This window comes from Lissotriton vulgaris, unplaced genomic scaffold (genome assembly GCF_964263255.1).
Source record: "Lissotriton vulgaris unplaced genomic scaffold, aLisVul1.2 SCAFFOLD_1285, whole genome shotgun sequence".
Taxonomy (NCBI): Eukaryota; Metazoa; Chordata; class Amphibia; order Caudata; family Salamandridae; genus Lissotriton; species Lissotriton vulgaris.
This window is the reverse complement of record NW_028248729.1, coordinates 360,442-648,799: the sequence shown is the minus strand read 5'-3', so window position 1 is coordinate 648,799 and position 288,358 is coordinate 360,442. Positions and strand designations below refer to the sequence as shown.

Below are 288,358 nucleotides of genomic sequence, written 5' to 3'. Positions count from 1 at the left end.
TCCCAGCCAGGGCTGTGCGATATTTGGATATCTAGGTCTGGACAGCAGCCAGGGTTTACGTTCTATAATCAAAAATATAATCATAAATCCCAAATTGATTACTTCTTGGTAGATTATAGGCTGGTTGATTCAGTGGTTCAGGTGGGCCATGTTGGAGTACACCTTTCTGATCATTCAGCGATTACACTTCGGCTGGCGTTAGGGGGCAGCATATCGGGTTGAAATTGGAGGTTAGATCACACGGTACTCTCTGATTAGGAAGTTCTAGAGCCTTTGAAGGAGGAGATAGAAATATTTTTCAAGAAGAATTTGGGATCAACCAGGATAGAGATTGTTTGGCATGCGTATAAGGCATTCTTGCAAGGGAGATTGGGATCCTTGGGGGCGAAAAAAAGAAGATTATATTATGGAAGGGTTACAGACTTGGAGAAGAAGATCAGTCAGCTGGAGGCAGATATGGTGAATCCTGGTAGAAATGTCCAAATGAAAGGGTCCTTCAAGAGCTAATGGAGTTAAGGACAGATTTGCTAGGAATCCTGAGAGAGAGGGTTAAGGAAAAGTGGGAGTCTAGTCAACTGGCGCATTTCGAATACAGTGAAGGCTGTAAACCAAATGGGAGGTTACACCAGCCCCCTTCGAACTAGCGGATTCAATGGAAGGGCTATCTTTTTGTAGAAAGCCTCAGCAACTTCCTCCTGCTCAGGCCTCCTGCTTTATAGACCATGAGTTCCAGCGCGGCGGATATGGCGAGCATTGCTGACTACATTGCGCAAGCCAGTATACGGTACGCTAATTTTACTGTCTTAGGGGATCTCAATCTACATGTGGACGATATCGCATGTCCACACAGCTATAATTTTATTACCAATTTAATAGGATACAATATGATTCAACACGTCTCGGCCCCTACTCATAAAGCAGGTCATACCCTGGACCTGATCTGCTCAAATTTGCCCAATATCACAGTATATCCACCGATACCTGGGATTTGGTCGGACCATTTTTTTTTTCCAGAACAAATTTTATTGTTATTTTTGCTGACGAGTTACATATGGGACACTGTCCCTCAACATATCAAAGGACCAGTGTGCAAATAATGAGTCATCTCATATATTCAGTCCAATCAGCATTTGGTAATAGAATAACCCCCCCAACTCCCACCTCCCTACTCTCCCTCCCGGGTCCCACCCGCATCCCCACACAGTGTCTACATAGTCCAAAGGCATAAGTTATCGTATCACTAACAGTGCGTGCTCCTTTTCACCCACGGTCCACTAGTAAATGTTCTGCTCCAACGTCTTGCGGCTCGGGAGGCTCTAGCCACAGCCCTCTATAGTCCGCCCATCGCTTCCATATCTTAAAATGCTTCCGGGGGCAGCCCCTGGCCTCAAACACTGGACGCTCCAACCCCAATACAATAGTCCAATCCCCTCCTCCACACTTCCAACAAGGGGGCCCTGGGATCCTTCCAGGCCCGGGCTATATCGCATTTGGCCACTACAAGGCCCAGGACTAATAGGTGACGTTTATAAATGTTGCCCCCAACTTGTTCCATGATATGTAGCAGGCCTAACTGCGGCGATCGGGGGAGGTCCCAGCCCAACACTTCAGATAAGTAATCCCAGACACCCATCCAAAACCTCGACAGCTTCTCGCACGACCATACTGTGTGAAGAAATGTACCCACCGCCCGTTCGCACCTCAAACACTCAGGGGAGGCAATCAAACCAGCCTTCCACAGTCGGTCTCTAGTGTAATAGGCCCTGTGCAAGTATTTAAATTGAATGAATCGTAATCTCATGGCTATCACCGCACCCCTCGGGGCCTCCAGGGCCTCCCTCCAGTCCTCTTCCTCAAAAGCCTCAACATCCCCCTCCCACACAGAGCGCAGTTTGACAAGGGAAGAGGAGCAGTGCGTGACCAGGGTTTGATATCTGTTAGAAATTTTCTTGTCCTCCAATTCCCCCATAAACACCTTAGCCTCAAGGGGACTAAACTCAGGCAATGACTCCAGACCTACCAAGGAGGGGGATAGGGCATGTCGCAGCTGCAGGTACCTGAAAAATTGGGTTTTGGGCATAGCATATTCCTCACTCAAGGCCTGGAACGACTTAAGGGTTGTGCCTTTCATGACGTGCCCCAGCGTGGAGATGCCGATGGCGTCCCAGCCCCGAAATCCCCGTAGGGACGCTAGTGCCGGTAGTCGCCCATTCTGCCACAACGGGGTCTCTCTCGTTAGCTTGTTCCACCACCCCATGCAGCGCAGAGCCCCACGCCACACTTGGAAGATCACTTGGGTGACCACGGGAAGCCTCTTCCTGACCGTCGCCGAGTATAGGATGGTATGCAAAGTGTCTGGATCCATCATGTATCGTTCAAGGACGTAGGCCGGATCATTGCGGTCCCCATACCACCATTCATTTAGCACCAGCAATTGGGACGCCTGGTAGTATGACAAAATGTCCGAGGTGGCCAGGCCCCCACAGTAAGTGGAAAGAAAGCAGGTGCGAAGAGCCACTCTTGCCACTCCTCCGGCCCAAAGAAACTAACTCAGCGCCGAGTTCACTTGGCGGAACCACTGCGGCGCTATGGGATACGGGTAGTTTTGCAGCTGATATAGGAGGCGCAGGAGGGCCACCATTTTAAATATCGCCGAGCGGCCGTAAATATTCAGGGGCATCCTGGACCAGATTTTCATGTCCGATCGCACTCGGTCCCATACGGACACCACATTTCGTGCCCAGGCCACACCCGAGACTTCGGTCAGAAAGACGCCCAGGTATTTAATTCCTCCAGCCGCCTCCTGTAACATGGACGCCCAGAGTCCCTGCCTCTCGCCTCCTCCCAGCACCCACAGCGTGGATTTCCGCACGTTTAAGTGTAGGCCCGATACCTCCCCGAATACGCGCATGATCTCCAGAACCCTAGGCCCAGACCTATTTATGTCCGTAAGAAAGAAGAGGACATCGTCGGCATAGAGTGCAATGCGATCTGATGGGCCCATCTCCCACTCGAGTCCCCGCAGCTGTGCATCCATCCGCACCCACGCCGCCAGCGGCTCCATGGCCAACGCAAATAGATAGGGTGAGAGAGGGCAGCCCTGCCTGGTACCCAGTCCGAGAGAAAAGGGGGCTGACACCACTCCCGCCACTCTCACAGACGCCGTCAGGTCCTTATATAGCAGCCGTAGGTATGAGAGAAAGGGAGGCCCAAGATTGAGGCGGGACAGAAGCGCCTGGAGATATACCCAACTGAGGGAATCAAACGCTCTATCAATGTCGGCTAACAGGAGCGCCGCCGGTATCCCAGCAGCCCGGGCCATCTCCACCACTACCTGTGCGCGGCGAATATTGTGTCTCGTCGCCCTATGGGGCATAAACCCTGCCTGGTCGGGGTGGAATAAATCTGTGATATAGGGAAGGAGGCGATTGGCCAGGGCCTTCGCTAAGATCTTTGCCTCAAAGTTTAATAGGGAAATCGGCCTGTACGATGAGTGACGTTCGGGGGGTCTCCCGGGCTTGCAGAAGACAACAATTTCAGCGTGTCGCCAGTCCGCCGGGAGGCGACCTCGCTCCCTGGCCGCCTCTAGTGCCAGTCTATACCGCACCTCCAGCTGGAGATGAAAGGTCTTCATAAATTCGCACGGGAACCCGTTAGGGCCGGGGGCCTTTTCAGTGTTCAACTCCCCAAGTGCCACACCCAGCTCCTCCAGCGTGAGGGGGAGCACCAACTGATCGCGCCCCTCGTCCGAGAGCGCACGTGGCGGAAGGTCTGCCAAAAATTTGTCCACGTCCTCCGCAGGGAGGACCTCCTGGGGGGCATACAGGGCCGCATAGTACTGTGCGAAGCTGGCCGCTATGTCCTCCGGGGCCGTCACGGGATTTCCCCGCTCATCACGAATACCCGGCAGAGTCTGAGTCTGGAAAGTGTGTTGGCAGAGTCTGTAGAGCATGGTACTGGATTTATCCCCCCACTGATAGATTCTACTCTGCGTAGCTAGCCATAGCTGGTGCGCCTCGTTCAGCAACAGGGATGAATATGATTGCTGTGCTAACAGCAGCTGCCGACCGCCTCAACCGTGTCGTTAGTGCTACAGTCCCTCTCTAAGTCCCCAACCCGCCTCGCCGCTTCCTCTATATCATTCTTACGGGTCCTGCGGGCTCCTGCACACCAGGCAATGTCAACCCCCCGGATTACAGGTTTTAGAGCCTCCCACTGGGTCACGGCGTCCGTTTCAGGCTTATCGTTTTCATCCCAATAGTGAGAAATGGCCTCCCGGATATGTGTCCGGTAGCGGTCTTGTTGTAGGTGCCACGTAGATAGGCACCACCTAAAGGGCTGTCGCCTCTTATCCAAAGAGAGATCTAGCGTCACCGGAGAGTGGTCCAAGATCCCACGAGGGAGCACAGACGTAGAGGCAACTCTCGCTATCCTGGGAGATGGAATAAACAGGTAGTCTAGCCTAGAGAAGGACCCGTGAACAGCCGAGACATAGGAGTATTCGCGGCTTTGGAAATGCTGGTATCGCCACGCATCAATCCATCCCATTCCCTGAGCCAAGCCGCTAAGTCTTGTAGGGGTGTCTGCTGGGAGCCCCCCACCGGGCCTATAGCGGTCCATCCGTCCATCCATCACGTCATCCCAATCACCACCCACAATCGCCAGTACATTCGGAATCTCGACCCACACCTCAAACAGCTTTTCAATGAGTGCCTCTTGCAGCGGGGGTGGGGCATACATGCTACCAAAAACCATCGGCTCATCCCCAATCGTATCTTTAACAAACACATATCTACCATGGGCATCGACCCATTGCGTCTCATGCACATAGGAGAGCCTGCGATGCACCAGAACTGCCACCCCTCGGGACCCCCGCGCAAAGCCTGCATGAAACACTTGCTGATAGCCATATCGCTGTAAGCTGAGGGTTTTAGTGCCTTGGAGGTGCATCTCCTGCAGGAGGAGAACGTCTGCCCGTTCCCTTTTCCCCAGCCTCAACACCGCCCCTCGTTTGATTTTATCCAGCATCCCCCGGACGTTCCAACTCACCACCCGTAGCATCTCCTGCGGACGGCCCGCTCCCTGGACGTCAGCCATTGTCAATAGGGAGGAAAATCAATGGCCCGGGCTCTCGGAGCCACACACACATACATTGTTGTTGCCAACTTCGCGCAGACACTGTGTCTAGCCTAACTACCCCCCCAACACCCCCCACCCCCTCTCCCTCCTCCCCCCCCACCCAACTGTCCTCACAACACCCCCCCCCCGGTTCCCGTAGTCCCAACTACCCCCAAACACCCCTTCCTCCCCCCACCCCATTCCTCAACAACATTGAAGTACCTGTCGTGGTATAGGTCATCGCCAGCCCCCAACGGGAGGTCTGGTGCTCACTATCCCAATGGATCCCCAAAAAAACTACCCACACAGTCCCAACCTACCCCCCACTAACAAACCCTTGTAAACTTAGGGGTCGAGTCCGCCCTCCTTATGTCATCCCCCCGCCCGGTTCCCAAACCACAAAGTTACTTGTACAGCCGGCATCTCAAACTGCAGTCTGCAAACACCGTCTACATTGAGGAGGAGCACAGTCACCACTCTGACTCCTGATAGAAAGGTTGCCAAATCCCTCGGAGCTTATAATGTCGGAGGTTGAGAGTCTGTTGTCCCAGCGGCCCCGGCCGCTCCCGCGTCCGAAGGAGGATTTTTCTTAGTGCGAGATCTCCAGTTGCTCCTGCTCCGTGACCGTCGCGGGGTCCGAGGGGGCCCAGTTGTGGAGGATGCATCCGAGTCTCGACCAGGGGGAGTGTGTACCCTGATCTGGACCGTCTCATCAGTCCAGGCAAAGACTTCTTCCGGGGTGTTAAAGAATTGGGTCTTGGACTGAAATACCACCCGCAGGCGGGCCGGATAGAGCAAAGCATACTGAATATTCAGGCCCGCAGTCGCGCCTTGGCCTCTGCGAAGGACTGGCGTTGACGCTGACCAGCCTTGTATAGTCCGGGAATATTCGAATTTTGTGGCTATCGAACAGCAGAGGCTCCTTCAGGCGCGCTTGCCGCAGGATCGTGTCGCGGTAGTTGAGCAGCCGGGCTATCACCGGTCTTGGGCGTTCCTCCACCGGTGGCTTCTGGGTCAGTGCTCGGTGCGCCTGTTCCACAATAAAACATCGCGAAAGGGATTCCGGAGGGAGCCATCCCTCCAGCCAGCGGGTTAGGAAGGCCTCCATGTCGCCCTTCTCGCAACCCTGCAGAAATCCCACAAAGCGTAGATTGTTTCTCCGAGCACGCCCTTCCGCGTCCTCCGCCCTCAGAGCCAGGCCTTTCTGAATCCCCTCCAGGTTGGCCACCCTCTTTTTTAGGGTCGAGACATCGTCCTCCACACCAGTGATTCTCGTCTCCGCTTCCGTTATGCGAGCAACTGCGTTGCGCAAATCCTGGCGCAGTAATGTAACGTCGGCTCCAACCGCCCCAATTTTAGCGTCAAGCATGTCCCTGGATTGAGTTATCGCTGCCATTAGGGCGGCATTGTTGGGGATGGGTGGTGGAGGGCCCCCCGCCGCTCCGGCACCCCCAGCCGGCCCCGTGAACTTGTCAATCGTACCTTGCTTTGAGGTGTGTCCACTGTTGCCACCCCGCGTCAGGGCCGCCTGCTGATATAGGCACCAGGACCAGGACGACACGGGAGTTGCGATCCGGGTATGAGTGGCTGCCCCCAGTCAACTCTGCTGGCGCTATGCCCTTTCCTTTGGTGGCAGTGGCCTCGCACCCCCCTCTGGGCAAGGCAGGCCGGGGTAGCAGTAGCCACACCGATTTATATGCCTCACTTCAGGGGCTCCATCACCATGCTTCCCCGTCGCAGAGCCCGGCCACAGGATACAGTCTATTGCCGGGTTTGGCCGCCCCGGCCCCCGTGCCTCGGCTTAATGCCGCTCGCTGTCACCCCCTCACTGCCTGCTGGTAGATCCCCGGCCCCCAACCCCGAGAGGGTCTCCGCACTTGCCTTATAGTGTTCGTGATGCGGGGGGGGAAAGGCCACAGTGTCCCGCGTGGGAGATGCTGTTTGAACTCTGCTGCCCGCCTCAGCCACTATTCGTTGCCCCTCTCTCCGTGAATGCCGAGGGTTGAATTTCAATTCTGAGCAAGGCGCTGGTGGGGAGAGTCACAGGCCGGGAGGTGTGCCGCCGCTCTGCCGGCCCGCCGCGGCCCCACGGTCCGATTCGACCGCCGAGCGGGGCCTGACCAGCCGCTGCCGCACTCCTCACCTCTCCGACACCAAGAAGCGGGGCCCCCCGCAGCCGTGCAGTCAGTCCCGAGTCTGTCCCTCGCCGAGCCGCAGGGCACACCACTTCCGCCAAAGCTCCGGGGGTGCGGGGCCGGCCCCCGCTCCTCTGCCCCGCTGGCTGCACCGCGCTCCTGTCCGGCGGCACCAAACTCGAGGTCCAGGCTCTATGCGCGGCAGCAGGCCGCACCACCACGGGGCCTCAGCCTCCGCTCCGCAACCAACTACAGCTCCCAAAACGCTGTCGGGGCACCTCCGTCCGGTCCGACTGCTAGGACCGTGATTTAGGGCTTTTCCGGGCAGGGGAAATGAGGATATTCGGTGGATAGTGAAACGGCGGGACGGAGCTCGCTCAAGCTGCGTCCGCCATGATCGCCGCCTTGGCCACGCCCCCTCGGTCGGACCATTTTTTTATCCCTTTTCAACTTAGGTGGCCTAGCCCTATGAAATATACCTCCACTCCCAAAGAATTCAAAAGGAACTGGAGTAACATTACCTCGGATTCACTAACGCATTTCACTAATAACTCTAATCCTATCCCCTCCCATGATCTGGATGTCAGCATCTTGCACCTGAATAAGTGGGTCGGTGGGCACTGTAGGCCCTGGCGCCACTAAAATTAGTAAAATCTCTCAGGTCGTCTCCCTCTGCACCATGGTTTTCAGAGGAGATTAGATAAAAAAAGGCGGAATGTAAAAGACTAGAACGTGATTGGAGGCTGATGTACTCTGCTGACAGAAAGACAAGCTATCGGGCAGCCCTTAAAGAATACAGTAGATTGCTTATGAAAAGCAAAAGAGAATGTCTAGCTGAGAGAATAGACACTGCTAAAAGCACCTCCACAGAGATTTTTAAAATTGTCAAGTCCTTTACCGATCCTTCAGCCCTCACCCACTCCTACTCTCCCTCACAGAGCTTATGTAATAAACTCTCCGAGTTCTTTGAGGATAAGATTGCCGCGATATACGCATCTTTTACGGATTCAGGAGATGATCCCCTAATCTCTATTGATTCTGGTCTAGGAAAGCCTCCCAGCATAGTCGTTTCGGAGTTTGCTGACGAGGCAGGGGAAGCCTCGCTCTTAGAATTGCAAAAGTGTAAATCGGGCGCCTCGAGTGATCCCTGGCCAGCTAAACAATAGAAAGTCTTAGCGAAGTTCCCCAACCCGCATCTGAATCCTATTTGGAACTCATCACTTAAACTGGGAATATATACGATGGCTTGGAAACATGCCTTTCTCCAGCCTATTTTAAAAAAGGTGAATGCGGATCCGGAAGTCCCGGGTAACTACAGACCCATCTCTCTACTGCCCGCCCGCAAAGATCTTGGAGATGTTAGCCTTCCAACAACTGGCCGGCTTCATTGAGGCAAATTATCTTGTCCACAAGTCTCAATCCGGATTCCGGGTTGGTTATAGTACAGAAACTGCATTAATTGAAATGGCCGATTCATTACGCTGGGCGGTAGATGGAGGTTCAAAGGCGGTGCTAGTGCTGTTAGACTTGTCTGCAGCATTTGACACCGTCTCACACCCCATCCTCTGAATCGCCTTAAGGCCATAGGGATTCAGGGTACGGTACTGACTTGGATAACGTCCTTTCTCTCAGACTGTAAACAACAGGTCCGAACCCATCCTTTCACATCACCGGTTAAACCTCCTAAATGGGGTGTGCCACAGGGCTCTGCTCTGAGCCTGCTGCTTTTCAATGTTTATTTAACCCCCCTTGCGGAGATGATCTCGAAAATGGGGATCAAAATTGTTTCTTCTGCTGACGATACCCAGCTTTTATTTACTTTCAAGGCGGTATCGGTCACCACTTATGATCCCCTTAAAACATGTCTCAGGAACATTGCGGCCTGGATCGACCGCAATTTCCTGAGACTCAACGCTGATAAGACTGAGATCTTATTTTTTAATCAACCCTCCCCTCTGTCCCCCACTCTTTGGTGGCCGGAGGATTTGGGTATGGCTCCTCTCCCCAAAGAATCTGTGAGGAACTTAGGAGTCAGATGGGACAGTCAGTTATCCCTCGGAGTTCAGGTCCAAACTGTTGCAGCCGCCTGTTTTGGGAAAATCAAAACCATTAGGAAATTTATCAACTACCTGCCGAATGCTACACGCAAAACAGTAGTCCATGCCTTAATAGCTTCCCATTTGGACTACGCAAATGGTTTATATCTCGGCCTCTCCCTGGGATTGATTCGCAGACTACAGACAGTAAAAAAATGCTGCTGCCCGATTAATCTGTGGTACCACCCTCAGGCAACATATCTCCCCTTCTCTGCGCCAACTTCTTTGGCTTCCCATCGCTAAGTGAATTGAATTTAAGGTCCTGACACTGGCATTTTGGGTGGGCAAGGGGCTAGGGCCCGCCTACCTTAGAAGGAGACTCCGCACCTATGCTCAGTCCAGATCGCTACGGTCCAACACCTAATGCCAGCTGATCATACCCAGATTTAAAAAAGCCAGATCCGGTGGAAAATCTTTTGAGGTGGGTGACATGAAATGCTGGAACAAACTTCCCACGCACCTACGGCATATCCAGACGGAACCTCTGTTTCGTAAAGCCCTTAAGCATGGCTATTTAGCCACCTGGACTAGACCAGCCTGCCTTTCCTGCTCTCCTCACTGTATGAGACAGCGCCGGGACACCCCGTTGGGGTAGCTGCGCGCTTAACAAGTGCCTATAATAATAATAAGATTTAAGCAGGACGAAACACGTGTTGGCTGCTTTCTTTGGATCAAGTTTTCGATCAATAAAACATTATTTTGGAAGACCTTAAGAACTGACGTTTGTATGGAAACTTAATACAGAAACTTGGATTAACTGTGCCAACTGAGGAGTATTCGCTTGAAGAGAGACTGCATATGGACAATATTGATCCATTGTATATTGAGTGCTCGGAGAAGACTATTGTGTGACATTATTATCTGCATATGTGGATAGTTTATCTGCATCTGTGGACTGTGTTGGGGTTGTATGGTAACCGACCTCTCTTCCCCTTGAAGCACCATTGGAGACACGGTATATGTTACATTCCCTGACTTGCCGAGCGCCCTCTTATATCTCTGGTTACCATTTTATTTAGAATCGATTATATGTCAGCTGTTTATTCAGATATTTATGGGTAATGCGTCTCTGCCCCCTTCTTGGAATGAGGCGTATATTACATTAATACTGAAGCCAGGGAAGTCACCAAAGTGTATGGATTCATATCGGCCTATATCATTACTTAACTCCAATTATAAACTCTTTGCTAAAATTATGGCCGATAGGTTGAATGGGGCCATCCCACAGTTAGTCCACGAGGACCAAAAAGGTTTTATAAAGGGTAGATATTTGAAAGAGTTGACTTTTTCACTTATTGGTACTATAGATATGGCTTCAGCCCATGATCTTCCCTTGGCGGTTATCGCTTTAGATGCCGCCAAGGTATTCGATCGTGTGAATTGGGTGTACTTGCACGCCTTAGTGAAACATCTTAATCTGGGGCAGAATTTCAGTAAATCTTTTTCAGCCATATATCTGGCTCCTTCGTCAAAGGTGTTAGTGAATGGGATACTCACCCAGCCAGTGCCGATCATGCGAGGTACCAGACAAGGGTGCCCTTTGTCACCACTTTTGTTTGACTTATGCATAGAGCCCCTAGCATGCAAGATAAGATCTGTTGAGAATGTCGTCCCCTTTGAATTTGAAGGTTGGTCTAAAAAGATCGAACTGTATGCAGACAACATTATCATTTATACCCCTAATCTACACCAGTCAATGGGATGTCTTCTAGATTTAACCAAAGGGTTTTGGGCTGTTTCAGGATATGATATAAATAAGGAGAAAACAGAAGTTATGGCAGGGAACATAAACACGGAGGGAACTGTATGCAAAAATGAGATGAGATATCTTGGAGTTAGGATTACTCAGAATATTGGGGAATTTACTAAAGTCAACTTCACTAAGCTTAAAAAGGAGATAAGTGCTAGTTTGCGAGGTTGGACACATTTACCACTTACTTTGTTTGGTCGGACGAATCTGGTAAAAATGATGATTCTGCCGAAGTTAACGTTTCTGTTTGAAACAGTTCCCTTGACATTTAAGAAGGAATGGTTTGCAAAATTCCAGAGTGAGATCAGTTCCTTTCCTGTGGGCATCGAAAGGTCTGCGCCTGTCTTGGAAGAAGCTTAGAAGAAGACTGGCTAAGGGAGGTTTAGCGGTCCCAGACTTGCAATATTATTCATGGGCCTTTTTGTTGAAAAACAGCAGAATGCTGTTGGACATACCGTCTAATACGGTGATTGGGAAAATGTTTTGTGCAATGCTTAGAAAGCAAAACTTTGATGAAAATTTTTTTTTATATAAATTTGCTGATCCGAAATTCTTTAAAAAGGTTAGGTTAAAGGTTTTAAGGGACTTAGCAGAAACTTGGTTTAGAATTAGGAAGACATTAAAGATTCCATATTATAGCCAGATGGCATCGATTTGGGACGCAGCAGGCTCTCCCCTCTGGTCGAAGGACGCGTTGGCTCGACCTTTAAAGGAGATGGGTCTTCAAAGATGTTAGGAGCTATTTCCACATGGGAAGTTGGCCTTCTGGAGTTATTGTGAATGAGAATGGGGCCGTAGCTTTTCACGATTCAAATATATGCTGATCCAGAGCTGGTCGGTGGTAGTGGGGGATCAAATTGGAACTTATAGCGAGTTGGAGGAGAAGCTTTTTTCAAATTGTGCAAAGAAAGCAAGAAAGCAAGTTTCATTATGGTACTGGCTGATGTTAGAGATGGAGGACGGCCCTTTCAAGTTACCTGAGATCCTGTAGGGAGATTCCTTGGCGGAGATTGCTGCAGAAGACCAATGGCAAGTAAGAATGTCTATGCTCTATAAAATAGTAACTCCTGCAAATTTAAGGCGAACCATTTCTTTACGATCCATAGGGCGTACTGGTCTCCTCGAAGACTCTCCAAATTTGGCTCAGGTGGTGTGGTGATGTGTCCCAAGTGCAAAAGCCCTAATGAAGATGACCTGCACATGTTTCTGCTATGTCCGAAGATCAAAGAGTTTTGGGAGGCCGTGAGTAGCTGTTTGTCGAGGGCCCTGGGCCTGCAGATCAAAGTAAGTTTGGAGCTAGTTATATCTGGGAGACTTGACCTGCAAGGTAAGGGCACAGACGATAATGCAAAGCTTATTTTTTATGCTATACTTTTGGCGCGAAGACAAATTTGTATATCGTGGGTTTCACCGGTCCCCTCAACAGAATTGGATTGGTTAAGAGCTATGAGATTTATTGCAAAACTGGATATTTCGGATCAGACGTAGAAGAGATATACATTCTGGACTCCTTTTTTGGTGTGTTTCGGGTGAGGGTAAAGGTTTTTTTTGCTTTTGACTTATTATAAATCCAATGATTAAGCCTTCGCCTACCTCGGCTGGTTGAAATCTTCTCAGGCACCGTTGAGATTTGGGGTAAGGCTCGACATGCGCTGGAGGAAGACTCCCTGTCCCTCTTATACAGTGGGCTTTGCCCGGAGGGGAGTCTCAGCTCTAAATAGCGTTTTGTATGCCCTCCCTTTAAAATCAGTAAATGAGGTGGAAAATCCCAGGGTGGTCTCGCTGAGTACTGGGCGGCGAAAAGTCAAATAAAAAAAAAGAGACAGTCAGAAGCTTTAGATTGCAGATCAGGGTAAAAGTTGAGAAGGAGTAAAATATTTGAGCATCACTGGCAAAAAGATGCCAGGCAAAACCAAAGTTTGAATTGATGTCTCCAAGAGATGCAATGTAACAACAGAGAAGCAGGGATCTAGAACCAAGCCTTGAGTCTAAAACACCATGAGTCTGAGATACATTAATCAGAGCGATAACAGAAAAATCAATTTAGTGCTCAGAGAGTTGACCACAGTATTGAGTACTTAAATGATGGTACTATGGTCAGTGGCGTCACTAGAGGGGTGCGGGGGTGCCGACCGCACCGGGTGACACCATCACATAGGGTGACACCGTGGTCCATGTCGAAAATTATCTTGGCCTGCGGCCGGGTAAGGTTCGACAGACAGTAACATTATTTTGCATTTTGGTGTCACGGAGTCCGTGACACCAAAATGCAAAATAATATTACTGTCTGTCGAACCTTACCCGGCCGCAGGCCAAGATTATTGTCCAATTAGGCTACAACGTCGGCGTCCCTACGTCGAGGACGTTCGAAATGTCACTCATGTGACGTGGCTCCCGGACCCGCCGTTTTCATCACTGCGCCAGGTGCATGCTTGTCTTCCTCTGCAGCTGGTAAGTGGCACCCCAATTCTTCCCTTCGCTGTGTTTGAATGTATGGCCTTTGAACTGGGAGCCGGAAAAACCTGGAACACAGTGCCGCAAACAGCATCTTTTAATACGCAGTGTTAGACCTGGCACCTTGGCGTGAGTCTCCCTTCCACTTTTTGCTGATGTGCCTCAGATGTTTTGCTGGTGTTAGCTGCTCAGGGCACTGCGCCACGGCCTATCCGTGCCGCAGTGCAAGTGCTCCCAATGTAAAGTGTACCTGTGAATTGATTTCCATGATTTGCTCATTTGAATTACTGTCAGTCCCCAGTAAAGTGCACCAACGAGTGCCAGGGCTGGTGAATACAAAGACTGCTAGTGGGCCTGCGATTCAGAAAAGGGGGTGGTGATGAACAGAGTGTCTGAATTAAGCAGACCACTCTTACCCAGTCCAAAGATCAGGGCTTGATCCATCACCGTTATTTATCTCACTGCACCATCCCAGCTCAGAATCTGGCTATATGCAAATCAGTCTGTCCCTGGCCCAGTGCATCATGGGAACAGGGCAGACTAAACTACCAAGCCAATTCTTCACCAGAAAGGAGACAAGCTACCGGGGACCGGTTTCTGGCATTTCAGCCGTCTTCGGCCCGGCTTGCTTGAATCCTGATGGTGCAGTGAGAAAGGGACTCATGTCTGAGTATACACTGCCACACCTATAGTGGCCAAAAACGATTCAGAAAAGGGGGTGGTGATGAACAGAGTGTCTGAATTAAGCAGACCACTCTTACCCAGTCCAAAGATCAGGGCTTGATCCATCACCATTATTTATCTCACTGCACCATCCCAGCTCAGAACCTGGCTATATGCAAATCAGTCTGTCCTTGGCCCAGTGCATCATGGGAACAGGGCAGACTAAACTACCAAGCCAATTCTTCACCAGAAAGGAGACGAGCTACCGGGGACCGGTTTCTGGCATTTCAGCCGTCTTCGGCCCGGCTTGCTTGAATCCTGATGGTGCAGTGAGAAAGGGACTCATGTCTGAGTATACCCTGCCACACCTATAGTGGCCAAAAACGATTCAGAAAAGGGGATGGTGATGAACAGAGTGTCTGAATTAAGCAGACCACTCTTACCCAGTCCAAAGATCAGGGCTTGATCCATCACCGTTATTTATCTCACTGCACCATCCCAGTTCAGAACCTGGCTATATGCAAATCAGTCTGTCCCTGGCCCAGTGCATCATGGGAACAGGGCAGACTAAACTACCAAGCCAATTCTTCACCAGAAAGGAGACAAGCTACCGGGGACCGGTTTCTGACATTTCAGCCGTCTTCGGCCCGGCTTGCTTGAATCCTGATGGTGCAGTGAGAAAGGGACTCATGTCTGAGTATACACTGCCACACCTATAGTGGCCAAAAACGATTCAGAAAAGGGGGTGGTGATGAACAGAGTGTCTGAATTAAGCAGACCACTCTTACCCAGTCCAAAGATCAGGGCTTGATCCATCACCATTATTTATCTCACTGCACCATCCCAGCTCAGAACCTGGCTATATGCAAATCAGTCTGTCCCTGGCCCAGTGCATCATGGGAACAGGGCAGACTAAACTACCAAGCCAATTCTTCACCAGAAAGGAGACAAGCTACAGGGGACCGGTTTCTAGCATTTCAGCCGTCTTCGGCACGGCTTGCTTGAATACTGATGGTGCAGTGAGAAAGGGACTCATGTCTGAGTATACCCTGCCACATCTCTAGTGGCCAAAAACGATTCAGAAAAGGGAGTGGTGATGAACAGAGTGTCTGAATTAAGCAGACCACTCTTACCCAGTCCAAAGATCAGGGCTTGATCCATCACTGTTATTTATCTCACTGCACCATCCCAGCTCAGAACCTGGCTATATGCAAATCAGTCTGTCCCTGGCCCAGTGCATCATGGGAACAGGGCAGACTAAACTACCAAGCCAATTCTTCACCAGAAAGGAGACAAGCTACCGGGGACCGGTTTCTGGCATTGCAGTGGGCCTGCAGCGCTGGTTGCGCCACCCACAGAAGCAGCCTTTTAATATGTGTCTAAAGGTCTGCCTTTGCAGAACCTGAGTGCAGTCTGGTACTGTCATGCTGGCTGGGCAAGTGCACACGCTTGCCCGCCTCTAAACCTTCCCTTTACTTCATGTGAGTCACGCCTATGGTAGACCCTAGGGAAGGGTGCATTGTAAGCATAAGGTAGGACATGCCCTGATGTGTGTGGCATGTCCTAATAGTGAATTAAATTTCAAATGCTGGCTCCACCTCCTGCGGAGCGTCTGCTGTCCCTGCCCCTCACACTGAAAGGAGAAGCCAGGAACAGCAAAACAGAGTGCTCCAAAACTGAAATGGACTATGCAAAGGCCCCCTGACCCGAAAGAACAAAAGAAACTGACTATAAATGTAGGAGCCCAGCTCCTAACAAATCAGATCCAGTTTTCCCACAACGAACCTCTGCCCAACTAGAAGGACCAAGAAGAAGCTGAAGGACTGGCCTGCAGTTTGCCTTGCTGAGGAAGGAGAGGAGAAGACCTAAGAGGACATTGCTTTATTGTGCTGAGAACTATCTCCAAGGGCTTGACTGAGCTTGCCCCCTGAAGGGAACCCCAGGACCAGTGGGTTCCTTGTGTCTTTGCTCGTCTGTTGAATCGAGCCGTGTGTTCCTCCCGCCAGAGCTGAGACTGCGCCCCATCACCCCCCCCCCCCCTAGGGCCGTGGCACCCGGGAGCTTGCCTGCCTTTCTACCCGTTGGGAACCCCGGTCATGTAGAGCCGCTCTCTTCCCCTCGGGTCAGGCCGCCTGCTCCTCTGCCACCCCGCCCACTATTGGAGCGTGCCTGAGTGCTCTCTCGCCCCTCCTGCCGGAATTCCCCTTGCGAGAGCGCTCTATGCCTGGACGGTCGCCTGTACTCCTGGACGTACCCGGCAGCCCCGCTTTGCCTCCAAGAGTAAATACTGGCTGCGCCGCCCCTCCAAAGTGACCCCCAGTACCATCCATACTGGAGGTCATGGGCCGCGCCTGCCTGTGAGAACACACCCGCTGATTAAAGGAGACCCGGAGATACGCTGGTGCCACGAAGCGCACTCACCGCGTACGATTCTTCCCCTACAAAGAAGGACGACTGAAGACTGTACGCCGCGTCCTTCAAGGTACTGCCCTTTACATACTTGCTGCAATGGGCTCGGGGCCCGCAACGTTCTGATTTCCCCGTGAATCTTGTGAGCCTTCCTCTGTGCCAATACGCTTCTGCCTGACCGGCCCAGTACGCCACCTGTGTGAGGCGCGTACCCTGGTCAGACCCGTCCAGTTCGTGCCGGAGTACGAGTCGCACAATACTAGTACGACTCGTACCCCTCAGTAAAGACGACCGCGCCGTATGCGGCGCACCGCGAGATGCGTGAGAATCAGCATGGCCGGTTCTCCCCACCCGAACGACACGCACAGAAGCGCTACGAAGCGCACAACCCTCACGAACTTTGTACCAGCGCCTCGAAATAGTGCCTTGAAACTGGTAGAGCTATTTTTAAGGTGAGGGGAACCAGATGAACCAGCCTAAGCATTTTTCTGAACTCTAAAGAAACCCTTGCCATTTTTTAAATCTTGTGGACCCAATTTGGAAACGTTATAGAAGGTCTTGTGATAATTTTACCTGCCTGCATATATTTTTACATAAAGAATACATATTTTTATAGAATTACCGCCTGGTGTCTATTTGTGGGGGGATTCAGTATATTTATTGTATGTGATTACAAATGCTTAACTGACACATCGCCCTGAAGTTTAGCCTTAACTGCTCGTGCCACGCAACCTACAGGGTGAGCAGGGGTTATTCTAAAGGAGTAGTTCCCTTGCCCTAATTAGAGGAGAGGGTCCCTGCTTGTCACAAGTGCCTACCTGTGCCAACCAGAGACCCCCAATTCTAACACGCAGCTTTCCTAAAGTTACAGCATGTGCCTCTGCCTTCCCCAAATTTCACAGAGCACATCTCCGTGGCCACTCGAGTACGCTGAAATGTGATCTTTGGCAGCCGCCTCCCTTGGCATCTGACTGGCAGAGGAGCATGGAGGACAGAAAGGAGGCTGCCCGGGTGCTGCCGGTGATGGGCACCACCTGGGCAAAACTCCAGGGCCCCGCCGAGCTCATCCAGAGGGCCCTGGAGTTCATAATGGCAGCTACATGCTTGTGAGGACACAGTCTCAGCAGTCTGTTAAACACACAAGACACCAAAACGCTTTCACATACGCTGAAATGTATTTACACACTTCCTAAACCCTCACACAGTAGCTTATGTGCCCTGCCTCTCACTATGTTTCGCTTCAGCTTCACACATGGGTGCAGTGATAAAAGCATTATAAGCATAAATTCAGGCCTCACACACAACAGCATAAGCTACTCATACAGCCAACTAGATAAACACACACTCTCCCGTCCGTAGCACTCCCACAGAATAGCGTGCTACTTGCCTGCAAATTTACCCAGGGTACCTCGTTTTGGGTATAAGGTATTGTACAACTACCATGCTCAGTGGCACTGTACATCCACTGGGTTGTGCCGTTAGGACACTGTACAAGAGCATTTTACACATTCAAATTATTTTCACCTATTAACATTTATAGGCACAGAGAGATTGAGTGATTGGCGGAGAACCACATGCTTTGTGATGTCAAGCCAGTGCTGTATTAGAAACTCAGTTCAAAGTTTCCAAAATCAGCAACTAGCCGCTGGCCAGGCCTCCTCCAAAATACACACCTTGTTTAGTCTTTCCAACATAAAAGAGCGGTGATCTTAAATGTTCACGAGCTATTCTACTCTTAATCGAGCAGTGTCCATCTAGTTTATACCTAGCTACTTTTGAAGGCCAATACACATGACGTCATGCTGCAACTTCCATTGGCTCGGACAGTAGAAGTAAACTTGGATTGACGTAAGTAATAAAAATAGGCCTACGTAGACCTCTCAGGAGCCAGGGGGCCGAATGCTACAAGCCAAGAGAAGAAGTTCCGGGAGGCCATTGGCCAGTACCATGTGGCCGCCGAGCAGGGGCGCACGGTGGAGTGCAGCGAGGTGGACTGTCCCTCGCTACTCTTTGTGCTGCCCGAAAGACGCGGATTGGTTCATGGGAGGGGGGGCCCTTTTGCTAAGCTCATGCATTGGAAAGGCCGGTCCAGCTGGGGCAGAGCCAGTGGTCTCGCATGTGGCCGCTGGTGCCATTAGCGCCAGAAAGTGCCTCGAGCACAGTTGCTGCGCTTTATATGCTTCTTAATGAGATTAACTGACTCTGCCCCAGCCCTCCCTCCTCATGCAACTCACTTCACCCTGTTTTTAGAGTGACTCCGTCCTAACCTCTCTGGCCTGTCAGGGGCAGCTGTATGTTAAATATGTTCCCCATTTTCCCACTGGGCATTCTGGCTCTGTTTTTGTTTACGTTCTTTCTTTGTTTACGGTTGTACTTTTGAGTTCTTTAGATCCACCAGCCGTGGCTGCCAGTTCGATCCTGCTGCCCTCAAGGGCTGAATGCATGCCCACCTGGCATGCACGTGGCGTCCAGCTTGTGTTTAGGCACCATATGTAATAGAGGGCTATAGAGTATTTTGCTATTTCACTGTAGAAAAACAAACCTGAATTTAAATTGAGGTCACTGCAGCAAATGCAACGCCGCACAGATACTTTGATATTGCAAATGAGTTTAGAGGTAGGTACATGTGGAAATAAAGTGGTATTGGAGATTTGTTTCTGTATAATGGTGGAATTCGAATACATGATTTTATTGGCACTACAACATAAAGTGGTGCATACTGTCAGGCTCCTCCTTCCAGATATCTTCGGGATTGTGCTGATGCTGTAAGGGGTCCCCCTCTCGACGGCCCCAGAGTCCGGATATAAATACACAGACTACCGGGATAGTCGAGCGAGGGAAGGAAAGGATGGGGACAGCAGGGAGGGAGACCTGTGAAGACACAAAAGAGACAAGGCATACACTATCAGTATCTATAAACAACAATGCTACCTTAGTCCCTCCCTCCTGTGATTGCAATGGATTATGTCCACTCTCCTACCTGTAAAGAAAAATACTGGTGCCTATAGGTACAAGGAGAGGATAGAGTGATATCTGGAGTCCTACCAACTGGAAAGGGAAAACAAGAGAACACGTTGTAACTACTGACTCGGTTTCTCATCCTATACACACTGGACTAGGTTATACAACATACCCAACACATTCTGTGTTAATGCAGTAGTCAGTAAGGTCTCTCCGATATGATACACCCAAGCTCCTCTCTCCTATGATTGGATAAATATATAAAGGATTGTGGAGAGAAATCAAACAGTAATAGCAGACATAGATAATGACTCTTAACGATGTCTGCCCCACGGTATTGTTTATGGTGTCCAAAGAGTTCCCAGTGAATAACAATAGGCTGGGCTAGACACCTAGTGCTCTGTGGTGTAAAGAAGGGTCTATTTTGAGCCCAAAATGCCCCACCCCTTGAGGATTGCACCAAGTAAATACTTCCCCGCAAGAGACAAAGTCTCGATGCCTCCGCCAACGGGGAAGTGTATTGGTAGCAGCGTGTTTCCCCGCAATGAGACAACGGAAAGCACCAGGTCTCGTCCAACAGGGAAGCGTGATCACTTTCAGCCGCGAGTGCTCACCGAACAATAGTCTGCTTCAAAGATATGGAGGCCAACAGGACGCGCCTTACGTCCCAAAGACAAAGCGCACACGAAGAATTATCGAGGCATGAGTACTCCGATCCGGATTCAAGAATGGCGGATCCACAAGAAAGAAACAAAGCTCTTACCGCCTAGCTGCTACAAACCGAACAGGAAACTTCAGCAGGAATTATCAGCAGTGCTGCTTTCCCACTGCAACGATTTGTTTCCTCATTTGCGTGCCACACGTTGCACGCACGACGTAATCTCAGGCATGCTGGGAAACGTAGTTTTCGTCTAGCCGCAAACTCCGAGTATAATACAAGCAGATCAGCGCTTTACCGGACACATACGTAACGGTGCTGGGCGCAGCCCATTCTGAGAAAGTATATTATGTGTGTCCTGCTCCTTCGGTGCGATATGTAGGAACACAGTCCTAGGATAACCTGTGCACTGTAGTGAGCGCGCTTTAAGTTTAAAAACAGTTCGCGCTCAGACCTGTTGATTGGCAATCCTATATATTATTGCATGAGTTACTTCTCTATATTGTATCTCTGACTGGGCTGAGATTGGCGTCAGAGCACCTCCTTTCTTACTCGGTGCACGCAACGATGTGACTGTAATTTAAAGCGGTATCCTGTCTGCCACTGCCTTCTGCGGTTTGTGTGGCTCAATTAAAGTGCTGCAACTTTCAGCAATCGACCTTAATTAAAGCGCTTCGGTGATTGAGCTCTTTTTTGCACTTTGATGGTTTGTGCAAATGTAGCATGTGGATTGCTGGGGGTTGGATAGTGCTCAGAGTGTTGCTTGAAGGTGCTGCTACATTTAGGAGATTCAACTGAAAACCCGCCAGACACGTTGATTTATGTGATCTGCACAGAGTTGTCTTCTAAATGACAGTTGCTAGGGCATTCTGGGTGTAAGGCGCTAGAGTTATCCACCTTTCCTCAAATGCGTCCCCTTTCTTACACTAGTTTACCATATCGTGACAGAGTGCAATGAACTTTCACTCACGCAAACCTCACATACACCTGCACCCCTGTGCCAAGACGAGTGGCACTGCTGCTCAGTGCGCGAGAAATAATGCACTGAAAAGGAAGAGTGGAAAGGTGAACACTGGCTCTAATTGGTTAATAGAGTTACAGGCTCTCCAACAATTTACTTGTGCCCTGTATTATTTATTTGGCAACATTTTTGCCCTCTCGGGGGCGTGGCTTCGGCGCGACGCGGAATGGCTGCCTGGTGAAGGGGCTCCGCTGGCCGATAATTTCATCCTGTGATACAATCCTGAAGCAGAGCCCCCACCCTCAGATAAATTGCGGCGCAACAACAGCTTCGATGTCGGGAGCCGTGTGGGAGGTAGAGCGCCGATAACAGTAGCAGAATACCGGAGCTATCGTGGCTGTGAGATCGGGGCGGGCTCGGGGGAAGATGGCGGCGAGGGGACAGTGAGAGCTGAACTCCAGAGGTGGCCCCCTGGGAGTGTGCAGCCTGGCGGACGTACTCCGGCGTTATTGACGGAGAACTGTGAGGAGCAGCGGTGGCGGGCTTGGTGCCGGGGCGATGAGAAATACTGCAGTGCCAAGGCCGCCTTCATATTGTCGGGCGGAGTGAAATCTACGTTGAGGCCAGCGGTGTGGACTTGAGGAGTGAAGCGCTGTAATGTGCGGAGAGCAGCTCCCTTGCAGTGAAGACCTGAGGCGATATCGAGGCGAGGCGGACTGTAGTGGAGAGGGGGCTCTTCTGGGGGGTGCGGCTGGAGGAGCTCGGCAGGGGTAAGTGAGGCGACTGCTTGAGCCAGGCCTGGACTGCTGGGCGGCGGAGCTAGTGCCGGACGCCATTTCCCGGGGTGCGGCATGGCGCAGGCCGCTGGGTGGTAGAGGGCTTGAGCTCATAGTTGCGCTCGCAGGGGCACAGAGTAGGCCGGGGGTTAACCTCGGGAAGCTGGGGGCTCTGGCTGTGGGCATCGGGATCAACCCGGATTAGTTTTCAGATCCGGGGGGTCTGGGTGGCCGCGGGGGGCTGCCGGGCGGACGGGGGAGGCCACCGGCTTGACCTAGTGCTCAGTGAAGGTGAGGAGCATGTCGCTCTGAGTCTGAGCTCCAAGGCCGGCTACTCGGGGGGTCACACATTCCATAAGCCTTGCGCTACTGCGCAGGGAGGACCGAGTCTGGACGCTGTGGACCTCAGCAGGGTCTGGCATTGGAAATCTCACTTGCAGTGGGGAGAATTGGTTTGCGCCATATTGGAAAGAGTACTGCGGGGGGGGACGTCTTCGCCGGTGCCTGGTGACATCTAGACTGGAACCCATTTATAGAGGCAACCGGAAACAAGTCTCTGGAGGAGAATTCGTCATGGGGAAGGCAGAACCTCGGCAGGCTAAGTTGCAATTTGAAAATAAGCGCAGCACACGTACGGCGGATGGCTCTGGGGACGGAGGAGCATCTGGAGGCGCACAGGGCTCGGAAGATGACGCAGCTGATGACACGCGCTCTATACTACTGGAACTTAGAGCTGGCATGAAAACTATTGATGGGAAGATTGACTGCTGAGTTGGATGTGGTTAAAAAAAAGGTTGAGAAACATGAGCAGCGGTTGGACACTCTTGAAAACCGAGTCTCGACAATCATGATGCGCAGGCGGAATCCAGAACACAAATCCTGCAGATGGAAAAGATACTTGAGGTCAAAAGCGCTAAAAATGAGGACTTAGAGGGGTGCTCTAGGCGCAACAACCTGCGCATTATAGGACTATCGGAGACCACACCCATATCCAAAATGGAGTCCTTTATTGAAGAATTGCTGCGTGAACTGTTTGGCCCTGTACTTTCCGCTGTCATGATAGGGGAGCATGCTCACAGATCCCTGGGGCCCAGAACAAAGCCGGGTGCGCCGCCTCGAACTATCATAGCGCGCCGCTTGAACTATGCAGATAGAGATGCTGTGTTGCGCGAGGCTAGGGCGAAGGAACCAGTGATGTATAAGGGTGACAAATTATCATTTTTTCCTGATTACACTCCAGGAGTGCAAGCGGCGAGGAAGGAGTTTGTGCCGGTGAAAAAACTGCTGCGTGAGGCATCTGTGCCGTACGCCATGTTCTACCCGGCCAAGCTCAGGATCACACACGAGGAGCAGGCACACTTCTTCACTGATGCGAAATCAGCGTTGAAATTTGAAAAGGTAGAAAGACGGCTCATTTACATGATAAGACACTCGAAGACTCTGGTCTGAATGATGCGGATTGAGTGGATACAGATTTGCAATGACCAGGGTGACACAATACACTGAAAGGAAGGACACAGAGAAGATTGATGGAAGCGATGCAGGCACCACTGACTGCCCAGAGAGCGGATAAGATGACTCGCAATCTACTGTAGATATAACCTGTTGGATTTATTGATGTACAAAGTTGTCTCCCATACTCAAGGCCTGACTGGAAAAGGCGGGTGGGGGGGCATATTGGTTGAAGGTCAGCAACCACACTACGGTGTGGGTGTTCGCTGCTGGCCCACTTCCCCTAGCGGGAGATCGCCGAGGGGTGGGTTGCATGGAGTTTCTTGACTTCTGTTGGAAGGGTGAGGAGTGCATATCTCGACCTGATAGGGAGGTTGGAGTGGGAGGAGGGTGGGAGGGACGAACAAGGGGTTCATTTTGTATATTATGTTTTTTGATTTCTATTTTGATTTTCCACTTGAGCGCTTCAATACGCAAAGTCAATGGTTCAATGATTGGAGGGCTGACTGGGGCTACTGATATAGCATAAGATGTCACCACTTGGCGGGGCATGGCGGATGCATGTAGGATGTTGACTTGGAATGTCCGAGGCTTGAACTCATCGAAAAAAGTCAGGCAGGTGTTGACATATCTAGAGAGGCATATGATTCATATAGTACTCTTGCAGGAGACAAACCTCACCAAATATACAGATGGGGGAATAGCCGGTAGATGGGCGAGCTTTATATTATCGGCTTCGTACTCTTCTTATGCCAGGGGGGTTATGATCCTGATAAAAAGGGGAGTGGATTTTCAGCCTTTACACACATACGTGGATGACGAAGGTAGATGCGCAATGGTCTGTGGCAGATTGAATGGAAGAGTGATCATCATTGTGAATATTTATGGCCCCATTGCAGATGATATGACCTGTGTTCAGAAAATGCGTGGGGTGTTGAGAGAATGGCCAGAGGTCCCAGTACTGCTAGGCGGTGATCTCAATACTTATTTGGATGCGGAACTGGACAAGTCCAACCCCCTGTTGCACCGTACCCCTAAAGTGGCTCAGATGTTAAGATGTGTAATGGAAGAATTTGGAATGTTGGATGCATGGCGGATCAGGAACCCACAGGTAAAAGCAGGTACACACGCAACGCCGGCTTATGGAAGCTGGTCGAGACTGGACTACTGGCTAGTAGGGGAGGAGGTGATGGGTTGGATTCGGGAGATCCAACCACTGGCCCGTATGCTGTCAGATTTTTTTTTTTTCTTTGGGTTTTATAAAGCGCAAACAACCCAGAGGCCTCGTAGCGCTGTGTATAGTCAGACTGTAAAAAATAAAGTGAGTTAGAAGAACATACAGTTAAGAATGAGGAAAATTAAGCGAATAAGTAGGTTTTTAGTTCCTTCCGAAATTTTAAAAGGTTGGGTTCGCTGCGAAGGGAAATGGGCAAGGAGTTCCATGATTTTGCGGCGTTCCAAGAAAAGGAGCGTCTGCCCCATCTGGTGCGTCTGATTTTGTTAACAGTAGCTAAGGAAGCTGTGCTAGATCGGAAAGCTCTGTGGGGGAGGTAGGGGTTAGCCAAGGAACAGATCATAGTTGGAGCGGTCTTCCACATGGCTTTGTGCATAATACACATGGATTTGAATAGCACTCTGGCTTTAATGGGAAGCCAATGCAGCTTCCTCAGAGCCGCTGTGCCCGATTCCTGTTGATTTAGACCCAGTAAAAGACGAGCGGCAGCGTTTTGGGCCACCTGCATCTTTCTTGTTGTGGCGATGGGAGCCCCTAAATATAGGGAGTTCCCATAGTCCAACCGGGACAGTATAATGGCTTGCACCATTATTCTGCTGGCTTCAAAAGGGAGAAGTGGCAGCACTTTCCTCAACATACGCATGAGCCCAAAACAAGTGGCGGACAGAATGGTAGCTTGTTGCAAAAAGCTGAGATTTGCATCCAGCCATATGCCCAAGCTCTTTATATGGGGTTTTGGTTGGGGCGGGGGGCCCATACATGGGGGCCAATCCGTCATAGGGCTAGGGATGGTTGGATTACCTAACATCATGAGCTCCGTTTTTTCGCCATTTAATTTCAAATGTGAGGCAGCCCTCCACTGGGCAACCGCTACCAGGCAGTTACTTAGGTTCAAACGGGAGGAGTCAGATTGATTCATAGACACAACTAATTGTGTATCGTCGGCGTAGGTCACTATGCCTACGCCGAATGAGTGCACTATGTCAGCAAGAGGCTGCATATAAATATTAAAAAGGGTAGGGCTCAAGGCAGAGCCCTGCGGCACGCCTTGAGCCAAAGGCCAGGTTTTTGAGTGGGTGGTGCCCTCAACAACCTCGAATGAGCGATTTTCCAGAAAAGACTGGAGCCAGTGCATAGCTTTCCCAGAAATTCCCATTTGGTGGAGGCGAAGTAGAAGGATGCTGGTGTTAACAGTGTCGAAGGCGGCACTAAGGTCGAGCAGCATGAATGCCGTAGTGCCGCCTTGATCCATTTGTTTCCTAGCCAGCTCGGTTACCGCCAAAAGAGCCGCCTCAGTTCCTAACTTAGGACGGAAGCCTGCTTGGGAATCATGAAGTAAATGATAGTTTTCTAGGAATTGAGTGATAGATGCATTAATATGTTTTTCTAAAAGTTTACTGACCCACGGAAGAAGAGAAATAGGTCGGTAATTGGCCATGTTCTCAGGGTCCAAGGTAGGTTTTTTCAGTAATGCCCTAACTTGTGCCTGTTTCCAAGCCGTGGGTACTGAACCCGTAGTGATAGAGGCATTCAGAATATTGAGGATAACCGGTTTGATGGAGTCCTTGACCTTTAATAGCTGACAGGGGGGAGCAGGATCCTTGGGAGACCCAGATTTAATTTTCAGCATGAGAGCCTCGAGAGCTTCCTCATCAAGCAGCGGAAACTCATCTAGTTTGTGAGTCACGGTACTAGGTAAAATAATTCCTTCGTCCTGAATGAGATTGGGAGCGTTAAAAGCCGATGCGATTTTCTGTATTTTATCATGGAAATATTCCGCTTGACTATCGCAGCGAGTCTGGGCTTTGCTAGGGTCAGTGGGAGTCGGGGGGATATCAATGAGAAATTTAGCTATTTGAAAGATTTCTCTAGATGAATTGGAAGCAGTAGCAATTTTTTCCTCGAAGTACAAGGCTTTGGTGCATCTAATTTCTGTTTTATATTTTTTGATGGCTTCAAGATGAATGGTTTTGTCTATATTGCTACTAGAGATTCTCCAATTCCTTTCAAGCTTCCTACATACCCTTTTTAATTCTTTGAGTTGGGGGGAGTACCACGGTGATGCCTTAGATTTGGTCTTTTCTTTAAGGGCTTTAATGGGTGCGATAGAATCCAGGGAAGCATGCATCCAATTAATGTAATTCTCATACTGAGAAGTCGGGTCTGTTTCACTTTGGGAGGGAGCCGAGGAGAGAGAGTTGGCCCATTGATCCGAGGAGATTTTCGACCAATCTCTACCTAATATGGTGGTGCGATGGGGGGCCTGAAGTGGCATGGCCGGCATCCACTGTAGAGGTATCAAAAAGTGATCCGTCCATGTGAGGGGCAAGGGGGTCCCTACCTCCAGTCTATGGTCATTACTGAAGATCCCATCTAAAAGATGGCCCTTTTCATGTGTGGGTTCAAAGCCCTTCTGTACAATCTGGAGAGCCGCCAGACTGTCCAGAAGCGCCTTGGCCGAGGAGTTATTAGGGTCATCTAGATGAATATTGATGTCTCCTAATAGAGAAAAGTAGGGTTTGTTAACTACCGACTCCGCGATAGTAGAATGGAGTGAGTCCAGGAATTCTCCCAATTGATTAGGGGGGCGATAAATAAGGGCGCCAGAGAATGAGACTGTAGGTGAGAACTCCAGTGTGAAAAACATACTCTCACAATTGGAGATAGTGGCCGGAGTGGTCCTACAGAGGTAATGGTTTTTGTGGAGAATACCTAAGCCTCCTCCTCTACCTTCTGGCCTGTCCACCCTCTGCAATGCATATCCCAGTTGCATGAGAGAAATAATGTCTGGATCAGACGCATCTTTTAGCCACGTTTCTGTCAGAAATATAGCGTATGGGCTAGTCTCTTCTAAAAGAAGTGACATTTGTACTGCATGTTTGGTAAGTGACCGACAGTTTAACAGGAACATTTTATAAGTTTTGGCAGGGTGCAAGTTGCCTTCATTGCTAGAAAGTGAGAACTTGCATAGTGCCTTCTCATTTTAGGTAAGAATCCCGGTTTGCTGGGTGTGTGTAGATTTGTTCACCACGGAATCAGATTCATACGGAACTGACCCCTAATCATGTCTCTAATTTTCAGAGACGTCCTTTTCCTTTGTTCTGAATCCATAAACACCTGGCTATATGCAAATCAGTCTGTCCCTGGCCCAGTGCATCATGGGAACAGGGCAGACTAAACTACCAAGCCAATTCTTCACCAGAAAGGAGACAAGCTACAGGGGACCGGTTTCTGGCATTTCAGCCGTCTTCGGCCCAGCTTGCTTGAATCCTGATGGTGCAGTCATTTTTGTCCACCATAAGCGTGGAAGGGTATACTCAGATGTGAGTCCCTAGCTCATTGCACCATCAGGATTCAAGCAAGCCGGGCCGAAGACGGCTGAAATGCCAGAAACCGGTCCCCGGTAGCTTGTTTCCTTCCCAGTATAAGAATTGGCTTGGTAGTTTGGTCTGCCCTGTTCCCATGATGCACTGGGCAAGGGTCAGACTAATTTGCATATAGCCAAGTTCTGAGCTGGGATGGTGCAGTGAGCTAAAAAACGGTGATGGATCAAGCCCTGATCCTTGGACTGGGTAAGAGTGGTCTGCTTAATTCAGACACTCTGTTCATCACCACCACCTTTTCTGAATCATTTTTGTCCACCATAAGCGTGGAAGGGTATACTCAGATGTGAGTCCCTAGCTCATTTCACCATCAGGATTCAAGCAAGCCGGGCCGAAGACGGCTGAAATGCCAGAAACCGGTCCCCGGTAGCTTGTTTCCTTCCCAGTATAGGAATTGGCTTGGTAGTTTGGTCTGCCCTGTTCCCATGATGCACTGGGCCAGGGTCCATCTAATTTGCATATAGCCAAGTTCTGAGCTGGGATGGTGCAGTGAGCTAAAAAACGGTGATGGATCAAGCCCTGATCCTTGGACTGGGTAAGAGCGGTCTGCTTAATTCAGACACTCTGTTCATCACCACCCCCTTTTCTGAATCATTCTGTATAATGCAACAGGTTTTGAACTTGATCCTTTGTCGAATGGGGAGCCAATGGAGCTTGACAAGAAGAGGCTGGGAAGGGGGCCTGTAGGGAGCATTCAGTACCAGCAGTGCTGCTGTATTTTGAACTACCTGTAGTCTGCTGAGTGAGCTTTCATTAGCCGAGATCAGCAGACCATTACAGTAATCCAAACGGCTCAATACCAGAGCCTGGACTAGAGTTCTGCGGGTAGAATCAGGAAGCAGTGGGAAAACATGTAGAAGTAATCCAATTACATGAAAGCATGCACCAGCAGTGTGAATAACATGCTCCTTTAGGCTAAGGGCCTCATCCAGACGAATGCCCAGATTTTTACTATGAGCTTAGGAGCCGGATGGGAACCCAATTCGGATGGCCACCAGTCCAGAGTCCATAGTAGCAGAGCTTCCCCAAAGAGCATAACCTCCGTCTACCTACATTGCATTATAGGAAGTTGTTAACCATCCATTGGGATACGGCCTTCATCCCATTTGAAAAGGCCAGCTGAACTGCAGCCATTAGTTTGTTAAATGGAAAGAGGAGCTGCGTATCATCGGCATAAGATATGGGAATAAACCCATATGTCCGTAGGAGAGTGGCCAGAGGAGCAACATATATGTTAAATAATGTAGGGCTCAAACAAGAGCCCTAGGGAAATGACTTTAGCAGGGATGTGGTCAGTGGGTGATCCTGACTTTATCTGGTGGATCAGAGTTTCAACCTCAGCCACAGAAATAACTGGGAAGTTGTTAAGAAAAGTAAGATTATCCGTACGATGCTATCTAAGGCATAAGATTTTTGCTGCTCGTTAGCTGCTGCCATGATTTTGCCATATATGAGCTCAATCTTCTGCGAAAAGTAACACTCAATGTCATCGCACAGCTGTTGAGATGGAGCCTCAAGACTTTCACACGCCTTTGAATTAATAAAGGACTGGAGGATTTTATACAACATCTTTGAGGAGTTCCCAGCCTGTGTTAGCTGCGATGCTATATACAATTTGCGAGCGCTTTTTATGTTTTTGTGATAGCTGGTCAGGATGGAATAATACTGGTTTTTATCCACCTCATTATGTGAGGTACGTCAGACCCTTTCCAGCTTCCTACACTTTTGTTTTTGAACTCGCAGATCCTCAGTGAACCAGGCTGCCTGTAGGCGATTGGGGTGGCTAATACAGGATTTCACAGGTGCGATACGGTTGATTGCCTTTACAATTGCCGCATTGTGTTTAAGTAGTGCCTCCTCAATATTGTCGGATTCTGTAAATAAAGGTTTCATGAAAACAGTCTGGAAATTCTCCGCAGAGAATTTGTGCCATTGTCTACGTAAATAGGCTGTGGCCGAGTGAGAACTTTTAGGGTCTGTGAGGTCCTACATATAGAATTCAACGACTGCATGATCAGACAAATTGATTTGTTTGGGAGGTTCACATTTGATCTTAGGAGAGTTGGAGAAAATTATGTCCAGAGTATGGCCGGCTACATGAGTTGGCGCTTCGTTAAGCTGGGTTAGGCCAAGTAGGGATAAATCAGCCAGAAGTGTCTGAGCATCTAAGTTGGTGTTACTTTCACTGTGGACATTAAAATCGCCTAACAATAAAAAGTTACTACTTGTGTTCATATGAGGAGCAAGTGTTTCCACCACTAGTAAAGAAAAATTAGCTATGGGTCCTGGAGGACTGTAGATTAATGCCCCTTTCCAGCTGGTATGTAAGGGAGCATCTATCCTAAAAATGAATACTTCCATAATGGCGTCACTGCATTGGTCTAAGACAGAGATGTTAATACTGTCTTTATAGACAATAGCGATGCCACCCCCAGATTTGATAGGTCTATCCAGTCTGGTCATTTTGTATCCTTCTGGGATACCGAACGTTATGGCCGGCACCGAATGAGGTTTCAGCCAGGTTTCTGTAAAAAACCCTATCTCTGGCTGATCTGAGGACACGGGGTCCCATACCTCCATGGCAGGTTTTTCCATTCTTCCTGTAGGGTATTCCCAAGAGGGTTGGTGGAGCGATCTGGGAAAGTAGTGAATTTTTGAAACTGACATGTGCGACAGGAAAGTGGTCCTTCTACACATGGCCAGGGCTCAATTTTACAAAAAGAGGGTGTCTTAGCCTGAAGTTAAAAAAAGTTCTTGTTTGGTATAGTTTAATAAAATACGGGGGCTATGGTTTGAAGGAGATTTGCCAGAATCCCTGGCTCCTGGCAACGTACTGGCACGGACGGGCGCAGATGGGCTTGACTCTGGTGTGACTCCAGTGCGCCTCCGTCGCGCCCGCTGCGCGCTCCGCTTTCTGGGGGCATTTATAATGAAACCAGAAACAGCACAAGACCACCGACCAACCGGAAATGGGCGCTTCCCTCCACTCAATCGGGACAGAAACCCGTGGTGGACCGGGAAAGGTAAATGGAGGTGGGGCTAGGCATAGTAGTAGTAGTAATAGTAGTTGGGGCGCAGGGTGTCCCCCGCCGTGTACTTGGAGAAGAGCGAGTTAACAAAATACGAACTCATGGCCCCTCTCTATGGGCAGACACAGAGAGAGCTTTGGGTTTCCTCGCCTCCAAGCTCGAATGCCCGCTCACCTCGAATCATGCGCAGCACAAGCACTCGCCACGATGTAGACTTTTCTGTTTTCTGCCGTCCCACTTGGACGGCCTCGGTCTGCTTTCCTTCTGAAGTAAAAGGTTTATTATCTTTATGAGGCCATGTGTTTGGCCCCATAAAGATAAGAAACCTTTTACGCCAGAAGGAAGGCAGGCCAGACTGTCCAAGTGGAAAGGCAGAAAAAGAGAAAAGTGTACGTCAGAGCATGCTCTTTCCCAATGACTGGCCACCGTTTAGCATAAAGATCAACAAAAACCTAAAATATCGACAGAGAGACTGCGCATGCGCAGCCTACGCAGGCGAGACCTAACAAAAGGTGACGCCAGCCAATGAAAATGAGGGGCGGGGCTTCAAGTCCCCTTCTCAAATCTACTTTCTTACAATATCTCTCGCCCAGAGAGCAGCGCTTTGTGCTGCAACGCCAGGTGAGACCTAAAAAAGGGGGTCTGATTGTGGTGGTTTGTATTTTTTGTCAATGGGCGGGGTTATTATCCTTGCTTTGACTGAGTGTTTAAAAAGTTCATGTCAGTGAAGTGTCATGCCTTTGAGCAATGGTAAATATTGTGCCACTCTTTGTGCAGTAGAGTCAAGTCAAGTCAAGAGATTTATATAGCGCGCTACATACCCATAGGGTCTCAAGGCGCTTGGGGAAGGGTGGGGAATTACTTGTCGAATATCCAAGTTTTGAGTTGCTTTCTGAATCCTAGGTGGTTCTGAGTAAGGCGAAGGTGAGTGGGAAGAGAATTCCAAGTTATAGCTGCCAGGTAGGAGAAGGATCTACCTCCCATGGTTGTTTTGTTGATGCGAGGTACAGTGGCAAGGGCTTGGTTGGAGGATCGTAGCTGACGGGAGGTGGTGTAGAAGGACAGTCGTGTGTTGATGCATTCGGGTCCAAGTTCGTAAAGTGCTTTGTGTGCGTGGGTTAGAAGGCGGAAAGTAATCCTCTTATTTACGGGGAGCCAGTGGAGGTTTTTCAGGTGACTGGAGATGTGTTCTTTACGCGGGATGTCTAGTATGAGCCTGGCTGAAGCGTTCTGGATGCGTTGAAGTTTTTTCTGGAGTTTAGCGGTGGTGCCGGCGTATAGGGTGTTTCCGTAGTCCAGGTGGCTCGTGACCAGTGCGTGGGTGACCGTTTTTCTAGTTTCGGTGGGGATCCAGCGAAATGTTTTTTTGAGCATGCGAAGAATGTTGAAGCAAGATGATGAGACGGCGTTGACTTGTCTGGTCATCGAGAGTGAGGAGTCCAGGATGACGCCCAGGTTTCGTGCGTGGTCTGTCGGGATGGGTGCTTTACCGAGGGCCTCTGGCCACCAAGAGTCATCCCAGGCGGAGGGGGAGGTGCCTAAGATGAGGACTTCTGTTTTGTCTGAGTTCAGTTTCAGACGGCTGTGCTTCATCCACTCGGCTACTTCTTTCATTCCTTCGTGTAAGTTGGTTTTGGCGGTGTTAGGGTCTTTGGTGAGTGAGAGGATCAGTTGAGTGTCGTCAGCGTAGGAGATGATGTTGAGGTTGTGTTGGCGAGCGATGGCCGCAAGGGGGCTCATGTATACGTTGAAGAGGGTGGGGCTGAGTGAAGATCCTTGTGGCACGCCACAAATGACTTCAGTGGCTTCTGACTTGAATGGTGGGAGGCGGACTCTCTGGGTTCTTCCGGTGAGGAACGAGGTGATCCATTCCAGTGCTTTTCCTTGGATTCCGACGTTTCTGAGGCGCTGTAGAAGGGTGCTATGACAGACTGTGTCGAAGGTAGCGGAGAGGTCAAGGAGGATGAGGGCGACTGTGTCTCCGTTGTCCAGTAGAGTTCGGATGTCGTCTGTTGCAGCAATGAGTGCGGTCTCAGTGCTGTGTTTGGCTGTGAGGAGTCGAGGGATTTGTTGGTTTCGAGGAAGGCGGCGAGCTGGTTGTTGACAGCTTTCTCGATGACTTTGGCCGGGAATGGAAGAAGCGAGATGGGGCGGTAGTTTTTGAGTTCGGTGGGGTCAGCTGTGGGTTTTTTCAGAAGGGCGCTGAGTTCTGCGTGTTTCCAGCTTTCCGGGAAGGTGGCGGAGTTGAGGGAGCAGTTGATGACATCTCGGAGGTGTGGTGCTATGATGGAGTCTGCTTTGTTGAAGATGTGGTGAGGGCATGGGTCAGTTGGGGATCCTGAGTGGATGGAGTTCATCAGGCGGATGGTGTCCTCAGTGGAGATTGGGTTCCAGTCGTTAAGGATGTTCAAGGGGGGTGAAGGTCCTGCAGAAGGTTGGGTGGGTTGGTCTCCGGGTCGGTTGTCGAAGCTGTTGTGGATGTCTGCGATTTTGTTGTGGAAGAAGGAAGCTAGGGAGTCGCAGAGGGCTTGGGAGGGGGTAATGCCGTTGGAGTTGGCTGATGGGTTTGTAAATTCTTTGACGATGTTGAATAATTCCTTGCTGTTGTGGGCGTTGTTGTCTAGTCGGTCTTTGAATGCGGCTTTCTTGGCAGACCGGATTAGTTGGTGGTGTATGTGGGTGGCGTTTTTGAAGGCGTCCCTGGTGCTGGTGTTTGGGTCTTTTTTCCAGGTCTTCTCGAGGGAGCGACAGAGTTTCTTCAATTTCTTAAGATTATCGTTGAACCAGGAGGCGTTTTTGCTGCCTAGTTTGATTTGACGTTTTTTCAACGGTGCTAGGATGTCGGCGCTGTTGGATAGCCATTGGGTGAGGTTAATGGCTGCTTGGTCGGGGTTTGAGGAGTGGGCGGGGGGGTTTAGAAGAAGCGATGAGGAGATCTGGTCGATGGTGATTTTGTTCCAATTTCTTTGCAGGGTGGGTTGAGGATGGTTGTGGATTGTGGTCTTATTGTAGATAAAGTGAACGCAGCTGTGGTCCGTCCAATGAAGAGCTGTGGTGTGACTGAATGAGACATGTTTGCTGGAGGTGAAGATAGGGTCGAGTGTGTGACCTGCGATGTGGGTGGGCGTAGAGACAAGTTGTTTGAGTCCGAGGTTGGCGAGATTGTCCAGAAGGGTAGTGGCGATGCTGTCATTGCTGTTTTCCAGGTGAAAATTGAGGTCTCCCAATAGAATGTAGTCCTCGGAGGGGAGGGCGTGTGGGGTGATAAAGTCAATGATGTCGTCACTGAATTGTGCACGGGGTCCTGGGGGCCGGTAGAGGAGGGTGCCTCTGAGTGTGGTTTTGGGGTCGGTGTGGATCTGGAAGTGGAGGTGTTCGGCGCTGGCAAGGTTGACGTCAGATTCAGTTGAGATGCGGATGGAGTTCTTATGGACGATAGCGATGCCTCCTCCTGTTTGCTTGATGCGGTCCTTACGGATGATCTTGTATCCTTCCGGGATGGCAATGGTGATGTCTGGGGCTGAGGAGGCATTCATCCATGTTTCTGTTAGGAAGGCGACGTCCGGAGAAATGGTGTCTAGTAGATTCCAGAGGTCGATGGCGTGTCTGTGGACCGATCGGGTGTTGAGCAGGATGCATTTTAGGTGGTTGGTGTCAGGTCTCTGTTTGGTGTTGGTGGATGAGGAGTAGGTTGTGGTGCCGTCGAACTTGCACGAGTTGCAAGAGAAGGGTCCATGGGTGTGTCCAGGAGCGGCTTGGACGCAGATGGGGGAACGCCCAGGGTTGAGGGCTAGGAGGGTGGTGGCATCGTAAGTGATGCGAGTGGGCTGGGCATTGCGGGGACCAGGGGGTCTGGCGCTGGGCGCAGTCCAGGCGCGGACGGGCGTAGACGGGCTTACATTTGGCGCACCTTCGGCGCGAATGGGGCGCGGTCGCTGCTCGTGAACGCTGCGCGACGATGCTCCTGACATATATGGAGAGTGGAAGGGGAGGGGCGAGGGAGGATCAGCTGGGAGGCGGGTGCGTGATTGAGGGGGCGGGCTCCAGGCAAAACAACAACAACTGTGTAAATGGCGCCGAGAACGGGAGAGCAGACCGGGTTGGGGGTGGGGGGAAGGAGAAATTGATAATCCACGCGGTGGCAAACGCAGCAGTATGCAAACAAATGATGTGGCAATGTCCACTCAGCAGCGCAATACAGGCACTCCAATTAAAGATAAATAATGCAGGTAAAGTCGGCAATCAGATGAGCGCGAGGAGATGACAAACAAATAAATAAATAATTCTGTAGGCAAGACAAGCGCCGATACAGGGTAGCAGTGCAGCGCTAACGATACCAGGCATTATGGTGCAGGGTCGAGCAGGGGCAGAAGGGAGCGACCGTGTCTGACGAAGCCAGGACGGTCAAAGTCTCAAAGAGGAATTCCTCCTCTACTGAGACCTCATATAAAGGCTCCTGCTGAAATGTGGCTGCTCTGGCTATGAGAGCCTGATAAGCAGATCCATCATCTGCTGGTGATCGACGGCTGTGGTATAAATCAGGATCAGTGTAAGCATGAGGGTCAATATTATAATCATCCCAAGCGTCCCCTGGTTTTGTATCATCTGGGATCTCCTGATCGGCCCCTACTGTCGACTGAGGAGATCCGTTACCTGATTCAGACAACTGTGTTGAGTGAGGTGGTGGAGTAGCTGGTGTTTGTGGTACAGGTAAAGTAAGAATGGTAATGTGTAATGTACTAGTTGCAGCATTCGTTCTCCTGTTCTTTAGGGGTTGAAAAGTAATGTCCAAAGCCTCCTCAAAACTCAACTGGTTCTTGGGAGTATGTTGTTTTGGTGGCTGTACCATTATTTTCTTCGTTCCTAGCTAAATTTGGAGCATTTTGTTTGTTTTGGATTGAGATTTTGGTGAAACTGCTCGAGGATTGAGATTTTGGTCTGAAAACAAAGCATTTTGGTGATGGACACTTTGTCTTCGATGGAGTAACATTTGGTTCCGAAATATGTTTTTTTGTTGTTGCTGAGACTGAGAACCGAGGCGTTGTGCTCTCAGATGGAGTAAAGCCCATGCTTTAGGCTGAACTTTCGGAGGTAAGGCAGAGGGCGAGGCTTCAGAGTCAGGTTTTCAGTACGCACCATGGCTTGTGTGCAGTAGTGGCCCGTTAGCATTTTTATGGGGGGGAACTGATGATTTGGGCTTTGGAGCAGGTGTAGAAGTGTTCACAGTACTTTGCTTCTTTGCCGGCTAAAGAGAGTCAGAAACCTCTTCTAATTGAGACTCTGATTTGGAATCATGGGTGGAAAGTGATTCCGCTTGTGCTGCTGAAGCTTCTTTGTCCTCTCCTTGCCGAGCCCAAGATGTCAGAGAAATTGTCCATTTGTTTGCGCTGCATTCCTTGTCTTCTAACACGTCAGTCCCTAAGAGTCTTTTTGAACTGAAAAGACTTGCAGGCCTCACAGCTGTGTTCTCGAAGTTCTGGAGAGAGGCATAAGTTACAAATGGGATGTTGGTCGGTGTGAGGGCATATTGAGTGGCACTTCGGACAGAAATCGAACAAAGTGCATTCCATGGGCAGGTCATTCTCCGAGAGAATTGGAAATGGAGACGTTGTTGCTTCAGCCTAAACCCGATATGTAGAGTCTAAATAATAAGATACCGAGCAAGACAATACCACAGATATAACGCACCGTAGGGAGCCAGAAGGAGACTCAAACTGTATTGCGAGATTTTACATCTCAACCCGCCAGCGGAAAAAAAAACATTCTGAAGATGACGTTGATGACCATACGCAGTATTACCAAGAGGAGGAGTTACAAAGCCGAAGAAAACTTCTTGGAACAAAAACAACTTATAATCATCTGAGCCCAACACTAGATAGCGGACTTATCTACAGCACCCATGCCTCGAACATTAGTGTTTAAGTCAACTGCTTTATGTGTAATATTAAATATGAAAGGTTATATATTTAACAGAGACACATACTTTTAGTGTCATATTTTACTAAGAAAATCATTAAATTAAACGTAGACAGGCGTAAAAGAATATCACATAAGTGAGCAAAATAATCTTGTGGAAAGTTATTGTGACTTTACACTATATATTTGAGATGTCATTCTTATTTACAATTGTTTTGATATCTTAAATTGTTTTCATGTACTTTTTTGGGTGATAATTGACCTTTGCTAATAAAATGTTTTCTTTTTGCATTTATAATGGTCTTGAAGACACAGTCTTATGTAAAGCAAGGTGAAACACATGATAACTGTTTGTCTTTTTTTTGGATTAAAGATATTGTTTATGATAACCCAATAATCATGTAAACAATATTGTTGTGTTGCATAAACTAGGGCGCTGGCCTAGCTCACTAAGCTTTGCCCTTCCCACCCATGGTGCCTGGACTGAGTTCAGTGCTCTATCGCTTAAACAGAGTTCAAAGTTATTGTACCACCACACAACCCCACTGGGCATACCTGCTGGTGTGGTATCCATGCTTTCTGGGATACCAACAGTTTTGTGAAGGGGTCAGAGATGCAGTTGTAATTCTAACCAAATTTCTTTCTTTAGAATAGCGCTGTAATGAGAAAAGACACTTAGGGGTCCATTAGGATGGCGGATCGCTACGATCCGTCCTACATCCGTACCCGCCCGCCACCCATTTCCCCCGCCATAATAGTATGGCGGGGGTACCGTGGCAGACGGAAAGACCGTCCGCCGCTTTTCCGCCCAGTCCACAAGTCGACCGGGCGGAAATGGTTTTAATATGGTGGCTGTGTCTGTTAGACACTGCCATCCATATTACGATACATGCAGGGATGTGCCTTTCCGTGGCGGCATTGCTGCCACGGAAAGGCATGCAGTTTTTTCTATTGGGGGCCCGTTGCGGGCCCCCAGGTAGTTGGGAGTGTGGGGGGTGCACATGGGGGGTACCTATGGTACCCCCTGCATTTGCATGCACAATGCGGCAGGCACTACGCAGTGCCTGCCGCATTGTGCATGCAAATGCACAACATGCATTTTAACTATTGCGGCGAGTGCTGCTGAAAGCACCGCCCGCCGCAATGTTAAAAATGCGTGATGCGCCTGCCAGTGTGGCGGTTGCATCCTAATCTCCCACAAGGGACCCCCGCACATATGGTGGGTGGTCCCATTTTCCATCAGGATGGCAGGCGGACAAAGTCCTCCCACCATCCTAATGATGCCCTAAATATGTTTGAAAGTATTTATTTCAACCGCCTAGTTGCTTAGTACATGAGTAATAATAACCACATAGAATGTAAGTAGTACAGCACTAATGTATGTTACTAGCAGCAAAAATAATATGAGCATTTGTAACAAGAATGGAATGTTTGTATGAGCTTAGCAACTGGAAGACTACTGCTATGTGCTACACTACAAGAGTTTGGAGTAGCTAACGTGCCTCTAGAGTATCTTGGGATTCGGCGCACTGCATACCTGTGCACATTGGAGAAGCTGTGACTACGAGACTTAAGTTGGAAAGAAAACAAACATCAGCTGAGCTTAGTTCCGCTCTGGAGTGGCTCTCAGGATATGAATGGATGCTGCAGCTGTCTGGCAGGAGCTCTTGCGGTAACCCGGGGCGAAGAACTCTCTAATTCTATGGTCAATTCATGAGGTATATATAGTGTTAACAACTGACGTTTACTCTACATTGGCGGGCTTTCAATCATCCTGAGACATAAATGGGATAAACCAGCATGATGAAAATATGTAAAACTAGAGTACCAAAATGTCAAATCAGATTACATATTTTTTTTTCTCATTTACTGTCAGACCTTGAAAGGCAGATATCATGGAGCTGGTAGCAGACGTGTGTCGCCTTGTGTGGGAGCAAAGTTATTGTTTGGATGAATTGACATTTTTAAAACTAGGAAAATCTGGATTTTCTTGCCAGTCTGGAGACTGCCATCATGCTATTTTAAAGCTGCTTAATAACAGAAGACACATGCACAATTGGTTGGCAATGGAAAGTTTTGAAAGTGGAAGCCGAAACTGATTAGCTGTTCTCAGAATGTTCTGTTATACACAATTTGCGCACGGTTTTCGCTACCGCACATTACTTTGACCCTGACCTCTAAGCGGTGGTGGTGCTGCTGGATGCAGGGAAAGCATTTGATTCCTTTCAGTGGGACTATATGTTCACTGTTTTAACAAGGATGGGCCTTCCACCGTTCTTCCTTCAATGGATTAGGGTGCTGTATACTGCGCCCGTGGCCAGAGTGCATGTCAAAGGCTGGGTGTCTTCGGCCTTCTGAAGAACCGGGTTTTAGAACCCAGCGGCGCTAGGGGAAACGACCGATGTCTTCGGATTCACCTGTCTTGGCAAACAGAGACAAAGGATACTTCTTGGTGACGTTACAGATAAAATTTATTGGCTGCAACCAGGAACAGAGATCTACGAAGCACAACACGGGTGGTTCGCTAGAGACTGCACACCTTCATAGAGCGAGACATCGTCTTTTATGCTAAAAATCCCATTCCTGGCTAGCATCAATTACATACAAACTGGCCAATCACATAATGACATTTCAAACATATCACATGACGGCAAGCCCACTTTCAGTTGTCCAGCCCACCAGAAATGACAAGGCAAAATCCAACGTTCCTGCTCGGACAGGCCGGACGAAACCCATAATAAAAGGATCATAAAAGAGGGAACAGAAACAGATGAGAAGCAAGATAGAAGGGTGTGTGCATGTACCATAAACTCAGCAATGTCCTGCTCTTTGATCTCTATCTTGACCAGCTGCCGAACAAGGAACTGGCCTAACAAGTTTAGCCTCAGGCAATGGAGTCAGCCTGCTCAGGTCACACAGAAGTCAGCTAAAGGTGTACGTGTCCCAAGAACTCGTTCGGCCATAGTCATCAGCCTATGTGAGGGCAACCACAAAATGGCTGCCGCATACAAAATGGAACCCGAAGGTTCGAACGAAATCCATGAATACACAATGTTTCCATTGATCGATTATGACGACAACACTCGTACATGCCGCACTCGTCATTTGCGGTCTGCTAATACTAAAATCGTCACAATACGATGACCTTTATGAAACGGGTTCAGAATCCACGGAACCTCAGACCCTCCTTTTGCCCTTACATAGGCAATAACCTAAACTCACGTCAGTCTGAATCCAGCTCTATATTCATCAGATCATCAAGATGTTGCTGTAGCATCATCCTAGTACTTAGTAACTCTCTCTGGACAGGTCTCCTCGAACACTAAGTAGCACAAAGACCACATATAGCAGGAGCACACTGTACGCAAAGACAGAACAGGAAAAGGATCGCTAAAACCATCCCAATGACCATCAGAATCTTCCATCCCCAAGTGGATAACAATCCCCAAAACCATCCCATCAACGATCAATCTCCTTCGTCCACGTGCACAGACTCGGAGATCTTATGTAGCTTGGAAATGGCTTGGTACACTGTCGGAGCGTTGTCTGGAATGAAAACGCAGCAGCTCGATTGAATCAATTTACATACTCCTCCTCTATCTGCAAGTATGACATCTAATGCAACTCTGTTCTGAAGAGTCATAAGGCGATCCGACTGGAGCTCAGCAGTCAAGTTACTAAGGGCACTGGCAGTTTCAATTATGGTAGACTCAACCACTCTCGTCAATTGCCGTATGTTCGTGCTGTTAGCCATAGGTCCCCAAAACAGCAGAAAACCCTTCAGAAAATCTCCCAATTCTTGTCCTGCAGTATCTTCCTTACTGAAGACACCTCTAACATCTCTAGTCTTGTGGTAATCTGCTGCAGCTGTATACGTAGGAGGCAACAGGAACGAGACAAAACATGTGCCCGAGAAATCGGGGGGCAACCATGTATACGCTCTATCGTAACAGACAAAATAGGTACCCTTAGCTGCTAGAAACGATGGGGAAGTCTGGGACGCAAAAACATACGTCTCAGTGCAAACACTCTTCCCTAACTGAGCTCTCGGATTCTTGCCATTACCTTGCAGACAATAATGACCCTGATGGGGTACAATCAAAATCGGAGAGGATCTTTTCGCTTGCTGGTTCTCACTCAGACTAACTCCATATCCAGTAACGTTCCATCCAATATATGCTAGTGTCTCATCTCTCGGGATAGTCTCATAGGAACTAATTCCTCTAATCATGTTCACTATACCCTTGACCAGAGCTCTATTCTTCGGACTATGTATGTAAATGTAAATGTATTTGAGCTTATATAGCGCACAGCTACCCACAAAGGGTTTCCCGGCGCTTGCTTAGGGAACCCGTCCTGGTATTCCCCTGTGAGATAACCCCGGCAGGGTATCCACAAGGTGAAAGCCAGGCATCCCGCCGCGAGGGGCCGTTGTGGAGATTAAGCAAGCTATTGCCCAGAGTCGCAGAGTGTGAACCCGTGAGTCGAGAAGGCACCGGAGCGAGAATTATCGAGTCTGTGAAATTTTTGAGCCCAAGACCCGCCGAGGCGGGGAATTGAACCCTGGTCCAGGGCCGATCTCAGCTTCCGGGTCTGCCGCCTCTAACCCCTGAGCCACACTTCTCCACTATCCATCACGGAACGTAGGGGGTAGTCTTCACGAGCATAGATGAACATCGTTCTGTATGCCCACACAGAACCATTGTGGCTGAAAGGCAGAACCAGGTAAGGAATGCCTTTATCGGTAGTATGGGGCATAAGGCCACACACCCAACAATTAGTCGTGTTCACTACTAGCTGGTGTTTGTGCAGAAGCTGAACTAAGGAGTTATTAACAAATTCTAATCTCCTAATGGACTCATGTTCAGGCAGAGGGTGAAAAGAATGTGAAGAAATAGTAGAAGAAGGCATAGGTTGTGCAGTGGGTGCAAACGTCACTTTGAAAGAGAATATAATATATCCCATCAGAATTATCATTAAACTAAGTAACATGAAAAGACATAGTATTAAAAAACACTTTTTGCTCATTACTTTACACATTTTGCTCTTGAAGCTCATTCTTTCAACAGGCCTCTCCATCTTGAAAAACTCCATCCTCTAATCGTGCTGCTCGCGGCGGTAGGGTGTTCCGTGCTAAGGAATACGTCTGTCAGTCCAGGGAACACCCTTAGACCTACCAGAACTGTCGACCTAACGTCTTCGGCTTGCACTCCAAAGTCTTTGCACCGTGACCCTACAGCTGAACCCGGATGGCGGTTTGAAAAACAAAAATCAAAATAGTTCCTCGAAGGAGAGCTAAACCTTAAAAATAACAAAGAAAGAATTTATATTTTTATTTGTCCCACGACTCTTGGTCGCAAATTAGAACGCTCTTTGCAGGCAATGTCTGTTCCCTAAACAAGAGCTCAGGTTCGGAAGTATCCAAACGATTCGACGGAGGCACAGCTTCTTGCAGGAGATCGTCGCTTTCTCGTTCAGAGTTCGGTCCAATCTCACGTGCATCGATAAAAGGCAGAAAACGGGGCACGGTTTCAGTCTCAGAATCAGGAAGTCAGTTCTGGACCCACCGGTCGTACGGCAGAGACAAAGGGGCCCTCTTACAATGTACGCTGTGGATCCAGTTCTTTTTACCGCGTACTCGCACTGCTGAACGTGTGGACAAAAGCACCAAGTAGGGACCAATCCAGCGGGGCTGCTCGTTCTTGGTCCGCTGGAAATTTTTCACAAAGACCCACGATCCAGGTTTGATAGCATGTCCTGGATCCTCAGATGCTTGTGGCAGTGAATCATGAACCTGTTGGTGCAAAACACGCAATTTAGCCGTCAATTCATAAAGGTAATCAAGCAACACAGGATGTTCTATCTTGCTAAATTTTGTCGGCCGCAGCACTCCCCAAATATTCGCCGGGCGACCAAACACGACCTCATACGGACTAAGTCCCATTCGCGAATGCACAGTCATTCTTGTGGACAGAAGTGCTAATGGCAAAGCATCAGGCCATTGAAGACTAGAGCTCGCCTGAATTTTGGCCAATTTTAGTTTAAGAGTGCCATTATAGTACTCGACTAAACCAGCTGATTGGGGGTGATTTGCAGCGTGGAATTTCTGTGTTATTCCTAAATCATCACACACTCTCTTCATCACTTGACCCACAAATTCACTCCCATTGTCACTCCAGACCATTCTCGGCAATCCATACCTAGGGAAGAATTCCTTGACAAGGGCTTTCGCTGTAGATAAGGCAGTGTTATCTTTCAGGAGGTATGCTTCTACCCATCTCGAAAAGGCACAAACAACAACGAGCACATACTTTAAGTTGTTGCACCTCTCCATGTGGATGAAATCTAGCTGCAAAGCCTCAAACGGATACCTCGGAGGCACAAAATGACCAGCTGGAGTTGGAGTTCCCTTACCGGGATTGTACATCAAACACAAAAACTGTTTATGACCAAATTCTCTGCACACTTGGGAATTCCAGCATTTTGCCATACTGGAGCCAACAACTTACAAATCCCTTTCACACTGATATGAGCCATTCCATGCGCCATCGTAACCACTGGAAGCACATACGCATCGGGTAACAACCATCGTTGATGCTCTGACAACTCAACCCAACAACCATTCGAATCCAATTTACCCTTACTTTCTCTCCAGTCATTCAACTCTTTCTCCGTAGCTTCAGCTTGAATAGACTTCACGCTCTCTATCGTATCTTCACACATACTTCTATCCGGAACCCATCTCGCCGGACCCGCAACATACATTCGACTCATCACATCTCTCGCAGTTTCTTTCGCAACTTCATCTGCAAATGCATTACCACGACCAACATCATCAGTAATTTTCTTATGCGCACTGCATTTCACAATCGCAACTTGCAACGGCAATGTAAGTGACTCAAGGAGTTCATTCACCAACTGACCATGCTGAATCTTAGTCCCATGCGAAGTCAGGAACCCACGCTCTTTCCACTATCGTCCAAAACTATGAGCCACACCAAACGCATACTGGCTATCGGTATACACAGTCACTCGTTTCCCTTTTGACAACACACACGCTCTTGTCAATGCAATCAACTCTGCTGCTTGCGCTGAATTGTGTGGGATACGTGCAGCTTCAATAATCGAATGCAAAGTCGTAATAGCATATGCCGCAGTCGTATCACCATTCGGAAGCTTGAAGCACGAACCATCAACCCATAAAGTACCATCACGTTCCGCAAGAGGAGTGTCCCTAAGGTCTATCCTCCCTTTTGTTTCTTCCTCTGTCCTAAGGAAGCAATCATGCTGTTCACAAACATCTGTCTCAACTGAAATCGGCAACAACGTAGCTGGATTCAACGTGTTGCATCTCTTTATATGCACATGACTCGCTAAAAGTGTCAACTCGTAACCTGACAACCGAGCACTAGTTAAGTGCTGTGTCTTGGTTCGATTGTATAAGGTATCCACTGCATGTGGAACCATCGCAATCAACGTATTGTCCATCACCAAACCAGCAGACTGTCGAATAGAGACAGCCGCTGCTGCTGTAGCTCTCAAACAACTCGGCAACACTCTAGCTACAGGATCCAAAGTTGATGAGAAATACGCACATGGACGTTGCTTGTCGCCAAACTGTTGAGTCAAAACTGACAATGCACATCCCTCTCTCTCATGGACATAGAGTGTAAAAGGCTTACTGTAGTCGGGAGTACCCAACACAGGAGCCGAACACAACGCATCAAGCAATTCAGAAAAACTTTTCTGACATTCATCAGTCCAAGGAATAGGATTTGGAGTATCCTTAACAGTAAGAGCTATCAAAGGTTTCGCAAGAAGTGAAAAATTAGGGATCCCCTGTCTACAATACGACGTAATACCTAGGAAAGCACGCACTTCTCTCTGTGTCGTAGGCACCCTTAGGTTCACAATGGCTTGAATTCTTTCTGGGGTCAACCTTCTTCCCTCCTTCGATAAGAGGTGACCTAAGTAGGTTACTTCTTGTCGACAATACTGCAACTTCGAAAGAGACACCTTATGATGGAAATCAGACAAATGACGCAACAACGACAAAGTAGCTTCTTTACAGATCTCTTCATCATCAGCAGCAACTAACGAACCAAACACTTACCTGCATCTTGCCGCCACCGCCACGAGAGTCACTTGGGCAGTAACCAGCGGGCGAAGGAGCGCAGACAACGCCGCCGCCACCGCCAAGAGTCCCTGGACACCGGACTCCGCGCCGCCGCTCCGGGAGACCACAAATCCCGGCAGGCCTCGCGGCGGCGCGTGTGCAGTGACGCGGGTCGTCGCGCACCAGAGGGCGCCAGAGCCCTAGAAAGGGAGGAGAGCCCCGGCAAGCGGGGGGAACCAAACACTTACCTGCATCTTGCCGCCACCGCCACGAGAGTCACTTGGGCAGTAACCAGCGGGCGAAGGAGCGCAGACAACGCCGCCGCCACCGCCAAGAGTCCCTGGACACCGGACTCCGCGCCGCCGCTCCGGGAGACCACAAATCCCGGCAGGCCTCGCGGCGGCGCGTGTGCAGTGACGCGGGTCGTCGCGCACCAGAGGGCGCCAGAGCCCTAGAAAGGGAGGAGAGCCCCGGCAAGCGGGGGGAACCAAACACTTACCTGCATCTTGCCGCCACCGCCACGAGAGTCACTTGGGCAGTAACCAGCGGGCGAAGGAGCGCAGACAACGCCGCCGCCACCGCCAAGAGTCCCTGGACACCGGACTCCGCGCCGCCGCTCCGGGAGACCACAAATCCCGGCAGGCCTCGCGGCGGCGCGTGTGCAGTGACGCGGGTCGTCGCGCACCAGAGGGCGCCAGAGCCCTAGAAAGGGAGGAGAGCACCCGCGTCGCGGGACGCGAGCGGGACGCCCGGGGCTAAGCCCGGGCAAAGGGCGGGCCCTCTTAGGCCCGAGGAGGCCCGAGGAGCCTGGCCTGCGCCAGACACCCTGCTCGGTTGTGACCAGCCAAAGGACATCGAGACTGCATAACTGTAAGTTGGCTGCCACACATAATTGAACTCCTGTTGCACGGGGTCTGGTCCGGTAATTGATTATAAGCTATATACATCTGCTTAGCGTGCCATATTCTGGACCTGCCATGAATCACCCAGAGACTAGAAGTATGGCTGCAGCTGGGGTAAAGAAACGAACTGGCACCCTAGATGATTTTATAGTGCGCACGCATGCCCTTATTGATGAAGGGATCATACTGATGGACAGAAGGGTGTCCCAAGACCTAGCCATGGCAAAGCGTTCCTCTCTGGGTCACATTGCACAAGCTTGTACACCTAATAATGTATCTGTCCCAAAATCACTCGTAATGGTTCACAAAGACCAGGGTAGCGACTTACCTGCCTCACAGGAAGGCCTGGAGGCAACCCCAAATCTCTCCTTGTTACTGGAAAATGGCCCGGTGGCAACAGAAAATGAAACCACAGATAGTACCCAAATAGAAAGGGGGAGGAAGGAGGGGGCAATCCCTAAACTAAAGAGTAGTAAACAAAAGCCGATTAAAACCACTACTCGCAAAGGGAAAAAAGCCCAGACTGGTAAGACTCATGACCCAATCCAGCCGGATCCCACCCTATTAAATGTATGCACAAATCCAGACGCTCACACTAATGTTAATGGTGCCGCGGGTGGCCCCCGGGTAAGTGTGGGCATAACATTAAGTTTGCCAGATGAAACTATCTTGGATAGCAGCTTGGAGGGGATTTTGGAACTAAGTGGGGTAGTTGATAATCAAGCTGGAGGGAACGAGGACAGCAGTAGCCTAAGCATGGTTAATAACAACATCTTTGCAATGCTAAAAATTCTCTTAGAACCTATTGAGGTTAGGCTACGATGTCTGGAAACAATATTGACTAATATCCATAAAGATATCAGTGCCCCTAGCTTTAATTTGAACAATAAAGTTCCTGAAAAGAAACCAACTACGAATAGACCACCCACAGCCGTTAAAAGCGATGGTAATACCAATCTATCTTTAAAAACTACCTCTAATCCACCTCCAAAACCCACCACTAACCCACCCCCAAAAGCTATACCTACACCTAAAAATCCTACCGTAATTGACCAAACAGCGCCACCCACGCAAATTCCTAAGGATAAAGTTAATGAAGAAAAGAGGGAGACACGTAGAAACATACATTTACCACCAGAAGCCTCAACATATGTCGTGGTCCTTACTGGAGTCCCCCAACCTGCTGATAAATCATATGAAAATAATGGGGGACTAGTAAATAAAACAATACATTGGCTAAATGATAACTACCCTCTCCCCCCGGCCTTCAAAAGCAATATCCTCATGGTTGAAAGGGCTCCTTGGGTGGGGTACAATAATAATAAAAAAAGGACACAAGGTGACTGTGTGGTAATAACATTTGAGAATCCCCGCACCGCAGAATTTATTACATCAAGGCCCCCAAGAAATTACGGTTTGTCTGTTGTGGCTAGGCCTTTATCCTATTTTTACCCGGAGGGTGAACAACCGGATAATAGGTGGAGTTGGACCAGGGAAAATCGACGCCATGGTGGTAATACTGGCCAGTTCTCTGATAATAACTACCACAATACACTGTGGAATGGGAGGCATGATGATGGCTGGAACACTGTGAAACACAAAGGCAGGCCTCCTTATTTTCATCCACAGGGCTATGATCCAGGATGGATAGGCAATGTGCAAATTCCCCCGTTTTTCCCATGTTATAATCGGTTTGACTGCTTGGAAGCAGTGGACTGACTCCCCAAGATCAAGGAAGATGACCGGCTACCTATTAATCCCGTAGACCTGGATTCTACAAGTTGTCTGGGGTATGAGGAAACCTCAGAAATACAGGGGGGGGAATGAGCACATACAAGGGAGCCAGGCCAACAGATTAGGGGATACTGTAGATATGTCTTCTGTAGATAAAGATTCCTGTACGGTATTATTTTGGAACGTGGCTGGGTTAAAACAAAAGATTACAAATCCTAGCTGGGATGAGGCCATTACCGACGTGGGAATACTAGCCCTCCAAGAAACTTGGGCCACCACGCCGATACACCTTAATGGCTACAAGACGTACTTTACCCCAGCGGTGGGCGGAGTATACGGAAGACCCAAGGGGGGGTTGATTGTATACATATCTAATCTTTTAGTATATGATAACATTGTTTTTTCTCCTGGATCCAGCTACTACCAAAAAATTGGGATATATACAAGGAAGGGTCCAAAGATGGTTCTTTTTAATTTCTATAATAACTGTTCAGATAGCATGATTAAGGATGTACTTGATACACTAGCCCTAGAAATGCAAGATGAATTTGACAAGAGTAAGAGGGCTGAAGTTATGTTATTATGGGGGGGTGATTTTAATTGTACTCTCTGCAAAAAGGGTCAAAAGGGTATTTGTGGTTTAATGCCGGAACAAGACGTCAATTTGACGCATTTTGAACACACCCTATTAGGCGACTCATTGAATGAAATGATTTTTAACTTTAATCTTGGCTTTGTAAACGAATTAGCACACCACACAACGACGTTTGTCCCAACCTTTGTCGGGCGGGGTGCTTCAACCATTATTGATTTTAGCTTATGCACACTTAGCTCTGCGAACAGATTGATTAGAGCAAACATTATGGATCTACCATTGAGTGATCATCTGCCACAGGTATTAAAAATGGAAAACCTATTTGCCGTAGCTGATATTAGAGAATGTCAGAACCAAATGGTCCAGGACGTGAGGGTGGGTGCTCAAAATGGTTACAACCTTAAATGGAGCAGACTGGTCCCAGATGATTTCCTGCATAAAATATTGACTAATTGCATGAGTAGCTTTTCCATCTGTCTAGATGAATACGCAGAGAAATGTGAAATAATAACCCATTTTAGCATTATTTCTAGTAAAATTAAGGAAGCACTGTGGGTTAATAGGAAAAATTCCCTAAAGTCCAATAGGAAATGGTTTGATAGGAAGTGCACTAGAGCCTTAACAAAGCTTAGATATGCAATCCATAATAGACCAAAGGACGTAAACCAAATTAGAATTGCAAGGAAGGACTATAACCTAGCATTGAGGGACAGGAAGACCTCGATAAAAAGGGAGGCATGGGATAACCTATGCGATGCATCAAAATCGAAGGATCCGGCTGCTTTTTGGAGGGTTATTAACACCCCCCTCTTATATGAACAAAAAGCACGCATGGAAATTGCCATCTCAGAAGATGAGTGGGTGGCTCATTTTTCCTCCCTTTATATGGCTGTGGAACTAACCTCTGAAACAGGCCAGGAGATGGGGTTGCTAAATTTAGACACATCTAGAACCTTGACTGTAACCCTTCCTGAAGTTACAGCAAGCCTAAAGGCGACTAAGGGGGGCAAAGCAGCAGGACCAGACGGTATACCAGCTGACCTCTATAAGGCTAACATCGAATTATGGGGGCCACTGTTAGTTCAGCTCTTTAATGCCGTTCTGGCAAATAGCCCAATACCTACCTGGTTTACATCAATAATAGTCCCAATATTTAAGAAAGGGGACAGGCTAAGTTGTACATGCTATAGGCCAATCTCCTTATTGGACTCTTCTATAAAAATTCTGGGAAGAGTGATTTTAGCTAAATTGCAAAGCTGGGCCGATGAAAATGGGGCGTTAAGTGACTTTCAATTTGGGTTCCAAAAGGGTCTAGGGACCATAGAGCAAGGTTTGAATCTCTTCACCTTGCAACAGAAGTATATAAAGGTCAAAAAACAACGTCTATACCTCACATTTGTTGATCTATCATCAGCTTTTGACTGTGTGTCACACACTAAGTTATGGTCAATTATGGCTGACTTGGGGGTAGACAATGCCATTATATGTTTTCTGAGAGAGCTGTATTCTGGGGCCACTGCTAGTGTCAGATTTGGGAAAAATGGTGAATGCAGCAGACAATTTGGGATCGGTCGGGGTGTGCGCCAAGGGTGCGTCTTAGCCCCCTTTCTATTTCTGTTGTACATAAATGGAATGGAGAAGCATCTCGTGCAGGAGGGCAGGGACATGCCCATGGTGAGAGGTAGGCCTGTCCCTGCACTGATGTACGCTGACGATGCTGTCCTAATGGCGCGCACCCCAATGGCTTTACAAAGTTTGGTTACAGCCTTCAACACCTTCATGCTTGACTTAGATTTGAAAATCAACTGTTCTAAAACTTTATCTATGTACTGCGGGTCCAGAACAAACAAGCATGCGAAGCAAATCTTTGTAAACTCCAATCCCTTAGAAAGGACCCCCACCTTCCCTTATCTGGGGATATTGTTCCATGAAAGTGGCTCATGGACCACAGCAATTCATGCTAGATCTCTGTTATTCTCTAAGACCATTATGGCCCTAAAATGTTTTATGAAAAAATTAGGTAAAAAACCCATAAAAGAGATTTTAACTGTTTATAATGCGACCTGTATATCTGTAGCCATCTACGGGGCAGGATTATGGGGTTATTCAAACATCACTTCAATCCAAATCCTGGAAAATAAATTTTTATGTCACATCCTGTCTGTACCCCAAAGTACCGCAACAATGATATGCCATGCTGAATTGGGAATATCTTATGTCACTGACACTATCAGAATTCAGCCAGTTCTTCTTTGGCATAGGGTTTGGACAAATGAAGAATGTGTTGTCAATCGGGCCATTTTAAAGGACATCATGGTATTGGACAACATCAGGGATTACAAATGGATAGGCTATGTCAGAGACTTTCTTGAAAAAATAAGTTGCCCCCAATACTTTGAGGATCCACAATCAATGGAATACATATCCAGAAGAGATTTGAAAAATTTGTGTATGACCCACCTCAAGGAAAAGAGAAATATAGAGGAGGCGAGAAAAAAGACTGTTTCTGCCCACCAGGATATTATACGTGGAGACAATTTGCAGCCATATCTTTCACTGTATATGTCCAATCATGAACGGTACCTTTTGACCCGATTTAGATTGAATATAGTTTTCAGGACATTATCATTCCCCGTGATGAATTGTTGGTTGAAGGATTTATGTTTTTGCCCATGCGATGATGTTTCCCAACAATCGGATATACATATTTTATTTTTTTGTAAATTTTATACCTTTCCCCGAAAGAAACTTATCATCCCTATCCTTAAAGATTTAAATGTTTACAGATGCCGCCTAGCGTTCACAGAGTGCCAGAAAATGGATACTGTTTTTATGGTCGCCTCAATTGCAGAATTTTTAAAATTAGTTTTTAAATGTCGTAAATCAATTCAAATGGATTGATCACTTTTATTGTATATATGAACCTAATACTGCTGATATGGATTTAATTTTGTTGTTTTTCTCTTTTGTGATTTTAAAGGAAAAATACTTACTCTACCTCTTGTAAATTGCACCTTACATGCTACTTTTATGGTTATTTTGTTTTTTAACCGAATAAAGTATTTTTGAATCTTGAATCTTGAACTAACAAATCGTCGACATACTGAAGAAGAGCAGCACCATCAGGTAAAACAATCGTATCAAATTGCGTTTTCAAAGCCTGACTATAGATGGATGGACTCACACAATAGCTTGAGGAGCGCGCTTGAACCGGAAACTTCGGCCTCCTAAAGAGAAGCCAAAAATATCCCTACTCTCCTCTGCAATCGGGATGCTGAAGAAAGCATTCTTCAAATCAATCACCCAAAACCAGGTGGCGGAAGCTGGAATCAAAGTCAATAAAGCAGTGATATCTGGCACAACTGGAAATTGCGGAACTACAATCTTATTCACCTCGCGAAGATCGATCACAAACCTGTATACAGGCGGTTGTGAAGAATCAGTTCGTTTCAGAACAGGCAAATCCGGACTATTGCACACATTACCTCTCGTTTCCTCAATCACGCCTTTCCCAATCAGATCATAGATGATCGCCAAAAGTGCTCTTTCACCATCACTAGAGATCCTGTATTGGGGAATACGTGGCATTCTAACATTCGCTTTCAGCATCACAACATATTGCGGAATCTCCAAAAGACCCACATCATTAGGACCAGTAGCCCAAAGAGAATCAGGGAGAGAAGACAATTCAGCTGGAAGTTGATCTTTAGACAAATACATCGGAGAGATCACTCTCTTACCCAATGTAAGTTGTACTCCTGAAGGAGAACAATATAGCGTCGCATACAATCTTTTCAACAAATCCAATCCCAACAAGTTCTCACCACAACCTGTCGTCAGAATGAGGGGTGCTTCGAAATCACAAGATCCAACAGAAAGAGACAAGGGACTAGAAATAGGATTACTAACTGGGGCGCCAGAAGAACCTACTGAAACATTTGTTAAGCCAGACAAAGGTGCGCCAGGGAGTTTAGAGTGCATGATAGAACTCTTCGCAGCACCAGTATCCAACAGAAAAGGCTCTGACACACCTGATGCAATCACTTCAACATAAGGTCCACTCTGATCTACTGGAACAGAAACAACTCCCTCTCTTTGTCTATGGCTGTCCTAGCAATCATTACCATTCATATTCTCACCTTCGACATAGTAATCATTCGCATAGTACTGAGTCGTCCTACCAGATGCACCATTCTGCTGATCAAAACAATTCATCGAATTCTGTGGAGGAAAGGAACGCGCATTCTGGGAGAACACATCACACTGTCAAGCCCGCTCTGGTGTCGAAGTTTTCAGGAATCTGGACCTCACCAAGACGGAGTAATTGTTTACCTCATCTCAAATCTTCTGCCAGTTGGAGTCAATTGGTGGCGCAGTTTAGGTGGAGAACTTCCAGTTGTTCCGTTATTTGAAAACGCAAACCTTCGGTTAGCGTTCTAGTCTTTTGCAGCAGTTACGCCATTTCGTGCGCGCGCTGCCTTGGTGCTGCGCACTTCAACTGAAGTATTTGACGGAGCCGGTTGCGTTCCAGAGAGCCTCTTCCTAGGCGTCTCTATTCCTGTTGCGGCTCGTTAAAAGAAGATTCCTTCGAGTTTGGAGAAGATTCCGAGAGCTACGAATTCTTCGTGAGCAGTCCTGTTTGCAGTAGAAAAGCCTTCGTGAATAAGGTCTGGTTTCCGTTATCTCTCAACTCTCGTTTTGCCGTGCAGTTTGGTCCGAGAGTAACGGTAAGCCTTTGACCTATTGAACTTTGTGATATTCAAGTCGTTTACAGAGAAATTCTGACTGAGAAGCAGTTTCTTGGAGCTAGTCCGTTGTGTGGATTCAAGTACCAATTCCGTCACTGAATTCTAAGAACATATTTCAAAAGACTTTTGATAAAGACTTGTCATATGGGTAATGGCTATTACCCGTTCATCAGCAGTTTCGTAAGAACATTCAATCCTGACTATATGTACCAAGAGGTTTAATCGGAGAACTGAATTTAGCCTTTGCACTACACAGAACCTCACCGACCAGAAAGTGTTTAGGGGGATATCTATATGCGCATGTAGTCATATTCTCTTACTCACCAAGTGTAGTCTTCGCAGCAGTCTCCATCTCTTTGCATTTTGTGAAGCAAGTTACCGACTTCTCCTCTTCCAGAGAGAGGCAAATTCCACACCAACCACAGGTACAAGAGAAGCAGCATTTGGATTGATAATAGTCTGAGGTTTCTAAGGTCAAGCTTGTGGGAATGTATTAATGTTATGTTACTCTTACAGGTGCCGGTAAGCTGAAGACACCAGGGTGTGGCAATCTCTCTGTTGTACGTTATCCACTTCCCCTTTCCCCCTCATTCCTGGGCTCAGAGTTCTCTGGGACCAGGGGTGTTTGGGAATTGGGAAATTCTCATCTAGACGACCTTCAGCTGATCGCCCCCACAGAACTCAGGAGGTTCAGGTACAGCGTTCTTGACAGATTGAAGTGCCCAATAGGTTGCCTTCTGTCTGGGCGAGATGGCTGTGGGTCTGGACGTTAAGGCTTTGACCTCCGTCCTGGAAAGTCTGCAGAAACAGTTGAGTGAAACTAGGGAGGAAGTTAAAAGGTCCAATTTAGAGACTAGTTATCTACGTCAGAGAATAGATGAGATAGCAGCAGCTCCCAGTCCCAGTCCCAGTTTCAGTTTTGAGAAAATTAAGGGTCAAGGTTTCACACCATCTTCTTCTTCATCTGAGTTAACTACTCAAGTGGTGCATGCTATGTCCCCAACAATCCCTTTGGCCCCTCCGGAAAGATTTCAGGGAGATCCCCATAAGGCTCAGATTTTCCTCACGCAGTGTGCTCTGCATTTTTTGTGTAAACCAATTTTATTTAAAGAGGACCAATCCAAAGTGGCTTTCGTTCTGTCTTACCTGAGTGGGGATGCTGCGGCATGGTCGATGCCTTTGGTATCGACAAATGATCCTGTGTTGTACAAGTACGAAGACTTCAAGGCAGAATTTTTACGAATTTTTGACCGAAGAACTATATCTCAAACAACTGACAATGAGTTACTAGATTTGAAGCAAGGAAATAAAGAACTGGTGGCTTACATTGCTCAATTTAATAAGTTGATAGTTGAAACCAGCTGGCCAATGGCAAAGAGAGCAGCCATCTTCTATCGTGGGCTCAAGGATGAACTAAAGGATGGATTATCCCAAATTCCGAAGAGACCTACCGATTTATCTGAGTTAATTGATTTGGTCTTGCAGATAGATCAACGTCAATTTGAAAGGCGCAGTGAACGTTGAAAAGATACTAGAACACTCCCACCCAGGTTTGATCGAGCTCGTTTGGATGCGAGTAAGAGTTCAGAAGGGAGCGCTAGTAGAGGAACCAATGCAAATTGGAACTGTTCGAGGTCCTCTAAGCAAAGAGGAGAGAGAGAAAAGACGAGCAGGCAAGCTGTGTATGTATTGCGGCCAATCGGGCCATTTTGTTCGAGAATGTCCTAGGAAACCCAAATCGGCGGCTTTGGTAAAAGATCGGCTCCACCAGTAGATGGAGTTGCTCTGGTGGGAGCTGAATCGGATTCAACTCCAGTTTAACAATCCTTGGCAAATACTCTTCAATCTTCAGCTCCACATTTAATTCTTTCCAGTCGAATTAGTTTTGGAGAAACAGAAATTGAAGGCATCTCCATTATGATAGATTCAGGAGCAACCGGAAACTTCTGCTACATTCAGTTTGCTAAGTCTTTGGGGATTCGTTTTGAAAAGAAGCTGAGACCTGAGCCAGTTCGTGCGGTGGACGGCACCAATTTATCATCTGGTCCTATAGTTGCTGATACCGAAGTCATCACTGTGCATGGTCCAGGAGAGCATAGGAGTTATGTACGCTTTAACCTGATTGATGCCCCTCAGTTCCAGCTCATCCTGGGGTTGCCCTGGCTCACCGAGCACAATCCAAGAATTGATTGGGCCACACGCACCTTAGAAATGAACTCTGAATTTTGTCTGGAGCACTGTTTCAAAGCCTCTTCCGGGGTTGCTTTGCAGTCGATGTCTTCTAATTTAGCCAATCAGATCCAAACCATTTGTGCAATTGAAGTTCCAGAGATTCCAAATGAATATTCAGATTTGAAGGAAGTCTTCAATGAAAAAGAAGCCAGGAAGCTCCCTCCACACAGACCCTATGATTGCAGAATTGAATTAGAGCCCGGTGCAGCATTACCTTGCAGCCGCATATATGCTTTATCAGAACCGGAGAATTTGCATTTGAAAGAATACATTGATCAACACCTGGCGAGTGGTTTTATTCGACCGTCAAAGTCTCCAGTGTCTTCCCCTCTTTTTTTTATTCCGAAGAAGGATGGAACCTTGAGGACCTGCATTGATTATAGAGCGTTAAATTTGGTCACTAAAAAGAACCGTTACCCTTTGCCACTCATTTCGGAGTTATTAGATCAAGTTAAAGAGGCCCGAATCTACACCAAATTGGATCTGCGAGGGGCATATCATTTGGTTCGAATGGCAGAAGGCGAGGAGTGGAAGACAGCATTTCGCACCAGGCTGGGATTATTTGAGTATCAGGTGATGCCTTTTGGGCTGTGTAAAGCCCCGGCAGCTTTCCAGCACTTCGTGAATGACATCCTTCGTGAGTACTTAGATCGCTTCGCCGTCGTCTACATAGACGATATTTAGATTTTTTCAAACAGCTTGGAAGAACATGTGATTCACGTGCGTGCCATTTTAGAGCGGCTATTGGAACATCAACTGTATGTGAAGTTGGAGAAATGCGTCTTTCATTCGTCCAAGGTTGAATTCCTTGGTTTCATTCTTTCCCCAGAAGGAGTGTCTATGGATGATTCAAAACTTCAAGCCATCAAGAATTGGCCTGCTCCTCGATCCGTCAAAGAAATACAGAGTTTCTTAGGCTTTGCCAATTTTTACAGGCGGTTCATTCCCGATTTCTCCAGCAAAGTGAGTCCCATTACTCGATTGTTAAAGAAGAACGAGAAATTTGTTTGGGGACCTGCTTCGGAGGAAGCATTCCAGCAGTTGAAGGAGGCATTTACCACTGCTCCAGTGTTGCAACATCCGGATTTGAATGAACCATTTTTTGTGGAGGCTAATGCTTCGAACTTGGCCCTTGGTGGAATTTTGTCTCAGCGACAGAAGAATACTGGTCAGCTCCATCCGGTTGCATATCATTCTCGGAAATTGTCTCCCGCAGAAATAAACTACTCAATAGCAGACAAGGAACTTTTGGCAGTGAAGAATGCCTTCCAGGTCTGGCGACATTACTTATTGGGAGCCAGACATGTTATAACTGTTTTCACTGATCATCGAAATTTACAATTTCTAAAGTCTGCTCGCACCCTCACTCCTCGACAATTGAGATGGTCTCTATTCTTCGCAGACTATGATTTTGTCTTAACCTACAAACCTGGAGCAGCTAATGCTAAAGCTGATGCTTTATCGCGACTGGAATTGGGGAGTGAAGCTGAACACCCGAAGGAGCATTTTGTCATACCTAAAGAGAAGATTATTGCCACTTCTGTAGATGATGATTTGGGCACACGGATTCGCAAAGAATTTTCCAAGGAAAAGTTTCAAGACTGGAAGTCCGAGGGTCCAGATCGATAGGTCAAGGAGGGAACGCCCTATCTCCATGGAAAGATATTTGTTCCAAATGAAGATCTGCAAAATGAAATCATTCAATTGTCCCATGATCATATTTTTGCCGGACACAAGGGTTATGCAAAGACTTTGGAGTTGGTGAAAAGAGATTTTATTTGGCCTGGCATGGACACTCAAGTGAGGCAGTACGTAGCCACATGCGAGCAGTGCATCAAGGGAAAGAGTTTAAGGCAGTCTCCACAGGGTCTCCTTCAACCGTTACCTGTAGCCCCATCTCCTTGGCATACCATTTCTATGGATTTCATTGTGGATTTGCCCTCTAGTCAGGGTACTTCCATCATCTGGGTGGTGGTGGATCAATTCACCAAGATGAGTCATTTCATTCCGTTGAAAGCCCTTCCCACAGCTCCCCAGTTGGCCACTTTATTTGTTCAGCACATCTTGAAACTTCATGGAATTCCTAAGGTGGTGATTTCCGATCGAGGACCACAATTTGTGTCCCGTTTTTGGAGGTCCTTTTTGAAAGGAATTGGGGTAGATTCTCGTTTGTCCACCAGTTTCCATCCAGAGACTGATGGACAGACTGAGCGGGTGAATCAGGATTTAGAGCAATATCTTCACTTGTATCTAACGGATCAAGAGGGCGAGTGGCCCACTTTGCTTAGTACTGCGGAGTTCGCTTACAATAATGCAGTTCATTCAGCTACAGGTTTCTCCCCATTCTTTTTGAATTCAGGCAGGCATCCTAATATGTGGGTTGGTAAGGTGGAGGTTGATGTTCCAGCAGTTCAGGAGGTTCTATCAAATTTGCAACAATCTTATCAGGCAGCGTCAGCTAACCTTTCCAAGGCTAAGACCATTTATAAGGATCAGGCAGACCGGAAGCGTAGGGAAAGTCCCATTTTTGAACCTGGGGATCAGGTTTGGGTTTCCACCAAACATATGCGTTTGCGTGGAAATCGCAAGTTTCAACCAAGATTTGTGGGTCCTTTCTCAGTAGATAAGATGGTCAACCCTGTTAGTGTCAGAGTCATTCTTCCAAAAACCATGAAGATACACCCAACCTTTCATGTCTCTTTGGTCAGAAGAGTCCTCCCCATCTTAGACAGGAAACTCCACCCACTTCATTTCCAGTCCAATCCTCGGAAGAGTTTGAAGTTAAGAGAATCCTAGATTCAAAGATTAAAAGAGGGAAATTGTTTTACTTAGTGGACTGGAAAGGTTTCGGTCCTGAGGAAAGATCTTGGGAGCCCAGTTGTAATGTTCACGCTCCTAGGTTGGTGTCTGCTTTTCACAAGACTTACCCGCAGAAGCCTGGGGAGGGGGCTTTGGTGGGGGGTACTGTCAAGCCCGCTCTGGTGTCGAAGCTTTCAGGAATCTGGACCTCACCAAGACGGAGTAACTGTTTACCTCATCTCCAATCTTCTGCCAGTTGGAGTCAATTGGTGGCGCAGTTTAGGTGAACTTCCAGTTGTTCCGTTATTTGAAAACGCCAACCTTCGGTTAGCGTTCTAGTCTTTTGCAGCAGTTCCGCCATTTCGTGCGCGCGCTGCCTTGGTGCTGCGCACTTCAACTGAAGTATTTGACGGAGCCGGTTGCGTTCCAGAGAGCCTCTTCCTAGGCGTCTCTATTCCTGTTGCGGCTCGTCAAAAGAAGATTCCTTCGAGTTTGGAGAAGATTCCGAGAGCTACGAATTCTTCGTGAGCAGTCCTGTTTGCAGTAGAAAAGCCTTCGTGAATAAGGTCTGGTTTCCGTTATCACTCAACTCTCGTTTTGCCGTGCAGTTTGGTCCGAGAGTAATGGTAAGCCTTTGATCTATTGAACTTTGTGATATTCAAGTCGTTTACAGAGAAATTCTGACTGAGAAGCAGTTTCTTGGAGCTAGTCCATTGTGTGGATTCAAGTACCAATTCCGTCACTGAATTCTAAGAACATATTTCAAAAAACTTTTGATAAAGACTTGTCATATGGGTAATGGCTATTACCCGTTCATCAGCAGTTTTCTTAAGAACATTCAATCCTGACTATATGTACCAAGAGGTTTAATCGGAGAACTGAATTTAGCCTTTGCACTACACAGAACCTCACCGACCAGAAAGTGTTTAGGGGGATATCTATATGCGCATGTAGTCATATTCTCTTACTCACCAAGTGTAGTCTTCGCAGCAGTCTCCATCTCTTTCCATTTTGTGAAGCAAGTTACCGACTTCTTCTCCTCTTCCAGAGAGAGGCAAATTCCACACCAACCACAGGTACAAGAGAAGCAGCATTTGGATTGATAATAGTCTGAGGTTTCTAAGGTCAAGCTTGTGGGAATGTATTAATGTTATGTTACTCTTACAGGTGCCGGTAAGCTGAAGGCACCAGGGTGTGGCAGTCTCTCTGTTGTACGTTATCCACTTCCCCTTTCCCCCTCATTCCTGGGCTCAGATTCTCTGGGACCAGGGGTGTTTGGGAATTGGGAAATTCTCATCTAGACGACCTTCAGCTGATCGCCCCCACAGAACTCAGGAGGTTCAGGTACAGCGTTCTTGACACACGTCCCCTACCTCTAGGAGCTTGTTGAACACCTCGACCTCTCACACCAGAAGCACCATTCGTGAACAGAACCGGACAACCATTCTTAAAATGACCCTCTTCTTTGCAATACGCACACTGATTAGGGCCTACAGGAAAACGCTGTTGAGAAGACTCGAACCTTTGCGAGTTTCTTTGATATTGCTGAGGTTTCTGATAATCACGCTGATTATTATGGGGCGGATACGCTTGCTGTAAGAGAACTTTCGTCTTTAATTCTTTAGTCTTCTTGTCGGCTCTATCTTTCTCATCCTTATCTCTATTCTCGTAGTACTGGGCAGTAGCTAATATCTACGCTGACCTAGAAACAGCCCAAGAACTCTCAGAATCCTTCAACTTAGTGCACAACTCTGGAAGCAGATTATGCACAAACTTATCAACGAACAACCGTTGACCACCTTCTGTACTCATGTCCTGACCACTATGGTCGATAAACGTCTCTTCAAACCTAGTGAAAAAGTCAGACACACTTTCGTCTTTCTTCTGCTTACATGCAGACAATTTATCCCAGTTAACACGCATGGCAGGCATTAAAGTCTTCATATAATTAATAATCCTACCAGGGAGTTCTGCAATTACAGGCTCAGGTTTGGCACCACCAACTTGTCTGCCATCTGCAGCACCAAGATTAACCCATGTATCACCTAACTCTTGCGCATGATCCGTATTACGAATCAGTCCCCATAAAGGCTGTGGAACTACATTTCCAAACAACATATCTATATCAGCTAAATTCATAACACATGAGTCTGCAGTCTGTGATAACTCCTTATAGTACCCTGCAGGATTTTTACATGGATCAGGCAAAGTCTGCTCAAGGGCCAAAACTTCAGATCGCTTCCAGGGGAACATGTACCCAAACACGCTGAAAGTGAGGCAAAATAACCGGATTAGCGTTTGCGCCTCCTTCTCTCCAAACTGGCGGAACTTCTCTCATTGGGTACTGTCTCGCCTTTCTCCTAACAGAAGGATCAGGCTCAAACAACGGCTGAGAAGGAGAACCGCTCCTAAATGAAAGCAGTGAATGAATGAATGAATGAATTGGATTTCTTAAGCGCATGGCTGCCCGAGAGCGTCCCAGCGCTGATACACACAGCTAGCTTCCTAGATCCTCAGACAGCGGACTCATATTCCTCGTGGAAAAAGGAATGTCTTTAAAGATTTCCGAAACCTCTGGAAACAGGGTTCCAGACGGAGAGCAGCAGGAAGATCATTCCAGATCTTGGCTACATTCACAGAGAACCTCCTGCCTCCTGAACGAGCTCTCTTTACTCTGGGAATAGTCAGTAAATTGCTCCCGTCAGAGCGGAGGGGACGAGAGGACTTGTAGGGGCATATAAGGTCCCTGAGGATTGGGGGACCCATTCCCTGGAGAGACTTAAAGGCGATGGAAAGGGCCTTAAATTTAACTCTCTCCCGGATGGGGAGCCAATGGAGAGCTCTAAGAGCAGGCTTGGCCGAAGTTCTTTTTTCAGTGCCTGTCAAAACCCTGGCCGCCGCATTTTGTACTCGCTGGAGGGTGTTGATGGCTGATTCAGGGGCACCGAGCAGCAAGGCGTTACCGTAGTCCAGCCTTGACAGTATGAGCCCCTGAATCAGGAGTTTCCTTGAACTAAAAGGGAGGAGAGGCAACACCTTTCGGATCGAGCGTAACAAACCATAGCAGATCCCTGCCACTTTCTTCGTATGTACTCTGAACGTCAGGTCGGGCTCTAACCATACTCCCAAGCTCTTAATCTCATTCTTGGGTTGGGGCGCCTCACCCAGACAGGGGGGCCACATGGTTTTGGGAAGGGAGGTGGAAAGGTTGCCTACCATCATAAGTTCCGTTTTGGAACCATTGAGTTTTAGCCGAGATTCTGTCATCCAAGCCATGATACCTGTCAGACAGCACCCGAATCTTTCTGCCGCATTTTCATGATGGGATAGCGAGACGACAAGCTGGGTGTCATCCGCGTAGGTCACTATTTTCACCCCGAAGGGTGAAACCACATCCTCCAGTGGGGCCATATAGATATTAAAAAGCGTAGGGCTCAACGAGGAGCCCTGCGGGACTCCACACTGGAGGGGGATCGGCTCAGACAGGTTGGTGCCATCGCAGACCTGGTAAGAGCGGTCGTTCAGAAAAGAAGTAATCCAGCTTAGAGCCTGGCCAGATATTCCCACCCTAGTAAGGCGCTGAATAAGGATACCGTGATTGACGGTATCAAAAGCCGCGCTGAGGTCTAGGAGGACCACAGCTGCGGAACCTCCTGCGTCAAGAATGCGTCTGGCTTCCTCCACTACTGCAATCAGGGCAGAGTTGCAACTGCTCTCTCAACGTCGAAACCCACTATAGTTCCCTTCGCAAACTCAGACTGTACACGGAACAGCTCAGGCAGAGTCTGTCCCAAATCATAATCTTCCCATTCTTCACGAAGAAAAGTACACATCTTATCAAAAACATATCTCTGCTTCGGTTCTTTCCATTGACGGAAGACATCCATAACGGACTCTAAATCATACCTCGAGGAATCAGAAACCCATTTACACGCTAAATGATCCAGTACTGTCCGCTCATCGGTACCAGGCAATTGACTACGCAATTGCTTACACTCTGAAACAGGGGTCATACTCGATGACCCAAAGAAAGGAGACAAGAGACTAGTAACAGTATCGGTCATTCTCTGTCGAACAGAAGGAGAAGTTGACAGAAAGACAGAGGGAAGAACAGGATGAGACAAAGTATACGTAGAAGTAGTATTAGAAGGAGTAGACAATACAGGAGACAAAGTCATAGGAGCTAGAGGCGGAGCTGATAGCAAAGTTGGCGACCCTTGAGAAGGCTGCGCCAAAGGGGTAGGAGCCAACTGAAGAGGAGCTGGCGGCTATGCAATAACAGGAGGCAAAGCAACTGGAGGTTGCGCAACTAGAGGTTGCGGAGCTGCTGTAGCACTCTGCACATAAGGAGGTGGCGAATTCAGCAGATGAGACATCAAAGGATCTTTCTCAAGTTCCTTTGTTGCATCCTGCTGAGGAGGCAAAGCTGGATAACATTTATCAATCGCCATTTTACGTTGCCTTTGCAACTGCTCACTTGCTTGTTCTTCTTCGTTCTCTTTAAACTGTATAGCCACTTGCATTATCGAAATACCCTTCTCTCTTTTATTTCTTTTCGCTAATTTAATTTATTTCTGTTTGGCTTCCTTTCGCCATAGGCGGAAAGCGTCAAACATTGCCGGCCGGGCTTTCTTCTTGAAAAGTTTAACTTCTAAATTATCTAAAATCTCTGTGTCATAACTACCATATTGGGGCCATTTCAGGACACCATCCTTCCTAGTGTAGTGAATCCATACTTCATTATACGTAATGGGGCACACGCCATGTTTTAAATAGAGCTCATAGGTTGGAGTTCCAATCGGAGGCACCAGACACGAGTCCTCCAATCGGGAATCCCTATTACAATCACAACAAAATATCTTTCCAAGTCTGCTAAGACCAGGCATCTTCGCTCACTAGTCTAGCTTCAAACTTCAAGGGATTATCAAACACGATAGCCTTGTGAATACAGGAGTCCCTCGGCTTTGGAGCTTGCAAGTACCAAATCAAAGATCCCAAAGGGATACCCAAAACAAAACTAAGGACTGGGAGACGCTCCACTCATACTTGACTGAAGTATCGATGACGTCGCCAGAAGACCCGTCTATTGTCTCGCTCTACAAACATCAAAGGGCTCCAAGCTAGAGGTAAGCTCCTGAGGCGGAAAGCCGGGAGCGAGGCACTATATTTTAAAACTTTGTTCACAGAATACTTGTGTTTTTAAAACTTGTTGTTGTCACTATTTTTCCTTGTGCTCCAGATAACAGACTGCTTGTTGTCTTTAACACCTTCGACGCTCATGACGAGCTCAGCTCGTCATGAGGTACACCTCTCGTACACTGATGCCAAGCTGAGCTCGTCATGATTAGTGGGAATTCCAGATTTTCAGCGCAGGGGGGGAAAACCATAAGCATTGATGGAGTTAAAACTTACTTCCCAGACACAGTCAGTGCACGCAGCGGAGCCAGCGCTGACGCTGCACGCTGGTCGCATACTCCCCCTCGCGCCCTCCTGCCACGAGCGGAGGCCACGCCCCTTTTTAGGCCACGCCCCCAGCCTACACTGCTTAAAGCTGTCGCTGGCTGAACACTTAGCAAAGCTAGAGGTAAGCTCCTGAGGCGGAAAGCCAGGAGCGAGGCACTATATTTTAAAACTTTGTTCACAGAATACTTGTGTTTTTAAAACTTGTTGTTGTCACTATTTTTTCTTGTGCTCCAGATAACAGACTGCTTGTTGTCTTTAAAACTTACCTCCCAGATACAGTCAGTGCACGCAGCGGAGCCAGCGCTGACGCTGCACGCTGGTCGCATACTCCCCCTCGCGCCCTCCCGCCACGAGCGGAGGCCACGCCCCTTTTTAGGCCACGCCCCCAGCCTACACTGCTAACAGCCGTCGCTGGCTGAACACTTAGCAAAGCTAGAGGTAAGCTCCTGAGGCGGAAAGCCGGGAGCGAGGCACTATATTTTAAAACTTTGTACACAGAATACTTGTGTTTTTAAAACTTGTTTTTGTCACTATTTTTCCTTGTGCTCCAGATAACAGACTGCTTGTTGTCTTTAAAACTTACCTCCCAGACACAGTCAGTGCACGCAGCGGAGCCAGCGCTGATGCTGCACGCTGGTCGCATACTCCCCCTCGCGCCCTTCCGCCACGAGCGGAGGCCATGCCCCTTTTTAGGCCACGCCCCCTCTATCCCCTGCCCAGAGCAACATAAATTATGTGCATTTATCGATCGTGCAGCGGGCGCGATGATTGCGCGCCGAAGGCGCGCCTAAGGCAAGCCCGTCTGCGCCCGTCCGCGGCCGGGCGCGGTCCAGGGCCATAACCCCTGTCCGTTCTCCCAATGACCCCATAACCTACAACAAACAGGCCCTATGGAACCTATGCCCGACAATAAATGAATGCTGCAGGCACAAAATGGAGGTCATTTCCTCTATCAAATGCCGACACTGCCCATTTCAAATGTGTACACAGATAGGCGACAAAGAACGGACCAAGAGCCTCAGAGGAGGTCTGTTAAACTGTCGTTCCCTCCCGAGACACGCCTTGCAAATTTGGAACATGCTCTAGAAGAGGATCTCGATATACTCTTTCTGACGGAGACATGGCTAGGGGCTGATTCCGACCCTGAGATCATCAAATCCCTTCCACCAGACTTTAGTACAGCCAGGGTGGATCGACCGTCAGGCCGAGAAGGTGGCATCGCGATGATCAGCAAGGCCCCCCTGGTTTGCTCTGAAACTTGGCCCTCAGGACCATATCTCGGGTGTCCTCCTTTATAGACCTCCTGGGACCCTGGGAAATTTTAGACTGAGTTTACAAGAACATCTTGCCCATTTAGCGCTGAGACATAGGAAGGTCCTCCTCCTGGGCGATCTAAATATTCACTTTGATGATATCCAGCTAAAGGAAGTCACCGACATGAAGCAGGAATTACGTAATACGAATCTGATTCTAAAAAACCTAACACCCACACATATTCATACCCACACATATTCATGGCCATTTATTGGACCCGGTGTTCGCCAACTGGGAGGGCATAACCACGAATACTCCTAATCCACTCCCCTGGACAGACCATTTTCTAGTCCCTTTTGAAATTAACACTGTAAGCAAGCGTGCCCCCCAATTGAGTGGCAATAATAGCTACCCATACCGCAAATGGAAAAAAAATTCCCAACCCATTTTTAACGAGATGCTAAGCTTAGGTGGGATGCCGGCAGGCACAGATAGTGAAAGTGCAAATCTAAACTTAGATACCCGAATCCTTGACGCCCTGAATAAGGTAGCCCCTCTATCCACGGCCAAAAAAGGAAACAGAGCTAAGAGATCGGCACCATGGTACAATATAGATCTGCAGTCAGTCAGATCAGAGTGCAAAAAGCTAGAAAGACTTTGGCGCAAGGATAAGAATGATTGCACTAAACTTCAATACAGAACAGCCCAGAGAAGCTATCAAAAACAGGTCAGAGCTGCTAAAGCAACCTTCTATGGAAACAGAATTAGCGAGGCAGACTGCTCATCTTGAGAACTCTTCAAAATCTATAAAGAAATCTCAGTCGTCTCACTCTCCAATTCTCCGGAAGCTGATTCCGTCATGGAATGTAACAAGGTGGCAGAATATTTTGCCAACAAGGTTAAGAAAATATACAGCTCTTTCTCCACACATCCTGTGGCTGGAGAAACCTTCACTGAACTGAAGGAACTAGAGTTGGTAAATTCAAAACCGAGGTTAGAATGCTTTACCGTACCACCCAGTAAAGAACTTGCAACCATCTGTACTAGCATAAAATCGGGCTCTCCTCGTGACCCCGCTCCTCCAAGGGTTCTGGGCGCAAGTATAGCTACTTTAGAACCATATATCCGCCATGTCCTTGCAAAATCCTTTGACTCCCAGACCCTGCCAAGAAACTGGTAAAAGGCAATTGTACTACCTATTAGGAAAAAACCCAATGTTAGCCATGATGTCCTGGAGAACCTACGACCTATTTCTCTGCTACCCTATACCGCTAAAATTGCAGAGAAAATTGCAAATGTGCAATTGATGGCATTTGCAGGGAAGAATAATCTCCTACACCCCTCACAATCGGGTTTCCGAAGAGGCTTCTCTACTGAGACGGCCCTATTAAGAGCCACCGAAACTCTACGTCAAGGAGCCGACGCAGGCCTAACCATGGCATGCTAGACCTTAGCGCAGCGTTCGACACTGTAGCACATATCACCTTGCTACAGTGTCTGAACAGAGGAGGTGTGACTGATAGAGCACTCGGTTGGCTTATATAGTTTCTGACAGGCAGAAGCTTTCAGGTTTAACGTGGCTCATTTCAGTCTGAAGAGTGGGTATTGGAACAGGGGGTGCCACAGGGCTCTGCCTTAAGTCCTACCCTTTTTAACTTATATATGGCCCCTCTGGCCGAGTTAGTTCAATCGTTCGGCGTAGAGATTGTATCCTACGCCAACGATACACAACTCTTACTCACCCTCACCCAAACGCCTGCTGCTGAAACCAATAACTTCAGAGCCTGTATGCAAGCACTGGCCACTTGGATGGATACGCACTGCCTTAAATTGAACGGATCCAAGACAGAAGTCTTGGTGGTTGGTGGTGATCAACCGTCTAGTAGGCAAGTGCTTTGGAGTCCTAAAGACTCTCAACAAAACCCTAGATCTCCTTCCTTTGGAGGCCCGGCGTACTATGACCCAGGGACTGATAACGTCACGCCTCGATTATGGGAATGTCCTTTTCCTGGGAGCTTCTAGTAAATGCATTGGACGACTCCAGATATTGCAAAATGCTGCAGCCCGCCTTCTGCTTAGACTCCCACGAAGAGCCAACTCTAAAGCCACCCTGGATGCCCTCCACTGGCTCCCAGTGAAAAAAAGAATAAAGTACAAAGCACTCCTAATATGTCATCAGATCATCTGGCATAAAGCCCCCAGCTATCTGACAGGTCTGGTTACCTGGTATGAACCACGCAGATCACTTAGATCTAGCGGTATGGGCACGCTTATGACCCACCGCTACAGGAGAGAAAAAATGGGAGGTCGGTCCTTAAGAGTGGCGGCTGCCACAGCATGGAATAAACGTCCCATCCACCTCCGCCTGGAGCCTTCAGAAACCATTTTCTGACGGCAACCTAAAACTCATCTGTTCTCCTTATAGCCGACTTAATGCCCCATGCCTCGTACTGTCCTCTCCCCCTTAATGAGTTTTCGCCTCTCTTTTAGCGCGGGGACACACCGAGATGGCGTACTTTTTTCCATGCGCTCTACAAATGTCTTTATTATTATTAAGACAGGGCGACAGTCAGGGCAGCAGTCCTTCGTAGCCGTCGGAAAGCGGGGAACCTCGCATCAAAGACTTTCGGACCACAACGACATACAGGGGTCGATGAAGTGGTAGGCCTTCCTCCAGAATTTTCACACGAAGCTCCTCACGATCTTCAGGCTTAGACCGGTACCGCTGAAGTCGCCCCACGTTGGGCGCCAACTGAAGAACCGGGTTTTAGAACCCAGCGGCGCCAGGTGAAACGTCCGATGTCTTCGGATTCCCCTGTCTTGGCAAACAGAGACACGGGATACTTCTTGGTGACGTCACAGATCAAATTTATTGGCTGCAACCAGGAACAGAGATCTACGAAGCACAACACGGGTGGTTCGCTAGAGACTGCACACCTTCATAGAGCGAGACATCGTCTTTTATGCTAAAAATCACATTCCTGGCTAGCATCAATTACATACAAACTGGCCAATCACATAATGACATTTCAAACATATCACATGACGGCAAGCCCACTTTCAGTTGTCCAGCCCACCAGAAATTACGAGGCAAAATCCAACATTCCTGCTCGGACAGGCCGGACGAAACCCATAATAAAAGGACCATAAAAGAGGGAACAGAAACAGATGAGAAGCAAGATAGAAGGGTGTGTGCGTGTACCATAAACTCAACAATGTCCTGCTCTTTGATCTCTATCTTGACCAGCTGCCGAACAAGGAACTGGCCTAACAAGTTTAGCCTCAGGCAATGGAGTCAGCTTGCTCAGGTCACACAGAAGTCAGCTAAAGGTGTACGTGTCCCAAGAACTCGTTCGGCCATAGTCATCAGCCTATGTGAGGGCAACCACAAAATGGCTGCCGCATACAAAATGGAACCCGAAGGTTCGAACGAAATCCATGAATACACAATGTTTCCATTGATCGATTATGACGAAAACACTCGTACATGCCGCACTCGTCATTTGCGGTCCACTGATACTAAAATCGTCACGATACCCCGCACATATGGTGGGTGGTCCCATTTTCCATCAGGATGGCAGGCGGACAAAGTCCTCCTGCCATCCTAATGATGCCCTAAATATGTTTGAAAGTATTTATTTCAACCACCTAGTTGCTTAGTACATGAGTAATAATAACCACATAGAATCTAAGTAGTACAGCACTAATGTATGTTACTAGCAGCAAAAATAATATGAGCATTTGTAACAAGAATGGAATGTTCGTATGAGCTTAGCAACTGTAAGACTACTTCTATGTGCTACACTACAAGAGTTTGGAGTAGCTAACGTGCCTCTAGAGTATCTTGGGATTCGGCGCACTGCATACCTGTGCACATTGGAGAAGCTGTGACTACGAGACTTAAGTTGGAAAGAAAACAAACATCAGCTGAGCTTAGCTCTGCTCCGCTCTGGAGTGGCTCTCAGGATATGAATGGATGCTGCAGCTGTCTGGCAGGAGCTCTTGAGGTAACCTGGGGCGAAGAACTCTCTAATTCTATGGTCAATTCATGAGGTACATATAGTGTTAACAACTGACGTTTACTCTACATTGGCGGGCTTTCAATCATCCTGAGACATAAATGGGATAAACCAGCATGATGAAAATATGTAAAACTAGAGTACCAAAATGTCGAATCATTTACATATTTTTTTTTCTCATTCACTGTCAGACCTTGAAAGGTATATCTTGGAGCTGGTAGCAGACGTGTGTCGCCTTGTGTGGGAGCAAAGTTATTGTTTGGATGAATTGACATTTTTAAAACTAGGAAAATCTGGATTTTCTTGCCAGACTGGAGACTGTCCACACAATTTGTTGGCAATGGAAAGTTTTGAAAGTGGAAGCCGAAACGGATTAGCTGTTCTCAGAATATTCTGTTATACACAGTTTGTGCACGGTTTTCGCTACCGTACATTACTTTGACCCTGACTTCTAAGCGGTGGTGGTGCTGCTGGATGCAGCGAAAGCATTTGATTTCTTTCAGTGGGACTATATGTTCACTGTTTTAACAAGGATGGGCCTTCCACCGTTCTTCCTTCAATGGATTAGGGTGCTGTATACTGCGCCCGTGGCCAGAGTGCATGTCAAAGGCTGGGTGTCTTCGGCCTTCCCGATCGGTAGTGGCATGCAGCAGGTTTGCCCCTGTAGCCGATGCTTTTCGCGTTAGCGCCCTTGGCTTGCAAATTGCGCCAGTTGCATGCCTCAGATGCTTTGCGTTTCCGGCAGTGACCCCTTGTTGTCTCGCTATGCTGACAACATGCTACTTTATGTTCGCGAGCCAGCGACTTACCTGCCAGAATTAAACCACGAGTACGTTAAATTCGAGGGCTACTCTGGGTTAGGGATTAACTGGGCAAAGTCGACGGTGTTCCAGCTGATAGTTGGCACTTGTGAGGTTGAGCTGAACTTCCCTCTGACTTGGACCCGGTGAAATACTTAGGGATATGGCTCCATAGGGATCCTGACCAGCTAATCTCCATGAACTATGCACGTGTTGTAACACAGATCACAGATAGGGCGGAGCAGTGTACTCGGCTGCCGCTGTCGCTTGCTGCTCGTATTGCAGTTACAAAAATGTCTACATTACCCAAATTGTTATATTTGTTAGTGAATATCCCCATCCGGCTGAATATCTCTTTGTTCAAGACGCTGTAATCGGCCCTACTGTCATTTGTATGGGGGGGGGGGGGGTAAGAAGCTACGATGTAGTTGGAATGTTCTGGTGCAGCCATTTGACCGGGGAGGATTTGAGGCATCCGATATGCGCTTTTATTATATTTGCGTGCAGGCGGAGTTTGCCCATTATTGGTTCTTTCCGCAGCGGTTCTTGCCTTATACAGCAATTGAGTCTGACGTGGCACTCCCAATGGCGTTAGTGGCGGCAACACTCTCTGGAGAGAACAACGTCCTGAGGACAGAGATTTATCTGGTACCGTGCACTGCTTGGGCCTGGCTGACGCTTACCAAGAGGGCAAAGCTAGATTAGCTATATGCCCCAAAGCTCCCTATTGCTGCACAGCCGGACATTTCGGCAGCTCAGGAGCAACCTGCTCTACGCACGTTGGAGACTGTTGGTGTTATGCAAATGGGTGACCTATATGAACGGGGTCCGTTCCGCTCACTCCAAGATGTACAGGCGGGTCGGGATTCCAGGTTGATGCTGGGATTCCCCTTTGTGAGAGTGCGGCAGGCGGTCAGGGCCGTTTACCCTAACTGTCCCACTCAACCACAAACACTGCGAGCACTGCAGGCGATGCAGGCTGGGAAAGAAAGCAAGGGTCTGATCACTAGGCTATATGATGCGTCACAGCGGGAGAGGGAGCCAGGGGACCACCCTTCATATCTTAAGTGGAACACTACGCTGGGGTATGAGTTACCGATAGATCACTGGAAATTTAGCTGCAAGTTGACTGGGCGCCACACGGCGAACTATAATTTACACATCATTCATTTAAAATGTTTGCACCAGTTATATTATACTCCATTGCAACTACGCAGATTCGGCCTGCGGGACACAGCATATTGTGTAAGGTGTGGGCAGGCCGACGCCGACTTTTTACACCTGGCGTGGCAGTGCAATGGGATAGCTGTGTTCTGGGTCAAGGTTGCGAGTGTGCTTTCAGATGTTGTGATGGAGAGCATGCGGTGTGTACCGGAAACATGCCTGCTGGGTAGCATGAAGTATCTTAAGCCCTTCAACAGGCTGGTAGTCGCTGTCTCGACCCTGTGGATAATCGTGCTGTGACGCAATGCTGGGGTGTAAAATCCACGCGTACTGTGAAGAAATGGATCAGAGACTTAATATATTGAAGGGAACAACTGGAGGCGTACGTGGAAGAGCTGCTTGAGGCCTCACGACCCAAAGACTTTTGGGCTCCACTGACTGTCCTTTTTGAGCCACCCTGACGTGTAACGTGCCTTACGTATTTACATGATCTCTTCCCTCATGTGTCTGGCCAGGACTTATTGTACTTGGAACTACCTTTTACGTGCTATCGCTCAAGTGTGTTCACATGGCTTTTGGATCCGACAATTGTATGATGCAAAACTATTTCAGTGCCGGGAGAGGTGTGGGGGGGGGGAGGACGACGAGGGATTTCCAGCACTTTGTTAGCGCTCATGACTCTGTGTGGGGAGTGCTTAGGGGCAAGGACCTGGAGTGCTGCAGACGCCGAGGGACTGCGAGGACCAGCAGGTTCTCTGTCCCCCAGATGCTGCCTCTTCCCTCGGCGTTCCTGCCCCCCCGCCTGGACATCATAAAAACGTATCGCGGCCCCCGCTCCGCGGGAGCCGCTCACGGTGTTGTGGTCCCAGGGAAGGACGACGAGGGATTTCCAGCGCTTGTGACTCTGTGTGGGGCGTACTTAGGGGCAAGGACCTGGAGTGCTGCAGACGCCGAGGGACTGCGAGGACCAGCAGGCTCTCTGCCCCAGCTGCTGCCTCTTCCCTCGGCGTTCCCGCCCCCCCGCCTGGACATCATAAAAACTTATCGCGGCCCCCGCTCCGCGGGGCCCGCTCACGGTGTTGTGGTCCCAGGGAAGGACGACAAGGGATTTCCAGCGCTTTGTTAGCGCTCGTGACTCTGTGTGGGGCATGCTTAGGGGCAAGGACCTGGAGTGCTGCAGACGCCGAGGGACTGCGAGGACCAGCAGGCTCTCTGCCCCCAGCTGCTGCCTCTTCCCTCGGCGTTCCCGCCCCCCCCCGCCTGCAGTCCTTAAATCTCGCTCCTAATCCCGCGACGCGGGATGCCCGCGGGACACAGCCCGGGGCAAAGCCCGGGCAAAGGGCGGGCCCTCTACGGCCCTCAAAGGCCGGATAAGGACGGGACGGGCCACCCCCTTTGGCTGTCGCTCTGTAGGCCAACTATAAAGAAGGTAAAGACCCCCTATAAACTATCTGTCTCCATATTGGCGGACTTTCTATTTTATCGTCTTTTTATATCCCTTTATTACCATGACCTCCAAGGGGGACCATTCAATCGGCGTTGCAGGTATTAGCCAAATGTCCTCCCTGCTCGACGACTTACATTTTTTATGTAAATCCAACTATGCTGCATTGGAAACTCCCCCTCCGCCCAAAAACGATAGCCCCCTTCCAGACAAGGCTACACCCCTAGATTCCCCCATATCTTCTATCTAAACCTGCACCCGAACACTAAAAGTAGTGAACCCCCCCAGTTTCCATCTCTGAAAAGGAAGTATAACGGGGATGATCGAGGTGGAAACAATTCCAAATCCCAGAAAACGTGCCCAAGCCCTTCCACTGTTAAACCATTAATGATTCCACCGATTGTTGAGTATCCAGAGGCCATATCATCTCCTCCCCTCTTGCACATATTACCCCTTATCGAGAAATTGGTTAGCTCTATGATAGCTCCATTGTTAGATAAAATGACCATGTTAGGGGATAGGCTCACTAGATTAGAGAAAGCCATCAAGTCAAACCCGTTGGCTGGCAAACGTAGTGACACACCTAATCGCCCTAAGTCACCTCCTACTCACCTAGGCCCTAAACCACTTGTGCAGGATAAAAGGCGTCAAACTCTACCCACTGCCCCTAGTGTAGCAGGGCAAAAAACACCTAAATACCCCGCTAAAGTTTCTCTTCCCCAGTTGACCGCACTGAGAGTAGCCCACAATAAAGATAATTCTATTCACTTACCACCAGAAGCGGCCCCGTACCTGTGCATCCTTGCGGGTGTACCTGCCCTCCCACTTGGAAAAATTGAAAGTCAACACGACTTAGCTAATAAAACTAAATTTTGGCTGTCAAAAAATAGGCCACTGCCTTGTAATTTATATGGAGCAATAAGGAGTGTTAGAAGGGTGGCCTGGTTGGGTTCCCTTCCCAAAGATGTTGCTGGGGACTTGGTGCTTGTGAGATTTAGAGACAGAAATATTGTCCCTTACTTGAAAACCTGGCCGCCTCAAGTAAGAGACGGCCCAATATCCACATGGAACTTACACAATTTCTACCCCAAAATCCCGTGTTTTCCTCCTCTTCCGATACCATATCCCATATGGCAGGACTCATAAAATGTATTATGTTCTTTTATATATATATGGGAAACATCTGGACATGTAACAAAAGACTAAACATGAACTCCTATGACTATATATGAACTCCTCTGATACTGTCTCAACCTCGGAGTGGGAAAATATTTGAGGTTACTTTTAATGTATTGTAAACCTAAATAGGTAAATATGTATTGTGGATTTTTATGACAGTGTATGTATTTTATATCAGTGTATACTTTTATGACTCATTTGTGGATTCGAAATAAAGTTATTTGAATGAATGAAAAATGAATGTATACTTGTTGCAAGCATTTCAATAAACAAAAATACAAAATAAAAAAGGTTGAGAGAACTGCACTGTTAGGCCAGATCTAAAGGAACACTCCCTTGCTTTAAACTGTATGGTGTTACCAGCTTGGTTGCTGAAGTATTTGAAAGAGTTGATGAGATGAGGAACATGAATGAGGAAAAACTGCCATATTGTACTATTCCATTCAAAATAGTTTGGAACGCTGACTGCTTGTTGAGGAAAAAACATATACACAGAAAAAAAAGAAGAATGTTCTGGTATTGCACATGTTTAGGAAGCCATGGCACCTCTAGAGGAATGACCCCATGAAACAGGTTCTATCATTCCAGATTGTTTCATGGACCACGTAACCCATCTGGAAAGAGTAGCAGAGGATACAGGACAATGACGTTTCCTAAAGTAAAGATGGATTTGAGAATCAATCACTCAGAGAGCCGATGTTCAAGCTTCCTAGTCTTTAAGACATCAAGCTACACAGAGATTTGGTTGCTCCGGGAAAGGCAGGATAATCCACTGCTGTTAAAAATGTTTTGTACAGCTGGAAATTGAGAACAGAATTCCAAGAGAACAATGCCTAGCCAAAACATCCATAGGATTTCTGTCTGAAACGCAAATTCATGGTCAATTAGACTCAATAGACCCATCAGAGAGAGATTGGGATTCTCAGGCCAGGAATTTAACACAATAAAGACTAGGTTACCACATTGTAACATTTGATATTTTGGTAAAGGAGGTCTACTTATTGTATTGTATTGTATTGTATATGGATTTGTTAAGCGCGATTGCTGCCCAAGGGCGTCCAAGCGCTGGGTAAGTAGACAGAGATGGGCGGTGCAGAAGAGATTAGAACTCAATGGGTTTGGCAAACAGTAGGGTTTTCAGCTGTTTGCGGAATGAGAGCAGGTTCGAGTTGGACCGGAGTTGTAGAGGAAGAGCATTCCACAGTTTCGAGGTGTTCAGGGAGAACATCCTGCCTCCGGCCCTAGCTCTCCTTACTCTGGGTACCACCGCCAGGAAAGCCTCCGTGGAGCGAAGGTTTCTGTTTGGGTGATACGGAATGACTAGCTTGTCATTGATTGCTGGGCCTGTCTTCCAGAAGGCCCGATGGGCGATACAGAGCGCCTTAAATGCCACTCTCTGCCTTACTGGTAACCAGTGTAAACTTTTTAGTCCGGGTCTAGCTGACTGGGTGCGTGGGATCTGTAGCAGGGTGCGGGCTGTGCAGTTCTGTACCACCTGCAACTTCCGAAGAGTCATCTCGGGGGCCCCCACATATAGGGTGTTGTTCGAATCTAGACGGGACTGGATCAGGCCTTGCACTGCCACCTGTTTGGCTTCTAAAGGTAGAAGCGGGAGGACTTTCCTCAGAATTCTGAGTAAGCCACAACATGTGGAGTACAACTTGGTGGCCTGGGTGGAGAAAGAGAGATTTTTGTCCAGCCAAACTCCTAGGCTCTTTACACTTTCCTTAGGGGTGGGAGGGGGACCTAGACAGGGGGGCCATAAGGAAGTGAAAGGCACTGGTGAGGTTGGTCCCAGGAGCATGAGCTCAGTTTTATCTCCGTTTAGTTTGAGGGAGGAGGTAGTCATCCACTCCTTGACGTCCTCTAAACATCTCAACAGGCCTTCTGGAGTTTGCCTGTTGCTCTCTTGTGCCAGCGAGACCACTAGCTGGGTATCGTCGGCATACGATATGATTTTGATACCGTGGGGTTCGACGGCCCCAGCCAGTGGTTTCATGTATACGTTGAACAACGCAGGGCTCAAGGAGGAGCCCTGCGGCACTCCACAACTTAGTGGTTTGCTGGCTGACACTGTTTCCCCATCAAAGATCTGAAAAGATCTATTGGTCAGGAAGGAGTCGAACCACTTCAATGCCTCGCCTGATACACCGATGTTATATAGACGGTTATCCTAATTTAATTTTTAATAGTCAAAGTACTGGATGCTTCACCACAGGCTTCCTATCAATAGAGTGTGGTGTAGACGATGGTCCATCTAAGTGTATTCACCTTTCGTTAAGACTTAGATGAAGACGCTAGCTAGATTAAGATATTTGCCACAATACTGACAGAGCCACAGCATTTAATTGAGTGTGCCTGGTCATTGTGATCTGTAACATTTTAATAACACCTTATGGGTTCAACTGAATACGCTCCTGGCTTCGAAGAGATATAGGCAGGATTTTATGCTACACTTTCTCCCATACACATGTTTTACATTCGAATACTCATGATGTAATACATGTTGTTACAACGTGATTCATTCACAACATGTTCCAAGATCCAAACATTGTTCATTTTCACCTTGGGAAGTCAATTGAGAACTACTAGCGAGCAACAGTTATAAGCTTCTACTCAGTGGCAATTAAATGTGCTCGGTCACTATATAAGACAACACATTGATTTTGTCAGAAAGTTAAATGTGCTCAGCTGTGTTGAAATGCATACGGTAAAACAATGAGCACTAGTACACTGTGGGTTGTCTTTCTAAAGTATGAAGAGTATGAGGGGGACAGTGTTTGGAATATTTGCAACATCAAAACGCATCTTCAGAGCACACATTTTGAAGAGATCATAGAGTGTAATTTTGCGTGTAATCTTTTTCTGCATGAACCTTATAAAGACAGACATTAAGCAGCTAATAGGGTGATATCTTCAAGCAGCGCCCGGGAACAGACCAATAGCACAGTATTGGATGTTCAAGAAGAAGCAGCAGGGGTAACAAACGCCCCCAGACCCTTCGGTGTGGGCGGGCCTGAGCTCCAGGGGTCCCCCTCAGCACAGTACCCTGGCATGAGAGCTCCTGGTTGAGTCCAGAGTGGTGTACTGTGCGTACCTTGCAGGGGGGCCCCCTCAAGTTTCGTTACGCCGCTGCAAGCAGCGACCAGCAAGCAAAACCGATATACTCAGCCCTGTGTGTTCTCATATTTATTTATTTATATTTATTGGCTTATAAAGTGACCGAATCACCCCCAAAAGAGCTCGATTTTAAGGAGCTTTCTAAATAGAAGGTATTCTGGGCATTTCCGGAGATGAATAGGGAGCTGATTCCAATAATAGAGGGCCAAGTGGAAAAATGCTTTCCCACCTAAGCGGGACTTTTTGAGACGCTGCTGGACAAGGAGCAAGGATTTGGCTCATGAGCGTAGAGATCTAGGTGGCTGATGTGCTTTTCTGCTTGATAGCCAGGACCTTTACCGTTTAGTGCTTTGTGCACAATGCAGCATATCTTAAAACTGACCAGCTTGCGTATTGGAAGTCAGTGCAAACATTGTAATAGACAGAGAGAAGCTGTTCTGGCAAGGGAGTTTGAGACCAGGCGAGTGCGCTGTTTTGGACTGCCTGAAGTCTACTTAGGGAGGACTCACTTGCTGAAATCAGGAGAGCTTTACAGTAATTCAAGCGTCATATCACCAGAGCCTGGATGAGTGTTTTTCGTACAGTTAGGGGGAGAAATGGAAATACCCTGTGTAGCCCTATTTACAAGTTGCATGGAATAGGATGTAGTAAGCCCCTACCGGAGGTATCCAGGAAGCGGAGTGCTGTGCTGATTGGCCGCGTTCCATTAGCGTGATTACTGTTGCTCGTCAGGCAAAGCGTGGCGACGCAGGTGGGTGGAGAGGCTGCAGGCAGTGAGTGCGCGGCGTGTGTGAGCTGCGGCGTTCGAGAGCCAAAAAAGCCCGGAGCAGGGAGCCGGGCACTGCGAGGTCGTTGAGCAGCTGCACGTTTTGCAGTTTCTGAGATCGGATGGTGGCGATCGGTCGAATCGCGGTAAGGCAGCAGTGCGTAACCAGCGCACGTGAGGGGTGCGAGGTACAGGGGTACAGGGGCTGTCTGGGAGGCAAATTATCGCCATTCCCATCGCTGACGCGCTCTGGTGTGTAGGTGCTCCCGGGCGGCTTTTTCTCCTACCCCCCTCCCCCGAACCACGCAAGTTGCATGGAGCACGGAGCCCCTCGCGCTTAGACCTCTCTCCCGACCTTTCTCTGCTCAGATTACTCCTCGCAGCCCCCAGTGCTCCCTTAGGGCTCTTGGCGGGTGGCTCCACTCCTGTGCTCTCAGCCCTCAGCCATCCCCTGCCCCTTCGCCCGTCACCTGGCCTGCCGATAGAACTCACTAGTTTTGGGGCTGCTCCCCTTGCTCCTTATCCCAGAGCCTGCCTAGGTCTCGACCATCTCGGCCAGGCCCTGCTGGCTCCACCCCAGCCCCCCCTCCGACGTGCTTGCACTTAGCGCTCTGTGACCACATTGCGCCTGTATAGCACGAAAACCCTAGTTGACCTTAGGCCCTTGGTTTGAGTCGGAGGGGCGAGGTGGTGATAGCTGGTGGGGTCAAGGTTGGGGGGTCGGGGGGGCCTAGGGTAGGTTGGATTAGGTGAGCAGGGGGGTGCCACTTGCTATATATATGTATATATATATATATATATATATATATATATATATATATATATAATCCAAACCTTCACTCGTCCAGATCAGAAAAAAGGCACTGACTCCGTGGGCTTCACGAAAAGGGATTTATTCACCCTGCATGAATGGCTTAAAATATATATATATATATATATATATATATATATATATATATATATATATATATATAGCTATATAGTCGCACAGTTACAACGCACGGTGGCCAAACTTCAAAACCACGCTGCAATAAAAAGCTACTGCGAGCCACCACAAGCCCCGCTTAGCCTAGCCGAGCCTTGGTTCTGGGAGTACTCAGAAGAGCTCAACTATACCTCGGAACATGAGGTCCGGAAAAGTAAGGAAGTACACAACGCCATCAAAGCGAAGGAAACCAACCAATATGATGTTGCCGATGCGTTAAACCAGGCCAACTATAGACCAAAATCTCAAAAATCCGTAAGCCTGCGGGGCTATTTAGAAAAACGCCAACAAAGACTGTTGCACTGTCACAACCGCGCCCTCAATCTCCGGAGGTAATTACATCCATAACCCTGGCTCAATCAGGGTTGATCCAATTGGCCTCACCACAACATTGGACATTCAAAACCAAAAAGGCAACAGAATCATCAGAAGTTTACATCTTTGGATCTACCCACAATAATCTGCAGAGGAAGCGGCGAAACGATGAAACTTCTATCGCAAATAGCAAAACATTTCAATACACCCATTCCCCATCGGGCAAGTTTCTCGTGTCCCCAGCAGAGGACAAAGGATCATCTCACTTATCGCAAACCCAGTTGGAGGGCACCTTGTGTACAACAAAGGCCTGCTCAGTTCTAACACAGTCTCCCCAAACTTGCTTGGCGACTCCAATGGAGCCCTCAGTGGTTTTGCCTCGGCAAACAACGATGGCGCAAATCCACGGGCAAGTCAACCTTGTGCCTCTCAACAGCAGCCAGCCGCCCTCAGCTTCACAAACAACAACCACTCCAACTGAATCATCAGCCTTGAGCCCCTTGCACATGATATTTTCGCCACCTGGATTAACAAAGGACTCACTGCAAAATCAGCTAGAACCGCCCGACTCGAATGATCAGCTCATCTCAGATTTGTCTCTCTTTTTCAAGACCACTCAACATTCACCCAAGCACATTTCAAACGAAAAGTCCAACACCGAAGATCATACAGCAACTAGTGCCTGGCCGCAATTCCTCCAGACCCTCCAACAAACTGTTAACGCACTAAATTACCACTCGGTAAAATTGGAGGTGCAGGTTGACCTATTAAACACCTTGGCATTATTCACGTCTGGGATCGACAGCAAACTAGACAAATTTAACAATTTAATCTTAAGGGCGCAAGCCTCCGCGAAGCTTGCCCAATCAGTTTGCTGCTGCTCCCCAATCATAGACTCTCTCTCCCTGCTTCCAGAATGCTTGACCACCATCATAAGGGAAGTCAAGTTGATGAGGGGAGGAAACGTCCTCACTATACTTTCCTCCCCCCCACAGCAAGAACAGCAACACCTTACCCAAGACCTTGTCAAGGAGAGCGCAAATATGAACGAAGGGGCGGCGCCAAGAGCAGGAATAACCGCTGGCCCAACTGAGCCGAACGGGCAGGGCCACCGTGGTCAATTACAACCAAAGTTGACAGACGACAACGGTCCACCATTGACTTCAACCGGGCCCACAATCAGCCAAGACCAACTTGTGTCCGGGTCAAAAGACAGCCCAGTGCCCCAGACCACTCCAACAGTGGAAGTTCCCCCAGCGCTCCCCCATTATGCAGTAAGAGAGAGCGTGAACGCCAGCGTAAAACTAGAAATAAACTCAGGGCAAGCACCAATGTGGTCCACCAGAAACTCTTCCCCCTTTTTGCAAAAGCAGAAAATAAAAAATCCCTCACCAAAACCAGTGCACTATCGCCCACGCCAAATCACAACGGAGAATTCCTAGGAATACCCACCCAACAACCAGCAAGGAGTTACCAAGACCAAAGCAAGCCAATTACGGACCTAGAAATGGACGAGCCCAGTGCATCCACAGAAAACATAAGGATGAGCCCAGATAAGACAAGTGCAACTGGGCCCAAAACGGTACCAGGAAAACCTAAATTACCGATGGCTCCAATCCCATCCGGAAAGGACAATGTAACGTTAAGATCAAACTACTCTAAAACCATTTGTAACAATACAACAACCTTGACCAGCCACAGCCCACCGTTGAAGACGGCCCCTCAAAGATTGACACAACAGACACACAGTCATGTTACCCGACAAACTTGACAACCTGCTTCTAAGTGCACCGGACGGGAGCAAAAACGATCCATCGCGCCATCAGATGCTATTGGCTCCTGAATATGAATCCAAGGGTCGGCACGACATTCTTAACAGATCGAACCGGATAAAACTCGTGGAAGGCATCCCGGGGCTCGCAGGGCTGTCTACGGATAGCATAGATTCCATCGAATTCCTCCCCCCCAGAGGTAACCAACCATCAGAGGTCACTGTGGCGACTTTTAAATCGGCCAGCTGGGTACGAGGTTTTTTGGAACATAAGTCCATCTTGCGAAACTGGGGAATCAGAGTGTACCCATATTTCACGCCAGGGTATCCAATCTCCCTGCTAACCAGATCGACTTCACCCAGACAATCGGCCACTACTAAATCAATAGTTCACGTGAGACCTTACTCCGTTCTAAAAAACGCGTCAGGACCAGAAGTCCAAATCAAATCCTTCGAAAAAGATGGTGACAATGTAGATCCAAGCCAAGGTTGGGGGTGGCTGCCAGCTATCCTGTCCTCCAAAAACTCAAATTGACCGTTCGTGGCTGAGATGCAGGCAGAAAAACATAAACCCCCGGAAAACCAAACCCAGCAGCAGAACTACAGTTAAAAACAGACAACAGGCATGGGCGGTTGTTCTTCTCACTGTGCTCATGGAACATCAGCAGGCTCCACCAAAAAACCTCCAATGATGACACCATGGCCTTCTTATGCAAACATACAGCAATTGCCCTACAGGAAACCTGGGCCACAGAGGGTCGCCCTATTGCAGGCTATATTGAATTTTGGAAGCCAGCACTTAGGGACAGCCACTACGGTCACTCTAAAGGCGGTCTGTCTACATATATCTCTAATAACTTAAAAGGTTTATTCAACCAACTTTTACTCAAAGAAAACTGGTTACTTGGGGTCAAAATTAATCCGTGGAGGAAGGAGCGTTCACTCTTCCTCATAAACGTGTATATTAACCCCAGCACCCGTCCCAAAAAAGACCACCTTCATGAAATCATGAATGACATTGCCACAGAACACCCCAATTCGGACTGCATCGTCACGGGGGACTTCAATACCAATTTATTCCAGGGGAAAGCAGCAGACATGGAAGGGCCCGCCCTGACAAACATCATTGAGGCCATGACTCAGACTAAACCTCCGAATCAAGCCCTCAATAAACTGGGTGAGCTCTCCGTGATGAGATTCTACAATGCAGGCTACTTGGTAATGAATGGCAGGTCAACCAGTGACTCTGCCCCAAACTGGACCTGGTCAAATGGAAGCAAAAACTCTTACCTAGATTTCACCATCTGTAATTCAGAACTATTATTCAATCTGGACAGTTTTTGCATCCATCCACGGTCTGAAAGTGACCACAGGCCGCAGGTTATCTCTCTTAACACAAAGACAGAATCCCATAAAACGGCGCCCGTAACCTACAAGGGAATATATTCCGAAAATTTAAAGCGTCTCAAATGGAGTGAGATTAACTGCCAGAATATCTTAACGTAAGTAAGGACTTTATCAAAGGCAGATTCGATCAAGATGTCTCCCCGACAGTGAAATGGTCGCTGTTATGCTCTCACCTGATCAGCTGCTCTCCAGCGACAGTGCAGGGTTCAAGCCGCACTCTATCAGCCGGGTCCGCAGTTTCCACTGACACAAAGTCTTTAAAGAGAACGTGAAACAACGCTCTAAGGACACTTTCAAAATCCTCGGGGAATAGCGCCTATCTTATTATATACCATCAAGCTCAAAAAGCATTCAAGAGGGCAATTATCCAAGAGAAAAAGGCACAGGAAACCCAATATTGGGTTGAACTGGTGTGGGAGAGCAAGAAAACAAACTCCAGGAAATTCTGGGCTCTCGTTAACCGCACCAATTTGAACCTGACAAACTCTGGCTCAGCAAACATTCAGGAAGCGGAATGGGCAACATACCTAATGGACCACTTCCAGGTACAAGACCACCTAGATCTTATTGGATCAGCCAGTGCATATGGCACTGGCGCTGGTGTATCATTGAGTACTCCCTTCGATCGAACACAAGGGTCCGCCGCGGAATATGTATTAACCGAAGAAAGAGTCACCAAAGCAGTGACAAAAGGGAGACAAGATGGAGCACCAGGCCCGAACGGCCTCCCACAGAGGTTGTTTAATTCGGACATTCCTTTCTGGTCCATGGTGCTATCAAACCTTTCAACTACACTCTGAGGACAGCAACAATTCCGGACTCATGGCGGGGTGCAATTATCCACCCCATTTATAAATCTGGATCACGCGCTGCCCCTAACAACTACAGATTAATTGCCATTTTGGACATAGAGGCGAAACATTACGCTGGGCTTATCCTGGAGGACCTTGGGCAATGGGTAAAGGACCATAACCTGATACCACTGAATCAAACAGGGTTTGTTGCCAACTCAGGAACCATGACAAATTTATTAGCAGTCTCTACCATCATCAACAAAGCCCTTTCAACATCCAGGACAGCATTTTGCTGCTTTGTCGACTTCAAAGCTGCATTTGACAGGGTTCCCAGGGCGGCATTCTGGGAAAAACTGAGGCAGTGGGGAATTCCAGATAAAATCCTGAACCCTATTATCCAACTGCACTCCAGTACTTGGGTCCGAGTGAAGTTAGGGTCGGGCACGCATCTCTCGCGAAAAATCATGACCTCAAGAGGCGTCAAGCAGGGATGCGTGCTGGCCCCCCTTCTCTTCAATCTTTTCATAGCAGACTTGTCAAGTACCCTAGACAAAGTAAACAGTCACCCGCCCAAAGTAGGAGGCACAGCATTATGTAATCTTTTATATGCCGATGACCTGGCCTTGTTTAGCCTCACAAGGGTAGGGTTACAAAGGCTTCTCGACTCACTGATGCAATACACGATTATTAACCAACTAGAAGTCAATATGAAAAATACCCTGATTGTCCCGTTTGGCAAGAAACGTAACGGCGGTGGTGGCTGGTCACTTAACAAAATAAGCCTTAACACTGCCCAATCATATAAATACCTAGGCGTTCATTTGGATTCCAGGGGCAACTTTATAAAGCAGAGTAACGTGATCGCAGCCAAAGCCACGGCCCTTGTGGTATCACTGTCTAAGCTGTCGAAGAAACTTTCAGGTCCAACCCTTTCTCCTCTACTGGAAGTCTTAAGAGCAAAGATTGGCCCCACACTATCATATGGTATAAAGACCTTTAAAGGTAAAATGAACACGGCTTTAAATAAACATACAACTAAAATTTATAAAAAGGTACTCCATCTGCCAAGCTCAGCATCCCCTGCAAAGATCAGATTAGAGTTGGGGTTAACTAATTACGAAGCCTCTAATCTTGGTACATACCTTAAGCTTTGCCACAAATTAAGACAGGCCGAACCAGGTACACTAGAATCCCTAGTCTGGAAAGAAATTAACTAGAGCAATCCAGGAGAATCATTTGGCTGTCTTTTAAAGGACTACATCCACCAAATGTCAGCTGCTGACCTCTGGGCCCTCAATCCCAGTCAGTCTGCCTTTAAAAACGCAATCAAAAAATGTGTGAGATCGACATCTCTCGCCATTGACAAAGCTCTCCTCACGAAACGCAGCCATTCCTGGGCAGTAGTCAATTCCTATAAACGGCTATCCCCTGCTATGTATTTTTCCACCACATTTTCACTCTATTTAAAGCGCAGTTTTATAGCCCTAAGAATGGGGGCCTGGCGCTTTTTTCAAAATCTACCCATTTGGCGTCGTAAGGAGGAGGACACAATCTGTAGAGGATGCGGGTTAGCGACAGAAACAATTTTGCACGTGGTCTGCATCTGCCCTACCTTCAACTCTCAACGCAGGTGTATGCTTAGGTCAGAATGGAACAGGTTGGGGGTTCGGACCTGTAGGCATGCCATCATTGCCGCTTTGTCCACGGACAACACTGTTTTAAATATCAAATTTGCTAAATTTATCCAGCAAGCGTATCGCAATTTTAATACAAAGAAAACTGTCATGGCTTTGCCACCCACCTTTTAGATTAAATAATGTACTGTAACAGAATTTACAACGACCAGGAGGGTCGCAACACAAATTGAAATTCTGCAGCATGTATGCTTATGGTTCGATTTTATCATTTGAATATAATGGGAGCTGTATGAGAGACGCCAGGTCATGTTGAACAAAACAGTTTAAATTTCTACTTTTTATGCTTTCTGTGCCCGTATGGGTTTTTCTTTTGAACCATTTTATTCACACAACTGTACACAATGGGATTTGGGATTTATTTTTAAAGATATTGTTTTATATCTAAATAAAGATTATTATTATTATTATTACCCTGTGTAGGAAGCTTAATATATGAAAGCATGAGCCCACAGTGATTGTAACTTGCTCTTTCGTTGTGAGTTTCTGGTCCAGACGTATGCCTAGGTTCTCAACCACAGTCTTAGGGACCAGGGTATCGCATAATTCCGGAGGCCACCATTCTGGATACCAGAGCAGAGGCGCTTCTCCGAATAGCATGTTCTCAGTTTTCGCAGGATTTAACTGTAGGAAATGATTCCTCATCCAAGTGGCGATGGTAACGCATTGGCTGGACTCTATGTTATAACATTTTTTAAATAAATGAATTCAAATACTAAGGAACTTTGTACACTTACATCTTTTGAAAAGACAATTAAGTGGTGCACCTCTCCACTCTCATCCATTAGCGATGGCAATCCTGCCTTTTGAGAAAGCAGTCTGAGTATTATGGGAATTTTAGTCAAATGACAGTAAAAGCTGGGTGCCATCAGCATACGAGATTGGTGTGAAGCCCAGCTTTCTAAGGAGTCCAGCTAATGGAGCAACATAAATGTTGACCAGAGTGAGACTATGACAGGATCACTCCTTTGGTCGATTCCATGGTCTGTGATCGGAAATGGCCAAGATTGATGGTCCGAGTCTGATCAGAGAGAAAGCACAAACTCCACTGAAGTGCTTGTCCTTGGCTTCCAAATTCTTCAAGTCTGAGTAGGATGTGATGAGAAACAGTGTCGAAAACCGCTGGCAAATCCAGCAGCACTAGTAGTACTGCGTGTCCATTGTCAGGGGAGTGTCTTATACTGTCAGTGACGGCAATCAGTTTTGACTCAATACTGTGCATTAGCCTAAACCAGACTAGGAGGAGTCAAGGCATCCAGTAGATTCAACATAAAAAGAGAGATGTTTATGAAAATGATTTTCCAATAACTTACTCCGAAGGTGTGGAAGAGAAATTGGACGATAGTTGGACGGATCCTCCATCGAGACATTAGCTTTCTTTCAGATGGGAATTATTTGTGCATCCTTCCATTCAAGTGGTAATTGGCCCTCTCTTCGTGAAAGATTAAGGATTGAGCATGTAGATGGGGACAACGGTTTAAAGAGTAACGAGGAAATATTGGCTGGAATAATATCCAAAGGGGAACAGGATTTAACTGTGTACAGACATGTCTCAAATGTGATAGGAGGAAAGCTTTCCAGTGAATGCACATTGGTCAAGAATGGAAGATGGTGGAATGCATTGTCATTCAGACAGTTTCTGTCTTTAGTGATGTCATCATATCGATTTTCTGTACGAAATAATTAGCTATTATATTGCAGAGTTCTTGAGATAGAGCAGCTTCATTTTTGTAGACCTTCGAGTTGGTAAAGAATTTAAGGATTTGGTATAATTCTTTAGGGGCGTTCCATGCCTGGTTAAAGTGCAACGCAATGTGGGCTCTACGTGCGTTCTTTGAGTTCTTATTATATCGAGCCAGAGAGGTCTTATACCTTTCTCTATCAATTACATCATGGGTGTGATGCCAACGTCTTTCCAAGTTTTTACAAATACATTTTTCCTTCCGTAAATCTAGTGAGAACCACGCTTCATGGTGGCATATGGCAGATTTATGGTAATGTTTCAATGGGAGTTTGACTCGTGCACACCTTCTTGGTTTACTTTTTATCCTGAACACTTACTCCATTTTTAATGTTGATTACGTGCAAGCCTGGAAAACGTGGTCTGCCCTAAACCACGTGAGTAATAGAACCAATCAGAATGGGGCGAAGTGTCACCCTGACCAGACGCACAGCATTAATTAAGCATGACTCTGATGCCAAACCGATCCATTTTCATCATATTTATTCCAACTTCATCCAACTTAAACATTTTCATCCTTAGTCCTTTTGTCACATGACCGACAACTTATGTTCTTTAAATCCTTATCAACTACTGACATGCCAATCCTGGCCATGTACGGTAGCGCGGTACACAAGTCATCCTTATTCATTGATCCCGATAACCCAGTGCATTTCGGGCCTGTATCTGTCCCTTCGTCAGGGGTACTCTACAATTTAAAAACATTGTTGTCAAAACGTGCATTTGAATCAATACAACACATTAATATCCCCATTGAATTGTACGTTTTCTTCTATATAGAAATTAACGTTTTTTCCGCTAAAAGTAACCCTAGACCTACCCCTAAGTTGATGCCCAGAATCACCTCTATCAACCTCCCACCATTCAAACCTTTAAACTTCCATCCCAATACATTTTGGTGTCAACCCTTCATTAACAAATTATTTTCCAACCAAAATGTCTCCCCAAACTTTTACCTTCAAAATAAACACCTCACGATAGTATTACAAACATCCACGTACCACGTGCTTGCCTCGACCTGTGCCCACCCTAAGATGACATGCAACGTTAGTTATACAAAGTCCTGTGTCTCATATTTCTATTCACAAATGTACAACTCGTCGCAGGGCAGAGAGTAATAATTTCAAAAGAGAGGGGTTTGACTCGTGCACACCTTCTTTGTTTACTTTTTATCCTGAACACATTATTTCTCTCTGCTCTGCGACGAGTTGAACCCATCAATCACAGTGAGAAAAAACACGGATTGGACTTTGTCACAAGAGAGGCCAGCGAAATAACTTTTTCTTAAGAATTGTTCCTTTGAACTATGCAGTTTCTAAACATGGTGGCTTGTATTTGGATTTATAACTAGTTTGACAACAAGCATGTTGATGTGAGCACAATGAATTTGTACATATGTGAATAGAAATATGAGACACAGGACTTTGTATAATTAACGTTGCATGTCATCTTAGGGTGGGCGGGAAGTTAGGTTTGATGCCTAGTGGGGGAGGAAATCTCAATTAGGCAGTTTTTCAGATAAAACATTGTCACATTTCACGTGGGCAAATGCAGTGGATTCTGGGATTTGCAGTAGATTTGGTTTTTGGCAAACATCACGTTCGTCGAATTAAAAGGGTGGGGCCATTTTCATTACAATCAGGTTAACCAAGGAAAGATGAAGGGGAGGTCACTATTCAGAAACAAGGTGGGTACTTTTAAAGGATCCATAAACGAGTGTTAAAGCTCATGCTAGGGAAGGTGACTGCTTAATGCAGTATGGATGAAGGTGATATAGGGTTATAAGAGAAGGTCAGGGAAAGGAGGAGAGTAAACACAGAGAACAGGTGTTAAAAGCACAGGTCGAGGCAAGCACGTAGTACGTGGATGTTTGTAATGCTACCGTGAGGTGTTTATGGCAGCTCATTTTGAAGGTAAAAGTTCGGGGAGACTTTGTTGGGAAATAATTTGTTCATAAAGGGTTGACACTAAAATGTATTGGGATGGAAGATGGAAAAGTCTGGGGGAGATTATCTAATTTATAAGTATGATTTGCCTTTTCTGGATCAGATAGTCCGCATGCTTCTGCTTCAGCTCCATGCCTTGGAATTTACAAAACATGCTCGCGAAAGGCCCCTCCATGTCATGGAATGCCCGAAAGTGTCATGTGGGTGGTTAATACATTTAGATGTGCTTGATCGTTTGATATCTAGGCGTTCCCGGCCCGTATAGGAATATATCTGTCTGTGTCCCAAGTCAGGCATGAAAAGTGCAGGGGTCTAGGCTCCTGGCGACAGCTGGGCGCAGACATATGGGATGTTTGTGAAGGATCTTTGGTTGTATGAAGGCATCACTACAGTTCTCATGCCATTTTATCTGCAGCACCAGCGTCTTATAATGGTGGCGACAAACAGATAGGATCCGAGGTAGACCGTGGACACTAAGATACCGCAGTCAGCAGCAAGTGTTTGGAGACACAATGGTTTTGCACAAGCCCGGTGCAGTCTAAGAGAGCTGCACACTACTTTTAGGCATCAAGCGCCTCTCGCTCTGAGAGAAGGCACACTGGGGAGAATATTCCTCTCTCATACCACCTGCGCTAGACTCCCTGCTGAAAGCAGTCATGCTATAGAGATTTTACCCCTTTATTGCCAAATGAACTCGGCTCCTTGGTGACATCACAAATTATCTTTATAGTTTAGGGAAGAAATCACATTTAACATCTCTTTCCATGAAATCAGCAGTCAAATACCATGAATTCAAATACATTTTTTGTTTTTATTACATATCAAAAAACATACATTTGTAAGTAATATGTAAAATCTAGTCAAATATGTAAAATCTAGTCATCATTGTGTACATTTCATAGCATCATGACTGTTCTTGCTGTATCATAATTTAGTTCATGTTAACGTTAAAGTAAATGGAGTTTGATCCTGGTCACACGTCTGTAGTGTGGTTTTTAAAGGCTCTTGGATGTCCATACATGGGTGGTGTTTGGATGTTTGGTTATGTATTATTAATACAGATTTATAAAGTATTGGGTTTCAAATGTAATATGCCATTAATGGCTGTACTAACCACTTGTTCAGTTTGGAACTCTGAACGAACACCTGTGGAAGGAGTTAGAACAGCATCCTTCCTCAGCAGCAGCTAAGTACCTCAAGGGCAGCCTGACGAATACAGGTCTAGAACAGCTCTGGAACACCCCGACAAATCACACAATATTAAAAAAATTGGTTAAAAAATCAGTCAAATTACAATCATGGTTGCAAGATAAGGAAGCCCTCTCGAAAAGATCACATGGCTGGCTGACCCTGAATTCGTACACAACTAAAGCACAACAGCGCTACCTGGCCGAGAGATACTCCAAAAGTGTCAAGATGTGCTTTCTAAGGCACAGGTTGGGCCTGCTACCCTGTACTCAAAATCTCCCACGCTGGCTCAAAATCAAAGCCGACCACCTATGTCGGCTATGCGGCTTGGCACAAGAGGACATGCTGCACTTGATATGCTCTTGTGAAAAACTACGGGACGAACGGCAACACTGGCTAAAACACCACTTCAATCGACAAGGGATCCGTACAAGAAGGACGGCGGTCCTTGCTTGTTTTAATCCTAATGACCCTGGCTTGAATTGCAGCTTTGTAAAATTTCTGAAGGCAGTTGAAAAGAAGATGCCAAAAAACCTAACTCACAACTGTCCCAGTTCAATTGATTTGACATCACTCTGCTGACTGTTTTACTGACTTCATGAGTTCATGAGGACACTGAGCAATACCTTACAAATACGAAGTCCAAGTATCTCTTTTAAAAAACTGTATCGGGAAAAGAACTAACATAAACATGCACATTTGTCACAAGGAAATGTGAACATTTTAATTTCTGATTCTTTTAAAACTGCAGTTTTATCTTCTCTGTTCTTAATCCATTTTTATATTGCAATGGTTTTAAGTAACTATGCCAAATAAAGATTACTTACACTTGTTCAGTTTAGAACGTGTTGCTGGTAACGTGAAGGTAAAGTGAGTTTGACCCTGGAGCAAACCCCTGTAGTGTGTTATGTATAGGATGGGTGTGCTGAAGAGCAGTCTTCTTGCTGTTCCTCACTGGCTGGGTGGTGGCGGTGATGATGATGATGGTCGGCAGCAGGATGAACTTCCCAGACTCAGCACTTTGTTAAAATGACCTCGGTGGAAAGCATTTGTTTCTACTATCTTTGCCTACTGAAGATGTATCCTTTCTTCTGATGTGCATATTATATTGGTGAACACCTTCCTCTAAGCATGCAAGGCTATGAGAACACTGTGTATTTGGCAGCTACAGCAACACAAAAGCACATTACAGATGATTCAGAATGCTACGATCTATCTTATTTGTGGTCGGAGGACGTCCCAACTGCATCACAAAGTTTCACTGCTTGCTCACGAGGCAGCACTTTTTATGTCCATTCATTCCCCGGCAGTTTATAAAACAAGAGTATCTTTTTGCATGTAAAAACAAACCTGAATATCATTTGTGTCAAAATACAGTATCTTTTGTGTTCCTTTACTTCTGAATCCAGATTTATTTTCCAGTGCCAAGGTTCAAGAAATGTAAAGCATGGAGTCGATAGTTCTGGACTCTAAGAGCTGGAATTCTTTACTGCTCAAGATACAATCTTTACTTAACCATCAAGCTTTCAGAAACCTATTTAGAACTAAACTTTTCAATAGCTCTATCTCCGTTCAATCATTTTGCCATCATGCACAGATTCTGTCCTTTCACCAGTTAGGAGTTGGTTGGGTGGTTCTTTGTAAATAAGAAACGTCTAAAATATATTCATATACAATTAATCTCACTGTGAATCATTTACATTGTCAGTGGTGAGCCAGCACATTTCCCAAGGGTCCAGCTTGATGTTGGACACCTCTGGAGAAGTGCCACTATGGCGGGTGCATTTACAGATGCATGTGATGATCGAAATGAGCATAATTATTTACCATGTCAGGGCATTCGGAGGTAAATGTTGTGCGCTGCAAGCATTAACTCTCAGAGTTACAGGTCACATTTTCCTACTTTGACACCAAAACCAGCTACAAATATTCTCCAGTCTTTGCTTGTTAAACTTATTTAAGTGTGTTGTGTTTATAGGTTTTATCACTAATCCCTGTAGTTAACTGAAAATCCTTTCCACAACTACTTCCAAATCCACTGCAATGTCATGGTTTCTCCCTTGTATGCGTTTGCTGATGTCTTCGTAGAATTGATAATCGACTAAAGCTCTTCGCACATTCAGTGCACTTGAATGGCTTTTCCCCTGAGTGTGTTCGCTGATGATTTCTTAATGTGGAAGGGTGACTAAAACTACTTCCACATTCACTACAATGGAATGGTTTCTCCCCTGTGTGCGATTGCTGATGTATTTTGAGGTGTGATAACTGACTGAAGCTCTTGACACATTCATCGCAATGGTATGGTTTTTCTCCTGTGTGTGATCGCTGATGTCTTCGAAGATTTGATAACCTACTGAATCTGTTCACACATTCATTGCAATGGTACGGTTTTTCTCCTGTGTGTGTTCGCTGATGAATCCTGAGAATTGAGGATTGACTAAAACTACTTCCACATTCAGTGCAATGGTACGGTTTTTCTCCAGTGTGTGTTCGGTGATGTCTTCGAAGATTTGATAACATACTGAATCTCTTCACACATTCAGTGCAATGGTACGGTTTTTCTCCTGTGTGTATTCGCTGATGTCCTTGTAGATTTGATAACTGACTGAAGCTCTTCACACATTCATTGCAATGGTATGGTTTTTCCCCAGTATGTGTTGTCTGATGTTTTTGGAGTTGTGATAACCAGCTAAAGCTCTTCACACATTCATTGCAATTGTATAGTTTTTCTCCTGTGTGTGTTTTCTGATGTATTTGGAGTTGTGATAACTGACTGAATCTCTTCACACATTCACTGCACTGGAATGGTTTTTCTCCTGTGTGTGTTCGCTGATGAATCCTGAGAATTGAGGATTGACTAAAACTACTTCCACATTCAGTGCAATGGTACGGTTTTTCTCCAGTGTGTGTTCGGTGATGTCTTTGAAGATTTGATAACATACTGAATCTCTTCACACATTCAGTGCAATGGTACGGTTTTTCTCCTGTGTGTATTCGCTGATGTCCTTGTAGATTTGATAACTGACTGAAGCTCTTCACACATTCATTGCAATGGTATGGTTTTTCCCCAGTATGTGTTGTCTGATGTTTTTGGAGTTGTGATAACCGGCTAAAGCTCTTCACACATTCATTGCAATGGTATAGTTTTTCTCCTGTGTGTGTTTTCTGATGTATTTGGAGTTGTGATAACTGACTGAATCTCTTCACACATTCACTGCACTGGAATGGTTTTTCTCCTGTGTGTGTTCGCTGATGAATCCTGAGAATTGAGGATTGACTAAAACTACTTCCACATTCAGTGCAATGGTACGGTTTTTCCCCAGTGTGTGTTCGGTGATGTCTTCGAAGACTTGATAACATACTGAATCTCTTCACACATTCATTGCAATGGTATGGTTTTTCCCCAGTGTGTATTCGTTGATGTATTTTTAGGTCTGATAATTGACTAAAGCACTTCACACACTCACTGCACTTGAATGGCTTTTCCCCGGTGTGTGTTCGCTGATGAATCCTGAGAGTTGAGGAATTACTAAAACTACTTCCACATTCATTGCAATGGTATGCTTTTCCCGCAGTGTGTGTTTGCTGATGTGTTTGGAGTTGTGATAACCGACTGAAGCTCTTCACACATTCAATGCACTTGAATGGCTTTTCCAGTGTGTGTTCGGTGATGAATCCTGAGAGTTGAGGAACAACTAAAACTACTTCCACATTCATTGCAATGGTATGGTTTTTCCCCTGAGTGTGTTCGATTAGGTTTTTGTAGGTATGATGACCTACTAAAGCTCTTCATACATTCACTGCAATGGCATGGTTTTTCCCCTGAGCGTGTTCGCAAATGTGCTTTTAGATTTGATAACTGACTGAATTTCTTAAAACATTCACTGCAAAGGTATGGTTTTTCCCCTGAGCGTGTTCGCAAATGTGCTTTTAGATTTGATAACTGACTGAATTTCTTCACACATTCATTGCAATGGTACGGTTTTCTCCCTGTGTGTGTTCGCTGATGTATTTGGAGTTGTGATAACCAACTGAATGCCTTCACACATTCATTGCAATGGTATGGTTTTTCCCCATGTGTGTCCGCTGATGATCTTTTAGGAGTGCTAACGGATTAAAGTCCTTCACACTTTATTGCAATTGCATGTTGCTTCTCCTGTGTGTGTTTGCTGATGGCTCTTTAGTAGTGATGACAAACTAAAGCTCTTGCTGCTTGTGTATGATTTTTCTTTCTTGGTTAGTGTCTCTGGGTCGGGTTTATATTTGCCTGCATCCCAGTGCTGTGTTTCCTGAGGAGCTAACACGGTTGATAAAGCACTTGTGTTATTCTCACATTCCCTGAATGTGTGTGGTATTTTGGATGCTTGATTTCAGATTTTACAACGAAATACAAGACTCACCAATTACATATATTATAATTGTGGCAAGTAAAGCTTCTTTGTAGGTGGTTATGTTTTTAGATTGCGGAATGGTTTTGCATGTTTACGAGTGAAGATTAGTCTCCCTTCAGGTTGATGCAAATTGGGACAATCTGTTGTAGATCAGAGACCCTCTCTTTCCTTTACCCTTCAGTTGTCTGGCTCCACTCCATTGTGCTTTTCTCTTGCTCCTGTGGTTTAGCCAGAAATAGTTTACAATATACCTAGCGCACTGAATGGTTGTCTGCCATCATTACAGGAAACAGAGCAATGATGTATCCACCTCACACCGATCCAATGATTAAATCTTGGAGACTTGTTTATACAGGCAGTGGTTAGTTGGTATTTTTGTTGCATTCATTTTCTAGAGGTCATTTCTTCGTCTTGTGGCATGGAGGTGCAGAGCTCAGACTCTTAAATCCACTGAATTACTCTGGACTACTTCTTCCAGGATCTATCAGTTTATGTTCAGGTTCCTCAGTCTCCTGACTGTGCAGCTCTTTACCTGAATTTTGGATCGAATTTTTTCCGACAGCTTTTTGCAGATTTACACGATTAAAGTCATTATTCACAATCATTTGTGTATTCAAGGCTGGTTTCCTGTTGGATGTAAAGAGATTTAAAATCACTAAATGGAAATGTAAGAGAATGTAAATACACAATATTTAACTATTTGTAAAAGCCATCTCTTCTTTACCATTTTTTCAAAGTAACCAAGAGATATTTCACCATACACAGATGTTTAACTAAATGTTCTATTGAACATGCCACATCTTAATTCAGAAAAGGAGGTGACAACTTAGTAAAGAAATGGCACTTACGGAGGACCCATTCACTAGAGGTATAGCTTTATGAACAGGCACATAGTCAAGATTTAATTTAAACAAGAAAACATTGTGGAAAAAGATGATCAGTATATGCTGCTGTCACTTCAGTTGTACAAAGTATATCACAACTGTAACTCTTCAGGAAGTGAACGACAAAGGAAACTCTTCAAGATGTATGTAATAAAGGTAACACTTCAGGAAGTATATAACAAATGCAGCTCCATTCACACTCTTCTTGACAATACTTTCCTGCTTACACTTGAGCAGCTGACATTCCAACTCCCATCTTTACTTTTCTGTTTGTTAAGTTATCTTTGCCACATTCCTAGGGATGGATCAAGCATTTGTTGGAAGATTGCAGCATTTATAATAGAGATTTCATCATAGCCAGTGATATACCTTCGATATCCCTGCTGCCAAGAAGTGTGTGTTTTTTGTCTTTTTTCTACCTTACCATGGTATCTGACTTAAGGTCTTACGTTTGCTTTAACTCATCTAAGAAGCTGACAGACGGACGCGCGCTGCTCCCGGAAGAAATACGACTATTTTGTCATCACTGAATATTTAGTGAAGGCTCCCAACACGTGCCTCCAACCAGCTGGTGGATGTCAATCGAGCCAATAGATGAGACTTGTTAGAAATGGGATTTCTGGTTGGCTAGGGCTTGAGCCTAATACTCTAGTCAGGGCAAGGGAGTTACACGACAAAGAGAACCCCTGCTCACCCCCTTGGTAGCTTGGCACAAGCAGTCAGGCTTATCCCGGAGTCCATGTGTAAAGCATTTGCGCAATCCACACAGCAACAACATACTAGGCACATCACAAAAGGAACTCCACACAAGGTGATATCAAAAATAGCCTTTGTATGATCATAAAACACATTAGAATAGTAATCACAAAATATACACTGTGCCAACTGGCACTGGGCAATATTTACAGGGGATTTTATACACATGACAGGGCCACCTGGACCACTGTCAGAACCATCACTTAGTAAAGATAGTAAACGGAGAACATATAATAAGCTTGGAACACAACCAGCAATTAATGGCAAACACTGGACTCGGCATCATCCTGTAACATAAATCATATTATCCAATGTATCACATTAGGCGTGAAATATATCCTGCGCCAACCTCATAAGCCTAAACATTGTAGACCATAACCTTCTAAGCATAACTCACCTTAGAAAATAATCTCACTACCATAACCCACAGTAGAGGATAACTCAAACATAAATGCAGTATTCAAAACCTCATAATCATAAACCACATTTAGAGGCATAAAACAGGGCGCGTAAATCATACTACATAAATCACATTTCCTAGCACCACGTCCATCACATTAGGGCCAGGCGCCCTACAAACCTGACAGTCCCCCTTGCCAACCGGCCGTCTCAAAGGGGCTCAAAATGCCCTATGTCCAAAGTGTCAGGGCGGCTACCAATGCAGCAGAATCCATGTGCGCAGTTCTAAACGTTGCAGCTGGCACTAAGTGCTGCACAGCTGTGAAAGTACGTGGTTTAAAGGCGGGGACTCAGCGGCACAGCTCCTCAGCTGCAGCAGCCCACAATAGCTGTATCGATGATTCTCGAAAGATGGCAAATGCGGGCACTCAGCGGCACAGCTCCTCAGCTGCAGCGGCCCGCTGTAGCGATGATTCTCGTAAGACGGCAAATGTGGGCACAGCCCCTCAGCTGCAACGGCCCACAATAGCAATCGCGATGATTCTCATAGGACACCAAATGCGGGCACTCAGCGGCCACAGCTCCCTAGCTGCAGGGGCCCACAATAGCGATGATTCTCGTAGGACGGCAAATGCGATCACTCAGCGGCCACAGCTCCCTAGCTGCAGCAGCCTGCGATAGCGATGACTTTGGTAACCACAAGCAAATGGGGGCTCTCAGCCGCCACAGCTCCTCAGCTGTGGCGGCCCACAATAGTGATAACGATGACTTTAGTAACACAAGCAAATGCGGGCTCTCAGCGGCAACAGCTCCTCAGCTGCGGCGGCCCAAAATAGCGATAACAATGACTTTGGTAATGCAAGCAAATGCGGTCTCTCAGCGGAAACAGCTCCTCAGATGCGACGGCCTACAATAGCGATAACGATGACTTTGGTAACACAGGCAAATGCGGGTTCTTAGCGGCAACAGCTCCTCAGCTGCGGCGGCCCACAATAGCGATAACGATGACTTTCATCCCGTGTTCCCAGCAGGAGAACCAGAGGCTCTGGAATTCTCAACAAAGGCCTCACCTGCGAGGAGAATTCCCCTCAAATAGGAATCCGGACGGCTGATGGGTGAAGTCTAATGTCCCTGAGACTTCAGCAGGAGGCAAGCTCAAATCAGGCCCTTGGGTAGGTGCTTCAGCAAGATGGATGAAAGTTTCAAAGTCCTTTCCCTCTAGTTACATGGACAGAGGTCCATCTTGGCATCCAGAAGTAACACGTTCTTCCTCCAGGAAAGAATTAAAATATAGCGCTCACAGGGCGCAGGGAGCCATCGCTCCAAAAGCAACAGTCCTCAGCAATCAAGGGGCAATGCAGTGCCCAGGGAGGCAAGCCCTCATGGCAGTTCCTCCTAGGCCCAAGCAGCAGCATGCCCCAGCAGGATCAGGAACAGCACATCATCCTAGAAGAGCACCATGGAACTGAACACTTTCATGGGGTCACAGCCCCTTTACTTATACCACCAAAAGACTTTGTTCTCAAAACTCACATGTCACTGAACCCAGCCAGAACCAGTTTGGTGTGGTCCTGGAGAAATTTGTTTACCAGACTGCATTCTAGCTTTGAGGAAGAGGGGGTCTGCCATCTGCCGCACAGTGGAAACTAGAGCCATCATTCACCTTGCCAGGCACAGCCCTGTTCAGATCAAAGGGTCACCCCTCCCCATACTCCAACTGCAGATCTCTCTATTCAACCCACGTCTTACTCAGCCTGCCCTGTCCCTCCAAAACCAGACATGCAATTCACATCAGGCAGGCGGACTAAAAGTGGCATTTCTCACAGTCATAATAAATCTGCGCACACCATTGCTCAGCATTTATTCTCACAGTGTCCGACGTACCAGACTTGACCATACTCTACTCTCATAACAGGAATTACCACTGACACACACTGAGCAGGGAATCCCCCATGCATTCCTATGGGAGGGCAGGCCACTCTCACTCCCACTAAATGTAACAAAGAGCGCACGCACTTTAGACTCTATCCAACTGCCCACAGCCTCAGAGGAGCATAAGGAGGCGCTCAATGAGCCTCTCTCCTTAGAGGAAATTGGGGAGGCGATCAAGTCAATGGCGTCTGGGAAAACGCCTGGACCGGACGGCTTGCCTGCTGAGTACTACAAAGCATACCGTGAGTCCTTGGCGCCATTACTTCATGCGTTATAGAACACAGCGGTAGAGGAAGGCTCGTTACCCCCTTCGATGCTGGAGGCATACCTAGTCTCCCTGCCTAAACCGGACAGGGACCCTATGGCTTTAGGATCATATAGACCCCTGGTGATGCTTAATGTGGATTACAAAATCCTCGCAAAAGGGCTGGTGGAACGGTTGGCGCCGGTGGTCCCCCACTTAGTCCATGCTGACCAGAACGGGTTTGTCCCTGCGAGGTCCACGTTGCTGAACCTAAGGAGGTACTTTAGGGAGGCAGCCGAAGCCATGCAGGAGTGGCCCAGGGCGGGATGTCTCATCCTCGATCTAGAGAAGGCGTTTGATTGCCTTGAATGGGGCTACCTGTCGGCGGTGCTGCTGCGATATGGGTTGGATATGGGGTTCCTCTAAATGGTCGACCTGCTATACAAAAACCCCACAGTCCGAGTGCAACTAGGCCCCTACGTCTCTAAAGCTATACCGGTGGGTCGAGGTGCCAGGCAGGGGTGCCCCCTGTCCCCGTTACTGTTCACGCTGGCAATTGAGTCCCTAGCCATGGCTGTACGTTCGACTCTGTGGGTTAGTATGGGGGGCGCGGTCCATCAGGTGTCGCTCTACGCTGACGACCTGTTGGTGTATGTGAGGGACATGGGGCACATACCTGGGTAGCTGGCCCAGCTGCTGCAGACCTTCGCCACCATCTCGGGGCTCCAAGTGAATGTGGGTAAATCCTGTCTTCACGCTTCCCGGGATATTTTCTTGGTGATACACGGGTCCAATGGAAGGAGGGTACCTTCCGATACCTGGGGATACAGATCTACCGCCAACCAACTGATTTCTTTGATGGAAACCTGGGGAGGGTGGTCACGGCGCTTAAATCGCAGGTGCGCTTCTGGAGCACACTTCAGCTGACGACAACAGGCAGGGTGGCGCTCGCCAAAATGGTCATGCTCTCCTGTCTCTTGTACTACTTTGTTAATTTGCCATTATTCATTCCGGCTGCCTTTTTTAACATGCTTAATAAGATGTTACGAGACTTTATCTGGGGCACCGCTCGGCATATGCTGGCGCTAGCAAAGTTATACCTTCTGACGGATCGGGGAGGCCTAGCTGCTCCTTGTTTTGAACACTACTACCTGGCCGCTCACTTGCATTGGGTTGCTTGTTGGCTGGCGGATAGGGGTAGGGATGATACAGCCACAATACTGCAGCCGTACTCGCTAGACCGAATAACTAGACTTTTTCACCTTGTCGCTACAGTTACATGGCCAACGCCGCTCCTCTCACCGGTGGCATACAAATGATACCGGAGGGCTCTATAACTCACCCAAAATATCATCCCTTATGCGCCAGTCATACCTCTGGAGGGTTCCCGTAGTGCTGGAGGGGTGGTTAAGGCTCCTATGCTTGCGAAATGGTGGGAGGCTGATATTCGTACACTTGGAGATTTATACCGGGATGGTGAGCTCATACCATACAAGACCCTAGTGACAGAGGAGGGGCTCCTGTCTGGGAGGTTTTTAGCGCATCGCTCCCCGATAGCGAGATTCACTGCCAAATGGGGGGACGTGACCACGAAGCCTAGTCAGAATCTAACAATGCAATATCTGCACGTCATGGGGAGAGGCAGGCACCTGGTTCGCTGGTTTATGGCATTGTTGCCGGCGGATGCGGCTTTTAGCTTAGATCCACTCTGACGCAAATGGGAACTGGACCTGGAGCGGCCTCTGGTGGATAAGGAGTGGGAAAGGTACTTAAAAATTCCAGTGCGTATCCCCAGAAACATGCGGTTCAGCCAAATCCAGATATTCATTGTCCACTGGGCTTACCTCACACCCGAGCTGATTAACAGGTATTTTCATCGTAACGATGCACTGTGCCCTATGTGTAACAAGCTGGGGGGGTTCTTGCATATGCTATGGAGTTGCCCTAGGTTGGATATCTACTGGCGCGCAATTAGTGGGCTGCGGCAGGGTTGCACAGGTCGCACCATACCCTTTGACTGGCCCCAGTACATATTACACCACTTCAAGAGGTCCCATAAAGACAAGGTAACTTCCCGATTCTTGGATCTGGGGCTAGTGGTTGCCTAACACCTCCTCACAAGGACATAGAAGGCATATGACCCATCACACACAAGGGCATGGAGTTCCTCATTTCAGGCATGGGCTAGGGCAGAGGGGATTGCCATTCGAAGGGAGGAAACACTGGGACTACGGAAGGAGCCTATAGCAGTCCATTAGGAGCAGATGCGCTTCAGCAACCGGAAAGGGAGGGACACGCGAGGCAAACTGAGGGAGCAGATGAGGACCGCACAGGCAGAAGCATGCCATAGGCCAATACACTGACGGGATAGTCTGGAAACACTTTACTCTTGCTTTATCTTGGCACAAGTTCAACCACACTAACGTGGTCATAGCTGAGGAGCGCACAAGGTGTCCCGGGGGCGGGATGTTGGGAAAGAAGAGAGGGGAGAGGGAGTTAAGCATGTACACAGAGTTTATGCTGCCACTTTTATTGTTCCTTTGTTTTATAAGTCAACCATCTGTTTCAATGATCGAGGTGAATGGTCAGCAATGGGCCGCACAAGCTACCGGAAGGTTAACACACTGCTTTTATGTTGTAACCTCAGAGACTGCATCATGACTGGCGGACCGTAGTAAAGCTAGCTCCTGTGTTAGCACTCATCGTTTCATTCACAGTAAAGCTTGAATGCCTGCGAAACCAATGTGGCTGCAAACATGTGTTGGCAAGCAACCCTATGCATGAATGTAAGCTTATATATGAGATGCCTGTTATGAGTAAGTGTAAACTTAAAACAATAAAAACAGCATCCGGGCAGGGGCGTAGATGTCATCAAGAGGCATGACAGACAGGTTATAACGTGGTCATGGGCACGGGCTGAAGAGTTTAGAATTGACAAAAAGGATTTAACAGTGCAGGAGCCGTCTAGGCGATATAGAGGGCTACATTTATTTCACAGCTACCAATGGCAGAGGAAATCTTACCTGCTAGAGTGATTAATTTGTCAATATAGAAGCATGAAGCGTCCTATCATATCAGGGCAAAGACGTGGATGTCATCCAATAGAGTGACCGGCAAATTGTAACGCGATCAGGGGCACAGGCTGAAGGATGTAAAAATGACAAAAAGAATCAGCGGTGCAGGGGCCGTCTATGGAATATCGAGGCTAGGTTGACTACAGGGCTAACACTAGCGGGGGAAGTCTTACCTGATGGCGTGCTTAGGGTGTCACAAATATGATGGCGGCGTCAGGAAGCGGCGTGTAGTACGCTGACTGCTCGGTAGCCCTCTGCTGCATGACGGGAGAGCGTCCGCTGTGTGGCCAGGGCGGTGTAATGTGTGTAAATTTATACTAAATAGCTGCCCGAGAATGGGCGCCTTTCCGAGTGGCCCGCCTTTGTGTTGGTGGCGCAGCGGATTGCGTGGCAAACAGAGGGAACATAAAGATAGGCAGTGAACGCCATAAAGGGGAGTACTGGGAAGCTTGAGGGGAAAGGGGATGGATGTTGTCTGAATACTGCAAGTCAGACATGAAGGTAGGACTATGCGGAATGATAACTACGGGCGCCATCTTGCAGTGTGCAATATAGTTCATATGCTCCCAAAGAAATATATAAATGATGGAAAATGCTAAATCAAAAGTCTGGATGCAAAATCGCTTAAAGGTACCTATGGTATATAAAATACCTGATAAAGAGAAAAGAGGGCCACTGTGCTATGTGTGTTAAAAATTACAAATGAAAAAACTCGACTGCAGGAGCAGGAGAGCTGTGAATATATACAGTATATATGGGCATAGGGTGAGCAACTGATGGTTGGAAAATAGGTTCGAATAAATGCAGGCATGAGTGCAAAGCAGGACACACAGGGGAGGGGTATGCCCTAATAAAGGGAGCTGGAGCAGTAGTATGCTACACAGTGAATCCTGGGTTGTGTCTGATAACCTGATCCCAGGGTATCTCGCTATTCATGCCCTGGAGGTATGTGTTTAAGGTAAATATCCAAAATACCTCTCTGCCTTTTCTAATGTTGGTACTCTGTGGACTAGGATTGATACAGGTTTTCTCTATGATGAGCCAACGTATCTCATCCGAGGTCTGATGTTGGTCCATATAGTGTTGCACCAAAGGTGCCTGAGTTTTAGCCGTCCGTATCGCTGATCTATGTTCCGATAGTCTGGTGGCCATGGTGCGTGAAGTCTCTCCCACGTAACCTTGCTTGCACGGACATAGAAGAAGATATACAATGTTGGTGGTTTTGCAGTTCGTCAGATTGTGTAAAGGAATGTTTATGTTATTGAAACGAAAGTCTTGTGTCTCAATGGCAAGCTGGCAAGCTGTGCACGATCGGCATTTGAAATTGCCCTGAACTTGTTTCAGACCTGTGATAGATGTTTGTCCTGTAATGGAGGTATAGGTGTGCAAGCCTGTGGGGCCAGGCAAACGGGATTGCACAACTAGATCTTTAAGATTTTTACTCTTCCTATAGGCAAACAAGGGCTTAGGAAGTTGGGTATCTTTTTGTTTCACAGCATTCAGTATGTGCCAATTGGCATTGATGGTATGACGAATCTTTTCGTTAAAGGTGGAATGTCTCGTGACGAACACTAGCCTGGAATTAGGTTCCTTGGTGTGAGGCGTAAGCAGGTGCTGTATGTCATAAAAACGTGCTCGCTTATAGGAGTCACGTACCAACCTTTTGGGGTAGCCCCTCACTAGGAATTTCATCTTCATTGTGTTAGCCCTGATATCATAATCAGCAACATTGGTGCAGTTCCTGCAGAGTCGCAGAAACTGCCCAAACGGTATGCTAGCTTTCTGTTTTTGGAGGATGAAAACTATCGAAGTGTAACAGAGTGTTACGTGCGGTAGGCTTCACAAAGAGGTCCACTTCCAGGGTGTTATTGTTGTTTTTGATGACAATATCTAGGAATTCTACTTCAGCGTTGCTACAATTCTCCGTGAACTTGATGTTGGGGTCACAGAGATTAAGCCAGGATACAAAATGGGCAATATCATCCCTCAGGTCAGTCCAGATGAAAAAGACATCATCTACATATCTAATAATAGCCATTCTCCACTCTCCCTCTCAGTGTAGTTGAAAACTACCACCGATCCTTCAACCAAGGGTCTGCACCCTCAGGCTGACCAGAGGTCACGGGCGAAGTGTCTCCTCACCCTACCTCTACTACTGGGGTTCTGCACTCTCCCAGGAGAAGCACCCACCAGAACACAACTCTCCCACCAGTTCAGGACCTCTCTCCATCAACTGGTCTACCACCTGGGATCCACATTTACCAGCTGCACCGGGGTCAGAGGCTTGGACTCCCCCCCTCTGCACCCCCTTCCAGAGCCCTATACCCTCCATTCTGAAGATCAGGGTCCCTTCACTTAAGATGGGCCCCACCTGCCCTCAGGGTAGTACTACCACTCTCAGCCAGGCACCCTAAAGATCCCGGCTAGGCCTGCACCACCCCTCTGGAGTGGTACCCCTAGAAGGCAAACCGGACAGGACACTGATTACAGTTGCCATGCCTCCTGGTCGGAAAAAACCTGCTCCTGGCTCCTCAACTCACGGACAGTACCCTTTGGTCAGATGCCCGGCGAACCAGGAATTAATGGGGAGCACGCCTACCCCTCTCCCCAAGGGTGACACATACCTAATGTGTCGTGTGACAGTCTGCCTGGCGCAGAGCTCGCAACCTCCAGTCCCTCCGACAGTGCTCCCATCCACTATGAATGTTGAAGTCGCCTAATAGCAGAAAATTCTGGCTTGCAACAACGTGGGGAGCAGTCCATTCCATCAATTTGAGGGGGAAGTTGTTCAAAGGACCCGGGGCGGTATACCAACGCCCCTCTCCAGCTCTCATGAGAACCAATATTCATCCGGAAAATCATTATTTCCACTGTAGAACCGCTAGACTGGTCCAAAATGTATACTGGATTTTTTCTTTATAAATTATGGCAATCCCCCCCCCCCCCCCCCCCCCCTCCACCCCGCCCCTTTATTCACTCGTTCCTGATGAACTATTTTATAGCCTTCAGGCAGGGCTAGGGTGATGGCAGGAACGGTGTGTGGTTTCAGCATGTTGACAAAATGCTTCTTTATGTTCGCGAGCCAGCGACTTACCTGCCGGAATTACTCTCCGAGTATGTTAAATTCGAGGGCTATTCTGGGTTAGGGATTAACTGGGCTAAGTCAAGGGTGTTCCAGTTGACACCTGGCACACGTGAGGTTGAGCTGGACTTCCCTCTGACAGATAGGGCGGAGCGGTGGGCTTGGCTGCTGCTGTCGCTTGCTGATCGTATTGCAGTTACGAAAATGTCTATATTACCAAAATTGTTATATTGGTTTGTGAATATCCCCATTCGGCTGAATATCTCTATGTTCAAGATGCTGCATTCGGCTCTACTGTCATTTGTATGGGGGAGTAAGAAGCCACAATGTAGTTGGAATGTTCTGGTGCAGCCATTTGACCGGGGAGGATTTGAGGCATCCGATATGCGCTTATATTATCTTTGCACGCAGGCGCAGTTTGCCCATTATTAGTTCATTCCACAGCGGTTCTTGCCTCATACGGCAATTGAGTCTGACGTGGCACTCCCGATGTCGCTAGTGGCGGCAACTCTCTCTGGAGGGAATAGCGACACGAGGACGGAAATTAATCTGGTACTGTGCACTGCTTGGGACTGGGGGACGCATGCCAAGAGAGCACAGCTAGATTACCTATATGCCCCAAAGCCCCCTATTGCTGCACATCCAGACATTTCAGCAGCTCATGAGCGACTTGCTCTACGCGCGTTGGATACTGTTGGTGTTATGCAAATGGGTGACCTATATGAACGGGGTCAGTTCCGCTCACTCCAAGATGTACAGCCGGGTCAGGATTCCAGGTTGATGCTGGGATTCACCTATGTGAGAGTGTGGCAGGCGGTCAGGGCCGTTTACCCTAACTATCCACTCAACCACAAACACTGCGAGCACTGCAGGTGGTGCAGGCTGGGAAAGAAAGCAAGGGTCTGGTCACTAGGCTATATGATGCGTCACAGCGGGAGAGGGAGCCAGGGGACCACCCTTCATATCTTAATTGGAACACTACGCTGGGATATGAGTTACCGCTAGATCACTGGAAAGTTTGCTGCGAGTTGACTGGGCGTCTCACAGCAAACTATAATTGACTATAATTTACGCATCATTCATTAAAATGACCACATAACCAATCTGGAATGAGTAGCTGAAGATACAGGACAATTAAGTTTCTTAAAGTAAAGATGGATTTGAGAATCAAGCACTCAGAGAGCCGATGTTCAAACTTCCTAGTCTTTAAGGCATCAAGCTACACAAAGATTTTGTCACTCCGGAAAGGTAGGATAATCCACTGCTGTTAAAATGTTTTGTACAGCTGGAAATTGAGAACAGAATTCCAAGAGAACACTGCCTAGCCAAAACATCCATAGGATTGCTGTCTGAAACGCAAAATCATGGTCAATTAGACATGATCGACCTATTAGAGAGAGATCGGGATTCTCAGGCCAGGCATTTGACACAATAAAGACTACGTTATCACATTATAACATTTGATATTTTGGTAAAAGAGGTCTACTTATCCTAATTTATTTTTTAATAGTCAAATTACTGGATGCTTCAGCACAGGTTTTCTATCGATAGAGTGTGGTGTATACGATGGTCCATCTAAGTGTCTTCACCTTTCTGTAAGACTTAGATGAAGATGATAGCTAGCTTAAGATATTTGCCACAATAGTGTCAGAGCCACAGCATTTATTGAGTGTGACTGGTCATTGTGATCCGTAACATTTTAATAACAACACCTTATGGGTTCAACTGCATTCCCTCCTGGCTTCGAAGGGATATAGGCAGGATTTTATGCTACACTTTCTCCCACACACATGTTTTATATTCGAACACTCATGATGTAATACATCTTGTTACAACATGATTCATTCACAACATGTTCCAAGATCCAAACATTGTTCATTTTCACGGAAGTCAACTAAGTACTACTAGCGAGCAACTATTATAAGCTTCTACTCAGTGGCAATTAAATGTGCTCGGTCCCTATATAAGCCAACACATTGATTTTGTCAGAAAGTGAAATGTGCTCTGCTGTGTTGAAATGCATACGCCAAAACAATGAGCACTAGTACACTGTGGGTTGTCTTTCTAAAGTATGAAGAGTATGAGGGGGACAGTGTTTGGAATATTTGCAACATCACAACGTAACTTCAGAGCACACATTTTGAGAGATCATAGAGTGTAATTTTGCGTGTAATCTCTTTCTGCATGTACCTTATAAAGACAGACATTAAGCAGCTAATAAGGTGATTTATTATATCTTCAAGCAGCACCCTGGTACAGACCAATAGCACAATATTGGATGTTACAAGCAGGGGTAACAAACGCCCCCCAGACCCTGCAGTGTGGGTGGGCCCGAGCTCCAGGGATCCCCCTCAGCACAGTACCAGTATGAGAGCTCCTGGTTGAGTCCAGAGGGGGGCCCTGTGTGTACCTTGCAGGGGGGCCCCCCTCAAGATTGGTTACGCCACTGCAAGCAGCAAGCAAAACCGGTATACTCAGCCCTGCGTGTTCTCACATTTATTTTATTTTTTATTGGCTTATAAAGTGCCCGAACCACCCCCAAAGGGTATCTCCGCGCTATGGTATCAGTAAGAACTGCTGTGCTGTTGTGCTGCGAGCATGTGATCTCTACACTTTGTACTCTGGGGGGAAATTTTATTGTGTTTTAAAAATCGTCTACTTTCTAAACTGGAGCTTGCATTGAATGCTTCTGGCGCACTGCACCCTTAAGGCTTCGCCTTTCATTCCCCTGTTCCTCCTCGGATAGCCGGTGTGTGGAGGGAGGCGGCTAGAGGAGGAGGGGCAGAGTCAGAAGCTGAAGGGAAGTGGTGGCTATATTAACTTGATGCAAACGCGAACGCGCAGCGGGCACGCCAAAGGCGCGCCTATGGCAAGCCCGTCTGCGCCTGTTCTGCGACCAGCCCCAGCCACGCTGCCGGTGACAACGCCGGTACACGAATATACTGGGATAGATCCGAACTTATGAACCTAAGGGATGCAGGTTGTAAGACCCCATCACTCTGTGGAATTGATGATTTACACTCAGCCCATTTACTTCCTCCCCCTCTGCCGCCTTTCCGGGAGATGGTAGTACCTCCCCTGCTCCCAGCATCAAGGCATGTCTGCTTAACTGCAGATCATTACCCCGCCATGCGGCTGATGTCTGGCTCTCTCTCACTACTCAGGCTTGGGACCTAATGATTCTGACAGAAACGTGGGTTAAAGACTCCTCTAATCCTGACTTCAATCTGGCTATCCCCCCTGAATATCGGTATGTGGGGATCAATCGCTCTAGTTACAGGGGGGGGGGGGTGGAATTACAGTGATTTTACGCTCAGGATGGAAAATTTGCTCAAGAAATCTTTCTAATATTGCCCCCTTGGAAGCCATGTATTTTAGGATTTCTGATAATTCACTTTCTATTTTAGCAGGGATTCTCTTATACCGACCTCCCGGTACCCCTCCTCAACCCCTTACTGACTTTTTCACCTTGGCTGCTGACCTATCGCTCAAACACCCCAACTTCACCATTTAAGGGGATTTTAACTTTCACATGGATAAGACCTTATATGCTAAAGCTAATCTGCTTCTGGATACCATGAATGGCCTTAACCTGAAACAGCAGGTTAGTGGCATCACCCATATAGCTGGCCACACATTGGATTTATTGTTCACTAACTATCCTAATTTGGAAACCTTCTCCCCCTCCCTCTCACTTGGACAGATCTTTTCCTTATTCCTTTCAGTCTGCCCTCCCCCTCGCGCACGGTTATTCCGGTTAAAGCTCGGGCCATTGGTAGGAAGTGATGTAAAATCTCTTGTGCCTCACTGGCCCCTGCTCTTGCCCATGGTCCGAGGCATTTAGGAAGGGATTTAGACTCGGTCGTCTCAACATTGAATGGCTGGCTCTTCTCTGCCTATGTCACCGTTGCCCCTCTACGACCGATAAATTCCTATAGATCTAAACCCTCGACCCTTTGGTTCTCTTCTGTCCTGCGCTCAGAGAAGAGCCTCTGCAAAAAAACTTGAGAAATCCTGGAGGCTCTCTTATGATCCTGAGGCAAAAGCTATTTATAGAGCTGCCATTAAGAATTTCCACAAATTAAAACGTTCCGTAATGAAAGAAGTTTATATTGGAAAAATCCGCTCTGTCAACAATTCTTCCAAAACTCTTTTTAATATAGTGAAAGAATTCTCTAAACCAGCCGCACTCTCCAGTCCGACTGCCCCCAGCCAAATACTTTGTGATGGTATCTCTAATTTCTTTTATGACAAAATATTAGATATTCTCTCGCAGTTTAAGCATTCGGGGGATTCCCCTGCCCCAGTCTTAAGGGCAACCAACAAGGAGGTTTTTAGCTCCTTTAAGGCTCTCCCCTCGGAGACGTTTGCTCAACTATTGTTGACATGTAAATCAATATCCCCTCTTGACCCCTGTCCAGCTCAAGTGTTCAACACTCTTGCCCCCTTGTCCTGCCCCCACTGAACCTGATATGGAATACTTCCTTACAAATGGGTTACTTCCCCGTATCCTGGAAACAGGCTTTACTCATCCCCATCATTAAAAGACCTGACGCAGATCCTTTGGTATTTAGCAACTATAGACCTATCTCCCTCCTGCCGAAACATGCCAAAATCCTGGAGAAAGTTGAGCAGCTACAACTCTCGAACTATATTGAGTCCCACCAACTTCTCCACGGCTCACAGGCCGGATTCAGAGCTGGCTATAGTACAGAATCTACACTTTTGGAAGTCTCTGAAACTATTCGCAAATCCGTGGACGCAAGCGAGGCAGCAATGTTAGTGCTGCTCGACCTGTTCGCGGCATTCGACACGGTTTCCCACAATATATTGATTGGGAAACTATATGATATCGGAATTCAGGGCACCCCTCTGGCTTGGATCAGATCCTTTTTAAGTGCCCGGACTCAACAGGTCTTCCTCCAACCATTTGTTTTGGAGAGGAAACCTCTTAGTTGTGGTGTTCCACAGGGCTTTGCCCTGAGCCCGCTGTTTTTTAATGTTTATGTCTCACCTCTGGCGGCAGTTGCGGAATCTTGTGGGGTCAGAGTAATTTCCTACGCTGATGACACACAACTTGTGTTCTCATTTCGAGATTGCTCTGACGCCAGCTTTCTGAACTTCCGCCGCTGTCTCTGTGACATCGCAGCTTGGATGTCACGCAATACCCTCAGGCTTAACTCAGATAAAACTGAGGTGCTGTTTCCGGAAAATTCTCCCATTTCTTCCCATGGATGCCCGACGTACCGTCATCCACGCTCTACTTCCCATCTGGATTACGCAAACAGCCTGTATGCCGGACCCCCAGCCTACCAGATTAAACAGATACAGATAGTGCAAAATGCGGCTGCAAGATTGATTCTTAACATCCCATATCGCCTCTCAATCTCACCGTACCTAAAAAAAATTACACTGGTTGCCCGTGACGAGCCGCATTCGTTTTAAATCCTTAGTTTTGGCACACAGAGCATTGCGGGTTCAGGGGCCGGCTTACCTTAGTGCTAGACTCAAACATGCTCAGGCTTCCCACTCACTCAGATCCAATCATCTTTTTCTCATACGTACTCCCTGGTTTCGCCACGCACGAATAGGTGGCAGAGCGTTTGCTGTCATCACTGCCCAAGCATGGAACAACTTGCCACTATCTCTTCGTTTGATAGAATCGGAAGGCATTTTTCAACACAATTTAAAAACCTGGCTGTTCACCTCCCTTTAGTTGCTGAGTGTCCTGTATGAATCTATACTGCTCACAGCGCCGGGACACCCCCATTGGGGGTAGCTGTGCGCTTTATAAGATTCTAAATAATAATAATGGTAGTGCTGCAGTTATAACGGATGAGTAGCAGGTATTTTAGAAGAGCTCGGTTTTAAGGAGCTTTCAAAATAGAAGGTATTCTGGGTATTTCCAGAGATGAATAGGGAACGGGTTCCAATAATAGAGAGCAAAGTGGAAAAATGCTTTCCCACCTAAGCAGGATTATTTGAAAAGCGGAACAAGGAGCGTAGAGATCTAGGTGGCTTATACGCTTTTCTGCTAGATAGCCAGGACCTTTACCATTTAGTACTTTGTTCACAATGCAGCATATCTTAAATCTGGCCAGCTTGCGTATTGGAAGCCAGTGCAAAACATTGTAATAGAGAGAGCGAAGCTGTTCTGGCAAGGGAGTTTGAGACAAGGCGAGTGCGGTGTTTTGGACTACCTGAAGTCTACTTAGGGAGAACTCACTGGCTGAAACCAGGAGAGCATTACAGTATCCAAGCTTCTTATCGCCAGAGCCTGGAAGAGTGTTTTTCGTACGGATAGCGGGAGAAATGGAAATACCCTGCGTAGGAGGCTTAATATATGAAAGCATGAGCCCACAGTGATTGTACCTTGCTCTTTCATTGTGAGTTTCTGGTCCAGACGTATGCATAGGTTCTCGACCACAGTCTTAGGGACAGGGGTATCGCCTAATTCCAAAAGCCACCATTCTGGATACCAGAGCAGAGCCGCTTCTCCGAATAGCATGATCTCAGTTTTCCCAGGATTTAGCTGTAGGAAATGATTCCCCCTCCAAGTAGTGATGGCAACGCATTGGCTGGACTCTATGTTATGACATTGTTGAAATAAAGGAATTCAAATACTAAGGAACTTTGTACGCTTACATCTTTTGAAAAGACAATTTAGTGGTGTACCTCTCCACTCTCATCCATTAGCGATGGCAATCATGCCTTCCGAGAAAGCAGTCTGAGTATTGTGGGAATTTTAGTCAAATGAGAGTAAAAGCTGGGTGTCATCAGCATACGAGATTGGTGTGAAGCTCAGCTTTCTAAGAAGTCCATCTAATGAAGCAACATAAATGTTGACCAGAGTGAGACTATGACAGGATCCCTGAGGAACTGCTTTGGTCAATTCCATGGTCTGTGATCGGAAATGGCCAAGATCGATGGTCCGAGTCCGATGAGTGACGAAACAGGAAAAGCACTGAAGGGCTTGTCCTTGTATTTCAATTTCTCTAAGTCTGAGTAGAATGTGATGAGAAACCGTGTTGACAACCGCTAACAAATCCAGCAGCACTAGTAGTACTGCTTGTCCATTGTCAGGGGAGAGTCTTATACTCTCAGTGACGGCAATCAATGTTGACTCAATACCGTGCAATGGCCTAAACCCAGACTGGAAGGAGTCAAGGCATCCAGTAGATTCAAAATAGAAAGAGAGATGTGCTTTTCCAATAACTTACTCAGAAGGGGTAGAAGAGAAATCGGACAATAGTTGGACGGATCTTCCATTGGGACATTAGCTTTCTCTCGGATGGGAAATTTTTGTGCAGTCTTCCATTCAAGTGGTAATTGGTCGTCTCTTAGTGAAAGAGTAAGGATTGATCAGGTAGATAAGGACAACGGTTTAAAGAGCAACGAGGAAATGTTGACTGGAATAATATCAAAAGGGGAAACTGATTTAACTGTGCACAGCAATGTCCCAACTGTATCAACTGTGAGAGGGGGAAAGCTTTGCAGTGAATGCACATTGATCAAGGATGGAAGATGGTGGAATGCATTGTCAATTCAGAGGGTTCTTGTCTTTAGTGATTTAATCATAAATGAGCTCGATTTTCTCTACGAAATAATTAGCTATTATATCGCAGAGTTCTTGAGATGGAGCAGCTTCATTGTTGCAGGTTTTCGGGTTGGTAAAGGATTTAAGGATTTGGTATAATTCTTTAGGGGTGTTCCCTGTCTGGTTAAAGTGCAACGCAATGTGGGATCTGTGTGCGTACTTCAAGTTCTTATTATAATGAGCCAGAGAGGTCTTATACCTTTCTTTATCAATTACATCATGGGTGTTAATGTTAATGTTAATATTAATTTATTAAGCGCTCGTACGCCCTGGGGCTTCATGGCGCTATAGGAAGGAACCCAAAGAAGTCCCACAATTGACCCTGATTGGGTAGTATGATCTTATAGGTGCCCAACGTTATGCCTTTACAGATACCAATCACACATTGTTGTACGTGAAGCTTAAGTCTCTATGAGTTTATAAAGCGGCCAACAGTTAGATGCAAACAATACTTTTGTATAGGTTTTGTCAGATTAGAGAAAAGGACAAGACATTAAGGTTTAAAAAAATATAACAATCTATATTTATTTCAGAATAAAAAGGTCATTCGCAAAACACAAGTAATTAAAAACAATTGGTACAATAGCTAGTTTAAAAATATGGTTAAAAAAATTCAGTGGTGTAAGCAACAACAAATAGTTCATACATTAGTATAATAAACACAACAGATTTATCAAAAAAATTTCACAAGAACAGGGGTCGACGCAGCGTTTCGGTTTTGGGAAACGATTAAGAACCTTCTTCAGGACCAAGTTCTAGAAAGAAACATAAAATTACTTCTTTTGCGTAAGACAGATATTGAATGCATATACAGAGCATTTCTTCTTTTTTACAACAACCTTATCAACCTAAAGCATGTCCTAACAGTTGTAGAGACGTAACACTTAGTTTTTATTCGTGGTGGGCCATAACCTGTGTTGCAGGGTTAAGTACGGATATTGGTATTTGTAAAGAGCATATTAACTCCAAGGCGGGGCATGTCACTGGTGGGTATCAGAGATTGGTATATACATTTTATCTCTGCAGTAAGACTAACAGTGATTACTTTAAATGTCAGATGAAATGATTAAAGAAGTCTGACAAGTCTTGGTGTACTTCACATAAGTAACTCATTCTTAACCTAACAGTGGGTGTCTTTTACCCAAAATAGATTGATATTTGATAAGGCTGAATTACCTTTAGTGTACAAAACTTTACACCCGTTAGATCCGAGGAAAATTTCTGCCCAATGGTATTTTTGGGTTTCAACTAGGCTGCATATTGCCAGGTCTGCATATAGTTTGTGATTCCTATGGGGAGATGGTGATGAAAATGCCCATGTTAGATAACAACTATGTCCATTGTCTGGAATAAAGGTCTATATAGTGGATTGCAACTACCTTGTAGTATCCTTCTGGAAGTTCATACGGTAGAAGTAGGAGCCACCGATATGTGAAGTTCAAAGGGCTGAAAGATAAATCAATAGGGAGCGCTAAGTCTCAATCTTCTGGGCTTGTCTCAATAATGCCAGAAAGAGGGGGGGGGTTAATTAACTTACCCAGATTTTCAATTTCTGGATCCCCAATCAGACACAACCTTTTCGTATGGTGCTGTGTTGATTAGCGCTGCTTTATGCTACTGCGCTGCTCCTTACTCTGAAGGCAAACAAGAGAGAGTGATGGTCTGTGAATTACTATTTCAGATATGTATAATGATATATAATCGGCATGTTTTGTTGTTGTATGTATTTGTGTTGTAGCTACAGCAAAGTGAATACTGTTTGCCAGCTAATTATCAGTAAGTTCAGTCTTATAAAGCCCTGATTGTTTGTGGGGTATATGGTATTTATTGGGCCAATAGAAACTGCTTTAATGCAACCCTAAGCGTATTTTTATTGATTTTAAAAACCTGGTTACAATGCGAGCTTCTTCAGGAAATTTACGTCGCATTGTCCATTGTTTAGCTCAGCCCATGTTGTATAATAACTAACAGGAGTGCACCACTAAGTCTTTATGCCTTCAAACATCTCTGCATAGTTTTTAAAATTAATCTAAGTACGAAGGCAAAAAAGGTTAAAATGGAGGTTCCTACGTATCGGTAGCCCTGTCCCATTATTTACATAACTTTCGAGTAGCGGTTCGAATTACTGGCTACAGGGACGCGGGGGTATATTACCGTGGTCGAGAGAGCGACGTAAACAGATGCAGCTGGCTTACCTTAATACTGAAATTCGGCCTCCCTGCTCCTACTGCTAGCGTCCTTCCGGGGTCTGTGGTAGAGTGATATTTGGAGGTGGGGGCCGTCCCTATCGGTTTTATGCTCCGGCGTTTGTAATTGGGCGGCAGATAGCTGCAGTATAATTGGCTCTGTGAAGGTCACGTGTGCGCGGTTTTTGTTTACACCCTGGTGTTTTTTTCATTTTATTTATTTATCGAACGACCAAGGTTCGTACAGCGTCATCCGTTTCATATTATTTTGCGCTTACGTTACAAAGACATGTATGTGTCTGTTAATGGACCTGAAGGTCTATTCTTTGCGCAAGGATTTTATTCCTAGTAGTGTAACGTATAGTTTTATGCACTGTGTCTCCATATCAGTTTTATATCAGGTCCATTAACAGACACATACATGTCTTTGTAACGTAAGCGCAAAATAATATGAAACTAGATCACTTTGGACTACAAGAAGAAACCTTTACTGAGGAGAGGAACCTGCAGAAACTGAGGAGAGTCTATTCCCAAGCTGAAGTGCTGCTTGGGGGATTGACCTGTAGTGGTTGCCTTACTGTCAAAGGAAGGAGAAAGGAACTTTGTGTACATTGCTTTGAACTTGTGAAGGATCTCCAAGGGCTTGGAAAAGAGCTTGCCTCCTGCTGAAGTCTCAGGGACAACAGACTTCAAACCCTAGCTCCCCAGAGTTCTTTTGGAAGTGCCTGCTGCTGTTTTGGGCTTTCTTAGGAACTGTGTGTCGCAAGGAGCTGGAAGCGCGACTCAACGAGAAGAAGCGGGTCGCCGTCACTGTGCCTGCCTTTGCAACTCCGAAGGAGGGTGTCGCCGCTGGAATTGTTGCACTGCACCGCATCAGAGAGAAGCGAGCCACAACGAAGAGGAAGCGTGTCGCTGTCGCTGCTGCTGCTGCCGTCGCAACTCCAAAGGAGGGTGTCGCCCCTGTAGTTGTCGCACTGCACCGCATCAGGAGAAGAATCTCCCAAGAAGGTCGGAGCGTGTCGCAGGCGCTGTGCCTGCCGTCACAACTCGAAAGGAGGGTGTCGCCACTGGAACTGTCGCACTGCACCGATCAAGAGCACCTCGCATCCCCGAGAAGCGCGCCGCCGTCGGAGCTGCTGCAGTCGCATCTTTGATGTTGCCGCTGTAGTTGTCGCATCGTGCGGAATCTTCATGCATCATGGGAGAAGAGTGTCGCCGCTGGAGCTGCTGCCATCGCATCGCGGAACAAGGATGTCGCCGCTGCAGTCCACGCATCGAACCAAGACCTTCTTGCATCCCCGAGAAGCGTACCGCATCTGGAAGATCTTCACGTCTTTATTTCTTTGTATCTGAACCTTGCCGCATTTCCCATAGCTGCGACATTGCTTTTTGTGGAAGCGCAACACAACCTAAGTTACATTGACGCAAAGTGTTGCATCTAAGAACTGAACTGAACTACGCTTAAATCTCCCTTAAAGTAATCATAGTGTGTATTTTTGTTTATTTATGGTCTTGTGGTAACTCTATATAAAGTCTACTCATTTTTAATATAAAACCTGTGTGGGGTCCATTTGTAGTGTTGTCACTGGGTTACTGTATGTGGTCACAACTGCTTAACTTACAACGCCTCTGAAATAAGCCTTGACTGCTCGCACCACGTTACCTAGAGGGAGAGCAGGGGTTATTTTAGGAGTGTATTCCCCTTACCCTGACTACAGGAGAGGGCCCCTATTTGTCACAAATACCTACCTGTCCCAACTAGAGACCCCCAAATCTAACACGTCCTTAAAAGGGAAATCCACCTCTTAGTGGCATAGTACACCCAGTAATTTGTATGACCTTCTGTTGATTTTGGACCCGTGGCCTTTTTTGTAATATGAATAATTAGTAGGGAGTTGGCCCACGGAGGTCCTGAAATCTCCTCTAGCCCCCTTGTGTGATTGCGTGTTTACACAACACCTGACACAATGTTGCAAACTTCCAACCAAGGTCTCTAAGGAAGAATCTCCACTTTCAACAGCTTTACAAATTAAGAGAAACTGTTCGAATAAGGCTCTTTAAAAAACAACTGGAATCCTTGAAGAATAAATTGGTGGAAGAGGTTATCACAGAAGGAGTGAAGCAGACGAAGAAGAGGCCAAGTATCATACAGACAGCCTCCTGATCGCCAATGCATGAGTAAGAGAAGAACGCATGGCCGTGGTGCTCATGTGTAATCCCTTAGCAAATTGTATTTTAACTGAATATAAAAATAAATTTGAGAATGTTTGAGGTTGTTAAGAAGAATCTATCACAGTTCCCCTCTGTTTGAACTGAGGTCAGAACCTCAGGAACCCTCACAACAATGACCAACATACCTGCGGCCGTTGGTGTACGTACATCAGACCGTCTGCCCTACTTATGGTAGGGCATTCTGACCTTCTTGTTTCTCTTTAGGAACACTATGAAAAGACTGGCTGTCTCAAACAGAAAAATACTAGGAACAAATGACCCAGACTCCCTTGTAGAAAGCTCTCAGCGTATCAAGTACAATATTATTGGTTTTACTAAAAGCAAACTCTCACTTTAGGAGTAAAACAAAAAAGTCTTCTGGGCACCCGTGTGAAAAATGGCAGACACTCACCAAACTTTAGGTGCTTTTAGAGGAGCTCCTGTTGCTCCTCTGAAGTCACAGGGATAGCCAGGTTGATGGAGGCCGCTAAATACGGTGGACGGTAGTCCAATAGGGTAGTGGAAGTAGTTACGCCTGCTCCTCTGGCAGACCGTGGACCATCTGTCAAATTATAAAGGTAAGGGACAGTCTTCAAATGTAGCCCAAAATAGAAAAATCACTAAAGAAAAACGGGTGGGATTCAGTGTGTGGCAGAAAGAGCACTCTATCAAAAATTCAACACTGCATTATACCAGCCAAACCAACGGTCTACCCACCAGCCCAGTTTAGAGTTGGAGAGACTGTCATCTTTCTATTGGAGATCACATTGGGTCTGTCAATGAAAAACTTCTTCCGAAGGAGAAAGGGCTCTCGGAGAAAACCCATCAGGCATTATTAGATAAAGAAGCGCTGTATAAGAACCTTAAAATAAAAATTTAAGTCAATTTTGTACTTGTCAAATGCATATTTAAATCCCTCGTATGGCAGAATGCTTTCAAGTACTCAGCATTCCGTGGGTGAAAATAGTGGCCAAAGCAAAAACAGAATACCAAGCTGCCTGTGCTGATCTCCGCCGGTACAATTTTAGGACGTATGTAACCCGGATGCATAAAGAAAGGGATAAACGGGCACACTACTGGCAGAGTTAGCCAAACAGGACTTAGACGTGAGACTCATAACAGAAGTAATTGACCCCCACAGTAATCTCGTTCGATCCGAGGACGAGATCCTCCTAGCGTTCCACCGCTACTATGCAGAGGTTTACAGTAGCACAGCTCCGACCAAACAGGCCATACTCAATCGTTTCCTCGACCCCTTGACGATCCCCAAAGTTATGAAGGCAGATAGGATGGCACTAGTTACTGAGATATAATCTACCAACATCACCCAAGCCCTGCATGCCCTAGCTCGCAACAAGGCACCGGGACTAGACGGGCTCCCCCTGGAGTATTACACCAGCAACTACCCCCTAAGGGTCCCTGACTAGTAGAGATGTTTGCGACCGCACTAGAACAGGGAGAGATGCCGAGATCCCTCCGGGAATCTATAATCGTGACCTTCCTAAAGCCAAAATCACGACCCAAAACAGATGGCCTCCTATCGCCCCATCATGCTTCTCTCCACCGACTGTAAACTCCTTGGGAAGATATTAGCGGACAGATACACACAAATTATACGACCCCTGGTCCACTCAGATCAATGTGGTTTCGTCCCAGGTAGAAACACATTCCAGAATATACACCAAATATTCCACGTCCAAGACCAGGTGAGAGACACACATCCCTGGTCAGCCTGTCTTATCCTAGACCTCGAGAAGGTCTTTGGTACCCTCACTTGGCAGTACTTCTTCTCGGTCCTGCAACGAGCAGGACTTAGTCCCATCCTCTTAGCGTACACACAACTCTTATACACCCAACTCACCTCGCGTGTACGCATAGGGCGGTACATCTCGATGGAGTTTGCAGTACAGAGAGGCACGAGGCTAGGCTGCCCACTATTGCCTCTACTCTTTGCCCTCGTTGTCGAACCCCTAGTTAAACGGTTGCGACAAGAAGGAAAACACTGGGGCATTCCCATAGCAGACACCATACATAGCGTCTCCATGTATGCCGATGACCTTTTACTATACATACAAGACATCACCGAAGATCTAACACCCATTTTGGTAACAGAATTCGCAGAAGTCTCCCGGCTAAAGGTGAATTGGAACAAATCCACAGTGTACCCACTACATCCTAACCTACCCCCCCCGGGACAAATGGTTAGGCAACCAGAAGGTCGCCTGGAGCGCGGAAGCCCCCCGCTACCTCGGGATCCGTCTCTACCATTCCCTGACCGACACATTTGAGGGTAATCACAGTAGGCACTAGCCAGCATCAGATCGGCACTCAGATTCTGGAGGAGCCTCCCATTAGCCCTGATCGGCCGGGTGGCTTTAGCTAAAATAATGGTTCCCACCCAGAATCTTCTTTCGTGACTTAGATCCCCAGATTAGCTCACTGAGAAGCGAGTCTAACAGACCTAGAATAGCACTGAAGAAACTACAATTACCCACCACACAGGGAGGACTGGGTGCTCCATCCTTTAAATCCTATTTCCTAGTGGCACAACTACAGTGGTTATCCAACTGGACGGCAGGCAGGCACACAGACGAGACGCACACCATGACTGAGCGTGAGCCCATTCCGGAACACCACCACCTATTACTACCTGGCACTAAACCAAGACGTACGTATCCCTTACAAGTAGCAGTGGCACGCAAATGTATGCAAAGAGTACACAGCATGTCACAGGGGACACCCTCATTCGCCCCTTTGTTCCCGCTGGTCAGGTGGTCCAAACACGACTAACACATCTAACATGCTTACCACATGGATGGACAGTGGCATTACCGAGATGGAGTCTCTATTCGAGGACGTACATTTCAGACCATTCCAACGCCTTATGGACGACTACGGTCTCCTCGCTGGCCAGTTCCTACTTCACCACCAACTCCTCGAGAGTTACCGACCGTAGCATGACCTCTCGACAGGAGAACCAAACACACACCCGGTCATCCACACAATCCTACATATGGGAGTAGGCCGACACTTAACCACATGGCTCTGTAAAGCCATACGAGAACTCACTAACTCACAAACAAACCCTTAGTGAGCTTGCGAACCACTTGGGAGAAAGAAAGTGGACGTCCACTACATGAGAAAGAATGGGAGAGGGCTCTGGAATGCCCCAAGAAGGTGTCTAGAAACGCACGCTTTAAAAATATACAATTCTACATCCTCCATAGAAGGTATCTGACACCGGCACGCCTTCAAAAATATTATCCAAACACACAGTTCCTTTGCCCTAGATGCCAATCACAAGAAGCAGATTTTCCTCATATGTTCTGGAGTTGCCCCACAATTCGATGCTATAGGCAAAACATTCATGACTTCCTTAGCGACCTCACAGGGCTTACATACTTGTACACCTGGGAAGCCAGCGCACAAGGTATTTTCCGGAAACTGAAACAATACAAAGTGTATCTTCGATTTATTTCACTAGCCGTTTTACTAGCTAAGCAGAGTGTAGCCATGCATTGGCGATCCTCCAAAGGTCCCCCGCTCGCGGCATGGGTGGGAGCAATACACAAATGGGCTGCAGTGGGCCCCATTACTACACCGCTTCAAGCAATCATCACCCGGTGAGGATCAGGGTGGCGGCACACACACACCGACGGACCCACAATCACAAGTTCAGACCACAAATGCACACACCGGACCTCCCCCCGGTAGCACAAGCATACTGCTGACTGTCAATAGCACCACACACCACGTCACACTGGATGGCCAGATGTTGGAGCCAGACCGACCTCAATCTTCCCCACATCTCCAACAGCACACATGCATCGATTAGTGAGACACATAACGCCCTGACACCACACCTGATGTCTGTACCCAGACATTCCATTAACCATTCCTCAGTTTCTATATCCGTGTTCTATATGGCAACCACTTAGCCCAGATCCCAATGTTGACAAGATGTCTATCGACATAACTCATTTATAGATAGCGCTATACTATGATATAAGAGACGAAACATGCAGTGCAACTGAATGTATCCTTTCGCTATTTGTCATTGTAAACTATAAATGCCAATAAAAATATGTTTTAAAAAAAAGTACTCAGCATTCTGTAGCATTTGTATGGATTATTAAAAAGTGAAGTGCCACAATACACGCATATTTTTCGTTTTCCAAAATAAATCTGGTATTTATTGGGCAAAAACGACTGACTTAAATTCCCAACACAGGAGTGAAGCCCAGATCTCAGTATTACAGGTATCACTTCTCTCTTCATTAATGCAGATGCAGAGGTGGTACCATCGCAAGCAAAGGACCGCCTCCCACTCTGAGAGAAGGCACACTGGGGAGAATAGTGCCCTTTGATACCACCTGCGACAGACTCCCTGCTGAAAGCAGTCATGCTATCGAGATTTGACCCCGCTATTGCCAAATGAACTAGTCTCCTTGCTGACATCACAAATTATCTTTATAGTTTAGAGAAGAAATCACATTTAACATCTCTTTCCATACAATCAGCAGTCAAATACCATGAATGCAAATACATTTTTTTATTACATATCAAAAAACATACATTTGTTAGTAATATGTAAAATCTAGTCATCATTGTGTACATTTCATAGCATCGTTACTGTTCTCGCTGTATCATAATTTAGTTCATGTTAACGTTAAACTAAATTGAATTTGATCCTGGTACACACCTCTGTAACATGGTTTTTAAAGGCTCTTGGATGTCCATACATAGGTGGTGTTTCGATGTTTGGTTATGCATCATTAATACAGGTTTATAAAGTATTGGGGTTCAAATGGATTATGCCACTAATGTCTATACAAACCACTTCTTCCTAAATATAATTTGTTCAGGTTAGACCTTGTTGCTGTTAATGTGAAAGTAAAGTGAGTTTGAGCCAGGAGCAAATCCCTGTAGTGTGTTATGTATAAGGATGGGTGTGCTGAAGAGCAGTCTCGTTGCTGTTCCTCACTGGCTGTGTGGTGGTGGTGATGATGGTCAGCAGCAGGAAGAACTTCCCGGACTCAGCACTTTGTTAAAATGACCTCGGTGGAAGGCAATATTATCTTTTGTGTTCCTTTACTTCTGAATCCAGATTTATTTTCCAGTGCCAAGGTTCAAGAAATGTAAAGCAGGGAGTCGATAGTTCTGGACTCTAAGAGCTGAAATTTTTTACTGCTCAAGATTCAATCTTTACCTAACCCTCAAGCTTTCAGAAACCTATTCAGAACGAAACTTTTCAACAGCTCTCTCTGATCAATAATTTTGCCATCATGCACGGATTCTGTCCTTTCACCAATTAGGAGTTTGATTGGGTGATTCTCTGTAAATAAGAAATATCTAAAATATATTCATATACAATTAATCTCACAGTGAATCATTTACATAGTCAGTGGTGAGTCAGCAAATTTCCCAAGGGTCCAGCTTGATATTGGACACCTCTGGGGAAGTGCCGCTATGGTGGGTGCTTTTACATATGTATGTGATGATCGAAATGAGCATAATTTTTTCCTGCGTCAGGGCATTGGAGATAAATGTTGTGCACTGCAAGCATTTACTCTCAGAGTTACAGGTCACATTTTCCTACTTTGACTTCTTGTGCCTTTGGACATTGTTCTCTAGCAGCTGTCATTGAACCAGTTGTTGTACAAAACGGCCGGACACCAAAACCAGCTACAAATATTCTCCAGTCTGTGCTTGTTAAACTTATTCAAGTGTGTTGTGTTTATAGGTTTAATCACTAATCCCTGTAGTAAGCTGAAAATCCTTTCCACAACTACTTCCAAATCCAATGCAATGGTATGGTTTCTCCCCTGTATGTTTTTGCTGATGTCTTCGTAGAATTGATAATCGACTAAAGCTCTTTGCACATTCAGTGCACTTGAATGGCTTTTCCCCTAAATGTGTTTGCTGATGATTTCCTAATGTTGAAAGTTCACTAAACCTACTTCCACATTCACTGCAGTGGTAGGGTTTTTCACCTGTGTGTGTTCGTTGATGATTCCTTAATGCGGAGTAACGAGTAAACCTACTTCAACATTCACTGCAGTGGTAGGGTCTTTCACCTGTGTGTGTTCGTTGATGTCTTTGTAGGTCTGATAATTGATTAAAGCACTTCACACACTCACTGCACTTGAATGGCTTTTCTCCAGTGTGTATTCGCTGTGATTCCTTAATTTTGAAGATTCCTTAAAATTACTTCCACATTCGCTACAATGGAATGGTTTCTCCCCTGTGTGCACTCGCTGATGTATTTTCAGATGTGATAAAAGACTGAAGTTCTTCACACATTCACTGGTTTCTCCACTGTGTGTGTTCGCTGATGTCTTTGTAGGATTGATAATTGACTGAATTTCTTGTCACATTCATTGCAATGGTATGGTTTTTCCCCAGTATGTGTTCGCTGATGTAGTTGTAGGTGTGATAACCGACAGAAGCTCTTCACACATTCAGTGCAATGGTATGGTTTTTCCCCAATGTGTGTTTGCAAATGTGTTTGTAGATTTGATAACTGACTGAATCTCATCACACATTCATTGCAATGGTATGGTTTTTCCCCAGTGTGTGTTCGCAAATGTTTTTGTAGATTTGATAAGAGACTGAATTTCTTCAAACATTCACTGCAATTGTATGGTTTTTCCCCAGTGTGTGTTCGCAAATGTGTTTGTAGATTTGAGAACTGACTGAATTTCTTCACACATTCATTGCAATGGTACGGTTTTTCCCCTGTGTGTGTTCGCTGATGAACTTGGAGTTGTGATAAATGACTGAAGCTCTTTACACATTCAGTGCAATGGTATGGTTTTTCCCCCATGTGTGTCCGCTGATGATCTTTTAGTAGTGCTAATTGACTAAAGTTCTTTACACATTTATTGCAATTGCATGTTGCTTCTCCTGTGTGTGTTTGCTGATTGCTCTTTAGTGGTGATGACAAACTAAAGCTCTTGCTGCTTGTGTATGATTTTTCTTTCTTGGGTAGTGTCTCTGGGTCGGGTTTATATTTGCCTAAATCCCATGACTGCGTTTCATGAGGAGCTAACATGGTTGATAAAGCACTTGTGTTATTCTCACATTCCCGGTATGTGTGTGGTATTTTGGATGCTTAATTTCAGATTTCACAACGAAATACAAGACTCACCAACTACATACATTATAATTGTGGCAAGTAAAGCTTCTTTGTATGTGGTTATTTCTTTAGGTTGCGGAATGGTTTTGCATATTTACAAGTGAATATTAGTCTTCCTTCAGCTCGATGCAAATTGGGACAGTCTTGTAGATCAGAGACCCTCTTTTTCCTTTACCCTTCAGTTGTCTGGCTCCACTCCATTGTGCTTTTCTCTTGCTCCTGTGGTTTAGCCAGAAATAGTTTACAATACACCTAGCGCACTGAATGGTGGTCTGCCATTATTACAGGAAACAGAGCAATGCTGTATCCACCTCACACCGATTGAATGATCAAAGCTTGGAGACTTGTTTATACAGGCAATGGTTAGTTGTTATTGTTGCGTTAATTTTGTCGAGGTCATTTCTTCGTCTTGTGGCGTGGAGGTGCACAGCTCAGACTCTTACATCCACTGAATTGCTCTGGACTGCTTCTTCCAGGATCTATCAGTTTATGTTCAGGTTTCTCAGTCTCTGACTGTGCAGCTCTTTTCCTGAATATTGGAGCTCATTTTTTCCTGACGTTTTTTTGGGAGATTTACACGATTATTGTCATTATTCATAATCATTTGTGCATTCAAGGCTGGATCCTGTTGGATGTAAAGAGATTTATCACTAAATAGAAATGTAAGAGAATGTAAATACACAATATTTAACTATTTGTAAATGACATCTCTTCTTTACCATGTTTTAAAGTAACCAAGAGATATTTCACCATACAAAGATATGTAACTAAACGTTCTATTGAACATGCGCATCTTAATTCAGAAAAGGAGGTGACAACTTAGTTAAGAAAGGGCACTCACGGAGCACCCATTCGCTAGAGGTAGAGCTTTATGAAGACACACAAGATTTCATTTAAACAAGAAGACATTGTGGAAAAAGAGATGGATCAGGAGATGCTACTGTCACTTCAGTTTTACGAAGTGTATAACAACGGTAACTCTTCAGGAAGTATATAACAAAGGAAACTCTTCAAGATGTATGCAATAAAGGTAACACTTCAGGAAGTATATAACAAATGCAACTCCATTCATACTCTTCTTGACAATACTTTCCTGTTCTCACTGGATCAGCTGAAGTTCTAACTCATGTCTTTACTTTTCTGTTTGTTGAGTTATCTTTGCCGCATTCCTAGGGATGGTTCAAGCATTTGTTGGAAGATTGCAGCATTAATAATAGAGATTTCATCACAGCCAGTGATATACCTTGGTATCCCTGCCGCCAAGAAGTGTGCGCTGTTAGTCTTTTTCTACCTTACCATGCTATCTGACTTAATATCTTACGTTTGCTTTAACTCGTCTAAGAAGCTGTCAGACGGTCGCGCGCTGCTCCCGGAAGACATACGACTATTTTGTCATCACTGAATATTTAGTGAAGGCTCCCAACACGTGACTCCAACCAGCTGGTGGATGTCAATCGAGCCCATAGATGAGACTTGTTAGAAATGGGGTTTCTGGTTGGCTAGGGCTTGAGCCTTATCTAGGAAGAAAGTACAGGGCAAGGGAGTTACACGCCAAAGATAACCTCTGCTGACCCACTTGGTAGCATGGAAAGAGCAGTCAGGCTTATCCCGGAGGCCATGTGTGAAGCATTTGCGCAACCCACACAGCAACAACATACTACGCACATCACAAAAGGATCTCCACACAAGGGTTTATCAAAAATAGCCTTTGTATTATCATAACACACATTAGAATAGTAATCATACAATATACACTGTGCCAACTGGCACTGGGCAATATTTACAGGAGATTATAAACACATGACAGGGCCACCTGGACCACTGTCAGAACAATCACTTAGTATAGATAGTAAATGGAGAACATATAATAAGCATAGAACACAACCAGCAATTAATGGCAAACACTGGACTCAGCATCATCCTGCAACAAAAATCATATTATGCACAGTATCACATTAGGCGTGAAATATATCCTGCGCCAACCTCATTAGCCTAAACATATTAGACCATAACCTCCTAAGCATAACTCACCTTAGGAAAAAATCTCACAAACATAAACCACAATAGAGAATAACTTAAACATAAATACAGTATGCAAAACCTCATAATCATAAACCACATTTAGAGGCATAAAACAGGGTGCATAAATCATACTACATAAATCTAGCACCACATGCATCACATTAGGGCCCTACAAACCTAACAGTCCCCCTGCCAACCGGCCTTCTCAAAGGGGCTCAAAATGCCCTATGTCCAAAGTGTCAGGGCGGCTGCCAATGCAGCAGAATCCATGTGTGCAATTGCGCAGACCTGCTGCACAGCTGTGAAAGTACGGGGCTTAAAGGCGGGCACTCAGCGGCACAGCTCCTCAGGTGCAGCGACCCACAGCGATAGCAATGATTTTTGTAGTATTGCAAATGCTGGAAATCAGCGGCACAGCTCCTCAGCTGCAGCTGCCCACAATAGTGGTAGCGATGATTCACGTAGGATGGCAAATGCAAGCACTCAGCGGCACAGCACCTCAGCTGCAGCGGCCCACAATAGCGATAGCGATGATTCTCGTAGGACAGCAAAGGCGGGCACTCAGCGCCACAGCTCCCCATCTACGGCGGCCCACAATAGCGATAGCGATGACTTTGGTAACACAGGCAAATGCAGGCTCTCAGCCGCAACAGCTCCTCAGCTGCAGCGGCCCAAATTAGCTTTATTGATGACTTTGGTAACACAGGCAAATGCGGGCTCTCTGCAGCAACAGCTCCTCAGTTGCAGCGGCCCAAAAGAGCGATAATGAGGACTTTGAAGACACAGGCAGATGCAGGCTCTCAGCGGCAACAGCTCCACAGCTGCGGTGGCCCAAAATTGCGATAACGATGACTTTGGTAACACAGGCAAATGCGGGCTCTCTGCAGCAACAGCTCCTCAGTTGCAGCGGCCCAAAAGAGCGATAATGAGGACTTTGAAGACACAGGCAGATGCAGGCTCTCAGCGGCAACAGCTCCACAGCTGCGGTGGCCCAAAATTGCGATAACGATGACTTTGGTAACACAGGCAAATGCTGGCTCTCAGCGGCAACAGCTCCTCAGCTGTGGCAGCCCACAATAGCGAAAATGAGGTCTTTGGTAACACAGCCAAATGCAGGCTCTCAGCGGCAACAGCTCCTCAGCTGCGGAGGCCCACAATAGCGATAACAGTGACTTTCAGTCCGCGTTCCCTGCAGTAGAACCAGAGGATCTGGAATTCTCAACAGAGGCCTCACCTGAGAGGCTGATGGGTGAAGCAGGAGGCAAGCTCAAATCAGGCCCTTGGGTAGATGCTTCAGCAAGATGGATGAAAGTTTCAAAGTCCTTTCCCTCTAGTTACATGGACAGAGGTTCGTCTTCGCATCCAGAAGTAACACGTTCTTCCTCCAGGAAAGAATTAAAATATAGCGCTCACCGAGGGCAGGGAGCCATAGCTCCAAAAGCAAAAGTCCTCAGCAATCAAGGGGGCAATGCAGGGCCCAGGGAGACAAGCCCTCATGGCAGTTCCTCCTGGGCAGCAGCATGCCCCAGCAGGATCAGGAGCAGCACATCATCCTAGAAGATCACCATGGAACTGAAATATTTCATGGGGTCACAGCCCCTTTACTTATACCACCAAAAGACTTTGTTCTCAAAAGTCACAAGTCACTGAACCCAGCCAGCACCAGTTTGGTGTGGTCCTGGAGCACTTTGTTTACAAGGCTGCATCCTGCCTTTGAGGAAGAGGGGGTCTGCCATCAGCCGCACAGTGGGAGGTGGAGCCATCATTCACCTTGCCAGGCACAGCCCTGCTCAGATCAAAGAGTCACCCCTCCCCATACTCCAACTGCAGATCTCTCTATTCAACCCACGTCAGGCTCAGCCTGCCCTGTCCCACCAAAACCAGACATGCAATTCACATCAGGTAGGCGGACACATAGCACACAGAAATGCCAACTTTTAAAAGTGGAATTTTTCACATAATCATAATAAATCTGCGCACACCATTGCGCAGCATTTATTCTCACAATTTCATGCATACCATGCTTGACCATACTGCTCCTCTCATAACAGGAATTACCACTGACACACACTGCGCAGGGAATCCCCCATGCATTCCTATGGGAGGGCAGGCCACTCTCACACCCACTAAATGTAACAGAGAGCACACTCACTTTACACTGGACCACAGGGCTAAAGTGCCCAGCGGCCTTAAACCACTAACACTACACAGAGAAAAAGGCTGGAAGAAAAGCAAAACGTTTAGGGGTGAACCTGCAAAAAGGGCCAAGTCCAACACAAACACCTTCCAGTCAAAATGCAGGGTAGACCAATCACTACCTTGATGGGCTTCCCTGCTTCGGTCGATAGAACACGGACACCGGCCTGCACTGCAGGGACACCCTCCAGTTCTACGACACTCTGAACCCACGTGGTTCCCTCTGAAAAAAAACTCTCAGGCCCAACTAGGCTACCCCACTGGTACTCCCTAGTTGTCCACGGCCAGGACCAGACCCTAGGCCATCCTAATGTCATTGGTCATTGCCAAAGCACAGAGTGGGGGCAGTAACCCCTGGCACATATTAGCCATTCTCCACTCTCCCTCTCAGTGTAGTTCTAAACTACCACCTATCTTTCAACCTAGGGTCGGCTCCCTCAGGCTGACCAAAGGTCACGGGCAAAGCGTCTCCTCACCCTACCTCTCCTTCTGTGGTTCCGCACTCTCCCAGGAGAAGCACCCACAAGAACACTACTCTCCTACCAGTTCAGGACCTCTCTCCATCAATTATACCCTCCATTCTGAAGAGCAGGGTCCCTTAACTTAAGATGGGCCCACCTATTCTCAGGGTAGTACTACCACACTCAGCCAGGGACCCTAAAGATCCCGACTAGGCCTGCACCACACCTCTGGAGTAGTACCCCTAGAAGGCAAACCGGTCAGGACACTGATTACAGTTGCCCTGACGTCCAGGACAAAAAACACTTGCTCCTGGCTCCTCAACCCAGGGACGGTACCCTTTGGACAGATGCCCGGCCAACCAGGAGTTCATGGGGAGTACACCTTGTAAAAAGTTAGCCTGGTATATGAAACTTAAACTTAAACTTAAACTTAGTGGGCACCTTGCACCAGTCTAAACGACCCTTATGGTGGTGGTTGTAAAGTCAACCTTATAGACAAGCTATCCTAGTGGTAGCATGGACCAGCAGTCTTAGGCTAAAACTTCAGAGAGTATGTGAAGCCAGTTGTTTTACCATATATAATCCCTTGAATACCAAATGAAAGGACACCACACAAGGTATATATCAAATATATATGTATTTATTACTAACACAACCCCTCTGCACTCTTTATGAGGTCAGAGATCGAAATACAATACAAGTTACTCATTTAGCATACTTTAAGTTGCACAAATACAATTCTGTCCTAGGGGCCTCACGAACCATATACTAAGTAAGTGATATAAGAACCACTTCAAGAATAGTGAATAGGCCTAGGGCCTAGGGCATCGCTGGGGCTACACTACAGAACCAAAGGTTAGGAAGTAGGAGACCCACGGACAGCGCCTGCAGTGTCTAAACACAGGCGCTGGTTCTCATTGACTTTCAATGGAGAACAAAGAAGTCAAAGTTACTGATTAAGGGCACTTCTGAGTGGACTACGACAAAACCCCTTTAAACTAGAACACTTGGATAGTCAATACCCACGGGAGCACCGTAGTACTCGAGTTACCTCACCCAGGGGAGCCGGGTGCATGGTGTCTTTTCGTGACGGGTTTCGTCGATGCTTTCAATGGAGACCTGCAAAAGAAGTGCTGCAGGCGGCCGAAGGAAGAGTGTCCGGGTGGATCCAAGGGTGGATTGAAGCAGTGAAGAACCTGAAAGCACAGGGGACAGAGTCTGGGTCCCTAGCCAGTGACCAGGATAGAACCAGGTGATGTTGAAATGCAAACAGGTGAAGAGGTGAAGCTCGTCTCTGCAGCCACGAGGACCAGGAGGCGTCGACGGCGACCAGGAGCTGGATTCGAGCTGTCCCACGGAGGATCTAGGTGACTGCGGTGTCGGTATACGGATTGGACCCAACAAGCCTTGGTAACTGCAACCCAGGCAAGAAGTGAAGATTGGCTTCAGGTCAGACCAGTGAGGCGCTTCTCTTTTGGAGGAAAGCTGGAGCAAGCCCAGAGCAACCAGGCAAGCACTGGAAAATCAAAGGATCGTCTTCAGAGGGCTCACTAGCCAACAGGATAGCAACCAGGAAGACGCGTCGAGCTGAAATGCAGGAGCGGGCCTCACGCGGCTCTCGCGGAGTGAGGAGCGCTGAGCTCTGGTGCAAATAATGCTCGGGTTTGGGGCTTCTCTTACCCCAATGCACAACTGCGAGGGTGCCTCAGTCGTTGCACAATTAGCAAAGTGCAGGTAGTCCAGGATAACCGGTCCCACGTCTCTCGTGTCCACCACGGGTCTCAGCTTTGCTGTGGATGTGGACCGAAGTTGGAGAAGTCTGGAAGTCCAGTTTCTGAGTCGCTGAGTCGTCGGGTTCCCGCTGGAGCATCGACAAAGCAAACCGGCAAGTTACTGGTGGTGCTTGTTTGAACAGGGTGGTCACTCCTTGACCACAAGGGAGATATTCTTCAGTCTTCTAGTCAGCATAGAATGTCGAAGTCCATGAGTTCTGTTTCATAGTTTCTTTCCAGGATAATCTAATGTCTCTAGACACAGCTCCTAACTTTTTACTAAACTAAGGGGCTGGATTACCTGCTAGGTCCCTCCTATGGGTGGACCTGGGGAAGGGGGTGGTTACACCCCTTTCCCTATGTCCAGTTTCGCACCAGAGCTGGGGCTTGAGTGCCCCACCAACTGGTTTGAACCGGGCTATGCATGGAGCACCTTGTGTCTACCAGGCAGTGTCTGGAAAAGCATCTTTCCATTCAACCCAGCCTGCCCCAATACACTACAGGCTGTCTGGGGAGGTCCCAGCACCTCCCTCGACAGGAAACCGTTTGTCCAGGCCTCCCTTGCTGGAGTTTCCCCCAGCTGCAGGAGGTCAGACTCCTGTCTGTGGCAGCAGCATCCATTTTGTGATGCTGAGGCTCTGTTTAACTTTAACCGAGTAAAGCAGTAACATACATGTCTTTTCCCTCAAGAAGGGTGGAATGCTACCCCCGCCGCCAGAATTGGCGGGGGGTAGTATTCCAAAGCGTTTCACACCCTACACAACATGTTTTGATAAAGCCAAACCAAAGTTAGCATTTAACCACGAGGATTATAATGCACTTAAGAGTATATGGTATGGCTATATCATAGAACAGCTATAAGGACATGGTTCCGAAAGCTGCAGAGGGGCTCAGCTCATGCCAGAGAACCCTCTCACATAAAACCAAGCACTCAGCCTCCAGGATTGTCGAGGCCTGCCATAGGAGTGACTTATAGGTGCATATGTGTCTATATATAAGGTTAGATATAGGAATACTATATCTATGTAAGGGGTGATTACACCACCTTACCCAAGCTGAGTGATCAGCCTGTGGTGTCAGTTTGGATGGCCAGCCAGGGGTGGCATAATACATGCTGCAGCCCCTGGTAGGCCTGGGATGCACCTATGCCCTGGGTACCTATGGTACACTATACAGGGGCTCACAGAGGTGACCCAATACCCAATCAGGTATGTACCTAAAGTACATGGTATCAATTTAGAGAGAGAACAGTTGGGCTGAGGGCCTGATTAGCAGGCCCACAGCCACACTAAAGTCGAAAATCCAATAAATCACAGCAAAAAGTGGGGGTGACCAAAGGAAGCAGCCCCATCTCTCCTACACACCTACCCCTCCCCCCAAGTGGGGCACATAACTAATGTGTTGTGTGACAGTCTGCCTGGTGCAGAGCTCGCGGCCTCCTGTCCCTCCGACAGTGCGCAAAGATGCCCCAGGACAGAAGTGGCATCACCATGGCCAATCCTTGGTGACTCAGTCCTACTGGCTGGCCCCTGACCCAATGGTTCTTCCACTGGGGACTCTTTCCCCTGAAACCCCTCAATCTGGGCTTCCGCACCCTCCACTTGGGAGTGGCACTGCCAGACACCAGACCTGATGGAGGCCTGATTACAGACACTCCCAGCTTACCTAACACAGGGAGATCCCCCTCAAAGAACAGTCCGTCAGGACAGACTAGTGTCCCTACCTGGTGTTCGCTCTAAGAACCATCCAGTACTGGAGACTGAGGTTGAGGGTCGGAATATGGCCCAGTCTCACACCTTCCCCTGGGGGACAGGATGTGAGGCCTTGCAACCTCCTCACTTACAAGGTCACCTAGCTAGGCTACTCTGAACTACTTCCACCACTCTGGGTTGGAAGACACTTGCACCATTCTTCTAGTATCCCTCCCCAGTGTAAGCTCCCTACAACCACAGAACTTACACACTCAAGGTGTTGGCGTGACTCCGAAAAACAATTACGGGACCTGGTCGGTCTGACAAAACATTTTGAACAGCCCTTAAACACCATTTACCGTGCTAACCAATCACTCAAATGTCCAGGGCATCACAACATTCATCAACACTCCCCTCACAAGACTGGTGAGACAGCATCTTACTTCCCCTGAATCTCAACCTGTCCCCCTCTTAACCGGGAACCAGGTACCATGGTCTGGGAACTGGGAATGGGACTTCCTGCTGTGGAAAATTGGCAGAGACTACTGTTTGGATGAGCTGAAACCGTTTTGTTTTTAGCATCCGTTTTAGTTAAGCCATGTGTTTGCCATAAGCTTCCCCGTCCTTGCTGTTGCCTGCTTCTCTATTTCGCCGAGTCATCATCTATAACTAGCTCCGACACTGAGTACTGCACATGCTCAGAGAGGCCTTAGCTGTTAGGATGCACCTGTCATGTTTTTAACTGTCAGGCTATTTTAACTGATGTCAGCAGCATTGTAGCTGCTCCCATTCTGTTGACTAAGCAATTCTGATGTATCCTTGTACGTAACTGACTATTTGTTTGTACACTTGTACCACCTCTATTTGAGCCTCAATGCTTACTCAGCAGTAAAAGGTGTATATAAGGCCCATGGTTTCTGTACTCCATGTGCTGGCTCATACTTTGCCTGAGGGTTCTGCATTGATGTAGTTCCACTCATGAGTCCTAATAAAATACTTCTTGTAATTACAGCTTCCATGCCAATCTCTACTTTGACAGTGTAAAGACCAGTGCGCAAAAGGGCGAACGCCTGTACCAGGTGGGCTCCTGAAAAGGCTCACCCCCACAAATTGGCGCCCGTTACGCTGGGCTCATCGGTGACTCGGATGCCCGACGGAGTGGTCTTGACGGAGGTTAGGAATCTCGCTAAGGATGTACACTGCATGAGGAGGCGCTTGTCTTTGCAGGCTGAAGTGCTTTTCCGATTTTCCCGATTCGACCCTCCAAGTGGTGCCAGTCTTCGACTGAGACCCCTTTTGGCGTTCGTCTTACAGTGACCATTTGGTCAATTCAGAGTTTGGCAATTGGAGGCTGGAGACCTTTGCTTGGTAAGATCACTAAATGTGACGCTTTTTGTTTGGATTTGCTTGGCCAAGATTCTGGTTTGATTTGTGTATATATAAATTGCAATTTATATAGGCAAGTAATGTAGAGATTTTTCACAAATGTTTTGAATTTCTTGAACGGTACAATATTTGTGTTAAGTACCACTTCATCATAATATTATATATACTATAATATTTTTGGCATGCCTGTTTCAAGCACGCTTCGAAGGATGTGTTGCTTTCTTGGAGGTACCAATATGGATTTAGAACAAAATCATATGTACATTAAAAATGGTATTTGTTCCACAATGTATAGTGCACTATGTAATAAATTTACTAAGAAGGATCCTGATTTATGATGGCCAATACATGGGTCATTCAATATTAGAAAAATTCATTATGTGGAATGTGGATGAAAGAAGCGCATGAGAAAGTGAGGAAAAAACAAGATTTAGCAGACAAATAACGGCGCAAAAACAGCTATTTGAAAGCGCAGGAAATGAAAAATAAAGAAATAAGGGAAATAAAAGAAAAAGAGGATAGGGAGCACAATTAACAGGTAAATGGCCAATACCCTGTCGGGCGTCCTCTCTATCCTCTACTTAATAAACCACAGGATGATTCAATTTTGTTAGATCGATCTCTGCCACCACATACTTTTCCCTCTGCCTCGAAGATGATTCTGATGATGAAAAATCTTTCCCAGATCACACAGAGATAGAGTTAGACCCTAAATGACAAACTCGCTCTTTTTTGACCGCTGACCGTGCAGCCACTCTCAGATCTGCTGCTCTTAAGGCAGCTCGTGGTGATGCCTCTACTCCAGACATTGAAGCAGATGTTCAACAATGGCCGGACTGAGAGCAGGTACATTTTACAGAGTCGTTTACTGGAGAAGTAATTGCAAATTTTAGGAAACATTCCACAGACTTAGAGCGTGTTGATATAAAACGTGATCATAAACAATTGAGTGACAGTCTTTTTCTCCCTTCCCATGTGGCCGATTTAATTAGTTGGTTAAAATATGAACTGATGCGTTCCATTTGCGAGAGGAGAAAAAGGCAGCTGCTGCAGCTGAAAAAACAGCACAGACACCCAGGAGGAAGTTCCAGGGACAGATAAGGATACTGTATTTCATGGGAAAACAATGTTTGAAGTTGCACCTTTATATGTCCCTCCTAGGGGTGCAGGTACAAGTGATAATAAAGATTCAGCAGATGCAAAGGGATATTTTGTTTGGTTTATACTCCTTGGAGTAGAGCGGATGTCATGGCGCTTAAAGCTGCCTTGTGCAAAAACAACAGTTGATGGACAGAAGTCAGAACAATGTCATACATTCACCCCAGTACAGAGATCTGGGCCTGCAGGACACCACCGAAGATGGCCTCAACGGAAAGAAAAAATGCGCACCATCGGCCTCCTGGTGATGCAGCACTGGTATATGTTGGACTTAATGAGCACAATGGAAGGGTGTGTATGCGCCAACATAGGTACAGCGTGCTGTACCTTCATCCCCATGAAAGACCTATACAATGGCACACTGTCAATCGCCATCCAAACACTGCACAACCTACAGCAGGTCATGATTAAAGAAGGAGGTGCCCCAAACATTTAATTGTTCACTGGTTTGTTTACCTGGGTACCAAGGTGGATCGCAGACTTATGCAAAGCCTTGTTACCAGTGGTTGTAATCTTGCTCTTGCTGTGATGCAACCTTCAACTAATATGTGCCTGTGTGAAGAAGGCTACCCAGAAAACATGGGGAATACACCTGATTAGGACAGCCAATGCCAGGGGAAACGCTCGTACCACTAGCCAGAAAGAGGAACCGAGCATGCTCAAGACATTCAAATAGGTGGGGGAATGTTAGCTTTGGATACATTTATAGAAAGATCCCGCTCTTAGTAGTCCAGCACACCACAGAACAACTGTTGCCTGTGCTACCTAAATTTACCATAAAACACTTGTTATGGTTTCAGAGTGACACTTTATTCGATCAACATAACACAGCGGCCCTCTAATCATGTGATGGAGACACCAGGGGCCAGATATACGACCATGACAATTTGTGACTCGCGAATTGCGCTTGATTGCGAGTTGCAATTTGAGAGATGGAAAATGCTATGTACAACAGTGTTTGAGACACTGTTAGCGATTCCCAATGGGGTCGCAAATTGCATGCCTCATGAATATTCATGAGGCACTCACAATTTGCAACCTCATTAGGAATGGCTGGCCCTCCCAGGGATGGTGGCCTGCTGGGTTCAGCAGACCTCCGTGTCTGGGACTGCTTTTAAATAAAGCAGTTTTTTTTAAAGCAGCCTGTTTTCCTTAAAGGTAAAGGGGATGCATTTCAGAAAAAGAAAAATGAAACATTTTTCTTTCTTTTTTTAAGGGAAGGTGGTGTTCCATGGGACCCCTAAACATATTTACCCTTGGACCCTCTCTTCAATCAACGCCTATCACATGAACTGACAACACACTTTTGAGTTTCAAGCTCACCACCCTGAATCACAGGCGAACCACCACCTCTGGATAGGTGGCAGCTGCTGGAAGAACATCTCAGAGAAGGACTGGGCTTCTGCTCCCAACACAAGTCACCTCAAGCACACCAGCAACCTAACGGAAGACATCAAGAACTTCAACGACTGGATCACCACCTGCACCGACCCCCTGGACCTCCTCAAGCATAGCAGCAACCTAACGGAAGACATCAAGAACTTCAACGACTGGATCACCACCTGCACCGACCCCCTGGACCTCCTCAAGCATAGCAGCAACCTAACGGAAGACATCAAGAACTTCAACAACTGGATCACCACCTGCACCAACACCCTGGCCCCCTTCAAGCACACCAGCAACCTAACGGAAGACATCAAGAGCTTCAATGAATGAATCACCACCTGCATCAACAACCTGGCCCGCCTCAAGCATACTACCAGCCTAACGGAAGACATCAAGAACTTCAATGAATGGATCACCACCTGCACCAACACCCTGAACTCCCTCAAGCATATCAGCAGCAACCTGACAGAAGAAATCAAGAACTTCAATGAATGGATCACCACCTACACCAATACCCTGGACCTCCTCAAGCATACCAGCAACCTAACAGAAGACATCAAGAACTTCAATGAATGGATCACTACCTGCACCCACTCAAGTATAGCAACAAAAACAAAAAATCAAGATCACAAAAGCAAGCCAGCTGGTACACAGAACTCAGGGTGGTGATGCAGCACTATTAGCAACTCTAAAGCAAGTTCAGAATGAGCAAAGACACTGCAGAGAACAACGTCTTCAAATCTGCCCTAACATGTGTCCACCAGCATGTCTAAAATGCCAAGTGAACAGCCAATACCAACCGCATCGAAGCCTGCAACACCAGCACCAAATAAATCTTCTCCATAATCTGATAATTTACAGTGCTGTAGCCACCCCCCTTACAAAACCCATTGCAACAATCACTAACTTCTTTTGAAGGAAGATCGCATTCACATACTGCAACTTCAACCTTCAACCTGGCTCCAGCAACCTCGCAGCCAGTCTTCCAATCACAGCTGAAGAATGGACCTTGACCATGTAGAACGGCATCACCACAAACAAGACTGCCGCAACCATGAAGACCATCCACTCTGGGGCCCCATGAGACTCATGCCCCACCATACTTTCAACCAAGGTCTAACCACCATCAGTGAAGTCCTCACTCCCATCCTGAACGTCAGCCATAGCCACTACATCAACATCCTTTCCTGCAGTGACAACACACAATAGTGTCACTCTAGTGCAAAATCTACAACACAAGAAACAAGTTCACTACCTGCATTACGGAGGTAGAAACCAACACTGACAAGACATAAGTGTTGATCTTTGGAAACAACACCTGCCTATGGGACTCCACCTGACGGCCAATCCAACCTAGAACCTAATTCCACCCTCAACTTGTGTGCCAGCATCCTAGGGATCATCATCTACAAAAAGCTGAACTTATTCGCCCAGGTCTATGATGTCACTGCTTCCACACCCTGCAGAAAAATGTATAATGGCTCACAAGAATCACCAGAAGACCGCCATCCACGCACACATCACCAGTAGTTTCAACTATGTGAACACTCTATGTGTAGGAATCATCAAACAGTCACCAGACAGCTGCAAACCACCCAAAATGCAGCAACCAGACGTATCCTCAACTTCCCACTCAGAACAAATATCAGAGCTGCTTAGCTCCAGATGTATAAGCGCCCACATTTCAAGGCAGAAACCAACAAATCCCTGGCTACATTAACAACTGTATCTCCATCCATCAACCCCTTACGCACCAATGTTCAGCCGGACTCATACTCAGACACATCCCAGGCATACACAGAAACGGATCCAGAGGCCAACTCTTCTCATACATCACTCCTAAAGCGTAGACCGACTTCCCTCAACACATCATAGCCTCCTCCTCCTCACTTCTTGAGCTAACCAAGAAGCTGACGCCCTGCTCTTTGAATGACTCCTCCCTCTAGGCTAGACTCCCACACCTGCACAGCACCAGGATACCTTCTCCGGTGATAATGTGCACTACAAATACACTTAACAAATGATTATGCATATCCTAACTTATTTTCCCCAGTCAAGGTAAAAAGCAGTTCCATATACACAGATTAAGTCTTCAGTGAAGGTCTCCACACAGTGAAGTGCAGCGTAGTGGTTTCCTCTTCTGTTAGCACTGCATACAGTGTGAGTACAATGCAGTGCAATGGTCACAGACACCAGCATTTATTTAAACCTTCTCAGAGTGCCAGACATAAAAGATACAGTGTGTGAAAGTTTCCACAAAAATTAAATACCTCTCACACTGTGGGCAATAATCAGTGCAGAGCACACATATTTCTTAAACTCTAAACACCATCTTACTGCGAGTGCTAGTCAGTGTACCTTACAGATTTGTACATACCCCTTACAGGGGTTTGGAAATATTTTAAAACTCTGCTTGTCCAAAGGGCAGATTGAAACATGAATCAGCTTGCCCTTTAGAGAAATCCGCTTGTCCAAATTGCTACCAAAATATTAGTTGTTCCATTACAGACACCTTCATAGCTCCTTTTCAACAGCAAAAACATGTCTAAGGTTCGGATAGCTTGAGGTGATCTTGTGTGCAAAATACGTGCAATTTAGGAGCATGTTTCCATTTACTTTTAGGTCGAGCTTGGGCAGTGCATGCGCTGCCCTGCGAGGCACGCTGTAATGTACACTGTGGCTTGAAGGCCCTCCTCTTTTTAGGTTGAGCTATTTATAGCTCTGAACTATTGGAGTTGAAAGAAAATCTCTGACTAAGAGGATTCCAAGCCGGATTCCTCCCAATGCATGTTGTCTACTGAAGCGTGACGCTTCGCCAGGCGCGCGCTTTATCAAAGGCTGCTGCTCCCCCGCCCACCCACCCCCCACAGCAATGCCCATATAGTCGGCTCACTCCCCTGCTCCCCCACCCTCATCCGAATTGTTTTTCTTCCTAAGCCTTGGCCGCGCGTGCACGCAACTCCCGCATCTCCCCATATCGCGCCCGCTCGCGCCACCATTGCTTGTTTTAAAAGCGATGTAGCTCTGTGTTTTATACCAGCACTTGTGAACTGTTCTTTTATATGATTTTATAGACCGAATGGCTTTTATTTTTTCAGCACAGTGCCCATCAATCAATCAATCAATCAGACAATTTATATAGCGCGCTACTCACCCGGAAGGGTCTCAAGGCGCTGGGAGGGAGGGGTCCGTTACTGCTCGAAAAGCCAGGTCTTGAGTTGCTTCCTGAAGGAGAGATGGTCGTGGGTCAGCCGTAGGTGGATGGGGAGGGAGTTCCATGTCTTGGCCGCCAGGTAGGAGAAGGATCTTCCTCCGGTGGTGGCTCTGCGAATGTGTGGTACTGTGGCGAGGGCGAGGCTGGTTGAACGCAGCTGGCGGGTGGGCGTGTAGAAAGTGAGGCGGTTGTTGAGGTACTTGGGGCCCAGGTCGTGGAGAGCCTTGTGTGCGTGGGTGAGGAGTCTGAACGTGATCCTCTTGCTGACGGGGAGCCAGTGCAGGTCTCTCAGGTGGCCGGAGATGTGGTTTTGGCGGGGGATGTTCAGGATAAGTCGTGCGGAGGCGTTCTGTATGCGCTGGAGTCTTTTCTGTAGTTTGGCAGTGGTTCCTGCGTAGAGGGTGTTCCCGTAGTCCAGTCGGCTGGTGATGAGTGCCTGGGTGACCGTCTTCCTGGTTTCGGTGGGGATCCATCGGAAGATCTTACGGAGCATGCGCAGGGTGTTGAAGCAGGATGACGAGACGGCGTACACTTGTCTGGTCATCGAGAGGGAGGAGTCCAGGATGAAGCCCAGGTTACGTGCGTGGTCTGTTGGCTTGGGGGTGGTGCCCAGGGCAGGGGGCCACCAGGAGTCGTCCCAGGGGGAGGGAGATGATCCCAGGATGAGGGCTTCCGTCTTGTCTGAGTTCAGTTTTAGGCGGCTGTTCTTCATCCACTCGTCGACGTCTTTCATTCCTTCGTGTAGGCTGGCTCTGGCGGTGGCGGGGTCGTTGGTGAGGGAGAGGATCAGCTGCCAACCTCAGCGCTACAGAGTTCGCAAAACTCTCTCCAAGCCCCACCTCTTACTGATAACAGTGTCTTAATCACGGGCCAGTGGAATAAACAGACCGGACCAGACATGGGTCCCTTGCTCACTTTGCCACTTGATTCGAGCTAGCCTGGCTGATGAAGGGTGTTACCCAGAAATCGGTTCCAGGATGCTTGTTTCCGGTTCAGGGAAGACCTGGCTTGGCATTTCGGGCTGGACTGTTTCCATGAGGAACAGGGTCAAGACCAATTTGCATGTAGCTGGGTCTGAACTGAAGTGGCGAAGTGAGCTAGAGAATGATGATAAATTCAACCCAGATCTGTGACTGGGGGTGAGTGTCTGAAAAGTTTCAGCGCTCTGTCTGTCATCTCCTTGTGTTTTGCTGTGTTTGCCCTAAATTTGCACGTTATGCCCAGAATTGGGTCCCTTGCTCATTTTGCCACTAGATTCAAGCTAGATTGGCTGATGAAGGGTGTTACCCAGAAACCGGTCCCAGGATGCTTGTTTCCGGGTCAGGGAAGACCTGGCTTAGCAGTTCGGGCTGGACTGTTCCCATGAGGCACAGGGTCAAGACTGATTTGCATATGGCCATGTCTGAACTGGGGTGGCTTGGTGAGCAAAATAACGATGGATTAAACCTAGATCTGTGACCAATTTGCATATAGCTGGGGCTGAACTGAGGTGGCGTAGTGAGCTAAAGAATAATGATGGATTCAACCCAGATCTGTGACTGGGGGCGAGTGTCTGAAAAGTTTCAGCGCTCGGTCCATCATCTCCTTGTGTTTGCTTAGTTCGCCCTCTCTATCAGCAAGGCGCCTGCTTCACAGACGCTGCACTTGCATTTTCCAAGGAGTATATTTTTATTATAAGCAGCACGAAGGCCTCAGCGCGGAGTCGTCTTTGTATTCTGTTGGGCATGAGCTCCCTGATCGCTGCTTTCCCGTTCATGTCGGCCCTCCCCCACCTCCTGCACGTCTTTCTATTTCAGCCTTCATTCTGATTTTTGAATTGCATGCGAATGTCGTGGAGACAGGGGCACTGCAGAACAGAGGTTCTTCAGGGTGGTGTGGGCCGCTGCTGGCACTGACTTAAGCCCTGGCTTTTCAAAAGCCCTCTCACATTGGGACTGCAAATTTGAAGCTTTCAGTATGGGCTCTTGCTCTGTCTGGCTTACATGGAGTGGCACCGGAGAGCGGGGGCTGCATGCCCCCTCTGCCTCACAGAGGATCTGTCGGTGATGGGCGTTTTGTTGTATTTTGCATGTTGGTCTGTTTTTTATCCATCATTTTCATCAAGCCACAACAACAAATAACACAAATCACTGAAGTGTTTAGGTGCTGTCAATGCTCGTCTCTTGAAAATATATACCTTTACCCACGACATCCAGGGTCACAGGAAGGCAGCTTTATTTCCTAGGTGTATGGATCGTGGCCCAATTGGACTACTGGCTTGTGACCGGGATGGCATGCACTTGGGCAGTTCATGTAGGTCACTTGGCCAAGACGCTTTTGGATCATTACTCACTGCTCCTTGAGCTACGAAATCCAGACTGTGCGCGACCACCTTTTATGTGGAGATTACAGCAGGCTTCCCTGGCAGACCCCGTCTTTAAGAGCACTATAGCAAAATGCGATAAGAAACGAATATATAGAAAATGAGGGCTCAGTAGACACTGCGGGCTGTTATGGGAGGTATTCAAAGTTACGCTACAGGGAGAATGCATAAGTGCACAGGCAGGTGTCTTGAAGGACTTAAGGTGCAGAATCAGCAAGCTGGCAACTGAGATCTATTGGAACGGGTGTAAGAGTAGAACCCTGTATCAGAAATACTTGCCAAAACAAGGCACCTTGTGACTTAGCACAACCAAACAGTAGATCAAGAATTGGTGCTCAGGTCTAGACGAAGCATAGAGAGGTATTATTGAGAGGGAGGCAGGCCCAGCCGTTCGTTGCCCCAGAAGATAGCTATGCCAATGTGCTAGAAAAACATCACTGAAATGCTCGTCATGAGGCACAGTGGAGCTGTGCTCATGACAAGCTGAGCTCATCGGAACTGCTGCGGCCCTCCCACGCGCGGCTAATTTCCCGCTTGTGCAGGCATTCTAAAGGAGTGGGCGGAGTTGTGACGAGCTGGGCTCGTCACCAGCACCGCGGTGCAGCACGCGCCCCCCCACCCCCCGCATGGAAGGGGTTAAGGACATTACGTGCCTGCCGGTGCCTCAACATTGCCAATTCTCGTATTTTAATGTTATTAAAGAGCGAGTGGCAAGAATGGATCTTATGATCGTATTAATCATATCCCTCTAACATCTCTCTTACCAGCATTATGCACACCTGCCTTAGAACCCAGCTGGGGAAGAGGATGGGGGCAGGGGCATCTCTGACCTCCTTTAAAAATGAGGGGGCTAGGGGGTATGCTTTCCAAGGACTCGGGCAACAGCCCCAGAAATAAAACGGTAACACCGCAAGCTGAAACTTAATGCTGTACTAGCATTTTTTATCAGTGCACACATTAACTTTATGAGAAGTAAACTAAAAACAAAAAAGTAAATAGTTAAAGGCGATTCAGTTCACAGTACGTGTGTTCTATTATTGTGTCTTGCATCACCTATCAATGGACTTGATTTTTATTTTTTATTATCCAGCACTTTATCGCAGTATATGTTGCCATCTAGTGTTTATACCTTGCCCAGTGGTCTGAAAGCTGGTTCATCTACTCAAAAACACAATCATTCCTTGTGTATCTAGGGAAATTCCCCCATACCCTTCATATTACTCCCTCTCTCGCTCTCCTCATCTCTCTTACACTACTCTCGCTCTCTCACGCAATTATCCAGCATTTCTCATATTAGTTAACTTCAGGTCTTTCAGCACAATTTCTTTATAATAACTTTTTAAAAATCTAAACCGCAAAAACACACTCTCCTCCTCTTTTTTCGGTCTCTTCTGCTCACACAAACACAGCCTCTTTATACATTTATAAATTTCTCTCCCCTTCTTTCTCTCTTTTTCACCCACTAATTATGGTACTCCACCTAGACTTCATTCACCAATTCATACACAAACTAACTATCCCTCTAAATCTTCCTTTCTATTTATATACCTCTCACCCCTATCAATTCACCAAACCACATAAATCCACTACACAAATCCACTACCCCCCACACAATTTCACCCCACACAATTACGCAACTAACGATTCCAATTCAAACCACATAATTCCACTACAAACAACATGCATCCACTCCACCACAAAGAAAAAAACATAACTAAAAAACAATATCATTTACAACACCAATAGCTCTAACTTTCGAATATGCGAGACCAATTCCATTGCAATTACTTGTTTATTAGGAATTTGTTAGAGCCAACGGTTTCTTGCTGGCTGGGACGCATTGAAGCAAAGCAGAATCCACCACCACAGATAGGATGAGTACGATACACTTGTCTGAAAACCTGTGCTCACCCTTGCGTAGCTTGGCACGGAGCAGTCAGACTTATCCTCAGGGTCAAAGTGTGAAGCATTGGCACAACCCTCAACCTCGCAACACCCTGTGGATGCTACAAAAAGACTACACACGGTATGTATAAAACACTGGTCTTTCTATTACACACACACACACACACACACACACACACATCAAAATCAAAACGACATACAGGTGGGGCGCTAGAGGGCACACGGCAAGATGGCTGTGCTTTAGTGCGGCCCTGCCCGGCTGATCCACAATCCGCCCATAATCTGCCCGGAAACCACTACGTCTAAGCTGCAAAACGGACAGAACTGATATTCAAGACTTCAGAGTTACCATGCAGTGGCACTGAATACCGGCTGTGCTTGAGGAAACTGCCAAAACCCGGAGAAACGGAGCCAGACTGTGCGAGCGCAAAATGGCGGCCACGCTAATCTGGCAGAACCAATGATTGAGTGGCCGGCGAACTGAAGGTGGACCTGTTTCTGATGTAAAAGGCAAGTGCTGGGGTGCGTGTAGCTGCGTCCTACTCCTCCTACTCCAGGGGTGTGATGATTCTTGTCAAAAAAGGTGTGCCATTTACTATGATCAGCTCAGAGATGGATGAGCAGGGCAGGGTAGCAATTATCCTGGGCAAAATAGGAGGTGCGATGGTATTGTTGGTAAACCTATACAGCTCCAATCTAGAAGAACCTGCTTTTTTCACTGACGTTTGGCGTCAAATCTCTATGTATCCTCCTGTGGTGATATTGAAGGGGGGGGGATTTTAACATCTGTTTAGATATGCACATGGACAGGTCGGATAGTGCAGTAGCAAAAGGCAAGCAGGCATCAGACACACAGCTAGGATTGATCGAAGCAGGGGACATTCGGGATGTATGGATACTGCGACATCCAGGGTCACAGGAAGGCAGCTTTATTTCCTAGGTGTATGGATCGTGGCCCAGATTGGACTACTGGCTTGTGACCGAGATGGCATGCACGTGGGCAGTTCATGTAGGTCACTTGGCCAAGACGCTTTTGGATCATTACTCACTGCTCCTTGAGCTACGAAATCCAGACTGTGCGCGACCACCTTTTATGTGGAGATTACAGCAGGCTTCCCTGGCAGACCCCGTCTTTAAGAGCACTATAGCAAAATGCGATAAGAAACGAATATATAGAACATGAGGGCTCAGTAGACACTGCGGGCTGCTATGGGAGGTATTCAAAGTTACGAGACAGGGAGAATGCATAAGTGCACTGACCGGTGTCTTGAAGGACTTAAGGTGCAGAATCAGCAAGCTGGCGACGGAGATCTATTGGAACGGGTGTAAGAGTAGAACCCTGAATCAGAAATACTTGCCAAAACAAGCACCTTGTGACTTAGCACAACCAAACAGTAGATCAAGAATTGGTGCTCAGGTCTAGACGAAGCATAGAGAGGTATTATTGAGAGGGAGGCAGGCCCAGACGTTCGTTGCCCCAGAAGATAGCTATGCCAAGGTGCTAGAAAAACATCACTGAAATGCTAGACAGGGATGGGGTGGCCCAACACACTACACCAGAGATTAGCAGGACGGTGCTAATCTTTTACGCTGAACTGTATGGTGACAAGGCACAGATGTCTGAAGCTGATATATGTGCAGACCTAGACAATGTCACACTCGGGTGGCTCTCAGAGGGCCAGAATGAGTACCTTACCAATCATTCAGTTCAATCTTTATTTCGATCGATAAGATCATAAAAGATGTACAAAGGAGTTAAAAAACAGTTTTGATTGATACAAATCCATAAATAAAATAGAAAACATTACAGTTTGTCTTAAAAGCATTTATCTGCAATGAAATTTACAAGTCAACAGTACATTCGACCTGGAGCGAATCTATGTCAGAATTCATGTAGCGGATGCGGGTATGCCACATCGAAGTTAATAAAAATTTCGCCACCGCGAACACAATCGATGGAGATGGATCTGTCTTTAGTATTCTGTAAGCCGGAAGGCAGTGCCTGAACCCCAAATTTTTAAGAAGGGGTACAAGTCAATACTTTCTTGGTCTCTGATAGGCATTGCAAAAAAATATAACATGCAGTTCATTTCCCAAATGGTGTGAGCATGCCGGGCATTGTTCTGTTGTCGGGGGCTGGGATCAGGTGCTAGTAAATGACCTGAGAGGGAGAGTACCATATCTCCACTGCAAGAATAGTTTTCTAGTCAGTGCAGGGCTGATACCATCAAGTTCATGTTCCAAGCAATATGAGTCTTTAAATTGAATGAATAAGTGTGTTAAAGACCCCAGCCGAGAACTCCCTGTTTGGGAGTTCAATTTTGAATCATAGTAAACCTTTGATAAGAGTTTTCGTGAGACCCTACTGCAGGCGTTTATAGGATCTGACCATAATTCTGGCCTTCCAAGACTCTCACATGTTCTTTTTATATATTTTAGCCAAGGAATGTTCTTTATGTTTGATAAGCATAGGATCTCTTGTAACTCCATCCTGTAACTCACGAGCTCTGGCATGCTCCACATCTGACGCCAGAAAGTTATTGGCTTCAAGCCCAGGACTTCTGCAATTGGTCTAAGGCCCAGATCTAATCTTAGCGGGAGAAGCGGGTTGTTTGGGGGTAAAGCTACCAACTGCCTAATGAATTTGTTTTCCGTAGTCATCAGGTTTTGGGCGGATGTATGTCCCCACAGTTCGCCTCCATATATGACTGCCCCCCTCCCCTGCATTTTGTAAATTTGGAGCACTGGGCCAAGGGGTTTATAGGTCGATCTATTTGATATCCTACAGATACCGCCCGTTATCTGCACAAATTTCATGTTGGCCTTTGTCCTGTGTGTGTCCCAGGTCATGTTTTGGTTAATGGTCACCCCTAAGTACTCAAAAGTGAGAACCCTCTCTAAACATAACCTGCCTATAATGGGGTTCGGGCATGTTGAGGGTGGGGGGCTGAGAATCATGTATTTGGCCTTCAGGGCATTAATCTCCAGCCCCCTCTCCACACAAAAGGTCGAAAACCCATCCAAGACACGTTGTATTCCCATGGGGGATTTTGACAACAGCAGCGTGTCGTCCGCGAACATAATCGCCGGCACCCTGCAGCCATTGAGCCTTGGGGCGTCAATGTCACCCATCCTGGTCAAATGGGCGATTACCCTGTTGACAAAGAGGCAGAACAGGGTAGGTGCAAGCATGCAACGCTGTCTCACCCCCCTGTCAAAGGGGAATCTTCCTGAAAGCGTCCCATTCTTGCCACACCGGACACGTGCAAAATTTTCTTGGTGCAGTCTTATCAGAATGGAGAGAATGTCAGTGGGAATACCCAACTCCGCCAACACGGACCATAATCTAAATCTTGGCACCAGATCGAAGGCGGCTCGTAGGTCCACAAAGACAGTGTAAAAAGTGCCACCCTCGATGATTGCAGTTTTCCAGAACAAAAGATTCAGACGGAAGATCTGGTCCGTAGTTGAGACCTTCCTTCTGAATCCCGCCTGATAGGGGCTCAGAATGGAAAATTCTTCCATCCAATTTTGGAGGCGATCTAGTATCAGCCTGCCGAATAATTTTTGTGAGACATCTATGAGGCTGATGGGCCTGTAGTTGGCTGGGAGCAGAGGTGAACCCTTTTTAAATATAGGGACAATCTCTGCACCCAGCCAAGTACAGGGCACCTCCATGCCCCTCAGGACGGCGTTGAATATCATCAGCAAGTAGGGGGCCCAAACATCTGGCTCTTGTTTAAAGAGATCGCTCGGGAGCCCATCTAAACCGGGCGCTTTACCTGATACCAGTCTGGAAATGGCAGCTCGTACTTCCATCTCTGTAAAAAGATCCCCCTCTTGCTGCATGTCAGTAATAGGCAATGCATAAGTTGGGGCTCCATCTCCGTCCATATAGAGAGACTGAAAATGATCTTGCCAGACCTTGGCTGAAATGTTAGGTTCGCTAGCCGAAGCTAACTCCTCGCCCCCGTGTTTACTATTCGCCAGAATTTACGGGAATCCCTAACAGCTAGAGAGGTGGTAAGGTTCTCCCATTTCTCGGGGTCCCATACGATCTTAGCATGGGTGACCAGCCGCTTGTAAACCCTTCTCCTGGCCTGTATCACGACACTGTTTTTACCATCCTTAATGGAAGTCAACAGATCTGATTTGGCCTTTCCGCATGCAGCATTATACCAGGTAGGGCGATTAAGGCGGCCACCCCTAGTCTTTCCTATAGAGAAAAGAACTTCAACCATGGACTTGATAAGGTCTTCATGTGCCGACCACAATTGTTCATGTACTTCGGAAGCGTTGGGTTGCTCCACCAATACGCTCACCTTTTCAAGTATAGGGATGACACGGGCATACAGCACTGCGACCTTCTCTGGGTTAGTGGCTAGTTTTTCCCACTTCACTCTCCGTCTATTGTTCGCCATGGCCAGCCCTGGGACGGGCGCATCGGCACCAGCCCCATTTTCATCTATTCCAGGGAGCGCAAATTCTAATTCAAGCGCATTTTGATCGCAGTACTCCCTGGGTATCACCCTGAAATCTTTAATGTACGACGAGGCGGACAATTGCACTAAGATGTAATCCAGTCTTGACTCCCTTCCCACTTTGTTGAATGTGTGTTTGGGGGGAATGTCAGAAGTCATGCGTCCATTACAAGCCCTCACAGCGTGCTTCAAGGTTAGGGCAGTGATCTGTACAGCCAGGGGTGTCCATGCTCTGGGCGGAGGGGCCAGCGTAGGAGGCACTGACCACAGCGCATCCTCCTCTAGTGATAACCTGTCCAGTATTCCTGGGACGGCCTAGAAGTGACAATTCAAGTACCCACCAACCAAGAAAGGTATGCCCTGGGGTAGGTCACTGAGAAAGACGGAAAGTTCCTCAATGGTCTTCGATTCCTGGGTTATGTTTACCGGCCTAGAGTAAACATTTACCACAGCAAGTTTGCTAGAATTCGGCCAATTCAGCAGGACACATGAGATATCCCCTGAACCTGTGGGGAGGGGTGTGGCCTCACAGCTCAGGTGGGAAGCCACCCAGATTGCAAGACCTCCAGAAGGACGCCCCCTACCTCCCCAGCTGGCAAGAGTGGAAAATGCCGCAAAACCAGGGCGAGAGTATTCCTCTCTCGCCCAGGTTTTTTGGAATAGGCAGATGTCTTTACAATCTATGAATGAACTCCAGCATTGGCAGTCCAGCTTGTTTCCCAAGCCAGCCAAGTTCCAAGATAGAATCTTTAGTGACGGTGGTCTGGGAATCCCTACGGAAGTTGCAATAATTCCCACGCCAGTTAAGCTAACCGGTGATGTAACATTTTGGTCTGGTTCCCCTAGATTGGGTTTGGGTTCCCTATTGCTGGAAGGTGGGCCTACTGTGGTCATTTGGTCCTCCTTTGTAAAGTGTTGTTCAGTATAGATTGTGATTCCCAGCATTTGATCAGTGCAGTGGCTAGAGGGAATAGTCCTTCCCACCATGTTGCCCATTGAGTGGTAATGAGCCACCCCCTCCTAGACAAGCAATGTCAATCGATCATATCCAGACAGCTGAACCTGTTGAATGTTGTAAAGTGGTCAGGCTGCTGCTGGACTCTATGATGGTAAGAGTCTCCGCCCTCTCTGCCTCGCCATCCACCCCCTCTCCTAGGGACTGTCTCCCAACCCTCCTCCTTACGTACATAACTCAGGGGTGGGTAGAAAAAAGATAGGGGTAGGGACTGGATAGAGGTCCCTTGATCACAGTACGACCATCCGTGTATGTAAGAGACGGCCCTGGGTTCCCTGAAATTAATCAGGACGTAGTCCCCATTAATTGATTTCCTTGTGTTGCCCAACCAAGGAACTCTTCCTACAATAAGTACCTCACTCGTTATTCCTTGGGGGAGAGGTCTATTTATGGTAAGCCAGTTAACCACCTTGTTCTTTAACGAGGCGACAGATTCTTTAGTGTCTGGTTTTAACTCCAGGACACCAGGCAAAATAACTATATATTGGCTCGCCTCAGGAGGCAAGTTTACAGACTTAAACTTTTTTGCGATGACTGGTACTCCCTGAGTAACTGCAACATTATTCTCAGGGTGAATGGGTGTAACATCGCCCTCAATAGGCTGTGGAATTAAAGAGTGCGTTAAGGGCAGCTGTGATTGTTAAATATTAGGAGCTAAGCTTGCATCCTTCATTGGGGGAGCTGTTATACCCCTCTTGTTCTTAGGTTGAGCCCCACCACTATCAACCTTGTTGTCGGTATTAAGACCGTCAGCTAGACAGACTGTTGATTTTTCTATAATCGATAGCCTAGCTTCGATCTTTATTAGGTGAGCTTCTAGGGGGCTTAACAATGACCTCATGAGAGCACCAATATTAGCGATAGTAAGGTCACCACCTATATTCAAACTGGGACTGGGATTTATCTGCTCTATAACCCGAACAGGTGGGTTCTCTAGGGGTAGTGTGTGGGTTTTTACAGGAAGGGTGGGTGCAAGATTACCTTTTTCTAAGCTATTAGCCTCTGCTACGGGGTTGTGCTTTGCCACTTTTGCCTTGCGTCCCCCTAGATTTTGGGTCCCTCTTTTCCTTTTTGGTATGGCTCCTTCCCTATCACCTTGTTTTGAATGGCTATCTCTAACATTAGCGCTTTCAGTGTTAGCAACATTAGCAACAGGAGATGGTAAGCTAGATTGTATGTGAATCCCGGGTGGGGTTAATTGGCTTGTCTCTATAGGTCCCCTAATTTCATTATCCCTTGTATAGGGCGACAGGGACGACCCTTCCAATTACAGACCGATAAGTCTGATAGATACTATTCAGAAGGTGGTTGGAAGGGTAATCATAAACCGTACAGAAGTATGGCTTGTGGATAAGAGTATTTTGTCCCATTTCCAGGCCGGGTTTAGAAGCAATATAGGTGCAATAGACCAGGTATTTAGATTCTGTGCAGTCTGTTGGAAGTCAGTGTTAATTACTAAGGGAAGTCTATACCTGGCTTTCATAGACTTGAAGACAGCATTTGATGTAATTCCACGGAATAAGCTCTGGTCGGTCTTATCCGATATGGGTTTTCCCAGTTACCTCCTACAATTTATTATTAAACTCCATGAGGGGAATTATGCCAGGATTCGATGGGGATCCCAGGGTCAACTGACAGAGAAGATCCCGGTGAATAGGGGAGTGAGGCAAGGATGTGTGATGGCCCCAACCTTGTTCTCCCTCTTTATTAATGGGGTTGTTGCCCATTTGAGGGAGGATCCGGCTGATGCCCCCGTCCTTGCTGGAGAGAAAACACCCACTCTCCTCTTTGCCGACGATACCTTGCTCATGTCAAAATCCCCCATGGGTTTGCAAAAACTACTCGATCGTTTTTGCAGTTTTTGTATAGATAGGGGGTTGTCAATAAACACTTCAAAAACAAAGCTGATGGTGTTATCTAATAAAAAGAAACTTAGGAAGGTAAACCTCAGGCTGAATGACACCCCGTTGGAGGTGGTAGAGGAATTTGATTACCTCGGGGTGAGACTTTGCAATAACTTGAGCTGGTCAGCCCATATCGCCAAAATGGTTTTAAATCTCAAAAGGGTTGCAGGAGTAATTCTTAAGAACCAGCGTCGATCTTTCAGTCGTCCCATAGCCCCCACCCTGGCAATTTATGAAGGGAAAGCTTTGGCAGCGGCAGTTTATGGCTCAGAACTTTGGGGGGCGGAAAATACAAAAGTTTTAGCGGTGGCCGAGAATAAGTTTATTAGAGATATGGTCTCGCTACCCTTATCGTCCCCTTTGAAACCTCTTTTTTTGGACATGGGTAAAAAATCGGTTGTGGATCTAGTGCAAATTCGCCCCTTGTTATTCTGGGTTCGTCTTAGAAGGACCCCAGAACTTTATAATTATGCTAAGGTTCTGGATGAGCTTATTAGTTTAAATGTAGCAAACAAAATTAAATGGCTCAACAATTTAAAGAGACTTGTAAAATCAATAGGTCTGGAGGAGAGTTGGATCTCGCAACTGCCACCCCCAAAAGCAATTGTCAAAAAACTTTATTGGGATTGGGTTGTTGCCAAAGAACACAGGAATCCAAACTGGGGTCATTTAACTAGTACCTTCCTTGATCACAAGCCCCTTAGGAAGTTAGAGCCCTTTTTGGATTTTATCCAGGTCCCTCGTGATAGAACATTGTATCTGAAACTCCGATATGGTATTCTACCCCTTAACTCATTCAAGGCATGTTGGAAGGGACATAGAGGAACAGAGGACAAATGCCCAGGTTGTTCCTGCCCAAAAGAATCCTTGGGCCACTTCCTATTTGCATGTGTAGCATATAAAAAACCTAGAGGAAGGTGGTTGAAACCTGTCTGTAGGAACCTAGGGGTGAAGGACCATAGATTAGCTATGCGTATTTTTTTAACGGATGTTTCTTCAATGTATATGGTCTGTGGGGTGGCTAAATATGTGGCGAATGCTTGGCTCATTAGGTCAAAACTCGTACCTACTGTCTGAATTGTTTTATGATTTGTTTTATGTACAGTCTATTATGGATTTATTATGGATACTGTATATGTACTTTTATGAAATTTTGTTTCGAATAAAGTATTTCAATGGATACAGAATTAACAACATCAGACAAAACTACCCCCTCATTGTCCACGTTTTCACCTCTGTCTGACTCTATACAATCCAGTCTATTTTCAGGAGTCCTTGCTTGTGCTATAGCGCCCATGGAAGATCTTCTTACCCATTCTATTTCTTGGGATATACGCCTTTCCAGTACATTAATTTCATCAATCAGGAGAGCCCCAGCTTTAACAAAATATGTGTCCAAAGTACCTTTAGTTGGTCCGGCTGCCAGCGTGCTTTTGCTCCTTGTTTCTCTGGTGGCCATAATCCTTACACTTAAGCAGAAAGAGGCTGGCTTAAAGGTAAGAGAGAGAAGCCAAAGAGGGTGGCCCGATCCCGGTCTCCTCCATTCTCAACGGACTCAAACGGCCCGCCCTTTTCCCGGGCTTCTCCCCGTGCTCCGTCCCGCGTTCCGCGAGGAAGGGCGTGAGTAAGTAGGGGGAGTTGGGGGTGGGAAGAGACACCAGCTGCGTGGAGTTGGCTAAGCGCTGAGAATGCTGGGTCTCTCAGTCCCGGCCCCTGCGGGTGATGTTGCTTCGCCAATGGTCAGCTTTCCCCCGGAGTCTTTAAAATCAGTCCGTGGATGGAGGCAAGGAAATCCCAGGAAACAGCTTCATACTCAGAACGGCTCGCGAGCGGCTCCCTCGGAGCGGGTGCCGCGAGCCGTAAGTAGCCTGCGGGGAAGCAGGGGGCGGGAAGAGACACCAGCTGCACGGAGTTGGCTAAGTGCTGAGAATGCTGGGTCTCTCAGTCCCGGCCCCTGCGGGTGATGTTGCTTCGCCAATGGTCAGCTTTCCCCCGGAGTCTTTAAAATCAGTCTGTGGATGGAGGCAAGGAAATCCCAGGAAACAGCTTCATACTCAGAACGGCTCGCGGGCGGCTCCAGCTGAGCGGGGGCCGCGAGCCGTAAGTAGCCTGCGGGGGAGCAGGGGGCGGGAAGAGACACCAGCTGCGCAGAGTTGGCTAAGCGCTGAGAATGCTGGGTTTCGCAGTCCCGGCCCCTGCGGGTGATGTTGCTTCGCCCCTGGTCAGCTTTTCCCCGGAGTCTTTAAAATCAGTCCGTGGATGGAGGCAAGGAAATCCCAGGAAACAGCTTCACACTCAGAACGGCTTGCGAGCGGCACCCCTTACCAACCCTTTGACGTTAAAGATGTAAAAACTCCCATAATGTCCCTCCCCACATTCCTTTTTGAAGAACTCTAAGGCAATAACCTCACCTTGTGTTGCTGGTGGGATCGTCTCCTCGTTGCCACTGTTTGCCGCTGCGACTTGCCGGACGCGCTCCGCGGGTCCCGCTGCGCGGCTGACAGCCTTGCCACTGCTACCCTCACCTTCCAGGGGATTTGGGCGTTGTTGCTGACCGGCAGGGCTGCGAGCTTTTAGCGGGGGACTCCGAGGACCAGGAGTCCGCGCGCGCCCGTCACCACCTGGGCTGCTCTCCCTGCCGGCTCCACCCCCTTATCCATCAGCCTCATAGACATAAAAGCACAGTATCGCCCCCGCTGCGCGGGAGCGCGCGGGAGGGCGCCGGGAGAAGCCCGGGACAAGGGCGGGACCGTCTGTGGCCGTCAGGGGCCGAGGGAGGCCGGGCTGGGCCAACCCCCTTACATCCCACATCCTACGCCACAGCATAGCCAAGGTACTGTTATCGATAAAAAGACACAATTGTAACAACTTTGATATTCTGTGCAATTGCGCACTGTTGCTTAATCCCCAACTTATAGTATCCCTCCATTCCCCTCCTTGTTGCTAGACGGGGGTCAGTGGGGCCTTCATAAGCACCCTTTGAATCGCCCCGGCACAAGGACGAGTAGGGGGGGTTAACGAGGTTGGGTTGGGCCCAGATCCCTCGAATGTTTGTTTAATATTCTAGTGAACACGTATCCAGAGGCCCAAATACCTGCCCTTACAAAATGGCCCTTAGATCTGGAAAGCAGCGTTTAGTGCACATCCAAACTTCGAAGGGGGTAGTCTCAGGCCCTTTAGATGCCTTTATTACTAGAGCAACCGGTATACTGGAAAAAGAAATCGAGCTGGTTGAGCATAGATTGTCCCTGGACCTAGTTACTGGGAAACGTTCCTCAATAGGTGATTTGGCTCGTGTTAAAAGCCCTTTAACTAATGCAGCATTTAACTGTATTTCAACATCAGATACCGACATAATTGTCCATGAAGAAGGGATTGAAGCCCCCACATCTAGGCTACACGGAAATATGGATGTGACCTCCAATAGTAATGTGACTAGCATAGAAGAAAATAGCCAACCTTCTGTGCTTGAAACCTCCCAAATTAATGCTACTTCCTTACCCTGCACTCCTGTCCCACCAATAGAAATCACCAAACAGGTACCAAGGAAAAGAAAACATGTATCCAGCCCCGAGGGAGGAAAGACACAGAAACAACCTAAAATAGATCCTGAGAATAGCCCCTCCCACTCCCAGTCTATTCAGATACCACAGATAGTGTACTGTCCATCATTGGCCCACTCAGGATCCTCTAACCCTTGCCCAACCTGTTTTAGTAGCGATGACATCCTGCTGGCAAAAATGGAAACAATAGTTAAAAACTTACTGCTTCCGGTGGTAGAAAACATAAGGATATTGTCCGCTAAAATAGATGTTCTAGAAGCGGCTACTAATATTAATATGGACCTCTTACAAAATATATCTGGCACTAAGCCAAGAGGCCAAGCCTCTAAAGGGGGCCCTACCCAAAGTACCGGGACAACCATAACAAAACCGGCAGTGATGGCATCCACCAATACTAACAAGAAATCCCTATCAGGGCCAAAAACAACACCTATATCTGGAGCCACCAACAAAGACAAACCGAAGGTTAAACCTGCAGCGGTGGCCAACAACGCTCATGGGGCAAAACATAATGCTAATACTGCTCCAAAGCAACCAATAAACACCCCAGCAGGCGCCCCTGTGTCAAATAGGGATAATAAAACATCATATCTAGATAAGAACAAGAGGTTAGATAATAGAAATTCACATAAATCCCAGAGAGTCAACCTACCCCCAGAAGCGGCTCAGTACACTATTGTGTTAACAGGAGTGGCTCCACTTAAAGAGGGCATTAGAGAATCCCAGGTGGATTTGAGGAACAAGGTTACGTTCTGGTTGAATAAACATCGCCCACTCCCCCCGTCATCCCCCACCGAAATCTTATATGTAAGGAGAGTAGATTGGGTTGGAAAAGAAGAAAAAGATCTAGAAGGGGACTGCATTCTAATTTCTTTTAGAGACCCGTGGGTAGTGGACAGAATCCAACGGAAAGCTAGATTTGCCCGTTTGGGAGATGTCCAGACATTACATCTTGGCTACTTTTATCCCTATATAAATCAAAGAAGCCATACGGGATATAACCCATGGAAAGTTAAAGGGGGAAGACCCATAGAGCCTGTAATACATCACCACCCATACTACCCCCCCCTCTACAACCACTTTGAGGCACTGTCTGACCTAGAATGGGTTGACTGACTATGTGCACCTAACCAGTCACCCAAACTAGCACTGGAGGAAGATGAGGGAGTCCATACCTCATCTATCCCCACCCCAGAACTGGTAGAGGAGTGCCAGTCAATGCCTGACAGTAGCGGGCCAGTAAAGGGTTTTTTTAGGGTTAAAGGCACTACCCCCAATGTAGAAGAAGTAGGATTAATAAACACCCATCTATCGAGTCCACAATCCCCGTTCTCTGTTAGCAACAACTTCACAGAGATAGACTTGTTATGTTCACATTTGGTGTCCTGGAACGTTGCTGGAGTCAAATCACGGCTGGTATCTGATGACTGGTCGGAGTTTATAGGTAGTTATGAGGTTGTGCTACTACAGGAAACATGGGCTACAGCTCCGTTCTACATGGCTGGCTATATTAACTTTTTTAAACCAGCAGCAAAAGGTATAAAGGGGCAGGCGTCTGGGGGCTTAACCACATGGGTCAAACAGGCCTGGGGTTTTACAGCTTCTGAATTGTATGTGGATAACCCTGACATACTGGTTGTAAGGTTGAGTAAAACAGGGGGGCAGGACTTGCTCATCATTAACATATATTCAAGAGGTCTCCCTGGCGGCAGAAGCCCCAAATTGATCGGCGAATTGGATACACTGCTAATGGGCTGGGATAAAGCCTCCTTTATCTTGCTAGCAGGTGACATTAATTGCACGATTGAGCCTTTGTACCAGCCAGAGGATAATTGGGGTTACGAAGAAGACGTTACGTGGAAAATTCCTGAACTTTCAAACAAAACCATAGTCAAAGCAACGGAGGCCGCCTTGAACTGGACTTCCTTCTGCCTCACTTGGGGTTTAAGGGCTGTGAACGGTCGCACAAAATCAGACCTTGGAGCAAACCCTACCTTTGACAATGGTGTAAGGAAGAGTCGTATAGATTACATCTTCATAAAAATGGAACATTGGAATGTAATCGATGACATGGAAATCATAACACGATCTGAGAGTGACCATAACCCCCTGTCCTTGAAATTCTTAATGTGTGACCAGATAAAAACAAGGGAACCGGATCCTAGGGGGCAAGGGGTGATAACGGTATCAAATGACCGGAGGAGAGTAAAGTGGTCATTAATTTCAAACGATGTAATGATTCAGACCAACATTGAAAAGGTAGTGACATGTGCTCTAATTAACATGAAGTCCATTGCTGTTGAAAAGGGTCAGGATGTTTTACATAAATTGATGGGTATCCATGATAACTGCTTTTCTGAACTTAAATTTATTCTATCAAAGCCATGTAACCATAATACCGGACATCTGAACCCCCCAAGAAGTAAATGGTATAATAGAGAATGTAGAGATGCACATACCCACCTTATAGAAAAAGTTAAAATTAGAGATATCTGTGCTGTTAAAGAGGCTAGGAAAACGTATAAAAAAGTACAATGGGTGGCAAAAAAGGAATGGGAAGATGAGTTTTGGGCTGATCTTCTGGAAGCCAGTAAATCAAATGACCATGTCAAATTCTGGGACATCGTCAAAAGTGGTAAAGATGGCGAGTTTCGTACCCCATCTAACCATGTTTGCCCGGAAGACTGGATCAAACATTACTCTACCCAATTCTGTACAGTGGCCCATGATTCCCCGTCCAGAATGCCTATGCTGCCGTCAATATCATCAGGCAATTTGACCCTGTCCTTCACTGAAGCTGAAACAGAATATGCTTTGGGGCTAACAAAGAGGGGGAAGGCACCTGGGTTGGACCAAATTCCGGCCGACCTCTTTAAAGCGAACACGGGTCTGTGGGTACCTTACCTAACTTACATAGCTAACAACATTGCGCGAGGTGCCCACATCCCCAAGACCTGGAAAGGGGCGGAGATTCTCCCCATACACAAAAAGGGTGATAGATCAAACCCAGGGAACTATCGCCCGATCAGTCTAATTGATTGCTTCCAAAAGGTTTTTTCCCGTATGATTTTGGTGAGGGTCCATGGTTGGATGGATATGGAAGGAATACTATCCCCTTTACAGGCAGGTTTTAGACCAGGCACAAGTACTATAGACCAGGTCCTGAGGTTTTGTATGATTTTTTGGAAATTTGTTATACTTGGCGGCGGTACCATCTTTGCTGCATTTATAGATTTAAAATCAGCATTTGATTTGGTGCCGAGAGGAAAACTGTGGCAGGTCTTAAGGGATCTAGGAATGCCGGGGGAACTAGTAGACATCATCATCAGACTACATGAAGACAATTTCGCCAGGGTCAGATGGGGGGCACAAGGCCAATTTACGGACTCTTTTCCAGTCTCCCGAGGAGTCCGCCAGGGGTGCGTTCTCGCACCCACCCTATTCCTACTATTTATAGACCAGGTAGTGAAATTTTTTGGGTCAATTAACACCGATGCTCCGTCTCTGGCGGGGACAAAATTCCCACTGCTGATCTTTGCGGACGACACCCTCCTCTTATCTAAAACGAGGGGGGGTCTGCAGAAGGCATTGAATCACTTTGAGGAATACTGTAATCGTAATGACCTTCAGATAAATGTGGGGAAAACAAAATTTATGGTTTTTTCCAGAAAAAAATTTATACGTAGTAGTGTACAACTTAATGGGGTAAACCTAGAACAAGTTGACACGATGACGTATCTGGGGGTCACTCTGGATTGCCGATTGTCCTGGAAACCACAAATTGAGACCCAGCATCTAAAACTGTCCCAACTCACTGGTTGCCTTTTGCGGGAGCAAAAGAAATCGATCACCAAAAGGGTTGCCCCGGCTTTACAAATTTACGATGTTAAAATCAATGCTGCGACATTGTACGGGGCAGAGTTATGGGGCTTTATGGATCTTTCAAGTTTGTACAAAATCCAGTGCAGGTTCCTTCGTAGTTTGGTGGGACTCCCCCAATCAACACCACTGATCCCTCTTTGCCATGACATGGGTTGCCGTCCAATAACAGATATGGCACGCTTTAGAGTAGTGTCCACCTGGAGGCGTTTGTGGACCACGGAGGAGTTGTCACTCTTTGCAAAGGAGGTATCCGAGGTAAAGGCTATAGGGGGCTCAGAGAGAATCCCATGGCTGCAGATGGTGAAAAAGACCCTGGTTGATATGGGCCTTAGCCACCTGTGGTTCTCGCCAGATATTAGTAATTTTCCCTCAAAAAAGGATTTTAAGAGTCTATTCTGGGCTTCTATCCGCCATTCCCTGGTCCAGGCATCCGGTTCTGAAGATCTGACAGGGTGTTTTTTAAGATTTAAATTGGATCCGGTTCGGGAGCTATATTGGGATCTTATTTCTAAGCCCCTAGAGAAAAAATTGTATCATCAATTTCGGGTGGGCACCTTACCCCTCAATTCCTTCACAGCAACATGGAATAATAAAACTAGTAACCTATGTAGCCATTGCACTGGGTGTAAGGAATCAGAGGGACATTTTTTGTTTGTTTGCCCGCGATATAGTGAACCCCGTTCAAAGTGGCTAAAACCCATTTTTAAACGTATAAACTGCAATAAATCTTTAGATGCAATATGGGTTTTAAAAACAAACACATCTGACTTTATTGTGATATGCCTGGCTAAATACCTAGGTTGGGCCTGGGTAATCAGATCAAGAAGGAATCTTACCACTTCCTGACAGAGTGTAAGCTGCATAGTGCCCATCATTAAAACCTGTTAAACCCATTTTAGAGCTTTTTAACTCTTATGAAATGTTATTATATTTGGAATATTTAATGTCTTGATTATTATTGTCGTTGATGGTTTAATAACTTTTTAACCTTGGATTTAAGTTTGATGTACATTGTTGATTTTATATATATGTAAATGTGTTGCTAATTTGTCTTTTATGATTTCAATTATCGAAATAAAGACATTAAAACCTGAACCCCTCCCCACATGTAAGTCAGCTGGCCTTGATGGGCTTCCGAACGAGTTCTATAAGCATATATAGAGGAATTGGAGCCTAGATTATTGGATGTCTTTGTGGAAGCGTACAAGACTGGGAGACTGCCCCCTTCTCTTAAGGAAGCTCTTATTGTTACGTTGCTAAAACCTGACAAGGTGGTAAACAGGTGTGAATCACATAGAACTCTCTCCCTCATTAATATAAATGCCAAGATTTTAGCAAAAATGATCGCTACCTGGCTACAGCCTTTCGTACCAAAAATGAATCCTCCCGGATCAGTCAGGGTTTGTCCCCAAGTTATCAATGACACAAAACTTGAGTACTATCTTTGAAGCGTTGCACTACTTTGAGCTGGATTTTCAAGCAGTGGCTGAGCTGCTTGTTGCGGAAAAGACATTCGACTCCCTGCGGTGGGAGTATATGTTTACTGTTTTACTTAGAATGGGTATGCCACTGTTTTTCCTTAAATAGGTCAAATTATTATTTAATGAGCCGGAGGCACAAGTGCGAAGGAATGGCTGGGTCGCAAATGCATTCTCAATTAAGAGAGGCACAAGGCAGGAATGCCCTTTGTCGCCGATACGCTTTTCACTTGCATCGGAGCCCTCAGCTTGTAGAATTCGTCAAAAACATGCTCATGCAGCGTTGCTATTCCGGCAGAGATCTCTTGGGGTCTCGCTCTACACAGATGATATGATGCTGAATGTGCGTGAACATGCCGAAAATCCCCCGGCACTACTGAAGGAATATGTGAAATTTGAGAGATATTCCGGATTAGGGATAAACTGGGAGAAGTCAACAGTCTTTCCGCTGATGGCAGAAACGAAAGAGGTGGAGCTGGATTTCCCCCTGTCGTGGTCTACTGACCCGATTAAATATTTAGAGATATGGGTGCATTGAGACCCTAATACAGTACTCTCCATGAATTATAGTGGAGTCATTACCCGAATCACTGAGCATACAGAACGATAGGCTAAGCTGCCTCTTTCGCTGGCGGACAGGATCGCGGTCACAAAAATGACAGTATTGCCCAAACTCCTCTAATTGTTTGTGAATATCCCCATCAGGCTCAATATTGCACTATTCAACACGCTTCAGACGGCTCTACTGACCCTTGTGTGGGGCGGTCAGAAACCGAGATGCAGCTGGGACTTGCTTATGTAGCCATTTGATCGGGGAGGATTTGAAGCGCCGGACATGCGACTATACTGTCTATGTGTCCAAGTGCAATTTGTACACTATTGATACTACCCGCAGTCAGCGGTTCCTGCCACATGTTGCGGTCGAAGCAGATACTGTGCCCCGATCCCCCTGCTGGCGCTGGCGCTGTCAGGAGAGAGGAAAGCCCTGAGATCTGAGATCAATTCTGTCAAATGCACTGCTCGGGCCTGGATGACTTTGGCTAAGTGGGCGCGACTGGATTATTTATATGCCCCGGCGCTACCGATTGCTACACATTCAGATATTACTGCGACCCAAGAACAGGCGCCAGGTGTCAGACAGATGGGGGACCTATAGAGGAATAGCTGGTTCCAATCGCTTTCAGACGTGCAGGCTGGGAGTGACCACAGCATAATTCTGGGCTTTACATATATGAGGGTGCGACAGAGGATCAGATCCATATTTCCTGACTTTCCAGCAGAGCCGAAAACACTGACAGTGTTGCAGGCGGTGCTGGCTGCGGAAGACAGTAGGGGGTCTGGTAACAAAATTGTACAACGCGTCTATGAGAGAGACTGCAATTATTGTGCCTCCTTCACTTATCAAATGGTATGAGGAGCAAGAGTCCCAAGTGCCACTGGAACAATTGCAGTTCTGCTGCGAACTAACTGGCAGACTGACAGCAAACTGCAATCTCCGTGTTATTCATTTCAACTTCCTGCATCAGCTGTATTATACACCATGCCAATTGCGGAAGTTTGCTTACAGGATACTGCGAGATGTATAAGATGTGGGCAGGGTGATGAAGACTTTGTGCATCTTGCATGGAGCTGTGCTAAAACATATGCATTTCGGAATTAAGTTACAAGATTGATAACTGAGGTTGTGTTAGAAAATGTGGCATGTATTCCTGAAATGTGTCTGCTGGGGATGGTTAAGAACCTCAAGCTGTGCAACAGGTGTATTGTTGCCGTCTTGACCCTTTTTGCCAAGAAAGCAGTGGCTCAATGCTGGGGTGCCACAGCTACCCCAACTGTTAAAAAGTGGGTTTGAGATTTAATTTAATGTAGGGTATACATTAAAGTTATATACAATTGTCAAACTCTTCCATTAGCAGAAGAACAGCAATAACAAATATGTACTGGTCGTAGGTGTTTGCTTGCACAGTTATCCCCTCAACCTTGTAAGCAACATACACATGGGCGTACATCTCCAAGGTTTTCACAATCCAAGCAATTTCTCCCACATCAAAAGCGGCAGAACCATATAGGAAGGCTGTTCAAGCTATTTCATTTTCCCGCTAACATATTAGTATAAACCACAACATTACCAATATCCAGTACCCCGTACAGTTGAAATCACAGGTTCTGACTATGATTCGTGACACAGCCACTCAAACTACACCAGCCAACTTTGATCAATCTAATCAAAGTGTAGCCCCTGCTGGCAACACGTTGATTAGATTGATGGGACCACCTAAAGCTATAGGAAACAATTATGTGTTTTCGTTCATTCAGATTAGGTCCCGAGGCACCCAGCGGCTCCTACATGAGTGTGGGATCACTATCACCCGATGTAGAAAAAAACAATAACCCATGTAAGTAAAAGACTGACACCAGAAGTGGCATGCTTACAATTTGGAGAATGGTTTCCCCTTCGGCAGAGGTATAAGCTGCAGCAGCTCCAGGCAGCCAGCTGAGGGTGCACCCAAGGCATGACGAGACCCCTCGGTCCAGTAACAATATCCTTAACAACAGGGTACCTTATGGCATAAAAGAGATTGGTAACAGTTATATCTGAGCGCACTGCAAGTACACTTAAAAGTAAGTATTCAGAATAATATGAAAGGTGCTCAGGATGAAAGAGGTCGGTTACCACGACAACACATACAAACCACCTAGGTGATTCAAAGCTATACAAATTTCTTCCGAGCACTCAATTGTCCATAAATTACAGTCTTCTAAATATGGAATTTTTCAATTTATTTTCTTCATTGATAAGTTCATTTCTAATTTTCCATAACGTTCTGACTCAGCCAACACGTGTTTCGTCTGGTCTGTATCGACCATTGACTTCTTCAGGGATGCAACCCAAATAATAAAAGATATACATATTCAAATAAACTATACATATGGAAATTCATCCAATTACATTAATAATCACAGGTTCATTATAAATCTTGAAGTAATACACCCTCATGCCATAGAGTGTCCATAGCAATAGTAAAAAGCAAAGACCAAATTCACACTCAAGACACCCAAAAGTGCTATAAACGTCTATATAGATAAAGTGTAAGTAGTCACCAAAGAGTGTTGTCATTCCAAGTTACTATCATAGTCATGAAGTGGTAAATCATGGCTATTAAAATTTATCATTAGATGTGGTCTGAGACGAGCTACAACGTACCAATATAACGTTTTCTTAATCCAATAATGGTCCTAAGTAAGTATGTTCTAGTTCTTATGTTCCGTCTAAAAATAACCACAACAATATAAGTGTGATTATTTAAGCATATGTACTATAGTATATGTAGTTAAGGTCCTCTCTTAATAATAAGCTCACCCGTCTATGTAGTACTTCTGATTATGTACTTTTCATCATAGTTGGCAAATTCAATCTACAAAGAAAATTATCGATGTTAATCTGAACTACATGGTTTTCAAACATAACACAATGTTACGGACTCTTTTTAGTAATCCCTCACCTCAAATTTCGTGATTTATGTCGTTGACGTTTTCCTTCTGCAATTTTATAGTTCCTCCGTCATAATGTGCGAGTACGACACCTATAATATTAATAATATTTATCACTGTTAAATCCTAAGTAAATATCGTGCACCAATATTGTCTATTCGTAACCTGTATTTATGCGCTCGAAGTTCCGGCTTACCTGTTGTTTACTAATGTTTTCGAAAATCCGTAGCGTTCTACGTCGGCGCCATCTTACTTCTCCTATTTATAAGGTAGCTAGGCATGCGCCATTTTAGTAAAGTAATTTACCTTCGGATTACCGAATTTAGAGTATAACCTAATTATTTAGGTAAACGTTTCCGTTTTAACACTTCTTTGTTAAATAACTAGTATAACTGTTATAGAATTCATTATATATTACGCAATTGCCGAAATATCAAAATTTATTGTATACGTTAGTACAATATTCATATGTCTATTAATAAGCTACATACCTAATAAATTCTCAAAATTATATTTACTGACATTAACTACTATGTATTAATTAACTCGTAAGAGCGATTTGACTCGAAAAATACGGTCGCCATCTTAGGTCGGGCCGCAAGAGAAAGTTAGATAGCGGACTATTATATTGATACACTATCTCAAAGTTGATGTATAATTTAATACTCATATGAAAAATTGCAACGGGCTAACAAGTTACTTCACCTGTTGTTCATAATATAATATTCTACATACAAATCAGTAGTAACGATATTTGCCACGTTAATTATATCATAAGGGGTGAGCTTCTGTTGGCGGATGTCTATCTTTCTCTAAAGTAACATTTCTTATAGTATAAGCAAATAGATAATTAAATGTTGACTGGTCATTTCACCTATCTATTATTAGTTATATATGGTGTATTGCACTCTCAAAAGGCCACATCTTCTGAATATAGTAGATTAAAAAGCAAAAGAACCAGGTTTAGGAGTGAAAGTGAAAGTTGATCATAATGTCTTATGAAAATTCATCAACAATTCATGGTATGTATATTATTATCACAATTGATGGTATATATAAATACATTTCGTATACTCTAAATATCATTAGCAATCAATAATCTAATATCTCTTACATCATCTCTCTACGCATCATTCCCTGGATATATTCAGGTTCATTTAACAAATCTTTATCTCATAAACACATACAGATCAGTTACCTAAATACCTTATTCATGACCCAAAAAGAATTCATATTCATGATCTATATTGAGTCCTTGTTCTACTGCTTTTAATTTAATCAACCACATTACTTCTCTTCTTCTTAATGTCAACAGTCTGTTACCTCCTCTAGGATCTGGTTAAATGTGGTCGACACCATGATAACTAAATACATGACGCCCTCTGTTTTCATAGTTCTGAACCATATGGGATGCAGTAGGGTAGCGTGTATCTCCTTATTTTAACGCTCTATAGTGTTCAGCCATCCTATCTCTCAATCTTCTTATCGTGCTTCCCATGTAAATTTTACCGCAGGTGCAAACGATAACATACACCACATAGGTGGTATCACAGTTAATAAACATTCCAATAACATTCTCTCCTGTCTCATTATAGTTAAAGCTTGTTACTTTCTTCTTAGCCCACCTACATGAGTTACATCTCCCGCACTTGTGAAACCCTTTATGTCTCGTCAACCAATCTGAAGTCTCCAGTCTCTTAGGGTAGCTAGGACTTAGCATATTTGACAGAGTTAGTCCTTTCTTAAAGGTAATACTTGGATTTTTGGTAAGATAAGGTTGTAAATCTTGATCTAATGTCAACAAGTGCCAGTGTTTTTTCAAAATAGAAAAGAGTTTCGAACTCTCTGTACTATAATTAGTTATCAATCTAACTTTATCTTCTTTGTCATTCTTGTTTCTTTCTCTAAGGGTTACACTACGCTTAAGTTTATTGACTCTTGTTATTGCAGATTTGATCACTTTCTCTTTGTAACCTCGATCTCTAAATCTATGTGACATATCTTTCACATTGTAAGTAAAATCACTATCTAGAGAACAATTTCGTCGTGCCCTCACCATTTCCCCATATGGGATGGCATTGATATGGCTGCTAGGATGGCAACTTCTAGCGTGTAAAATTGCATTACAACTTGTTGGTTTCCTAAACATTCTACTTCTCAGTCTATCACCATCTACAAACAAATCTATATCCAGAAATGTGATGCTCTTAAAGTCATATTGGGTTGTAAATTTCAGGTTGAGAGTATTGTCATTTAAATAATCAAAAAAACCTTTAAGTTGTTCCACAGTTCCCATCCAAATTAAAAGACAGTCCTCTATAAAACGACCCCAGTATTGTGTATACTGTATCCACTCTTTGTTATCGGGACCCCAGATTCACCCCGCCTCGAACTACCCCATGAAGAGGTTAGCAAAACACAGAGCGAATCTGGATCCCATCGCAGTTCCGAGTTGTTGTTTGTACCATTGTCCATTAAACAAAAATACATTATTTTTAAGGAACAATTCTGTCATGTGTAAGATCATCTGAGTATGGTCATATAATTCCGCTGATCTGCGGCTAAGGAAAAAGTCTAGTGCTTGAATTCCAAGGTTATGATCAATATTTGAGTATAATGATACTACATCTAATGTAGCTAGTATCATCCCTTCTTCCCACACCAAGTCACTCAACAGATTTAGAACGTACTTGGTATCCTCAATAAACGATGGTAAGTTATAAACATATTCTTTCAAAAAAGTATCAATGTATTGTGATAAGTGTTCTGTCCGTCCACCTATGCCGGATATAATAGGTCTTCCAGGTGGTTTGTCTCGGCATTTTGGAATCTTAGGCAGAGTGTACATGCAAGGTGCCCTTGGATAAGACACCTGCAGATATAAATATTCATCATGATCTAAAAGGGTTAGGTCATACCATTCCTTAACCTTTTGATTGATCTCATCTGCAAGTTCCCTCATCGGGTTGGATGACAGTTTCTCATAGTATAGTATGTTGTCTAATTGGGACTGAACCTCATTGTTATAGTCTATAGTATTCTGAATAACTAGATTCCCACCTTTATCGGCCCTTCGTATCATTATAGTTTTGTTACTCATGAAGTTCTTTAAGGGTATTTCTCTCACTTATGGATAAATTATCTTCTCTAGTATTAAGTTGTTTCCTCTCTCTGTTATCAATTTCCTTATCTATCTCCGTATTGACTGCCTTAAAGAATACATCTATGGTGTTATTCGGGGTCAGTTGTGGTGTCCATTTAGATTTAATCTTAAGGCCACACCCTTCAGTTTGAAAACGATCTACTTCCAGGTCTTCTAATAATTTAGATATGGTTATAGGGTCATCTTCTTTATCTGTGAGTGACATTAGTAGCTGAGTGCCCTTTAGCTCTTGAATAGTAAGATTACTCATAAGTTCTTTAGCTGTATATTTCTTTTTTTCAGGTGCATTAGAAAATAATTTCTTCAGTTTTAATCTTCTAACGAATTTAAATAGATCAATTTTCGTCATATACCAGTCCTGTCTCTTGGCAGGACAGAAACCCAAGCCTTTCTTAGGTAAAATTACCATATCATCAGATAAATCCAATTCAGACAGATTGAGAACTTCAATGTCACTTACATTATACTCTCTATTCACGGCTGTTGTTTCCATGATCTCAAGCTCCTCTTTATCCTTGATTCTGGATCTCCTACCACCTCTCCTCCCTCTCCTGGTCTTTTTGCAAATGTATATCGATTCCTGTTTTCTGTATCTCGATTCCCCCTCCTGAGTCGTCGAACCTCTTCTAAAAAATTGGTCTCAGGTGTTGTAATTGATGTCAAAACAGGAGCATCCTCCTTTTCATCACTCGATATATTGCTAGAAGATGCATCAGTATCACTGATCGTTGGGGTGCTGCCTGACTGTTTCCCCACTGATCTTTTATTAACAAGGTAGTCAAATCTTTTAGCAAATGTATATATACGTCCTGATTGGTAGTCATTCTCATCACGTTTTAGTTTACGTGCTTTTCTCTTTTTAATATCCATTTGTACCTCATTTAAAATATCATCTCTTGTTGATGAGTTTTCATAAGACATGATGATCAACTTTCACTTTCACTCCTAAACCTGGTTCTTTTGCTTTTTAATCTACTATATTCAGAAGATGTGGCCTTTTGAGAGTGCAATACACCATACATAACTTATAATAGATAGGTGAAATGACCAGTCAACATTTAATTATCTATTTGCTTATACTATAAGAAATGTTACTTTAGAGAAAGATAGACATCCGCCAACAGAAGCTCACCCCTTATGATATAATTAACGTGGCAAATATCGTTACTACTGATTTGTATGTAGAATATTATATTATGAACAACAGGTGAAGTAACTTGTTAGCCCGTTGCAATTTTTCGTATGAGTATTAGATTATACATCAACTTTGAGATAGTGTATCAATATAATAGTCCGCTATCCAACTTTCCCTTGCGGCCCAACCTAAGATGGCGACCGTATTTTTCGAGTCAAAATGCTCTTACGAGTTAATTAATACATAGTAGTTAATGTCAGTAAATATAATTTTGAGAATTTATTAGGTATGTAGCTTATTAATAGACATATGAATATTGTATGAACGTATACAATAAATGTAGATATTTCAGCAATTGCGTAATATATAATGAATTCTATAACAGTTATACTAGTTATTTAACAAAGAAGTGTTAAAACGGAAACATTTACTTAAATAATTAGGTTATACTCTAAATTCGGTAATCCGAAGGTAAATTACTAAAATGGCACATGCCTAGCTACCATATAAATAGGAGAAGTAAGATGGCACCGACGTATCTAATGCAAACTCTGGCATCAACACTGTCGGATCTGGGCTCCAGGATATGCACCCTCGAAGGCCTGGCAGGGACAATGGGCAATCGGAATTCTTGTCCCTGTAGCCCAATAATCAACAAACTCTCGTCCCTCCCCGAAATCATGGGCGTAATCCTGAACAGCGTTGAGTGCCACAGCTGCAGACAAGGAACATCTCAGCCTATGCCCATGCAAGAGTTTCAAATTCCATATATCCTCGAAGACCCTTTGCGCTCCGCCTCACTAGCCGGCCCTTGCCCTGTGAGAAAAAATACACCGACTCGTGCCGACAAAGCTATTAAAAGTTCGGCCAGCCTTTCACTAGGGATCCAGCCCCGGCCCGCTCCGAGCGGGCTTGGAACTCACCGAAACCACATCGACGCAAGTATCAACCATGCGATCCGATCGCTCCGACAGCACCCATACGGGCCTGACTCACAGCGTTTCTAAGCCTCCAACGAAAACCTCACTGTCAAGGCGGGAAAGAAAAAAACTTAAAAAACAATCTAAAAAACAACGCTTATTGAAAAGAAGATCGGGGCTCGAAGGGTTAGCGTCACTCAGTCTACCAGTTACTAAACCAAGGGGTCTCCCCTACTTCCCCATTTTCAACCCACCTGTAAAACCCAAAATAAAAAACATAGAGAAAAGTAAGCCCCCCGCTGGCTCAATGGTCATCAGAGAACAGCCCGGGTCACCAACCCTGGGCAGTTCCGGGATCACAAGAGCCCCAGAAGCACCCACCTCAACCACAGTAAACGTATTACAGCCAAACAAATCTACAGGAATAAGTACCAAAGAGCACAGCGCTGGGAACCAGAATAACCCTGTACAGATCACTGAAGCAATAATGGAAGACCGGAATAGTCCACCTCAACCCCAGGGAATGGCAGAAATCAAGAACACAGATCTTCACAGCCCAATAGTGGGCACTGCCACAGACCGCAGTGCGCCCCATCAATTAGAAGACCTAACTAAAGCCTGTTGGGACTTCCATCCACAGCCGCAGAGCTACTCTTTGCCTCAAGTGCCACAAGTTTCGGGAATGACAAGTCAATTGGGGGGGGTCTATTTACCCACCTGAAGCACGCTTCCAACTCCTGATGGCGGCAGCTCCTTTACCTGGAACAGCCAGGAGCCAGGATCACCAGAGCCCGGAAAAGAGAGCAGAACTAGTATTTTATCCACACTACGAGCATAAGGGCCCATATGATACTCTTAACAGATGCAATCTCCTCGGTCTATTCAACTGCATTCCAGCACTGGCCGGGATCACCTCCTCAGACCTTACATCAGTCAAGTTCTCCACAATACCAGGGAGAGGGGGCTCAGAGGCCACCATTACAACGTGGTCCCAGGAATCCATTAGGAATGCAATTTTTAAGGAAGCCAACCAATTTGAAAACTGGGGCATTGAAATGTGGGTTCCCACCCAACAAAAATACCCCCACGTCCTTCTCCCACAGGCCCCTGCGAAACAGCTTACCAGCGTACTGAAGGGGTCCCGGGGCACAACCCATGCCTGGCTTCCAGAAGCGTCGAAAGCTGACAATCTCCTAAACATTGCATGCTATAAAAATCAACGTATGATAAGCTGCAAGTTTAACTGCCCTGTCGCCCATGTCAACGACATGCGCTACGGAGACTTAGTCCCAGAGTCGTCAATTAACTTTGCCCAACAACAGCGATCCTCCTAACAAGAACACCAACTGGCCCAATTCCAAACTAACTATCACATCTTGGAACACGAGCGGGCTAAAGTCAACCCTTGCTTCAAAATCAGCCGTTGAATTCCTGAACAAAACCGACATAATTTGTTTTCAGGAGACCTGGTCTCTATCCCCATCGCCTTTGCTTGGTTATCATGAACTTTTTCAACCGGCCGCTAAGGTCAATTCTTACGGAAGACCCTTAGGGGGCCTCTCCATTTTCATCAGTCACAGGTGCAAGTTAACGGCTACCCCTGTCACTCGGAACCTGACGGCAGGGCAGACGGTTCTGATTACCGGTCTGTCTTTTTCAGGCAGGGCACGCTCTATCCTCCTAATTAACATTTATCATAATACTGCAAAAACTGCAAAATCAACTACAACGGATCTGATGATAAAACAACTGGAAGACCTTCTAGCAGAATTTGCATCCACGGAGGTACTACTACTAGGAGATTTCAACATCAAAGACCTCTCATCCAACGGTCTCTTAGCAAGGAAAAATAAAGAGCAAGAAGCGTTGATCACTTTTCTAACAACCCATAACTTCCGCTCGGCTCAGCAAATCTCGCTTTAACTGCACCCTGACGCCCATTTCTTGCCAACATTCAGGAGAATCTCAACCATTGACTACATCTTTCTTTCCCCGCTTCTGGGTAATCGTCTGGCCAGGATGGAAATTCCCTATCGTTTGGAGAGTGACCATAACCCCATAGTGGCCACACTGGACCTGCAAGTGCAAGTCGCCCTCGAAACGACAGATGTGGGGCATTCAACGCGAGCCGAATTGCACACTATGGTTAGAAGAATCAAATGGGACTCACAGGGATCTGCCAAGGTGGGAACCTGGCTCAAGGGCGAAACGCGTAACTTCAGACATAGAGCCCCGACAGAATCACACCACCGGTGGGATAACTCCATTGCTAAGCTACAGGATCTCCTGGCCGGGCCCGTGGTCCATCATAGAACATTCAGGCCACATCCAAAGCAAACCCATGACCCATTGTTAGCCTCTCAGAGAAAGACCCTCAGGAAGGCCGTCTGCCAGCACAAACTGATTTGAACCGTGCACACCGCCAAAAAGGTGGCACTGTTGCGGAAGACCTACAAGAAATCCCTATGGGAGACCAAGAGACTCAAAGAACAGTCAGAGTGGGTAAACATTTTTGACCTTCTAAAGAGCAAAAGTCAGTCCCAGTTTTGGGATTATATGAACAAACTCCACTCCACCAACAAGACGAGAGGAAATGCAGTCTGTGAAGAAGCCTGGGCCCTGCATGTGTCCGATCTTTATTGCAGTGACCCTGGCGACCCCGCAGTGATAGAACTAAGAGATCGTGCCGCTTCCATTCAAACAGAAACTTTAGAACTGACCACTGCAGCCAAGGTCACCAAGCAACTGCGAGCCATGAAAAAAGACGTGGCTCCAGGGCCCAACGGTCTCCCAGCCGGGTTATTTAAATGCGCCCCGGAAGAGTGGGCGGACCTTCTGACTCCCCTATTTAACAACGCTTTCGCGACAGGCCAGCTCCCAGACTCTTGGTTAGGTTCGACTCTATGCCCCATATTCAAGAAAGGTGACCCTGCGTCACCGGCTAACCATCGCCTCATTGCCCTCTTAGACCTGGAGGCAAAGGCATACGCTCGATGTCTTCTTCGGTTGCTTGAAGAATGGGTCGAAGAAAATAACATAATACCATACTACCAAACTGGGTTCCGGGCATCGGCCTCCACAATAGACAACATCATTACTCTAGCCGCTCTGAGTCAAAAAGCAGCACAAAAAAACCATCTTCCACTATATTGCTGCTTTATAGACTACAGCGCAGCTTTTGATAAAGTGTCTCGGAACATCTTGTGGAGGAAGCTGAACAAATGGGGGATTCCGCATGACCTACTAGGTGCACTAATTTCCCTGCATAAGAACACGTGGGTGCGAATTAAAACCAGCCCAAAGACACTTTCTTCAAGAATTGCCGTCGAAGATGGGCTAAAGCAAGGCTGTGTTCTTGCCCCGCTGCTGTTCAATCTCTACACAGCCGACCTCGGTACATTCTTGGAGAATAGTAACTATCTCCTGCCAAAACTGGAACCCGCTAAAAAGCCTCTTCACATATTAGAATATGCAGATGATATTGTAATAATGGACCAAGCAAAATCGGGTCTCCAACGGGCATTAAGTATGCTTCATACATATAACTCCGCCAATGCCCTGAACATCAACCAGGCAAAGATGAAGGTACTGGTATTTGGCAGATGTAAGAACAGGAAATGGTTGGCATGGAACATCGGGCCTGCCAGGATTAACACAACAGTAAAATATAATTACCTGGGAGTCTGGTTCAACGAGACGTCCAGGCCTACAGCTCACCTAGCCGCTTTGCAAAAGAGAGTAGGTGCAATTACATATTCCCTGACCCGGCTGAACCAAACTTTGAGCAGCCCCTCTGCAGAAGCCATCCTGAAGGTGGCTAAAGCTACTTTACTTCCTGCATTAACTTATGGACACCAGGCCTTTCCTGGAGCATGCTCCTCCAGTCTTGAGCTCGCCCAAATCTCCACCTACAAAAAACGTTTCCATCTGCCAAGTTTTATTCAGCGGGCAAGACTACGATTGGAGCTGGGCCTACAAAGACAATCTCTTCACTGCGAGGCCGATATCCTGAAATATTTTATTAGGACCCTAAAAGCAGGTGATAACACTCTTAAATTCCAGCTAAAAGGAATCCGGTCTAGCCCTGGCAATCCCTGGAATACCCAGTTTATAAAGGCCATAAGAGTGTTAGAGATTGACGAGTCAACACTCCCCTCAGTCACTATCCCATACTCGGCCTGGAAAAGCACCATCAATAAGCAAGTCAAACTTATTTCTCAGTCCATGGATCTACAGGCTCTAAAGACATCAACCATTCTGCTCCCCTTGAACTCTTCGTATCTTCTTGGGCGTCCACAAGCATACTTGTTGCAATCAACTTTGTTCGTGCCTTTCACATGAGAACTGTCTGCTGTGTTAGTTCTCTGCCTGTTGCTTGAGTTTAGTCTGAACATTGTGAACAAGGTCGACAAACAATGTCCCTTGCTATTCTGTTCTGGTGCGGCCCTGGCACCTAGACACAACACACCAAAGCAGCTGTTGTTGGAAACTCGTACTTTGATATTATGGGGATAGATGCATAGGGAACACACACTTGGAGAGGGACCTTTACAGGGTGAAGAGCATGAGAGCACCTATGATGTAGAACTACCATCTATAGTCTAAGGTATGGGGTCTGCAGACAAAGCCCAGAGTTCTTCCAATATATAATAATATTTCTTCTTAGCGATGGGAGGGAGATTAGGCTCTATTGTCTTTTCATTATGTCATCTCCCTTCATGATATATGGACTAGCTGCGATGCTGACTATTTATATTATGCATTTTCCGGCTTGTTGTGGCACGTATACTGCATGTTAGGACACGTTAGTTAAAATAAATATTTTAAAACTGTTTTTGTGTCTCTGTCAGATTTTATTGAGTACAGGTACAAGAGTTTGAGTGAAAGGGTGTGCGATTCCTGAGAGATCTGGGAGTGTTGTGTTCTGGGATGTCTCTGTGAGTGAGTAGGAGAGCAAGTGAGACACTATAGCTAATCCGTCGTGGGTTTATGGGTACTCAGGAGGAAGGATGGCTCAGTCACTACTCACTAAGAACCCATAATCCTACGCATAGCTCTGTTCTTGGGCAGAATCCCTGCAACAGGGCCCTCTCTAAATTGTGTCCTGTCTGACATCCTACCCTGGGAGACTTGATCTGTATCTTTAGTTGTGTCACAACCCTGCCCCTTGGAATGCAGGTTCCAATTCTACCCCTTCTTAACCAACCCAAGAAGGCCCCTCAAAGTCAGAGGTCTGCAATTTATTTTGCGCCCCTAGATTATGGCTGTATTATTAGGAATGCACAAATGGAACTGTCCCCCAGACCCCATCTGTGAATTGGAGGGATGTATGACGTTACAACGCGAACTTTCACAACACACACCGTTACAACGCATTTTTTACAACGCAGAAGCATTTACAACGCATACCTTTACAACGCATGACACTACATAGCAGATGCTATTACAACGCATGCCATTACAACGTAAGTATAGGTAAGTATATTATTTTTTTTAAAAACTATAATTAATTAAAATTAAATTAATTTAATAAATTACATTATTTTCAAATAATTATTTTGTACATATATATATATATTTTTAAAAATAGATTAGGTATTTAAAAAACCCCTAAAAATACCCCTGTACCCCAAAAAGCAAAACCCAGCCCTGAAACCTAAAAATATCCATACCCCAAAACCCAGACCCAGCCCTGAACACAAAAAATACCCCTGTACCCCAGAACCAAAACCCAGCCCTGAAACCTAAAAATACCCCTGTACCCCAAAACCCAAACCCAGCCCTGAAACCTAAAAATACCCCTGTACCCCAAAACCCAAACCCAACCCTGAAACCTAAAAATACCCCTGTACCGCAAAACCCAAACCCAGCCCTGAACCCTAAAAATACCCCTGTACCCCAAAACCCAAACCCAGCCCTGAAACCTAAAAATACCCCTGTACCCCAAAACCCAAACCCAGCCCTGAACCCTAAAAATACCCCTGTACCCCAAAACCCAAACTCAACCCTGAAACCTAAAAATACCCCTGCATCCCAAAAACCAAACCCAGCCCTGAAACCTAAAAATACCCCTGTACCCCAAAACCCAAACCCAACCCTGAAACTTAAAAATACCCCTGTACCCCAAAACCCAAACCCAGCCCTGAAACCTAAAAATACCCCTGCACCCCAAAACCCAAACCCAACCCTGAAACTTAAAAATAACCCTGTACCCCAAAACCCAAACCCAACCCTGAAACCTAAAAATACCCCTATACCCCAGAACCCAAACCCAGCCCTGAAACCTAAAAATACCCCTGTACCCCAAAACCCATACCCAACCCTGAAACCTAAAAATACCCCTGTACCCCAAAACCCAAACTATAAATATAAAATAACTTTTATTAATTTATTTTTAATATTTTTGAAATTAAAAAAAGGTGAAACTGACTCAGTGTACGTGCGCTCTATAAGTTCTTTTTAAATTAAATTAAATTAAATTAAATTAAATAAAATGATATACTTACCTATACTTACGTTGCAAAGGCATGCGTTGTAATAGCATCTGCTATGTAATATTATGCGTTGTAAAGGCATGCGTTGTAAAGGATCCTGCGTTGTAATGGTGTGCGTTGTAACGGTGTGCGTGTAATAGTTGCGTTGTAAAGGCTGTTTCCCGAATTGGAGACAGTCAGATAGGCACACAGAGCCATGAGCACAGAAATGCCCTCTTTCTCAAAGTGGTATTTCCACAGTCATAATGTCGAAATCACTCGCACCACCGGAGCAGGTTCGCCATTACAAACTCATCAATATCAAACACTATACTACCACACATCTGTATGCACGAAATCCAGCTTCTGCGCCTTTCCACAGATCCCTCACATCAATCCAATGTGGGAAACATGCCCTACTGTACCGAACACACCACCTGGTGCCAATCATTACAAGTGCATGTAGCACAAACGCACACATGACCTACCTCTTTCCGACACCGCACCCTGTCACTAGGAAGTACTCCGGTATAGCAAGAGAATTGCAGAGCCTGTGCAACTAGCCTTTTAAATCCTAAGCCAAATAACAGTAACCTGCAAACACAGGCCCGTCATGGCAAACCTGCGGCACGTTTAAAGAGTTACATCCGTGGGTGGCACAACCAGTGCTGCAGGCCGTCGGAGGAGGTGTTGAGTTACATGCCCTAGGTATATATCTCACCTATAGACAAAGGATTTCCAGCTAACTCAATTCAGCCAATCAGGTCTACACTAATCACCAGTATGTGTATGACAAGCACAGCGTTTTGGCACTCAATGGCAGTGTCAAAAGTGCTCAAAATCCTAAGTCTAGCACATAGATCAGCGGAAAACCGGAAGGGAGAAAAGCAAAAAAAGTCCAGGAAATGCACCATAGAAAGCGCCATTTCCAACAGAACTTATTAGGACTGGTATGTAGGATACAAATTACAGATCTGTGCAGCATGTGCATTAACCCACGTGGACGCTTAAGTTTGGTAATGAACCAACGTTATATGCTGAACTCACACGCTGCTCTAGTAACATCGGAGCCTCGAGTGAGCAACTAAGGTTTGCCGAAAGGGAGTAGACTTGACGAAGCGAGTAGACACGCTCTGCCCAACATCCCGTAAGCGATTTGTCACATCGTTTTAGACAGTATTCTAACATCTGAGAATCTCTCATTTATTAACGTACCTTTAGTATTTGACTACAGGCGTCCTTCCAACTCCTCGAAGGACTCATGAGGCCAGGTCAAGGTCTCTGATCATGTATGTAATGAACCTCAATCACATTGGAAACACAGCGATGTGCCAGCAATTTATGCTTTTTAAATGTTTGTAATGTCTTGTTAGTCCAATTATCACAGCATTTTCCCACTTTATACGCACTGGTTTGGATTATTTTCACCACTATAACCACTGAATAAACCAATGATTTTTAACGCATTGTAGACCAGAAGGTTGTGCATTTTTTTTACCTTTTTCTTTCTCTTCGTAACTCTGCAGGACTTTTGAGATTTAAAGCAAACCAATTAGGTGCTGTATATATTTTTATTTTTGTTTATCACTTTAACTGTGCTAATAGTAGAATCAGGAGTGGGATCATCATTTCTCCTTTGAGGACCTAATGAAAAGCCTTGGGGTAGGGCCTGAAACGAGCCGACCAACTAGGGAAACAGTAGGTAGTCACGCCTCTAGCATTTTCTGCTTGTCCCCAGATTTTAGTATATTAATTAGGGGTAGAAAAGAAAGTTGTTTTTGTCCCACTATTTTGATATTTTTAACGTTCACTTCCAAAACCCACTTCATCTTCATAACAAGACCACATAGGTGTATAGGTGTACAGGGACACCCTTATTTTTCATTTAAGTGCATATTCTTCGGTAGCAGCATGTCCCTGTCTGTAGAGGGCAGGGATGGACCCTATGATGAAGGAAGCCACCGAGGGGAAACCTGGGGAAGGGGTAAGGGTTATTTGAAAGAAAACATTTTTTCTTTCTTTACAGTCCTAGCAAGAGGTGCGCTTTCCTTCTGCAATACAAGGGACTTTCTTTTTGATTATCTGACAAGATTCGTGAAGGACGAGTCCCTATCTCTCCTACCTCTACTCTCCCCCCTTGTGATTTGACATTAACCTATTTATACAGGAGGAAAGGGCAAACCTAGGACCTCCTAGCTATCTCACTAGAGTTCAAATTGGTAACACGCAGGAAAATACATTGATTCCTCCATTTGGGTCCTTTCACACCGTTTGTTGATTGGGATTAAATCCCAGACCCATAGCTCTAAAGTTGGTTCAAGTATTGGTACCCCTAAACAGCACATTACACCTATAGACTCTTGAAAAATCACCTTCAGGTTCCACTTAAAATCACATTTTTTAATTCACAACATGTAATTCAACTTTTGGCAATTTCTACACAATCTTCATTACATTTATTTTCCTGCCCTTCTTCAAGAACTCTCATTCCCTCCCCTACAAACATATTTCTGTCATATTTTTGATCATCAATATCTATTAATTACTTTACTCCACCCTTCATGTTACTCTCTGTGTCACTCTTATTTCTCTTTTCTGGCCTCTTCTAGCATGTTCTGCTTGTGCATTTTGTTGCATTTTGTGGAGAAGTGTGGCTCAATGGTTAGAGCAGGCAGACCTCGATGAAGCGCTCTGGCCAGGGACCAGGGTTCGATTCCTGCCCCGGCGGGTCTTGGGCTCATTAATTCCCCTGACCGGATATTCTCGCCTCAGTGCCTATTCTGATCATGGGTCCCACGCTGCAACTCTGGGCAATAGCTTGCTTAGTCTCCACAACGGCCCCCACAATGCGAGGAATGCCTGGTCTGCACCATGGGGGTGCCCAGGAGTGGACACTTCACAGGGAAAGCCAGGAAGGGTTCCCTTGCGGTATTCGTACAAGCGCCAGGAAACCCACTGCGGGTAGCTGTGCGCTATACAAGTACAAAAACATTTACATTTACATTCTCCCCTTCCTGCTGAAGTGACAAGCAGAGCAGAATGGAATCCTTCACATAGACTCCTATATCATAGTACAATCCTCTTCAACACACCACTGATGAGAGTACAGTAACCCTTTACAGCATTATCATACAAGTAGCCCTGGGTGCTTGGGTCACTCACACATTTGGAGGTCGTGCTGAAGTCTCACTCAAAGCTGCCAAATTCTACCAAAAAATGGGGAAGAACTAGAACTTCACATGTGACTTTGCTGAGACGTCTGCAGTGTGCGGAGTAGTACCTGACTATTCTGCACAGAACAGACCCTCTTACAGCAAGTGATCCTAAAGATTTCTGTACAGAGATGAGAGGCCAAGAAGAGTGACTGACAGTCGCGAACATCTGCAAAGACAGACATCTTTAAAAAGACACACTGCAGACGTGTCTCATACACACACACAAACACACACAGTCTGCAAAGACAACGCTACCCTGTTCACATAAAACACACATCCAACCTGCAGAGACAAATCAAAAACACAGACATGTACATTCCACTGATTGGAAGGTCGCCTACCTGGGAGACCCAAGGTCAATGCACACACACACAATCCCGGCAGCAGACACACAACCTCTGCAGCAGATAATGCTATAAGCCAACCTAAGCCGCTGGAAACTATTGCAATGACTGAGGTTTTACCTAGACTGGGATAGGAAAACAGGGGCAAAGGGGCATGGGGCAGTAGGGAAGCCTTGACATTCAACTGCCTGGGGACATGCTTCTGACACAGGGGTGCAGGTGAGAAAGTCAATAAACTAACAGCGAGAGCCGAGCAAAGAATGTGCACAGATTTCTCATAGAGCGCTAAGATACAGTGCAATGTGAACAGATTTTTCACAGTGCAGTAATATGCAGTGCAGTGGCACAAATTCCTCAGTACAGTAAGTTGCACTGTGGTGACACTGATTCCTCATAGTACAGTAAAGTGCAGTGTGCACAGATCTGTCACAGTGCATTAAGATACAGTGCAGCGTGCACAGATTCCTCATAGTGCAGTAAGATGCAGTGCAGCGTGCACAGATTCCTCATAGTGCAGTAAGATGCAGTGCAGCGTGCACAGATTCCTCAATGTGCAGTAAGATGCAGTGCAGAGATTCCTCAGAGCGCAGTCAGAGACAGTGCAGTGTGCACCGATTTTTTACAGTGCAGAATATGGCAGTGCAGTGCATATATTCCTCATAGTGCAGTAAGATGCACTGCAGCGTGTACAGATTCCTCACAATATAGTAAGATGAAGTGTAGTAACACAGATTTGTCATAGTGCAGTAAGATGCACTGCAGCGTGTACAGATTCCTCACAATATAGTAAGATGAAGTGTAGTAACACAGATTTGTCATAGTGCAGTAAGATGCAGTGCAGTACACTGATTCCTCATAGTGCAGTACTATGAGTGCAGCGTGCGTAGATTTCTCATAGTGCAGTAAAATGCAGTGCAGCAAGCACAGATTTCTCAAAGTGCACTAAGATGCAAAGCACCGTGTACAGATCTTAACCAAATGATGACCACAAACACCCACCGGGCCAGAAGGAAAGCCCCCCCCCCCCCCCCCCCCCCCTCCAAATAGAAGAGCCCGGCTCCTGACAGAAATTTCCCCAGGATGATTCCGTCTATTTCTGCAAACACAGCAGAAGGTGCTGACAATCTCCTACCTGAGCAGAAACCTGTGCAGACATTTCCAGGCTCTCTCCTCCTCCTGTGGCTGGGGTGGGGCTGGTGCAGATTTGGAGTCTGGGGTAGGAGGGGGGTCTATGAGGGTCTGAAGATGTAGATAACTGCACGACAGACAGGGCGTCCTTCCTCCTCTGCAGCAGGCTGGACACAGAGGGAGAGGCAGGAAATGATGTCACCATCAGGTGCTGGTGCTGTCTCTGCCACCGCTGACCTGGAAGATGAAACTCGTCCCTTTCATACAATGTGCTCAGTGGATTTCATCAGCAGGCGAGGAGCGCTCTCTGCTGGCCACTAACAGAACCTCCTTTCCTGTCTCCAGGAGTGAATACATTTCACACAAACAAACATTTTGTGGCAGGAAAGACCTGGGTTTTTAGATGCCACAGATATGGATGTTTTTAAGACACACAGTCCAAGTTACAGGGTCTCATTCTCGGTTGCTGCTGTAGAAAAGTATTTACAGCTTCTTTTTACATGAGCATCTTCAAAACAATGATGCAGAGGACTAAAGACTATTTACAGGAAGCTGTCAACTGGAAGCGAGACTTTGTATTTCATTAAATATATGAGAATATGTGTTAGTGGTGCAATTAAACTGGACAGCTTATTTCATTTTTCATTTTTTTTAAACACTTTATCTGGTTTTTCAAATGCACAGCAGGGTATATAGCAACGTAAATAGAGAAAAATACCATAAAGTTTTATTCACCAGATCGAATTCAGTTTGGCATAAGGCATGCTTTAATGCGGAAATTAAAAGAACAGCCAGTTGGATTCATTACGGCAGTGCCAAAACGTAAGTGTATTGTTTGGTTTGTGTTTGCTGGCTCTGCCTACAGCCCCGTACACACATTTAATTGATGACTAGACATGTCGCAGACGTTGGGCTCTGCAGGTGCACAAGGCCAGGGTTTTTCAGGCCAGCTCAAGCTCTTTCATTTCACACTGCGCCTCCTTATATAACTTTTAGGACCTGTTGCAGCAGGAGACGGCTATGCGCTAGCCTCTGCCTCTCCACCCCCATCCTGCAGACTTGAGCAGAGCCCACTATGAATCTGCTGAGCTTTTCATGCTCTCACCTCAGGTAGGGTTGACCCCTTTCAACAAGATAAATACAGACCAGTTTTTGTTGTTTTAAGGAATCTGCACATCTGAGCTGAATCTGCACATCTGAGCTGACCACGCCCACAGCCAGCCTTTAAAAACGATCGCGCTGCTTACAAGCGCTGTTGTTCAGACTCTCTCCTGAGGCGGAAGCCGGGAGATTTTATGCTCACTTGCACTTCTATTTTAATTGTATTTACTGTGATTACTTGATCCTGAGGCACTCGCTTCGCTATTCGCACCCTACCGCCCAGCAGATTGATTTCTGATGCGGACAGGGTTGCCATAGCAACGCCGCCCTTCGGCCACAGGCCACGCCCATCTGAGCTGACCACGCCCACAGCCAGCCTTTAAAAACGATCGCGCTGCTTACAAGCGCTGTTGTTCAGACTCTCTCCTGAGGCGGAAGCCGGGAGATTTTATGCTCACTTGCACTTCTATTTTAATTGTATTTACTGTGATTACTTGATCCTGAGGCACTCGCTTCGCTATTCGCACCCTACCGCCCAGCAGATTGATTGCTGATGCGGACAGGGTTGCCATAGCAACGCCGCCTTTCGGCCACAGGCCACGCCCATCTGAGCTGACCACGCCCACAGCCAGCCTTTAAAAACGATCGCGCTGCTTACAAGCGCTGTTGTTCAGACTCTCTCCTGAGGCGGAAGCCGGGAGATTTTATGCTCACTTGCACTTCTATTTTAATTGTATTTACTGTGATTACTTGATCCTGAGGCACTCGCTTCGCTATTCGCACCCTACCGCCCAGCAGATCGATTGCTGATGCAGACAGGGTTGCCATAGCAACGCCGCCCTTCGGCCACAGGCCACGCCCATCTGAGCTGACCACGCCCGCCGCTACCCCATCCCACCACTATTTACATGTACAGGAACAGGAAGCGCAGCGGACGAGCGCAGCGGGCGCGTTGATTGCGCGCCGAAAGCGCGCATAAGGCAAGCTCGTCTGCGCTCGTCCGCGCCGAGGTCGGGCCTAGGGCCACCCCCCCTGTACCATCACGCCCCCGGCCCATCACCAACTCATCGCCACTATCCTACTCCTTCGCTGAACTCCTTAGTATCAAACCTAAAGCTGAGATAGCCCACTCACTACCTCATTTCAACTCTAACAACCCTTGTATAGGACCGCTCAAATGTCCCACTTGCATTGAGACTTTGCCTGCTCATCCCATAATCCCTCCCCTTTCAGTGTCAGCAGCACTCATAAATGTACGCTCCCTACCAAGACATAAATTTGAAATCGCTGATTTCATAGACTCACATGAACTAGACATATTATTTGTCACTGAGACATGGGGAGACAAATCCTCTGGCCCTGACTTCAGAGACGCTACGCCTAATAACTACTGTGTAAGCAAGTTAGACAGACCTATAAGAAAAGGTGGAGGAATAGCGATAATCCATAAAGACCACCTTAAACTAACCACAACAGAGACAACTTTTTCTGAGTGCGAGGCTCTCCTTTTTACCATATGCCTCTCCAGTAAAACAACTTTTAAAGGCATGTTAATCTACCGCCCCCCAGGATCCAGATCCAAATTTCTCTCGCTCTTAGATAACATCATCGAGATGTCAATTGGATCCCCTCACTTTACCATCTTGGGTGATTTCAATTTTCATCTAGAATCTCTTGACGACCCCGATACTGCAACAATACTCGGTGACCTAGAGGCAGCTGGCCTTCTACAAATTGTCAAACTACCCACCCATATAGCAGGACATACTCTGGACGTACTCTTTACCAACAACCCTAAGATCTCTATCACTAGGGTTATCCCTCTAATTTGGATAGATCACTCTGCAATATGCTTCTCCGTTCCCACCAATCCCGGTCCCCCCCCCCAGACAAATTGTCGGTCTACCAATTTCAGAGACTGGAAGAACATTAATCTCGACCATCTCACTCAGATGATACGGGACAGCCCTATGCCAAACGAACAGGATCCCACAGCAGCTTCGGCTACTTATCTGGAGAATCTGAACGAAGCATGCAACAAGCTAGCACCCACAAAAACCTCTCACCGGAATAGAAAACTCCCCTCAGCCCCTTGGTTCTCTGAGTCGCTCAGACTACAGCGACAATACTGCAGAAACTTAGAAAGGCAGTGGCGTCGCCATTTCAATAACTCTGACAAGATCAATTACAAAAGCGCCCTCTCCAACTACAAAAAACTCATAACAGCGGAGAAAACCACCTATTACACCAACCAAATCAATCAGGCCAAAAACTCATCAGGGAAACTTTTCCAGGTGGTAACATATCTGTCCAATCCTCTGGCACCCCGTTCAGAAGGATCTCAGGCCCTCTCAGACGCATTGGCCAAATTCTTTGAAGATAAGGTCAGAGCCATTTTTACTACTTTCTCGCCTGACCCTTCTCTAACTTCCACCTTGCAATCTACCGCCGATAATGCCCCAAAATTTGCAGCCTTTGAAAACACCACGGAAGAAATCATTCAACCCTTGATCGCCCGAACCAGATCTGGTTCACCTTTCGATCCTTGCCCTCCAGGCGTTCTCAATCTCATCCCAGAAGCTATTGCTCCGTCACTAACTACCATTTGTAACGCAATGTTCACATCCGGCACCTACCCCTCGGTGTGGAAGGAAGCAATTATCAAACCTCTACTCAAAAAGCCCAGTCTAGACCCTTCCCTTCCGGCCAGCTACAGGCCCATTGCATGCCTCCCATTCCCAGCCAAGATTTTTGAAAAAATCATGAATGCTCAGCTGTCAACCTATATTCACAACAACAACCTACTGGATGACACCCAGTTCGGGTTCCATCAGGGCCACGGAACTGAGACTGCGCTCCTAAAAGCAACGGACGAGATACGGTCCACAATGGACAATGGAGGAGCCGCAATCCTGATACTTTTAGATCTGTCCGCAGCCTTCGACACGGTCGATCATGCCACCCTGATCGACCGTGTCGCGGCCATAGGAATAAAAGACAAAGCTAAGGAGCTTCTCGCCTCATTTCTGTCTAACCGCCCACAAACGGTGAAGCTAGGCCAATACACTTCCCAGACCTTTTCACTGCCTTGTGGTGTACCACAGGGATCCTCGCTAAGCCCGACACTATTCAATATATATGTGTCTGACTTAGCGAGGGTCATCAAATCCCACGGAATCTCCCTCACTACATACGCAGACGACACACAATTGGTGTTGTCCGTATACGATGATGGCACCTCTGTAGCTGCTAATTTCCAAACTGGAATGAAGGCAATAAGCTCCTGGTTGTCATCCAATTGTCTTAAACTAAATTCTGATAAAACAGAAGTGATGACATTCGGGAGACTGCAACCAACCTGGTCCCCACAATGGTGGCCCCATCAGATGGGACAACCTCCAGAACCAGTAACTAAGGTACGAAACCTAGGGGTTATCTTTGATAATAAGATGTCCTTCCAGCAGCACGCCAACTCGGTGGTTTCATCCTCCTTCCACATTTTAAAAAGGATCAGAAAACTAATCCCGTACCTACCATCTTCCGCAGGCAAAACCTTAGTCAGCACATTAGTTTTTTCCAAAACTGACTATTGTAATGCCTTGCTTCTAAACGCACAACAAAAGGTCCTTAACAAATTACAGACAGTACAAAACGCAGCAGCCAGGACTCTGTTATCCATTCCCAAATTTGCATCTGTCTCCCCCTACATCCGACAGCTACACTGGCTGCCAGTGAGGAGCCGCATTAAATTTAAAGCTCTATGCATAGCTTACAAAGCTATCCACAACCTCGGACCTCTATTCCTAAGACAAGCCTTCCGCCCGCTCGAACACCCAAGAACACTACGTTCATCCTCGGCTCACCTGCTAAGAGTCCCCCGCACAAGAAGGGCTAACTGGGGTGACAAACGTTTTACTGTTGCCACAGCCAAATTGTGGAACACACTCCCTCTCCACATCAAATGTGCGTCAACTTTGCTCAACTTCAGAAAAAAACTGAAAACTTGGTTGTTCCCAGCCTAATTCCCCCTATCCGCCAGAGAGTTCTGCAACTATAGCGCCGAGACACCCTCGGGTATTTGCCCGCTCTAAAAATCGCCAAATAAAATAAAATAAATAAAATAAAGGCCTGGGTATGACACCAAATAACACTTTAAACAAAATCAAAAATATAAATTTGTAACATCACTTTTCTGCCTTAGTTTTCTCTTAATTCTTAATCAGGGTATCGCACTCCGTACTCCTAGGTTAATCAGGGTACTCAATATGTCCTTGTGCTGAAATGACACCGGTCTTAAGCCATTTTTCGCTCTCCTTACACACTTCAAAATTCACAACACTCACCATGATCTGATCATACAGGGTCACCAAAAATCCTGCCTTACCCGTTTTTTGTCATAGTTTTCCCTAAGTGCCCCTCACGATAATGTTTTTGTACCTCAAACCCTCAGGTGGTACAAACTTGTCATTTCTCATTAGAACTTTTGTGTCACTCAGAGTTAGTTCATCCAGAATCTTAACAAATGGTCTCACAGAAGAACCAACCATGCTCTCCCTATGCTCACCATGCACTACCATTTGTTCAACACTCTTCAAGACTACGTCCCGATCCATGCACGAACGCCCAAGGCGTTAAGCGGGCCAGGTCCTGCCGGTGCTCACCGGCAGTTCTAAAAATCAAGTACTGAGATGGTTCCCTATCGGGCTCTCTATTTTTGACCTTACCCCCAGGGTAAAAACAATATCTTAACTCTGCATCAGTGCCACCCTTCACTGCCTTTCATGTAACTTCAAAGAGCCTTGTTTTAGTTCTTTCACAGTCTCATTTCAGAATGGAAGTATTTTCAATATTATATACAACAAAGCCATAGTTGTTGCTTATTTATCTTATGGAAATAACAACCAATGACAAAGCCAATAGTCCTAGTTTGTTGTAGGTGTAATCTTATGTGATGTATTATATATGTGAATACAATGACAGAAACAGCAAAATCTTTGTCTGGTAGCACACTATGCTAAGCATAGGTTTTTAGCTTAGATGTTTTTAAGCCACACCCTTAACTACATTGACCACACCCCTTTGAGAGACCCCCCAATTTTCATCCTACTTAAGTCCCTGCGAACCGAATTCATCAGCAAAGACCCAGCCACCGCTACATTCTTCCACATTGCACAATGAAACCAAAGCCCCTTCCTGATCCCAGGCAGACCCACTGTCACCGTTTTCCCCGGGACACTCCAAAGACATACAAGAAGGCAGTCAGCGTGCGCGTTCTTCCATATTGATATGTGGGCAACGTTGTAACGATACTCCTAAAGTCTGGAAGCCAGTCTAGCTAGCCTAACTGAGCCCTTACCAGTACCACCAGGACTCAAAACTTTCACCAAGGTTTTGTGAGCAATGCGTATGCAAAAATGTAAACCCAATAAATAGGTCCTAAAATGCTCGACAGAGCAGGCAGCTGCTAGGGCGTCGAACTCTATAACTGAATAGTTGCTTTGACGATCCCTCAATGAGCATGAGGTAGAATCCACAGTTTTTTTGCGTACCCGTCTGCACCTGGGGTAATACTGCCCCCAAACCATGCGCACTGGCATACACCATTAGAAATATATTAAGATGAGTGTCAAAAGGTGCAAGAATTCCCGCCTCACAAATGTCTCTCCTTACACGATCAAAAGCACTTTGCTGAGCATTGCCCTAACCCAATGAACACCCCTTCCGCAATAACATTCTAGATTCCTCAGTCTTGTTTGCAAAATTGAGAAAATTAATTGTATAGTATTCGACCAAGCCCATAAATGAACGTAACTGGTCTTTATATGTCAAATAGGTGCAGACTTAATAGCATTCAAAAACTACATTTTAGGTTGGATGCCCTGCCCCGAAATCGTACAGCCAAGGTTTTCAATTTCCTCTACAAGGAACTTGCAGTTCTCCTTTCTTAGGGTAGGACCAGCCTCCCTTAGCCTACCTTAGCCTTAAGATGTTGTTGTATTCCTGAATGGACTCTCCAAAATCCAGAACATTATATTGGAAAAACTTTAGGTTTTCAAGCTCTCTGAAAACCTCCACCATAATCCTCTGAAGCACGGTTCGATCCCCGACTCCGATGGCAGGAGTCTGCCCAGCACCATGTGACTCCGGGCGATAGCTCGCTTAATCTTCCCAACGGCCCCCAGCTCCTTGACACCCTCGGGTAATTGTTCGCGCATTACAAATACTGGACATTTACATTTACAAAAGACACACAATTGATGGCTGGAATGCAGGACAAATCAGAACATTCACCCCCAGTCAAGAGATCTGGGTAAAGTCATCATTCTTTTGCTCACCATGCCACCCCAGTTTAGAACTGGCCATATGCAAATCAGTCTTGACCCCGTGCCTCATGGTAAGAGTCTAGCTGAACTGCCTAGCCAGGTCCTCTCTGGATCGGAAACAAGCATCCTGGGACCGGTTTCGGGGTTTCACCCCTCATCAACCAGGCTAGCTTGAATCCAGTGGCACAGTGAGCCCGGGACCCACATCTGGGCATACCTTACGCACTTAGACAGCAAAAGACACACTATTCAGCGCTGCAGGTAGGAGCGGTGGATCCAGCTGGGAGAATTTAGAGAGACGACCACAAGGGAAAATTAAATGAATAATTCATTTTCCCTTGTGGTTGTCTCTCAAAATCCCCCCTCCCCCCCAAGCCGGTCCAACTGATCCGCCGCTCTTATCTCCAGCGGTTGCGACTGACAAAATTGACCGACGGAATGGCAAACAAATCAGAACATTCATCCCCAGTCAAGAGATCTGGGTTAAATCCATCATTCTTTTGCTCACCCATGCCACCCCAGTTTAGACATGGCCAGATGTAAATCAGTCTTGACCCTGTGCGAGAGAAAGCACTGGAGTGGATCATCTCGTTCCTCGCCGGAAGAACCCAGAGAGGCCGCCTCCCCCGTTCAGATCCGAGGCCACCGAAGTCATCTGCGGCGTACCACAAGGATCTTCACTCAGTCCAACCCTCTTAACTGTCTACATGAGCCCCCTCGCAGCCATCGCACGCCAACACGACTTCAACATCATCTCCTATGCCGACGACACCCAGCTGATCCTCTCCCTCACCAACGACCCCACCACCGCCAGAGCCAACCTACACGAAGGATGAAAGACGTCGCCGACTGGATGAGGAACAGCCGCCTTAAACTGAACTCAGACAAGACGGAAGTCCTCATCCTGGGATCATCACCCTCCGCCTGGGATGACTCCTGGTGGCCCCCGGCCCTGGGCACCGCTCCCAAGCCAACGGACCACGCACGCAACCTGGGCTTCATCCTGGACTCCTCCCTGTCGATGACCAGACAAGTCAACGCCGTCTCATCTTCGTGCTTCAACACCCTGCTCATGCTCCGCAAGTTCTTCAGATGGATCCCCTCTGAAACCAGGATCCCCACTGAAACCAGGCACTCGTCACCAGCCGACTGGACTACGGGAACACCCTCTACGCCGGAACCACAGCCAAACTTCAAAAAAGACTCCAGCGCATCCAGAACGCCTCAGCACGACTCATCCTGGACATCCCCCGACACAGCCACATCACCGGACACCTGAGAGACCTGCACTGGCTCCCCGTCAGCAAGAGAATCACGTTCAGACTCCTCACCCACGCACACAAGGCTCTTCACGACCTGGGCCCCAAGTACCTCAACGACCGCATGACCTTCTACACGCCCACCCGCCAGCTACGATCGACCAGCCACGCCCTCGCCACCGTACCACGCATCCGCAGAGCCACCGCCGGAGGAAGATCCTTCCCCTACCTGGCAGCCAAGACCTGGAACTCCCTCCCCACCCTCCTTCGGCGAACCCAGGACCATCTCTCCTTCAGAAAGAAGCTCAAGACCTGGCTGTTCGAGCCGTAACATACCCCCCCCCCCCAGGGCCTTGAGACTCTCCCGGGTGAGTAGCGCGCTTTATAAATGCAGTGATTGATTGATTGATTGATTGATTGAGTGTGCCTGATAGGAACAGTCCAGCCTGAACTGCCTTGTTAGGTCCTCCCTGGACTGGAAATAAGCATCCTGGGACCAATTTCGGGATCTCACCCCCTCATCAGCCAGGCTAACTTGAATCCAGTGGTACAGTGAGCCCGGGACCCACTTCTGGGGGCATACCCGGCGCACTTAGGGCGAGAAAGCAAAAGACCAAGCAAAACCCCTTGTGCTAGGGTTAAAAACAGCAAGGAGAAAAAGAGGTATGACAGGAACCATTAGATCAAGTCATCCTCAACTTAAATCAACATGTTTCCGCCTATGACCTTGAAAGTATCATGTTTTTCTTCAGGATAGTGAGTGAGCTACTGCTGTAATAGTGAAAAGAAATAACAAGAACGGTAAGTGTTTCAGTAAACTGAATTTGATACTAGACCAGTGATCAAGGGGTAGCAAGATGGTGGATTCACCGGTGGTACCTGTAGGGGAACAAAAAACAACGGGCCTGATTCACAGAACTAACTTAAGACAAAATCCTAACTTCTGTGAATACCAAAAGGAGTAAGTTTAGGATTTTGTCTTAAGTTAGTTCTGTGAATCGGGCCCAACATACTGAGCAATGTATGAGTAAGTATACAACTCATAGTGAGTTGTATACTTACTCATGCACTGCCTGGTATGTTCTCCTTGCTGTTTTTAACCCTAGTATAAGGCAGCCAGAATAAAGGTATGCTGTAAATCTTGTAGCTATCTTTAATTCACCCTCATTAGCACTGTACCACTCACAACACTCTGCCAGCTCACATCGGGTCTTAATGAGAACCCCTCTGAGCTCTTCCCTCGCAGTGAGAGGGTTGTAGCCCGCACCATGACTAGGCTTCATTGTGCGAGCAGGATTCCTTACGATGAAGCATGCCACCTCTACTGGGTGAGGGAAACCGTCCTTTAAAGGGACACCTTCGACTTAGCCAGACTCTTACCTTTTTCGATCAATAAAAATATGCAGGTCAAACTGATATCCCGACCCCAAAATAGTTGGCCCATCTTCAACCACATAAGCTTTTCACACGACCTGTTGTGATTTGAACTCAACGGGAGATGAAAAATATCCCAACACTTCTATCTGTTCTCTTGGTAACCTCTAGGATTAATATCTTTGGGCAGAAGCGTAACATAAGGCCTATCCTTTCTCCACATCTTCTTAGATACGAGGTTCAATAAAGAGCTGGAGTCGATCCATCAGTTCCGCCCATCTGTCCAGAATCTTGAATGATGCCTTTGCAGTGGCGGCTCCTCCACTAGGACGGAGGAGCGTTGCCCCACTGATTTCTCGCAGTGCGAGAAAGCCAAAACATAAAATGATAATAACTTTTGGTTATTACCATTTTATGTTTCTTTCCACACTGCGGGCGGGCTGGTGGGCAGGGCAGGAGTGGCCCTCCAAACCAGTCATGCATACTCTGGTTTGCAGCCTAAATGGAGAATAGGCAGTCCTCTACAGTCCCTGGCTGGGTGGCGTCCCAGCCAATCACAACGCTCCACTGGCTTAGGTGAGGGAGGCTGGCTGCGTCCTGTTCCGGCAGGAGGCAGAAAAGCAGGAGCAGACCGAGCAGTGAAGATGCAAGACCCAGGCCGGCAGAAAGATAGTTTTTATTTTTCTTAAATTATTGAACCCCACTCCCAACGCGACCCCACTTCCCTCGTGACCTCTCGCCCGGCCCCCCCACCCGAGAGCCATGCTGGCCACGACCGTGCCTTTGGTTGAATCCTTCTGACATATTCTCCCAAGCCAGGGAGAACCATCAACACACAATCCTCATTCTCGTCTTCCCAACTGAAGTGTCAGTAACTGCAGCACGGGATTTGTCAAACTCTTTACAAACCCGGGCATATTGACCTCTATGCCCACATCTTCTGCACTCCTTGTTTGAAGTGAAACACCACTTTGAGTCACTGGTATGGTACGCACTGCAGCACCTGGAGCAACCCTTCGCTTTTGCGTCTCTCTGAGCTTGATTATTGTATTTGCTTGGTCTTTCCAACTGCAGTAACTTCTCCTACTCATCTCTTTCATACAATCCATCCAATTCTTCAACAACCTTGGCAAGGGAGATGGCATCCTTCAAGGAAGGATTTTTTGCTGCCCACAGATGCTCTTGTGTTTTTTTACTTTGTTGGTCCCTGATCGTCGGTCATTTGGCTAAAAGCAAATTTTATAGTTAAAGTTCACGTAAGTCTGATACACAGTCATCCTGCGATATGCCTGGTTTTTGAGGGCTGCCTTAAAACTTGTAACATTACATTACAATATTTTCCTCCTTGACAAACTTTTTTCCAGACGTAGTTTTGCCTCCTTGAACACATCCTGGACAAGCTGACTGTCACTATCCAGCATGTAAGTTAAATATTAAAAAATATAATGAGCCTCCTTGTTAATGGTGTCTAATAATAATGCTTTATTCCATTCAGGAGTGAATTCCAGCCCATCCAGTGCAATAGTGTAATTATCAAACAGGTCTATCCACTCCTCCCCTTGAATGAAAGGTTGACCCTGTTGTGCCACAAATGGGGGTGGAATCACATTTGAGGAACGTGCCATAATTAAATGTCAGGGGAGCTCTGAAAGGGTTAATGTCTTGCATGCTGAGGTACTTTCTTCTACTGAAAATCACACAGTCTACTCAGAAAGAGGATACAGCTTTTCTTCTAATGTGTCACATGAGCCATGATTCTAAGTCTTCAGAAACGCCCCAGCCACAGACCAGAACTGATGAATTCTCCTCCACACTGTACACTGACCCAAAATGGAAGGGGACTGGCTCCAACAGGTGCTTCGTGTAGAGAGCAGGTAGTCTTTACCAACACAAGACCAGTTGTGTAGGGTGTGTGCCTAGCCAGGCAGCTTAGCAGAGGCCTTGTGAGGCAATGTTACTCAATCATCAATCATCCTCCACTGTGACTCTTCGTCTCTCTTCACGATCAGCGTCTCCAGTCGAGCGCCTGTGTCTGGATCTTCGTTTCCTCGCAGGACGTGTCCCCCACGCACTTCTGGATCTACCTCGTTCCCCAGGCGGGAGTGCGTCTCCCTTGATCTCGAGCCACTCCCATACCTCTTCAGGACCATCGAAAAAGTGAGCTTTGCCCTGGGATAGGACCTTGAGTTTTGCGGGGTATAGTAGCATATATTGTAGGTCCAGTTCCCGGAGCTTCTGCTTAACCGCTAGGAAGGATTTACGTTGTTCCTGGACCCAGGAATTTTTTAAGGTGAGTTCCGTCGTTTCCCTCACCGCCCTCAGGATACAGTCCCTGCCACGATAGTTCAGGATTTTTGCTATGAGGGCCCGTGGCAGAGCGCCAGGCTTCGGCAGCGGGACCAGCGCTCTATGGGCGCGCTCCATCACGAATACAACGGACAGTCCGGTAGGACAAAGCGTGGAGCGGATCCAGCGTTCCAGGAAGCACTCTGCATTCCCCATCTCCGCGCGTTCCGGAATGCCAAGAACTCTGATGTTGCTGCGGCGTGCCCTCCCTTCGGCATCCTCCGCTCTTCGCTCCAGTTCCCCCGTCGAGGCTGAGAGCAGCCATACAGTCTGTTTGAGAGGCACCACCTCCTCTTGTAGCTGGACTATATTCCCCTCCGCCGCAGTGACTTTATCTGTTACCTTGCGGAGATACGCCCTCAGGAGATTCACATTTATGGATACCGTCTCGATCTGTCTTTCCAAAGCAGTGTGGGACCCCTGTATTGCCTTCAGTAGCTCTGCCCGGGAGGGCTCGCCGGAACCGCCGGGGACACCTCCCTCCTCTTCCTGACCGGATTGACGCGTGATGCGCTGCGAAGGGAGCCGCTGCGTGGTGTACTGCGTGATGGTGTTTGGCTGTGAGGCTCGGGCCATCCTGTCCTTACGCATTATCAGAGTCTATGGGGACCCCCCCCAGATGTCCGAACCAACAATGTGCCCCTCGATAATACCCGGGGTTACAGAGGGTCCTCAGCAGTCCCCCAGGTCGTGCTCCGCCAGGGACACGTACAGTGCCAGGCCCCACTCACCTCCACACCAGCTGCGTAGTGTCCGTCCCAGGGCGAGGCTCCACCCCTATGCCAGTCCTCCGGGACCGCTGCACTCGTCCAGGCCCAGCCCAGGGGCACCCCGGACCTCCCGCTGTCCAGTTGAGGCAATGATTCGGCCAGGGGGCAGCCCAGATCCCCGACCGCCAGTTGATTCCACGGCGAGGGGCAGTTGTCTCCTCACCCCCAGTCACAGAGGTGCCCCGCAGACAATAAGGACACGCCCGCTGTCCCCATTCAAGAATGCTTGGGTTCCTGATTTCGGGTGGCAGCCAATGCCTCCCCCGCCGCCACTCACCAGGCCCAACGTGGAAATGCCTAGGGACACGACCAGTCCTCCGAGTCCGGCCGGCAGTCCATGCACAGCCGGCACCCCCCACCGGGTTAGACAAACTCCGAGGATCTCCGATGATTATTATTTTTATTATTATTAATAGTGTTTTGTTGAGCGCAAGCAACCCGGAGGCCTCGTAGCGCTGTATTGTCTGATTCAAGAGAGGGCCAGAGAGCCAAGTTAGTTGAAGAGGAGTGTTTTCAAGTTTTTCCGGAACTTCAGCAGGTTAGGTTCGCCGCGAAGGGTATCAGGCAGGGAGTTCCAGGCCTTGGCGGCATTCCAAGAGAAGGATTGCCCGCCCCATCTGGCCCGTTTGGTTCTGTTTACAGTGGCCAGGAAAGCTGAACTAGATCTCAGGGATCTATAAGGAAGATAAGGGGTTGCCAGAGAGCAGATCATGGATGGAGCAGTCTTCCACATGGCCTTGTGCATAATGCACATAGATTTAAACAGAACTCTAGCCTTGATGAGCAGCCAGTGCAGTTCCTTCAAAGCTGTTGTAGCAGATTCTCGCCGGTTCAGGCCTAAGAGGGGGCGAGCAGCTGCATTTTGGGTGACCTGGAGTTTTCTTGTGGTGGAAATGGGAGCTCCCAAGTATAGAGAGTTTCCATAGTCTAATCGAGGTAGAATAATGGCTTGCACCATGATTCTACGTGCTTGGAAGGGTAATAGTGGCAACACTTTCCTAAGCGTCCGCATCAGGCCAAAGAAGGTGGCGGACAGGACAGTAGCTTGTTGCTTGAAATTTAGCTTAGTATCCAGCCACATACCCAGACTCTTTATTTGGGTTTTAGGTTGAGGCGGGTTTCCCAAGCTAGGAGGCCATTCTAACATGGGACCGGGGGTGAGTGAGTTGCCCAGGATCATAAGCTCAGTCTTCTCACCATTGAGCTTTAGGTGTGAGGAGGTCATCCACTGATTTACTGCAACTAAACATTTGGTGAGGTTAGGGGGAGAAGTATTAGGCTGGTTCATAGAAACGACCAGTTGTGTATTGTCGGCGTAGGTTACAATGTCTAGGCCAAACGAATGCACAATTTCAGCGAGGGGTTGTAGATACACATTAAATAGGGTAGGGCTCAAAGACGAACCCTGTGGAACGCCTTGATCAAGGGGCCAGATTTTTGAATGGGCATTGCTCTCAACTACTTCAAACGAACAATTCTTCATAAAAGATTGGAGCCAAAGTATGGCCTTCCCTGAGATTCCTATTTGGCGTAGGCGGTGGAGAAGAATGTTGGTATTGATGGTGTCGGAGGGCCTACAAGTCTAGCCGGTTCAACTAAAGGATTGGGCCGATGGGAGCCCCCGATCCGGATCACTCCCCTCACCGCCACACCACAATCCCCCTCTGGGGCGGTGCCGCTGCTCCGGTGGGCTCCGCCTGCAGATGGTTGCACTTTGGTCCCACACGGCACTCCCTCACGTCTCAGGCAGCCGGGTCGAGATCACCGGCCGCCTCCTCCAGGAAACACAGGAGCCCCAAGACAGCGGGAGGTCCCCGATGGCAGTAGGGACCCCCCCGCCCAGCTATCAGCGCGACCAGGCCAGCCCCAGGGCTCTGATGCTGGGATCGCGGCGCGTCACTCCCGCCGCGGCTTCTTCGTGCGGCGGACTCCGTGGGGTCCCGGCCCCCCAGGGAGATCCCCTGCACCTCCGCTGATCTCCGGGGTCCGGGTGTTCACAGGCTCGACCTCCGCTCCCCCATAGATCGACGCCGCGGCCACAGAGAGCCTCGGCCGCCAGGCCGCGAGTAGGCTGCGAGTAGGCCGCGAGTAGGCCGCAGCACCGGCCTCGCGTAGCTTCAGCGCCGGCGGTCAACAGGCCATCCACCTCTCCTCGACACCGGATGGAGCCCCAGGCAAACTAGTCTCCCAACCCACAACGTTTTCGGTCCGAGCACACCAGGATCTGCTAATAATCAGGATTAGTAAGCTGGGCCGGCCAGGAGCTAATGGAGCTCATGTCCTGTCGGCCATGCTGCTTGGCCAAGCCCCCGAAATGATAACGTTTTTAACTTTTTTTGTGATGCAGTGGAGTAATATTTGCATATCACTATTAATGAAAGCAATCATGGCACATATCATACAGTACCAATGATTATGTGCATAACAATAGTAGAAATGATAGCACCAGTAGAAGGCACTCTGTGACGGAGGTTGAGTTTCAAGTAAGCACAGGTGCCCTCAAAGGAGCATTGAGGCATATTAACCTCTGTGTGGGGAAATGGTGCAACGTTAAACTATAGCAGAGTCTAGTGGGTGACAATTTGAAACATGGAAAGACTCTAACCAACATAAAACGAAGCAGCAGAAACAAGTTGTCCGGGGAGCCAATCAGGGCGGCTCAAGAAGATAAACTCACCAATCTGAAAACAGACCAAATGGGGCAAGGTGATTAATTGGAATTGGAACCCCTGACGAGGTGCTGAAGAGCTTTTCGGCAAGTAGCACGCTACTCCGGAATTCAAGGTGGAATAGAGGTGGATTAGTATATGGAAATGTAAGTTGGAGCGGTGGGCATGTGAGTCTGTTAGTTGGATTGAATAGGATAAAGGAGGGACAGAGGAGGGAGGAGCTTATAAAGGGTTAGTCGGGCGATCATAGTAGTAAAATGAGGTTTGGTATGAGTCAAAGGAGGGATAGAGGAGGGAAGGGTCTAGTATTGGTTAGTTGGGCGATCATAGTAGTAAAATGAGGTTTGGTATGAGTCAAAGGAGGGATAGAGGAGGGAGGAGCTTATAAAGGGTTAGTTGGGTGATCATAGTAGTAAAATAAGGTCTGGTATGAGTCAAAGGAGGGATAGAGGAGGGAAGGGTCTAGTATTGGTTAGTTGGGCGATCATAGTAGTAAAATGAGGTTTGGGATGAGTCAAATGAGGGAAGAGTCCAGATAGAGTTACTTGGGAGATCATAGTCGTAAAATGCGGGGAGGGAGAACGGGTGACGGCACTTCTTGGTGAAGAGAAATGAATGGAACGTTCCTGGACAGCTGCCCCTCGCTACAGCAGGAAATTGGAGCGGCGTGGGGAGAGCAGAGAGGGACGGATTCTGTTGTTGCAGTCACTAGAGGAAATCCGACGGAGAGTATTAAAGTAAGGCGAGGGGCAGGACTTACTAGCGAGCATGGGGAGTCAGGACCGCGAACGCCAGTATAGGGGAAGGTGAAAGCGGTGAAGGTGTGTCCCTCAATGAAATTACCGCGCATGTGTGCAGCATGTCCGACGAAAAAAAGCAAAAGAAGGAAAATGAAAGAACATGGACAAGGGCGACCATGTTGGAGAGGTTTAAAAGTCACCCGAGATAAAGCACACAGGTCTGAATAAGGCAGCAACATAGGCAGAAATTATCAATTAAGACATGACACTGCAGACACAGCTTATTAATTATCAACCCTAATTAGAAAGTAAACAGTGCAGCGCTCAAAGCACGCAAGCAAAAGGGTTTTCTAACTTGTGGAAAAAGATGGGCTTCTCCTTGTCTTACCTGTTCCTGCAAACGTAAGCAGAGCAGAACTGCACCATCTTCACGCTGAGCACTAAGACTGCTGCACCTTCTTAAGGGAGCTACCATTTAATAGCATCTTAATTCATTTTGGCCATTGCCAGTGCTGGATATGGAAACGTTATCAGAAGCCACGAGAGACAAAAACAAGCCTGATCCCCCTTAAAAAAAGAAGCCCAAACAAAGTAATATCCTACCAAAAAATGGCCAACTGATCGTAGACATTGAATATGGCAGAAAGGCTAAAACAATACAACCAATGGAGCGGCAGGGATGGAGTGGGAGGCCTAACACACTAACACAACTGTAGCATTAAGAGGAGGTCGGAGGGAGAAATTCTATAGTTAAATCTAAGCAGCTATGGTACCAAAGCTGAACACAGGCAAACAGTGACAGAGCAGGAAAGCAAGAAAAATAGCCCCTAAACAACATATAAAGAACGATGGCGTAATGAGACAGTACTTAGTCCCGGCTGTGTGGGAGGAATGGAAGATAAAAAGGAGGGACAAAGAGGCAGGACTAACCACTAGCAATCAAGGATTTTTAAAGGACACTGAAACAAACAAATCAAAAGCAGGGGGGGTTGGCTTTCATTCCACAAGAGAAGTTACAGGTCTTGAATACTCAACCTAAAAAAATGGGACTTCTATGTGGATTTGTTCTAGATCTTGCAGCAGCATTGGATAATATCAGCCTCTTGGTCCCAAGGGCGTGTCTTAGTTAGTCAAAAAGTGCACGGAGATCATGTAAAAGCAAGTTTTAGATTCTTTCAACAGAACTCTGCATGCCTAAGATTTGTGAAATCGGGACAATGCACTTTGCTTTTCAGAGTTGATAAAGAGTTATGTACTTGCACCCCTGATTTACTTAATATCTTTAAAAATGACTTGCTTATGACATAGACCTGGTCAACTGTAAATGTCCCCAGACTAGACCTGCGGTTCTTAACGTGTGGTCCGTGGACCCCTGGGGGTCTGCAATGTCAACAAAATGGACTCGGAAACTGTTTAGCTAGTAAAATACCATTATTACTTTAATAAAGTGCCTATGCATAAAAAAGCAGACTGTAAACTTAAAAAAATCAAAAACTCTCTTTAATGTGAAAGAATGTGAGATTGGACTTGAACATTAGGTTGGTCTCCTTAGCTTTATTCGTGGGAGCCGCACAAGTACAGCAAACAGTAGTATGGACGATTGGTGGCCTCAACGTAAGCACTAGTTGGTGCTGAGAAAAAGAAAGGATGCTTTAGAAGCAACAAAGAAAAAGTCACATGTGAGTTTCTAGTATAATGATTTATCTTTTAGAAATAAAACATTTCTGAAAAGCTCCAACCTTTCCATTAAAATAAAATTTTCGACTTTGCATGTTTTTTCATTTGTGAATTTTAGAACGTATATCACAATCTTTGTATTTATTTGATGTACACTTGTTTTCATAATTTTGTATATTTTTTCTGAGGTTAAGATTATAGCATTCGCTTATGCTTCTAATAGTTATTTGGTGGGAGGGTCCACACAGGTCAAAAGGTTAAAGACCACTGGTCTCCACAGTGTCGCAATCTCAGTTCTGCTCTGCGCTAATGGTATAAGTTCTTATCGTATGAAACACATAGCACCACTTTCCATCTCTGGAGCACCTTGTAAATTAAAGCATGGGAATGGAATACTTGGTAATGAAAAGTAGCAACCCCTGGCAAAGGAATGTCTTCCTTAAAGGAACAAAGCTAGAAGCAAAGTTTGATTATTTTGGACTGCACTTTTGCAGGAAGGGGTACTAGTCCCAATAAGCCAGAACATTTTTTAGATTCCCTCCAACACATCACATAATATATTGACCTATAATTTAAAAACATTGATGACTCTTCACCACTAAAGACTTTTCTGGCCAAGATTTTTTCTTGTCTTCACTTCCATTAGATGTGGTATTGGCAGCTAAAGAATCTCTGATAAGAAACAGCGCTTTCCAGATCTACGTGAGACGGACACTGTCGAGGACTTTTTTGCGGAACCGGAATCACTTCATCCGGGACACTGTTTCTTATCAGAGATTCTTTAGCTGCCAATACCACATCTAATGTACAAGGAAGTGCACTAACTTAAAATAAAAAAATCACCAATTATGAACATATGAGAGATTATCAATTTGAATACTCTGTATTTACATTTCAAGCCCTGAAGAAGTCCCTGGATGGGACGAAACGCGTTGGCGGTTTCAAAAGTGGCGGTTTCAAAAGTTTTCGAAGACTGAAAAATAAAGAATGAACTGAAATCGAACATCGACTCATCTTTGGAACAATTTCCTTTGAACTGATTTTGAATTTGTAACATTTGTGTACAGAGTGTGCCGGGCTATTATGCGTTTGGATCCAGTGCAGGAGCGGTTAGGAGCGAACCCCCCTGCTGAGCCTGTGGGTATGGAGAGTCTCCCTGGGCTGCGACAGTGAGGGAAGCATTTCCCTGAAGGAAGAAGGGAGGAGAAAGGGCCTAATTGGACTGAGCTGCTACCCCCACCGCCGCCCTCCTGGAGGCGGACTTGTGGAGGCAGCGAGGGCTGCAATCTGAAACCTGCCGTGGCCCTTACTGTGACGAAGGATCCGGTTTGTGATGTGCCTGGCTGGACCGGGAGGGCGGGCTGCCTGGGCCCGATCACCAGAGGAAGTCAAGATTATTATTATTATTATTATTTAGCGATTTGTAAAGCGCCTGGTGACCCGAGGGCATCCCGGCGCTATGAGAGATTTGAGTCCAGCTGAGAGGGAGAAGTACAGAGGGTTTATTTGGGAAATAGATGGGTTTTAAGCTTTTTTCTGAAACTCAGATAGCTGGGTTCCAGTCTGAGGGAACGTGGGAGGGAGTTCCATCCAGTGGACGCTTTTACAGAGAAGCGTCGGCCTCCGGTACGTGTCCTCTTGAATTTGGGGATGTTGGCTAGGTGCTCGTTCTCGGACTGTAGAGCTCTGGGAGCTTTGTATGGAGTAACCAGACCGCTGAGAATCATAGGTCCCGAACCGTTGATCAGTTTATAGGCCGTGCACATGGCTTTAAATTCCACCCTTTGGCGAATTGGGAGCCAGTGCAGCGCCTTGATAGCAGGCTTGGCGGACACTCTAGAGGGAACGTTCATAAGTAGACGGGCTGCTGCATTCTGGGTTCGTTGCTGTCTCGCTAGGGTAGTCTCCGGCGCTCCCAGATAGACCATATTACTGTAGTCCAGCCGTGACAGTATGAGCCCTTGGACTAGTAATTTCCTGGACGCGGGTGGAAGTAAGGGGAGGTGTAGGAAGGGGGAGGCTCTAGTCGGCGCAGTGCAACACTAGCGACAAGCAGGGACTCTCTCTTCCTCGTCAGGGCTGAGGGTTACCTTCCAGACAACCTCTGCTTACCCTCTAGTTAGTGTGGCTTAAGCAGTCGTAGGCTAATCTTTGGGGCACATAGGGTTAAACACTTGCAATAGTACACCTTTACAACCAACCCACCACACAACGAGACCAGACTGTATTCGGTAAAAATATATATCTTTATATAGATTTTAAGCAGGCTTGTGAATACAGTCGATATACTTGATGAAAACGGTTGCAGATTACTTGATTCAGGTTACCACAGTTCTTATAGCAGTTCTTTTGAGGCCCGTAGGCCGGTGTTAACCAAAGTTCTTTGTGGAGCCGGCGGCTTCCAGGGGATCTGTCCCACGTCGCGTTGCCTTCCCGGGGTCGCTGATCGTTGCGGCTCTTCGGCCGAGCAGGTCACTGGTCGTCCGGGGCAGCGGTGTTTTGTGGCGGCAGGGTCCTCTCCTCGTCGCCTGCTCCGACCCTGGAGACGGCGGCTGTGCGGCGGTGACAAATGGCAGTACGGTCCCCAAGTGCAGGACGTACCCGGCCAAATGTCGGTGCAGCTGTGGCTCACAGCTGGGCTGTCGGGCAGGCTACCGACCTTGTGGATTCTCGTAGGGCAACTGTCCGTCCTTGCAGGTGAGGGACTGCTCGCTATGCAGTCTCCTCGAGAGCTCAGACCGGACGGGTCCTCTTTCCCTTTGCTCTCGGGCTCCCGGTGCAGTTGCGGTCACGGTGTTCGGGCCAGCGGCGGCTGGTCCTTGCTTTGCTCCCGCTGTTGCTGTGGGCCCCGGTCACGGTGGTCGGGATGACGTTGATGCCTTAGAGGAGATTCCTCTTTGTCGATACTGCGGCGATGGTCAGCACCCGCAGTCGCTTTCTCCCAAGGGGGTAGCGTCCACTGGTCCTGGGACGCTGGTCAGGGGGCAAGTTCAGTTGCAAGCCCTTGGAGATCTCTTCAGCAGAGTTTGGCACAAAGTAAAGCAAAAGTCTTTTCGTAGTCTTTTCTCTTGTCTCTCCTTCAGCAGCAAGGCACCAGACACAGGCAAGAGTCAGCACCCCTCCTTGTCTCTCACGGTCCTTCTCGTCGGGCAGAGTCCTTCTGTGGCCCAAACCGGATCTAACTTTCAAGGAGCCGGGCTCCTTCTTTTATAGGCCAATTCTTTTGTTCTCGCAGGCCAGGGGGGCCTTTGCATCGCCACTCTCAGTTCTGGAGTACCCCGGCGGGTGTACTCCGGCTTCTGCTTTCAGTGTGAGGGGCAGGCGCATCAGACGCCCCACAGGGGGTGGAGCCAGCATTGTCCGGACAGGGGTGGCCAGAGTACCTTGTTGATGGGGGCTTCGCCCTTCCTGGGCCAGGTGCCGGCAGAGTCATCCGCCGCTCCCCAGGGGGGTGGAGCCAGCATTGTGGCGGCCGAGCACAGTGACAGTTCGAGTCAAGAGGCACTCCTACCTCCCACTAAGGTGTAATCTGCGCATTCACCACCTGTCATCCCTCCAGCCCTGTCACTCACACATCCCAGACAGTCGGATACACATACCAGCAGAGGCAACTGAAATGGTTAGGCAAGCAAATGCTAACTTTCTAAAAGTAGCATTTGCAAACCCAGGATACTAAAATAAACTTGACTACAAGAAATATCTCATTATCCTGAGTTCAGGCATACTAAACATGACTCACTACCATGCTCCTTGAGCCTGCGGGGGTTATAGGGTGTAATAATCCTCGCAGCTCAGTCTGGCCTAATGGAGCAGGTAGCCTTCAGTAGTGAAATACGGTCTTCGTTGTGAGTCACTACCAGGACATGCCACGCACATCAGGGCTTGTCCTACCTTACACCTACAACGCACCCTGCCCGCAGGCCTACCATAGGGGTGACTAATATGTAGTCAAGGGAAGGGTCGGTGCTGGCAAGTGGGGACACTTGCCCAGCTAGCGTGACAGTACGAGACCGCACGCGGGTTCTGCGGTCGCAGTTCCCAGACACATCTTTACGGCTGCTTCGGTGGGTGGCGCAACCAGCGCTGCAGGCCCACCAGCAGTATCGGCATCTACAAGCCCCGGCACTCTCTCGTGCACTTTACTAGGGACTGACAGTAGATCCAATGCACCAATCATGGATACCAATCGTATGTACAATTTACAGTAGGGAGCACTTGCACTGCCGCACGGATCAGCCGTGGCGCAGTGCCCTGAGTATCGGAAAACCAGCAAAACATCGGAGGCACATCAGCAAAAAGTGGAAGGGAGACTCACGCCAAGGTGCCAGGTCTAACATGTGTCCCCTCCAGCTGAAATGTGGGGGGAACTACCCTTCCCCAGGGAGTTCCACATCACTAAGGCGGAAAAATCTGGACAGACCGTCAGCGTTGGCGTGATCGGTGCCAGGGCGGTGTTCCACCGTAAAGTCCATACTCTGTAGAGAAATGGATCACCTCAACAGTTTCGGGTTCTCACCCCTCATTTGCATCAACCATCTGAGGGGCCTGTGGTCCGTCTGAACTTGGAAGTGAGACCCAAACAAGTAGGGTCTTAGCTTCTTCAGTGCCCAGACCACAGCAAATGCTTCACGCTCTATTGCACTCCACCTACTTTCCCGTGGCAGTAACTTCCGACTTATGAAGGCTACGGGTTGGTCAAAGCCCTCCTCAGTCATCTGTGAAAGAACAGCCCCTACACCATGCTCTGAAGCGTCTGTTTGCACTATGAATTCCTTGGAGAAGTCAGGAGCCAGGAGCACGGGCGCCGTGCACATGGCAGTCTTCAGGGTGTCAAAAGCCTTCTGACAGGTGTCAGTCCAAATCACATTCCTGGGCTGCTTCTTCGAAGTCAGCTCTGTCAAGGGGGTCACGATCGTGCCATAGCCCTTGACAAACCTCCTGTAATACCCAGTGAGCCCCAGGAAGGCTCTCACTGCAGTCTGGGTCTTGGGGGGTTCCCAAGCCAGGATGGTTTCGATTTTGGGCTGCAAGGGGGCTACCTTGCCACTCCCAACTTGGTGTCCCAAGTACACCACTGAACCCTGCCCAATCTGGCACTTGCTTGCCTTGATTGTGAGGCCTGCTCTGCGCAGGGCCATCAACACTTCCCAGAGGTGTCGCAGGTGTTCGGGCCAGGTGCCGCTGAACACCGCGATGTCATCCAGGTAGGCGGCACTGAACTCGTCCAGTCCAGCCAACACCTGGTTGACCAATCTCTGAAAGGTGGCAGGGGCATTCTTCATTCCAAATGGCATAACCCGGAACTGGAAATGCCCATCTGGTGTAGAGAATGCCGACCTCTCCTTTGCCCCATCGGTCAAGGCGATCTGCCAGTACCCAGACGTTAAATCAAACGTGCTGAGGAACCGGGCAGCCCCTAGCCGATCAATGAGCTTGTCAGCTCTGGGGATGGGGTGCGCGTCAGTCTTCGTGACTGAATTGAGTCCTCTGTAGTCCACACAGAACCGGAGTTCGGGTGTGGCTCCCGGCGCAGCAGCCTTCGGAACCAAGACCACGGGGCTGGACCAAGGACTGCTGGAAGACTCAACCACCCCGAGGGCAAGCATCTTGGAGACCTCCTCCTTGATGCAGGCCCGTACCCTGTCAGTTACTCGGTAAGCCTTATGCTTCACCGGTAGGCTGTCTCCAGTGTCCACATCATGGACGCACCAATCTGTAACACTCGGAATCAGGGAGAACAGGTCTGGAAACTGCCCCAGCAACTGGCGGCAATCCTCCTGTTGTTCGGCGGTCAGGGAGGGTGAGAGGTTAACTCCATCCACTGACCCATCCTTCTCACAGGCCACCAAGAGGTCCGGTAGAGGCTCTGACTCCTCCTCCATTCCGTCATCGGTTGCCAACAACATGCCCACTTCGGACCTTCGCAAGTGGGGCTTGTGGCGGTTGACATGTAGGACCCGCAAAGGGTTCCTGGGCGTCTTCATGTCCACCAAGTATGTCACGGGGCTCTTGCGCTCCACAACCTCAAATGGTCCTGTCCACTTATCTTGAAGGGCACAGGGCTCCACTGGGGCCAGGACATACACCTCCTGTCCAGGCTGAAGCTCGACCAGAGTGGCATTCTGATCGTACCACCGCTTCATTTCCTCCTGGCTCGCTTCCAGATTTGCCTCGGCAAGTTGTCTGAAGCGCCTGGTTTGGTTTCTGAAGGCCAGCATGTAGCTATATACATTCTGGGGAGGTTTCCTGGGAGATTGCTCCCAGCCTTCCTTTACCAAACTCAGTGGTCCTCTCACGGGGTGGCCGTACAGCAGTTCAAAGGGGCTGAACCCTAGGGACTTCTGTGGTACCTCGCGACATGCAAAAAGCAGGCATGGTAAGAGGACGTCCCACTTACGCCTCATCGGACCTTCCAGGCCCATGATCATGCCTTTGAGGGTTCGGTTGAATCTTTCAACCAATCCGTTACCTTGGGGATGGTAGGGTGTGGTGAACTTGTACGTTACGCCACACTCTTGCCAAAGGGACTTCATATACTTCGATATGAAATTGGTCCCCCTGTCGCTCACCACCTCTAGAGGGAATCCTACTCGTGAGAAAATTCCCATCAGTGCACGCCCCACCACGGGAGCCGTCACTGTCCTCAGAGGGATGGCTTCAGGGTACCGGGTGGCATGGTCCACCAAGACCAGGATGAACCTGTTGCCCATGGCTGTCTTGGGGTCCAGAGGCCCAACGATGTCAATACCCACTCGCTGGAATGGCGTACCGACCACAGGGAAGGGTTGGAGGGGAGCCTTGTTCTTCCCTCCCGTCTTCCCACTTGCCTGGCAAGTCGGACAGGTTCTGCAATAAGCATCGGAACTCTTATGCATTTGGGGCCAGTAAAAGTGGGTGACAAGCCTGTCATAGGTCTTGTCCATCCCCAAATGTCCTGCTAAAGGCACATCGTGAGCCAGACCCAGTAGGAAGGCTCTGAACTTCTGGGGTACCACCAGCACACGGGCTGACCCAGGTTCAGCAGCCTTAGGCTCGGAATACAGGAGGTCGTTCTCCCAGTACACATAATGTGTCTTGGCCTGAACACCATTGGCCTGGTCTGCAGCCTGCTGCCGCATACCCACGAGAGAAGGGCATTCTTTCTGCTCCCTGCAGAATTCCTCCCTGGAGGGTCCTCCTTCTTGCTGCCAATGGGTCAGCTCAGGCAGGTCCCCCAGTTCAGCGATCTGTTCCCCTGTAGGCTCCAGGGCATCCCCCTCAAGGTCTGCCTCCTCCTGGACCGTAGGAACTTCAGGGGCCGGTTTCCCGCGCCCTCTGCGCCTTCTCCCTAAGGCCGGTTCCTGGGCCTCTCCTTCAGGCCCCAGGACCTCTCGATCACCCCTACTGGCTGCCATCGACCGGGTGGTCAGGCACGCCCAGTCAGGCAGACCCACCATCCGCAGGTGAGTCGTTTTCTCCACCTTTTCCCAAGGGGAGTGCTCCAAGTCGTTCCCTAGCAAACAGTCAACAGGCATGGTTTTCCTCACACAGACCTGCAGAGTACCAGAGACCCCCCCCCACTCGAAGGGAACTTGAGCCATCGGACACTGACTCTCAGAATTATCAGCGTTGATAACCCTACAGTAGGCATGGGGTACAACCTGCTCTTGAGACACCAGGTGCTGCCTCACTGCAGTCACGCTGGCTCCTGTGTCTCTAAGAGCCTCGGCTTCCTTACCATTGATGATCACCACCTGCCCATATTTCTTAGTGTTAGAGGGCAGGTAGTTCGTAGGGATCATCTCACTGTCTCCTAACGAGACCAGGGTCATGTGAACGGGATCTCCACCCCCCGGGACCATCATTTCTTCTCCCAAGTGAACGCTAGTCACTTGTCGGGGCGGAGCACCAGTGGGTGCGGGTTTTCCAAATAGGCGACACTTGGGGTCACTGGATATGTGCCCAGGCTCGCCACATTTGAAACAATTGAAGGGCCCCTTTGGAACAGGTTTACCTGTCGGGGCCCCATTCTGCTTCGGGGGTGGGGGAGGCTGAGAACCCTGCTGCGGATTCCCTTGGGAACTACTTTGGGGGCCTTTTTGGAACCCTTTCTGTTTTCCCCCCTTGTCCCCCCCACTCTTCTGCTGGGGACCCTGCCCACTTTTGGCGGAGTCTCCCACGGGACCCTTGTGGACCCTGGTGCTGAGCCAGCGGTCCGCCTCCTCAGCAAGCTTCCTCGGGTTGGACAGCTTGCTATCGATCAGGTGTTGGCGTAACTCAGGAAAACAGTGATCAGACAAGTGCTCCCATGCAATTAAATCAAAGAGACCTTGAAAATCATTAACTTTGTTACCTTTCACCCAACCATCCAGTGCTCTGCAAAAGTAAGTCACAAACTCCACATACGTATTCCCAGGCCGCTTAGTACACCCCCTAAACTTCTGTCTATACATTTCAGGGGTAAGCCCGTACCTGTTCAATAAAGCTTCTTTCATGTGGGCATAGGACCTCTGATTCTCAACGGGCAAATCTAGCAAGGTATCTCTCCCTTCGCTAAGGAACCTTCCCCACAACCCCGCTCCCCAATCCTTGTCAGGGACCCGGTGGGAGGACATGGCTACCTCGTATGCCCTAAACCATTGTCCTATGTCATCCCCCTTAAAGAACTCCTTGACTACGTCCTTCGGGATATGCACTCTTGACTCTACCTGCACTGGCGATGTGCTGCCACCAGAGGGAGGACGATCCAAGTCTCTCTCCTTGAGACTTATCTCCCTCATTTTCACTTCATAATCCATCTGGTGCTTTCGCTCTTCCAGCGCCATTCTTTTCGTTTCAAGCTCCAGCTGGATTTTCAATTCTGCCAACTTCCTTTCGTGATTCCGGGTTTCCTTCCTGTCTGCCAGCTCCTCTGGCGACAGGCCTTTTCCAAAGCTGTGCTCGCTGTCTTGCCTCTCGAGGTCGATCAGATCCCCAAGCGCATTCTGCTCCTCCATTGCATTCTGCTCGGCGAGGACGCCTTGCTCCTCCGGGGTCTTTCGGGACTCTATCCAGGCTTTCAGGGCCTTGGAGAGCTGCGTCTTGTTTTTGCAGCCAGCGTGCGGGACTTTGAGTTTCTTGCAAAAGAACTTCAGTTCGTCTTTGGAATATTTATCCACTTTGGCGGGGTCCCACTCCACCTCCAACACCTCGGAGGTCGTGGACTCTGCTCCATCCAGGCTCTTTGTGCCCGGCATGGCTTCTGCACTCGGAATCTTCTTTCAGCAAAATTCACAAAGCAAAGTCTGTGGCTAGTAACTGGACCGTAATCCTTGTGTAGTGGTCGGAAGCTCAGGTATAGATATCGCAAGTGTAAATTCGAAATCCTCACCGCTGCGTCCAATGTAGGAAGGGGGAGGCTCTAGTCGGCGCAGTGCAACACTAGCGACAAGCAGGGACTCTCTCTTCCTCGTCAGGGCTGAGGGTTACCTTCCAGACAACCTCTGCTTACCCTCTAGGTAGTGTGGCTTAAGCAGTCGTAGGCTAATCTTTGGGGCACATAGGGTTAAACACTTGCAATAGTACACCTTTACAACCAACCCACCACACAACGAGACCAGACTGTATTCGGTAAAAATATATATCTTTATATAGATTTTAAGCAGGCTTGTGAATACAGTCGATATACTTGATGAAAACGGTTGCAGATTACTTGATTCAGGTTACCACAGTTCTTATAGCAGTTCTTTTGAGGCCCGTAGGCCGGTGTTAACCAAAGTTCTTTGTGGAGCCGGCGGCTTCCAGGGGATCTGTCCCACGTCGCGTTGCCTTCCCGGGGTCGCTGATCGTTGCGGCTCTTCGGCCGAGCAGGTCACTGGTCGTCCGGGGCAGCGGTGTTTTGTGGCGGCAGGGTCCTCTCCTCGTCGCCTGCTCCGACCCTGGAGACGGCGGCTGTGCGGCGGTGACAAATGGCAGTACGGTCCCCAAGTGCAGGACGTACCCGGCCAAATGTCGGTGCAGCTGTGGCTCACAGCTGGGCTGTCGGGCAGGCTACCGACCTTGTGGATTCTCGTAGGGCAACTGTCCGTCCTTGCAGGTGAGGGACTGCTCGCTATGCAGTCTCCTCGAGAGCTCAGACCGGACGGGTCCTCTTTCCCTTTGCTCTCGGGCTCCCGGTGCAGTTGCGGTCACGGTGTTCGGGCCAGCGGCGGCTGGTCCTTGCTTTGCTCCCGCTGTTGCTGTGGGCCCCGGTCACGGTGGTCGGGATGACGTTGATGCCTTAGAGGAGATTCCTCTTTGTCGATACTGCGGCGATGGTCAGCACCCGCAGTCGCTTTCTCCCAAGGGGGTAGCGTCCACTGGTCCTGGGACGCTGGTCAGGGGGCAAGTTCAGTTGCAAGCCCTTGGAGATCTCTTCAGCAGAGTTTGGCACAAAGTAAAGCAAAAGTCTTTTCGTAGTCTTTTCTCTTGTCTCTCCTTCAGCAGCAAGGCACCAGACACAGGCAAGAGTCAGCACCCCTCCTTGTCTCTCACGGTCCTTCTCGTCGGGCAGAGTCCTTCTGTGGCCCAAACCGGATCTAACTTTCAAGGAGCCGGGCTCCTTCTTTTATAGGCCAATTCTTTTGTTCTCGCAGGCCAGGGGGGCCTTTGCATCGCCACTCTCAGTTCTGGAGTACCCCGGCGGGTGTACTCCGGCTTCTGCTTTCAGTGTGAGGGGCAGGCGCATCAGACGCCCCACAGGGGGTGGAGCCAGCATTGTCCGGACAGGGGTGGCCAGAGTACCTTGTTGATGGGGGCTTCGCCCTTCCTGGGCCAGGTGCCGGCAGAGTCATCCGCCGCTCCCCAGGGGGGTGGAGCCAGCATTGTGGCGGCCGAGCACAGTGACAGTTCGAGTCAAGAGGCACTCCTACCTCCCACTAAGGTGTAATCTGCGCATTCACCACCTGTCATCCCTCCAGCCCTGTCACTCACACATCCCAGACAGTCGGATACTCATACCAGCAGAGGCAACTGAAATGGTTAGGCAAGCAAATGCTAACTTTCTAAAAGTAGCATTTGCAAACCCAGGATACTAAAATAAACTTGACTACAAGAAATATCTCATTATCCTGAGTTCAGGCATACTAAACATGACTCACTACCATGCTCCTTGAGCCTGCGGGGGTTATAGGGTGTAATAATCCTCGCAGCTCAGTCTGGCCTAATGGAGCAGGTAGCCTTCAGTAGTGAAATACGGTCTTCGTTGTGAGTCACTACCAGGACATGCCACGCACATCAGGGCTTGTCCTACCTTACACCTACAACGCACCCTGCCCGCAGGCCTACCATAGGGGTGACTAATATGTAGTCAAGGGAAGGGTCGGTGCTGGCAAGTGGGGACACTTGCCCAGCTAGCGTGACAGTACGAGACCGCACGCGGGTTCTGCGGTCGCAGTTCCCAGACACATCTTTACGGCTGCTTCGGTGGGTGGCGCAACCAGCGCTGCAGGCCCACCAGCAGTATCGGCATCTACAAGCCCCGGCACTCTCTCGTGCACTTTACTAGGGACTGACAGTAGATCCAATGCACCAATCATGGATACCAATCATATGTACAATTTACAGTAGGGAGCACTTGCACTGCGGCACGGATCAGCCGTGGCGCAGTGCCCTGAGTATCGGAAAACCAGCAAAACATCGGAGGCACATCAGCAAAAAGTGGAAGGGAGACTCACGCCAAGGTGCCAGGTCTAACAGGAGGATTCTGAGGGTAGTCCGCATAAGCCCAAAACAGGTACCTGCAGTTTTGGCCGCTTGTGTCTTCATTGAGAGGTTGGGTTCTAGCCAGACTCCGAGGGTCTTGATTTCGTGTTTCGGGGTGGGGATTTCCCCGAACACGTCCGGCCAGACCGCTGGGGGGATGGTCGCCCATTGTTTACCCATGAGCATCACTTCGGTTTTTGATCCGTTTAGTTTTAATGATGATTCATACATCCAACCGTGGATTTCGGTGAGACAGTTTGTCAGGTTGTCTGGGTGGTCGTCTAGTTGGAAAAGGGAGACGACCAGTTGTGTGTTATCAGCGTAGCTCACTATTTTTATACCAAATGGTATCACTACGTCTTCAAGGGGGGCCATATATGCGTTAAAAAGCGTGGGGCTCAGGGAGGAGCCCTGAGGGACCCCGCTCGTAAGAGAGAGGGTGGATGAATGGTAGATTCCGTCCCACACCTGGAACGTGCGTCCGGTAAGGAAAGACTCTATCCAACTGAGTGCCATCCCGGTGAGCCCTGCTGTCGCCAGCCGATGGAGGAGGACACGGTGATTGACTGTGTCGAAGGCAGCGCTGAGATCCAGGAGGATCACTGCCACTGACCCTCCTGAATCAAGGATGCGCCTTGCCTCCTCGATGACGGCAAGAAGGGCGGTATCTGTGCCGTGCCCTGGACGGAACCAGGTTTGCGATTGCCGTAGGATGTTGTTAGTTTCGAGGAATTGGGATAGTTGGCTGTTGACCAATTTCTCGGTTACCTTGCTAATTCCAGGGAGGAGGGGTATTGGCTGGTAGTTTGCCATGTCTGTTGGATCGAGCTGGGGTTTTTTAAGGAGTGCTTTCACCACCGCGCTTTTCCAGCTGTCGGGGACCGATCCCTGTGCGAGTGAGCTGTTAATAAGCTCCGTGAGCGTGGGGGTGATGACGGGAGCTACGTTTTTGAGGAATCTCATGGGTGCAGGGTCCAGGGGAGACCCGCTTTTCATTTTATTCAATGTTACTTCTACCTCGTTCGGCGTGACTGCCCTAAATGTCGCAAGTTGGGGGCGTGTTCCAGTCTGACAGGGGGGTGAATTGTTGTTCCTATGGTGGGAGGGACATGGGGGGGGAAGGGATGTAAGGATACGGGCAATTTTATCATTGAAGTATGTGGCTAAATCATTGCTTCTGTCTACCTGGGGGGTGGTGGAGGAGGAGGAAATGGGCACTTTCAATAGCTCCTTTACGATGAGGAAGGATTCCCTGGAGGAATTAGATGCTTCCTTTATGCGAGTATCGTAGTGGGAGGCTTTGGAGCGCTTGATAGCAGTTTTATAGAGTTTAACTGAAGTGTGATAGGCCTCTTTGCTAGCGTTTTGCCAGTCTTTTCTCCATAGCCGTTCGGCTCTCTTACAGTTTTTACGGAGCTGTCGAAGTTCCGGGGTATACCACGGTGCGGATCCCGTTTTGCTGGTTTTGTCTTCCCGCGTTCTGAGTGGGAGTACGGAGTCAAGGGAGGTCGTGATCCACTTTCTGAAATTGCTATCGGCGATGGCCGGGTCTTCTTCGTGGGCTGGGGCGGTTGATTTTAGGGTCTTGGCCCATTCTTCGGTGGGGAGTCTGGACCAGGTCCTATCTCTGGTGTAGGTAGGCAGTTTTTGAGGTTTCCTAAGAGTTCCTGGGAATTGAAAGGGGACTAAGAAGTGGTCAGTCCAAGGTAAGGGGAGGGAGTCTCTCCCTTGCATCGTGGGGGTGCTAGTGAACACTGGGTCCAGCAGGTGGCCTTTAATGTGAGTGGCACCTGAGTTGAGGAGACGGATGTCCAGGGCCGCCAGCTCAGTGATTAGGTCGGCTGCTCCAGAGTCTGAAGGGTCGTTGAAGTGAATATTCAAGTCTCCCAGTAACATGAAATTCGTGATTGAGTGAGCCTGTGTAGCCACTGTATCCAAGAGGGCGCTGGTGAAAGAGCCCGGATGCCCGGGGGGGGGGGGGGCGGTATACTAGGATTCCTGAAAGTGAACTAGTTGGATCCAGTTTGATTGTAAAATGTAGGCTTTCAGAGTCGGGAATCTGTGCGTCGTTAGATTTGCAAGTGAAACAGTCCCGGTAAATGATGGCGACACCACCACCTCTACCCAATGGGCGAGGGAGCGATTGGATGAGGAAACCCGGAGGGGTGGCTAATACCATGTCTGAATCAGAGTGTGGGGTGAGCCATGTTTCCGTCAGGAAGAGGATGTCGATCTCACGATCTTCTATGAGGTGGTTAATCAGTGTCGCATGTTTGGGGAGAGAGCGGCAATTCAGCGAAGCGCATTTGAGGGCTACAGGCTTAGTCGCACGCGTCGGGAGTCTAAGCTGGGCTGGCTGGCAGTGAGTACAGCTGGTGAAAAGTCCATTCATGTCGTGAACATATTCACATGAGGCAGCGATGGGAGGTCTGAGACTTAGGAGGTCTCGACGGGAGTAAGTTACCTTAGTGGCAGCTTTATCTACCAGGGGGTCTGGCCCTAGGCCCGGCCGTGCGCGGACGGGCGCAGACGGGCTTGCATTAGGCGCTCCCGCTGCGCTCGTCCGCTGCGCTGGAGTGGCCGGCACATTTGTAGTGAGTATTATGGGCGTGGCCTCGCAGTGGGCGTGGCTTCACCTTTGACCGCGCTGGCGGTGTGGGCGTTTTCCCCCTCTAACAGCTGAGAACTCGCTGTATCTGGAGGGTCAGGGAGGGCAGGCTTAGCGCGTAATAGCGGCGCTTTAAGACAGGTGAGCTTCGTTAGTCTTTCTAGTTTAAAAACAACAACAAGTGACAGGTTTTAAAATCAATATACAGCGTGCAATACCTCCGGCTTTCCGCCTCAGAGGGAGTTTAAATCAAGTGAATCGTTGCGCTTTCAAAGCGTTTATGTAGCCTGACTGGTGGGCGTGGCCTCGCAGTGGGCGTGGCTTCGCCTTTGACCGCGCTGGCGGTGTGGGCGTTTTCCCCCTCTAACAGCTGAGAACTCGCTGTATCTGGAGGGTCAGGGAGGGCAGGCTTAGCGCGTAATAGCGGCGCTTTAAGACAGGTGAGCTTCGTTAGTCTTTCTAGTTTAAAAACAACAACAAGTGACAGGTTTTAAAATCAATATACAGCGTGCAATACCTCCGGCTTTCCGCCTCAGAGGGAGTTTAAATCAAGTGAATCGTTGCGCTTTCAAAGCGTTTATGTAGTCTGACTGGTGGGCGTGTCCTCGCAGTGGGCGTGGCTTCACCTTTGACCGCGCTGGCGGTGTGGGCGTTTTCCCCCTCTAACAGCTGAGAACTCGCTGTATCTGGAGGGTCAGGGAGGACAGGCTTAGCGCGTAATAGCGGCGCTTTAAGACAGGTGAGCTTCGTTAGTCTTTCTAGTTTAAAAACAACAACAAGTGACAGGTTTTAAAATCAATATACAGCGTGCAATACCTCCGGCTTTCCGCCTCAGAGGGAGTTTAAATCAAGTGAATCGTTGCGCTTTCAAAGCGTTTATGTAGCCTGACTGGTGGGCGTGTTAGTCGCTTAGTAACAAGAAGTAAGTGGTGGGGGGCCCAAGGGCAGAGAGGTTTGCTGCTGCCCCCCCCTTGTCTGGACAGTGCAGGGAGACCAGTTTGGAAAAAAAGCAGCAGAGCGAACCAGCAGGGTTCTGTGCCTCAACAGGTAGAGGATCTGAGGAGGCGTGGCGAGGCCCAGTGAGGGGCAATCTGGCCATTTGAGTATAGGAGGAATTCCCCTGAGGAAGCCTGTATTCAGTGAGTGCGAAGAAGCCCATGGGGAGGCAGTGGAGCGGGGTTCTCACCCCCCACGCAAGGAGGAGGAGTGGGCTTCGCTGCAGCCGGAGAGCTGCCTGAGGTACAGGCCTCTTGGCAGTGGACTTGGTGGTTTCGTCTCAATGGCGTCAGCCCGCGCAAAGAAAGGAGGCACCCTCAAAGACATGTTCACAAAATCCGATGGCTGCCGGAAGAGGGACTTCTCTGCCCGGAGAGGATCTAGAGGCGCTAGTCACACGCTCCTATATGGAGACTCTGTTCTCGTCCCTAAGAAAGGGCCTGCAACACATCAAGGGAGACCGAACTAGCGAATTACAGGCAATAAGGAAGGAGGTGACAGACACTGATGATCGAATGGATGCTTTGGAGGGTCATGAGAGAGCATGGGATGAGTAAATAGAGAAACTGCAGCTGGAGATAATACGGCCCACGGACCAGCAATTGGACCTGCAGGCCCATGCGGAGGACCTCGAAAACCGCTCCAGGTGGAACAACATTCGCATCAGAGGGGCCCCACAGTAGAAAGGGGATGTTGAAGTCTATGTGGGAGATCTGTTTGCCCAGATACTGGGAGACAAGTCAGGAACTGAGATACACCTTGACAGAACCCAGAGAGTGTGCCGTGGGGTTCCTGGACAGCCACAGGCATAGTGCAACTTAACTTGTGTGCATCGCTTTCCCCTGAAGGAGCGGATCTTGCAGGTGGCCAGGTCGTCAATGCAATAGTGTTCAGAAGAAAAACCCTACAGTTATTTCACGACCTTGCGACATCTACGCTCCAGAAGAGGAGGGAGTTTGGCCTGGTAACAGCCTTCCTGGGGACAAGATCTCCTACTCATGGGGGCATCCCTTCAGACTGACTTTTCACTGGCCAGATCAACATCATCATCTACACTCCTTGGCGGAGCCATGTAAACTCCTACAGATAGATGCTCATGATCTGGATTGCTCAGTACCCAAGAAGAGGAAAAGTCGAGCAAGTGGACGCCAGAGGTAGAGGTGGGTGGCTACTGGTCTGGGGGGCACAGAGATCATCGCGTCAGAGAGGAGAGCTCTGCTGGACAAGCTGTCAGAGGACTCTGTGTCTCAGGGTCCCATCTCAAGATAAGCTATTTGATGTTTGGAGTGGCTGGGTAGCCGGGGTTAGGTGGCTGGGTAAGAGTTGAGAAGGATGGTCATGTTCCCCATCTACACTTTTTTTTCTAGGGTTGGACTTCTCCCCCCCACTCCCCGAACCAGGGACAATAGCTGTTTACTGTTTTTGAATTGGGGGTTTGTTTCTGGCTGCTCATCACAAAGTCACATATTTTGCAATCAAAGACATAGTGGTAAGGGAGATCCCGTAGGGGGTGGCCAGGAGAGGAAGGTTCAGGGGGGCTAGGAGCGGGGGGACAGGTGAGGGACACTTCCTATGGCATCCATGACGGGGACTTGAGTATTTTGACCCTCAATGTGAAAGGACTTAACAATCCAGTAAAGAGACAGGCTATTCTTTCATACCTGGAGCAATTCCTGCGCTGATGCTTGCTTACTTCAGGAAACTCACCAACCAGCTAGCGATTGGCATAGACTTAAATCCAGATTGTTCCCTCAGTAGTTTTTCTCTTCTCTGCCATGTAAGGCAGCTGGGGCGGCACTGCTCTTCTTACGCTCCTTTCGAAGGAAGGTGGGGACAAAAATCACTGATATAACTGGCCCCCTACTGGGGTATCAAATTCACTTTAGTCAGCACTCTCTGGTCATAGGCGCCATCTATGACCCCAATGAGGGTCAGGAACAGTTTTTGCAAAGGGCGGTAGCAGACATTATGTTGACACAGGATGATCTTTAATTTAGTTTTCCACAATGAGTTAGATCGCTCATTGCAACATCAGGGGGCAGCGGGAGTCACATCCACGGGGTCCTTCGGCTTCAAGAGATGGGTCTGCGGGACGTATGGAGAGAAAGACACCCTGCTACATGTGATTACACTTTCTATGCCCATGCACATAAATCCCATGCCCATCTCGACCATTTCTTGGGCTCCTGCGAGTACAGGATGGGACCACATTGGTAGAGATAGAGCCTGGTGCTCTGTCTGACCACTCTCTGGTCCTCTTAGATCCTTCCTTCCCATGATACACAACCTCTACTTGCAACTAGAGATTGCAAGAGACTCTCTTTCTCAGACCGGAAGTGGTTGGTCAGAGAGGAAGAACAAATGAGAACTATCTGAAAGTCAATGACACTCCAGATGTACAAATTTCAACGATCTGGGACACAATGAAGGCAGTGTTAAGGAGGAAATTTATCACCATCTCGGCAGCTGTTAATAAGATCAAGAGGGATAAGCACACAGCTTCAGCAACAGGTGCTAGAGCTTGAACATATCCACCTAGTATGGAGAGAACTTGAGGCCGCTAGAAAGCAATTCGTGGGGAATACCCACTCTTACGCTTTAAACACGCCTTCTATGAACGCAACGGTCAGATCACTAGGTTATATGATGCGTCACAGTGGGAGAGGGAGCCAGGGGACCACCCTTCATATCTTAAGTGGAACACTACGCTGGTGTATGAGTTACCTCTAGATCACTGGAAATTTTGCTGAGAGTTGCTGGGCGCTTCATGGCGAACTATAATTTACGCATCATTCATTTAAAATTTGTGCACCAGTTATATTATACAGTGCAATTACGTAGATTCGGCCTGCGGGACACAGCTAATTATGTACGGTGCGGACAGGCTGACACCTATTTTTTACACCTGGCATGGCAGTGAAATGGGACAGCTGCGTTCTGGGCCAAGGTTGCGAGTTGTGATGGAGAGCATGCGGTGTGTACCGGAGGTATGCCTAATGGGTAGTGTGAAGTATCTTAAGCCCTGCAACAGGCGGGTACTCGCTGTCTCGCCCCTGCTGGATAAGCGTACTGTGGCGCAATGCTGGGGTGAAAAATCCACGCCTACTGTGAAGAAAGGGATCCGAGACTGAATATATTGTAGGGAACAACTGGAGGCATACACGGAAGAGCTGTCTGAGGCCTCACGAACCAAAGACTTTTGGGCTCCACTGACTGTGTACTTATTGAGCCCCCCTGACGTGTAACGTGCCTTACGTATTTACCTGATCTCTTCCCTCATGTGTCTGGCCAGGACTTATTGGACTTGGAACTACCTTTTTTGTGCTATCACTCAAGTGTGTTCACATGGCTTTTGGATCCGACAATTGTATGATGCAAAACTATTTCAGTGCCGGGAGAGGTGGGGGTGGGTCAGTTATTTTTTGCATTTTCTATGTTAAAAACGAAAATTGTCTTGTATTGACACATGTGAGGATGATATTGCTGCACCCCAGCCTTGGGGTGTTGTGTATACTTGTGGCAAGCATTTCAATAAACAAAAATAAAAACTATAAAATGGTTGACAGAACTGCACTGTTAGGCCAGATCTAAAGGAACACTCCCTTGCTTTAAACTGCATGGTGTTACCAGCTTTGTTGCAGAAGTATTTGAAAGAGTTGATATGAGATGAGGAACATGAATGAGGAAAAACTGCCATATTGTACTATTCCATTCAAAATAGTTTGGAACGCTGACTGCTTGTTGAGGAGTAAAAAAAGATACACAGAAAAAAAAAAAGAATGTTCTGGTATTGCACACGTTTAGAAAGCCATGGCACCCCTAGAGGAATGACCCCATGAAACAGGTTCTATAAATTACAGATTGTTTCATGGACCATGTAACACATCTGGAAAGAGTAGCAGAGGATACAGGACAATGAAGTTTCCTAAAGTGAAGATGGATTTGAGAATCAAGCACTCAGAGACTGTAGGAACTGGGGTCACCAGTTCCCCGGGGGTAGCCTGGCACGAGCAGGTAGGCACCCGAAAGCTTAGGTGTTAAGTGACTACACAGCACACGCATCCACTGAGACAATAAACGCACATGCAATGACGGAGACCACACCAGCAAGTTTTATTAAAACAATCAAATAATTGTATCTAGAGCAGAGTCAGGGTAATCAAAAATCACAGTATCAATTTGTTTCATCAGAGGGGAGTAAAGGGAACAGTTCAAAAATCAATGTAGCGTCTTGCAATAACTATTTCATAAAGAGATTAGCATTTCAGTACTCTACTATAAACCAGGGTACATTTCATTAGACATTAAATACCAAGGAACCCCGCGACGGTGGGCCTCGCATTAAACATGGACAACCAGCTCACCAGGCAAGGATGAGCATATCCTGTAGCAAGAGTCCACGTCTCACCAGGTAAGGAACCTGTTCAGTAGGCAAACCAATTAACCTCTCACCAAGCAAGGGTGAACATTTCATTAAACTACTTAGCAGGAATAAACGTGTTATTACTCAGCAGTAAACATGTCATGGAATAACTGTAGGCTTTCACTTAGCATTTCCGTTGGCAGGAGTATAGGACCTTCCATTAAATATCAGGCAAGGCCCCCATTTCAGGAGGTCAGTATAACCCTTGCATTTAACTGGGCGTCAACATTTCCTTAGGCCTAGGTAAAACATTTCCTTACTCTGTCATAGGCAGTTCCTTAGATAACTGGATGCCTTGAGTCAACAGCTTCCTTTGCAGGCCTAAACACATTAGTGAAAACCAGGCAACATTTCATCATGAAAGAACAGGCATCTCATTAGGTAGGAATAACTTTTCCTTAAATGTTGAACAGTCAATTAACCGAGGTAAAACCTTTCAGTAGGTAAGGACAACCATTTCAAAAGATACCTGTAGGCATTTAGGGATTGCAGCACTAAACAGGAGCTTACACATTTCATTAAAGGTAAAACATTCAATTAGCAGAAGTAAACATTTCCTTAATAAGGAATACCCTGTTAGCAGGTGAGAGCAAACCTTTCAGTACTCAGCCCTACACATTTTAATTAAGCATAAAGCGAAGGTGAGCCTCTCACTAGACCAGGGTAACCCATGCTTCAGGCTAAGGTGCTCTTGTCATTAGGGCTGGAATAGACATGGCTTTAAGCACGAATGAACAATTCATTAATCCAGAGCAAACCAGGCCTGAGGCTAAAAATAAACATTTAACTTTACCCTAGGCAGGGGTTAACTCGACTAGCTCCATGCCCCCAAGCGTGTCTTTTGGGGCCTTGGCCCAGTTCCAGCACTTACATGGGCCGATGGGGGGCCAACGGGGCCCAACTACAGTTTCCCCCGGGGTGGGGGCGGTCTCAGGCCTTCCGCCCGCCCACCCGGGGTATTACCTCAGTCTTCAGCCTACCGGGCCCTTGCGGTGGCTTCTCTGGGGATGGGGGGGGGCTCAGACTCTCTCGGAGCCCTCCCCGACGATGCAAGGCTGTTCCCGGGCCTTCTGCAGCCTCCCCGGCCCGGGAACCAATCGGTATGCGGTGCAGGAGGGACTTGACCTCAGCGGACAATGGCGGAGCAGCTCCTGGGGGCGTGACACTTGCAGCCAATGGCTGCGCGGCTATGGACGGGGGCGCGGCCGATGACACGGCTGGCATCCCCCGTCACGTGATGGGGGGTATTCTTGCTTCAGGGCCTAACGTGGCCCGCTACGACACTGCAGCAGCTCCCTCCTGACATCGTGGGGCTGCCGCGACGATGCTGGCAGTGGCAGGAAGGCCCTCCTGGAATCTGGGCTGACGGCGGTGATAGCGGCCCCTGGGTGCGCCAGAGGTCGGCGTCTTCTACCCCCCCCCCCCCACTCTTCCGGGCCTGGCGCGGCCCTCAGCACACGGCGGCGGCCCTCTCCTGACGGGGGCCGCCGAGGGGGCAGATGGCCGCAGTGTCGGCTCAGCAGGCGGTCCCACGAGCAGCAGTGATGTGTTGGGGACAGCGCCGATAAGGGGCAGCGCTGCCGGGACGCTCACAGTGCTCAGCCTGCGCAGCGCCTCGTTGGTCAAAGGAGCGCTTAGAAGTTCCTCACAGGATTCGGCAGGTGAGCGCTTGAGGCACAATTATAGCGCTGGGTAGATATAGCGCTTGGCACGAAATGCAGCGCTTCTTGGGGGACACACAGCGCCTGAAGGCCAGTTGGCGCTTGGCAATGGTAGCGCTAGGACGGCCACAGCACCCCTGAAAGTCCAACGCTTGAGGGGAAAACCCAGCGCTTGAGGGGAAAACTCAGCGCTCTTCTGGCAGATCAGTAGGAGAGAGCTGGAAAGGCAGCTAAGACCAGTGAGGCAATTCAGGGGGCTAGCGCTTAGCAAGCAGTTTATTCAGCAGTTCACACAGGACAGGCCACATGACAGTGGCAGGATTGCGCATAGACCCAGGTCAGGACAAAGGGGCAGAAGGAGCACAGCCCAATACCTGGTGGATCCCTAGTGGTCCTGGTTAGTGGAGTTAGACTTCTTCTTCTTGGTGCTTGATTGTTTTGGCGCCCTTGTGGATAGTTCCTCGTTTCTTGAAGGGGGGTTGAGTTGAGGGCTGCTGACAAGATTCCTCAGCAGGTCACTGCAGGTGGTCCCTGGGTTCCCCTCCCGTCGGGCCAGATCAGTGGGCTAGTTCAGGGTTCCTCACTCAACTTGAAAGGCAGCACATAAGCCCTGTCACTCCCAGTGGCATAGGTCCTTGTCTAGGCCCTACCGCCTAAGTCTCGTGCGTGGGTCCCCCAGGTCAGTGATGCCCCAACTGACTGGAAAGTTTCCCTCCCTTTATATTGGCCCAGGTCAGGTGACCACCCTCTAAGGCGGCAAAAATAGGCTCCGCCCCTATTCTAGAAGGTGCTAGGAGCTTCCCTATTCTAACTGTGGGCAGGCAAGGCAGGCTGGAATGGCAACAATGTTTGGGGTCCCAGCCAGCTCCTGGTAACTAGAATGCGCCTGAAAAGACCATGCTGCAGTAGCAGGGATCAGCGGCAGCCATGTTGGGGGTAGAGAGCACCTGCACCTAGCATTGATTTTAATAATACACAGGGCATCTCAACCTATACAATTTTATTACAATGGGGGGGACATACAGAATTAGGGGAGCGAAAAGCAAAAAATCTCCGGGAAAAGGGCCAAGTCCAACAGAGACCCAATGTTCAAGCTTCCTATTCTTTAACACATCAAGCAACACAGAGATTTGGTCGCTCTGGAAAGGCAGGATAATCCACTGCTGTTAAAAATTATTTGTACAGCTGGAAATAGAGAACAGAATTCCAAGAGAACACTGCCTAGCCAAAACATCCATAGGATGGCTGTCTGAAACGCAAAATCATGGTCAATTAAACTCGATAGACCTATCAGAGAGAGATCAGGATTCTCAGGCCAGGCATTTAACACAATAAAGACTACGTTATCACATTATAACATTTGATATTTTGGTAAAGGAGGTCTACTTATCGTAATGAATTTTTTTTCATAGTCAAAGTACTGGATGCTTTACCACAGGTTTCCTATCAATAGAGTGTGATGTATACGATGGTCCATCTAAGTGTGTTCACTTTTCTGTAAGACTTAGATGAAGACGCTAGCTAGATTAAGATATTTGCCACAATAGTGACAGAGCCACAGCATTTAATGGAGTGTGACTGGTCATTGTGATCTGTAACATTTTATTAACAACACTCCTGGCTTCGAAGAGATATAGGCAGGATTTTATGCTACACTTTATCCCATACACGTGTTTTACATTCGAATACTCACGATGTAATACATATTGTTACAACGTGATTCATTCACAACATGTTCCAAGATCCAAACATTGTTCATTTTCACCTTGGGAAGTCAACTGAGTACTACTAGCGAGCAACGGTTGTAAGCTTCTACTCAGGGGCAATTAAATGTGCTCGGTCCCTATATAAGACAACACATTGATGGTGTCAGAAAGTGAAATGTGCTCAGCTGTGTTGAAATGCATACGCTAAAACAATGAGCACTAGTACACTGTGGGTTGTCTTTCTAAAATATGAAGAGTATGAGGGGGACAGTGTTTGGAATATTTGCAACATCACAACGTAACTTCAGAGCACACATTTTGAAGAGATCATAGAGTGTAATTTTGCATGCAATCTTTTTCTGCATGTACCTTATAAAGACAGACATTAAGCAGCTCATAAGGTGATATCTTCAAGCAGCGCACTGGAACAGACCAATAGCACAGTATTGGATGTTACAAGAAGAAGCAGCAGGGGTAACAAACGCCCCCCAGACCCTTTGGTGTGGGCGGGCCTGAGCTCCAGGGGTTCCCCTCAGCACAGTACCCTGGCAAGAGAGCTCCTGGTTGAGTCCAGAGGGGGGCTCTGTGTGTACCTTGCAGGGGGGCCCCCTCAAGTTTCGTTACGCCACTGCGAGCAGCAAACAAAACCGATATACTCAGCCCTGTGTGTCCTCACATTTATTTAATTTTTAATTTTTATTGGCTTATAAAGTGCCCGAATCACCCCAAAAAGAGCTCGGTTTTAAGGAGCTTTCTAAATAGAAGGTATTCTGGGCATTTCCGGAGAAGAATAGGGAGCTGATACCAATAATAGAGGTATAATCCCCAAAAAGACCGTGATCCTAGGACTACAGAGATCCTAATCTGTCGTATCTCCTATTATAGTCCACGTGAAGATTTGTAGTTTTCTACATAACCTTCATTATACTCTACTCAGTTGTATATATATGTATATAACATAAAAACCCCTTCCCACACTTTGTTGACAGTTTTTAAGATATCAGGGACTCATAGGAATGACACTTTCAACTGCTTCAGTCCCATTCACACACTAATTTGTGTGAAGCCCATTTTTATCATCATTGGCGGTCATTAAGCCCCAACAGAAAAGTGTCCAAAGTCAAATATAAACGGTGTAAAGGTGCGTAAAGTGAAGTGAAAAGATAAATTACACTTCACAATGTGGAAAATAGTGATTAAAATTGAAGGGATTCACTCAATGCACAGCAACTTTATTCAGTGAACCCAATCAAACTAAAAGACAGTGTAGGTTGCTATATATGCATACCACTGTTAGATGCCAACAAGTTTCTCTGCTTCATATACTTTATGCAAATTCATCAGGGCCAAGCTCTTTCCCCACAGCACGATATATTGGACACATCAATCTAAAAATCCTCTGTGAACCATGATGTAGCCTACCAGCCAAGAGGTTCAAGAGTAAAAACAGGTTCCCTCACGTGAGACCCTTTCCGGTAGACCAGTGCTCCTGTAGTCACTTGTATCGCCCAGGCAACACGGAGCGTATTGTCTCCCTCTGCGGTTATGTAGAAAACTACAAATCTTCACGTGGACTATAATAGGAGATACGACAGACTAGGATCTCTGTAGTCCTAGGATCCTGGTCTTTTTGTGGTTTATAACTCTTTGAACAGAGGGCGACCAGGGCTCTTTTTTCCCTTTATGCTCCATATTGATAGTGTGCACCAATAATAGAGGGCCATGTGGAAAAATGCTTTCCCACCTAAGCGGGATTTTTGGAAACGCTGGACAAGGAGCAAGGATTTGGCTCATGAGCGTAGAGATCTAGGTGGCTGATACGCTTTTCTGCTAGATAGCCAGGACCTTTACCGTTTAGTGCTTTGTGCACAATACAGCATATCTTAAATCTGATCAGCTTACGTATTGGAAGCCAGTACAAACATTGCAATAGAGAGAGAGAAGCTGTTCTGGCAAGGGAGTTTGAGACCAGGTGAGTGCGATGTTTAGGACTGCCTAAAGTCTACTTAGGGAGGACTCACTTGCTGAAATCAGGAGAGCTTTACAGTAGTCCAAGAGTACTATCACCAGAGCCTGGATGAGTGTTTTCCGTACGGTTAGGGGGAGGAATGTAAATACCCTGTGTAGGAGGCTTAATATATGAAAGCATGAGCCTACTGTGATTGTAACTTGCTCTTTCGTTGTGAGTTTCTGGTTCAGACGTATGCCTAGGTTCTCGACCACAGTCTTAGGGACCGGGGTCTCGCCGAATTCTGGAGGCCACAATTCTGGATACCAGAGCAAAGGCACTTCTCCGAATAGCGTGATCTCAGTTTTCCCAGTATTTAGCTGTAGTAAATGATTCCTCCTCCAAGTAGCAATGGCATCACATTGGCTGGACCCTAAGTTATACTGAAAATACTACAGGGGTTCTGCCCACATCACCCTCCCATATCTGGGCAAGGAACATCGAAAAGATGAAAAAGTAGAAAAGATGATACTGAGGGATTAATTCAACATTTAATTTCGAACAAGAAAAAAATTAATTATCCTGTTCTGTACAACTTAATGTATAGAGGTTATTAATCACAAATTTCTAAAGACATATAGACATGCTGCAAGAAAAAAGTGACACACAGAAGAATGTATATATATATATATATATATATATATATATATATATATATATATATATATATATATATATATATATTTATATTATCACAGGATTTCCCCGGTCCCGGGGAAGGATGGAGTCGCAGAAAGACGGCTCTGACACGCTTATTTCAATGAAGAATCACAGTTTATTTTCATCAATCCATGTGGGGGGATTTAAACAACAAAAAGCAACCAACGCGTTTCGACAGCGGCCGCTGTCTTGATCACGGTCCGTTTGGTTAGTGAAGCTCACAGTTTTATAAAACAAACAAAACATTAACGTTACACCCCCTTAATCACTGGCACCGCCCATAACTTTGGGTTTTCTGGGATTTGTAGTTCGGAATCTATCCGTTTTACTTTAGGATGATTATGCAGTCCTTTCCCCCCCAGTGAATGTATGGGAATGCATTGTATATCTGCATTTTACTTGCTGTTCACATTAGTCATTTCCACATTTAAATTAACCATTTTGGTGAGTTTTCTTATGGTATTGAGAGAGTCATAAGGAACCCATAGACATTGAAATCCCGCCCTCCAGAAAGCACATATCAACTATATACAGTACAATCAAATATATACAAATCACAATTACAATATATACAATACATATACATATACAAAGGTTTACCCAACGAAAGATCTATGGAGTTGTAGCTGGTCAAACATTCCTCAATATTCGCTGATTCCAGGATAATAGGTGCCGGGAATGTGTTCAAGAAAAGAGTCAGGTGTATGTTATGCCACTGTCTACCGAGAACGTAAGGGGCCATGGAAGGGGCAGAGTTGACCCTGGGTCCCCTAAGTAAATTAAAGAGTGATCTGTCCACAAAAGATGTTTGGAGAGTTGGTCAGGATAAGATCTAACGTGTGTCCTGCTAGATGTGTAGGACCCTTGTTGATCTTTCCTAGTCCTAAAGTGGCCAAGTTTGCGAGAAACATAAAGGCCTCCTGATTAGAAGTGTTCTCACTATGTACATTGAAGTCACCTAGTAACAGAAAATGTTTAGTGGAGATAATATGAGGGGCAATTAATTCCATCAGTTGAAGCAAGAAATCTAAAAGGGGCCCTGGCGGCTGAAATACAAGGGCACCTTTCCAGCTGTAATGAGGTGAAAAAAAAATCTAAAAAACGCCATATCTGTTTAATCGTTACAACATTGCTCAAGTGTCGATACATTAATAATGTCTTTATGGATAATGGCTATCCCTCCACCCACCTTAGACTGTCTATCCAGCCTTTGAATATGGTAGCCATCAGGAACTGTCACCGCAATAGCAGGGGTGGAGCTAGGTTTGAGCCAGGTTTCAGTCAGAAATGCGATGTCGGGATTCTCACAAGATAGTGGGTCGCAGATTTCAGTGGCATGCTTGGGCAGAGATCTAACATTGCCCCAAAAGCAGTTCCAGCCCTGACCAGATTTGTCGGAAGGACAGTCTTGGGCAGTCTGAGGACAAGTCTGGGGGAGAGCATCTAATTTATAATTATGTTTTGACTTTTCTGGATCAGATAGCAGCGGGCCGCATGCTCCTGCACGCGAAAGGCCCCTCCATGTCATGGTATACCCGAAAGTGTCATGTGGGTGGTTAATACATTTAGATGTACTTGATCGTTTGATATCTAGGAGTTCCCGGCCCGTATAAGAGTATATTTGCCTGTGTCCCAAGTCAGGCATGAAAAGTGCAGGGGTCTGGGCTCCTGGCGACAGCTGGGCGCAGACACATGAGAATGTTTTTGAAAGATCTTTGGTTGTATGAAGGCATCCCAGCAGTTCTCATGCCCTTTTATCTGCAGCACCAGCGTCTTATAACTGTGGCGACAAACAGATAAGATCCCAGGTAGAACGTGGACACGAAGACACCGCAGTCAGCAGCAAGTGTTTGGAGACACAATGGTTTTGCACAAGCCCGGTGCAGTCTAAGAGAGCTGCACACTACTTTTAGACATCATCCGATTCAACAGCACAGCCTTGGAGGGTGGCACACTGATTTTACACAACATTTGATGCAACAAAGCAGCCTTGGAGAATGTCACACTGGTTTTACACAACAGCTGACACATTGCTGCAAGCTTCCAACCAAGGTCTCTGTAGGAGAATAGGGTCTGCTTCCTATGGTCACCCCCACTTTTTGCTGTGATTCTCTGTTTTTTTTACTTTAGTGTGGCTGTGGGCCTGCTAATCAGACCCACAGCCCAGCTGTTCTCTCTCTAAATTAATACCATGTACTTTAGGTACATACCTAATTGGGAATTGGGTCACGTATGTGAGCCCCTGTACAGTGTGCCTTAGGTACCCAGGGCATAGGTGCATCCAAGGCCTACCAGGGGCTGCAGCATGTATTATGCCACCCCTGGCTGGCCATCCAAACTTACACCACTTGATGATCACTCAGCTGGAGTAAGGTGGTGTAATCACCCCGGACTTAGATATAGTATATCTATATCTTCCTTATATAAAGACACATATGCACCTATAAGTCACTCCTAGGGTAGGCCTCGACAATCCTGGAGGCAGAGTGCTTGGTTTTATGTGAGAGGGTGCTCTAGCATGAGCTGAGCCCTTCTACAGCTTTCGGAACCATGTCCTTATAGCTGTTCTATGATATAGCCATACCATATACTCTTAAGTGCATTATAATCCTCGCGGTTAGTGCTAACTTTGGTTTGGCTTTATCGAAACATGTCGTGTAAGGTGTCAAACATTTTGGAATACTACCCCCTCGCCAGTTCTGGCGACGGGGGTAGCATTCCACCCTTCTAGAGGGAGAAGACATGTAGTTACTGTTAATCCCGGTTACAGTTAAACAGAGCCCCAGCATCACAAAATGGAAGCTGCTGTCACAGACACGAGTCAGACCTGCTGCTGCTGGACGAAATCCCGACAGGGGAGGCCTGGAAAATAGGTTTCCTGCCTTGGGAGGTGCTAGCACCTCCCCAGACAGGCTTTTAGTGTATTGGGGCAGGGTGGGTTGAGAAATGAGACACTGCCTGGAGCACACAAGGTGCTCCATGCATAGCCCGGATCAAACCAGTTGCTGGGGCACTCCAGCCCCGCTCTGGCATGAAACTGTACAAAGGGAGAGGGGTGTAACCACCCCCTTCCCTGGTCCCACCCATAGGAGGGACCTAGCAGGTAATCCAGCCCCTTAGTTTAATATAAAGATCGGAGCTGTGTCAAGAGACTTTAGATTATCCTGGACCGAAACTCTGAAACGAAACTCTTGGACCTTTGGCGTTCTACACGACTAGAAGACTGAAGAAATCTCCCTTGTGGCCAAAGAGTGACTACCCTGTGCAAACAGGCACCATCAGTGACTCGCCGGTTTGCTTTGTCGACGCTCCTGCCGGAACCCGAAGACTCAGCTACTCAGGACTGGACTTCCAGACTTCTCCGACTCCGACCCACACCTATAGCAAAGCTGAGACCCGTGGAGGAAACGAGAGACGGGGGACCAGATTCCCTGGAGATCCTGCTTGTTGCTAACTGTGCAACTACCAAGGCACCCTTGCAGTTGTGCATTGGGGTTTGAGAAGCCCCAGACCCGAGCACCATTTGTGCCAAAGCTTAGCCCTCCACACTCCACGAGTGTCGCGTAGGGCCTGCTGGCAATTTACAGCTCACCGTGTCTTCCTGGTTGCTAGCCCGTTGGCTAGTTAGCCCCTTGAAGACGATCCTTTGAATTTACACTGCTGGCCTAGTTGCTCCAGGCTCGCCCCAGCTTCCCTGCAAAGTTGAAGCTCCCCAGACTTTGCTGGTCTGAACAGAAGCCGATCTTCATCTCCTGCATGGGTTGCGTTAGCCACGGCTTGGTGGCTCCAATCCGGATACCGACACCCCAGCCAACAAGATCCTTTGTGGGACAGTCGCCCTCCAGCTCCTGGTCGTCGTCGACGCCTCCTGGACCCCGTGGCTGCAGAGACAAGCTTCACCTTTTCACCTGGACAGCACTCAACATTGCCTGGTTCCTTCCTGGTCACTGGCTAGTGACCCAGGCTCTGTTCCCTCTGCTTACAGGTTCTTCACATCTTCGATCCACCCTTGGATCCAACTGGACACTTTTCTCCTGGTCGCTTGCATCACTTCTTTGCAGCTCTCCATAGGAAACAGCGACGAAACCCGACACAGAAGAACACCTATGCACCCGGCTTCCCTGGGTGAGGTAACTCGAGTGCTCCGGTACTCACGTGGGTGTTGACTAGCCAAGTGTCCTAGCTTTAAGGGTTTCACCGTAGTTCACCTGGAAGTGTCCGAAATCTCCTACTTTGTTACTTTTACGTTCCCATTATAACTCTACGGTAACCCGCGTGTGAGTTTAGACACTGCACACGCTTCCCGTGGGCCTCCTACTTCCCGTGGGCCTCCTACTTCCAATCCTTGGGTTGTCCAGCCCCAGCAATTCCCTAGGCCCTAGGCCTATTCCCTATTCGTGAAGTGGTTCTTATACCACTTACTTAGTATATGGTTTGTGAGGCCCCTAGGGCGTAACTGTATTTTGTGCAACTTATAGAATGCTGATTAAGAAACTTGTAATGTACTTCGACCTCTGACCTCATAAAGAGTCCAGAGGGGTTGTGTTAGTAATAAATACATATATCTTTTATATATACCTTGTGTGGTGTCCTTTCATTTGATATTCAAGGGATTATATATGGTAGAACAGCTGGCTTTACATGCCCTCTGAAGTTTAGCCTAAGACTGCTTTGTCCATGCTACCACTAGTATAGCTGGTCTATAAGGTTGACTTTACAACCATCACCATAAGGGTTGTTTAGACTGGTGCAAAGTGCCCACTAGAATTGTGCACATCATATACCAGGCTAACTTCCACAGTCTCTAAAGAGAAACTTCACATATAACAGTTTTTACAATTTAGGAGAAACTGCACATATAAGGCTCTTTCATGAAGCAACAGGAATTCTCAAAGAATACATTGTTGGAAGAGGTTATCCCAGAAGGACTGCAAAGCAGGCGAATAAGAGGCCAAGAATCATAGAGACACCTTCATGATCCCTAATGCATGAATAAGAGAAGAGAGCATGGCTGTGGTTCTCATTTATAATCCATTAGTAAATTGTATTTTAACGGAATATAAAAATAAATAGGAGCATGTTGGAGGTTGGTGAGACGAAGCCATCAATGTTCCCTTCTACTTGAAGTGAGGGCAGAACCTCAGGAACCCTCACAACAAAGATCGACATACCTGGGGCCGTTGGTGTAAATACATCAGACCGTCTGCCCTACTTATGGAAGGCATTCTGACCTACTTGCTTCTCTTCAGGAGCACTATGTAAAGACTGGCTGTTTCAAACTGAAAAAAACTAGAAAATATTACCCCGACTCCCTTGTAGAAATCTCTCAGTGTACCAAGTACGTCATTTATTGGTTTTACAAAAAGTAAAAGCAAACTTTCACTTTAGACGTAAAATAAAAGAGTCTTCTGGGCGCCCGTGTGAAACAGAGCAGCCACTCAGCAAACGTTAGGTGCTTTTAGAGGAGCTCCTGTTGTTCCTCTGAAGACACAGGGATAGCCAGGTTGGTGGAGATCACTAAATATGGTGGACGGTAGTCCAATGGGGTAGTGGAAGTTGTTACGCCTGCTCCTCTGGCAGACCGTGGACCCCTGTTAAACTATAAATGAGGGGGACAGTCTTCAAATGTAACTCAAAATACAAAAATCACTAAAGAAAGACGGGCGGGATTCAGGGTGTGGTGAAAAGGGCTCTCTATCAAAAATTAAACAAAGCATTATACCAGCAAAACCAACGGTCCTTCCACCAGCCCAGTTTAGAGTTAGAGAGACTGTCATCTTTCTATTGGAGACCACATTGGGTCTGTCAATGAAAAACTTCTTCCGAAGGTGAAGGGGCTCTCGGAGAAAACCCATCAGGCATTATTAGATAAAGAAGCGCTATATAAGAAGCTTCAAATAAAAATGTAAGTCAATTTTGTATTTGACAAATGCATATTTAAATCCCTCATATGGCAGAATGCTTTCAAGCACTCAGCATTCTGTAGCATTTTTATGGATTATTAACAAGAGTAGTGCCACGATACACGCATATGTTTCGTTTTCCAAAATAAATCCGGTATTTATTGGGTAAAAACGACTGAATTAAGTTCCCAACACAGGAGTGAAGCCCAGATCTCAGTATTACTGGTAGCACTTCTCTCTTCATTAATACAGAAGGAGACGAATTACCATCTCAACCGCCTCTCGCTCTGAGAGAAGGCACATTGAGGAGAATAGTCCCCTCTGATACCACCTGCGACAGACTCCCTGCTGAAAGCAGTCATGCTATTGAGATTTGACCCCTCTAGTACCAAAAAACTAGGCTCCTTGCTGACATCACAAATTATCTTTATAGTTTAGGGATAAATCACATTTAACATCTCTTTCCATACAATCAGCAGTCAAATACCATGAATTCAAATACATTTTTTGTTTTTATTACAAATCAAAAAACATACATTTGTAAGTAATATGTAAAATCTAGTCATCATTGTGTACATTTCATAGCCTCATGCCTGCTCTTGCTGTATCATAATTTAGTTCATGGTAACTTTAAAATAAATGGAGTTTGATCCTGGTACACACCTCTGTAGTGTGGTTTTTAAAGGCTCTTGGATGTCCATACATGGGTGGTGTTTGGATGTTCGGTTATGTATCATTAATATAGATTTATAAAGTATTGGGTTTCAAATGTATTATGCCACTAATGGCCCTACAAACCACTTGTTCAGTTTAGAACTTGTTGCTGTTAACGTGAAGGTAAAGTGAGTTTGACCCTGGAGCAAACCCCTGTAGTGTGTTATGTATAGGATGGGTGTGCTGAAGTGCAGTCTTCTTGTTGTTCCTCACTGGTTGGGTGGTGGCGGTGGTGATGATGATGGTCGGCAGCAGGAAGAACTTCCCGGACTCAGCACTTTGTTAAAATGACCTCGGTGGAAAGCATTAGTTTCTACTATCTTTGGCTACTGAAGATGTATCCTTTATTCTGATGTGCATATTATATTGGTGAACACATTCCTCTAAGCAAGGCAGGGCTATGAGAACACTGTGTATTTGGCAGCTACAACAACACAAAAGCACATTACAGATGATTCAGAATGCTACGATTTATCTTATTTGTGGTCTGAGGACGTCCCAACTGCATCACAAAGTTTCACTGCTTGCTCACGAGGCAGCACATACTTTTTATGTCCATTCATTCACCGGCAGTTTATAAAACAAGAGGTTTTTTTTTTGCATGTAAAAACGAACCTGAATATCATTTGTGTCAAAATTCAGTATCTTTTGTGTTCTTTTACTTCTGAATCCAGATTTATTTTCTAGTGCCAAGGTTCAAGAAATGTAAAGCAAGGAATGGATAGTTCTGGACTCTAAGAGCTAGAATTCTTTACTGCTCAAGATTCTTTATTTAACTGTCTAGCTTTCAGAAACCTTTTAAGAACTAAACTTTTCAACAGCTCTCTTTCCGATCGCCATCAATCACCGATTCTGTCCTTTCACCAGTTAGGAGTTGGTTGGGTAATTCTCTGTAAATAAGAAACGTCTAAAATATAATCAGATACAATTAATCTCACTGTGAATCATTTTCAGTCAGTGGTGAGCCAGCACATTTCCCAAGGGTCCAGCTAGATATTGGACACCTCTGGGGAAGTGCCACTGTGGTGGGTGCATTAACAGATGCAAGTGATGATCGAAATGAGCATCATTGTTTCCCGTGTCAGGGCTTCGCAGGTAAATGTTCTGTACTGCAAGCATTAACTCTCAGAGTTACAGGTTACATTTTCCTACTTTGACTACTCGTGCCTTTGGACGTTGTTCTCTAGCAGCTGTCATTGAACCAGTTGTTGCACAAAATGGCCAAACACCAAAACCAGCTACAAATATTCTCCAGTCTGTGCTTGTTAAACTTATTCAAGTGTGTTGTGTTTATAGGTTTTATCACTAATCCCTGTAGTTGTCTGAAAATTCTTTTCACAACTACTTCCAAATCCCCTCCAATGGTATGGTTTCTCCCCTGTATGGGTTTGCTGATGTCTTCGTAGTATTGATAATCGACTAAAGCTCTTTGCACATTCAGTGCAATGGTATGGTTTTTCCCCAGTATGTGTTCGCTGATGTATTTTGAGGTGTGATAATTGACTGAATCTTGTGACACATTCATTGCAATGGTATGGTTTTTCTCCTGTGTGTGTTCCATCAGTTCAGGAATCCACTCCAGGTTTCCCAGTCCGCAGCAGCCAACCGATCATACTGTGTGAGCGAGGATCAAGGAGGACGCCGCCTCGTCGCTCTGCCGCTCTGCCGTTCCTCAGCCTTAAACCTCAACCTCTAGCCCCCTCTAACCCCCCGGAGCAGCCGGGAGCAAGGGGAGCTGGGGAGTGGGAGCCTTAGTCACGCCGCAGCCGCAACAGGAAAAGAAAGAGCTCCGCAACTCCGCTACTCAAGCCTTCGCTGCTGTCGGCAGCCATAGAGCAGGTGAGCTGTGGCAGCGGAATAGCGCTGTGTGAGCAGCAAGTAGTAATAGCGGGCCCCAAGCACTCTTCTCACCTCACCTTGGAGTGCACGGCCGGAGAGGGGGGGGTGAGTTGTTTGCTTCTCCCCCCCTCCACCCTGCCCTTCCTGTAAGTGAGATAGGTGGAGGTTGCAGCCTTATTACCCACATGTCGTGGCTGGGATGGAACCGGCGTCCTAGGCAGCGGGAAGGAAAGTGTTATTTGGCATCCTTCAAGGCAGAGGCTGGATTCACAGAAACAGTAAGAGCAGGAGGGAGAGGCACCACGAGAGGCACATACAAGAGGGACGCCTCAGTGTTTTATGCCGAGGTGTTAGAAGGAAGTAGCAACCTAACCACAAAACCACGAACACCACAGCAATTTGTGTAGGATCTAGCCCTATCAACCTGTGTTACTGTCTTTTGGCTCTCCTACCGCCAGACCCCAACAGACTATTCCAGACTCTACCAGACCTGATTTCTCAATTTCGGGTGCTGGGCCCAAAGGGCTCAAGGGGGGCCAAGGGAGCAACCGCAGTAAGGGCTAAGGCAGGACTCCGGGAGAAGAGGACGGAGAATCAAAAAATAAAGAACAAGGGGTAGGAACAAAAGCAGGAAGACAAGAAGACCATAATGAGATCCGGGAGATCTAGGGATCCTCATGTACCCCTGAACCCAACTAAAAGATCGAAGAGAGCAAACAAGGGCAATAAGAATTCCAACACAGATTCTATGAGTGACGGCAAAAAAGAACTGAAGAAGGGGGCAGGGGAAGGGGGTGAGGAAGGGGGGATAACCGGCCGATCCCCCTGACCCCCTTTCTCCACGCCTCCCAAGCCCTGAGCTCGCACGAAACCCCAAAGGGTTAAGCTTCCAACCTAAAATTTATACAAAATTCTCACTCATCAAGGACGCAGGCTCGGTCCTTTGCTTGAACACTCGGCAGCCCGACAATCTGCCAACACCGATATTACCGGTCTCCTACGCATCAGAACAAGGAATTCAGATAGAGCAAAAGAAAGAGCTAATGAGAGGGCTGAAGAGAAAGCCCCCCCTGAGGCGTTGGATGATGAAGACGGAGAAGGAGGGGGAGGAGGAGAAGAAGAAGAAGATGAAGACAGAGAAGAAGACTGCGACGTGAGGGACTGCCCTGACACCACACAGACCGAAAATCACAGTGGAAACTACAGCGAATCTCACAGAGGGGCGACCTTTTCAACGACAATCAGAAAGTGGGGCCTCGATTCTGCCTCAGGTGCATGAATTAAAAACAAAGGCACTCACGAGCAAACAGCAAGAATCTATTCAGAGTGCTATGAGTATGGGTTCCACAATAAAATCGGCCCAGAAGGTCACCATCAAATCATCTGGAGAAAAAGGCTCCCCAGAAGACTGGTCTAAGATCGCCAGAGATTCTGAGAAAAATCCAGGGGTACAAATGGATCTAAAGGTGCCCAGCACTCCTGACACTCCTGAAACCCCGGTTTCTCTGGCACCAGCTCCTAGCACTTCAAGCAATTTGAATGTGTGGATCCCAGGTCCTGTAACAAAGGCAGGGCACAGCCCCCCCGGACTACCACAGGACCTTATGGTAGAGAAAAACACACCCTCATCACAAGATCTCAGGCAAGAGCAACCAGAACTTAGTAAGTGCTCAGGGGTAACTGTAGACTATGAGGACAAAACAACGGGCTAGTCTTGTGTGGTGAACCTATCCATGGCACCGGAACCGCTCGTGCTTCAGGCACAAGTTCATCATTCGGCACAGTTTGAGCAACCCCTAACCCCTCCCCGAGGTCACCTCCCGGGGCAGGCTAGCACAATCACCACCCCATCAAAACCTTTGGACCCAATGGCTTCATACCCCACGCAAGAAGAGTGGGAAGAATTGGTCGCCTATTACACCTCACCACCTCATGGGGCCCCAAAAGAAGCTGCAACAAGTCTAAAATGCAAAGCCGCACAGCTCAGCACCACGATTCCATCACCGCAACCTATGGTAGACATATGGGAATCTCTCTTGCACACAATGCAACTGTCTGTTAATGCCATCCAATATCAATCGGACAAAATTGACCTTCAGCTAACAGTTCTACACTCACTATCAGTTTTTGTCTCCAACATCGATAATAAGCTAGCTGAACTGAACAGTCTGGTCAAAAGGGCACAAGAGGAGACAGCACTTATACAATCAAATTGTCCTGGCATTGTAATTGTGGACAAGTTGGCTACACTCCCTGGAGCAATGGACAACCTCCTTACAGGTATTAGAGAGGCCGTCAAAAATAGTTCATCGACGGGTCAACTGGAGAGAACAAACAGTGCATGGCAAAAAAACAATAGAGGAATTCTAACTCCTACTGAGGCCCCCCCCTGTAATACAAAAAGACAAGCTGGTAAGGGAAGAGGAAAATGCAACGCTATTAAGAGCACAAGGACATACCAGGGAAGGAGAAACCCAGGTAGCAGCAAATAATGGCTTACTCCCCCCCTGGGAATCCAACCAAAAGGACGTCCCACGGAACCACGTGTGCTCCCCAAAGCGGGGCAGAAAGCAAAGGAGGAAGGGCCGCAAGTTAAAGCTAGGCACTCTGGCTGAAGGGAAAGTTAAGAATAACCAAGTTAGCATCTTGCCTCCAGACCCAATGCCCGACAAGCTGGCTCCAACGAGTCCCGAGACAGACACGGAATTGGACTCACATCCCTTCCCTAATCAGGATCAGTGGCATATGAGACAAAGGAAAAAGAATCGAAAAATAAATACTTCTGACATGACGACCCCAACAAAAGTTGAAAGCCCCGCCCTTAGGAGCAGCGCAAAAATTACAAAATCTAACTCGAGCGAGGGTCTGATCGATTGTGGGGAAAGAACCAATATTAGCACGAGCACCACAAGAGTTAAAAACCCACCTCCCAAAGCAGACAAAAGGGTACAATTAGACCATCCCCCAGAAGCCATACCAACCGGAAGTTCCTAAAAACAGGTTGTAAGTGGAGCAGATGAACCAAAGGCCCCGGACCAGAGAACTCCAGTAGAGGAAGCCACCAGGGTTGCAATTACTTCCACAACCCCGCAGAGCGGCTCCAACAGGATAAAGGAGCATTTAGGCAACCCCACAGTTTTATTAATTCCGGAATTCACGTCAAGGGGCGCTTTTGACATCCTAAACAGGGGTAACATTCTACGTTTGTTAAACTCCATTGACAGCTTAACAAACATATCCACCAATGATCTCGACTCAGTGGAATTCACAGTTTCACCGGAGCACCCAGGGGTGGAGGTCACTAAAACAGTATGGGCCTCAACAAAGTTGGCTCAGAGCGTGCTCAATGAACAAGCGAAACTCAATAGCTGGGGCATAATACTTCGCCCATTTGTAAAACCGAGATATCCAGACCCCTTGGCAAGTGACTTTGTACATCGGAACGCACAAAACCAGGCCAATCAGGACCATCACTCGCTCTCTGTATTGCGAGGGGCTCGCAGCAACTCCCCGTCCAGTTCAGAACCAAAAGAACTGGGCGTAAGAAGGCAATACGCTGGGAATGAGCGCACTAATTTAGACTGGACATGGCTATCCAGGACTATAAATAACAAGCCGGAAAAACACTGACATGACAAGTCTGTAACTGGGAATTCTCTTAAAAACTTAAAAGTCTGCTCCTGGAACATCAACGGCATTGGGGATAAGCTTTTGGACTCGGAACTAAAACTCTACTTGCAAAGCTTCGACATCATAGCCTTGCAAGAAACTTGGTCAGACTCTCCTCCACCACTACCAGGATTTACCCTGCATTTCATCGCTCCAACCCAGTCTGCAAGATTTGGCCACAAAAAAGGGGGCCTCGTAACATACTGTTCATTAAAAAGAACGCGTACAGTAGTGCCGCTACAATACAATCGAGACTCCCCCAATGCAATGCAAGTATCACGAATCTCAATTCGAGACCAAGGAAAGACGGAGGAGTTAATTATTATTATTATTATTATTATCGATTTGTTGAGCGCGATTGCTGCCCAGAGGCGTCCAAGCGCTGAGATTAAACAGAGATCTGACAGGGCAGAGGGTGCAGGAACTTAGAGGGATTTGGCAAATAAGGCTGTTTTCAGCTTCTTACGGAATGAGAGCAGGTCGGATGTAGATCGAAGAGTGAGGGGGAGGGCATTCCAGAGCTTGGCGGCGTTCAGCGAGAACAGCCTGCCCCCCGACCTAGCTCTCTTCACTCTAGGGACAACTGCCAGAAAGGCACCCGTGGACCGCAGATTCCTGTTAGGGTGGTAGGGGGTGACCAGACTGTTGTTAATTGCTGAACCGGTCTTCCAAAAGGCCCGGTGTGTAATGCACAGTGCCTTGAAGGCCACTCTCTGCCTTACTGGCAACCAGTGTAAGCTTTTCAGGCCAAGTCTGGCCGACTGGGATCGTGGAATCTGGAGTATGGTACGTGCCGCGCAATTTTGTACCACCTGAAGCTTCCGAAGAGTCATCTCGGGTGCCCCTAGGTAAAGAGCATTATTTGAGTCCAGACGGGACTGAATGAGGCCTTGTACTGCCACCTTCTTGGCATCAAGGGGCAGAAGTGGAAGAACCTTCCTTAGTGATCTAAGTAAGCCAAAACAGGTGGCAGACAGCCTGGTGGCCTGAGTGGAGAAAGAGAGCTTGTTACCTAGTAAACCTTTGCCTACATCCTCGAGGAAAGAAGCAAGGAGCCCTGCAAATCAAAGAAGAGCTTACAAAGCTATTAACTGCAGAGGATACAGTCTGATTGTTAGCGGCGACTTCAATCAGAACATGCTCAATAAATTGGCCACTAAAGTCAGCAGCACCGAGGACCCATTGGCATTGGAACATTACTCTCAGGACAACTCATCAGGGGGAAGAAGTACAAAAACAGAACAGCGACTTTTAGTAACACTTGAAGAACTTGGTCTACGAGCGCTTAATGGGAGATTCCCAGGGGATCGTCCCCAAGTAGCAACATTCCACAGTACAACAACCAGTTCAACAATTGACTTCACCTTCCTCTCTGGTAATTTGTTTCAAGTGACCACTGACTTCCATATCGGTTTACTTGACTACAGTGACCATTTACCTCAAGAAGTGACACTAGAGGCTTTTGCAACTCCAAGCCCAGCATGCGCCATTGGGCATGAACTAGTTTACATAGCGAACGATAGGCGGTTAAAGTGCAGAACAGACGACCCTTTGGGCCTCCTGCTCTATGCAAAGCAAGCACTTGGCGAAGCTCAAAAAGAAACAGCAGACCTAACTGCCAGCTGGGAGAAAATTACAGAAATACTACGCAAAAACATGGGAAAAACACAGAGGAAAAACCAGCGTGATGGAGGGGGCAATACTGTAAATAAATAAATAATAAATTGATACTTGTATAGCGCACTACTCACCCGCAAGGGTCTCAAGGCGCTTGTACGAATACCGCTGTGGAACCCATCCTGGCTTTCCCTGTGAGGCGTCCACTCCTGGGCACCCCCAAGGTGGAGGCCAGGCATCCTTAGCGTTGTGGGGGCCGTTGTGGAGATTAAGCAAGCTATTGCCCAGAGTTGCAGAGTGAGACTCCATGATTGGAATAGGCACAGAGGCGAGAATTATCAGGTCCGTGGAAATTTGAGCCCAAGACCTGCCGAGGCGGGGAATTGAACCTTGGTCCCGGGCTAGACCTCTGCATCAGGGTCTGCCGCTCTAACCATTGAGCCACACTTCTCCACACTGTCAATCCAATGCGGTATCTCAATTACGCTTTTACAAATAATGTTCACCTAAAAAATCAAAAAACTCTCATCGGCCAAAAGCTACGAAGGGTAAGGATAGACCCTGTTGCCAAAGAAGAACTGAGGCTATTAAAGCGTGATCGCAGGAGGCTGGTCTGGTGGCTTAAGCGAGAATCCGAAGAGTCCCTGTGGGTCAAACTACTACATGACGCCAAATCAAGCAACAGCGCTCAATTTTGGAGAAAAACCAACAATTTGTCTACGGGGAGGAGTCAAGGCATTAATTCCTTTGTCCCTGAAGAAGATTGGATAACCTTTCTTAGCATTCACTTCAAGTCTACTGATATTAACACCCAAGGAATGCCCAAATTCACAAAATACACTGAGGAACGTTTAACACTCAGCTGTGACCTTTACGAGCCCCAGCAGCAAGACCAGACAATTGAAATTAAGTGTGCATCGATCTGTAACCGAATATCCAAGTGAAGGCGTGAGGGGGGCCCCGGGACCAAACGGGATCCCCCACATATTGTTCAAACAAGATCCCGATTTTTGGGCAGCTACCCTCAGACCAATGTTCGTCAAGATTTTGCAGAAATCATCAATCCCGACTTCATGGAGGGGAGCCATCATTTCCCCCCATCTTCAAAAAGGGAGACAAAAGCGACCGAAAAAATTATCGGCTAGTGTCTCTGCTCGATAACGAAGCTAAATACTTCGTGGGTCTGCTTCTAGAGGAACTGTCATCCTGGGCAACCGAAGTTTCAGAAATCCCATACAACCAAACAGATTTTTGCAAAGGTATGGGAACTACCTCTAATATCTTAGCTCTTTCTTTATTTATTGATACAGCCCAAGAAGCGAACCATTCACTCTACCTGTGCTATATTGATTATAGCTCGGCTTTCAATCATGTGGACAGAAACCTTTTGTGGGAAAAGCTACACAAGTTGAACATTCCCCCGCTGCTGTTAAACCAATTAATTCTCCTACACGGTGAGACATGGGTGCAAGTTAGGCTCGGCACAGGTGACTTTCTAACAAAAAAGATTCCGACACATACAGGGGTAAAACAGGGCTGTGTACTTGCCCGATACTTTTTTATCTTTTTATGGGAGAACTATCTATACTACTAAATGAATGCAACTCGCACACTCCAAAGCTGAGGGCTCACAGATCTCAAATTTATTCTACGCAGACGACCTGTTACTCATCAGTCGAACCCCGGTTGGTCTTCAGCGGCTGTTGGACATCACCTCAAGTTATTCCGCTGCTAACCGGCTCACCATCAATCGTGATAAATCAAATGTTATGTGTATTAACCTTTCAAAACACAAAACAACACGAAAATGGCTCTTGTCTTCCAGTAAGCTAGAAAAGGTCTGGGAATATCAATATCTGAGGGTCATCATAGATCACAAGGGTAATTTCACACCGCAATGTGAAGCCATAAAAAGGAGAGGATTAATCGCTGCAGCGGCACTCAGAAATCTAACAAACACAGTTTCGGGGCCAAGCTTACTTCCTCTGATAAAGGTAATCCAGGCAGAATTAGTCCCGGCAATCACTTATGGTAGTGAAGCTATGAGGGGGAGGGATGCTCTCTTACTAGACAGAACAGTGGCAAAAGCACTTCGCATGATCTTCGGCCTTCCAAGGTATGCATCACCAGCCCAACTGAGACTAGAGTTTGGGTTACGAAAAGAAGAGCTGGTGCGCAAGGGAGCCTACATAAAAACCTGGCATAAAGTAAGCAGGGGGGACGCGAAGGCCTTGAATGCTCTCCTGTGGAAGGAACTTCAAAACAAAGAAACTTGCCCGGCAAGGCTGTACTTGGAAGCAGCCATTGAGGACCTTGTCTTAAAGCAACTCTGGGAACTTTCAGGTTCCACAGCACTCTTCAAAAAGGTGGTCAACAAAATAGTACGGAAGGAATCATTGCTGCAGGACAAAGCCGCCCTAACAGAGCGGGCTCATGGCTGGCTTACAGTTCAATCATACACCATGCTCTTGCCTCAAAACTATCTGCAGAAAGGCTTTACTAATAAAACTAAAGAGAAATTCTTGAAATTTCACCTAGGTCTACTGCCGTCAGCGGCTCACCTACCTCCATGGTTACGGCCACACCTACCTACAACATGCCGACTTTGTGGGACTGGCAAGGAAAACATAATCCATTTGATTACTACCTGCACCAAGCTCACCCAAGATCGTCGCGTTCTCCTGCGACCACTTTTCAACATCCGTAATATAGGGACCTGCAGGCAAGCGGTGCTAGCCTGCTTCAAAGGAGATGACATCCAATTGAGTAGCCGAATGGTAACATTTCTTCAAATCGCTGAGGCCCGCTTCAAAATTTTGAAGAATCCAAACAAATCAAGTAGCACCGTAAAGGGCCCTAAGGACGAGCTTAATGGTACCTCAGAAGACTATCCCCTAGAGTGACTCCTTTGGCCCTCCCTTACACTGTCTAGAACTGATTAGGTAATAGGGTTCCCCCGATCTGTTATCATAAATTAATTATTCTTTTTTGCACCTTGGCATCTTTTTATCTTCCCATGCCAGACAGTGAGGAAGAATCTAATTCTTAATCTTTTTCTTTTTTGTTGTTGTTGTTTTGATTTTAGGATAAATAGGCTGTCTAACATGATGTTAAGCTTCTTTTAATTTTGCTGCTGCTACCTCACCATGGATTCTTGTGTTTTGTCTCAAGGACGGAACCTTTGTTTTAACACGCTTAAATTTGACGTATGTTTTATGAATCCTCTTTGATTTACATTGTAAAGGTTTTAATTAATCATGCACAATAAAGTAGTAGTATGTGTTAGCTGATGTATTTGGAGTTGTGATAAACGACTGAAGCTCTTCACACATTCATTGCAATGGTATGGTTGTTCCCCAGTATGTGCTCGCTGATGTATTTTGAGGTGTGATAATTGACTGAATCTCTTGACACATTCATTGCAATGGTATGGTTTTTCTCCTGTGTGTGTTCGCTGATGTGTTTGGAGTTGTGATAACTGACTAAATCGCTTCACACATTCACTGCACTGGAATGGTTTTTCTCCTGTGTGCGTTCGCTGATGAATCTTGAGAGTTGAGGATTGACTAAAACTACTTCCACATTCATTGCAATGGTATGGTTTTTCCCCGGTGTGTGTTCGGTGATGTCTTCGAAGACTTGATAACATACTGAATCTCTTCACACATTCATTGCAATGGTATAGTTTTTCTCTTGTGTGTATTTGCTGATGTTTTCGAAGATTTGATAACATACTGAATCTCTTCACACATTTATTGCAATGGTATGGTTTTTCCCCAGTGTGTGTTCGTTGATGAATTTGGAGTTGAAATAATAGACAGAAGCTCTTCACACATTCAGTGCAATGGTATGGTTTTTCCCCAGTGTGTGTTCGCTGATGTGTTTGGAGTTGTGATAACTGACTAAATCGCTTCACACATTCACTGCACTGGAATGGTTTTTCTCCTGTGTGCGTTCGCTGATGAATCTTGAGAGTTGAGGATTGACTAAAACTACTTCCACATTCATTGCAATGGTATGGTTTTTCCCCGGTGTGTGTTCGGTGATGTATTTGTAGGTGTGATAATCGACTGAAGCTCTTCACACATTCATTGCAATGGTATGGTTTTTCCCCTGTGTGTGTTCGCTGATGTGTTTGTAGATTTGATAACTGACTGAATTTCTTCACACATTCACTGCAATGGTATGGTTTTTCCCCTGTGTGTGTTCGCTGATGTGTTTGTAGATTTGATAACTGACTGAATGCCTTCACACATTCATTGCAATGGTATGGTTTTTCCGCCATGTGTGTCCGCTGATGATCTTTTAGGAGTGTTAACTGACTAAAGTTCTTCACACATTTATTGCAATTGCACGTTGCTTTTCCTGTGTGTGTTTGTTGATGGCTCTTTAGTAGTGATGATAAACTAAAGCTCTTGCTGCATATGTATGATTTTTCCTTCTTGGTTAGTGTCTCTGGGTCAGGTTTATATTTGTCTGCATCCCATGACTGTGTTTCCTGAGGAGCTTACACGGTTGATGAAGCACTGGTGTTATTATCACATTCCCTGCATGTGTGTGGCATTTTGGATGGTTGATTTCAGATTTCACAATGAAATGCAAGACCCACCCACTACATATGATGTAATTGTGGCAAGTAAAGCTTATTTGTATATTGTTATGTCTTTAGATTGTATAAAGGTTTTGCATGTTTACGAGTGAAGATTAGTCTTCCTTAAGTTCGATGCAAATTGGGACAGACTTGTAGATCAGAGACCCTCTCTTTCCTTTACCCTTCAGTTGTCTGGCTCTACTCCATTGTGCTTTTCTCCTGCTCCTATGGTCTAGCCATAAATAGTTTACAATATACCTAGCGCACTGAATGGTGGTCTGCCATCAGTACAATGCTGTATACACCTCACACCGATCCAATAATCAAATCTTGGAGTCTTGATAATACAGGCAGTGGTTAGTTGTTATTGTTGTTGCGTTAATTTTCTAGAGGTCATTTCTTCGTCTTGTGGCATGGAGATGCAGAGCTCAGACTCTTATATCCACTGAATTGCTCTGGACTGCTTCTTCCAGGATCTATCAGTTTATGTTCAGGTTCCTCAGTCTCTGACTGTGCAGTTCTTTACCTGAATATTGGAGCTAATTTTTTCTGATGACTTTTTGCAGATTTACACGATTAAAGTCATTATTCACAATCATTTGTGCATTCAAGGCTGGTTTCCTGTTGGATGTAAAGAGATTTAAAATCACTAAATCGAAATGTAAGAGAATGTAAATATACAATATTTAACTATTTGTAAAAGCCAGCTCTTCTTTACCATTTTTTAAAGTAACCAAGAGATGTTTCACAATACACAGATATTTAACTAAATGTTCTAGTGAACATGCCACATCTTAATTCAGAAAAGGAGGTGATAACTTAGTAAAGAAAGAGCACTCACGGAGCACGCATTCGCTAGCGGTATAGCTTTAGGGAGACGCACATAGTCAAGATTTAAACAGGAAGACATTGTGGAAAAAGAGATGATCAGGATATGCTGCTGTCACGTGGGTTTTACAAAGTGTATAACAACTGTAAATCTTCAGGCAGTATATGACAAAGGAAACTCTTCAAGATGTATGTAATAAAGGTGACACTTCAGGAAGTATATAACAAATGCAGCTCCATTCACACTCTTCTTGACAATACTTTCCTGTTCACACTGGAGCAGCTGAAGTTCCAACTCCTGCCTTTACTTTTCTGTTTGTTAAGTTATCTTTGCCACATTCCTAGGGATGGTTCAAGCATTTGTTGGAAGATTGCAGCATTTATAATAGAGATTTCATCACAGCCAGTAATATATCTTCGATATCCCTGCTGCAAAGAAGTGTGCGCTTTTTGTCTTTTTCTACCTTACCATGGTATCTGACTTAATGTCTTACGTTTGCTTTAACTCATCTAAGAAGCTGACAGACGGACGCGCGCTGCTCCCGGAATAAATACGACTATTTTGTCATCACTGAATATTTAGTGAAGGCTCCCAACACGTGACTCCAACCAGCTGGTGGATGTCAATTGAGCCCTTAGATGAGACTTGTTAGAAATGGGATTTCTGGTTCGCTAGGACTTGAGCTGTATCCATCCAGAGTCAGAACAAGGGAGTTACACGCCAAAGATAACCCCTGCTCACCCCCTTGGTAGCTTGGCACGAGCAGTCAGGCTTATCCCGGAGGCCATGTGTAAAGCATTTGCGCAACCCACACAGCAACAACATATTAGGCACACCACAAAAGGAACTCCACACAAGTTGATATCAAAAATAGCCATTGTATTATCATAAAACACATTAGAATAGTAATCACACAATATACACTGTGCCAACTGGCACTGGGCAATATTTACAGGAGATTATATACACATGACAGGGCCACCTGGACCACTGTCAGAACCATCACTTAGTATAGATAGTAAACGGAGAACATATAATAAGCATAGAACACTACCAGCAATTACTGGCAAACACTGGACTCAGCATCATCCGGCAACAAAAATCATATTATCCACTGTATCACATTAGGCATGAAATATATCCTGCGCCAACCTCATAAGCCTAAACATTTTAGACCATAACCTTCTAAGCATAACTCACTTTAGGAAATAATCTCACTCCCATAAACCACAGTAGAGGATAACTAAAACATAAATACAGTCTGCAAAACCTCAAAATCATAAACCACATTTAGAGGCATAAAACAGGGTGTGTAAATCATACTACATAAATCACATTTCCAAGCACCACATGCATCACATTAGGGCCTGGCGCCCTACAAACCTAACAGTTCCTCTGGCCAACCGGCCTTCTCAAAGGGGTTCAAAATGCCCTATGTCCAAAATGTCAGGGCGGCTGCCAATGCAGCAGAATCCATGTGCGCAATTGCGCAGACCTAAACGTTGCAGCTGGCACTAAGTGATGCACAGCTTTGAAAGTACGGGGCTTAAAGGTGGGCACTCAGAGGCACATCTCCTCAGCTGCAGCCGGCCACAACATTGTTAGCGATGATTTTTGTAGTATGTCAAAGGCGGGCACTCCGCGGCACAGCTCCTCAGCTGCAGCGGCCCACAATAGCTGTAGCGATGATTCTCGTAAGACGGCAAATGCGGGCACTCAGCGGCCCAGCTCCTCAGCTGTAACGGCCCACAATAGCAATAGCGATGATTCTCATAGGACGGCAAATGCGGGCACTCATCAGCCACAGCTCCTCAGCTGCAGTGGCCCACAATAGCGATAGCGATGATTCTCGCAGGACGGCAAATGCGGGCTCTCAGCGGCAACAGCTCTTCAGCTGCAGCGGCCCACAAAAGCGATAACAAAGACTTTGATAACACAGGCAAATGCGGGCTCTCAGCGGCAACAGCTCCTCAGCTGTGGCAGCCCACAATAGTGATAATGATGACTTTCAGCCCGCGTTCCCCGCAGTTGAACCAGAGGCTTTGGAATTCTCAACAGAGGCCTCACCTGCGAGGAGAATTCCCCTCAAATAAGAATCCGGACAGCAGATGGGTGAAGTCTAATCTCCCTGAGACTTCAGGAGGAGGCAAGCTCAAATCAGGCCCCTGGGTAGTTGCTTCAGCAAGATGGATGAAAGTTTCAAAGTCCTTTCCCTCTAGTTACACGGACAGAGGTTTGTCTTGGCATCCAGAAGTAACACATTCTTCCTCCAGGAAAGAATTAAAATATATCGCTCACAGGCTGCAGGGAGCCATAGCTCCAAAACAAATAGCCCTCAGCAATCAAGGGGGCAATGCAGGGGCCAGGGAGGCAAGCCCTCATGGCAGTTCATGGGACCCAGCAGCAGCATGCCCCAGCAGGACCAGGAGCAGCACATCATCCTAGAAGAGCACCATAGAACTGAACAATTTCATTGGGTCACAGCCCCTTTACTTATACCACCAAAAGACTTTGTTCTCAAAAGTCACAAGTCACTGAACCAAGCCAGAACCAGTTTGGTGTGGTCCTGGAGAACTTTGTTTACAAGGCTGCATCCTGCCTTTGAGGAAGAGGTGGTCTGCCATCAGCCGCACAGTGGAAGGTTGATCCATCTTTCACCTTGCCAGGCACAGCCCTGTTCAGATCAAAGGGTCACCCCTCCCCATACTCCAACTGCAGATCTCTCTATTCAACCCACGTCTGGCTCAGCCTGCCCTGTCCCTCCAAAACCAGACATGCAATTCACATCAGGCAGGCGGACACTTAGCACACAGAAATGCCAACTTCTAAAAGTGGCATTTTTCACATAGTCATAATAAATCTGCGCACACCATTGTGCAGCATTTATTCTCACAATTTCATACATACCAGACTTGACCATACTGCTCCTCTCATAACAGGATTTACCACTGACACACACTGCGCAGGGAATCCCCCAGGCATTCCTATGGGAGGGCAGGCCACTCTCACTCCCACTAAATGTAACAGAGAGTGCCCACACTTTACACTGGACCACAGGGCTAAAGTGCCCAGCGGCCTTAAACCACTAACACTACACAGAGAAAAGGGCTGGGAGAAATGCTAAATGTTTAGGGGTGAACCTACAAAAAGAGCCAACTCCAACACAAACCCCTACCAGCCAAAATGCAGGGGAGACCAATCACTATGTTGATGGGCTTCCCTGCTTCGGGCAATAGAACACGGACGTGGGCCAGCACTGCAGGGACACCCTCCGGTTCTACGCCACTCTGAACCCACGTGGTTCCCTCTGAAAAAAAACCTCTCAGACCCAACTAGGCTACCCCACTGGTACTCCCTAGTTGTCCACGGTCAGGACCAGGCCTTCCAGATGTCATTGGTCCTTAACCCCTGGCACATAATAGCCGTTATCCACTCGCACTCTGTGTAGTTCCAAACTACCACCGATCCTTCAACCTAGGGTCTGCACCCTCAGGTTAACCAGAGGTCATGGGTGAAGCCTCTCCTAACCCTACCTCTACTTCAGGGGTTCAGCACTCTCCTAGGAGAAGCACCCACCAGAACACAACTCTCCCACCAGTTCAGGACCTCTCTCCATCAACTGGTCTACCACCATGGATCCACATTTACCAGCTGCACCGGGGTCAGAGGTGAGGACTCGCTCCCTCTGCACCCCCTTCCAGAGCCCTATACCCTCCCTTCTAAAGATCAGGGTCCCTCCCCTTAAGATGGGCCCCACCTGCTCTCAGGGTAGTACTACCACACTCAGCCAGGGACCCTAAAGATCCCGGCTAGGCATGCACGACCCCTCTGGAGTGGTACCCCTAGAAGGCAAACCGGTCAGGACACTGATTACAGTTGCCCTGCCGTCCAGTTCGGAAAACACCTGCTCCTGGCTCCCCAACCCAAAGACGCTACCCTTTGGTCAGATGGCCGCAGAATCAGGACTTCATGGGGAGCACGCCTACCCCTCTCCCCTAGGGTGACACATACCTGTCGTGAAGCCACAATTAATAAACTGCAACAGATCCAGAACGCTGCAGCTAGGTTGCTCACGGGCACCACGGCCAGGGTGTCAGCTAAACCGGCACTCAGATTGCTGCACTGGCTACCTATTCGCGAAAGGATAAAGTTCAAATCCTTGTGTATCGCTCACAAATCTCTACAAGGTAAGGGACCTTCTATTTTGAAGAGTTAAGTCTTGCCATATAAGGCCAACAGGCCTCTTCGATCTGATCACAAATGCCTGGCCAGAATTCCGAGAGTAAAGAAAGCGCGTACTGGAGGTCGCCGATTCTCTGTGAATGCAGCAACTCTGTGGAATGCTCTTCCCCGGAAGCTGCGGGCTGAACCATGCCATTTACGGTTCCGGAAGCTTCTCAAAACCTTTCTTTTTCCCCAGTGATCCTACTGACTCCACTTCCCTTTGTGAGCTTGGCTCTTTCTTTTAGCGCTGGGACGCTTCTGGGTATCCATGCGCTTTATAAATCTGTTTACAATACTACAATACAGTCTGCCTGGCGCAGAGCTCGTGACCTCCTGTCCCTCCGACAGTGTGCGAAGATGCCCCTGGACAGAAGTGGCGTCAACATGGCCAATAATTGGTGACTTAGCACTTCTGGCTGGCCCCAGCCCAATGGGTCGGAGGCCAGCCAGAAGGGCTGACAGAAGCATGACAGAGGAAAGAGTCCCCACTGGGGACTCTTTCCTCTGTCACACCTCAATCTGGACTTCCGTACTCCACTGAAGAGTAGCACTGCCAGACACCAGAACTGATGGAGGCCTGAATTCAGACACTCCCAGCTTACCTAACACGGGGAGATCCCCCTCGAAGGACAGTCTGACAGGACAGACTAGTGTCCCTACCTGGTGTTCCCTCTAAGAACCATCCAGTACAGGAGACTGAGGTAGAGGCTCGGAATTCAGCCCAGTCTCACACCTTCCCCTGCGGGACAGGATGTGAGGCCTTGCAACCTCCTCACTTACAAGGTCACCTAGCTGGGTTAATCTGAACCACTTCCACCACTCTGGGTTGGAAGACACCTGCACCATTCTTCTAGTATCCCTCCCCAGTGTAAGCTCCCTACAACCACAGAACTTACACACTCCAACAGTGTTGGCGCGACTCCGAAAAACAATTATGGGGCCTGTTCGGTCTGACAAAACATTTTGAACAGCCCTTAAACACCATTTACCATGCTATCCAATCACTCAAATGTCCAGGGCATCACAACATTCATCCACACTCCCCCCACAAGACTGGTGAGACAGCATCTTACTTCCCCTGAATATCAACCTGTCCCCCTCTTAACCGGGAACCAGGTACCATACTCTGGGATCTGGGAATGGGACTTCATGCTGTGGAAACTTGGCAGAGACTACTGTTAGGATGAGCATTTTGTTTTTAGCATCAATTTTAGTTAAGCCATGTGTTTGCCATAAGCTTCCCCGTCCTCGCGGTTGCCTGCTTCTCTATTTCGCCGAGTCATCATCTATAACTAGCTCCGACACTGAGTACTGCACATGCTCAGAGAGGCCTTAGCTGTTAGGATGCACCTGTCATGTTTTTAACTGTCAGGCTATTTTAACTGATGTCAGCAGCATTGTAGCTGCTCCCATTCTGTTGACTAAGCAATTCTGATGTATCGTTGTATGTAACTGACTATTTGTGTGTACACTTGTACCGCCTCTTTTTGAGCCTCTGTGCTTACTCAGCAGTAAAAGGTGTATATATAAGGCCCATGGTTTCTGTATTCCATGTGCTGCCTCATACTTTGCCTGAGGGTTCTGTATCAATGTAGTTCCACCCATGTGTCCTAATAAAAATACTTTCGTGATATTACAGCTTCCATGCCAATCTCTACTTTGTCAGTCTAAAGGACCACTGCGCAAAAGGGCGAACCCCTGCACCAGGTGGGCTCCTGAAAAGGCTCACCTCCACAAATTGGCGCCCGTTACGTGGGGCTCATCGGCGACTCGGATGCCTGATGGAGTGGTCTTGACGGAGGTTTGGAATCTCGCTAATGATGTGCACTGCATGAGGAGGCCCTTGTCTTTGCAGGCTGAAGTGCTTTTCCGATTTTCCCGACTCGACCCTCCAGGTGGTGCCGGTCTACGACTGAGATCCCTTTTGGCGTTCGTCTTACAGTGACCATTTGGTCAATTCAGAGTTTGGCAATTGGAGGCTGGAGACTTTTGTTTGGTAAGATCGCTAAATGTGGCGCTTTTTGTTTCGATTTGCTTGGCCAAGATTTTGGTTTGGTTTGGGTATATATAAAATGCAATTTATATAGGAAAGTAATGTGGAGATCTTTCTATAATTTTTTTAATTCTTGAATGGTACAATATTTGTGTTAAGTATCACTTTGTTATAATATTATATATACTATAATATTTTTGGGTGCCTGTTTCACGCACGCTTCGAAGGATGTGTTGCTTTCTTGGAGGAACCAATGTGGATTTAGAACAAAATCAGACAGCTCCCCCCGAGGGGAGACCAAATAGGGATATGTACTTAAAAATGGTATTTCTTCCACAATGTATAGTGCACTATGGAATAAATATACTAAGAATGATCCTGATTTAAGATGACAAATACATAGGTCATTCAATATTAGAAAAATTTAGTATGTGGAAAAGTGTGTGTTTAAGCGCCAAAGTAGACCAGATATGGTTGAATGTCTGCGAATGTGGATGAAAGAAGCGCATGAGAGAGTGAGGAAAGAGAAAGTTTTAGCAGACAAATAACAGGGCAAAAACATCTATCTGAAAGGGGAGGATATAAAAAGTAAAGAAATTATGGAAATAAAAGAAAAAGAGGATAGGGAGCGCAGTTTACAGGTAAATGGCCAATACCCTGTCGGGTGTCCTCTCTATCCTCTACTTAATAAACCACAGGATGATTCAATTTTGTTAGATCGATCTCTGCCACCATATACTTTTCCCTCTGCCCCCAAAGATGATTCTGATGATGATAAATCTTCCTCAGATCACACAGAGAAAGAGTTAGACCCTAAATGACTGACTCGCTCTTTTTTGACCGCTGACCGTGCAGCCACTCTCAGATCTGCTGCTCGACAAGGCAGCGCGTGGTGATGCCTCTGCTCCAGACATTGTAGCAGATGTTCAGCAATGGCCGGACTCAGAGCAGTTATATTTTACAGAGTCATTTACCGGAGAAGTAATTGAAAATTTTAGGAAACATTCCACAGACTTAAAGCCTGTTGATATAAAAAGTGATCATAAACATTCACCTTTGGTACCATTTCATTTGAAAGAAAACACTTCACTAACTGTAACTCCATCAATGTGGTGTATGCCATTTTTTGCCCCTGCAAATTGATATATGTTGGACAGACCAGTCAGAAGGTCAAGCTACGCATCGGACAACACCGCAGTAGGATCCGGTGCAACACCCCAAATGCCCCTCTTGTTGAACATTTCAAAGAAAAAGGCCACAATGAAAATGACCTAACATGGACAATCATTACCATGGTGAAACCACCACCGAGAGGAGCGGACGTCACCCAATTACTCAACAAGGAGGAACTTCACTGGATACTGCGAACTAACAGCATCCATACAGGCCTCAATCGCCTCGAAGATTGGACATCTCTCCTGTGATCATTCAAACTGTACTGTATATCTGACTTCCTCCTAGGTTTCGAGATGTTTCTTAAATGATTCTTGAGTGAATCTTGTACATATGCAAATTTGTTTATATTGCACAATGTTTACTTTTCACTTTTTTCACTCCACTCCCACACCATTCAAGCATGGCCGCCAGTTTCACTACTATTAGTCCTTTTCTTATTTCTAAATCACCCCCACACCTTTCCAGCATGGCCGCCGTTCTCACAACGATTAGTCCCTTTTTCATTTCGCATACTCACTTCATCTAGCTCTCAGGCACGAGCCCGCTAGCGATCCCCGCCATCCTGTATCCTGCTTATACGAGGAGCAGCCAAACCAGGAAGTAAGTAACAGTAGAAAGCTCGGCTCGACTTTTCCTAACCCCGCGTGGACCATAACTTATACAATCCCTACTTTTTCCTTCTTAGTGAGACGCGGTTGGTCCGGTCTCGTATTTAGAGGCTCCCTTGCCCTGGTTTGGTAACTATTTTATGCGTTTCCGTTAACCACCGCACCAGTTTAATAATTTTGTAAAATACTCACCTTTGTATCTCCCGCTTTCTCGGCAGGTTCTCATTGTGCTCCCAAAATTTTCTATCCGCCTACTTGCTTTAAACCTAAGAAGCATAGGCACTGCCTAAACAGCCTACTTGCTTTGAACCTAAAAAAGCATGGGCACTGCTTAGCAGAAAACTTTGTGGACCTCAAATTTGGTAAACACACATATATATTTTTTTCATGCTACCCCTGACCACTTAGAGCTAGACGTCAAAGCACATTGCCCATAACCACCAAACACTTCGCCGCTTACAATGCGCGCCACTCGTTCTTAAACCTTGCATGGTCCAAGACTAAATACATTGAATGATGCGCGCCACTCGCCTTTTTTTTTTAAAAAACCCCACACGGCCCAACACTGAGCTCCCTGAATGTTTTTAAATTTCATGCGTCGCCCCCCACAAACTTGTCACTGCGTCGGATTTTAAATGTGGTCACTATATGCTGCATGGAAATAAAAGCCAGTCACACTACCACGTTTTAACTCACAAAAATATTGCTCTATATAAAGAATGCCAAAAAAGTCACAATATAGCTCACAAAGGCACAGATGATCACCGGTCAGACCTAAATACATGCCTAGTTGCTTTGGTGTTATTGATCATTGTTTATGTTTTGTCTCGCCTCTTTTGTTTCCCCAATATAACTGTGTGTACGCATATAGGCCCTAAAAAACTGTTATGCTTCCAAGACAAACTAATTATTTTTTGTCCTGAAGATGATGCCATGTATCTGAGTGTAGGCATCGAAACGCCGTCGACAAAGTAGCATCATATGTACCCTACAAATAGTAACATGTTTACAATGATGCTCTGCACTTCATAATTGTCTGTTTACTGAGATACTAGCACAGACTGCCCTTGTTGCGTAAAGTTTACCCCCCTGTTTTGTCTTGTCCCCTGTGGGTTACTGGTTGTACCCACCTTGTAAAAAAATCCTTTTATGTTTTCAATATCTCTTACAATAAAAACCTGTCCTGTAGGACAAAGGTCATACCAACTATTGAGTGTATGTCTATCAATTCTGCCCTATCCCTGAACTACTAGGGACCACTGTCTTTTGAAATACATAAACAATTGAGTGACAGTCTTTTTCTCCCTTCCTAGATGGCCGATTTAATTAGACGTGTGTTTAAACTACGAACTGATGCGTTCCATTTGTGGGAGGAGAAAAAGGCCGCTGCTGCAGCTGAACAAACAGCTCAGACCCCCATGCCACAGGAGGAAGTTCCAGGGACAGATAAGGATACTGTATTTCATGGGAAATCAATGTTTGAAGCTACACTTTTATCATGGCGCTTAAAGCTGCCTTGTGCAAAAACAACAGTTGAGGGACAGAATGCAGAACAATGTCACACATTCACCCCAGTACAGAGATCTGGGCCTAGATCCATCGTTCTTTTGCTCACCATGCCATTCCAGTTTGAACCCAGCCATATGCAAATCAGTCTTGACGCTGTGCCTCATGGGAACAGTCCAGCCCAAACTGCAAAGCCAGGCCCTCCCAGGACTGGAAACAAGCATCCTAGGACCGGTCGGGGTTTCACCCCTCTTCAGCCAGGATAGCTTGATTCCAGTGGCATGGAGAGCACAGAACTCACATCTGGGAATACCCATTCCACTCAGGGTGACAAATGCAAAAACAACAGTTGATGGACAGAATGCAGAACAATCTCATACATTCACCCCATTACAGAGATCCGGGCCTAAATGCATCGTTTTTGCTCACCATGCCATTCCAGTTTGAACCCAGACATATGCAAATCCGTCTTGACCCTGTGCCTCATGGGAACAGTCCAGCCCAAACTGCCAAGCCAGCTCCTTCCTGGACTGGAAACAAGCATCCTAGGACCAGTTTCGGGGTTTCACCCCTCTTCAGCAAGGATAGTTTGATTCCAGTGGGATGGAGAGCACAGGACCCACGTCTGGGCATACCCGTACCACTCAGGGTGACAAATGCAAAAACAACAGTTGATGGACAGAATGCAGAACAATGTCATACATTCGCCCCAGTACAGAGATCTGGGCCTCAATCCATCGTTTTTTTGCTCTCCATGCCATTCCAGTTTGAACCCACCTATATGTAAATAAGTCTAGAACCTGTGCCTCATGGGAACAGTCCAACCCAAACTGTCAAGCCAGGTCCTCCCTGGACTGTAAACAAGTATCCTAGGACCGGTTTCGGGGTTTCACCCCTGTTCAGCCAGGATAGCTTGATTCCAGTGGCATGGAGAGCACGGGACCCACATCTGGGCATACCCGAAACACTCGGGGAGACAGATGCAAAAGTAAAAGTTGATGGACAGAATGCGCAACAATGTCATACATTAATCTCAGTACAGAGATCCGGACCTGCAGAACACCACCGAAGATGGCCTCAACGAAAATAAAAAATGTGCATCATCTGTCTCCTGGTGAGGCAGCACTGGTATGTGTTGGACTTAATGAGCATAATGGAAGGGTGTGTATGCGCCAACATAGGTACAGCATGTTGTATCTTCATCCCCATGAAAGACCTATACAGTTGCACACTGTCAATAGCCATCCAAACACTGCACAACCTACAGCAGGTCATGATTAAAGAAGGAGGTGCCCCAAACATAGAATTGTTCACAGGTTTGTTTACCTGCGTACCAAGGAGGATCGCAGACTTATGCAAAGCCTTGTTACCAGTGGTTGTAATCTTACTCTTGCTGTGATGCAACCTTCAACTAATATGTGCCTGTGTGAAGAAGGCTACCCAGAAAACAGGGGGAATTCACCTGATTAGGACAGCCAATGCCAGGGGACACGATCGTACCTCAAGACAGAAAGAGAAACCGTCCATGCTCAAGACACTCTGATTCTGATTAATTTATAGAAAGATTCTGATTAATTTATAGAAAGATCCCGCTCTTAGGAGTCCAGCACACCACAGAACAACTGTTGCCTACGCTACCTAAATTCACTTTAACCAATTAACATAACACAGCCGCCCTCTGTTCACCCCTAGCACTTCAAGTGATGGAGACACCAGATGCCAGATGTACGACCCTGACAATTTGTGACTCGCGAATTGCGCTTGATTGCGAGTTGCAATTTGAGATTCGGAAAATACCATGTACAACAGTGTCTGAGACACTGTCAGCGATTCCCAATGGGGTTGCAAATTGCATGCCTCATGAATATTCATGAGGTGCTCGTAATTTGCAACCCCATTGGGAATGGCTGGCCCTCCCAGGGATGGTGGCCTGCAAGGTTCAGCAGACCTCCATGTCTGGGACTGCTTTTAAATAAAGCAGTTTTTTTTTAAAGCAGCCCGTTTTCCCTAAAGGAAAAGGGGATGCATATCAGAAAAAAAGAAAAATTTTTGTTTCTTTTTTTAAGGGCAGGTGGTGGTCCCTGGGACCCCTAAAATTTGTTACCCCTACATTTGCAAACGGGACCCCTTCCCTTCATTTATTAAAGGCAGGGAGTGGCCCCTGGGAACCTTCAAAAATATTTTCCCCCGCATTTGCAAAGGGGACCCCTTCCCGTTTGTGAATGGCTTACCACGCAGCCACCTGGACCACCTCAGAATGTGACTTTCAGTTGGTATTTATGGTCCCTTCTATCAGAGTGGGATTAAGCATGTAAACACACAATTTTTTATGACCCACTGTACCAGTATTTCCTGCCCAAAGTGGGACAAGCTTCACTTTATCGCACCGGGTGTACAGTATAAAGCATGCCATGTACCTAATGCAAAGGAAATTTCAGCAAGCAGCTGTAGGAGATGTGGCTGCTGTTCCTGATCATTATTGTTTAATTGCATTTAAACTGTTACTGATTGCCAAGCCTCGCTGTACTCTTTTTTGATAATCAGAACCTGCTTCAACACAGCAATGGTTACAACATTCCACATTATCTGCAGTTAACCCCTTGCATGCTCATGACGAGCTGAGCTCGCCATGAGGCACAGTGGAGCTGTGCCCATGACGAGCTGAGCTCTTCATGACTGCCGCTGCCGGCCACGCGGGGGTAATTCCCCGCCTGTGCGGGCATTCTAAAGGAGTGGGCGGAGTCATGATGAGCTCAGCTCGTCATAAGCACAGCTCCACCACGGGGGAATTAGCCCTGCGTGGAAGGGGTTAAGGAACATCCAGATTTCCTTTCTGATGACATGGATTTACAAGATTTCTTGTTGGGTCCTAGGTCACCACATGCTAAAAGATTCATCTACACCACTTACAATGAACTGTGGACGCAGCTGAAAGCTTAAGATTAAAATAAATTGACAGGATTATTTTGGAAAATGCATTGGCTGTTGTGGACAATGGCATGACAGCATGGCCAAATCATATATAATCTTTAAATAATATTGTATCTTATGCATTTTATGTTACACCTAATGGCACTTCTCTCTTACAGCATGGACAAAGTCAACTGAGAACGATTATGGAATTGAGTGGAAATTGTAGGTTTTAAAATCAAACCGTGTGCCTTCGAAATGTCTAAACTCAACAGAATTGTATTTGCCTTAAAATTTAACACACACACAAAGACTGATGCAAAAAAAAAGATGGAGGCTAACCATTCTACACAGGCTGGCTTTGTGATCCATCTTAGTCAGGTATGGCAGTTTAGGCTAACCCAAGGTATCTGGCAAAGGGTACTCCCACTATGCTAGCAATCGTATAGATAGTGTTAGGTAGGAGTAGAATAATATAATCATATAACCACACAGTAATGTTATAACGGTGAACTTGTTGCACTGATTCCGTTGGTAAAGCAGAACTGTTTGTTAGGACAACAGGACATCAGAGTTTAGGGACTGAGTCTCTCTACAACGTCCGTACTTGTCGGCCCAATCCTGGCAGCACACAGTGCCTAACCTGAACGCCTAATCTTTCCAGAGTGACAGGTGATTTCAGCAAGCTCAAACGCGACCCTCTATCCCCAAGGGCCCTGTGGCAACGGATCCTCCCCTTTTGTTACTCACTTACTCACTCATGCATGCCCATTCTAAACACAAGAAAGACACAATAAATGTTTAAAATACATTTATTGGAATGATCATATTCTATTATGAAGCAAATGTGCTGTGTTCATTAGACAGATGCAACTCAAAGTTATTATAATTACTAATCTGATTGTATAGGACCGACATCCCAAGCATGGCAAATTATATATGTGTCTAGTTCTACCCTTAATATGTAAGCAGAGGGATACATTCGCGATCTCTGGGATTGGCCCAAGACCCCATACCTAGTGTAAGTAGTAAGTTGGTCCACATCATGAGTGTAAAGTTAGTTTACGCAGGGCTGCATATCGGGCACTGCTGTCATTCCAGAACAGTCCCCTTTGCTGGATTTCTCCTCTCTGACCCCAAGGGGACGGAACACTGTTTATATCATAAAACTATTGTGCTGGAGTTGCAGTTATGGGACCGTGTTATGTCTAAATGTAAGGAGCTGTTGCTGGACGAGCAAAGAAAACAGTACACTACGTTGTTATATATTCCAAGCACCTTGTGTGAAATATGAAGACGAAATCCCAAGAATAGACCCTGAATAACAAACACGTATTCAATTCAATTCAATTCAGATAATTTATATAGCGCGCTACATACCCAGAGGGTCTCAAGGCGCTTAGGGAGGGGTGGGGAATAATTTGTCGAATATCCAGGTTTTAAGTTGCTTTCTGAATGCTAGGTGGTTTTGAGTGAGGGGAAGGTGAATGGGAAGTGAGTTCCAGGTTTTAGCCGCCAGGTAGGAGAAGGATCTTCCTCCCATGGTGGTTTTGTTGATGCGAGGTACAGCAGCCAGGGCTTGGTTGGAGGAGCGTAGCTGGCGGGAGGGGGTGTAGAAGGAAAGTCGTGTGTTGAGGCATTCGGGTCCAAGTTCGTAAAGTGCTTTGTGTGCGTGGCATAGTCTCAAACTAATACCACAAATGTGTTATATGTGGCTATGCAGAGCGAGCAGAGGAACCCTAAAATGCAAAACTAAGGGAGAACCAAAGTGGACCCAAAAGGGAAAGCATTACATCTTTGTCTTTTATACCATTCTTGCAATGCTGGTTACACTGCTTTGTTTGTTTTGCCTGATAATTGCAACACACTCTTTTTACACAAGAATACGATTGTTTCAATAAATGTTTGAAAAGCCAATTCGTATCTTTCTTGTGTTTACCTTGGGCATGCAAAAGTAAACAACAAAAGGGTGGGTCTGTGTCCATGTTTCCCTTGGGGAGTACAAAAGTGGTCATGTTCGTGGTTGCTGATACCATCTGGTATCCTAGTGAGTTTAGGGGATTCAGATGGGGCACTGGGAGCAAGTTAGGAACCAGGCCAACAATTCCTGATGATACTCGTGAACCAAGTTCCCATATTTTGACACTTATGTTGTCCAGAATACACAGTCCTACTTAATACGTAGGAACCGATAACATTCCCATGGATAGGACGCAGGCAAAAAGGAATTGGGTTTCAAGTCAGTACAAAAGGAAAAGAACATCCTTTCAAGCTCAAAGGGATAACTTGCTACAGGGGTCACACTGAGGGGGCATTCACTAAAGAATTGTCAGGTGACAGACGTGTCCCAGCAGCACCCATTATAGTGAGTTGTTAACTTGGGTAATGTGCCCCTGTTGGAAACAATCTAGCAGCAATCACCATTTTGGAAGGGGACACAGATGTCCCTAGGTGCATCCATTTAAATATCATGGGGTCTGTGTTGTTAGTTATCCTCCAAGGGAGGAAGCTCATTACCCTGAAGGATGGAGGTGCTGACAGGACTATGGTTGGGAGGAAAAATACAGAGCATGGGGAGATTCTCCCTGGTGCCGTGTGGCACAGGCTGGCTATCTAGTGGGGATACTATGAAGTACTAGCAAGAGAACTTACTAGCACCGTGCACTTTTCACTGGGTTTCAAAACAAACCCGCATTTTGAGTGCGCTGCATCAGAGAGATCTCAGCTTGATTGGCTCCCAGAAGCAAGGAACAAGCGTAGTATCATCGGGAAAGAACCGTGGACTGGACTATCAGCTGTCTTGTAGATGAGTCAAATTACTTTAAAATAGGTCTTAGACCACGTAAAATGCCAAAGCATGTAGCAGCAACTTTTTTTTGTATGTGAGCAAAAACTAAGGGCGGAGTCCAGCCACACCCCAAAGTTTTTGACTTCTGTTTTGGGTTCTGGGGCTTTACCCAGAGCATTGGGCCACCAGTGATCGCCCCATAGGTCTACGTTTTTTCCAACCAGTAGCATGTCTGTCTTGTTTGCATTTAGTTGCAGACAGTGAGATGTCATCCAGTCTTCCACGGCAATAAGGCCGCTTTTAAACCTGGAGACATTTGGGGCCGATCCTTCAGTTAGGGCAACCACTAGCTGCGTGTTGTCAGCATATGAGACGATGGTGAGGTCCCATTGTCTGGCGACATCAGCTAGCGGCTGAACATAAAGTTTAAACAATGTGGGGCTCAATGCCGAGCCTTGGGGGATGCCCTGCTCAATAAGATGTACCTGAGATAGGAAAGGAGGGGTGGAAACACAAAAGGACCTCTCGGTCAGAAAGGATCTGAACCAAGCAAGGGCCAGATCAGTGATCCCTGCCTCCTCAAGACGGTGGAGCAGAACCTTGTGGGATACAGTGTCAAAGGCGGCACTGAGATCTAACAGGATCAGTGCCGCCGTTTGACCATGGTCAAGGATAATCCGCAGGTGTTCCGTCATGGCCAAGAGAGTGATGTCCTTACTATGACCGGCGCGGAAACCATGTTGCGTTTCGTCCAGAATGTTATTGGAGCTCAGGACGTTGGTGAGTATAATATTAACATGTGATTCTGCCACCTTCGCTACCCAGGGAAGAAAAGAGATAGGCCTGAAATTTTCAGGCTTCATAGGGTCTAAATTAGGTTTTTTAAAGATGGGAGAGACCCACGACTATTTCCATTTCACCTGAACAATTGCGGATGAGAAAGAGGCATTAATCAGCTGGTGTAGCGGGGCCATACAGGGCAGAGAGGATTCTCTGAAATGAGCAGGTTTGAGTGGGTCGGCCAGAGAGCCGGACTTAATTTTCACAGTCAATTTGCTAAATTCTTCCCAGGAAATCTCGGGGATAGCCGTCAGATTAGAGGCTAGGGCTGGTCTAATGAAAAGACATGGACCGGGCATAGTCATGGAAGGAAAATATTGATAAATAGCCTGTATTTTCTCCACGAAGAAGGAGGCCAATTCTTCACATTGGGGTTCTGACGTAGGAATAGGCGCTGGAGATTTTTTGGCACTGAGATCTTTGAGAATTTTGAAGATGACTTTAGCGGGGTTGGAGCTCAATTTAATCTCAGAAGCATAGCACTCCGCTCCAGCCCCTCATACAGCTCTATGATACGTTTTAAGTTCGGCTAGATAGAAAGCTTTTTTCCAGGAGTATAGTCTTTCCTCCACTCGCGCTCATACCTTTTACATGCCTTCTTCAGAGGAGAGGAGTCAAGGTGTCATTATACCAGGGGTTAGAATCCTGCGTGCGACCCTTAATCCAGGTTGCCGGGATAAGAGTGTCAAGAGCCCGGGTGATCCAGGCACAAAATGAATCATATCCTGTCTCAACATTACTAAAAGGGCCTAAAGGGTCCGCTTCTAAAAGTGCGTGGAAATCTTCAAGTCGAAACTTACGCCACAGTCTTTTATATACCGAACGTTGAGTATTGTTGTGTGAAGATGTAGATGTGGGAGTGGTCATTTCGACTAGGAGATGGTCGGACCAGGCCATAGGAGTAGGGGTAGTCGCTGTGGACATCTCAATGTTGGTAAATATGGCCTCTTTTATGTGTAAGGCTTTTAACTATTGGATGGAGCTGAAATGCGGCTAAATCGGCAAGCATAGTGCAAATAGTCTGATCCTGATCCAGATCAAAGTGGAGGTTAAGATCGCCAAAAATGCTAAAATTAGCCTATTCCACAGCAAATGCTCTAACTGTCTCTAAGAGAGCATTGTTAAAACCGGAGGCAGGTCTGGGAGGCCTATATATTAATAGACCGGAAAGGGTAAAATGAGTGCTCACAGAGATACTAAAGTGAGCACATTCACCTCCCTCCATATTAACTTTATCAAAAAGACAGGAGTAGCTAGACCTGGTAATCACAGCAATACCGCCTCCCCTAGTCGCTCTGTTCACCAAAGAAATCGAGTATTCAGGGGGTAGCGCCAGATTCAGTGCATTCGTCATATCATCACTAAGCCAAGTCTCGGTCAGAAAGAAAATATCAGGAGTTTCATCAATGATAAGGTCGTATATTTCTGCATGGTGTTTAGCTAATGACCAAACATTTAACAGCAGTATTTTTAGCCCATGTTGAGGGGGGTATGACAGGAGATACGGATAAAGGCATAGGTTTAGAAAGTACAAACGTGCCGCGCGGACAGCATGACGGGCCACTCAAGGGATGAAGTGGGGGAAAGCTACAATGGTGAGATGAAGAACGCAGATTTAATAAAACCTCTCTGGAGTAAAGACAGCTACCTGGCAGATTTTGGCCAGCATTTCTGGCGAGAGGCGACATACTGGCGGGGACGGGTGCAGACGGGCTTGCCTTTGGCGCACCATTCGGCACACCGCCGGCACACCCGCTGCACGCGTCCGCTGCGGGCACGCGCCATATTGGATTAAAATAGTTGTCAGGGGGGGTGTAGCAACTAGAGCGCCAACCAAAATGGCGTGCTACCGGTAGTGAGTGGTTCCGGTCTTTGCTCTTGTCTATGCCCTCCACATAAATCAGCCACAGGGCTGCGGTGGACCGGGGCGCAAGAGTGTGTAATAAGTCAGGTAGGTGTTCAGGGTTATTCAAGCTTTTTTAAAAACAATGACGAAATAAAATAGATCTTCCCTCCACCCACTGAACCTGAAGCCTAAATGCAGGAAATAGCCTTAGCGATGTTTCCCAGAGTCAGCAGGATTGGAAAACTGCACAAACAGTATGCCCGCGCCGTCTCTTAGCTTTAATTAGGAAATGCAGCGTGCAGCAAGCAGAGCGCCGACCAAAATGGCGCGCTACCGGAAGTGAGTGGTTCCGGTCTTTGCTCTTGTCTATGCCCTCCACATCAATGAGCCACAAGGCTGCGCTGGACCGGGGCGCAAGAGTGTGTAATAAGTCAGGTAGGTGTTCAGGGTTATTCAAGATTTTTTTAAAACAATGACGAAATAAAATAGATCTTGCCTCCACCCACTGAACCTGAAGCCTGAAGCCTAAATGCAGGAAATAGCCTTAGCGATGTTTCCCTCTGTCAGCAGGATCGGAAAACTGCACAAAATGCAAAATGAATGGATGGTTGGGCGTGAAACAAGGTGAAATGATGTGATTGACCCTGGTTAAGTACCAGGACCAGAAGCCTTCTCATGGATACATCTACGGTTGCTTTGACAGTCAGATCAAGCTTGATGTTTTTGTCATTAAATTAGGCTGAGATTGTCTTTGCGACAGTATCTCTGTAAATGTCCAAAATTTCGAAGTACGAGTACTGCAGTCACACCTTGTTGAGTTCTTTCACAAGTGCACTGGAAGATAAACCTTCCGCTCACTAGCCCCGAGTCTGCCTGGGGTAAACTTTGGCTGTTTTTAGTCTCTTGGTAAAGAGTATGGGATCACTGGAGCCTAGATGTGTATTCCACGTAGTATTTCCAGACATCAAGTAGACAACCAGAGAGGATACAGCAGGCTCCTATCTGATGAAGGTGACCTTCACAAGGACCGAGTCCCGTGTGGGGAAATAAAACCATTTATTTTTCTCCTCAGATGTTCACGAACCAAACGAGGTTCAATTTGGGTCACAGATTGAAGCATTCAGCACTGGGTATCCTCAAAATATTTGGAAGCATTAAAGTGAACTAGCCAACCTATGTCTTTTCCTGTTAACGATAAAGTGAATGATCAGAAGCCAGTAGACCCAAAGAAAAATGCAGGAGAAAGATTGGAAAAGGCTTGTTTTGACTTTGATAATATAGAGATATAGGTCTGTGCAACAGAAAGAATGGACATCAGAACGAATCTAGACTTGAGATTATCATTGACTCCAGCACTTTCAACCTCCATGGAGACTAGCACTTTCATCTAGAGGACCGTATTGATTCCAATTCAAATTCCCTCCTCAAATGCCTTGGGACCCTCGGCCGTACTCAGCACATCACCAGACTCACCCACACAGCTGAACACTTCCTGGACCCTAACTTCTCCACACTAAATAACATCTGAGTCTACAAACAAACACCTATCACCTGAACTGAAACACCCTTTAAAGGTTCAAGCTCAGCACCCTGAATCACAGGAGATTCACCACCTCTGGGTAGGCAGCCGCTGCTGGAAGAACATCTCAGAAAAGGACTGGGCTTCTGCCCACAACACACGTCACCTCAAGCATACCAGCAACCTAACGGAAGACATCAAGAACTTCAAAGACTGGATCACCACCTGCACCAACAACCTGGACCCCCTCAAGCATACCAGCAACCTAACGGAAGACATCAAGAACTTCAAAGACTGGATCACCACCTGCACCAACAACCAGGACCCCCTCAAGCATACCAGCAACCTAACGGAAGACATCAAGAACTTCAATGACTGGATCACCTCCTGCACCAACACCCTGAAACTCCTCAAGCATACCAGCAACTTAACGGAAGACATCAAGAACTTCAACGACTGGATCACCACCTGCACCAACAACCTGGCACCCCTCATGCATACCAGCAGCCTAACGGAAGACATCAAGAACTTCAATGACTGGATCACCACCTGCACCGACACCCTAGCCCCCTTCAAGCATACCAGCAACTTAACAGAAGATATCAAGAACTTCAATGACTAGATCACCACCTACACCACCACCGTGCCCCTCTCAAGTATACCAGCAGCCTAACGGAAGACATCAAGAACTTCAGTGAATGGATCACCACCTGCACCGACACCCTAGCCCCCTTCAAGCATACCATCAACTTAACGGAAGATATCAAGAACTTCTATGACTGGATCACCACCTGCACCAACACCCTGGCCCCCTCAAGCATATCAGCAGCAACCTAACAGAAGACATCAAGAACTTCAAATAATGTATCACCACCAGCGCCAACACCCTGGACCCCCTCAGGCACAGAAGCAACCTAACGGAAGACATCAAGAACTTCAATGACTGGCTCACCACCTGCACCAACAACCTGCCTCCCTCAAGCGAACCAGCAGCCTAACGGAAGACATTAAGAACTTCAATGAATGGATCACCACCTGCACCCCCTCAAGCATACCAGCAGCCTAACAGAAGACGTCAAGAACTTCAATTAATCTCTCACCACCTGCATCAACACCGTGGACCCCTCAAGCATACCAGCAGCCTAACAAAAGACGTCAAGTGCGTCAATGAATGGATCACCACCTGCAACCCCCTCAAGCATAGCAACACAAAAATAAAATCAAGATAAAAAAGCATGCCAGCTGGTACACAGAAGAACTCAGGGTGGTGATGCAGCAGTATAAGCAACTCTAAAGCAAGTTGAGAATGAGCAAAGACACAGCAGACAACAACGTCTTCAAATCTGCCCTGACAGTCGTCCACCAGCATGTCTGAAATGCCACGTGAACATCCCACAACAACCGCATTGAAGTCAGCAACAACCTCCCTTACAAAACCCATTGAAGCAATCTCTAACTTATTTTGGAGGAAGATTATATCCACGTACGCAACTTCAATCTTCAACCTGACTCCAGTGACCTCGCAGCCAGTCTTCCAATCTCAGCTGAAGAATGGACCTTGACCATGTGGAACGGCATCACCGCAAACGAGACTGACGCAACCATGAAGACCCTCAGCTCCGGGGCCCCCTAGACCCATGCCCCCACCACACTTTCAACAAAGGTCTAACCACCATCAGTGAAGTCCTCACTCCCATCCTGAATGACTCCATCAATGTGGTCCTCTTCCCAGAAACCTGGAGGCAGGCATCTGTCACAGCCCTAGAGAGGAAACCCTCCGAGGATCTTAACAAACTCTCCAACTACGGACTAATAATCACCCTCCTACCATACATGGCCAAAGTCCTAGAGAAAACAATCAATAAGTGTCTGACCAGCAACCTCATCAACCACCAGTTTTTCAAGGCCACCCTATCTCGATGCCGCCCAACCAGAGCACAGAAACAGCACCCATTGAACCTACCTATGCCATTTGCATGATCCAGGACAGAGGAGAGGGTAAGGCTGTCATCCTATTGAACCTCATGGCGGTGTGTCACATGGTACCACATCTCATCCTCATCTGGCGCCTTCACAAGATCGAGATTCAAGAATCTGCATGCAATTGATCTACTCTTTCCAGATAAAAAGAACTCTGGCATTCAACATGACGTCATACTCCTTGTAAACCAGAAATCTCATCTGCGGAGCACCTCAAGGTTCACTCCTCAGCAGAACACTGTTCAACACTTAAATAACCCCACTGACTAACATCATTCATACCCAGTACATCAACATCCTTTTCTACAGTGACAACACACAACTAATAGTGACACTCTTGGGCAAAAACTACAACACAAGAAACAAGTTCACTACCTGCATTACGGAAGTAGAAACCAACACTGACAAGACAGAAGTGTTGATCTTTGGAAACAACACCTGCCCATGGGACTCCACCTGAAGGCCATCCAACCTAGGACCTACTTCCAATCCCAACTCGCCTGCCAGCAGCCTAGGGATCATCATCTACAAAAAGCTTAACTTGTTCGCCCAGGTCTATGACGTCACTGCTTCCACACCCTGCAAAAAAATGTATAATGGCTCACGCAGAAGACCGCCATCTACGCACACATCACCAGTAGTTTCAACTATGTGAACACTCTCCGTGTAAGAATCATCAATCAGCTCACCAGACAGCTGCAAACCAACCAAAATGCAGCAACCAGACGTATCCACAACCTCCCACTCAGAACACATTTCAGAGCTGCTTAGCTCCAGATATATAAGCGGCCACATTTCAAGGCACTAACCAACAAATCCCTGCCTACATTCACAACTGCATCTCCTTCCATCAACCCCCTATGCACCTATGTTCAGCCGGACTCATACTCAGACACAGCCCACGCATACACAGAAACGGATCCGGAGGCCAACTCTTCTCATACATCACTCCTAACGCGTAGAACGACTTCCCTCAACACATCAGAGCCTCCTCCTCACTTCTTGAGCTAACCAAGAAGCTGATGCCCTGGTTCTTTGAATGACTCCTCCCTCTAGGCTAGACTTACACACCTGCACAGCACCAGGATACCTCTCGGGTGATAATGCGTTCTACAAATACACTTAACAAACGATTATGCATATCCCAATTATTTTCCCCAGTCAAGGTTCCATATACACAGATTAAGTCTTCAGTGAAGGTCTCCACAAAGTGAAGTGCAGTGTAGTGGTTTCCTCTTCTGTTAGCACTGCATACAGTGTGAGTATGTGAGACGGAGACTCGGACCCTCCTACCCCGCGAACGCCCCCACACAACTGTGTCACCTTCCTTCCCGCCGGGACTGCAGCCCCACGAACGCTTCCCCATGATAATAACGAGCATAGGAGCTGCAACCATGTCCAACGGAACTCCGCCTTCCTCTCTCTTGCAGGAGCCAATCAGAGACCTTCGATCACAGGAAGTACAACCCTCTAACCCCGGAAGTCCCACCCCCGTGGCAGCGTCAGAACAGGGAAAAGCTGAGACTTGGCAGAAGACCGACGTTGGAGTATCGTGGCAGGACACTCGAACTGGAGCTGGAGAAGGAGACGAGGCGACCAAAGAAGACGTGTGGACGGAGGATTGGTGGACACCCGAGGAGGTGGCTGAAGAGCGGCCGTGACTCAGCGGAGAGTCACGGCGGACCGTGTGAGTACCGTAATTCCACCTCAGAGCTCGCTAGGTGCTCATTGTAGATACTGTGTAAATATCTTCTCCCATAGGCACAAACATACTCTTAGTCTCACTGCATATTAGTTTTATAGCACTTCACTGTGTGGAAACTCTTCCCCTCACGACCTCACTCGACTCGCTCTCGTCCCCTACCTCCCTTCTGGATACCGCCCCCCCCTTCCTCACGGTCATTCCTTTCTCTCCCTCACTACCCGGGTGACGGTGGAAGTATTGTATAGAGATCCCGGCCAGACTAACAGGTCTCTTGTGTCTCTTATTGCCCTCCGAGGTTCCTCCGCGACGCCGGACCCGCCAGACGAACCTGAAGAAAGGAACTGGACCCAAGCCCTGAAGCAGACCTCGGACCCCTTATCTGGACTTTGTTCTTTTATCCCCGCATCTTGCTTTATACCTTGAATCCGAATAAACAACAACATCGCCCACTATATCCGGCCTCCTTGCCTGCTTTTCCAGCCTGCAGTACGCCCACCATCACAGAGTACAATGCAGTGCAATGGTCACAGACACCCGCATTTATTTAAACCCCCTCAGAGTGCCAGACATAAAAGATACAGTGTGTGAAAGTTTCCACAAAAAGTAAATACCTCTCACAGTGTGGGGAATAATCAGTGTAGAGCACACATATTTCTTAAACTCTAAACACACTCACTGCACTTCATATGACTAAATAGTGAGGAATCTGTACACGCTGCAGTGCATCTTACTGCACTATGAGGAATCTGTACACGCTGCAGTGCATCTTACTGCACTATGAGGAATCTGTACATGCTGCAGTGCACCTTACTGCACTATGAGGAATCTGTACACGCTGCAGTGCACCTTACTGCACTATGAGGAATCTATGCACTGCACTGCCATATACTGCACTGTGAAAAATCTGTGCACCTTGCACTTTGCTGCACTATGAGAAATCTGCCCACACTGCACTGCATCTTACTGAACTATGAGGAATCTGTACACACCGCAGTGCATCCTATTGCACTATGAGAGATCTGTATCACTGCACCTTACTGCACTATGAGAAATCTGTGTCACTGCACTTCATCTTACTAAATTGCAGTGCTGTGGTACAGATTTTTCAGTGCAGTAAGATGCAGTGGAGCATGCACAGATTTCTCATAGTGCAGTAAGATGCAGTGCATTGTGCACAGATTTGTCCCAGTGCAGTAAGATGCAAAGCACCTTGCACAGATGTTAACACAAATGATGATCACAAACACCCACAGGGCCAAAATGAAAGCCTCCCCTCCTCTACCCTCCCCCAACCCACCCCATAGAGGAGCCGGCTCCTGGCAGGGATTTCCCCAGGATTATACCGTCTATTTCTACAAACACAGCAGAAGGTGCTGACAATTTCCTACCTGAGTAGAAACCTGTGCAGACATTTACAGGCTCTCTCCACGTCCTAGGGCGGGGGCGGGGCAGGTGCACATCTGCGGTCTGGGGGGGTCTGTGAGGGTCTCATGATGAGATAACTATACAGAAAGCCAGGGCGTCCTTCCTCCTCTGCAGCAGACTGGGAACAGACAAAGAGGCCGGAGGGATGTCAGCATCCGGTGCTGGTGCTGTCTCTGCCACCGCTGACCTGGAAAAGGAAACTCTTTCCTTTCATACAACGTGCTCAGTGGTTTCCTCAGAAAGCGAGGCGCGCCCTCTGGTGGCCACTAACAGAACCTCCATTCCCAGTCCCCAGGAGTGAACACATTTCACAGGATCAAACATTTTGTGGCAGGAAAGACCTGGGTTTTAGATACCACAGATATGTTTTTAAGACACACACAGTCCAAGATACAGGGTCTCACTCTTGGTTGCTGCTGTAAAAAAATATTTACAGCTTTACTTCACATCTACAAACCACTGATGCAGAGGACTAAAGAGTATTTACAGGAAGCTGTCAACTGGAAGAGAGACTTTGTATTTCATTAAATATATGAGAAAATGTGTTAGATGTGCAAATAAACTGGACAGCTTATTTCTTTTTTCTTTTTTTTTTAAACTCTTTATTGGGTTTTTCAAATGCACAGCAGGGTATATAGCAATGTAAATAGAGAAAAATGCCATGATGTTTTATCCACCAGATCAAATTCAGTTTGGCATAAGGCATGCTTTAATGCGGAAATTAAAAGAACAGCCTGTTGGATTCGCTACGGCAGTGCCAACACGTAAGTGTATTGTTTTGGTTGTGTTTGCTGGCTCTGCCTTCAGCCCGTACACACTTTTCATTGATGACTAGACATGTGTCAGACGTTGGACTCTGCAGGTGCACAAGGCCAGGTTATTTCAAGACAGCTCAAGTCACTATTCTTTCATTTAGCCACTTCGCCTCCTTATCTCACTTTCAGGACCTATTGCAGCAGGAGACAGCTCAGCGCCAGCCTCTGGTGCCTCTCCACCCCCATCCTGCAGGCTTGAGCAGAGCACACTATGACTCTGCTGTGCTTTTTATGCTGTCACCTCAGGTAGGGTTGACCCCTTTCCACAAGATAAATACCGACCCGTTGTTGTTGTTTTAAGAGTCTGAAAGGCCCGGGTATGATACTAAATGGGACTTTAAACAAAATCATATGTATAAATTTGTAACATCACTTTTCTGCCTTAGTTTTCTCTTAATTATTATTCAGGGTATCGTACTCCGTTATCCAAGGTGCATCAGGGTATTCAATATGTCCTTGTGCTGTAAGGACACCGGTCTTAAGCCATTTTCCCCTCTCCTTACACACTTCACAATCCACACACAAGCCATGATCTGATCATCCATACAGGAACGCCAAAAATTCTCCCTCACCCGTTTTTTCCTAAAGTGTGCCCTAAGTGCCCCTCACGATAATGTTTTAGCACCTCAAACCCTCAGGTGGTACAAACTTGTAATTTCTCATTAGAACTTTTGTGTCTCTCAGAGTTAGTTCATCCAGAATCTTAACAAGTGGTCTCACAGAAGGGCCAACCATGCTCTCCCTAAGCTCGCCATGCACTACTATTTGTTCAACACTCTTCAAGACTATGTCCCAATCCATGCACGAACGCCCAAGGCGTTAAGCGGGCCATGTCCTGCCGGTGCTCACCGGCAGTCCTAAAAAGCAGGTACTAAGATGGGCTCCCCATTTTTGACTTTACCCAAAGGGTGAAAAAAAAAATCTTGACTCTGCATCAGTGCCATCCTTCACTGCCTTTAATGTAACTTCAAAGAGCCTCGTTTTAGTTCTATCACAATCTCATTTCAGAACGGAAGTATTTTCAATATTATATACAACAAAGCCATAGTTGTTGCTTATTTATCTTATGCAAATAACAACCAATGACAAAGCCGATAGTCCAAGTTTGTTGTAGGTGTAATCTTCTGTGCTGTATTATGTATGTGAATGCAATGACAGAAGCAGAAAAATATTTGTCTGGTGGCACACTATGCTAAGCATAGGTTTTTAGCTTAGATGTTTTAAGCCACGCCCTTAATACCATCGGCCACACCCCTTTGAGAGACCCTCCCCCAGTTTTCATCCCACTTGACTTCCTGAGAACCCAATTCATCAGCACAGACCCAGCTACTGCAACATTCTTCCACATCGCACAAATGAAACCAAAGCCCCTTCCTGATCCCAGGCAGACCCACTGTCACCGTTTTCCCCGGGACACTCCAAAGACATACAAGAAGGCAGTCAGCGTGCACGTTCTTCCATGTTGATATGTGGGCAACGTTGTAACCATACTCCTAAAGTCTGGAAGCGAGTCTTGCTAGCCTAACTGAGCCCTTACCAGTACCACCAGTGATCAGTGCGTATGCAAAAATGTAAACTCCATAAATAGGTCCTAAAATGCTCGACAGAGCAGGCAGCTGCTAGGGCCTCGAACTCTATAACTGAATAGTTGCTTTCACGTTCCCTCAATCCACAGTTTTTTGCGTACCCATCCACACCTGGGATAATACTGCCCCCAATCCATGCGCACTGGCATCCACCATTAGAAATGTTTTAAGATTAGTGTCAAAAGGTGCAAGAATTCCCGCCTCACAAATGTCTCTCCTTACACAATCAAAATCACTTTGCTGAGCATTGCCCTAACCCAATGAACACACCCCTTCCGCAATAACATTCTAGATTCCTCAGTCTTGTTTGCAAAATTGGGAAAATTAATTGTATAGTATTCGACCAAGCCCATAAATGAACGTAACTGGTCTTGTCAAATAGGTGCAGACTTAATTAAATTTTAGGTTGGATGCCCTGCCCCGAAATCGTATAGCCAAGGTTTTCAATTTCCTCTACAAGGAACTTGCAGTTCTCCTTCCTTAGGGTAGGACCAGCCTCCCTTAGCCTGCCTTAGCCTTAAGATGTTGCTGTGTTCCTCAATGGACTCTCCAAAAACCAGAATATTATCCTGGAAAAACTTTAGGTTTTCCAGATCTCTGAAAACCTCCACCATAATCCTTTGAAGCACGGTTCGATCCCCGGCTCCGACGGCGGGGGTCTGCCCAGCACCATGTGACTCTGGGCAATAGCTTGCTTAATCTTCCCAACGGCCCCCAGCACCTTGACACCTTCAGGTAATTGCTTGCGCATTACAAATACTGGACATTTACAAAAGACACACAATTGATGGCTGGAATGTAGGACAAATCAGAACATTCACCCCCAGTCAAGAGATCTGGGTAAATTCATCATTCATTTGCTCACCATGCCACCCCAGTTTAGACATGGCCATATGAAAATCAGTCTTGACCCTGTGCCTCATGGGAACAGTCCAGCCTGAACTGCCAAATTAGGTCCTCCCTGGACTGGAAATAAACATCCTGGGACCAGTTTCGGGATCTCAACCCCTCATCAGCCAGGCTAACTTGAATCCACAGGTACAGTGAGCCCGGGACCCACTTCTGGGGGCTTACCCACCGCACTTAGGGCGAGAAAGCAAAAGACCAAGCAAAACCCCTTGTGCTAGGGTTAAAAACAGTAAGGAGAAAAAGAGGTACGACAGGAACCATTAGATCAAGTCATCCTCAACTTAAATCGACATGTTTCAGCCTTATGAAAGTATCATGGCTTTCTTCAGGATAGTGAGTGAGCTACTGCTGTAATAGTGAAAAGAAATAACAAGAATGGTAAGTGTTTCAATAACCTGTGTTTGATACTAGACCAGTGATCCAGGGGTAGCAAGATGGTGGATTCACTGGTGGTACCTGTAGGGGAACACAAAACAACATACTGAGCAATGTATGAGTAAGTATACAACTCAATGGGCCCAATTCACAGAATGAACTTAAGACTCAATCCTAAACTTACAACTATTTTGGTATTCACAGATTGAACTTACTACTTTTGGTATTCACAGAAGTTAGGATTTTGTCTTAAGTTTGTCTTAAGACAGACTTAAGACAAAATCCTAACTTCTGTGAATACCAAAAGTAGTAAATTCATTCTGTGAATAGCAAAATAGTAGTAAGTTTAGGATTGAGTCTTAAGTTCATTCTGTGAATCGGGCCATAGTGAGCCAGCCACTATGAGTTGTATACTTACTCATTCATTGCCCGGTATGTTCTCCTTGCTGTTTCTAACCCTAGTATAAGGCAGCCAGAATAAAAGTATGTGGTGAACTTTGTTGCTAGCTTTAATTCACCCTCATTAGCACTGTACCACTCACAACACTCTGCCAGCTCACAACGGGTCTTAATTTCATCACCGCGGCGCGAATTCCGCCGCAGTGCTGACATTCCAATCGCGGGCGTGGTCATAACGGCTCCCGGCCGTCATCAGCACACGCCCACCGTGACTCATGACGGCTGGGAGCCCTCATGAGCATCGAAGAGGTTAATGAGAACCCTTTTGAAACCAAAACATCCCTGAGCTCCTCCCTCGCAGCGAGAGGGTTGTAGCCCGCACCATGACTAGGCTTCATTGTGCGAGGGGGATTCCCTATGATGAAGCCTCTGCTGGGTGAGGGAAACCGTCCTTTAAAGGGACGCCTTCTACTTAGCCAGACTCTCTTACCTTTTTCGATCAATGACAATATGCAGGTCAAGTTTCAAGTTTTTTCAAGTTTTATTTTTATTTGCTTTGGTACTCAACTGAGGACCACAAATATTTTAAACATAAAATTCAGGTTATTTACAACAGTAAAATTTCTTGTGCTAATACAATGTTAAAAAAGATTTACAAAATGTATAAAAGTTATAACAGACAAATTCATTTGGCGGGAATTTACATAGAGTGATCAGTTCCTTTGCTGAGTTAATCCTACATTTAATGTATATGGCTTGCAAGTACCGCTTCCTTGCCGTTACCACCTTTGGATTTAAACAGGCAAACATTAGATGCTCGACATCTTGCTCTCCTCCATTACACAGATTACATTTAGAGTTTTCCTTTACAGTTTTGACTGGTAAAATACCGAACCGGAGCAGAACAATCGCTCTCCTGACAGAATGATTTGGGTTGAAAGCAATGTACTGTTGAATTTTCTTGTATGTTATAGTTTCAATGAAATTCTTATATGTAGATAGTTTAGAACAATGCAAAAGGACTAGATCAAAGCTCAGCCTTGAGGTGAAATGTTTCAAAAAGAGTTTAAGTTGGGATGGTGTCCAAGCTAGCAGCAAATCGATATTAATCTCCGGTAGCTTAAAGGCAACTGACATGTTTTTCTTATAAAGTGTTTGGATGAGTCACGATCAATTGTTTCTTTTTTGAGCAGAGATCGAAGAGTTCCTTCCTCGGCGTGCAGGAGATTATAAGCCCACCTGATGACATTAGCAATTCCTCGAGAGTAGGAGCTGGTTAATGAGAACTCGAGGCGGAGAGCTTGTACAGGAACGGCCTGTGATACCTTCGTTAGTCTCCGTAATGTTCCACTGGTTTATGGGAATATATTCCAAGGCATATGATAGTACAGGCGGTATCTTAACACTATATACCTTGAGCAGAGAAGAGAAATGCCTGTGTCCTGACGCTGCGTACAGTCTTGCAAGAGCTCCCGCGTGCACATCAGCTTTTCTGGTCAGGTTCACAGTGTGTGGCCGATTTTGTAGAGACTTGGTGAAGATCCTGCCTAGATAGGTGTATTCATTTACTTATCCACTTTGTCTCCACCACGGGTCCAGTTATATTTAGAACTCTTTTTCTTTCTTGAAAAAGAAACTATTTTTGTTTCGGTAATGTTAGGGATTAAGTAATTTTCCTCCGTATATTTGTTCAGTGCCTGGAGATAGCTTTGTAGTCCAAATGGTGTTAAATCTAATATGACAATATCGTCAGCGTATAACAGTGTATGTATGTTTTGGAAGGCAACTTTTGGCGGAAAATTGCGTGCTTGCTGGAGACATTGAGGCATATCACTGAGATAGAGTGAAAAGAGTAGGGGAGCAAGGAGACATCCCTGTTTGAGGCCATTGGGGGTCGGGATAGGGCTGGTTAGGCCCTTTTCTCTCCCCATTTGTACCTGGCACCAGGTGTCTGTATGCAGTTAATATTCGTAGTAACTGGTCAGGGATACCCATTTCACTAAGTTTTTCCCAGAGTATTCTCCTGTCCACCCAAACGAACGCAGTCGAAAAGTCGATGTAAGCTGCGTAAACAGCCTGAGATTTGATGGACACATATTTATCTAGGATAGTTTGAAGGATGGCAATATTGTCCGTGACTGAATGCTTTGGTCTGAAGCCAGCTTGATATCGAGGGATCAGTCCAGATGAGACGGCCCAGTTTTTAAGTTGATCCAGGACTTCCGCCGTGAAGATCTTTCCAGTGGCATCCAGCAAAGCGATTTGTCTGTAGTTACCAGGTTTTAGTCTTGATCCTTTTTTATGTATAGGTGTGATGATACTCCCCTTCCACGACTTCGGGATTACCCCAGTGCTGAGAATGTAGTTGAAGAGGGGGGAAAGCATCCTGCTCCACCCTTTAGGATCGATCTGGAGGACTTTGATTGGGATTTGATCTGGGCCAGTTGCTCCTGTTGATCTCGCCCTTCTTATGTGTATCTCAATAGAGAGGGGAGTCGATGTTCCTGTATTTGAGATTTCAGTTTCTGAATTACTAGAGAACGTATAGGCCATTTCTGAATTATTGTTTAATTTGTATAGATTAGTGAGATAGGTTTCCCATTCGTTTGGGGGCACAGGAATACTTTGTAATGTTTTTTTCGTGCCCGTTTCTTTGGCGATTATGGTCCAGTAGGCACGTTGGTTGTTCTGTTTAGCTGCTATCTGCAGATCCACCCAATTCTGATCTTGGGTTATTCTCTTGTGTTTTTCTTTTTCTCTCCTCCATTGGTTCTTTAGTCTGTTAATTTCTGCTTGCCTAGATGGTGAAGCTTCTAAGAACTGTGCTCTTATCAGTTTATTTAGCAGCTTTGTTCCAGTATCTAATTTTGAATTTTGGTTTTTAGTCTTTGTAGTTCTCGGTTGCGTCAGCTTTTTCTGCAATTTTTGCGTTAGTTCTTTTATGATTAGTTCAAAATTCATTATTGGGTTTACAGAGTGTGTTTTTTGAAGAAGCTGGTTAGTGGCTATTATGTTAGTTATCTTATTAGTGGAGAGGTGTGGCTCACTGGTTAGAGGCGGCAGACCTGTAAGCAGAAAACGGCCCGGGACCAGGGTTCAATTCCCGGCGTGGCAGGGTCGTGGACCAGGGGTCAACGGACTCGATAATTCTCGCCTCAGTGCCTACTCTAACCTGGGAACACACTCGGTAACTCTGGGCATTAAGCTTGCCTCATCTCTACAACGGCCCCCCACAGACGCCAGGGATGCCTGGTTTCACCCTGGAGATACCCAGTAAGGGACCATCTCACAGGGAAAACCAGGACGGGTTCCCCAGCGGTCTACAGCGCCAGGACACTCGGTTAGAGTAACAGTGCGCTTTACAAATATCCCACATTTACATTAAGTGTCGCTGAGTTCCAATAAATCCGCCTTTGGTTTTGATTTACCATGACTGTACTGTGCTTGTACATGATTTGAGTAGGTGAACATGGAAGTATTTTCCACTCTGTAGATAACTGTAGGATAGCGTGATCGCTTCCGTGAACACAATTTATTTTTAGTTGTAGGGCGGATCCGAACAAGTCGAGACTGGATATCATATAGTTCAAAAGTGTGTTGCTATTATTCACCTGTCTCGTATTTGAAGCGGGGATGTCGCCTTCCACATTCCCGTTTAATATTATTCCATTTAGCGTTGGGAGTGATGCTAGTAGAATTTTTCCCCTTTGATCCGCCTTGTTCCCTTTGGGGAATAATGGTGTGGAAATTTCCAGCGCCTCTTCTTCATACCAGTTAGACCATTTTGATATTTCTTTGTTGGAAACTTTTCCATTTAGATCCCCCATGATGAGCAACGGTGGATAATCATGCCTTTCAATTATTTGATCTATGTCATCCAGGATCTCTGTCATCATTCCGTCCATTTTTCCGCCAGGCGGGATATATACATTAAAGATTAGTACGTTATTTTGGGAGTCTGAGAGGTTTGTCCTGCACCTAACCTTAATACATTGGTAATTATAAGAATTCGTGGAGATTATTTCTTGGGCCCAGTCATACTCTTCACTTAGTAAAATTGCAATCCCACCCTTCGCGTGCCCCCGCTTGACCCGCAGGGCAGGGACATCATGAAGTATCCCTCGAGATTGAAATTTTGTGTACTCCAGGTTTCTTGTAGGGCCACGATAGCGGGAGAGTTTTTTACTAATTATGCCATTTTTTCTTTAGTTTTTCCCGCTATATTCAAAGAAGAGATTACTAAGCCTGTGCTAAACAGAAGAGCTAGTGTCCTTCGTTTGTTTGTTACTGTTCAGGGTCTCAGAGATCCAGTCCCATGAGTGATCCCTCTGTGTTGTTTTCTTACTGCGAGTGCTTTTGCTCCAAATTTCCCTTTCGCCATTCTTTACTGAAACAAATAGATTTGCTGCTGATTGATCTAAGGGATAGTTTTTTTTATTTATGGTTTGGTACGTTTTTTGAGAGGATTTAAGCGGATACATCATATTGTAGACTTCATTTTTTAATACTGGGATAAAGTCATAGCCACATTTGTGGAGGATCTCGCTCTCCTTAAGGATAATTCCTGGTAAGGCTGGGGACCAGAATTCTACAATTGCAATTTTTGTTTTCGCTTTGTCCGGAAACATTACTAGTTTGATCTCAATTTGCTCAAAAAATTTTAGCGGCTGGATCTGTTGCAGTAGGTTAATGATTCGACCGCGGTTGAGTGGAGCCTCATCAATAGGGAATAACTCTGTGATTTGTAAGTAGTTCGATCTTATCTCCTCTACTTGGGATTCTTTTCTCTGTGATTCTGGATGTCCTACGAGTGTTCCTCTTAAAGTTGCACTTTCCGAGCTGTGTATGAAATCAGTAGCCTTTGGATTTAATGTGGAGTATTGGTAAAGGTTTTTGCTGTTGGTTTTCACCTGTATCTTCTGGTGCTTCATACTCGGTGTCGGGGGCAGTGTTGGTCTTCCTTCATAACCTGGTGAGGCGTTAAGTAGGGGAGTGGTAATCTGAGATTTGATTTTTGTGGCCTTCTTCTTTTTTAATCTTCTTAGCGCCTTTCTCTTTTTTATCTTTCTTTGCCGTTGTTCCTTCTTTGTTTTTTTCGAGTCTTGTACATCTTCACTAGTTCACTGATTAAATAGGATTTTCCTCTGCTACCCGCCCTGGTCCATCGCGGCTGGTGCCGTTTGTGTGGAGGGTGAGGCGAGCCGCCATCTTGGGTGGAGCTGGACCGGATCTAGCGGTCTAGTTCTCCCGGGAGGCAGGCCTTATAAACAATGTGCATACAGGAGCGCAGCGGACGTGCGCAGCGGGCGCGACGAATGCGCGCAGAAGTCGCGCATAAGTCAAGCCCGTCTGCGCCCGTCCGCGGCAGACCGGGGCCTGGGGCCACGACCCCTGGACCAATCATTAAATACTCCTCATCTACGCTGCTATCACTCAGACCCCCAGACAGCGCTGTACTCGCCCCGCCCGCCCACACCTTAAAACGTGCTGCCACATATGGCATTCTGAAGCCCGAATACATTCTTGCCAAAACTCCCAAGTTCAAGCCCTCCTTGCCTTCTGCAACCCCTCGTAACTCTGTGACCACTCTTAAATGCTTATATCTAAACACCAGGTCCATGGTTAAACACCACCTGGATATTTTTCTCCTGCTCCAGGCCGACCAACCAGACTTCTTATTCCTTTCAGAGACCTGGCTTAATGAAGGATCCCTGCCTGACATTTTAGCCGCTGTTCCCTCGAACTATTATATCCTGCATGCCAACAGACCTGCCGGCAAAAGAGGTGGAGGGGTCGCTGCGATCATTCGCAGCTCCCATAAAGTCTCTTCTTTACCATCTTTAGACTTAATAGGATCTGATAATCTGATTTTTAAATTGGATACTGACTTAGGATCACTACTCCTGATCCTTCTATACCGCCCCCCTCAAACTATGTCCACATTTACCACATCCTTTGCAGAACAACTTGCATCCTTGACTATCTCCCATGATAAAATCGTACTATTGGGAGACTTCAACCTCTGGATGGACTCTACTCAGTCTGATCCTCAGGCAGCCAGTCTTAAAGAAACCCTCTTGGATATGAACCTCACTCAACATATACATCTTCCTACCCATGATAAAGGGCACAGCTTAGACCAAATTTGGTTTCAAAACATTCTTCTTGCTATTAACTCCATCACGCCCTGCATTTGGTCGGATCATTACTTGATCAATTTCACCATTACCATTGAAAGCAGCAAAAGGTCCCTACCCCAGCCAGGAGGAAAAACTAGACTGTGGAAGAATGTTGACATTCCTACCTTTATTGGATCCTTAACTTCCTCCCCTCCCTCACTTGACCAGGGCATTGATGAAATGGAAGAAGCTTTCTCAGGTTGGCTACTTCAGGCAGCTGATGTTTATGCTCCCTGCACCAACTTTCCCCGCTCCCGCCCCAACGACGCTCATAGGTGGTTCACACCTTTTTTGAAAACCCTTAAGCTCGAAGTCCGTCAACTGGAGCGAAAATGGCGTACAGCCTATTTAGAACAAGACAGGGATAACAACCGCAAAGCCCGCAGGGACTATCAAAAGCTTATCCTGAAACATAAAACTGAATACTTCTCTGAAAAAATACTCAAAGCCCACAATAAATCCAGAGAATTGTTCAACATAGTGAAAACCACAGTACCAGCGACAGAACCTCCCTTCCGATAATCCCCACTCAGGAACTCTGCAACTCTCTTAATTCCTTCTTTTTTGATAAAATCTGCACCATCAAACAGAGCATCCCTACCACTCAGCCTTCTCTTTTGTTTTCAGACATTTTTTACAACCCTGCCACTCTGGATTCATATCCCCTTATTGACAATGTCACCCTATCCAAACTTCTTACAAAAATCAAATCCAGCTCCCCCGACGACATCTGCCCTCCTCATATGCTGAAAGAAGTAGGCACCCACATCCCTGAGGGCTTACCTCCCTTGTTAAATGGATCACTCACTCAAGGGGAAGTTCCAAGCAACTTTAAAAAAGCCCTTCTCATTCCCCTCTTAAAAAAGGCAGGAGCCAACCCGTCAGACCCACTCAATTATAGGCCCATTTCTCTGTTGCCATACTGCGCCAAACTTTTGGAATCCCATGTTTGTGACAGTATCTCTACTTTCCTAGAGAAATCTGAGTTCCTTGCACCTAACCAGGCCGGCTTCCGCCCTTGCCATTCGACCGAAGCAGTCATTCTCTCGGTGCAGAACACCTTGAGGCGGAACGCTGATAGGGGGATCCACCAAGCTCTGGTGCTGTTGGACCTCTCTGCTGCGTTCGACACGGTCGACTATACCATCTTGGTCGACCGTGTCGAGCAGGCAGGCCTCAGGGGCCCGGCACTGAGCTGGATCCGCTCGTTCATCTCTGGCCGAACTCAATCGGTTAGACTGGGCACTTTTACAGCTCCCACCATATCCACCAACTGTGGAGTGCCTCAAGGCTCTTCGTTGTCTCCCCTGCTTTTTAATTTGTACCTGCGTCCTCTTTTGTTTTCCCTCAGAAGCGCTAAGGTGACCATCTTCAACCATGCAGATGATTTGCAGCTCATCTTTCCTCTTAACACCAAGGACTCTGTGGTAGAATTTCAAAACACCATGGCTCACATTCTGAGTTGGATGAGCTGCAATCATCTGAAACTCAACCCAGGCAAGACTGAACTGGTCTTGCCTGGACAGAGTATACATAGTTGGAATCCCAGCTTCTGGCCCTCCTGCATGGGTGCCCCTCCATCTAAGTCACCCTCGGTCAAAAGCCTGGGCATCTACATCAGTGAAGACCTTTCCTTGAAAAAACAGGTGGGAGCAGTTGTATCCTCCAGTTTTTTCCAGCTAAAAAAAATCAAAAAAATTGCATGTTTCTTTTCTTCTGCCGCTCTCACTCAGATCGTTATCTCCTTGGTCCTATCCAGATTGGACTTCTCCAACAGTCTCTATCTTGGGCTCCAAAAAGGAGAGCTTAGACGCCTCCAGTTGGTTCAGAATCAAGCAGCCAGACTTCTTCTGAACATCCCCAGAAGGCAATCAGTCAGACCTGGCTTGAAACATTTACACTGGTTGCCGGTGGAGCAACGCGTGGCCTTTAAAGTGGGCTGCATTTTATTCAAATCCCTACATGACATTGGCCCCCAATTCATTAGAGATCTATTCCAAAGATACAGCCCCCCCGCTATCTCCGGTCCACCCATAAATCCCTTTTGATTGTTCCTCCGTACAAAAGGAAACGTCTCGGAGGCAGCTGCTTTGACCATCTTGCAGCTGCCTTCTGGAACTCTCTCCCCCCTCATCTAAAACTAAGTGACAATCTCCTTAGTTTCAGACATCTTCTGAAGACCTGGCTCTTTTCTCAGGCACATTATTGAGCTGCTTCCTTCTATCAAACGACTGACGCGCCCTGTTCCTTCCTACGGCGCCATGAAGCCTCCGGGCGTACGAGCGCTCAATAAATGACAGTTAACATTAACATTAACATTAACCCAGTGTTTGTTTCAGGATCAGGTATTACAGGATTGGTCATGTTTAGTTTGGATTTGCTTTTTGTAAATATTGGGTAGTACGTCACAGATTGTTGATGTGGTTCTAAGTTAGTTTGCTCTTTAAAGAGTTTCCTGAGGGAATATACGGTCATGTCACTCTGCTTTCCCACACTTTCGCCAGATGATTTCTTCCCGGTTTCTGTTGCAATCTCTTTTTTCGAGGGAGGCGGCATAGTGTCCTTTTTTATTTTTAAGGCATCACCAGTTATCTCTTGGCATTTGCCACAGATTCCTGTTATTTTTGTTGTTTTTGATGACCGAATTTGTTCTTTCTTCTTTTTTTCCTCAACCAGAAATTTTAGAATTCCAATTTGTACGTCAGGTGTTTGATCAGAATTTTCCAATATGTTACCTAAATGGTTGAGGACTGATTCCAGGATATTTTGTAAAACAAACATTGATTTAGAAACTGGAGTGTAATGATTGATCAGGCCAGTGGTTTTAAAGATAGAAAGATCTGGTGAATTTTCGAGATGTCCCTCTATATCTATTGATTTTTGTGGAGTACTGATCTGTATGTTGTCGATCCTCCTTTGGTGTTTCATTTGAGATATTCCATCCTTGGTGCTGGTGTCTGGGGAGATGATGTTGCAGTCGAAAGACTGTTGTATTTTAGAAAGATCCGGTGTTATTGATCCGGTTGCCATTAAATCTGAGGTTGAGTCCACTTGTTCCATAAAGGTATTTTTTTCCCCTGCTTCTGGGATTATTTGGGTGCCATTTCCAACTTCCGTGACACCTACTGTTTCCGAGTTTGCCTGTTCTTTTACTATATGGTCCTGGTCATCTGGGTTTCTTTTGCAAAATACTTTCTGATTTCAGGGGTTGCTATTGTCTTTCCGTTTCTTACTGCCTTATTGGTGATCTTCCTGATTGCATCGTCCGTTCCCATTCTTTTCATGAAGATGGTTCTGGATCTGAGCTTCTTGTAAGCCATTGCACTGTATTAGGTCAGTTAGAGGTGACACGTTGTTGTCCAGAGGTCCAGGCGGGGCGGAGACTATATATATTTTCCCCTTCTATTCCCTGCTTTTGACCCACGATAGAAGTGCCTGCTTCCAATAAACACAGTCGGGTAGTTAGACTTCGGGGTCAATGCCCGGCGCGCCGCTCATGCAACGCCAGCACCAGCACCCAGATCCAATTCCCCAAGTTCGTTCCTATAGGATTATGCAGTTTTTTTGGGGCCTGCTCTGGACTCCTTGCCACTCCTGCTTAAAGCAAGGGGACTGACTTAAAGGAATACTTGGCGTCTTGTGACTCCTGGCTGTGGCGGCGTGAAGACCTGAGCTCCGTAGTGACTTCTGCCTGTGGGGACGTGAAGACCCCAACTCTCAGCAATCCCCCCGCTTTGATCGTCACCAGTCTCAGTCTAAACGGGCGCCGACTTAGCAGTAGTAGTAGGCAAATATAGGATGCGGAGTATTAATTTGAATTAAAGACAGACAAGACGGTCTTCTAACTGAGACGTTGTTTTTAGGAGCTCTCGGACAAAGAATAAGATCATTCAAAGAAAAACTGATTTTCAAAAGAATTCGATCAGACTTTGCAAGCATCAGACTCTAAAGCTGGATTAAAAAACCCTCCAATACCTTCACATCAATTTTGAACAAACCCCGGTTTTTACTCTATGGGTCTCAGAATGGAGTTCGCGACATAACAGGAATACTTGTGTCGAGGAGGAGGAGCAACGAGTGAGAGCAGGAGCGGAGGATGCAGCAGTACGGAGGAGCAGAGCCGAACTCTAAAGGAGCCGAGAAGCTGAAAAAACCCGCAGAAAAATCCGTAGCTGCCACCGCTGCCGCTGCCGCCGAGTTGAAGAGACCGCAGCGGGCTGCAGGAGCGGCAATACCGGCAAGCAGACATCAGATTCGGCAAAGAAGATCCCTCCCGCACCCCCTCTCCGCATCTCCGAGCGAAACCGATTAACTCGCAGCTGTTGCCGCCGCCGCCGCCGTGGTGAAGAGAAGGCGGCGTGCAGCGGCACCGGCACCGGCAAGACTTCAATACAGAGGACCCCGCCCGTACTCCCTGCATTTTTGAGAGGCTGTTGCCGCCGCCGCACAGGTGAATAGAAGACGGTCGGCGGCAGCAGCGGCCAGCATTATTTAAAGACAGGAGGACCCCCCCCCGGCACTCCTGCACCCCCTGCATCTCTGGCAGCCGACCTTACTGCACCAGCACCGGCATAGGAGGTGTGCGAGCCGGGTGCCCAGGTGTTACGGTGTTTGGAGCTTGCAACACGGAGGACCACATCGAATAGACCGGCATTACAGTACTGTCCTGGGCAAGGAGGCAAGAGCTGCGGTGTCACTGCACCGAGTGGGATGCTCCAGTAGAGTACAGCAAGGGAACTAAGGTGAGCCAGCCAGTCGTATTACCTCTTCGCCTGGCCACTCTTTATACATAGTAATAACTCACCAGAAGCAGCAACCCCAGGTCAAACTGATGGACCAACCCCAAAATCGTTGGCCCATCTTCAGCCACATAGCTTTTCCCACGACCTGTTGTGATTTGAACTCAATGGGAGATGAAAAAAATCCCAACATTTCTATCTTTTCTCCCTGTAACCTCTAGGATTAATATCTTTGGGAAGAAACGTAACATAAGGCCTCTCGTTTCTCCAGGTACGATCTTCAATAAAGAGCTGGAGTCGATCCATCAGTTCCACCCATCTGTCCAGAATCTTGAATGATGCCTTTGCAGGGGCGGCTCCTCCACCTGGACGGAGGAGCGTTGCCCCACTGATTTCTCGCAGTGCGAGATAGCCAAAACATAAAATGATAATAACTTTTGATTATTACCATTTTATGTTTCTTTCCACAATGCGGGGGGCGGGGGTGGGCAGAGCTGCCCGGGCAGGGCAGGAGTGGTTTGCCCACTCCTGAGTACGCATGACTGGTTTGGTCAGCCCTCTTGGGCCGCCCAAACCAGTCATAAGTATTCTGGGTTGCAGCCGACATGGAGAATATGCAATCCCATATAGCCCCTGGTAGGGCGGCGGCCCGGCCAATCACAACGCTCTACTGGAGCATTGTGATTGGCTTAGGGGAGGGGAGGGGAGGGAGGTTGCCTGCTTCCTGTTCCAGCCGGAGGCAGGAAAGTAGGAGCATACCGAGCAGTGAAGATGCAAGACCCAGGCCGGCAGAAAGATAGGTTTTATTTTTCTTAAAATATTGAACCCCCCTCCCAACGCGACCCCCATTCCCTCGTGACCCCTCGCCGGCCCCCCATCCGTGAGCCATGCTGGCCACACCTGTGCCTTTGGTTGAATCCTTCTGACATATTCTACCAAGCCAGGGAGAACCATCAACACACAATCCTCATTCTCGTCTTCCCAACTGAAGTCATCGGTAACTGCAGCACGGGATTTGGCAGACTCTTTACAAACACGGGCATATTGACCTCTATGCCCACATCTTCTGCACTCCTTGTTTGAAGTGAAACACCACTTTGAGTCACTGGTATGATACGCACTGCCGCACCTGGAGCAACCCTTCGCTTTTGCCTCTCTCTGTGCTTGATTATTGTATTTGCTCGGTCTTTCCAACTGCAGCAACTTCGCCTTTTACAGCCTCTTTCCTACTCATCTCTTTCATACAATCCCTCCAATTCTTCAACAACCTTGGCAATGGAGATGGCATCCTTCAAAGAAGGATTTTTTGCTGCCCACAGATGCTCTTGTGTTTTTTTACTCTGCCACTGGACAATAAGTTGGTCCCTGATCGTCGGTCATTTGGCCAAAATTAAATTTTATAGAATGTGTACATAAGTCTGAATCCAGCCAGCCGCTATCTGAAGATCTGTCATGGTGCGAAAATAAAATCGAGAGTCATACCCGGAAAACAGTCTTCCATGCTACGAACAAGGAGATATTACCTAATCATCGAATCTTGACGAGCCACAAACAAGGAGATATTACAAAACCGTTGAATCTTGACTCTCGGTGTCTGTATCTATATACGCTCAGGACTAGAATGGAGGAGCTGTTGCTCCACGAACGTCTCGTAAATTAAAACTTTCAATATACCCGGAAGATATTCACATCCATATTGGCTTATCATCAGGCCCCGAGTCGAGCTTGGACATAGAAATTATCAAATCAAGTTGCTGCATCTACAAATAGGAATATTAACACGCCATACGAAAACCCACCCTTCACGATATTGTCATTAACAAACCGCCAAAGTGTGGCATTGATCATCATGGTTTACTCCAGTCTACATTAGTTTTATTTACAAGAAATGAGCCGTGATATCTAGCAGTTCGTCGCTACTAACATACGGTTTGGATAAATTTGTCGCACTGCAATACACGGCCACATGAGGAAGGCTAATTGGCCGAAATGCGCGTTGTGAACTACCTTGCCGTATTGCCTATATCACTTCATTGTGTTCCATGTCCAATGTCTGTTTGTAAATGATTTTAAACCTATATGCTCATGAACTATAAATTAGTCATATGAAAAATGAATATATAAAATGAGAAAAAAATAGATATATATGTATATAACATTATTGTCACATAAAGATGAAATACCTCTATGAAAAGAAAATAAATATATATATATATTTTTGAATAAATAAAGTACATAATCCAATATTGTTCTTTTGGGTGGTGAGTTTACTTACTCTCGACAATTACTACCATTAATTCTAATGGTGGTATTCACATATAGTGCTCTAAAGTTCCTGTTATTTCACTTGACTATAGACCTTTCTCAAACTACATAAGTCTGATACACAGTCATCCAGAGAGTTGCCTGCTTTTTGAGGGCTGCTATAAAACTCGTAACATTACATTACAATATTTTTCTTCTGGCAAACCTTTTTTCAAGATGTAGTTTTGCCTCTTTGAACACATCCTCGACAGGCTGATTGTCACTACCCAGCATCTAAGGTAAAGATTTAAAAATATGATGAGCCTCCTTGCTACTGGTGTCTAATAACAACGATTTATTCCATTCAGGAGTGAATTCCAGCCCATCCAGTGCAATAATGCAATTATCAAACACGTCTATCCACTCCTCTCCTTGAAAGGAAGGTTGACCTTGTTGTGCCACAAATGGGGGTGGAATCACAATTGAGGAACGTGCCATAATTAAATGCCAGGGGAGCTCCGAAAGGGTTAATGTCTTGCTGGGTCTTGCTTGCTGAGGTACTTTCTTCTACTGAAAACCACACAGTCTACTCAGAAAGAGGATACAGCTTTTCCTCTAATGTGTCACATGAGCCATGACTCTCCGTCTTCAGAAATGCCCCAGCCACAGATCAGAACTGATGAATCCTCCTCCATACTGTACACTGACCCAGAACGGTAGGGGACTGGTTCCAACAGGCGCGTCGTGTAGAGAGTGTGCAGTCTTTACCAACACAAGACCAGTTGTGTAGTGTGTGTGCCCAGCCAGGCAGCTTATCAGAGGCCTTGTGAGGCAACGTTACTCAGCAGCTACAATGGGCAGACACCGCAGGCGAGACAGTCTGATGCACCCATTAGTCACAGCGATCCCAGGTCACACTTCGGCCACTAAACACACATCTTGACAGACGCAGTCTTCACTCATTATAAGCCCAGCATTGTAGAGCGCTTGACATGGCAGTTCAGCAGAGGCCTCGGTGCGTGAGGCAATGTTACACTGCAGATACAGCAGGCAGACACAGGATGCGAAAAGTAAACGTGCCCATTGCTCACTTCAGCCACCTTGCATACATCTTGACTGGAAGCACTGACTTGAAACTCCTTTTCCGATGCTACCCATGCCTCACAATTCCTTTAGGTGCGACACACACCCAGCGGCTGCTGCTGGCCCCAGCACCAACATCACTCACACCACAGTCTGGTGTCATTCACAACACATGGCTGGCGATTGTTGCCAAAATGTTGAAGTGACTGCACCACACTAGTTGTAAAGGTAGAACACCTTTAGTATCAGACACCAATATTGTAGGGTGATTCTCCCCTCCCCGGCCACAAAGCTACTGACTCGGGTTCTGCTGCTTGTGCTGGCTGAGCCCTTGTTCAAGGAAAGGGCTGTTTAGCGCTTACTGTGTGAAGCGCCTGGAGCGCCTGAAGCGCCACTGAGCTGTGCTCTTCTTTCGGCTCGAGTGCACGCACCATCACAGCTCGCGTTTCCCGCTGCGCAGGAAACACTCGCATTCCCTGGTCGGCGGACGGCGACACCTAAAGAACTTCAGGAACCACAAACCTCTTGGCCCTGGAGCACCGCCCTGACACGCCCCCCTCACCTGGCGATAATTGAGGAGGAGGCGCGCTGGACTGGGTTGTATGCAGAACAACTTGCTGCTGTGTGTCCTTCGTTCTGCTGCTTGTGCTGGCTGAGCCCTTGTTCAAGGAAAGGGCTGTTTAGCGCTTACTGTGTGAAGCGCCTGGAGCGCCTGAAGCGCCACTGAGCTGTGCTCTTCTTTCGGCTCGAGTGCACGCACCATCACAGCTCGCGTTTCCCGCTGTGCGGGAAACACTCGCATTCCCTGGTCGGCGGACGGCGACACCTAAAGAACTTCAGGAACCACAAACCTCTTGGCCCTGGAGCACCGCCCTGACACGCCCCCCTCACCTGGCGATAATTGAGGAGGAGGAACGCGCATCGCGGGACGCGCGCGGGCGACGCCGGGCTAAGCCCGGGCAAAGGGCGGGCCCTCTGTGGCCCTCAGTGGCCGAGGTAGGCTGGGCTGGGCCCACTTTCTAACAATATTTTTAAATATAACATCAGTCGATATAGCTGACGATTACTTGGCGAGGAGACCATTCTCTCATTTGGTCTGGCACATACAGCATAACCCGTGCATTGACATTTTATAGTTCAAGACAATCCATTTCCAATTTTTAATCACAGATCTTATTTTTACAAATACTGTTGTCACAAAACGGGCTGACAGGTTTCTGCAGTGCGCACTATGTCAGCTAGGAAATTACGCTCTGGAAGAACACTTGAAGGGCGGTCAAATGCATTAATAAGATCGAACCCCTTACAGAACAAATACGCTAATAGCTTGCAATTAAAGGGACAAATGCAGTTAATGGAAATTTGGGAAAATTCGGCCAAAAAGGAAATGGAAAGACCTCCTCCAAAGGATGAGGGGTCGCTACCACAATTAGATTTTCCTTTTGAGTCTGATTTTAATCAAGACTCAATCACAATGAGTCTACCAATTTCTAAGGAGGCAATTACTTTGCCAGCTTCTATTGACAGTGAGCTCCCTAAGTTGTTATCGGCAAATTTAGAAGTAAAACAGCAAAATGAGAAAGTCGGACAGATGGAGATGGATGCAGTGGAACTATCTATGTTGTCCAGTATTGATTTAGAACTTTGTGGTCGATACATGGATGAGGGAAAGGGGAACCAATCCGAACTGAACAAAACCCCCAACAAAGTAAACCCCCCTGGACTAACATTATATAGTAGTACTCCTTCCATTGCATCCAATGACATTCCCTCTATGCAAAGTGAGATGAAATCTCCAAACCTAAATTTATCAGGGATTCGAGCCTATGTAGAGTCTGAATATCCAAAAAATGAAAAACCGATTTCAGACTCTTTAATAGCTCTTGAGGACCTACTGGCCTCTATATTATTGCTATTAGGAAAATTTGCTGTGAGTACTGATTGTATTATGGACTCAGTAACTGAGATTTTGAAAGTATTAGTGGCAAAGCATACGGAGAATGGAATAGTCACTCCCAGTAATCCAGTGACCTCAAATACTGCGGAAAGCAATAATATATTAAGAAAAACTCCAGTGGTTGGGCCAACGCTCCAGGTGGATGTTCATGAGCGTGTTGAATCTACAATACCAACCTCCACAATAAAGCTGAATGAAAAACAAAGAGACTCTATAGTGATGGAAGAAAGTTCACGCCTCACATCTGAATCTACAGTAAAGAGTCAAATAAAGGAGGAAGAATGCCCTGTAGAGGACAATCAAACCACTGGAAATGCGTTATTCCCTATCTTTAATCATGACAAAAAAGAATATGAATCACCATCTGGTACTAAGGGAATCAAAAAGGGAAAAGGTAAAAAATATAAAGGAAAGAATAGGAAGCCAGTTCGCAAGTATACGAGGAGACGACAAAGGCAAGTTATATTTCAACAACACTTAAATGAAGCTTCGGATGAACTCGAAATCTCAGAAAACTCCATAATAGATACCAATATGAAACTGGCAGAGGCTTGTGTCACTAGTTCTGTTGTGAAAGTCATTCCTGCTGTCAATATTAGCGATGGAAGAGCCCCATATTCTGAGATTAACGAGTCAGAACCACGTGTATCAGCAGAAGAAAACATAAGAATTGAGACTACGGTAATACGGACACTTAATCCATCTGCCCCTATTTTTCGATTGCCTTCTGAAGTACCACTGGTATCAATAAACGTGCCACCGAAAGATGCTCCGGTGTGGGTAGATACACTGTCATTGGACTTTTTGCCATTATTCGACTCTGACTTAACTCCGAATAGGTCATGGCTGCTTAGCTGCCTTAAAGATATTGAAAGTTTAAAATTAATTCAGTCAAGTGACATCGATCTGGTTTCATTAGTAACATGTGAGAATGGCCAACGAGCAAGGGTTAAATTCTGCTCAAAAATAATTGCTAATATCATTCTCCAGCAAGCAGAAGCTTTTCAATGTCGAGGTATAGATGTATTACCATTTACTAGTATTTGCTGTAGAGAAGGACCATTTAAATTGGGTGTTAAACAAAATGTCTTGTCCGCTTGTAACAAGGATTTAAAAATCTGTGTATCAAGGGGAAAGCGTATGGTTTCAAAGATTCCAACATGTAATGAGAACGTGATTTCGTCTCAATGTCATGACCCCCAGAAATGGAATTGGCTACCTGGAGCATTATCGAGCAATACATCGATTAGTAAATGTCTATTTCAGCATCTTTAACAGACAATTAAATATTATCTCTTGGAATGCTGCAGGACTGTACAATTCCCCTGAGAAATTGAACTATCTTCTTTCTCTGAATGCTGATGTATTGTGTATCCAAGAAACATGGTGTAAAGATATACAATATGGGGGGAAAGACTATTTTGTTTTTGAGGCCCCCGCTACACCATCAAATAGAGGTCATGCAAAAGGGGGAATTGTCTGTTTTTTATCTAACGCTTTTCAATGGCAATTCTCTCATTATATTGATATTAGTAAACTTTTTCAAGTAATAACCATC

General features: G+C 46.9%; 2 protein-coding genes and 1 pseudogene across 6 annotated transcripts; all 3 read right to left on the bottom strand.

Annotated features, from left to right (window-relative positions):
- Nucleotides 1-90,471: 90,471 nt before the first annotated feature.
- LOC147663846 (uncharacterized) lies at nucleotides 90,472-122,146 on the bottom strand (annotated as a pseudogene). Its single transcript, XR_015305212.1, has 3 exons — nucleotides 122,139-122,146; nucleotides 121,681-121,967; nucleotides 90,472-93,534 (listed from the first exon to the last, which is right to left on the bottom strand). The product of XR_015305212.1 is annotated as an uncharacterized LOC147663846 (transcript).
- LOC147663844 (uncharacterized) lies at nucleotides 120,465-266,587 on the bottom strand. Of its 4 annotated transcripts, XM_086950157.1 has the most exons (3): nucleotides 178,816-178,990; nucleotides 161,375-161,502; nucleotides 120,465-123,690 (listed from the first exon to the last, which is right to left on the bottom strand). In XM_086950157.1, exon 3 carries the CDS (start codon nucleotides 122,979-122,981, stop codon nucleotides 122,223-122,225), a length of 759 nt encoding a protein of 252 aa, XP_086806283.1. In that variant the 5' UTR covers nucleotides 122,982-123,690; nucleotides 161,375-161,502; nucleotides 178,816-178,990; the 3' UTR covers nucleotides 120,465-122,222. The 4 variants fall into 4 exon arrangements, 3 of the variants coding, with proteins under 3 accessions (XP_086806283.1, XP_086806285.1, XP_086806284.1); XM_086950159.1 differs by lacking the exons at nucleotides 161,375-161,502; nucleotides 178,816-178,990 and adding an exon at nucleotides 266,478-266,574; XM_086950158.1 differs by lacking the exon at nucleotides 161,375-161,502 and having other exon boundaries at nucleotides 178,816-178,976.
- LOC147663845 (uncharacterized) lies at nucleotides 229,254-240,960 on the bottom strand. The gene is made up of 2 exons (XM_086950156.1): nucleotides 239,838-240,960; nucleotides 229,254-231,015 (listed from the first exon to the last, which is right to left on the bottom strand). The coding sequence occupies exons 1-2, from the start codon at nucleotides 240,857-240,859 to the stop codon at nucleotides 230,721-230,723; spliced, it is 1,317 nt and encodes a 438-aa protein (XP_086806282.1). The 5' UTR covers nucleotides 240,860-240,960; the 3' UTR covers nucleotides 229,254-230,720.
- Nucleotides 266,588-288,358: the final 21,771 nt, after the last annotated feature.

Coding starts and splice junctions, on each gene's coding strand:
- LOC147663844 (XM_086950159.1), bottom strand. CDS start 122,981: ATGTTAGCTCCTCATGAAACGCAGTCATGGGATTTAGGCAAATATAAA.
- LOC147663845 (XM_086950156.1), bottom strand. CDS start 240,859: ATGGCGGAAAAACCATACCATTGCAATGAATGTGTGAAGGCATTCAGT. Junction 231,016..239,837: donor ACACATACTACTACTTTATT/GTGCATGATTAA, acceptor AGTGGATTCCTG/AACTGATGGAACACACACAG.